This window comes from Sus scrofa, chromosome 11, assembly GCF_054392235.1.
Source record: "Sus scrofa isolate SSC_HxYL_T2T_F1_AM1 chromosome 11, Sscrofa_HxYL_maternal_Yorkshire_Landrace_v2.0, whole genome shotgun sequence".
Classification (NCBI taxonomy): Eukaryota; Metazoa; Chordata; class Mammalia; order Artiodactyla; family Suidae; genus Sus; species Sus scrofa.
The window spans coordinates 14,550,630-14,838,987 of NC_139393.1; the positions used below are offsets into that span (position 1 = coordinate 14,550,630).

Consider the following 288,358-nt stretch of genomic DNA (forward strand, 5'->3'; position numbering starts at 1 on the left):
CAATCAGGTGTTATCACAAAGTGATCAGAGTTTACAGAAACATTATCCAAAAAAGCGTTACAGTGATACCATCTGAGCCTGGTGGTGTCTTACTTGGGAGGGTTTTGATGAACTGTCTTTGGTACTGCAGTCTTGTTCGGGTGATCTGCTTCTCCTTCTGTGAGATACGGTTTTTTGTGTCTTCCCACAGATTGGTAAACTTAACTTGTCAAGTTGATGGACAGAGAGGTTTTTTTCACTAGGGTGCAGGGGCTGACCATTCCCTGGAGTGAAAATCTGCTTCTGTCACTTTGGAGTGGAATGGCTTGCTTTGCTTTGCTATTTTTGTTTCTTTAACCCACAAGTTGATTCTGGTGGATTTCTTGGTTGAAGAAATGCTAATGGGCAAGAATAATCTTCAAGTTTAATTAATTGCCAGAAATGAATTATTTGACCATATATCTTTTTTTTTTAATTTATTTTTTCCCACTGTACAGCAAGGGGATCAAGTTACCCTTACATGTATACATTTTTTCCCCCACCCTTTGTTCTGTTGCAGTAAGAGTATCTAGACATAGTTCTCAATGCTACTCAGCAGGATCTCCTTGTAAATCTATTCTAAGTTGTATCTGATAACCCCAAGCTCCTGATCCCTCCCACTCCCTCCCTCTCCCATCGGGCAGCCACAAGTCAATTTTCCATGTCCATGATTTTCTTTTCTGTGGGGATGTTCATTTGTGCTGGATATTAGAGTCAGAAAGACAAAGACAAATACCATATGATATCACTTATAACTGGAATCTAATATCCGGCACAAACGAACACGACCGTATATCTTTTTAGAAGGGTTATATTCTGCTGAAGCAGATGATCTTCCTAGTCAGCAGAAGTGCGTCACTCAGACAATACGTCGTTATTTCCCTCTGTAGAGTCTCTGCATAAGATCAGGGTCCATCCTGAGGTGCTTGGGGTATTTTAAGTGAAAGCTTCGGATTTAAAAATCCATCCTGTGTAGAGTATTTTATTACACAAGAGGAAAGGCTGGAGTAATCCACATGATAATTGATGCGTTTTGGAAACATCGGTATGAACTCATGGTTAGCTTAATATAAATAGATATGGTTACATTTAGAAATATTTATAGAAATGTGTAGAGACAATTTATAGAACATGAGAGATTTGTTTTGAACTAATTTATGTTGCTGTATATTTGATGTAGCCTTGAATCCTTGTGCTCTTCGTGATAGGTATGATGTTTATGAGTGAGCTGGTTAATGTATGTTATTAGGACCACTTTATTTTTCTTAGGTACCTGTTTGGGAAGGTTACCTTTTGATTGATAGCCATAGACTTCCTTCCTAACAGGCACCTCAGGGGCTGGGTGCAGGAAAGAAGTATGTAATCTTGTCATGATCAGGTCAGGGACGCACTGATTCCCACTGGATGGATGCCTGAGGCATTTAAAAAAAAAAAAAAAAAACCCAAGAAGCTCTTATTACACTTTATCTGAACTTCCTTTCCCTTTTGCTGGGGGCTTGCTTGGAACTTTCTCTCTCCTGCTCCCCTCCCCCACTTCCTCTTTCCTATTTGCAGTTCAGTTGAATGGCTGAGCCTCTCACACTGTTTGAGTCTTCAATCTGGAGTGAAACGAACACATTTTGGGGTAGTAATTGAAGTTTTTTTTTTTTTTTTTCCCTCCAGTTTTTAACTTACAATGTATTTATTGTTTTACAAGATTCACAAAGAATGCTCTTTTTCTGCTTTTGTCTGGTAACCATTGACTGAATCACTTGAAAGAATCAACCACAATTCTACCACCATAGTTACGGCTGTTTCACGCAAACAACTTTACTGCTGTCTGTTTTCCTGGTTTTTCTTGTTGGATAGGACTATGAAAAGAAACTATAATTTTTAAGCTGCTATAGACAGGTCTCTAATCCACTCACACCTGGTACATGACGGAGGAAACAGCCTTTTCCCAAACAGGCTCAGATATTTGATCCTTAGGCGTCTCTCACAGCACATCAGCTGTCTGACCAAGGCGGCTTACACCCACTGTCATATAACAGAGAAAAAATGTTTGCTATGTCTTAATATGTGCCTTTCGGGGAGAGACCTACTTTAACATTTATTCATTTATCAGTAAGTTCAATGGACAGTCATCAAACATCTAGTACTCCCAAGGCATTATCCTAAGTGCTGTTTACGTAAATGCAGAAAACAGAAATGGCGTTTTGATCTATTCTGTCTAAACATGGAAGGCTCCTTCATTTTATGTTCACATGTGTTAATTAACTAAGCACGGAATAAGAACATCTTAAATGTACATTATCCTAATAGCTACTCTTATCTTTTACTATTCTCTTCAAACGTTCTCTTGACCTGTTTGATTAATAGTCATTCTCTATAATGAAACTATGGGACTGGAATTTCTAATATTACTCTTAGGCATCCAGAAGGAGTTTTAATAAACCATGGCTTTTGTCCATCAAATTCACGCTGGCTGTGAGAGGTAGACAATAAGAAGAGAAAAGACAACTTCTAAACCAAGTACCTCACAACCAAGACAATTCCCCAAGCAGATTCTGGGCCTAAATCAATATGCAATCTAGAGAAATAGGACAGATTGCAGCTTGACGTGTGAGAAGTGAATATACTGGCTGTATCAGATTGGGGTTGTATTGCAGATGGAAACCCTAAGGAAAAGCATGTAAAAAATGATTCCCAATCCTGGGGCAGGAGGCCAACAGGAACAAGACCAGAAATGCAGATCCTAGCCTGTTCCATGGGGAGTCAGGTCCTTGGGCACCAACAGCTGTATCAGGAAATGACTGATGAGTAGCCTTTGCCTGCCAATAATCCCCATTACAACATTCTCCATCATTTCAAATAAAAACGTATTCACAAAACACACAAATTTTGGCAGTTTTTTTTCATAATATCCAAAAAACAAAAAGCCCAGATATCTATCAATAGAATGGATAAACAAACCCTGGCATACCTATACGACCAAATAAAAGTCTACAATCAAAAGCCGTGAACTACAGACACAGGGGGAGTGAGTGGGATGGATGAGGAGTTTGGGATTAGTAGATGCAAACTACTACATTTAGAATATAAAGTATATTCTATACAGCACAGAGAATTTTATCCAATCTCTTGTGATAGAACATGATGGAAAATAATATGAGAAAAAGAATATATATATATATATATATATGAGACTGAGTCACTTTGCTCATTAACTATATTTAATTTAACTATATTAACTATATTTTAACTATATTTAATTTAAAAATTAAATATAGTTAATTATATTAACTATATTTAATTTAAATTAACTATAATTTAAAAATCATATATATATATATATATATATATATATATATATATATATGCGTGTGTGTGTGTGTGTATTTGGGGGAGCTGTGAGGAAGCCTTGGAAATGCCTTCTGACTGGGCAGTCATATGTCCAGCTAAAACTCGGGAATGCTATCATTTATTTAATTGCAAAGAATATCAGTGGGCTGCAGCAACAGATTCTGCCACCATGATAATTGTAAAAACCTGCCTTGCAGATCTGTTGTATTCCATATGGTAATGTGTAATGCTTAGCAGGGTAACTGGCACATAGTACTAGACAGTTGTAGCATGCATTTCTAATAATTACTGTTACTGATTGTTTATAGCGCATGAGTCCAAATTAAGACTTGTCTATCCAGCTAGGCTCTAGGTGCCAAAGAAACCATGCTGTTGGCTGAAAACCATTTCTAGCAATAATAAGTATCCCTCCTCCCCCCAAATTATTCGTTAAAAACCCCTTCCAATGATTAAATGTTATTCACTTTATCTTGGGTGGCCTGAGGATTTTAATCTTTTTTAATTCAAGATTCCAAGAATACTTATATCACATCCAGAGATTCTTAGCAGGATGAAGCTTGTTTCCAAGACTAGTTCTAATGGGTTCTTTGAATGAAACAAGTGGATTATGTATACTTTGCAACAGATTTGCTAATTGCCAACAGGAATTATTTTTGATATTTATTTCCTAAAATCATTCCCTTAAAATAACTGAGGTATTGTTTCATTAGATTCAAGGTTTAATGCCAATGAGTTAAAAAGAATATTATGGGAGTTCCCATTGTGATGCAGGGGAAATGAATCCGACTATTATCCTTGAGGACTCAGGTTCGATCCCTGGCCTCACTCAGTGAGTTAAGGATCCTGCGTTGCTGAGGCTCTGGTGTAGGCTGGCAGCTGTAACTCCAGTTTGACGCCTAGCTTGGGAACTTCGTATGTCATGAGTGTAGCCCTAAAAAGGCAAAAGAAGAGAAGAGAAAAGAAAAAATTATACACACCAAAAAATGAAAAGAGTATACAAATGATTGTGAGAAGAAATTACAACTGAATTGCCCTATTACCCAGTAACTACTTCTGGGTATATACTCAAAGAATTACAAACAAAACTCAACAGGTATTTGTATACTCGTGTTTGTAGAAACGTTATTCACAATAGCCAAAAGGTGGAAACAACCCAAGGGTCCATCTATGGGTGAGTGAATTATATTCCATCTATTCATACACTGGAATATTATTTGAGTACAAAAAGAAAGGAAATTCTGACACAGGTTATAATACGGATGAGCCTTGAAGACATCATGCTAAATGAAGTAAGCCAGTCACAAAAAAAAAGAGTAAATACTGTATAATTCCACTTGCATGAGGTACCTACCATAGTTAAGTTCAGGGTTGTAGGTGCAGGGGCCAGGGAGGAGGAGGAGTTAGTGTTCAATGGGGACACGGTTCTAGTTTTGGAAGATAAAAACAGTTCTGAAGCTGGATGGTGGTGATGGCTTCACAACAGTCTGAATGTACCTACTGTCCCTGAATTGTACACTTATCGAGGTTCAAATGGTAAATTTTATATTATGTATATTCCATTACACTTTTTAAAAATAAAATACATGACAGGGAGAGGAAAATGTTTTAACTGCATTGAGTTCCTTCTCCCATAGAAGTCATCACCCTCTGGTCCTGTTACTGTTGAGGATCAGCAGTGGACCAGAGGCAACGATGGATTAGCATAGAAATATGTGTGCCTTGTACCCATTAACTTCTGTGTTAATGAAAAGAGCTTTAGAGTATGCTTGTGAATGGTTTCCTAAGAGAAGGAATAACAATACTGCTTGCTCTTACGACTGAATAGCACTTTGTCAAATTAACATAGGGATACATTCATTCATTTTTTTCACTCATTTACTGATAAGTGCCTGATAAATTCAGCTGTTTATGCTTTTCTTTTTCCAGACCCTCTTTGTGTTGGGAAAATAAGATAACTGAATAAGATAACTGAATCTTAAGGCTGGAAGAGAAAGAGATTGAGGCAGCGAAGTGAGCCTGGTCTTGAATTTCAGCTGCCAATTTATACACGTCTTTGGGAATTTCTGGTTTTCAAATAGTTAGAAACACAACAGGAATTCTTTATTTGCCAAGGCACCCAATTCAAATCAGTTTAATGACTCTGGCCTTTTATTGCCCATGGGGGAGCCCTGGACCCAGGGATGGCAGGACTCTCCCTTCTGTGTCCTTGTCTTTTGTCTTTCCTGCCTTGGTTTGCTGGTTTCGTTGTCTCTTCCTGTTGACCAGACTCCTCATTTACTCTCTGGCGTCTGCATTGCTCTTTTGTTTTTAGAACATCCTAAGCATGATCCTGGCCTGGAGACTTTCTTCCATTTACCATTCTTTCTCCCCTTTTCTTCAGGTCCACATGCGTCACTCCATCATTTCGTTCAGGTAAATGCCATCTTGTCAGAGAGGTTTGTCCTGACTACATAATTTAATATAACAACACAACACACACACACACACACACACACACACACACATACACAGGCCCACCCCGCCTCTATCAAAGCCCGCCCTCTTTATTCTGCTTTATTTTTTTCATAGCACCCATCTTTGATTATCATCTGCCTCTTCCAACTAAAATGTAAGCTTCGTGCAAGTAGAGACTTTTTTCCAGTTGGTTGCTTCCCTAGTGTCCAAGAGCAGGGGTTGGCAAGACCACAGTTCACAGCCAAATGTGTGCTGTCTGTTTTTATGTGGCTTATGAGCTAAAGAAAAGTTTTTATGTTTTCAGATTGTTTCAAAAAATCAAAAAAAAGAAAAACTTGTGACACATGAAAGTAGAGGAAATTCAAATTTCCATGTCCATAAATAAAGCATTATAGGATACAATCACACTCATTTATTTATTCGTGTATGTCTATGGCTGCTTTCACCTTACCATGACAGTCAAGCAATTAGGACAAAGACCAGATAAACTTTACAGAAATAGTTGGTTTAAGTAATACCTTGCACATAAAGGAAGATGAAATAAATAGTCATAAGTGAATGCATTTCTACTCTCTCCATATTAGAACTCCTTCCAAGATCTGAAAATTATACACAATTTTTGTCTAATCATTGCTTCCTCGATAAAAAGACTTAACTTTCCCTAAAGATAAAGGAATTGGCCCAGAATCTAAAATGTATGCTGCAAGAAAAAAAGAGTGTAAAATAACAAATAATAAAATCACAGCTAGCAGTATATGAAAAATTATGACCAGCAACTTAATAAGCTTAATAAAATATTCATCTCCATATATTACCCTATCACTAAATGCCTTGAATCATTCACTTGGTCTCTTTTTTCTACTATAATATAATCCAAGTCTATCGGATACACCCCTTCGTTGAGCTAAGCGAAACCTGACTCTAGGTTCCCAAAGACACCATATCATCTTCCTTCCTTCAATAAACTTGCACATTCTCCACTCTCTGCCTGGGGTGTTTACTTCTTGCCCACCAGGGGAATGCTTGCTTTTCATTCAGAAGGTGAGAACTCAAATACCACCACCTCCTCACTATCCCAGCATGAAAACTCCCACACCTGATGGCATATATCCGCATTCATTCATTCACTCACTCACTCATTCTTCCAACACATTTGTGGAATAACCACTCCGTGACAGCCCTTCTTCCAGGTACTGGGTTACAGCCACTAAAAACAGAGCTAGCATTCTACGCTCGTGGAGCTAATATTTTAGGGGAGAAAAGACAATACAAATTTTAAGATAAATGATATGTCAAGTAGTGACATGAGCAACAAAAAACAAAGATAAATTTGAATTGCGGGGATAGTGATAAGAATGCACTATAACGCTTCGAGCCATGATGCTTTATCCACATCTCTCTTACCATTCACAAACAGCGTTACAGGAAACTGTGCTTATATCAGGCCCCCAGAAAGGTCCTATTTCTTATTTTTTTCACCCCCAGTACATGGTGTGTTGTCAGTGTTGGATGGATAGCAGGTGGATAATAATGTGGTTAGTAGTTTGATTTCTCTCTTAGGAAGGGGCAGGTAGAGATCGTGATTATGGAAGCATTTTGAAACACGAGGAAAATGTGTAGTAACTGCAGAAGTATGAAACTTCTGAGAAAAATAAATGAGAAGATTAAAAACCGATGCTTTAAGGCCCATTTTTCAAGGCAGCATAAATGTGCAAAAGGGCAAAACATGACTGTAAACGTAAAATTATGTGAGTAGAACAAATTACTGTGGTTGGAACAGAATCAGATAATTTTTTAAATCATTTGGTTCATTGCTTTGCAGCTCATCTATGTAGCTGGAATCTGGAAGTACCAGTTTCACATGCTATTAAAACAGTCCTCATTTTTTAAATTGCACTGACCATTTTTAAGATTTTATTTTTCCCTACTGATTCCCTGCTGTGAGAATAAGCACCATCTTAAGCAAATTATTTTCATGTCTAATAAAATATTTAAAAGGCATAAATGTCCAAGAACGATAACATTCTGAGCTTTCAACTTAATTTTTAAATTTGAAAAATTAGGAGTTCCTGTGATGGCTCAGTGGTTAACGAATCTGACTAGGAACCACGAGGTTGCAGGTTCGATCCCTGGCCTTGCTCAGTGGGTTAAGGATCCAGTGTTGCCGTGAGCTGTGGTATAGGTCTCAGACTCGGCTTGGATCTCACGTTGCTGTGGCTGTGGTGTAGGCCAGCGGCTACAGCTCTGATTGGACCCCTAGCCTGGGACCCTCCATGTGCCGTGGGTGCGGCCCTATAAAAGACAAAAAATAAATAAAATTTTAAAATTTTAAAAATTAGTAAATTGCATACTCATTTTCTGTGATTCCATATTCAGTTCATTCAATTGTATTCAGTATATTTGAACAATGGTAATTAAAGGAACCACTGTAATTTTTAAGAATTTTCCTTTTCAAAAGGGCTAAACAAGGTCAAGTTTATTTGTTGATGCCATAGTTTCTCAGTACTTTTCCAAGACATCTAGAAAAGAAAGGCAGAGAGGCAGCTCTTTGAAAAATGGCTTTAAGAAAAACTATTTCTTACCAAAAACATTGTGCGTGTGGACACAAGCTATGTGTGTCAGAGTCTGGGTGTGTATGTATCTGCATGTGCTTTCACACTGACAGCATAAGGGTAACATAAACATTTGGGAATGTTTTTGAAAGAGCCTTACCCCCATGTGATGCAGATAGAAATTACATGATATTTGCTTTTGACTTTCTGTACTAACGATAGAGGCTCAGCCTCTCAGGGCAATTCTTTCTTTAGGCCCTGGAAGACACTCCCACTGAAGGGAAGGACGGTTGTGTGTGTCATATATTAATGCATGAAGAGAGAAAAAATAGGGTGGGAAGGTCTCAGCTCTAAAACTGATTTCCTTTGTAGTGCAGGAGAATCCCTATTTATGGCTTTCAGGGCAATATAGGAAAAGAATGCCTTCTTTCTCAATTTCTGAGAAGTAACAGAAAAATGCAACTCAGTTGTCCAGAATCATCCTTTCTCCTATTCGTCTGTCTAATTAATAGTTTCTTCTTGTTCGTTTTCGTGTAATTACCTTCTTACAAGGTGTCTCCAAATTTCAAATTTTTCTACATTTTCAAAGTATATAACTACACGAAATAAATAAGGTGATTACTGTTACTTTGTCACCGCCCAGCCTGAAAATCGAGAGATGTCTGGCAATCATCTGTTTGGGTTAAGGTGACTTTTTATTCGTAGAAATACATCAAGGATACTTCTGAAATGATCCCTATTATGGTTAATTCTGATAGATACAGCCAAACGAAAACATGGTTATTGGTTACTCAAAGACCAATGCAATTTTATTCAGTTAGTAAATGGGAGGTTTTTTGGGTTTTTTTTTTTTAAGTACTTGGAATATTGTCCATTTTCACATTGCAGTCACCTGAAAATGCATTTATCAAATATTAGTAATGATCTTCAAGATCTAACCAGGATGGGTCACCCCGGAACCACTTAAGGACTTCTCATTTTTTTTTTTTAAAGATTACTCATTCTTACACCCAAAGAGAACAAAGCAAAATCAATGAACGAAGAGCAAATCTGGATATTGCTTAAGCTACAGCTCAAACAATCTGTTATTAAGCGAAAGATCTATGCAGCTGATAGTAGAAACACCTAAAAGATTAGGATTAGTTTCACAAGGCACCACCCTAAGTAACTAAAAAAGGTCCTGGTGCAATGCACATTCATTTCCTGGGAAGAATAATTTGTTTCTTGGGATATTTAATATTTGCAAAGCATTGACAATGTGTTTGGCTCTGTTCAAAGCTCAGAGAGATCAAAGTGGCACATAGATTTCCTTCTCCACTTTTGACAACTTTGACTCCTACTTGGCTTTTTTCTCTCCTCCCTACACCCTTTCCATTTCCTCCTCACACCCTACCTCAGAACATGCCTATCTCATGATGCCACACTAGAAAGAAAACAAGTACTCGACCCACATAATGCTCGATTTGATGGGGGGTAGATGCTAGAGTCTAAAGACTCCAGATATTAAACTATTATTTCTAAGAGAAGGATTTCTTTTTCTTTTATTTCTTCTTCTTTTTTTTTTTTTTTTTTTTTTGTCTTTTTAGGGCCACATCCACAGCTTATGGAAGCTCCCAGACCAGGAGTCGAATTGGAGCTGCAGCTGCCGGCCACAGACACAGCCACAGCAACTCAGGGTCCATGCCATGCCTGCGACCTACACCACAGCTCATGGCAACACTGGATCCTTAACCCACTGAGCAAGGGCCAGGGATCAAACCCTCGTCCTCATGGATACTCGTTAGGTTTGTAACCTGCTGAGCCACAATGGGAACTCCAAGAGGAGGGTTTCTAGTGCATGAATATAGTAATATTTATAGTTGTAATGAATTCTCATTTGTTTTGCTTATTTACTCAAACAGAGGTATACTGACCTTGTAAATGTGCTAGAATCTACAGATTTAAAACCACATGGCAAGTCCAAGATGTTGTAGTAGAGATCTGGGCTGGCTTAGAGAAGTAGAGATGAGCGTGACTACGTTACCAATTTATGAAGACCCATGCTGTTGAGCTAGGCAACTTTGAGCTTTATCCTGAAAGTTCTGAAGAGCCACTGATGCCATATTAAGCATTTGCTACAGATACAGTCACATTGATGTTGTGGAAATAGCATCATTGCAGTAGCCTGGAGGGAGCCCAGATTAAAGACAAGGAAAAAGACAGAAGGAGGGGTTCTCTTGTGGTGCTGTGGGTTAAGAATCCGACATTGTCACTGTAGCAGCTTGGGTCGCTGCTGTGACATGGGGTTTGAGCCCTGGCTTGGGAACTTCCACATGTCAAAGGCATGGCCAAAAGAAAAAGAAAAAAAAAAAGGATTAAAAAGGAAGGATTTAGAGACATTAATAGATTTGTCTATTTAGGACATTTCATAGAAATGGAATTCTGTAATTAATTACACACGTGGTCTTTGGTACTGGCTTCTTTCCCTGATAGTGTTTTCCAGGTTCGGCCATGTCGCAGTGTGCATCAACCCCCTCTGTCTTCTCATGACTAAAAATGTCTTATCATACAGCTGCCGCACCCTTTCTGTGTCCATCCATCAGTCCACGAGCATTTGGATGGTTTCCACTTTGTGGCTCTTATGCTGCTGTGAGCACTTACATATAAGGTTTTATGTGGACGTGTTTTCAGTTCTCTCAGATACATATCTAGAAGGGATAGTATTGGATTGCTGTGTAATTTTATGGTTAGCCTTTTGTAGAACTGCCAAACTGTTTGTTAAACTGGCTGCGTCATATTATGCTCCCACTGGCAGTGTATGAGGATTCCAATATCTCCACATACTTTTCAATACTCTTTATTCCCTATCTCTCTTTTTTTTTTTACCCCAGTCTTTTTAGGGCCACACCTGCTGCATATGGGAGTTCCCAGGCCAGAGGTCAAAACAGAGCTGTAGCTGCTGGCTTATACCACAGCCACAGCAACACAGGATCCAAGCCCCGTCTGTGACCTACAGCTCATGGCAACACCAGCTCATGGCAACACCAGCTCATGGCAACACCATGGCAACACCAGCTCATGGCAACACCAGCTCCTTAACCCACTGAACAAGGCCAGGGGCCGACCCCACATCCTCATAGATACTAGTTGGGTTCATTACCACTGAGCCACAATGGGGACTCCAATTCTATTTTTCGTGATAGCCCTCCTAATGGGTGTGAAATGATCTCTCGTTGTGATTTTGATTTCGATTTTCCTGATGACTAACAACATTGAACACCTTTTCTTGTGCTTCTTGGCTATATTTGTATATCTTCTTTGGAGAAATGTCTATTCATATCTTTTGCCCATTTTTCAATTGGGTTATTTGTCTTTTTATTACCCAGCTATAAGAGTTCTCATATATTCTAAGTACAAGTCCCTTATCAGATACATGATTTGCAAATATTTTCTCCTACTCTGTAGGTTGTTTATTTACTTTCCTGATGATGCCCTTTCAAGTGCAGAATATTTTAATATTGATCATGTCCAGTTTGTCTGTTTTTTTCTGCTTTGTACTTTAGTATCATATCTAAGAAATCATTGCCTACTCAAAGGCTATAAAGATTTATACCTATATTTTCTTCCAAGAGTTCTTATCCCATTTATTTGAACCCAGGTTCATCTAATTTCAAAGCTCATGTTACTAAGAACTACATTTTATTGCCTTATGCCTGTTTGAAATATTTTTTAAATGGTAAAATAAATGTTGTTTTTAGAATATAATATCTAGTTCAACAGCTTGAATCAGGAATTTGTGATTTCCAAACACTACTAACTGCTAAAAAGACAGAACTAAAATTTTCCAAATGGAATCTGAATGAATTTGTTCTGTTCAAGACATTGATCATTACATGTTATGCTACAAATATTATCACACACATAATTTTTTCCTGAAGAATATAACGCTATTCAATTATTTCACAATATCAAAATCAAGGTAAAGGCATCTTCTTTCAATGCCATGGAGATGCTTGAACAAAATGAGACTAAATGAGACAATGTGAAAAATAGATCTCTGAGGCAGAAGTAAATGAGAAAGTGGGAATGGGGAGTTCCCATCGTGGCACAGCGGAAACGAATCTGACTAGGAACCATGAGATTTCGGGTTCCCTCCCTGGCCTCGCTCTGTGGGTTAAGGATCCGGCGTTGCCGTGAGCTGTGGTGTAGGTCACAGATGCTGCTCGGATCTGGCATTGTTGTGGCTGTGGCATAGGCTGGCAGCTGCAGCTCCAATTCGACCCCTAGCCTGGGAACTTCCATATGCCGTAGGTGTGGTCCCAAAAAGAAAAAAAAAAAAAAAAAAGTGAGAATGTGGTGACTTTCGGTGACTTTTGAGTGGAAAGAAGAGCAGAACTTGGGATGTGAATTTATTTGTGAGGCGCATCGCACCTGTTCCTTCTTCCGTGCTAGAATCATTTTAGTTGCTTCCCATCTTGTACCCCAAATGTTAAATCTTTGGAACCCAGTTCAGGCCACTTCTAGGTGCCATTGTCCCTGGAAATATCTAGTAACCACCTCATTGTTATTCATTTTTATAGGTTGTTATGGCTTTTTTTTTTTTTTTTCATGTGGGGGAAGTAACCGGAATGTTAAAACAGGGAATCTGTCATGTTTTTATTTTCACTCATACAATATAAAGAGTCTATCAATGGAGTGCAATGCAAGGATATTTCTCACAGGTTAAGACAAAACCAAGTACACAGCAAAAGCCATAACCACTATAAAATAACCTTGAGCTAAAATCAAGCATTCTCAGTGCAATAAAAAGATGCTTTCCTCACAATGCTACTTGAATGCTGCAGTGAGATTAATGACAGCTGCAGATGGCATTGAGTTATTTTGGTAACAAAATTCAAGTGATTACTAATCCTCCATTCATTGCCACTTTAATTGAAGTCATCACTTTGAATCACTTGAAGGATTAAGAATTTTTCTTTCATACAATTTTGGAGAAGGTCTGCATCAGAAATGATATTTTCATATTTAGCTTCCTGGAATGATTTAGTCCATGAGTGCCTCAAAGGCAAGTTCCCTGATGTATCACCTTGTGGTGATGGATGATTTATCCTTCAGATCAAAACCAAAACATCGTTTCTGCAGAAGGACCTTGCCTGATTCCTCGATCTAAGTTTGGTCACGGAGCTTTGTAGAGGTTTTCATTGTTGTATTGCTCTTCCTTTTATTATGCTTCACAGATAGAGTGTTTGTTTGTTTGTTTTTTATAACAAACTGAAGATTTGTGGCAACCCTGCTTTGAGAAAGCCTATCAACATCATTTTTCCAATGGTATTTGTTCACTTTGTGTTTCTCTGGCACATTTTGGTAATTCTTTTTCATTGTAATTACATTTGTTATGATGATCAGTGATCTTTGATGTTACCATTGCAAAAGATTATGACTTCCTGAAGGCTTAGATGATAGAGGTTTTTTAGCAGTAAAGTATTTTTTAATATGTACATAAGCAGATTATTTTTTTGGTAATCCTTGAAATTTGTAATACATCTTTTTCTTTTCTTTTTTCTTTTTATAGCTGCACCTGCAGCCTATGGACGTTCCCAGGCCGGGGTTCAAATCAGAGCTGCAGCTTCAGGCTTATACCACAACCACAACACCACCAGATTTGAGCCACATCTGCCACCTATACCACAGCTTTTGGCAATGCTGGATCCTTAACCCACTGAGGGAGGGGGCTGTCTCACAGAGACAACATGGGGTCCGTAACTCGCTGAGCCACAGCGAGAACTCTTGAAATTTGTGATTAATTTAAACTTTAAATTAATCAACACAGACTTTCTTATAAAAAAAAAAAAAAGAGTTTCCAACAATGTTCAAAGGGATTGCCCACTTAAAACTCAGGTGTCTCATGAATAGGAGAATATGCAGGGTGTGCCCAGCTCTTTGGGAGACTGGTGATGTCTGACCGGACTTCTACTCTGAATGGTTTGTCATTAAGAACTAGTTGAGCAGGTCAGGCCACTCTCCCTCAAGGCATGTTATCAGCAGAGACCTATTAAACTTTAACTCCACATTACAAGACTTTTGTGGCTGAGAACATCGAGGGTATGTGTAATACAGGAAATGCATTTTCAGAGTAGTTACCACCAGATTGTTTGGTAAATAATGTGTGTGTCTACTCTAACATGGTTGAGTGATAAAACATTTGATATAAACATTGATTATCTGTATTATAGAAAAGTCAAAGAGCAATTCCAAACAAAGCAAACCTACACACAGTTTTTAAGATACCACTTACTTTTAATGTATGTTGCTATTCTAAATATACTGCATTTAACAAATGATTTGAGTATATTGGACTTGGGGATAAGAAAGCCTTTAATCCATACATCATTATTAAATCGTCATCACAACTCCAACTAGGTAGTTCCCATTTGATATGAATGTATTAGTCTCTAAAAATATAAAAGATCTTATAATGTAAAAATTTAACCAAATTTGAGTTATTTCTTTGAAACACTTAGTCATCAGCAAACCTCTTACATTTCTATTTAATTTATTTTAAAAGTCACTGGAAATAATTTATTCAGTAACTTCTAAAGCGCTAAATTAATTGAATAAATTTAAGTGTTAAATTTACTTAAAATACATTTGTTTTGCTTAGATATTTGGTGGTAGTAAATACCACTTAAGTGACAGAATTACAAAAGTTCATTGCAGGTAAGCCTAAAAACTATATGGAATGTAGTTTTATTGAGGCATAACTGACATAGAGCACTGTTTAAGTTCAGGGTGTACAGCATGGTGATCTGACTTATCTACATCATGAAGTGACGACCACGGTAAGTTTAGTGAACATCCATCAGCTCATATAGATAGAAAATAAAAGAAAAAGATTTTTTTTCTTTGTAATGAGAACTCTTAGGATTCATTGTCTGAACACCCTTCATATAGAATATCCAGCAGTGTTTTTTTTTTTTTTGATTTACAAGGTTGTGATAATTTCTGCTGTACAACAAATAGATTCAGTTATACATGTACATGCATCCATTCCCTTTCACATTCTTTTCCCACATAGATTATCACAGAATTTTTTTTTTTACAGAATAAAATACTTATATTTAAACACAATTACATTCACACAGATTATTATATCATGGATCTTAAGAAACAGATTAAGTGTCTCCCTCTGGAGAAGTGGAATGGAAAATATGCTGAGACAAATAGGAAATTTATTCTATGCTTTATCCCATTTTGTATGGCTTTCATCTTTACTATTTAGTATTATCTGTTACATTCAATTCTTCCTTAAAAATTAGCATTATATTAAAATTGTGTATATTATGCAACTAAAATTTATAAAGAAGAAAGCCTTATAATCATTAAATATTTTACATAGCATAATAAAAAGAATAACTTAACTGGTAAGCATAACAAAAATAATACACCCTCTGAAAATAAGTAAAATATAAAATGCATAAATTGGTTAAAAAACAGTGTAACTATACAAATATGTCCTCACAATTTGTTACATCTTATTGATTCTTCAATATATGCATTACACCATTCTAGGTGATGTGATAAACAAGGCATTATAGACCTTACATTGTACCATGGAGAGAAATGGTTATTAATAGTACAGTTGTAGTACTGTATTATTTAATTATACAGTTGCATTATTTAATTATAATTATCATAAGTTCTTTGATGGAGAGGAAATCAGAATCAGTTCTAAGAAGACTTCAGCATTCCAAGAATGATGTCAAATGACCCCCTTCATGGTGAATTATGCACTTATGAGATACATTTCTTCTCCAGAGATTCCTTGTTTGTGTATCAATTGTAGATTTTTGGTTTGATATAAGAGTCTATATGTATATGAGATTGTTTTAAGTTGTTGTTCTCTTAATTGCAAGTTCATCTCCAGTGTCCTGCATTTGTACCCACCTCTTCTCATGATTTCTGATTTTGGTGGTATAATTGTGCATGGATGATTTCGTATCTTTACTGTATATGTACCTTTACTGGTGAGCCTTGTCATTTGTGGAATTTTTGTTTCCTGTGGCTGTCTTTTCTTTTCTGCGTAGAGAAGTTCCTTTAGTATTTGTGGTAAGGCTGGTTTAGTGTTGCTGAATTCTCTCAGCTTTTGCTTATCTGTGAAGGTTTTGATTTCTCCTTCAAATCTGAATGAGAGCCTTGCTGGGTCAAGTAATCTTGGTTCCAGCAGTGTTAATTATATTAATTGTGCTGTGTATTACACCCCTCGTACATTTTTTTCTTCTTTTTCACCTAGTACTTATTTATCTTATAACCGGAAGCTTGTGCTTTTTGACCACTTTCATCCGGTTTCCCCTCCTCTCAGCATCCACCTCTGGTAACCACAAGTGTGATCTCTTTTTCTGAGTTTGTTTGTTTGCTTGTTTGTTTTTGAACTACAATTGATAGATAGCACCATATTGGACTTATGCAGAAACGTTTATTCTGGATGACTTAAATTAACTTCCAACTTCTAAAATTTGTAAACATTCACTTTTAGATAACATGTATAAATATCAAGTTTTATTTTTATTATGTTAATATCAAGATATTTGATTGAAGGAGTTCCCGTTGTGGCTCAGCCAGTTTCGAACCTGGCTGGTATCCAAGAGGATGGAGTCCCTGGTCTCGCTCAGTGGGTTAAGGATCTCGTCTTGCTGCAAGCTGCGGCATAGGTCAAATCACCGATGTGGCTCAGACCTGGCATCACTGTGGCTGCGGCATAGGTTGCGGCTATGACTCCAGTTCCACCCCTAGCCTGGAAACGTCCATATTCTGTGGGTATGGCTCTAAAAATAAAAAGACAAAAAAAAAGATATTTGATTGAAAATATTGTTATCCCTTCCTGGGCTCATTAATGCAACTGTTAATTAAGCTAATCATTATTAAAAAGAAAATTTGTATAACTAGAATAAAAGATATAAGTAGAAATTTTCTTTTACATCAAAGTAAAATTGTAAATGCCTAGGACTTCAGCATTTAACAATATTTGAAAATTAGTTAATGCACATCTTTAAGTGCTGGAGAGCCAGAAGGTAGCTAAGCATGGTCCCTCCCCTTGTGAAATTTTCAGGCTAGTAGTAGAACTGGCCATCACATAAATATTATACCCATTTGCATGTCGTGGGAATATGTCAAACAAAATCATGACACAAGTCAACCTTAAGAATAGCAGATATAACCTGCCGTATGTGTCTGTTTATTAATTCAGTAACTATTTATTGATTTGTGCTATGTAACTGTGTTAGTCCCTGGTGATACAACACTAAATTGATAAGCTTTTATAATCCAAAGAGCAATTGGAATTAGTTTACATAATCACATTCAAGTTTCATCTCTTGCCTTTTTTTAGGCTCATATACATTGAGAGGGAATTCTCCCTGCCATGAACTTTCTCTCCAGGTTATTTGATTTGCACATTGAGAGTAGAAATCAGTGCCCACTGACCCTTTTCTTCAAATCATAGCAAATACTTGTTGAGACTTGAGACACTCACCATCTGATAGTAATGCATGATGAAATAAACACAAAGTGACAAGGCTATAATAGAAATGTATCCAAGTACTGTGGAATATTAGAAGATACAGATAAGCATTCCAGGGGCTAGTAAGGACCGTAAAAGAGAAGCCATTTGAGTTTAATCTTGAAGATGGGTGGATGTTTCCTAAGCAGAGTGTCTCAAGCTCAGGAAAAAAATGAGGGCCTCTGATTTCAGTCTGATGATTTAGAGCACAGAGTTCAGGGAGGAGAATGCCAAGGGAACAAGATGACATATTTTTAGAGGGAGTATTTTTACCGTGAGAAATATATGTGTTTGAACTGAATTATCAATCAAGAGCTCTTTTATAATCTGACCCAAGAGCGAAACATCCATTTCCTCTTTTTATGTCAAGATTTTTCATAAAAAAAAATGTATCATTTTGAGACACTCTATTTTGGTCAGTGCTGGTTGATATAAAGAATGTAAAAACCATCCTTAATATGGTTTTCAATTAAAATTTTCGTTAAGTCACCATATATTTTAAAGTATCTGCTCTGTCCCAAGTACACACACAAGGTAAACAGCTTACAGTCTACCTTTGAGGATTTGCTGTTTACTTGGGGAAGTAAAGGTAATCCAGCATACATCATCAAATATGATATACACTGTTTGATAAAGAGTAGGGAATTTGGGGGGAGCCAAGAAGTGGCTACCTCAGGGAAAATCTAGGACGCTTAACAAAAAAGTAATATTTTCTGTGTCTTTAAGAGTGATTAAGGACTTGCCAGAAGGAAAAGTGAGAAGAAAGTATTCCAGGCAGAGGGATAAAGATAAATGATGTCTTCTGGCTATAAATATTCCTGGCAAACATTTCTCTGCCCTAGTTTTGTGTGTTAATTATTTTAAAATTTAAGAAAGAGATATTTTTATAAACATACTTGCCCATTATAAATGTCTATTTTACTAGATTTTGCATGCCACCAATGGGACACCATGCTTTTGAAAAGTATTATTTATGAAATAAACAGATTCCAAACATCAAAAACAGTGGAACCAATTCTCATTCCTCCACTGTATCCTGAATGTATTTCCTCTACTTGGAGAGCCCCTTAAGATTATATCACAAGTGTGCCCCTCCTGCTGTATTGTTGTGGTTTCTTCTTTATGTCTCTGGATGTAGAATATCTTTTTTGGTAGTCTCCAGTCTTTCTTCTATCGATGGCTCTTCAGCAGTGAGTTGTGTTGTGGTGTGTTCATGAGATGAAGTGAGTTCAAGGTCCTTCTACCTTGCCATCTCCTCTTTGTCTTTTGATACTGCGGTTGACATGAGCAAATTGCCATTTAGAGTAAAACAAAATCAGCATGGAAGCCCGAAGAGCCTTACCATTTTAATTTAGGAATTCTTTTTCAGTATTTCTCTAAATTTGGTCCAATGCAATGTCAGGAACAGCTCAGTAATATCCATTTGCATAAGATTTCTCTACTTTTCACCTTAACACTTCCAGTAGCCCACTCTTCTGCTTAGAAATTTTTACTAAGGTGTAGTTTATGCAGAGTGAAGTGTAAAAATCCAAATGTAGTTTTTCATGAGTTTCAACAAATATAATCATCCATGTAACCCACACTCTAAACACATCAAATATTAGCATCTTTATTCTTATAGGTTAATTTTATAACCTGCAGTATCAGTCACACAGGAAATCCAGTCTCTGCAGAAAGGGAATAGTGTTTAAAGGCACACGCGGGCAAAATACATAAGCTAATGATTTAAATTGTATAATAACAGTTTCCCTGTAAATACTGTAGTAATTTTAGCATGGAATAGATACTAAAACATCATCATCACTAAAAACATCTATTAACTATTTTTATCAGAGAAAGAATGCATATAACTATATTTATATGAATGAGTCACCAAACTAAAACAAAGTTAATACCAAATATAAAATTCATATAATAGAGCAATGCTTTACACAGTCTTCATAGTAAATACTTCGTGAAAGAAATGAGATTTCTGCAGAGTGCTATATAAGGAATAAAATATAGGGACCATGAGGAAGTCATGTGGAAAATGGAAGAAGCATGTATAGGTGGCAAATGCTTGTATATGTGCATGTGTGTGCGCCTTGAGGGTAAGTTAAGGGTGGAACAGAACATAATTGGTGAAGCAGGGGGCATTAATAGTTGCTTAATAAAGACAGTGCTTACAGGATTAGGCCACAGAATCCATTGGGTAGCTGCTATATACAGATGTCTCAAATTTCTAAGTAAATCCCTGACACACAAATCTCAAATGAACTGTGGTACAAATGCTATTGGTGTAGATGATTTTTATCCTGATCTTTGTGCTATGATTAGCTGACATTGATTGTGAGTAATTATTTTGACCTTCTGCTCTGGGATGATTTTCACCATTAATAGATATAATAGTGCTTATTAAAAATGCCCTCAACTTTGCTAAGAACATGACATATTTTATAGATGAAAACAAGCAAACAGAAAACTTCTGTGTGTTTGCCTCCCTTACTGTTATGTTATTCAGTTCTTACCACAACTGCACGTACAACCTCATACTGACACAGCAAATCTGTACTTGGTCTTGTTTGCATGCGTCTTTGAATTCATTCTTATACAGCTTTCAAATTAATAGGAGCTGTCTCTCCAGTTAGTCTGTAGATTCCCAAATATCTTGAGCCCATTTGTCTACTGTAAATATTCAATAAAGTTGAGGATGAGATGATTTTAGATGGCCACTACTGTATAAGCTCCAGATGCTCCCTAGAAACAAGTAATGGATACAAGTCTTTCTTCATTACTCTTTAGAGACCTTTTATAAGACCTTTTATAAAGATATGAGATAAAATTTAATTATTAATTTTAGGTGTTTATTTACACTCACTTTTTTTCTTGTTACAAATCTCAAGAAAGAAGTGGCTAACTGGAGTTTCCGTCGTGGCTCAGTGGTTAACGAATCCAACTAGGAACCACGAGGTTGCAGGTTCGATCCCTGGCCTCGCTCAGTGGGTTAAGGATCCGGCGTTGCCATGAGCTGTGGTGTAGGTCGCAGACGTAGACTTGGATCCTGTGTTGCTGTGCCTCTGGTGTAGGCCGGCAGCTACAGCTCCGATTGGACCCCTAACCTGGGAACCTCCATATGCCATGGATACAGCCCTAGAAAAGGCAAAAAGACAAAAAAAAAAAAAAAAAAAAAAAAAGAAGTGGCTGACTATTCCTACTTGTAAAGTGATTAATGGGACATCAGACTTAAGTAGAGATTTAATAATATATCCTAAGTTAATGATCATACTGTCTAACCGGGATATAGTGTTATAAGCAGAGTAAGCAGACTTTCAATAACTATTTTTAATTGGAAAAAAATAAGCCTTTTCGAAAATAAAACTTACATTTTATTTTATTTTATTTATGTATTTATTTTTTTTGTCTTTTTAGGGCCACACCCATGGCATGTGGAGGTTCCCAGCTAGGGGTCGAATCAGAGCTACAGCTGTGGGCCTACACCACAGCCACAGCAACGCCAGATCCAAGCCACCCTCGCTGAGTCTGCGACCTACACCACAGCTCACTGCAGTGCTGGATCCTTAACCCACTGAGTGAAGCCGGTTCCTCATAGCTCCTAGTCAGATTCGTTTCCTGTGCGCCATGATGGGAACTCCAAAACTTAGATTTTAAATCAATACAATATAGAACTATTAAAAAAAAAGAGCAAAAGACCAAAAAAAGAAAAAAAACCACTGAAAAGCAATGTATTAGGGGCCAGTCATTAAAAGTAAACTAAAATATTTCTGGACATAATGGTTCTTGATGTATCTACTTGGCCAAGCTATGATGCCCAAGTATTCAGTCAAACACTAATCTAGTTGTTTCTCTAAAGGTATTTTGTAGATGTGATTAAAGTTCACAATCAGTTGACGTTGAGTAAGTAATCCCCACAACTGCATAAGCCAGTTCCTTGCAATAAATGTCTTAACATGCATTTCCTACTGTTCCTGCTTCTCTGACTGAAAACTTTCTGTTATCAGTCATTCATACCAAATAATAATATTAATGCTTTTATACAAAACTTCCATCTCAGATCCTCATTCTTAGTGACAAAAAGACTTGCTGTAATTGCATCCTAAAGAAGAAATGTCCTGAGACCTTGGACATTTTTTAAAATAAATTTACTTAAAACCATTTCAGAGAGTTTTATATTAACAAGGATAAAAACTGTATATTCACATATTTTAAATAAAACATCTTTAAAATTTGTAATCAGAACATCACAACCAAGAAAATGCTCTTTAAGTCATTCGATGTAACAAACAGGAACCAAGTAGAAAATGTGAGCAGAGTCTTTCAGGTGATTACTTTCATAGGTTTTAAGGCAAGTACCCAAAATAATAGTTCAGCATTCCTAGCTTATTTGTTTATGCAATGAAAAGCCATTAATCATTCCATTTGAGCTTAAGTATTTGCATTTCAACCTTGAACTAGAGTTCTGATAGAGTAGTATACTTGAAGACTGACCATGTGGAATTTCTTTTCTTACTTAAACAAATAATTCAGTTCAATTCAAACATTTATTGAATACGCATTAGTTACTAGGAATATAAGTTCTTTATGACTAAGTTTTGATTATTTGCTTATTAAACTCTCAAATACAAAATGAGTATCAGGATTCAAATACTTATACTGTTGAGAATTATTAGAATGTAAGAAAATTAAAAGGTCACCTTTATTCACATTGCGACATTTTCTTCCATCGGCATTCCAAATTAAACCGTTTCTAATATGTTCCAATCTTAAAACCACATCTCTCTTTTTCCTAATTTAGAGCAAAACATTTTAAATTGCCTTCGTAATGCAATTCTGAGTCTAAACTAACTACCACTAAATACTTTCTTAATAAATTAGAAGAACAAAGAAACTTGTCCAGCGCTTAGAGTATAAAAATAGATGGCAAAATTAGAAGGAGTATAAATAAATGAAAAGGAGTACAGAAATGATCAACGGAAAGAAATACACGAAAAAAAGTAGTAAGGAACAGATGATGGATGTGAATTAAACATCTAAACATCAGGAAATAAAAGGAAGGAACGCGGGAGTTCCTGTCATGGCTCAGGTATAACAAACCCGACTAGCATCCGTGAGGACGCAGATTTGATCCCTGGCATCCCTCAGTGGGTTAAGGATCTGGCGTTGCCATGAGCTGTGGTTTAGGTTGCAGGCATGGCTTGGATCCCATGTTTCTGTGGCTGTGGTGTAAGCCAGCGGCTACAGCTCCTATTTGACCCCTAGCCTGGAAACTTCCATATGCAGTGGGTGTGGCCCTTAAAAGGAAGGAATATGGTTCGAGCAAAGGAATTTGAAAAGCCATACTTCTGTTAACATAATCAGTTAACAATAAAATATTTTAAGATCCTTAGAAGAAAGCTTATATAGTAAATTATACAATTTGATCTTATTCCTCCATCCGCTAAGACAGTGGGGAAACTAAACAGTTAAGTCAAAGGCAGCGAAGTTGATCCTCCAGAATGCAGGTTTGTAATACCAGTGGAGATGACATTGGGAAACACTCAGTTTTAGAAATCTGGAGGTGGTCTAAGGCTTTAAGTTCACTTGGGAAAATGATGGATTGGATCATAGAGCTGTTTTTAAAAAAAGTAGCTGGACCTATTTTGCCTTCTAATATATTAATAGCATAAAATAATATATGTCAACCTCTCCATTTAGCCCATAAGGTCTATGCAGCTGACCTGCTTTATTGAGAACTCCTGTCTCTAGGAATTGCATAGGTATGAATGCAGCTTATCTGTGGAATAAAACTGCAGCAGACCTTACCCCAAATCTCTGTGGTCAGATCTATTCTCCCCATAATGCACACAATCTTACTCTTCTCTTGTTCCTGTAAAGTAGCAGAAGTGTTTATGCATGAAAAGTTTGTCAAGTGGGCAAATTCTATGGAGCAAAACAATTTGAAGGACTCATGTGAAAAGGTCAGTTGAGTAAAGATCCTTTGCTTGGATTGTTTTCTCTGCTGACACACCTCCTCGGGTGTAAAGTAAGGCATAGAGTTTATTTCTTACAGTCAGGACATCTGATTCTGCCAGTGTGAGGACACTAGAACAAGAGTAAAAGGAGTTAAAAAAAAAAAAAAAAAAGAACACTAGGAGTAAAGACAGAAAATGGTAAACACATAGCTACTTTGTTTAAAGTCAACCCTAACATAAAAAACCTTCTTTACAAAATCCCTATTTGCTATGTTAATCTTTCCGTCCTTGCCACTGTAAAAGAATGCTCCTCTTCTGGTATTATATAAATCCTGGATCGTTTCCAAAAACTCCCTAACCCAAGAAAAATGTCTCACGGCCCTAACTTATTTGTAGAGATTTATGAACATTAAAAAAAATTAAGGATTTAAGTATCAAGTATGGTCTGCTTATTAAGTCGGGGTGTGTGTGTGTGTGTGTGTGTGTGTGTGTGTGTGTGTGTTACTTCCCTAGGCATACTTTACATGATGTTGTTTTATTGGAATCAGCATGTTGGAAATTTCTAGGTTTGTTTATCTGCAGCATTGGTCACTGACATCCTAAAAACTTCCTGTAGCATACTTACATGCCAATTTAGAGTGCATTCGAGAAGAAACATTTCAGCAATAAAAAGTAAAAGAGGGTGTTATTTTTTCGATTAAGTGATCAACTAAAATATTAGAAACTAAAAGCAATCAGAGGAGCAACGTAAGTGGGAAGTGGTATTGGATGGGAAGAAGCAAAATAATGGATAATATTTAGTGAATGATTACTACAATGTGGTCTCACTTCTAATTACTTTACATCTGTTATTTCATCCAATTACTATAGCCATTCAGCTAAACAGTAATTCAAACAATAGTTTTTTAAAACAATTCTTTATAAATCAAGAAACCAAGACATAACGCAATTAAATAATTTGCCCGGTGATAACACAGGTGAAGGAAGGATTCAAATTTGGGCGTTCTGGAGTTGCCGTTATGGCTCAGCAGGTTAAGAACCCTGAGGATGCAGGTTCTATCCCGCAGCATAGCATGGACCCAACCCACTGCAGTGACAATGCTGGATCCTTAACCCACTGCACCCAAGGGACCTCCTAGATTGTATGATTACTTTGGCATCAATAACATTCTTTTTTTTTTAATTGACAAAGGGCTTTGTTTTTATTTTTATTTTTTATTTATTTATTTATTTATTTATTTATTTATTTTGTCTTTTTGCTATTTCTTGGGCCACTCCCGCGGCATATGGAGATTCCCAGGCTAGGGGTCTAATCGGAGCTGTAGCCACCGGCCTACACCAGAGCCACAGCAACACGGGATCCAAGCTGTGTCTGCAACCTACACCACAGCTCACAGCAACGCCGGATCATTAACCCACTGAGCAAGGCCAGGGACCGAACCTGCAACCTCATGGTTCCTAGTCGGATTCGTTAACCACTGCGCCACGACGGGAACTCCATCAATAACATTCTTAACTGCACATGAACTGGTGGTAAAGTGCACAGTGACCACTGGCACAGTTTGATCACTCTGTTGATATTTGCTAAGGTACCAAGAGCTTTGCCCATCATTACATTTTTTTGCCCATTCAGTGCAAAGGCCAAGAGATTTGATATTTTGATAAATCCTGGTCATTTAAAAAAGAAAAAAAATCAAAACAAAACTGGAGTTTCCATTATGGCTCAGAGGTAAGAAACTCTACTAGTTAGTATCCATGAGGATGCGGGTTTGATCCCTGGCCTCGCTCAGTGGGTTAAGGATCTGGCATTGCCATGAGCTGTGCTGTAGGTCTCAGACACAGCTCAGATCTGGTGTTGCTGTGGCTGTGGTGTACACTGGCAGTTGCAGCTCTGTTTTGACCCCTAGCCTGGGAACCTCCACATGCCACAGGTGCAGCCCTAAAAAAAGCAAAAAAAGAAAAGAAAGAAAAAAGAAAAAAAATAAGCACAACACTGACCAGATGAAGATTTTGTTCTACCAGTATACCAATAAAACAGTAATGGGAGCAATCACTATCTATAATGGAATGGTTTTCATCATGTCATTTTAATCCAGTGAGGAAAGCTATTGGGAAAGAATGGCAACTTTGATCTGATTCCAAGAGCAAAACGCAGCACCAGCCTCCTCCTTTTCAGGTGGCAGCTGTTTCTCGTAACCAAGACACATGTTTTGTTTTCTAAAATGCTTTGTGGCGACTAAGCAATAGTTACGAATGCCTGATGTAAAATTAGAACTGTTGTATTTTTATTTGGTTTGTGGAACTTTACCAAAAAAAGAGATCAAACACTGTTCAAAGGAATTGTTTGAAGTCCAGTGGAAAAAAAAAATAGATTGGAATGAGCCATTTTTATGATACTTTGGTCTTTGATATATACAGGATGAAAGTCTGACAGATAGACACGTCTAGCTAAAAAGATTTGTGACAGTTATGTGACCCAAAGAATGTGACTTGATAATGAAGAATAGACTGTGGTCGAATTGCCCAGCCTTTTCTCTGGCAGTAATCAGCACCTTGGTTATGTGTGAAACAACCAACCAAACTAATCTTTGTTACGAGCATTATTGCTAAAAGATGCTTTTTACTTGGTATGCTCTTATCAAAGGACAGGAATGCCAGGCAATAATCAGGTGGGGCCCAAAAAACTAAGTTCTCCTTAAAAAAGAAAAAAGATACTAAAATTTAAATGAAAAACCCTAAGTTTTCTATTTGTTATTCCTAGAGAACATCTTTAAAGACAGGTCAAGTAAAAGAATGAATTGATTCAGAATGGTGGAACCAACCCTATCCAGTGGGTAACATAGACAGAAGTCCTGCACAGGTGTTCTAATAACTTCCTTAGGCCATAGGGCAATCTCAAAACTGAAACAACAAGCGTTGCCTTAAAGTCCTGTACTATATATATATTTTCTGAACATCCAGAAAATATACTCCTAAATAAATGTCTCCCTCCAAGAACTTATTATCTGAGTAATGGTTTCTCTAGTTAGTACTTTGTATTATTGCACTTCCTTGAGTTTTCATGTCCATCTGCCTCTGTCTCTGTGATGTTAAGGCTGAGAAATATCCCTGTGTTCCCAGAGCAGGGCACACAGAAGGGACAACAGAGGTGTGTACGTTATAGTCCACGAGGGCATGGATTTTCCACTGTTGCGTTCCCAGTGCCAAGCGCACTGGCCTCCAGGAGGTACCCAGTGGATTTCGTTGACTGAAAGTCATAGTTATGATTACTAACCCACATATTCCCCCACTGAAAGCTGGGAGAAACTATGTTCCCTTTCTGTTTATGACTTTTTATTTTTTTAAATTTTTAAATAATGTAGAGTTGATTTACAGTGTTCTGCTGTACAGCAAAGTGTCTCATTAATACATGTATATATATATATATATATATATATATATGCTCTTTTTCTCATATTATCCTCCATAATGTTCTGTCACAAGTGATTGGATATAGTTCCCTGTGCAATACATCAGGACCCCATTGCTTATCCCTTCTAAATGTAACAGTTTCTGTCATTTATTTTAAATTTCACTTTTCCAAACCATAACATAGATTTCTATGGCTTTGGTTTATACTGATTTGCCCTGGCTGGGCCCTTAGATTAGAAACGCTTCAAAAACCAAAGGTAATTGATTTCCTCATATCTGAACTTTGTACATTTCTCTTCACAACGATAACCTCTAGTGATGTTATTCATGGTAAACTGTCATATCCTATTCTCAACTTTTTAATTTTATGTGAAGAAAATGTTAACTCTGTCTCCTTCATGTCTCACTTTCTACATCCATCACAATGTTAAAAAATCGAATAAGCTTATTTAAGAAAAATGCAATTAATATCAGCACTTAGAATGCCCCCTGTCTCCCCCTGCTGCCCCTTTTTCTGTGCAGTGGCTACTGGGAGAAATTTTCTGTTAGTGCTCTCTTGTGTTTATGCAATACTAAACGTTTTTTTAATTACTTTTTTTTTTCCATTATAGCTGGTTTACAGTGTTCTGTCAATTTTCTACTGTACAGCAAGGTAACCCAGTCACACATACATGTATACATTCCTTTTTCGCACATTATTATGCTCCATCATAAGTGACGAGATGTAGCTCCCAGTGCTATATAGCAGTATCCCATTGCTTATCCATTCCAAAGGCAATAGTTTGTTAACCCAAAATTTCCAGTCCATCCCACTCCCTCCCCCTTCCCCTTGGCAACCACAGGTCTGTTCTCCATGCTCATGATTTTCTTTTCTGTGGAAAGGTTCATTTGTGCCATGTATTAGATTCCAGATATAAGTGCTATCATATGGTATTTGTCTTTCTGACTTAGTTCACTCAGTATGAGAGTCTCTAATTCCATCCATGTTGCTGCAATGGCATTATTTTGATCTTTTTATGGCCGAGTAATATTCCATTGTGTATATATACCACATCTTCTTAATCCATTCATCTGTGGATGGACATTTAGGTTGTTTCCATGCCTTGGCTATTGTGAGTAGAGCTGTACTGAACATACAGGTGCATGTATCTTTTTCAAGGAAAGTTTTGTCCAGATATATGCCCAAGAGTGGGATTGCTGGGCCATATGGTAGTTCTATGCATAGTTTTCTAAGGTACCTCCATATTGTTTTCCATAGTGGTTGTACCAATTTACATTCTCACCAGCAGTGCAGGAGAGTTCCCTTTTCTCCACACCCCCTCCAGCATTGTTGTTTGTGGACTTATTAATGATGGCCATGGTGACTGGTGGGAGGTGATACCTCATAGTAGTTTTGATTTGCATTTCTCTAATAATCAGTGATGTTGAGCATTTTTTCATGTGCTTGTTGGCTATCTGTATATCTTCTTTGGAGAAATGTCTATTCAGGTCTTTTGCCCATTTTTCAATTGAGTTTTTTGGCTTTTTTGCTGTTGAGTTGTATAAGTTGTTTGTATATTTTAGAGATTAAGCCCTTGTCAGTTGCATCATTTGAAACTATTTTCTCCCATTCTGTAAATTGTCTTTTTTTTTTTTTTAATAGTTTCTTTTCCTGTGCAAAAGCTTGTTGGTTTGATTAGGTCCCATGCAATATTCAAGTTAAATTTTAATCTGAGTCTAAACAAAAAGCTTAGTTTTAATACTAAAGTTTTAAAAATCTTCCATATCAACATTAGGAAAAAATAATTTAACACAAATTATCTTAACATAGTAGCCCCTAAGATATTTCAACAATTGAAATCAGAATTCAATGTTCAGTTGAATCTGGCAATGTGAATGTGACCTAGCTAATTTTCTCATTATCTTCATTTTCCCAGATTGTGATAAGCTTTATCTGTGATTTCCACTTGGTGCTGATGTAGTCCCTCCCATAATGAAACCTATTCCAATGAGTTTTTGGCAACCTAAACAATAAAATATGTACATACATAAGATAGAAATGGAAGTAACTACCATTTCATTGTAAGCAAAAATATGAGGAGTTCCCACTGTGGTGGTGGAAATACATCTGACTAGTAGCCATAGTAACCATGAGGTTGTGGGTTCAATCCCCGGCCTCCCTCAGTGGGTTAAGGATCCAGCGTTACCGTGAGCTGTGGTGTAGGTTGCAGATGTGGCTTGGGTTTGATGTTGCTGTGGCTGTGGTCTAGGCCGGCAGCTATGGCTCAGATTCAACCCCTAGCCTGGGAACCTGATATGCATATATTGAGTCATGATTGTTGCTTTGGCTGGCATTTGGCTAGAGCTCTGCTATTTGACTAAACAAAAGCCAGGAAGGAGAAGAAGTTCCTCCCAGGCTACAGTTGCCTGTGCCAGCTTCTGTCACCTTATCTCCACTCCTGGTCCAAGGGCCTGGCAGCCTCACAGGACACCAGCTGCTTCCACAGGCTCCTGCACCTGAACTTGAGCGCTTCAGGCCTGATAGCTGAGGTGGGGTGGGGAGTCACAAGAACACAATCAACAGCAATATGGTAAACACGGCTCTCATTCTTCATTGTAAATTGGAATTTCTTAAAGACGGTATCATCTATTTATGTTCTGGAACGCTCTAAAGGAAAGGACTCTGAGTGCCATGGAGAAGCCCAAACATGCACAAAACTGCAAAAGATCGCTGCTCATCCTCCTTTAGGGGCAGAAGTCATGAGTGCAGGGGATTTTGCTTCTATTGACCAACCAGACTGATAGGCTAGACTTTCTCCTTATTTAGAGAAGGCTATGACCACTTTCATCCAGGGCCTCCTTTTCCTAAGCAGTCTGGCTTCATCCCCTTTCCACAAAGTCAGCTTCCCCAGTGATTATGGATCATCTTCCAATCATCAAATCCAGTGATTGGTGTTCCCTTTACATCATGTGCAATCCCACTGAACCAGTCCATCTTCCCCTCTACTTCAGATCACTCACTCCCTCTCCATCTGCCCTTCTAGCTTTTTTTTTTTTTTTTTTCCTTTTTTAGGGCCACATTTGTGGCATTTGGAAGTTCCCAGGCCTGGGGTCGAATCGGAGTTGCAGCTGCTGGCCTGGGCCACAGCCACAGCAACACCAGATCTGAGTCGCATCTGCAACCTACCTCGCACCTCTTGGCAACACCGAATCCTTAACCCACTAAGCAAGGCCAGGGATTGAACCTGCATCCTCATGGATACTAGTCTGGTTCTTAACCCACTGAACCACAACAGGAATTGCTCCCTAATTTTCTTATTTCTGTTTGTGGGATAGCATCTTTTTCCAAGTCACCTATTCCTATTTTGTGCAAATACTAAATTTTCCTGATTCTTTACCTTATTTGATTGAACCATATGACATTTCTATCAATATGGGTCAAAAATAATCAAATTTAGTAATTTCGTATGGTTCACTTTATAATTACCAGCAAGTCCCCATGCTTTTAATCCCCAACTATTCTAGTAGCCTGTTTTCCATACTTCCATTTCTATACCTATAACTGTTTCTGAAGGTTGTAACCTTCTGAAATACCCATCTTTGAGAATTTATCTCATTTATCTTAAGTAAATAGACTAAATTTCATCCCTTTTCATTAATCACCATAGTATACCCCAAACCTATCTTTGCAGCCTTGTGGCCCTACTCACCTTCAGATTTCCTCTATTTCAGTTGAACTGGTGTAAATACCATCTCTCTCTTCTCTTTATTCAGAGAACTCTTCTTCTTATACTGCAGAGCTCCCTCTGCCTACAAACTTTTTTTTTTTTTTCTTTTTATGGTCACCGCTGAAGCATATGGGAGTTCCCAGGGTAGGGGTGGAATAGGAGCTGCAGCTGCAGACCTACACCACAGCCATGGCAATGCTGGATCCAAGCTGCATCTGCTACCTATGCCTCAGCTTGTGGCAACACCAGATCCTTAACCCACTGAGCTAGGCCAAGGATCGAACCTACAACCTCATGTACACTATGTCAGGTTTTTAACCTACTGAGCCACAAGAGGAACTCCCCTCTGCCTGTAAACTTACTCAAACACTAACCTTGGTTATACTAGGTTCATTTCCAGTATCATTCACTTCACTTTCAATTATTTTTACTCATGATGTGTCTTTCTACATGCTATTTAAATGTCCTCAAAGTACAAACAGTGTCTTTCCTGCCTCTTTAATTCTTCATTAAGCAGAGTAGAGAAACTTATATATAGTAAGTGATCCAAAGATAGTTGTTCGTGGTGATTTTTTAAATACTCTGAATCATCTCCCAGATATCATGACTTAATCTTCTCTTCTGAAAATAGTTCTCCTGGGCCAGAAATTAGATGTCTTTTAAAGCGGTTTTTAGACCCAACTCATTCCTGTCAATGCGACCGCAGTTCATGCTAACATGCACTCGTGGACTGATCTATCTCCTGAGCCGACGCCTGGATTTCATCAGCATAAAAAGTGACGAAAGATGGAGATTCGTCACAGGTTTTTAAAATCTTGGACTAGACTTGAATTTCTTTAAATCTCTAGCAATGAAATCTTGTAGAGTTGTGCAGTGATAGATCTCAGAACGTACTAAATCCAGACAGCTCAAAGGCTAGAGTTAAATTGAGAACTTTGATACATGACTCCTGTTTTCATGGGAACTTATAATCTGTTAGCTGAATATCCAGGCCAGAAAATGCCTCTTTTGTCATCAAGTCATAATTGTCTGATTCTTGGACTGCCTGCTTGATTTATTTTTCAGTGCCCCGATCTTTGTCTTCTCATGGATTTAAATAAAATAATTTCTATAAGCCCTGCTGGCCCCTTAATGTCATACATGCTGCCAGACAATCGCTGAGATAATCCAAGATGGTTTTAAAATAAGCGGGTCTGTGTTTATAGATAACTCCCTACAAGGCAACTCTCAGTCCTCAAATTGTAGACATTTATATTGCTTTGTCCACTTTCTTGCACAAAGGAAAAAAGGCAAAGAATGGATGTTTTTGGCTTTAAAATAATTCTGCTCATCATTGATAAGGTAAAGATAAAACTTCTATAAAACCAGCACGCTTTCTTCTGGTCCTTTAGGCCATTTTCAGAGACTCCTTATCAAAAGAAAAGTCAGTAAGCTCCAGTGGGGAAAAAATTCCTTTCAGAAGACCACAAAAATATATGACTAGAAAAGAAAATAAATTCACTTTAATCTTCAGATGGGACATACTTAGTTATATTTTCTAAGTATCTGATATGACAACATCTGAAGTCATTTGGTTTAAGTGACTGATTAAAGAAATAAAGATAGCACATTTAAAAAAAAGATACCACATTTATTTAAATGTGCTGTATTCATTAATTATTGAACCACATGACTAGGCTGCTATTTTACTTGGTTAAAGATTAATTCTGGTAGTTCTTAAACTTTCCTTAAATCGTTTTCTTTGTAATTAAGTGGAAAGATTATGCCTAAAGTTAATTTCTATGTCATATTAGGAAGGAAGGAAATTGATTGCACCAAGCAGAAAAAGATCCCTTACCTCAGACATACTGATCTAAAAATGAGAGCCAAATGAAAGAAACGATCCTGCATTTTTGCTTTTTTTTTTTTTTAATTGACCTTTGTTCTTCCTTTATTTGTCTTGGAGTAGACAGTAGAGCTTTCTTACTAAACGTTCCTTTTCTTGGTTTATATTCAAGGTAATATTATTAGAAAAAGGAGTTCCCATCGTGGCTCAGTGGCTAATGAATCCGACTAGGAACCATGAGGCTGTGGGTTCAATCCCTGGCCTTGCTCAGTGGGTTAAGGATCCAGCGTTGCTGTGACCTGCAGACGTGGCTTGGATCCTGCGTTGCCATGGCTCTGGTGTAGGCCTGCAGCTACAGCTCCGATTCGACCCCTAGCCTGGGAACCTCCACATGCCATGGAAGCAGCCCAAGAAAATGGCAAAAAGACAAAAAAAAAAAAAAATATATATATATATATATATATATAATTAGAAAAAAAAGTTACCCCCTCTATGGAAATTCATATGTCCATAGTTCTTTCTTAAGTACTGGCATCTGCAAGCTGAACGTATTGAGTATAATTTTAAATTAAACACCATAATGTATTTCTCCAGAAGAAAAAAATAAATTACATTTTTATTTGATATATTCCACTTCCCACCCCCACATGTTTATTGAATGTCTACTTTGTGGGAATGCTTTAATAATTCCGATAATACTTTGTAATAAATGCAAGTAAAATGTGTAGATACTTTTAAAATTTTGTTTATATTAGGTGCAGTGGGCAGCCTTTAAGATGACTCCCAACAGTCCCTGCCCTTTGTTTTTTGTTTGTTTGGTTTTTGCTTTTTAGGGCCACACCCACAACATATGGAAGTTTGCAGGCTACAGGTCGAATAGAATCTACAGCTGCTGGCCTACACCACAGCCACTGCAATGTGAGATCTGAGTGGTGCCTGCGACCTACACCACAGCTCATGGCAACCCACTGAGCAAGGCCAGAGATTGAAACCCATCCTCATGGATACTAGTTGGATTCATTGCCACCGAGCCATGACAGTGGCTTTTAATGTTTTTGCTCTTGTGTAGTCTCCTCCCAAATTGTATTAGGGTTGGTCTGTAGGAAAGTAGAACATGGTAGGAATAAGGCACAATACAAGAAGAATTTTCCTGGCCTCCGTGATCTTGCCCTTTGCCTTTCTTCATTCTGCTGGTTCTAATTTGTATCCTTTGTAATAAAACATAGTGTAATTATACTGTTATAAATTTATAATAGTTATAATAGTAATTATACTTATCCACTATAATTACATATATTAATAGAAATATAATTGTAATATTATAAGGTTATAAATATACTGCTTTGCTAAGTTCTGTGAATCATTCCAGCAAATTATTAAACTTGAGTGGATAATAGTAGGAACCCAAAAATTTGCAGCCAGTTGATCAGAAGTGCAGGTGACCTGGTATCTGAAGCCGAGGGCAGCCTTGTAGGAGACAGTGCCCTGAACTTGTGAAATTTAACCAAACTCGGGGACTTCGGAGTCAGAATTGTATGTGCTATGTCACTTCCTAGAGCAGGTTATACAAGATATTGTGGCTTCTGTCTCAGTCTCTCTGGGATCCCTTGTTCAGGGGATATTAGTTGCCATATTGTGAACAGTCCTAGCCAGTGTTCCCTGGTGAGTAACTGAGACCTCCAGCCAACAGCCACATAAGGAGCCTTTAATGAACTGAATCCTCCAGCCTCAGAGAAGACTTTAGATGACTGCAGTCCTCACTGATGTTTTTTTTCTAATCCCATTTGAGACCCTGAGCTGGAACTACCCAGCTAAACCACTCCCAGCTTCCTGAACCACAGTCATTGGAGACTGTCATTGTTGTTTTTAGCCACTAAGTCTGGGGTAATTTGTAATGCAGCAATAAATAATTCACTAGGGAATGGAAGGTTATTTGCATTCAATTTTAAGATTCAGATCGCTGGTTCTCCGGTCTATCCAAAAGAATAACATGGAACAGGCCTTTCCCTGTCACTGATTTTTCTTTGGAACAGATGGCAGTATATTTGCCTATGTCCCCCATAACAAGTAAGACTAATCCTCTGGACTCTAAAATAGGCTAAACTTATCCCAAATCTCAGTGACTTATCATGGTAAATGTGTATTTTTTTATCACACTGTAGATAGAAGTGATCCAAGCAATGGCTCAGCAATGCGAGCTTCTTTCAGCTTTTCACATCTGCACATGGGAGGGGGTGGGGAGGGTCTCACATAGAGTCTTATCACCGTGGCTGGAAATTAGATCCTGTACTTCTGCCCTCATCCTATGGCCAAACTCAGTGACTTAAGCACCTAACTAACTCCCTGGTTGGGACACACATTTTTGGAAGGCATTATCCTGCTGTGTCCCTCTTTGCCTGGCAAAGCAATAAAAGCTATTCTTTCTCCTTCACCCCAAACCCTCTGCGAGGTTCAATTCAGCTTTGGTACACAGAGGCCGGGTTTTGGCAATACATGTGTATATGACTTGAAGGCGTGGACTGGGTTGAAGGAGAGTAAAACCAGGGATGCGTGGAGGGAAGGGCATTTTCATTTGCACCTAGAGACACGCACACTCAGGTCATTTGTTCTGACTTCCAAGAGGACGGGTTAGTCTTTAATTTCTCCAGAGCCTCTCATCTGCAGGCATTAACTTTACTGAACTTTTAGGCTTTGCTCAGCTCAGTTCCTCAGCCAGTCCTCATCATGAAAGTCTTCATTGCAACAGTTAGACTCACCCACATGCAGCAGCAGAGTATAATGAATCTTGCTGCCCCAAGTTCATGCACACCCCTCACCTGCCACCTTCTTCTCCACTCCACACTCTTGTTCCACTTCCTCCTGCCCCCACCATATACACAGGGCTTCCCCGGTGCCAGTTCATGTGCTTGGGCTGGAGAAATAAAATATTGCTGGCCACATCAGTAAACAAAGAATGTCCCCATCATCAAAGATTGCAGCCACCCCCCGGGGTGAGCAGGTGAGCCCTGAGGGAATTCAGGAAGGGAACAAAGAACACCTGCCATTCAGCAGCCATCAGACTAAGCCGCTCTGGAAGGTGAACCCTGTGGAAACTCAGAACTTGAAAACACAGGTTACTGGCCCCAGAAAGCTGAGGCACATATCAAATGAATGATTTCAGGAATTTCTGTTTTGGCTCAGGGGGTTAAGGATCCCATGCTGCCTCTATGAGGATGTGGGTTTGGTCCCTGGCCTGGCCTAGTGGGTTAAGGATCCAGTGTTGTGGCTTTTGTATGCCACAGCTGCAGCTCCCATTCAACCCCTAGCCCAGGAACTTCCATATGCCACAGGTGCAGCCGTAAACATGGGGGGAAAAAATAATTTCAGTGAGTCCAGATCCTTGCATCTTCCCATATTTAAAAAAGCACCAAATTCCTTAACTTGAGGTATCTGTTTTTTTTTAATTAGCAGTGAACTTTTGTTCTGACTACCTGCCTTTTGTTGCAAAACTCCTATATATCCTAGCTCCCCCTCCTGGCTTCCTGGGAGCAGTTGTCTCAGAGTTACTTAAGATGCTGCCTCCCAGGCTTAAGTCCTCAGTTTTTCCACTGAATAAACCATAACTCTCAACTTTTAGATTATGTGTATTTTTTAGACAGCAGGAGGGAGCTTACGCTTAACTGTATGTCCATTTCCCACTCTGGAGCTGAAGGCTGCCTTGTACCTAGTACACTTAGGCCCTAATACCCAATATGGTTCTTATCAAATTTGAATCTGAAATCTCCATACCCTTTTAAGATATTTAATGTGGGCTAAAATACTAGAAGGAGACCTATAATATACATCCATAGTGCCTCTAGACCCGCTTATGACTGAATTCTTCCCTGTACTGGCAGCTACTGCTGATCGTTCAGCATGTATGAGGGGCCAAGCCTCCATGGTCATGACATTATACTATGACTGATTTTATCCAAAGACCTTTGAAAGATGAGGTGAGGAGATGAGGTGGCACAGTGGAATCAAATCCGATTAGTAACCATGAGGTTGCGGGTTCGATCCCTGTCCTTCCTCAGTGGATTAAGGATCCAGTGTTGCCGCGAGCTGTGGAGTAGGTCACAGACCCAGCTCAGATCCCATATTGCTGTGGCTGTGGTGTAGGCCGGCAGCAACAGCTCTGATTCGACCCCTAGCCTGGGAATCTGCATATGTCGCAGGTGTGGCCCTAAAAAGACAAAAAAGACTGAAAAAAAAAAAAAAAGACTAGGTGAGTTAAGAGCTAAAGAGAACCTTGAAAGGACTGAGTACTTATTTTTGAAAATTGAATATGCTAAGTGATTTTTGATATTCATAATCTATCAGAGAAATCACCATAATGTTGCATTTTTCATGGATGTCGATGTGTTAACAATAAAACAAAGAATACAGAAATAGATATGAACATGTAAAAACTGATTATGTTGGAGACAAGAAAGGCAATATATATTAATATAAAACATCTTAAATCATTCTTTATATAAACTCATTCTTTAGCTCCTGGGAACCCAGAAGAAAATAAATAAATATTTAATAATATTGAATAAATAAATAAAATTCAATGAAAGAAATATTTATAAATAAAAAACTTGAGATTAAAACTGGCACATACCCTAAAAAAGGAAGGGATTATCCAAACATTCGCACTCTCCCTTTTTACAAAAATCTGCCTTCAAAGCTACCTTGAACTTTAATGATAACAAGATTGAAGTTTTATCATGTTTTATTATCTTCTTGAAAAATAAGTGAGGATGGGGGTAGAGAAGAGAAAAAATGCACTAACGCTAATTGCTCTGTTTTAAGTCTTGATTCATCTAGCTTTGTAAACTGAAAACTCTCAATATTTTATCCTGAGTACTGCAATTTATGAGCAGATAGATTAGAGACAGAAAAAAGTAAAATAGCTTCGTGTGTTCAGATCGCTTCTGTAAGGGCTCTGAAAATATGCTTTAAATAAACAGCCATAGCGTAGTTTTCTTTCTCTTCCCTCTGAAGAAGAGAACAGGGGGCAGAAGTTTCCACTGTCCCTTCTTCTAAACACTGTTTTATCTGCTAACCATGCTTAGCAAAGAAAGGAGGCTGATTACAAGATCAGCTCCTAACCCTCTTCTTTTACTGAGAGGCTGAGTGAATCACTGAACTGAGGACCTGGCCAAGACCCCAGCTGCTTACAGGCAGTAACTCTTAGAGTTTAAGATAAAAAGAAAACACACACACACACACACACACACACACACACACACACAAACTCAGATGGAAGCAAATTTAACCTTCTCCTTTCTGGAAAGAATAATTGAACCAATTTTGTCTTCACATTAAACCTGAGTGGGAAGTTTTTCTCCCAAAGAGAACAAATGGAAAATACGATTTTTTTCTTCATTGTAAGATTTAAATTCTCACATTCATATGCAATTGGCCTTTCTGGAGGGCTCTCAGGCACATAATTGTGCTCCCATCATTTGCTGGTGATTTCATGCAAGAAACATTAAAGGGGATACATTCACTCCCACCCCCATCCTCATCCACGCTGGGGGTAGGGGTGCTACAGGCAAGATGTACACATCATTCACAAAAATTTTGAGCACTCACCATGGGCCTGACACATATATTTCCAGGAACAGAAAGAAGAAGGAGAAGGTCAAGAGAAATGTTTCTTCCCTCAGGATCTGTAGGACTTTCCCATCAAGTGTCTATTCAGAAGCTTAGTTCCCATGCTGTGAGCCCTGAGGGATACTTTCCCTACTCTGAAGATATCTCCTTTCTTCCAAAGAAATCCAGAAAAGACATTTTCTCACAGGGCATTGAGACCAAGTCAACATTGACAACAGGAGTTCCAGCCCTAAGTGTGTGAGGAGGTTGGGGGGTAGGAGTCAGGAGGTGGTGGATGGGCAACTCTTTAGCTTTTGAAAAGATGCAAAACCTTTCCAATTGCCAAAATAGAGTTTTTTTCTTTCCTTCTTTCTTCCTTCCTTCCTTCTTTCCTTTTTTCTTTCCTTCTTTCTTTCTTTCTTTCTTTCTTTCTTTCTTTCTTTCTTTCTTTCTTTCTTTCTTTCTTTCTTTCTTTCTTTCTTTCTTTCTTTCTCTTTCGCTCTCGCTCTCTCTTTTTTTTTTAGGGCCACACCTGCGGCATAAGGAGGTTCTCAGGAGGCTAGGGGTCCAATCAGAGCTGTAGCCGTTGGCCTACACCACAGGCACAGCAATGTGGGATCCAAGTCACACCTTCGACCTACCCCACAGCTCACAGCAACGCGCGCACACACACACACACACACACCCCTCTACATTTATAATGCCAGCATGGGTAGTATGAGTCTTATGTTAACTAAATAGTATCTCAGAGAAGTCTTTAGCAAGAAAGTGGGAAAACCAAGCGCTGATTGCCTGGTCTACATTCCACGTCAGATGCGATTCTCATTACTTATTTAATTCTCCCCATCACCTAAGAACTTAGTATTAGAAGGGAATAGGGAATTTAAGAGATTACAAAATACCCTGGTAGAATATCAAAATTCTTTTATATGCACAACTCCTGAATGCCTCCTAGGAGCAAACATGGTTTGAAATGAGCCAATCAGCATTTGGCGTTAACTTTGGAGCAGCATTTGGAACATCCCAGAGAAATGAAATGAGTGGTGTTCAGTGACCGGGAGGGCCGTCCCGTTCCTGTCACTCTCTGCCATCAAGTTCCCCTTGTCCTGTCAATGAAAGTAGGACTGCCACGCGCCCCCCCCCAAAACCAAGCAAGAAACTAATTAATTGTTAACTTTTCTCTGTTCTTTAAATTTTCGGTAGTTATCCTCAAATCTTTTCGCATAAATGCCTTTTCCTGACATTTTGGTATCCTGTTTACATGACTCACTTGCAATTTCTCCCCTGAAATATTGAAATCTCCCTGCCTCCCTCCAGCCACCACTGTCAGTCTCTATGTAGAGACTCTCCTTTGAGAGTTAGATCTTAAAACAGCAGCAAAAACAGTCCTACCTTTATTAATCACTTAATGAAGCCAATGTGCAAAGAATGTTTTTTCTTTGTGCTTGCGAATCTGTCATTAAATCTCTAGATGTCATCGCATTTCCACAGTATAAATGGGAGGATTTTTATTTAGTAAAGTCATAAACATCATGCCACTGGAAGCATCTTGTATTTCTGTCTTAATGCTGATAAAACTTGCAGTTCGCATGTCATGTGCTAGGTTGTACAGGTTCCTTACATTTGCTTTGCTTCATTTAGTTTGGTTTGGTTTGGTTTTAATTCAATAATATGAGTTCAGAGCCTCACACACCTGAGTCAGTGAATAACACAAAGTCAAAATTGGTGCCTAGAACCAATGGGTGCCTTTGCAACCTAGCTGGTTGGCTGCAATCTCACCGTTAATCACCAAGCCTTTATTGCATCCTATACAGCGTGCATGCAGCAATCTGCATTTTGTCTGCTTCTAGAAACACATATCTGCTTTTCCAACTGTCGGCATTGCTTTTTGTCAGCCTAACTAAGGTAGAAAGAGACATGCAGAGGTGGAGAGAAAATAACTGTACACTACAGGTTCAGACTTGATGGTGTGCCGTTCTGGTGTGTGCATAATAAGATCTGTCTAGCAGTGAATTATGTCAAATATGTACAAATGGTATTTTGCCTGCAGTAGTCCCAGCAATCTTAGAGCCTTCAAACCTCTGTGAATCAAAGACAGTCACAGCGCTAGCCACCAGGGGATGTAAAGGAAAAGTTTTCCCATTTTGTGAGCAAGGAGACAGGTCTGACATTAAGTAACGTGCCCACAGTCGTGAAGTGAATCGATGGAAACACGGAGGTTAACACAAGTGGACCATAAAAGGCAGCATTCTCCCTGTTGAAAAGCTCCTGTTATTTCCACACAATATTTTTCAATTCTTCATTTCTATTTGAACATCTATATCAGTCACAGTAAAGCTGAGTAACACGGCAAACAGACTTTGGGTTGAGGACATTTACCTAGAATCAAAGGTTATTTCCTAAGAATGTTCTGACAGCGATCAACCTTAGTCAAAAACTCAGAGCCTTCTGCAAAGGAAAAGGAGGTAAGAGAATCAGAGAAAACTGAGACAAGGTGGGATGAATTTCAGGATTCAGCCTAGGCTTTAGATGCAAAAAGATTCTATTCCTGGTCCCCCTCTCTCTCCTCTCTATTTCCAGGCACTATTCCATCTTAGCCCTATGTTGAAATGTTAGTCTTTCTGTCTGCCTTCTTCTGTGGGTTCCTATAGAGCAGGTGTTTTAAATCTAAGATCCACAAACTCTTGGACTCCATGGGTGAACTTGAGGGGTGGCAAGTTCCTACTCATGAACCCCTGCAGGCACATTGGTATGAATGTGCAGATGTGTATTTAACAGGAGAGGGGTCAATAACTCTGATAAAATTGCCATGAGAGTTAATATTGTGCAAAAATGTGTCGATTACTGCCATAAAAAATAAATATCAAGATCCACACAGCAAGTCCTGTTCAGAAGTTTTTAAAATTGTTTTTGTGTAGAAACACAAGTAAGGTATTAGCTGAAAAAAGTGTTGATAAGAAACATAGGGCATTCCCTTGTGGTGCAATGGTTTAAGGATCCAGTGTTATCACTGCAGTGGTTCTGGTTGCTGCCATGATGTGGGTTCAGTCCTTGGCCTGGAAGGTCCTCATGCCACAGGCGTGGCCAAAGAAAGAAAAGGAAACATAGAACTGTAAATGGTACAACTGCTGTGCTAGCTTATGAGGACAAAGTAGAATTATAGTAACAGTAACTTCTCCCTGCAAAGATCACCCTCTGAAACCTGCAGGAATCCTTAACTCTGGCCCCTGCTTGTTATGACTGGGTGACTCCGCCTTCCCTGGCCGTGTGGTGGTGGTTGCAATGCCTGCTGACTGCTGAGTTTCTTCCTTCCCTTCTACCTCTAGCTCTTTGGTTTTACTGAAGTTAAAACTTTCTTCCAATATTTTCTTGGAGTCCTTTTCTCCAAAATATTGATGTATTTCTTTCTTTCTTTATTTTTCTCTCTCTCCTGGTAGAGCATCTAACAGTACGTGATGTGACTCTTGTTATGATGTCACTGATACAAGTCAGGTTTCTATTATACATCTCACCTTCCATCCTGAATGGTTATCGTGAATATTCGGTGATGTGTGTAATATCTGATTTTTAGAAAAGATATTCCTCCATCCAATCCATGTAAAATGTAGCTTTTGCAGATTAGTACAGCCTTGAGATAAAATTGGATGGCTTTAAACTAACAACTGACTTCTCAGGCTGATCATGGAAAGAGGTTGTAGAGTTAAACAATCAAAAGTAAAACCTGGTCTCAACTTTATGTGATAATTCAGCTTTCTGTGTAACCAAGATACAGGAAACAGAAAAACAAAAGACTCAATCTTTTTTTTCTTCTCTCTAAACACTTAGCTCACATATATACTGAAGACTGAAGCAATTTAGCAAAGATTTTAAAATATAAATATAAAAATAAAAGCAAAGGATGTGTTTAGGCTAGTTAGTAAATATTCTGATGAAAAAGGGTGTCCTTAATAATCCTAGATTTTCTATAGCTAGCACAGTAGAAGTACTTCCCACCAACTGAATTAGGTAATAAATGTATCTTCATTCAATAGGAATATTTAATACTAGTTAATTTTTATCCTCGATTAGTAAGACTTTAAGTAGTCTTAATTACATTAAGATGTAATTAATGGAAAGTCAACTCAAAATAGCCTAAGGAAAAAGTGGGAGAGAGAGATTGATTGCCTTACCTAATATACAAATATGCCTATTTCTCCCTCAGTTCTAAGTGTCACCCCCTCTGGAAGGTTTTCCTGAACTTCTAGAAATCCCCGGGTGATACCATAGGATGCTTTATGAGCCCATCTTGGGGTGAATTTCATTTGAGAATTTTTTTTTTTAGTTCTATATTCCTAGCAAAAGACTAATTGTTTTATAGCCATGGTAATGAATAACCACTAGAATTTTAATCAAATCCATAACAATTTGCTTCAGGGAACATACTTTCATAAGCCAGCCAATCCAGTCCGTGATAGCTCCTCACCAATCAGGAATCGGCCAATCAGAAACAGACTCAGACTCAGTCCTCTAAACCCCTTTAATTGCCAGCCAATGCAGGGAAGTCTTATCCAAACATATTTCTACAGATGATGTTCAGTTCATTTACATGCCTGAAATTCTGCTCAACTCTGAACTCTGTTCTTTTCCTAAACCATGTATGAGATCAACAGTCTGTCCTGCTTGGAGAGACTGTGCCTCACCCACATAGCCCCTTCTTCCTACAGTAAACAATACACTCCGTTGGCCATATGTCCTCTGAGGGCAGAAATCACCCTTGGTTGAGGATGTCTGAGCTAGTCCAGACGTGAAGGTGAGGGTTAATTAAGTAACTTGATCTTTGGGGGACACAACGCAGAAGAGTCTATGACACAGAAAAGTCACTCATCAGATGTTTCTGAATAATATTCCAGATTGCAATCGCGAACGAAAGAAAAGAGACTCTAAAAGAAAGGATTCACAATTGACTCTCCGGTAAAAATTATCTTAACAATTGTGCTCTTTCCAGGTACAGAAGTCTGCACTTATTAGTTGTTTTGAATGCATAGATAAATATGTCTAACTCTATGTAACACATTTCTCCCTACGTATCGTTGTGTTTTCTCAAGTCATGAACCACCTATCACTATGGGGTCTTATGACAGTGGCAGTTACCATACAATTATCATACTCTCTCATTCTTGGACCTGGGAAAGTAAAATGAAATCCGTTCTCGGAAATAGGGCTCAGAGTAGGAGATCAAGGCAGACAGGACCTAAGCCAGGGTAAACAGAAAATTAGGGTATAGCAAACAAAGTCTGAAGCAAAATATATACATGAGAAATGGAAAGAGGACACCAGTTGTATTGATTCAAATGGAAACTGAGAACATGACCTAAGGTGTTTCTGCAGTTGGTGCTCAGCAGGGCAGGTGTCAATACATGACTCAGTCTTGGAGGCATGGAATTCAGGGATGACATGCAGCCCAGCTTGTCTACTTGATGGACACATGCAAATCGCTTCCTGAAGACTCAGTGAAGGTTTCTTCTTCACTGTGAAAACTCCCCACCCCTCTCTCCCACAGTAGACATGAGATTTCCCTCCACTCTTCTTCTGTCATACCCAGGCCATAGCTCTGCTAAAATATTTATGCATTGTTTTGTCCCTTGTTGGACTGTTTGTTATTCTCCTCAATTTAATATGAGCTTCCTAGAATAAGGTTTTGCTTTTGTTTTATCTTCATGACTTAAACATCTAGAACACTTATGCAATATGCACTCAACAAACCTCCACTGAGTGCTTGCTATGAGCCAGGTACTGTCTGCCTCAACCCTCATGTGTCCTACCATCCTATAATAAGAAAATTACATGCTGCCCCACCCCAACACCGAAAAAGGAAGTGTTATTCTCACTGTCTTGAGAATGACATCACTCCATCACCCTAAGTGTCTCCGTGCTTCTGTGATGACTTCTGATTGCCATCCTCCCTCCCAGGGGGAGCTGCACTGTGATGGGTTTGGTTCCTCATGAAGTCAGGGAGCCCTGGGCACTCCCTGTAATTTAAGCCGGCCTACGGGAGACAAGCACAGAAGTCAGAGTCTTTGCTTCAGCTGATTAGCATATACATGGAACTTGTGTTCCATGAGTGGAATGCTCCCAGCAAAGTGGAACCTTGTATTTGATGTACCTCTCCTGGACTGCCTGGTTTTTATTGCTACTTTTTTTGTTGTTGTTGGAGGGGTGTCTTTTTAGGGCTGCACCCCCAGCACATGGAGGATCCCAGGCTAGGGGTCAAATCAGAGCTGCAGCTGCCAGCCTACACCGCAGCCACAACCATGCCAGATCTGAGCCACATCCTGTGACCTACACCACAGCTCACAGCAACACCAGATCCTTAACCCACTGAGCGAGGCCAGGGATGGAACCCATTTCCTCATGGATGCCAGTCTGGTTTGTTAACCGCTAAGCCATGACGGGAACTCCAATTGCTACTTTTTAAAGAACTTATATAAATCAGAGCCACCTCTTCTCATAAAACTATTAGTATTTTTCTAATAGTATTAAAATCTAGTATGTCGTTTCAGTGATGTTGGGAAAGGCATCTCCTCTGGGAGGAGTCGAATGAATTCTGGCATTCCAGTAGCTGTTTTCCTTTACTCACATCACTAGCATTGGGGACACGATACATATTCCCCCAAAGAAACCATATTTAGAATCTACTTGCCTCCGGAGGCATTAATTAGGTCTTTTAATAGCCTGGTTTTCCCCTAATATTATCCAGGACACTGTGAAGTATGTTGATATTAATAGCTGTAATACCCCAGGACTTTCAGTTACATCAACTCCCAGATGACATCATAGTAATACTATCTCAAAAGAAGGAAGGTTTTATAAGATTCCCTATTTCTATTATCTATATGTTTCTATCTTAGACATGCATGTGTTTCTATCATTTCTTTAGTAGCTCCCCTGCAGTCAGGGGCCAGCACAGCAGGATCAGCACCTAAAGTATTATTTTGAAGCACACACAGTAGCCTCTCTGAAAATATAACCATATTATGAGTATTTTAAGTTACCTACTCTGAGGTACAAAGGCAGTAAGTAAGCAGTTAAGAGTCAGATATTTCTTCGTGGCCTAAGAGGAAACAGACAGTCTTCTGCAATATCATATACCCATATCAGCAGGCCTATGAAAGGAATATGCTTGTAGGTACAACACAAAGATATAAATATGTATTCTTCTGAGTTAAGACTCCTCTAGCTTAACTGCATATTTTAACAAAAACCATCCTACCCACCCTGGAAAACTGTACACAAATACACAGGCAGGCAGATAGCAACATGCAGGGATCTTGAGGCATTAGGAAGAGTAGGGATGAGGGTGCCAAAAAATATTAGTTTGGCTACATAATTAAAAGAAGAAGACAACTTCTAGAATGTAAGTGGCAACTTACGTATTTTTAAATATTGTAATTATATTATTTCCAAATCTAAAATAATAGTGCACAGAGCTGGAAGAAGAATGCTCACTGGAGTCTGAGACATTACAACAGGCCTCTGTCACCAAAGCCCATTATGAATCCCTTTGAGCATAACAGTTTTATAGCAGGACTAGATCAAAGACACCCAACAGCCTCATGTAGATAATTAGAGCCTTGCTTCCTTTGATGACGGTGTGGTAGTTGTGAGTGGGCACACGTCCACGTGTGTTACCGTCTGCTCTTTTGGAAAAAACTTAGGGCAAAATTCTCTTACTTAGGTTGTGTTGAGTTCCAGTCTGGGGGGTCCATTAAGTCTTCCTGCCTGTTACAGATCTAACGCTTCCACTCCTGCTCCTTGCAAAAGTAATTTTCCACTCTTCTAGTGAGAAACCATAAAGCTGCCTCTCATTCTTCTCTCTTCTTCATTCTCTATACTTTTGTGCATTCTTAGCGTAGTTCTTCACGTGTAGTAAGCATTCAACAATTATTTCTTCAAGTTGCTTGCTTATGGATGTGTTTTTACTTCTGAACGTTCTAGCCTTTGCTTTTGCTCTTTGTTTCTGCAGTGACCCTACGCATTCCACCTCAGTCATCCCATTGATGGTATAGGAAGCTAGCTGCCTGCGAGATTAATCTTCTTAAGATATTCCTTTAATTATTGAGCACTTTCAAAATCCCCAATAACTAGTGCTAGTTTAGTTTTCAAGTCTTACTATTAAGTGCCTTTCTAACCTGAATGACCACAGCCTATTCGTCAATATTTTTATCACTAAATAACCTATTTTCACCATCACTATCTACTACCAAGGTGCAGTTTGAAACATACCACTGACCTTATTAGACTTTCTCTTTATTTGGCTGTCCAAATCCATCCACCAGTTTCCACCTCAAACCTACATCCTTCATTAAACTTTCATATTTTCTACTTCAAGTCCTTTTTCTCCTAAATAATTAGAGTTTGTACTTTGCAACATTCATTACTTAATCATATATTACTCTTAATTCCCTTCGAATTTCCCCTGAATTTCCTTCTGATTATTTCTATCTGGTTTATCCAACTTGATGGTTAAATTTTTAAAGGTAGACAGATTTTAATCACCATCTCTAAGCTCAAAAATCACAAATAATAAGCATGGAAGGTAGAGTTACTTATTTACCAATGCATATACTGATTATGATGGACTAAGTCAGAAAAACGTCAGACAAAATAATTGAGAGTAAAAACCTATTTTTCCTTCCAAGAAGTCAGTGTCAATGATAAGCATCACAGGTAATTTATGGAAAACAACAGGTGCATTAAGTTCAAATTCATCAATATGAATTTGAAAACTCTTTAAGGAAATTCATAAATTATTTTTGTGGACTTCACTTTTTTATTCCAGTTGCTATTCTAGTAAGCTCTCTTAAGATGTAAAACAAGGAAGGTAAGAAACCTGAATATTCCTACAATAGTAGAAAAAGAACAGGATTACTATTTACAAGAGGATAAACTAACAATAAGGAATATTTGTTTCAGTTAAATTAGATGTATTAGATTGTTTTTAAGTGTATTAGATTTTTTTCTTTCAGTTTTATTGAGATATAATTGATTTACAGCACTGTATAAGTTCAAGGTGTACAGCATGATGGTTTGACTTACATCATGAAATGATTACCACAATAAGTTAGTGAATATTCACCCTGCGTAGATAAAATATTAAAGAAATAGGAAAAAAAACTTATTTCCTTGTGATGAGAACTCTTAGGATTCACTCTCTTAACAACTTTCATATATAATGTACAACAATATTAATCCTATTTATCATATTGTACATTAAATCTGTGGTCCCTATTTATCTTCTGTGTGTGTGTGTGTGTGTGTGTGTGTGTGTGTGTGTGTGTGTGTGTGTGTGTCTTTTTAGGGCCACTCCTGTGGCATATGGAAGTTCCCAGGCTGGGGGTCGAATGGGAGCTGTAGCTGCTGGCCTGCACCATAGCTCACGGCAACACCGGATCCTTAACCCACTGAGCGAGGCCAGGGATCAAACCTTCCTCCTCATGGATACTAGTCAGATTCATTTCCTCTGAGCCATAATGGGAACTCCTCCTATATATCTTATAACTAAAAGTATGTACCTTCTGAAAGTCTTCATCCAATTACCCTCCTCCCGCTACCTCTGGTATCCACAAATCTGATCTCTTTTCTATGAGTTTGTTTGTTGATTGGTTTTGAAATATAATTGACCTCCAACATAGTGATTCAGTATTTCTATACATTTCAAAATGATCACTAACACTAAACTAATTCCTTTCTGAAAAGTGTGATCATAGTGTAAACATTCTCTGTAACTTAGCCTTCCTATTTTTTTTTTCTTTTCCTTTTTTATTTCTGTTGCTGTTCCTTTGTTTTTTTCTCTGAGAATTTAAGCCATCAAAATGGACCTGGGGAGCTTTCCATTTAATTTCCATCTGCTGTTTCAAACTATTCTTCACAGGATGATGTCTCTTATTCTACTTTGAAACACCCTTGAACCACAAATAACAGAGGCACTGAGTGGGCAGACAAGATTGTGATAGAAGAACCTACTCACCAGATCTATATTACCTGGGTTCAAAGCCCGGCTCAGTCACTTATCAGTCATGCAATTCCCAAAAAGGCTATTGTGCTTTAGTCTTGGTGCCACCTTTTAAAAGAGACCCAGATAAACAGAGCCAGCAAAATGGCAAGGGGTCTGGGAAAATGTGTCGCCAAAAAAAAAGGCTGTTGAGTAAATCTGGAGGAAAGATAACATGGTGGGGATATGACCTCAAATACCTGGAGAGCCGTCATGTGGAAGAAGGTGTGCACAGAGTCCGCCTCACGTCAGAGGAGAGCATAGATGGAAATCACAAGGAGGCAGTACTCAGCTTCATGCAAGGATGGACTTGCTAATAATTACAGCTTTTCCGTGATAAACCGGAACATCACTTGGAAAAGCTAGCAAGCTTTCTGTCATTGGAGGACTTCTAGCTGCAGCTAAATGGCCATCTCTCCTAGATGGTGAAAGTTCAATGCTGAAGTCTCAACAGGAAGGCAGGGGGTGGGGAATGGAATCTGGGGGACCTGCCAAAAGATAACAGGGCTGAGCCTGGACAGAGCAAATTGGAAACTCTTCTTGAGATTCTAGAAGCTCAAGGCTGGCATCTTTTTAAGTCAGGGATAGAAAATTGCCAGAAAATGAGATCCAGTGATTGATTCATAAATAAAAAAGGAAAGAATATTTTTGGAAGTGTTTAAGTGACCTACCAATGAAATCTTTCTCAAATACTTAATCACCTTAAATAATAATTTCTGAAAATAAGTCTGTAATGGGGAAGTTCCCATTGTGGCTCAGCAGTAACGAACCCAACTGGTATCCGTGAGGATGCAGATTCCATTCCCCTGGCCCTCCTCAGTGGGTTGAAGGATCTGGGATTGCAGGGAGCTGCGGTGTAGGTCACAGACATGGCTCGAATCAGGCATTGCTGTGGCTGTAGCGTAGGCTGGCAGCTGCAGCTCCAGTTTGACCCCTAGCCTGGGCACCTCCATATGGCATGGGTGTGGCCTTAAAAAAATAAAAAAATCTGTAACGATTTTTCTGTTAAGACCTTATACCTCTGTTTTGAAACTATTTTTCTTTTTTTGCTTTTTAGGGCCGCACCTGCTGCATATGGAGGTTCCCAGGCTAGGGGTCTCAATGGAGCTATAGCCGCTGGCCTACACCACTGCCACAGCAAAGTCAGATTGCGAGCCGCGTCTTTGACCTACACCACAGCTCACGGCAACGGGGGATCCTTAACCCCCACTGAGCGAGGCCAGGGATTGAACCCACAACTTCATGGTTCCTAGTCAGATTCGTTAACCACTGAGCCACGACGGGAACTCCTGTTTTGAAACTATTAAAATAAGAGTTCCCCTGCCCCAGAAGTGTATACACGCTTCTTCTCATATTAAGATTAGATCAATTTTTAAAATGTATTTAAGTTTATCCCTTAGATCACCCTGTCTTACAAAACTTAATTCATATAAGCAGTAGATCAGAGAAAGCGCCCTGTTTCAGAGGCGCTTTTGTAAAAACCTACATAGATAGTATAGACGTGGGCCAGCGTGAACACTCCAATGGTGGCCTCTTCATTAGAATCAAAAAATAAGATTGCTGTAAGTAACCCATAAATTTCAGAAGTCATCCCATAAATTTTTAAAAATTTAAATCCCGGTGAGAGTTTTTTCCCTTATTTGTTCTTTGTTTAGTTCTTCTGGGTTCAGCTGAGTGGTGGGCTCTCTTTATACTGTGTTTAAATTCCGCTTCATTCTGAATTTTGTTTGAAAACTTACAGGTAGAAAATCCACAGCTATTCATGCTCCAGGCTTATTGGTTTACAAAAAGATTTTAACGGGACACAGGCAAGCGTTGAAGAACGTATTTTAAAGGTTGCCAAGTTAAGGCCTTTATGCTGAATCTGGGACCACACTTGAGTTCTTCTTGCTGGCTTAGCTCTGGCCCCTCACTCTGGCCTGGCTTCACTCCTGTCCCTCGTGCATCAATCGCTCTCCTCAACAAGAAGGATTTTCACAACTGTGTGGATTTAGTAGGTCTCCAAGTGTGTACATCCAGTTATCCCCATTAGGAAAGCCTGGCAGAAGATAATGCTATCATGAACCACTTTCCCCTCTCTGCAATGCTCAGTAACCCTTTCCCTGAATAAGAAAACTATAAGAAGGGAGTTCCTGTCATGGCTCGTCGGAAATGAATCTGACTAGTATCCATGAGGATGCAGGTTCAATCCCTGGCCTCGCTCACTGATAGAGGATCCAGCGTTGCCATGAGCTGTGGTGTAGGTCGCAGATGCTGTTTGGATCTGGCATTGCTATGGCTGTGGTGCAGGCTGGCAGCTGTAGCTCTGATTGGACCCCTAGCCTGGGAACCTCCATATGCCTCTGGTGCAACCCTAAAATAAAAGCCAAAAAAAAAAAAAAAAAAAAGAGAGAAGTGTAGGAAGGTTTTGCCGAAGGTACATAAAAGTTTATTTATGTATTTACTTATTGCCGAACTTGGTATGTGGAAGTTCCCAGGCCAAGGATTGAACCCATGCCACAGCAGCAGCCCCAGCCTTGCAGTGACAATGCCAGATCCTTAACCTGCTGCACCACAAGGGAACTCCCATAAAAGATTTTCAGACTGTAAAAGCAAGAACATATTAGTAGTAGTCAGATGACCTGAATCATACTTCATTCTTCAATTCATCAAATTTAATTTCAATTTTGTCATTAATTGCATAAACTTTAAAAAAAGCCCCTCTAAACCCTGCTATGTCTCAGTTGTCTCAAATATTAAATGGTAATACTGATACTTAACCTTCTAAGATGTGCAGTGGTTGTGTTTGGCTTCCTGGAAAGTGAACTTCTTTCTTCGAAGTGAGAAATTCCCACAGTGTGAATCTTAGTGGGAAGCAGAGCCACTCAACACCAGGAGGCCAAAAAGGCCAGACTCACACTTCCCCTGTGCTCTGCCCTCAGCAGCTAGGATGCCAGCCCATGACTTAAGCTGTAATAATCCGGTCCTGCCTGGATGATTGAATTTACAGCAACAGAGAGAGAACTCATTTGGTCAGTGGCTACAGTGACATTCAAGAGCGGCAGAGGCAGTGTTTACAGTGCCGCCGCTGTCTCAAATCCAGTGTCAGCTGTGGTGGAGGTGTCCCCCACAGGGTCCATTGTTCAGCGATGGCTGCAGTGCCATCCCACCAGACCATGCCAAGCAGGACCTTGCTTCTGGTTGCCTAGGCTTTTTGGTTCATGTTCACTTTTCTGAGGCTTCTGCTATTGCCTTCCCAGAAATTAGGAGAGCAGTCCAATATCTTTTCATTTCTTCTTTGCTTAATTCAGCCAGTCAACTACTCTTGCTTGCTACTAAGGAAACTGAATAATACAGCTGGCTACCTCCCAAAGCGGTTGTGAAATCTATTTGAGTTGTTTCAAGTGAGATTGCTGGGGAGAGAATAAACTGTGATCTAATTTCACATAATGAGTATATATGAATGTCTTGATGGGGGTAAAGGATGAGCAAGATTTGGGCTGCGAGCTTAAGATGCTTTCAAAATAGCAATGGACACGAGAACTCAATGACAACGCCACAGTATATAGTAAGGGAGAAACATGAGCAAAGGCAGGGAGGCAGGGGAAGAGGATGGTGAAAGAAAGTCAAGGATGCCCAGCTTGTACTGAGTTGAGTTGAGAACAAAGATTCCAGGGGACAGGGATATTTGACATCATCCTTAAAGGCTGAATTGGAGTTGAAGAGAGGAGCAGTTGGAGCTTTGCAGTTGGAGCTAGGATGTTCCTTCTTCTCCAGCTTCAGTCTCCTCTCCGATGAAATGAGGAAGTTACAGTAAATGGTCTATAAGGTTTTAGCAGTTCTTAAATTTCCAATTGACCCCCACGGGCAGATAGGGAGAATATGGCAGGTAGAAGGGACAAGGTGTCTAAAATGTGAAGGTTAAAAAGGTGAGATGAGCAAAAATCTAGAAGGAAGACAACACGTTCGCCCCAAACAATGGGTAGTTTAGCATGAAATATAAACATGAAGAGAGTGTGTTTTAGTTGACAGGCAGTGGGAAGCCAGAAGAGATTTTAGCAAAACACTGTGGTCAGAGGATGAACTTTTGTGTTTTTCTGGAGCAAGCCATAGAATGGCAGATACTACAGTAAGGGGGCTGGGATTTGAAGAAAGTTAAAAGAATAAAAATAGTGAACTGAATTAGGATTATGACACAGGAGTGGGAAGAGAGGACAGTTGTGAATGGCATGTGGAGATGGATTTTCTCCAGCTTAATCACTGCAGAGGATGCGGGGAGTCATGGTCAAGATAACTTCTAGGGTGTGCGTCACCCTGTAGGATGTTTAGAAACCTGTTTGGTGTGAAAGTTAAAATAGTAGCTAAGGATGATTTAAAAGATTCAGGAAGTGTGATGTGTGCATAGTTTGAGGGGGTATTACTGCTGAGGGAGGGTGTTTTCTACAAAATAGGAAAACTTAAGCAAGATTTTAACTAAAGATGAAGTAACTAGAAAGATTGGAAATCCAAGCAAGAGAGGAAAACTAATAGAACGATTAATAGATATTACTAGGAAATACTATTTATTCTAATCACAATCAAACATCTCACTTTTACTAAAAAGATACTAAGAAATAAGTTCAGAAAATGAGAGGAGGAGAACCAAAGAGAAACGAAGAGTTTGTTATCTTTACCTAGAAAAAAATTTGGAATATATCTGTATTGATCTATTTATTTATCTTTCTCTTTACACCTATATATTTCTAGATATAAGAAGGTATTTGAAAATAATAAACATTTTTCTTTATTTCAGCTTTGCATATATAAGTGTATATGTGTATGTATATATGTGTATACATTTTGTTATTTCATCTTTCCAATAGCTTCATGAGGAAAGTCAAGGCAACATTTTCACCTTCCTCATTTCTTCTCCAATCACATTTTTAGAGATGGAGACAGTGAGTTGTCCAGAGCTCCAAGCAAGTAAGTGGGAAAACTAGCTTCAAAACAAGATTTTCTGGCTTCTCGTCCAATCTTCTTTTCCACATAGGACACTCCCATCTGAACATAGGGTATTTATGGGTATTTATAACACAAAGTGTATTATCATAGATACGTTGGAAATTTACCTATCTTCATATTTTTTTTTTTGGTCTTTTTAGGGCTGCTCCCATGGCATATCAAAGTTCCCAGGCTAGGGGTTGAATCAGAGATATAGCATCTGGCCTCTACCACAGCCACAGCAACGCAGGATCCAAGCCAAGTCTGCGACCTGCACCACAGCTTGTGGCAACACTGGATCTTTAACTCATTGAGTGAGGCCAAGGATCAAACCCACAACCTCCTGGATACTAATTGGGTTCATTACCACTTAATTTAACTTAATTTTCTGTCACTATATTTTAATTTTGATTTATTCGATTAAAAAATATAGTTACTTGATGCATACAGCATGTAAGCTGCCCATGTCAATGAATTCAAACGTTTCATTTCATCTAAAATTCATTTATTCATTTATTCATTGGCAAAGGGCATCAACTATGACTTCTAAGTTTTCTGACCTAATAGTAGTGACACATTTTTTTTGAGTCAGTCTTTCTGTCAAGAATGAGAACTATTGCTTCTGAGCACAGAACATAAGGAAGCAAAATGACATCATTCATGAATCTTGTCTTATGGCACCAAAACCTGAAGAATTACCAAAGAGGAATTCGTCCACAAAGACTGAGTTCCTTGATTGATAATTGAGAGGGCTGTAATTGCAAAACAAAGGGAATTGCTGCAAGTCACATAGTGGATGTCAGAGCTGAGGCTGGAACCCAGCTCTTGGTCAATCAGTGCAAGGCTGTTTACTCCTGCAGCACTGCTCTGAAATAAGTTAAGTTTGGATTTATAGGAAGCCATGGTTTTAAAGCTATCAAAGAATAAAATTCTATTGACAACTATTGCAGATGTTAGACATAAAGCTTCAGTCACTCATCTGTAAGTATTTTTAAGGCATCTATGAGGCAGTCTCTTCTATTGGAGTCTTTTGAGCCAGTAGAGGAATAAGAGAAGTGAAAAAGACTCTAAAATGATACTGTAACAGTCAAAATATAACCAGGTGTGGAGTTCCCTGTGGCTCAGTGGGTTAAGGATCTGCTATTGTCACTGCAGCAGCCTGGGTCACTGCTCTGGCTCAGGTTTGATCCCTGACCTGGGAACTTCTGCATGCCATGGGTGCAGCCAAAAAAAAATTTTTTTTATTTTAATTTTAGGAAACAAGTTCTCTGGTGCATAACCTTAGTTCAGAAATAGCTTGAATTTTAACAACCAATAAATTTAGCTTTAAGTTGATTTGAGAAGACATTTTGGAGTGTTTTTCATAGAGTAATCAAATTTAAGATTTTATTATAAAGGATATTTTTCCCAGAATCTATACAAGGGTTAAAAAGCTTAAGAAAGTAAGAACTGAAGAATTAAGCTCAGATTTAAAAAATTACAAATGTGTCAACTTATTTTATGTCTTATGATATAAAACATATATTAGCAATATTTCCTTGCTAATTTAAGTATAACAATATTTTAACACTGAGGTATTTATCCTAATGAGAGATCATTACCATCAATAATTTGCTTTTAGATGAGAATTTAATATTTCACTATTTTATGTGCAAAATATATTTAAGCAAATGACAGTATTATTACCTTCTATGTAATTTAAAAAACATAACTAAGAACTTTACCAAAAAATAATAATACTTTCTAAGAATCATTCCATCTCTTCAATTAAGGCAGACGAAATTCAGAAGTCAAAAAAGATTGTCCTGAATTAATTTCCCTAGGCTACTTGAAAATAAATGCAGAGCTCTCCTCTTCTTACCAAGAAACAAAATATCAAACTCTGCCCTTCAGGCATACTGCCATACCTCAAATGCTGATCTTATCACTGCTTGCAAGTCAAATAGAGTTGGACTTTAAAAAGAAGAAAGGAAACCCCTGGAGCCACTGAGAAGCATCAGGGGTCAGAACATACCAGGGTCTCAATACCTGAATTAAAGACCCCTTGGGTTCCAGCTGACATTTTTCAATCAAAACACATAACCAGAATTTGAAATACAATATTTAAAGAGCCATGTTCTGAAATTGATGTCCTGTCTCTCTTGACATCTTTCCGTTTGTTTTATTTGTGAACAGGATATAACAGAATTTTTCCTTGTCACTACAACTTGAATTCTGTATGCAATAATAAATAACCCTACTAAGTTACAAAGTAACAGTGCCAAAGCAGACTGGAAATTGATGATGAGCTGGATGGGGATTTTCTCAAATGTTTAAAAGATTGTTCACATCTCTTCTATGCTTCTGGATATTCGTTTTAGTGTATCAATTGTAAGCAGGAGTTCAAAGTTCCCTGAAAGTACAAAAAATGTAGATTAAGCTGAAGTAATATTCAATTAACTAAATGTTATTTGTTTGGATAAATGGCTCTCTTGAATTAATCTCTCTCTCTCTCTTTCTCCCTCTCCCTCTCTGTCCTCTCCCAAGGACAGATGCTGCCCAGTGGCCTTCCTAGAGTGGACTCTGACATCTCTCAGCAATACTTACATACAGAGCTTGTGCTGTGGCCTGGAAAATAGCTCTCAATGCTTCAGGCAGCAATCAAAACCCTGAACTGGAGGATCTCAGGCCAAAGACCAAAAAAGGTTAAAGGGATAAATGCTTTTCTCTGATATGTGCCTGCTTATGCATCTTATGTCCTCAGTTTGGACTGAATTGTAAAAGGGCATAGCACTCCTTTTTTCCCCCAAATCTAACATACTTTTAATCAGGAAAAGGGAGGATGATCATTATTTCAATTTTATATTCCAATTAATTATCAGGGTCATAAAGAACATGACCCCAAATGAAACATTTTGCTTAAGGAAAGCAAGACTCAGGAAAAGAACTAATCTGAAAATGATAGAGTTTTATTTGTGAGGATGTTTTTGTCTTTTTGTTTTTTGTGGGTTTTTTGTTTTTTTGTTTTTTTGTTTTTTGTTTTTTGTTTTTTTTTTTTTTTGGTGGGGGGAGCGGGTTGGGAGGGGAGCAGTTAAAAAACTTTCTGAAAGGGAATCTACACTCTTCTGAAACCGGACAAACGCAAGGGGGCAGGCAGAGCTCGAATCTGACTTCAAAACCGGCTGGCTGAAGGGATCAAACCCATTTGAGTTCGCCCTCTGGATATTTATCCGTTCTCTTGGCAGACCAAGAAGTGTGATGCTGACAAGCGGGTTTAGTGTGTACTTGGTCCAATTATGGCGAGAAGAGGAACGTCTCTCATGACAGCTACCCAAGCAGCGGCGGCTTTGGAAGAGCCTGGGCTGCATTCCTCGAACATATCCTTTGGTGCGACTCTCCCAGTTCTGATCAGACTACATTTCTCACACATTCCAAATGCTCCTTTTACCTTTTACTCTGAGATTTGGTTGCAAAGGAGGCGCTTGTTAAAACCTGACCAATCCGGGGACCGTACTCATTGTAATGCACGAGCCCACAGCAGCAGTCGGGGATGGGGGGCTGTGGAGTAGGGAGCGCAACCTCCCCTAGATTGCTTTTTAATTCCAGTTTTCCTTCTTAGGCAAGTACGCTCCAGAGTTTCTCCCTAAACTGCTTGGGGTTTTGATTCAAACTTTGGCGACGTTGCTTTCTAACTTTCCTCCTGCGTCTGCAAGTTTCAGAGAGAAATAAGCACCCCCTGCGCGGGACCCCATGGAAGTGGGGGGATTGGGAACTAGAGTGGGGGTATTCCTGGTTCACAGGCAGCTGAAAAAAGTGAATGCAGGCGGAAGGCGCGTTCCGGCTCCGCTGCTGGAGCCCCAACCCTAGCAGCCCAGAGTCGAGCCAGTTGCCTACTTCCAGGACAACCTGTAGCGCCTTCCATCTCCTCCCCTCCGCGCGGTTTCCCCGCCTCGGCCCCGGAGCTGATTGGCAGAGGTCGCTACCCAACCCTCGACTCCGGGCCTCCACCCGGGACCGACGATTGGCCTCCTGGGAGGACTGGAGTAAGGGGGTGCGAGGGGAGGGATTTCCCTCAAAGCCCAGGGTCCCGGGACCTGGGAAGGAGTGGTTGGAGGGACTCAGTTCTCCGCGCAACCCAGCCGCGAACCGCGCTGGGCGGGTCGGGACGCTTTAGTCTCCGCGGCTGCTCCAGCCCGGACCGCGCGGAGCCACTTTCCCATCCTTCTGGTCCAGCCCCTGCTCCAGCAGGACCCTGCGGGCGGCGGGCGGAGTTCCTGGCACTTTCCGGAGGGCTCTCTTGCTCCCTGCCCCGGACTGACTGCGCTCAGGCTGACCTGTCGGAGCCCTAACACACGGACCATGCACGCAGCTCCGACCCCCGGGATCACCGCCTGCGGGCGCCATGCAGCCAACCCCACCAACTTTCAACCAATGCTTCCTCCGCCGCCCGGGCTGGTGCTGCTGCTGCTGCTTCTCCTGTCACCGGTAAGCAGCGTCCGGGCACAGCCCGCTGCCCCCCGTCGGGCGTTGCTGTCCCCGAATCTTGCGGGGGTAGCAGGGGTCCCCGCCAAAGAGGCCGTAGTCCTGGCGAACCGTGGGCTCCGGGTGCCTTTCGGCCGTGAGGTCTGGCTGGATCCGTTGCAGGACCTGGTGCTGCAGGTGCAGCCGGGGGACCGCTGCTCAGTGACCGTGCTCGACAACGATGCGCTGGCCCAGAGGCCTGGCCGCCTGAGTCCCAAGCGCTTCCCATGCGACTTTGGCGCTGGAGAGGTGCGCTACTCGCACCTGGGGGCGCGCAGCCCATCTAGGGATCGAGTCCGGCTGCAGCTGCGCTACGATGCACCGGGAGGGGCGGCAGTGCTACCCTTGGTACTGGAGGTGGAGGTGGTCTTCACCCAGCTGGAGATTGTGACTCGGAACTTGCCCCTGGTCGTGGAGGAACTGCTGGGAACCAGCAATGCCCTGGACGCGCGGTCCCTGGAATTCGCCTACCAGCCCCAGACTGAGGAGTGTCGGGTGGGCATCCTCTCCGGCTTGGGCGCGCTGCCTCGCTACGGGGAACTCCTTCACTACCCGCAGGTCCCGGGACATGCCAGCGACCGGGGCACCCAGGAACCTCTGCTGATGGATTGCAGAGCTTTCCAGGAGCTTGGCGTGCGCTACCGCCACACAGCCCCCAGTCGTTCTCCAAACAGGGATTGGGTGCCCATGGTGGTGGAGCTGCGCTCACGAGCGTCTCCCGTGGGCAGCCCTGCTTTGAAACGCGAGCACTTCCAAGTACTCGTGAGAATCCGAGGAGGGACTGAGAACACCGCGCCCAAGCCCAGTTTTGTGGCCATGATGATGATGGAGGTGGACCAGTTTGTACTGACCGCCCTGACCCCAGACATGCTGGCTGCTGAGGATGCTGAATCGCCTCCTGACCTGTTGATCTTCAATCTCACCTCTCCGTTCCAGCCTGGCCAGGGCTACCTGGTGAGTACTGATGATCGTAGCCTGCCCCTCTCCTCCTTCACTCAGAGGGATCTGCACCTTCTGAAGATTGCCTACCAGCCCCCCTTTGAGGATTCGGACCGGGAGCGTCTCTTTGAACTGGAGCTGGAGGTGGTGGACCCAGAAGGAGCAGCCTCAGATCCTTTTGCCTTCATGGTAGTGGTGAAGCCCATGAACACACTGGCTCCAGTGGTCACTCGGAACACTGGTCTCATTCTCTATGAGGGCCAGTCTCGGCCCCTCACCGGCCCTGCAGGCAGTGGACCTGACAACTTGGTCATCAGCGATGAGGATGACCTAGAGGCAGTACAGCTGGAGGTGGTGGCTGGGCTCCGACACGGTCACCTTGTCCTCCCGGGTGCCTCCAGTGGCAACTCTGCCCCTAAGACCTTTACAGTAGCTGAGCTAGCAGCCGGCCAGGTGGTCTACCATCACGATGACAAAGATGGCTCCCTAAGTGACAACCTTGTGCTTCGAATGGTGGATGGAGGGCGCAGGCACCAGGTGCAGTTCCTGTTCCCTATCACCTTAGTGCCTGTGGATGATCAGCCACCAGTCCTCAATGCCAACACAGGGCTGACACTGGCAGAGGGTGAAACTGTGCCCATCCTGCCCCAAGCTCTAAGTGCAACTGACATGGACTCGGATGATGCTCTCTTGCTCTTTGTGCTCGAGCCACCCTCCTCAACTTCAGGGCATCTGCTTCTCCGCCAAACCCATCCTCCCCAGGAGGAGGAGGGGCTTATCAGGGGTCCTTGGAGGAAACAGGGAACATTCTATGAGAAAATGGTGACAGAGTGGCGGCAGCGAGACATAACGGAGGGGAGGCTGTTCTACAGGCACTCGGGGCCCCACAGTCCTGGGCCCGTGATGGACCAGTTCACGTTTCGAGTCCAGGATAATCATGACCCCCCTAACCAGTCTGGGCCGCAGAGGTTTGTGATACGCATTCACCCCGTGGATCGCCTCCCTCCAGAGGTGGGCAGCGGCTGTCCCCTTCGGATGGTGGTACAGGAATCCCAGCTCACTCCACTGAGGAAGAAGTGGCTGCGCTACACTGACCTGGACACAGACGACCGAGAACTGCGTTACACTGTGACCCAGCCCCCGATGGACACAGATGAAAACCACTCACCAGCTCCCCTGGGCACCTTGGTCCTGACTGACAACCCTTCAGTGGTGGTGGCCCATTTTACACAGGCCCAGGTCAACCACCATAAAATTGCTTACAGGCCTCCAGATCAAGAACTGGGAGTGGCTGCCCGAGTGGCCCAGTTCCAATTCCAGGTGGAGGACCAAGCTGGGAATGTGGCTCCAGGCACCTTCACCCTGTACTTGCAGCCAGTGGATAACCAGCCACCTGAGATCCTCAACACTGGCTTCACGATTCAGGAGAAGGGCCACCACATCCTGAGTGAGACGGAACTGAGCGTGAAGGACGTAGACACTGACGTAGCCCACATCACTTTCACACTCACACAGGCACCCAGACACGGCCACGTGAAGGTGTCTGGGCAGATCCTGCGTGTGGGTGAGATTTTCCACTTGGAGGACATAAAACAGGGTCGGATTTCTTACATCCATAATGGGGCTGAGACTCTGACTGATAGCTGCTCCTTGGAGGTCAGCGACAGACACCACGTGGTGCCCATCACTCTCAGGGTGAGTGTCCGGCCAGTGGATGATGAGGTGCCCATGCTGAGCCTTCCTGACGGCACTCTGGGGTCCTATCTAGATGTTTTAGAAAATGGGGCTACTGAAATCACTGCCAACGTTATCAAGGGGACCGATGAGGGCACCGATGATTTGATGCTGACGTTCCTCTTGGAAGATCCACCCTTATATGGAGAAATCCTGGTCAACGGAGTTCCAGCCGAGCAGTTTACCCAAAGGGACATCTTGGAGGGCTCTGTTGTCTATGCCCACACCAGTGGTGAGATGGGCTTATTGCCCAAAGAGGACTCTTTTAACCTGAGTCTGTCGGACATGTCTCAAGAATGGAGAATCGGTGGTAATGCCATCCGAGGAGTTACCGTGTGGGTGACCATCCTCCCCGTTGACAACCAGGCCCCAGAGGTTTCTGTGGGTGAACGGTTTATAGTAATGGAAGGTGATAAAAGTGTTATAACCTCAATGCACATAAGTGTTGAAGATACGGATTCTCTCAACGATGACATCTTGTGCACCATCGTTATTCAGCCCACCTCGGGTTACCTTGAGAACATCTCTCCATCCCCAGGCTCTGAAAAATCAAGAGCGGGAATTGCCATAAGTGCTTTCACTCTGAAAGATCTCAGGCAGGGCCATATAAACTATGTCCAGAGTGTCCATAAAGGAGTAGAACCAGTGGAAGACAGATTCATATTTCGTTGTTCTGATGGCATTAACTTTTCAGAGAGACATTTTTTCCCCATTGTGATCATTCCTACCAATGATGAGCAGCCAGAAATATTTATGAGAGAATTTATAGTGATGGAAGGCATGAGTCTGGTGGTCGATACGCCCATCCTCAATGCTGCCGATGCTGACATTCCCCCGGATGACTTAACTTTCACTATTACCAAATTTCCTACCCACGGTCACATCATGCGCCAGCTGATAAATGGCACGATTTTGGTCGAAAGCTTCACCTTGGACCAGATCATAGAGAGTTCCAGCATTATTTATGAGCACGACGACTCTGAGACCCAGGAAGACAGTTTTGTGATTAGACTAACAGATGGAAAGCACTCTGTGGAGAAGGTGGTCCTCATTATGGTTATCCCGGTGGATGATGAGACCCCCAGAATGGCCATCAATAATGGACTGGAAATAGAAATTGGGGAAACCAAAGTGATCAATAACAAAATTTTAATGGCAACTGATTTAGATTCTGAAGACAAATCCCTGGTTTATGTTATTCGCTATGGGCCAAGACATGGCTTATTACAGATACAAAAACCTTCAGGTGTCTTTGAAAATATCACACTGGGCATGAATTTTACCCAGGATGAACTGGATAGAAACTTAATTCGGTACATCCATTTTGGGCAAGAAGGTATTCGGGATCTAATTAAATTTGATGTGACTGATGGAATAAACGCCCTCATAGATCGATACTTTTATGTGTCCGTTGGGAGCCTGGACATTGTCTTCCCTGATGTGATAAGCAAGGGCGTGTCCTTGAAGGAAGGTGGTAAGGTCACCCTCACCACAGACTTACTAAGCACGAGTGACTTGAACAGTCCTGATGAAAACTTAGTTTTTACCATCACCAGGGCGCCCATGAGAGGTCACTTAGAATGCTCAGACCAGCCTGGAGTGTCCATCATGTCTTTCACTCAGCTCCAGCTGGCGGGCAACAAAATCTCCTACATCCACACAGCAGATGATGAGGTGAAGATGGACAGCTTTGAGTTCCAAGTCACTGACGGACGGAACCCCGTCTTCCGGACATTTCGTATCTCCATCAGCGATGTGGACAACAAAAAGCCAGTGGTCACCATCCAGCACCTGGTTGTCAGCGAAGGTGAGAACAAGCTGATCACCCCCTTCGAACTCACTGTGGAAGACAGAGATACCCCAGACAAACTCCTGAAATTCACTCTCACCCAGGTGCCCGTTCATGGTCAACTCCTATTCAACAACACCAGACCTGCCATGATTTTCACCAAGCAAGACTTGAATGAAAACTTAATCAGCTACAGACATGATGGCACTGAAACACGTGAAGACAGCTTCTCCTTCACAGTGACCGATGGTTCCCATACGGAGTTCTATGTTTTTCCTGATACAGTATTTGAAACAAGGAGACCCCAAGTGATGAAGATCCAGATCTTAGCTGTTGACAATAGTGTCCCCCAAATCGCAGTGAACAAAGGGGCCTCTACGCTTCGCTCTCTGGCTACCGGCCACTTGGGGTTCATGATCACAAGCAAAGTGTTGAAAGTGGAGGATAGAGACAGCCCACAGTTTTCTCTTAGGTTTATTGTGACAGAAGCTCCTCGACATGGATATCTCCTCAACCTGGGTGAAGGCAACCACAGCGTCACTCAGTTTACACAAGGTATGGTTCACTTTTTCTTTTTCTTTCTTCTTTTTTAAAGTTATTTTTTAGGGACTCACCTGTGGTATATGGAAGTTCCCAGGTCGGGGATCGAATCGGAGCTGCGGCTGCCAGCCTATGCCACCAGCCACAGCCACAGCAACACCAGATCCAAGCCATGTCTGCAACCTCCATGGTCTATAGCTGATGGCAGTGCTGGATCCTTAACCCACTGAATGAGGGCAGGGATCGAACTGGCATCCTCATGGATACTTGTCAAGTTCTTAACCTGCTGAGCCACAGTGGGAACTTCTCACTTTTCTTTCTTTATCATCAAAGGTATTCCACGTCTTATGTCTTGAGATGTGGCTGTCACTGAGAACTTTGTACATAGGGCATTAAATTCGAGTTCAAGGAAAGGGAAGGAAAAGGAAATAAAGGGGAGGTGAAAATACAGAGTCTCTTTTGCAGGGGAACAGCTCCCTTCTTGCTGGAGATCCCATTGCAGGGACCTTCATGACAAGGAGTGTCATGTTCTGAAAATACGAGATAAGCTGCCAAAGAAGGAGCTCAACTTTGATGAAGAGAATCTGAAGCAGGCTTTCCAGCTCTGCTCTTTCCCACACCTGTCCTCTGAGCAACTGATTTGTATGCTGCAGACAGTAAATGAAGCATGTTAGCTAGCATCTTAATGAAAGAGGTGCTTTCTGAACTTTATGTAACTTCATAACTAAAGTAAAAAGATGCATTTATATATATTGACTTTATAGATTTTCTATTTTTAGAAGAGTTCATGACTTAGCCTAACACCTGTCCAAAGACATAATAGGTAAACAGCTGTCTAGATTTAGAAGAATTATGTGTAAAGGGCATGTTACTATGATCCACACAAGAAAAGAAATATTTTTAAGGATGTAGAAGAAGACAGTCCAAACCTAAGTAGCAGAAAGAGGAAATTATTATTTTGTCATTTCAGACCTCCCTCTGCCCAGTTGCAAACCCAATAGCACACACCCCTACCTCAGGCATCTGCATGCTTGAGGCTAAGGCATTTGTCTAGCCTCGATTTTCTTTCCGTGGGGACATAGTCTGAGACAGGAAGGGCAGGTGACCTGTGCAGAGTTACTCAGTGACTAAAGGGAGAAGCCCATTCAACGTGCTGGCTTGGGAGTTAGAGCTCTGTTTTCTAGAACGTGTGACTTTCATTACAAACAGCTTTGGGTTGCTTTCATGAAAATCTCACCTTGTCAGCATGGAAACCAGATCTATCCTGTGGGGGCTCTGTGGAGAGAGATGGAGTTAAAGCCCAGGGCATCCCAGGGGGGGTGTTCTTTTCCCGAAACAGTGTCGTGCTCTTCGATAACAACGGCTTCACTAAACAGGGATGTCATACAGTGTCGTGTCAAAGTAAACGGCTTCTCTGTTTGAGAAGCTGGCAAGTAGCCCCACACCTCAGCCTCCTGATTCTTGGCTGAAAGCCTGAATAGATCCTAGGGCCTAAGGGACAGGAAAACCTCAGAGTGCCAAGTGTCATGCCAGACCCGCAGGAAACTCTTGTGTGAAGGCTTTCTAAGGAGAGAGATGCCTGCAATCATAGGCTGGTTTCTTGTCATGGACAGGGAAGAGGCTGAAAGGAATATGTTAGAGGATCGAAAACGTTACCCTAGTGGATAAGCAATGAGGCCCTGCTGTCGAGCACAGGAAACTATATCCAGTCACTTGTGATGGAACATGATGGAGGAGAATGGGAGAAAAAGAATGAACGTATGTGTGTAACCAGGTCACTTTGCTGTACAGCCGAAATTGACAGAACATCGTAAATCAACTATAGTAAAATTTTTTAAACATAAAATAAAAAGGCTTTATACTGAAGGAAAGAAAGAAATTAAGAAAGAAATTGAGAAAGAAAGAAAAAGAAATTAAGAAAGAAAATGTTACCTCAAACTATTCCTCTGACCAGAAAAAAAGAACTGGTTTTAAAGATTTTTTTAAGATAATTTTTTAGATGAAAGTAGGCAAATTATTTAATTCTGTGGACCAAATCCAATAACTCAGAGTATTGGGATATTATTTCCTAAATGGGAGCCATAAAATTATGCTATTTCATTCTCTGTAGGTCTCACTGGCTTAGAGTCACCATGATTATTTTTTACAATCAGTTGTAAAGACAGAGTGGTTGTTAAGTTTCTCCTAAAAAGTAAAGATACATTTTAAGTTACATTTTAAGAGGAATCATCACGTTCCAATAAGAATCCAAATATTGACTAAGAAAATTGTTGATATTTAATCACACAGGATTCATTTCAACAAGTCGAGGCTGGAGTTTGGTTCGTAGGAGTTATTTATGGAAATTAGATAAGTGAGTCAAAATGAAAAAAGCTCCATTACAGAGCTACAGTGGCTGCTCTTGCAGTAGAAGAAAGATAAAAGCAATGTCTAAAGTAACTATGCTATCTTTGTTTTTGTTTTGTCACAAAGAGATAAACTAAACTGTATTTCGATGGATTTTCAATGCACTAAGTCAACTTAGCACATATGGCAAAGGGAGATTATTGTCAGATAGAATGACTGAATGGTCCCTAGGAGAAAAAAAAAAAAAAACACATTTCTAAAACTTATTAAATTTCATTATTATGAAAAATTAACAAGGTAGAATTAGACAGATTGGGGAAATTATTTAGTTAATATCAAACTTTGCTTTTACATCAAAGTATCCCTTCCTGCTCCCTCCACCTCAGATCTAAATCACTTGTCTCAAGTACCTGGATTTTTTTTTTTTTTCTGTACAAGAAATACATAATAATATCTGGTGGGCGATGTCGCAGACATGTTTTTCCAATCTTCTTGCTTGATCATCTGTCAAGAGACATGTTTTTCCAATCTTCTTGCTTGATCATCCACCCATAGCCCCTCCTCACGTGATCTCATCAAAAGTAATATAAAAGCAGTGTGGTTTCTTGGGGCGGGGATCTCGGTTTCAGAGACCTTGAGTCCTCCAGTTCCCACCTTTACTGTCTCTGTGTTTTGTTTTGTGTTGGCGTTTTGTTTTGTGTTGGTTTTTTCCTTAAGTTCCAGAGCACCTGTTCTTCAGCCTCATCCTGCTGAGCTGGTCTCGGCAAGTGGCGCCCAACGTGGGGCGGACAAATAGGCAGGTACGCAGAACAAGGGACCGCGACTACAGCGGGAATTTTTATTCATTGTAAGTGATGTGGGGCCCTGAGAAGAAGGGAGGAATTTTGCGTGGCCATGCTAAAGAAATCCTGTGGATACGTTCCTTTTTTCAGGTATTTACGGCGTAAAGGGGGAAATAAGGTAATTGCAGGAAACTATAGTCCTTACATTTGTTAGTTAGGACAACTCCTTAAAAAAGGGGGTGCAAAAATAAGTGAAAGTAAGCTTTTGGAACTTTTCCAGACTATTGAGAAACATTGTGACTGGTTTCTTACATTAGAAACATTAGATTTAAGGATATGGGAAAGCATAGGAATGGAACTTAGGATATTGCATGATGAGGGCATTCCAATTCCTGGGTCTATTTGGAGTACTTACTTGGAGCTTAATTAAATCAGTTTTAGACCCTCTACAGACGACGGAGGACTTAAAGGAGGAAGAAGAAGGGGAGTTTACACCTTTGTTGGAAGAACTAAATATACAGTCCCTGAACAAAATTATCATAGAGAATATTTGGCTCCTGAGCCTTCGGCTCCAATTTTTGATTCTGATATTCCTCAATTGCCTCCTATTAGGAGTGAGGTGACGAGGACTCGTCAAGCCTCTACTTCTAGGGTTGCAAAGAAAATGAGCGCTGTCCATGAACACCATCTATCATCCCTTCAACAGGGGATATTACAGACTCGAAGGGAAGGCGATTTGGACGCCATACATTTAGCCGTTCCAGTAACTGTCGGGGAGACAGCAGCTCCAGGCATTGATCCCGCCAACCCTGATGGAGTTTGAGTTCATTCATGAGCCCTTTCCTTTTAAAATTCTTAAAGAATTAAAACAGGCCGTTCAAAAGTGTGGTGTTAATTCTCCCTTTACAAAGGGAATCATGCAGGGAGCAGCTGAAGGAAATCGTATGATTGCTGCTGATTGGCATAACTTAACCCGTGGTGTGGTATCACCTAGTGAATATTTACAATTTAAGTCTTGGTGGCAAGATCATGCCCAAATTACTGCTCATCGTAATCAGGCTCGAAATCTTCGAATTACAATGGAACAATTGTTAGGGACTGGTCCTTGGAGTAATCCCCAAGATCAAATGAGAATGAATGATTTAGCTATTGAACAGATTAGGCAGTGTTGCTTAATGGCATGGGATAAAATTGAATCTAAGGGTCTAATAAATACTTCTTTTCAAAAGATCCTACAAAGCCCTAACGAACCTTATACCGAATTTCTAGCTCGTTTACGAGAGGCATTAAAATGACAAATTACTAACTCTGAGGTGTCTGATACTATTTTTCAATTGTTAGCATATGAAAATGCAAATACTGATTGCAAAAAGGCCATAGGATTTTTAAAAGGAAAAGCTAACATTGCTGAATATATTAAAGCCTGTCAGGGAGTGGGGACGGCATCCTTTAAGGCCTCAATGTTAGTCCAAGCAATGGCTAATTTGAAGAAAGCCTCTTACTCCAAATAATGACAGGCTGGAGTTTCGCTTAAGGTCAGGTGAAACCAGTTGATATGGGGATGCCTGAAAGGACTTTATGTACCTTCAAGAGAATGAAAAATCAAATTCATTGGAATATATGCAGGACTATGGAGGGGGTCATACTGCTTAATGGTTCCTATGGAACTGTAGGGGATTGGTCCCCTAAGGGGAAGCCGATTCCTGTCTGTATGAGCCATCAACTTCTGTGTTCTGTTAATGAATTACTCTCTTGGACAGTCTCTAGCCAATCAGGCCAACAAGAAAAAAAATTTTTTTAAATTAAAAAAGAAAAAAATACAATGTCTTCGAAACTGCTCAAATCAAAGCTGGGGCCAATGAAGGGAATGATGCTATAAATGCCAGAGGCAAATTAGAAGAGATAGAACAAGATTCCCCACAGGGTGTCAGGTGGTTTCTATGGGTGATCCCATTCGGTTTGTTGATGAGGGAGAGAACCACAACTGGCATAGAAATCATTTTGTTACTTGTATAGTAGAGGGATTAAAAGCCTTCACGAGTAAAGCCCGTTAAAAACTATCGGAGGTTTACTAGGGGAACAAGAGAGTCCATCAACTTTCTTAGACTCAGAAAGGCATTGAGAAAACATATACCAAGGAACCCAGAAACAATGGAGAGCCAAATAATTCTTAAGGATAAATTCATAGCTCAATCGCTGCCGGATATATGGAGAAAGCTCCAAAAATTGGCTTTTGGCCCTGATCAGGACCTGGAGCACCTCCTCAGAGTAGCAACTCAAATATGTTATAATCGGGGCCAGGAAGAATGAAAGGAGAACAAGAAGAGAAAAGGCTGAGGCTCTAGTTACAGCACTAGAGGGAGTCAACCTGGGAGCTTCCAAGGTGAGAGGACTAGGGCAGAGACCTATGCCCGGAGCCTGTTTCCTCTATGGAAAAGAGGGATCCTTTAAATGGGAATGTCCTTAGACTCAGCTGTGCCCCATATGTTGGGGAGATCACTGGAAGAGGGACTGCCCCTGAAGACGAAGGTCTCTGTGGTGGACCCCTCAGGCCCAGGATCAAGACTGACGGGACATTTCCATAATGGCCCCTGTCCTTATCACCACTTAGGAGCCACTTTTTAGTCCTCCCTTCCAATCCCGGGCCCCTCCCTCATGAATCTGCCACATTCATGTTTCTGGCAAGCCGGTTACAAAATTTTTACACAACCTTTGAGTTGTGACTGGGAATCCATTTTCTTTTCTCAATGCCTTTCTGATTGTTCCAGAGTCCAACTCATCTTTTAGAAAGACATTTTGTAAGAGGTTAAAGCCTCAATTCACATGGCAATGGAAGACTTCCCATGTGGCTCACAACATAACTACTCGGCAATCCCTCACATTTTATTTTTGTGTAGTATGTTAATTATGAGCAAAATGATAGTGTATGTCAGTCAAATACAAAGCTTTCCTTTTATTAGTATTAAAACCTGGTGATTGATGCATAAGCTCATGGAAATTATCAGGTTAATCTGAACAATATATTAGTTCCTTTCAGCTCACAATCTGTTTTTTCACAGACCATGGTTAATAGAATGCCCCCAAAAATAAAAAAATAAATAAATAAAAAAAGAGAGGGGAGGAATATATGCCAATGGAGCCTCATCAAGGTTTCTGCATTTCCTTGACTAAGACCTTACTATTACAAAATCTAAATGTTGTATTCCTGATGTTCATAGAATGTGTCTCATTCCCTGCTGGATTTTCAACAGTAGATTCATGAGCTGTCCTATCCAGCTCCAACTTTTGGAGCTGCCTTGTGGAACCAGCTGACCTCCTCCTCCTGGTGAAAATGTTTCTTTCGCCGTATTCATTGTGATCTTGATCCTTTTATTCAGACCCTGTATAATTAATGGTATTTCTTGCTTCATTACATCTTGATTAAGAGCTATCAATGTTCAAATGTTGATAGAAGGGGTGTCCAAAGCAATGTATCAAGGCCCACTTGACCATCCCATGAGTGGAGACCTAACTGCTTTCCCTAACGACGCCCCTTTTCAGCAGGAAGAAGTTAGAGCGATCATCGCCCCTTTTCCCACAGTTAGAGTCTCCAACTCGGGGATGGGGATTGAGAATATGGGCTTTGATACATTCTTTGATGTGGCTATCCATTAACATTTGTAACTTAAGGGTCGCATAGAACCCCAACTGCTACAGAGTTTACAGTTATTACCCCGTGGAACCATCCTCTGCTACCACATCATAGTCAAGAAGTCTGCATCCACGGCTGACATGGACACCTGGGAGGCTGTGCAGCACCTCGAGAATCCCCTCATGGTTGAGTTCCAGAGACTCCCTTTGCCATCGTCAGAGAGCACTGAGCCCTGCTCTGGCCACCCCTGGAAACTGGTCAGTCTAAGCACGGCTGAAGCCCGAGGAGTTCCACATGAGACCGAACTTGGACTCGTGTTCTGTCTATAGATGCACAAAGTGAGCGATTTAAGAAGTAATGAAGAAAAGAAGTTGCAAGGTCTATTTTTGCCCTCCTGCAAAAACAAAAAGGGGGAGATGTCGTGAGACATGTTTTTCCAATCTTCTTGCTTGAGCATCTGTCAAGAGACATGTTTTTCCAATCTTCTTGCTTGATCATCCACCCATAGCCCCTCCTCACGTGTTCTCATCAAAAGAGTAATAGAAAAGCAGTGTAGTTTCTTGAGGCGGGGATCTTGGTTTCAGAGACCTTGAGTCCCCCGGTTCCCACCTTTACTGTCTCTGTGTTTTGTTTTGTGTTGGCATTTTGTTTTGTGTTGGTTTTTTCCTTAAGTTCCAGAGCACCCATTCTTCAGCCCCATCCTGCTGAGCTGGTCTCGGCAGGGAGATAATTTATAAATGACTTACGGAAACTTCCTCTAAGCTAACGAGTTTGTGGTTACCAAGAGTGTCAATGAATTTCGAATTTAAAAAAAAAAAAATGAAATGATTGTGTACATAAACTAAAATAAATTTGATACATGTTTAACAATGGAAAATCTAGCTAATTATTAGAAGTTTACTTAAAGAGGATAACATTTTGGCTACTAAGTTTTTACCTTCCTAATACTTCTGTGCCGTAAGAAGTATGGCTTATTTTTATATATATGTTTATAATGTGTTTATTATTTGGAGAGATACCTAATCTGTAAGTGTTATGATTAAAGTCTTACTTGAGATTTTAAAAAACCATCCGTTTTGAACCATGCATTAGTAACAGAATCATGAAAAGGGCTTTAGTTTCATCTAACCAATAGCTCAGGCCTAACCTGGGGGAAAAATTTGACACATGAATGTCATATTGAATTCATGTTCTCATTACTTTAAAAAAGAAAAGTTCTTTTTTTGTTTTGTTATTTTTAATTAAAGAATAATCGATTTACAATGTTGTACCAATTTCTGCTGTACAGCAAAGTGACTCAGTCATACATATATATATATATACACACACATACATGCTTTTTTTTTTTTTTTTTGTCTTTTGTCTTTTTAGGGCCGCACCAGCGGCATATGGAGGTTCCCAGGCTAGCGGCCTAATCAAAGCTGTAGTTGCTGGCCTACACCACAGCCACAGCAAGGCAGGATCCGAGCCACATCTGCAACCTACAGCACAGCCCACAGCATCGCCGGATCCTTAACCCACTGAGCAAGGCCAGGGACTGAACCCACAACCTCGTGGTTCCTAGTCAGATTTGTTTCCACTGTACCATAGTGGGAACTCCTATACATGCTTTTTTAAAATATTCTTTTTCCATCATGGTCTATCCCAGGAGATTGGATTCTAGTTCCCTATGCTGTATAGTAGCACCTCATTTCTTATCCATCCTAAATGCGAGAGTTTGCATCTGCTAACCTCAGACTCTCCGTCCATCCCACTTTCTTTCGCCTCCATCTTGGCTACCCCAAGTCTGTTCTCTATGTCAGTGAGTCTGTTTCTCTTCTGTTTGTGCCATATTTTAGATTCCACATATTAGTGATATCATATGGTATTTGCCTTTGTCTTTCTGCCTTATTTCACTTCGTATGATAATCTTTAGTTGCATCCTAAAAAAGAAAAGTTCTTAAAAATCAATCTTGAAGTAGTGATTGAGTTCAGTGATACTGTCTCCCAAGTAACCATTGTCTTTGTTTAAAAAACATTAATACAGAGATTGAGTGGGTTTTTGTGGGGTTTTTTTTTTTTTTTTTCTTATGGTAGAGCCTTTACATTTTCTTATAGCATTGATAAAGGAGAGAGAACATTGGAGAAAAGTCTTCCCCACATGACCAGAGAATGTTGTCTTTATGCTAAGGACTGAGAGTCAGTGCAGAGTTCACTTCACTCCTTAACTGATAAACTAGAGGTTGCAGAAGTTTAGCTGTAAAGTAAACAGGTAAAGAGCTGTGCGGGGGCTTCACTCCTCTCCCCTGCAGAAGCAGCATCCCTTTGAAGGGAGAGATGCAAGTCCTGGTCACCAGACCTCTGGGCTCTTTCACTTTAGATTAAGAAACATTTGAGCCTTTACTGATTGTTAGACCCTGAGCAAAGGCCTGTGGGGAGTTAAGGTGAAAAAAAAAAAAAAAAACCTCTGGAAATTTTCAGTCTCCCTCAGAAGATAGCCATGCAGAAAGAGGTGGAATTTGGGGAAATTAGAGTTGAATTAGAAATGAAATGCATGGAGTTCCTGTGGTGGCACAGTGTAAACAAATCGTCGAGGATTAGGCCTTGCCTGAGCTGTGTAGGTTGCAGATATGCTATGGATTCCACATTGCTGTGGCTGTGGTGTAGGCTGGCAGCTGTAGCTCCTATTTGACCCCTAGCCTTGGAACTTCCCTATGCCGTGTGTATGGCCCTAAAAAGAAATGAAATGCAAAGGGAGAACAAAACATCTTGAATTCGCCTCTCCTTTAAGTATCTCTGTTAACAAGAAAGTACTGTTAACTATTAAATCAGGTTTCCCCCCGCAAATGCCTAATTGTAAGCAAGTCACCTTTCAAAACTGTGTGAGCCAAGGTAAGTCACATCTATAAAGCAGAGCTATACAAATACTCTATATAGTAGTACTTTGGATCACTTGATACTATTCTTTCATAAAATCCTTTTCTTATGCATAATGCCTTTAAACTCCATGGCATGATCTTACTAGAGATCTCAGAAGATGAATAAACCATAGAAAACACATGAGACAAACATTTCGTACCATTGTAGAAGCAATTTTACCTACAATCTTGATTTTATGCAGCCTTGGAAGTAACTACTTAGAGATAGGCCCAGATCAAATAGCTCAGATCTATTGAGAATATCACAGAACAGAATGATGTTTGCTTTCTTATGTTGTCTGTGTAGCATCATGAAGGAGAGAAACTGATAAAATGGATGAATCCGTTTTTAAAGTTGCATTTTTGTCCAGGCTAAAAACACATTATGCCAATCAATTTGATAGCTAGAATAGAAAGCATTAGAAAAGCAGAATAACTTTTCATTCTGAATAAAGTTTCAGCTTTTTATTGAACATTTTCTGTTATAAGTTCTCTGGTGACATTGAGTCATGATAGTAATTTCAATCTGTGGGAGTTAAAGAAAAAACATGTCCTTCATTAAAAAAAAAATGTGGAGCATTTAAAAACAGACTGCTATACCACAAGAGGTAAGAAAAGTTAGCTTGAAGTTAAGCAGGAGAACCTCTTTCCTGTTAGGGCCAGTGGGGCAGGGAGGCAAGTGGTGCGATTTTGATAGCGCCAGGAAATCTACCATGCCTCAGAATATCCCCCTTTGCACCTGTCATGGAGTCTGACATTCCACATTGAGACAGACACTCCTCTGGTGCATGAACATGCAAATGCCATTGGGAGGAGTAACGCTTTCCTATTATTATAACCTAACTCTTGCACTCTATCTGTGGAAGGGATCAGATTTCCAAGGGACAGCCGAAATCAAGGGGCTTAGAGATCTGAGGCGTAAGATAGTGCTGTTTCCATTAGGAGAGGAAGGACATTAAACATGGTTCAGAACAGTAACAGTTGATAGCATTGGACATGAGTCACCAGTTTTGCCCTAGCAATTGATCATCTTGTTATTTGGTTATTTTCTAGCTGACATTGACGACCTGAAAATATGCTATGTTTTAAGAGAAGGGGCTAATGCCACAAGTGACGTATTCCATTTTACAGTTGAAGACGGTGGTAAGTATCCCCTCTCCTGTTAGTATAAACAAGGAGAGTGACTTTTATGCATTGCTCTTTGGCAGCTTTGTGACAAGGAATCTGTATCAGGTATCAGTTTACGCTCACCTCAACTTATAAAGTGAATTTGGTATTTGCTGTAGAACGTCTTCCATTCTCAATCTGACATAATACTACTCTGCGGTGATTGTAAATACATGTTCTAGTTATGTTATTTTTGTCTTAGGATTTGTAAAGCACTAAAGAGAAAGGTCTATATAAATAGGATCCCCATGTCTAGTTGTTCAGAGTATGCTCTGCATGAAGCTGCCTGCTTGAGGTGCCAAGAGGATCTTGGAACCAGCCCAGCCCTTGCAAGCCATGTTTTCCTAACTAGGTGTGTCTGCCCAAAGGGGGTGCTTTTTTCTAATATGCTTGGGTGCAGACTAATGCTGGTGGATACTGCATCGCATTCGCCAAGAAGTCAGTGCTAAATAAATGTATTTCATCTATCAAGCTCAGTATGTCCAATGATTTTCTTAGGTTGGGGGATTATGTGGCTTAGTCTAGATAAACTTTTCCTTGGTGAAATCTGAACACTGCAGAGACTAGACTATGACCTGGGATCTAAGGTTCCTCAGGAACTTATTGTCATTGCTCCCCCGGAGCCCTGACTGGCACTCAGAGTCTTGAGTTCTCTTCTTAATCATGTAGACTAGGAGGAAAAGCTGGCCTCTTCTTGATTGCGCTTTAAGATGTCGTGTTCCCCCATGCTCTCAGGAGAAGCAAAAGACCCTCAGAAAGAATGTGTCCTGGTGAACAGGACACAGGAAATGAAGGGACAAGTGTGTGCGAGAGAAGAGACAGGGAGAAAGGATTCTGATTCAGTCATCTCTTTCCTTCTGGTGCTTTATAAAATCGGCACCCTATTCTGTCATCTACCTCTGAAAGGTCACATGCTTACCCTTCCTATTTTTTGAAGCATTAAATAGCCCTCGATTAAAATATCGTTGGACCTCACAGGATCACAGCTCTGAAAATGTGCTGGGTGTGTGCCAGAGAGGCCAAAAAAAAAAAAAAAAAAAAAAAAGTGTGTGAATGTGGGTACAGCTATTTGATTTCTACTATAACTTGAATAAGTTTAATGCCTTTAATTTTTTTTTTTAGTAACTAAATCATAGTTTAGTATTCTACATATTGGTAAATAAATCTTAGTGTGAAAGTGAGTTAGAAATTAACCTATAAAAAAGGAATCTGCTTAATGAATCATGCTGCCCAAATGGAAAATTCTACTGTAAGTAAACTTAAGAGTAAAATCCCGAAATAATTCAAATCTCTACCATATAACTTAAGGAATAAATTATTGGTTCAAAAAGCCATGTATATTTCTCAGAATAATTGAATAAACCTCAATGGCAAAATACGATTTCCTTTTTTTTTTTTTTTTTTTTTTTTTGTCTTTTTGGGGCCACACCCGCAGCATATGGAGGTTCCCAGGCTAGAGGTCCAATTGGAGCTGTAGCCACTGGCCTACACCACAGCCACAGCAATGTGGGATCTGAGCTGTGTCTGCAACCTACACCACAGCTCACGGCAACACCGGATCCTTAACCCACAGAATGAGGCCAGGGATCAAACCTGAAACCTCAAGATTCTTAGTCCGATTTGTTTCCACTGCACCACAACGAGAACTCCAAAAGTATGATTTTCTTTAAAATTGCCAAAAACGTTTGAAATCCAGTGTACCATTCCGAGACATTATAGCCTATTTTTTTTAAAATATATTTTTGTTTTCCCTTCTCTTTTATTCTGCATATTTCTTTCCTAGCTGGATGGAATGGTGGCATTTACTTTAAAATTGGGGTCTGTATTCAAACTTTGGAGAACATTATGCCATATCATATTTCAAAATATTAAGTGAGGAATGACTAGCTGAAGGGACTGGATTTATTTTTGGATTTGCTGACAATGTAGCTGAGCCTCTGAGGATTGTGTTTATGGAAATTGGAGCTAAATTATTTCAGGGGCTTTTTCAGAGCTAGAATTTCATGTGAGAGAGAAAAATCCCAGAGATATTGTCCTTTACCTTTCTCCTCCTTATGGACATGGCATTAGTTGGGGGACCCTGGCAGATTCTGGCAACTATCTGTGGAAAAGAATTTATCTTAATCCTCTGGTGCAAGAAAACTTCCCTTTGACAGAATAAACACAGAGACCTGCAAGATTAAAAAATAAAAAGTCACATAATGTATTTCAAAACAGTTTTAATTTGTGTACTTATTTTTTCGGATTTTTGCACTGTCTTGTAAAATATTCTAGTATTTGAACGAGAAGTACTATTTAAACTTGCAGAGTATCTTGAGTTAAATTATCTCTGGGAAGTATGAGGTTGCTTGCTTTGGGGTGGTGGTGGTGTTTTTTGGGTTTTTTTGGCCACACTTGGAGCATATGGAAGTTCCCAGGCCAGGGATCAAATCCAAGCTGCAGCTGTGACCTACACCGTAACTGTGGCAATGCTAGATCCTTAACCCGCTGCACCACAGTGGGAACTCCAAGTGTGAGGTGTTTTGGCCAACAGAAGTTTTAAAAAATCTTTGTAATATTTGTGATAAAAGAAAAAATAGATATTCTACCTTTCCACAAAAACATACTAAGGATTTTGAATTTTTTCTAACCTAGCTATTGTATCTTCTAGCAGTGTAGTCAATAATTTAATTAAAATATACTCTAAAAAGACCTATTTGATAGACTGTAATATGAACACGTATTTTCAAAATCTGCAAATTTAACAACGTAAATTTCATGAATGAGAAGGTGAGTTTATGAAGACGCGTTTGTGATGTCATTTGACACTTCTCAAAGATATGTATGTCTCAGGAATTATGGCAGGTTTTGAATCCTATGCACAAGGATTATTCTTGTTCTTCGGTTGGAACATTTAGGTCTCAGGTAACTTCTCTCCATCCACCCAGGAAGTGACAGAGCTCCCTCAAGGGTACTTACTGTTCCCATCTAAGTGATGGCAGACTTTTTGGACCAGACGGTTTGGTCACTGAATTCAACTAGAGTAATTTATTATCATTTACTGTATACATTATAGTAAGCATAGGCATAAGCCATTCCCATGAAATAAACATGGAAAATGCTTCTAGTAGTTCATACCTGAGAGGCAGGTCAAGGCACCATGGCATAAAGTCCTGTCAATTCTCTCTCCAACCCGCTGAACTCACTTTGTTCACATCAACCAGATTAATTTTAGGACAGCAAATACCTAAAGAAGTTCCTGGGACAAACCTAATCCTCAAATAATGTTAAAAATAAGATATGGCTTTTAATTTCAGGAGTCAGGGAGAGAAGATTGAGGAGAACAGAAAACTGGAATCTTTTGTTTTGGATTTAATTATATTATCATAAGAACCTGGCTAGACACGGAATCCTTCTGTTATAACGTAGTACCGGCTTAGGCCCACCCACTCACTGCAAACAGGATGGTGCTTAGGACAGTGGCTACTTTGTAGTTTTCGGAGGGCTTTGCAGCAATTACCAAATGACGGAACTAAAGTGTATACAGTGGGAGTTCCCGTCCTGATGCAGCAGAAACGAATCTGGATAGTATCCATGAGGAATCGGATGTGATCCCTGGCCTCGCTCAGTGGGGTAAGGATCCAGCCTTGCCCTGAGTCGTGGTGTAGGTTGCAGACACAGTTCAGATCTGGTGTTGCTGTGGCTGTGGTGTAGGCTGGCAGCTGTAGGTCCTAGCTATAGTTCCTAGCCTGGGAACTTCCGTATGCCACAGGTGCAGCCCTAAAAAAGCAAAAAAAAAAAAAAAAAAAAAAAAAAAGGTAAACTATCTGAAAGTAGATAATGTTAGAATTTTCACCTCAGAGAAGTCTACTGTCTTTGGGCTTAATGAATGTTGATTAATATAGTGCACACACACACCATACACCTATGCACAGATCCTTACACGTCAGGGTTTTTTTTTTTTTTTGTCTTTTGAAGATTGCTCAGTGGGTTAAGGATCTGGCATTGCCATGAGCTGTGGTATAGGTCACAGATGTGGCTCAGATCTGGCATTGCTGTGATTGTGGTGTAGGCTGGCAGCTGCAGCTCCAATTAAACCCCTAGCCTGGGAACTTCCATATGCCACAGATGCAGCCATAAAAAGCAAAACAAATAAATAAATACCCCCCAAAAATCACTTCAGGAATTCTGATGACACAGGTATACTTCCAAATGATTTGTGAAGTTGTAAACTAAGAAGAGGAAGTTGAAGAAACATCTGTGCAAATGTGCTAGGTGTCACGAAGGCTATCCTATTCCCTTTGAGACATGGCTCCACAGAAGCAAAAACTTGCAGGGCTACATATGTCACCATATAAGAAGGAGCAATCTGGAAATTACTCTCAATGCCAATAAAAATAGAACTTTTTAGTGACAGCATCAATGTCACAAAATGTCATGCGGCCTTTAAAATTCATAATTATAGCATCTGTCAGTGTAATTCTTAAAATGACTAGTAATAAATACGTGTACTGGAATATTAGTGAAAAGCATGAAAATATTATATCATAATAAGTCATCCATCTAGGTATTCTGGGACCAATCACCACATGCAAATTCATAGTTAAATACAAAAGGTCAAACTCGGGGGTTGGGAAAGGTGCTCCTGTTAGCCGTGGCTTCTTTGGAGCTTTGATGCATCAGTATGTGTGGCAGCCATCTAAGGATTTAGCTAAACCATGTTCCACTTCTTCTATTTTCACCCTTTATGTCTACTCAAGGGTAACTCAGTATAATAATAATAAAACCAACTTGGAAAATACATCCTCTTTTCTTTTCTTTCAAGGCTGCACCTGTGGTGTATGGATGTTCCCAGGCTAGGGATCATGTGTGCGGTACAGCCACAGCAGCCACCTACACCACAGCTCATGGCAATGCCATATCCTTAACCCACTGAGCAGGGCCACTGTTCCAACCCACATCCTCATGGATGCTAGTTGGGTTCTTAACCCACTGAGCCACAACAGGAACTCCTGAAAATATATCCTCCTTTGATAATTGCCTCTTTGAATTCAAATTCCAGACCTAGGACTCCAGAATTTTGTGGGAAGAAAAATGCAGGGGTCCCTTTATCCCCTTCAGAACAGCATATTTTTACCTGGTTTCTCAGCATTGAACTCTAACTTTTCTACAAAGTATCCTAAGATGAAAGTGGTCCTAGGCCTTTTTTAGGTTTCTCTTCTAGGAACTCCTCTAGCTCTTTATTGTGATGTAAAAGCCAGTTTCAGGAAACTATTTCAGATATGTCCCACCCTCAACCCTAATGACTCTTAATCACTCTTCAGCTTTTGACTCAAATGTCATTCCATCTCCAAAGCTGCTCCCAACATCCTGATATCAAAGGGAGTCATGCCCTTTTTTGTGCTTCCATCTCTGCATTTCCTTGTAACAACAGCTTTATATTCTGATTATTTGCTAATCTGAAAACCTCCATTACTAGAGAAGGTCCTTTTTCAAATAAAAAAAAAAAATGTCATTTTTATACCACAGTGCCTACGCAGGGGTGAAGACACGGTAAATATTGAGCGAATATTAAAATGAATGAATAAATGGGGAAAAGAAGATCTCTTTTAGGTAAGGATCTATTAAATAGTATCCTAAGAAAAGCTCCTGTAACCAATCCACAGGAGACCCTTTGCATTCTTTAGAACATTTCTTTATCCTAGCATTAATTTAAATCCCTGTGGCACCAAGAATGATTTTTAGTAAGGTTTTCACATTTCTAAATACAATTAAACTAACTGCTGTAAAAATGCCTTTGAAACCTTCAGTGGAATATACTGGACTAAAGAATTTCGCAGTAACCACCAGTTCGGAGCTCATGCTGTTCTTAAAGAATTCTTTTCAGAAAAAAAAAAAAAAAATCATTGTATTATATAAACAAGTGTACAATTCTAAAAAGTAAAGAGAAAGAGATGTTTTCTATAAATCTCTGACATATGTAAGTCAGCACCCCTACCTCAAGTGATTTTAGTGATCCCAATTTTTTCTCCTTATGAGAAACAGCACTATGATAGGGAGAGAAGTAGAAAGCTACATCAGCACAAAGTATCCTCAGTCCTTATTCAAAGGTCGCTACGTACATTTTTATGTTTCTTGTATTTGCTTGTGTCAAGTCTCAAAGACAGCATCAGGGTCAGTGCACTTGTGGGCGTAAGGAAGAATTAGGCTTTGTGATCATCTGGCTTGGAGGAGCCCTGCTTTTTTTCTCCATTATGAAAGCTGGCTTGCCGCTGCCTCATTTGAGCTCTGCTACGACATGGGCATGCTGTCTAAGCAAGTCTGTCTCCGGGTTTTGGCACTGAAATGGGAAGTCAGACATGATATGTGTGTTGGCCATTCGAATGTAGCTGGTCCATAGCCAGCATGTGCCACCACTGTCTTTGACTGTGCCTTGTGGTGCCCAGTTTTTCATCCGCCAAGATCTTTAATTCATATGCTATTGAAAGATATAAATAGCTTCCTGACATAGTAGAAGAAGCTGGAAAGTCACTTCTGTCTATGAAATGTCAGTTAAGGACAAAGCTTTCAGATTTTCACTCCACACTTGATGATTGAATGCCCCAAGACACAAGGGTACTGGAAGCTCTTCATTCCAGTGAGAAGGAGCACAAGTTTTGCTGGAAGCTGACCAGTAACTTCAGGGCTTAAGGCAAAGTCATTATTGATAATTCGCCTGAATTTAAAGCAAGGGCTGGAAAAATATAAATAAGTGCAGTAAGTCAGAAAACGAGGTCTGAGTACAAGCATTAAAAGATTATACAGACATATTCAGCTTAGAGGAAAAAAAAGCAAGCATTCTTGGCAATAAAATTAATTGCTAGTGACATGAGAACCCAGTGGAAAGATACTAGTGTCTTAGGGAGTTATAATAAGACAGTGAAGTTATGTCAGGGACTGATACAAGAATTTTTCATCTGTAAGAGAGCACAGATCTACTAACATACAGGTCCTGGGAAGAGGTGCTGGGGACTATGGCATAATGTTTGTAAGCCTTTCTTGTCTCATTGAACAATTCAGAACAGTTCAAGTTATCAAGGTCTTTCTATGTCAGACCCCTGCCTTTAAAAGCATGAATCTGTGAGATAACTGTACTGAAAGAAGTGTTACCTTTTAAATAAAAGTGTTACCTTTTAAATAAAAGTGCTATCTTTTAAATAGAAAAATATAAACTTTCTTAGTTATTATTCATTAGATTCTTTCCAAAATTATATGTCATATGTGCTGTTTTTGTTAGCTATAGTTTGGAAGAAACTTTTCTTAAATCGAAGTCTCACCATGAAGATGAATCTTTATTAGACACATGTTAAAGGTTTAGCATGATTCTATATTTACTCAAACAAATGATAATCACCTTTTTAAAACAAATGATAATCACCTTTTTAAAACTAAGCAAATCTTTCCTAAGTGATTAAAATACCATAATCTCAAACCAAATATTTATCTGTGGTATATATTACATAACTCAGTAATACACTATTCTGTCTCTTTATGTTTGCTATGGGAGAAATAAAAGGTGGTATTCAAAGGTCTAGTGCACAACTTGTAATTATTATGTTCTGTATTTGCTGGAACCTGTAAGAATACAATAGGGAAGCAGAGTGCAATGTAAGAGAAGGTACAGGATTTCTATGGTGAAACCTATTGGGTAAAAAGAGTTTCCCTATTCATTTATTTAGTGAATTATTAAGTATTTTTGGAACACTCACTCCAAACACATTTCAAGTGGGATCTGGGGAAAGAACGATGAACCTAGGAGTCATGATCGTTGACCTGAGGTGCTGATAGGTATGGATGAGAAGATGGTAGGCAAATAAAACATTTATCCGTTGCTTAAGTGTTGGGAGGGTATAATTAAATCTGAGATAGAGATGCAGCTGTCAGGAAAGGGCCTCTGAAAGGCGATGTTTAAGCTTAGACTTACGTTGATATGAAACTGCCACAGGAAGGAGGAAGAAATGTTCAGGTAGAGGGAAAAGTGTTTGCAAAGGAGAGTTCCCCGTTGTGGCTTAGCAGGTTAAGAACCCAGCTGGTATCCATGAGAATGTAGGTTTGATCCCCAGCTTCGCTCAGTGGGTTAAGTATCTGGCATGGCCGAGTTGCAGTGGAGGTGGCCAAGGCGGCTCAGATCCCACGTTGGTGTGGCTGTGGCATAAGCCAGCAGCTGCAGCTCTGATTCGACCCCTAGCCTAGGAACTTTCCTGTGTCGAGGTGCGGCTCTAAAAAGAGGGGAAACAGGTGTGTGCAGAGGTATTGAGCTCTGTTTATTCAAGTGACCAGAACACCAACAAGGCTGGAGCTTGATGAGCCAGCTGGGGAGTGGAACAAGATGATGCTGGAGAGCTTGAATGGGGGCGTGTGGGGCAGCGCTTTATAAACCCAGGGCAGTAGTTCAGATTTTGTTGTAAAGGAAAGAGAACATCCCCTCTCCCCACGTCTTTTTAAAACAAGGGAGTAACTGGAGTTGCCTTGTGGTGCAGTGGGTTAAGGATCTGGTCTTGTCACTCCAGTGGCTCAGGTACCTGCTGTGGCGTGGTTCAGCTCCTGGCTTGGGAACCCTCACATGTTTCAGACGATGACTCTTGGAGCTGTAGGGCATCAAGGTGGGAGGGAGGGGGTAACAAGAAGCAAGTGGGGAGGCTACTGTGAGGCTGATGCAGGAAGACAGAGGAGACATGGAGAGAAGAGGACAGGCTGGCCTCCTGGCAGAGCTTGACCTGTAGGATGTAGTGATGGACTGGATCATGGGATAGGTAAGGTGAAGAGACAACTGGAACATGATCCTGGGGTTCTTGGCCAGTGGAGAGCGGTGTTGCCATTCATGGAAAAGACTAGAGGGGCATGGAAATGTTTTAAGAGAAGAAATTAAGAGGTCATTCCAGACATATAAATTAGGAGATGTCTTAGTTCTCTGAAATGTGTACACAGGAAAGCCAGCCTCGCCACCCTGCTTCTCTGCCTTCGCATCCACATGAGGGGCCTAGCTTTTGGAGTTAGAACTGGAACAAATATCGTTCTGCCTCCTTCAGAAACGGTGATGCGACCCTGAGCCAAGTGACTGAACCTTAGCCTCAGTTTCATGTGTAAATTAGGACAGTAACAGCACCTAGCTAATAGAGGTCTTTTGAAGATTTGAGTAAGATAATTCATAGAAATAGGACCACTCCTGCAGCACAATTCCTATAGCATAGAAACAACTGTGCATGGAGCCACTACTATGCAGGTTTCTGGAGCTTTTCTCTTTTTCTTTTGCTTATTTCCCCTCTCCCTTCTCCTTCTGTCCTTTTTTCCCCCTTACTTTCTTCCTTTCTCTTGCCTTTCTCACAGCAACTGTGTGTAAAGTTTGACTGCCTGACTGTTTTTGGTGTGAACGTGGGATATACAGGGATGAAAGAGCAAGAATAATTAACACTTCTTCAATGCTGCGTTTAAAAGCTAAGAATGCGTCCAAAGTTATTTGACCATTAGTAAGTAGCTAAACTAAGATTTTCTTTAATCTAATAATAATGAGTTTTCCTGCTGGCCAAACACTGTACTTCTTCAGCCCACTGTACATATTTTATTTCTCTTTTTTAATGACTGGAGGTATAACTTTTATAGATTTGAAGGTTAAGTATTGTAACCTGCTTTTACCAAAATGTAGTTTGCCAAAACATCTTGATTTAGCAATTGAGACATTCAAAGGATAGTTTTGATTGCAAGTCTAATACCCTGAGCCACAACCAGTGGAAGACTGATAAAATATCATGTTTGCTTAGGTCTTGGAGTCTCCCAAGTATATCTTGTATAGAATACTTCATTCAGTCATTATTATAAAGAAAAACACAATTCAATAACTGCATCTTTGAAAAATTATTAAATGTAGGCCGTATGAAGAGCATGTATTTTGAAATTCTCCTCCTGGGTCATCAGAAAATAAGTGCTGTGGATATATATACTCCTCCTAATGTGTTGCTTAAAATCTGGTTTGTGTGGTTTGTGCAAATGATCTGTAGTAAGCAGAGTCTTCCTGATTCCACATAGTAAAAATGCAAAATCTTATTTTCCCCTGATAGCACAGGAAAACGATCTGCTTTTTAAAACCTTATCCCACTAATCCACCCATTATTTACCACTCGTAAATAATGATTGGGTAACATATAGTTTTATTTAACAGTTTTATTTGTTTCTACTTGGTAAGTATTAAAGCCATGGGTCAAAGGGACAAATGTCATACTTAATCTTGATTGCAAATAAGGAAAAATAAGGTTTATTAAAGTTTAACATTGTGATAAAGTAAGGAATCTGTGAGCCATGCACAGAAATAAACATAGATGTTTGGTTCTTGCTTCACAAATGTAGATGGATTTCATAATGTACATTTCCTAGAAGCAATAATGATGGTGTAAATTTACTAAAATCTTTAATTTATTAATGTTTCTGCCCCCAAGAATACAATAATGAGTTGCCAAGTGGTGGCACATAAGTGATTTTTCACTGAGGGAATTAAACATCAGATTAAGAAAATAGTGTACCTATAGTTGGTTTACATTTAGAATTCTAGCATTGCTGTTAGGGTAGACAATTCTAGAATACATTATTCAGTTACAGCTAAGTACCATTCAGGTAGGATTCATTTTTTACAAAGGCTGTTCATATTCTTGGTACTAGGAAGTTAAAAAGAAGAGAGTAAAGGAAAATAATTATGGTTATGTGTGGTTTTCAATTTAGCACTACTTTTTATTTTTCATGTAAGCTTGAAGATGGCACCTTTGTGGGATCTTTTGATAAGGAAGAGAGCTCCAGCTACTTTCTTCCAGGCAGAGAGAGCAGAGGGCTTCCTTTCCATTTCTTTGCTGGTTTCCTCTGTGCAGAAAGGTCTAATCATGTCATCTGGGTAATGCCCCACCTGTTACCTTTAACTCCACTTACAGAGCTGTTCAAGGCAGGAGATGAAAACACTGAAAACCGCGTTGTCAAGCAGAGCTCAAGGGCCACTTTAGAAATTGAAAATGAAGTGGTAAAACTGGTCGGGAGACTTCAGAAATCCAAGAGAAAGAAAAGAACCATTTTGTGTTCCCATAATCCTTCTCTTGCTCTTTATTTTATGCAGAAATAGCCCCAAATTAAATGCACAGCCTGGGTGTTACAGAATTAAGAAAGTAGGCTACATTTAATCATTTCAGAAATGATGAACCATTGAAGAAAAAGTTTTTCTTGCTACCTACAGCTCAGGCACCATTCTGTTTCGCCATGCACGTCCAAGTTCCTAGATCCAGCCAATCTTACCTGCTTCCTGAATGTCTGATGAATCAGATTCCTTCACTAACTCCAGGGCTGTTGATCCCATTAAAACCATGTTGAGGTTTATCGTAAGTGATTTATTAAAGGTAAACTGCTTAAAATAATGATTGGCACAGGGCAAGTGCTGTATACATGGTATGCCTTCCCCCAGCTATCATATAGTATGATGTCCAGGAGAACCATCTCTGTTTTTTATCTTTGCTTTTCACGGATGTAGCCTTAGTGCCTGGAGCCTATAGGTGCTCAGTAAATGTTTATTGGGTGAATGAATGACTTTTTTTCTAATGTAGTTTCCCAATGGATCTCCTCATCTCTTGTCACTTTGCCCTCTGACCCAGATATACACGGTTTCCATAGTTAGCTTAAAATACAAGTATCTCAAGTACAAATCTGAGGCCACTGTGACTTTCCAACTCTCAGTGGTCTCTTGCTAGGCACAGGATAAAATTCAAACTCTTCTTGATGTATAAGCTGGCCAAGTCCAATCTATCCAGCCGCACAGCCTGTTCAGGATTCCTGCACATGCCATGAGCCTTTCATTTCTTCCTAGGTATCCTTCCATTGTTTTGGATTGTTTGGGGTTTTTGTTTTTTTTTTTTGTCCTTTTTTTTTTTCTCTTTTTTGGGCTGCACCCACAGCATATGGAGATTCTCAGGCTAGGAGTCCAATCGGAGCTGTAGCCGCCAGCCTACACCACAGCCACAGCAACGCCAGAATCCGAGTCGTGTCTGCAACCTACACCTACAGCTCCCAGCAACACTGGATCCTTAACCCACTGAGCGGGGCCAGGGATCGAACCCGTGACGTCGTGGTGCCTAGTCAGACTTATTTCCGCTGAGCCATGACAGGAACTCCTCCTTCCATTGTTTTTGCCTGAGATTCGGTCCAATAACATGTTGTCTCCCGGAATTTTACCCTTGTCCTGAAGGTCAGACATCACTTCCTCTCTGTTCCTGTCACTACTCATATTTGTATCCAGGAACAATATTCAAAATACAGATTTGTATATCCATATATTGATCTGAATAATAATTTAAACCATTGTCAGTTGTAAAGTTATATATACATACATATGAACGGGTATGTGTATATGTATATATTAATGTATCTATAATTACTTTCCAAGTGATATAAGTGGCAGCACAATAATGATAGTAGCATCATAATCATATAATAGCATAAGAAGGTTTTAATATACTGTAATATAAAATACATTATATTTTTTACAGAAGTGCTAACAAGTGTAATATGACCGTACAAATCACTCATCAAGTGACTAATAATTTTAAAATCTGGTTTTGATGTCATCTTTTATTTAAAACAGCTTTCACCAGCTAAAGAATACCTTCCCTGGGCCTTGATTTGACATGGGCTCAAACTCTTCCACTGACTTTGCCCTCAAATTGGCCATTATGAAGTCACTTAATAATATAACCCTAATTGGTAGAAAATTTCAGCATCAATAATACTGTTCATGATGCTTTCCTTGAACTAAGTTGATCACATCCAAATTATTTGTCAGCCTTAAAAAACATATGAGACATATCTTCAATACCTCTTTATAGATAAAGTCACAAAAATTGTTCACTGGAATGCAAAGTTTAATTAGGTGGAACTTAATACTTCAGGACCAATGAGAGGCTGAATACTCTCTTGGTTAATAATGTGTGCTCTCCCGGGCATTCTGGGCTTGAGTCCTGACTCCGCAAGGTTGTAAATAATCTTTCCATCTGCTTGTTAATCAGTACAGAAGTTTTAACAGTCAGTATATGAGCTCAGAACAGACCACTCTGTATTGGAACCCTTTACTTACATCTGGGTTTGTAAAGCTTCTCCTCTGCACGAGCTGCTTTCTTCACATCCCTGTCTTCTGGTCCAGGGCTTAACTGCTCTGTGGCGCATAGGAGAAAGTCAATAAATATGGAACAAAGTCATGAATAAATGCTGAAGGTTATTAATTGCTGGTTTCCATTTGCTCCTCAAGTTGAATGTGGAGTAATTTCAGAAGTCAAGAGAAGAATCTAAAGAAAAACAGAACAGTCTTACCGGGGTAAAAGAATGTGAAAGAAACAAAAGCTTGCCTTACCTTTCAAACCCACGTAGGCGTATGCGAACATCTATTTTCCTGATGTTCTTTGCATATTGATATAGTGACATCAAACTCTTTGTCTTTATTATAAAGTAGAGGTCTTACACGCGTGCCTGGGTACATTTCTAGTTTAGAGATTTAGCTTTTAGACATTTCAGCTTGTGTAGAGGCCACAATGTCTTTGACATAGTTGGTGTAATAAGTGTGCTGAGTCTTACCGATTTATGTTCTCAACACCATTGGGAACAGAATGATTCCATATGCTTAACAGACTCACTTCACTGCCCCTTTCCTGCATCATGTTGGCGCAGCTGAGAAAACCACCAGCTCTTTCCCCTCATTTCCCGTCTCCACCTCAAGTCTGTGTGAGGTCAAAGGCATCAACCATAAAAAAAGGGACAAAGGCGGTGAGATGTCACCTGATATCCGTTTCACTTAATTTGGGAGACTATAACACCATGAGCGATAAAGTGGATTAGCAAAGCATTTTATGCTGGAGATTCTTCTAAGGGTGTTGCTTAGTGATGTGATAAAGTAAAGGTGTCTAGAAATAAATAAGACTCTCCTTGTACCTGCTTGAATAAATACTCACTGTATGAATTTATATAGTGAACGTGATAAAGACTGTTTCCAGGGTCTTAAGAACTGTAGATGCAATATAGCATTTGATTTTGAGATTTCAGAGAAAGGATTATCTTTAAAAAAGGAGACTCTTGAAGTTGGAATGTGTTGATCAAGTCACCAATTTACTATATTCATGTAGAGATAGCTTTTAAAACTTACTGATTAGTTGGAAATTAAAACTGGAGTTCCCGTTGTGGTGCAGCGGAAACAAATCTGACCAGCATCCATGAGGACGTGGGTTCGATTCCTGGCCTCATTCAGTGGGTTAGGGATCTGGTGTTGCCGTGAGCTGTGGTGTAGGTCACAGACACGGCTCAGATCTGGCGTGGCTGTGACGGTGGCCTAGGCCAGAGGTTACAGCTCTGATTCGACTCCTAGTCTGGGAACCTTCATATGCCGTGGGTGTGGTCCTAAGAAGACCAATAAGTAAATAAAAATTAAGACTATGGTGTTCCCACTGCAGCACAGTGGGTTGGGTTAAGAACCCGACCGAAGCAGCTCAGGTCACTGCTGAGGTGTAGGTTCGATCCCAGCCTGGTGTAGTGGATTAAAAAGGATCCAATGTTGGAGTTCCCGTCGTGGCGCAGTGGTTAACGAATCCGACTAGGAACCATGAGGTTGCGGGTTCGATCCCTGCCCTTGCTCAGTGGGTTAACGATCCGGCGTTGCCATGAGCTGTGGTGTAGGTTGCAGACGCGGCTCGGATCCAGCGTTGCTATGGCTCTGGCGTAGGCCAGTGGCTACAGCTCCAATTCGACCCCTAGCCTGGAAACCTCCATATGCTGCGGGAGCGGCCCAAAGAAATAGCAAAAAAAAAAAGGATCCAATGTTGCTTCAGCTGCAGCAGGGTCGAAGCTGTGGCTTGGATTCAGTCCCTGACCTGGGAACTTCTGTATGCCATGGGTGTGACCATAAAATAATAATAATAATAATTTTAGAAGTTTAAAGCAACTTTTCCATGAAAAAAGTTGAGGTGAACTGAATCTATAATTATAAAAACATGGTGTAATTACATGTAAAACGTGTAATTACACCATGTTTTTTTAATAGCATTTGACACTTTGTTATTACCATTCACAAATATCCACAGTTACCACAGTTTTAAATACAATGGCTTATCTTGTAGATTCCTGAGCCTGAGTTAAGTAATTAGATGCAAATCGGGCAGGTAGGAAACAGGTGTACAGACTGGTTATGATTAAGGGCTCTTTTGCAATTCTCTGGAAAAACATGATTCTGCCCTATAGGTCATTGCTTAATCCCTGGTGACTGAGTTACTTGGCCCAAGTTTTTCCACTGTAAATAGTAGATACAAATACGTTCATGATTAAGGTTCATTTCCATCAACCAAGACAGCTTAATTCAATTCTGCAATATTCTTATTTCTTCCTTGGGAGTAATATGGCCAGATTGACCTCTTCTCATATTTTAATGATCATTCAGTACCTTTATTAAGTAGAAATCACAAAGCATCTTTATATGCATTTCTGTTTTTGTCCCATCAGTACTTCGAGACAGGGTAGCGCACGCACACACACACGTTCTGTGGGATACAAGTCTATCACTGTTTGGCAGCCCGTTTTCCAATTTAATGGGTTAATAACATTTTTCTGCCATCACTTCCAAAATTGGCCTCTTGAGCAATTATATAAAAAAAAAAGGCTCAAAATATTTGTTTTTATATGCTGAGTTACTTCTGGATGGTAATTTGATTTGGCATTTAATTCTCACAGTAGTCAGGTAGCTATCTCTGATGCAATTCTCCTGTTATCCCCATTTCTTATATGAGATTCCTGTTCTCTCAATCCTCTACACATATTTACAAAATATTTTTGGACCCATCTATATTCTCTCTTCTATGCTAGCAGGTGGAATCAAGCTGCACTCTTGGTGCTTTTAAGAGTTGATGAGACCAAGACCCCCTTTAGCATTCCTTTTCCCTTTTTAGCATTACTGGAAGGAAAGTATGGTTTATAATGATCTTTTGAACTTTGAATTCCTGGCATGCTTATTCAGAGCATCTACTAGCTCAGAAGTCATACATCCCCAGGGAGAAGCTATACATAAACAGAGTTTCTTTAGCATTTGCTAATAGCTCTTGTTCTACCAGTTTCTCTCTCTTTCCTTTCCTGTAAAAAATTGCACTAATATTTAAGAGATGATTCTATTAAGTCTATTAGACAATTTTCACTATCCTCAGTTTTGAATGTAGCCATCATGGCAAGATTTATGGTGGCAAGTTGGTAGTGGTCCAGCAGCTAGAAGAAATTGGAACAGTGTGTATAGAATGCTTCCCATGTAACCAACAATTTTACCCAAGTCAATTTATTGGATTATCAAAAGGGCAGTCAGTGTTTTCTCTTATCCCCGTTTTACCTAGGAAGAAAGTGAGGCTGGAAGAATTAAAGTTCCAAAGTTACTGTATCAATTTCTTGTTGCTGTAACTTTGTAACTTAAAACAACACGATGTATTATCTGACAGTGTAGAGATCAGAATTTTAAAATGGATCTGACTGGGTTAAAACCAAGGTGTTGGCAGGGCTATGTTCTTCTGGGAGCCTTAGAGGAGAATCTGTCCTCACCTTTTCCAGCTTCTAGAGGCTGCCTGCGTTCCTGGGCTCTAGCCGCCTCTTCCATCTTCAAAGCCAGCAGTGCAGCATCTTCAAAATAAAGTCTCTCTAATTCTGACTTTCTGCTTCACTCTTCCCCTTAAAAGGATACTTGTGATTATATTGGGCTCATCTAGATAATCTAGAATAATCTCTCTGTCTCAGTCACCTCATTAGTAACCTTAACCCAGTATTCATTCTTAATTCCCCCTTTCCACGGAAACTAACATATTCACAGATTCCCCATGAATTAGGATAGAGACATCCTTGGGGAGCCATTATTCCATCTGCCGAAGTAATCTTATTTGTAGGGAATAAACCAAGTGATAGGTCAAGTCCAGGTTTGTCCACATGGTGGTGGAATTCCAGGGGCACAAGATAGACCCTTCTATGCAAAATTATGTCACCCACCACCTGCCGTGATACCTGAAAATCCATTATTAGAATTCATTTCTTTGCGGTTCACATGCATAAATCAGCAAGAATCCCCCAAGTAAAATTCAGACATTACAAGTCCTCAGAATATTTCTCAACAGCTTGTTGAATACAAGGAACATTTCAGGGGCAGCAAGTAAGTGAACACAGTAGCAAAGAAGGTCATTAAAAGGGGAAGCGTGATGATGCCGGTTGTCTTCCTAGCCTGTTACATCATTTGGCCCCAAGCTAGCTTTAGCGGTAGGACTTCTCCCTTACTTAGGATATGAGGCATGTACAAACAGCATTGCGCCTTTTCTTTGATGTATTTTCTCTATTCTTAATCCTTATTTACTACTATCTTGTTGATACTTGACAGTTTAACTGTAAAGAAAACCAACTGGGCCCACTCTCGACTAGAATGGAAATGGAGGTTTGTCTACAGAGATTGACACTAACTGTAGTCAAGTCAGTTGGACAAAATTTCATTGAATTCTTGGTATGTGGAAGGCAATGCTTAAAGACGTAGGGCTTACACGTGCTCAAGCAGATAGCAATTTGTCTCTATTCTGGGTGAATGCTGACATACAAAAGCCTGGGTTTACAAATTCAGACCAGAATGATCAACATGAAATTAAAGAATTTATCTAAATCGCATCCTATGAAAGTAGGTATCTGGAGGGTCCCATAAAACCAGGCAGTGTTCTGAGCCTGAGCTGGACTAAGCTAAGGGTGGGTACCCAGCCCACAGCCTGAGGGGCAGAAAGCTAAAGTCCTTGGTCCAAATGAATTGAATTGAATTGAAGATGCTGTAGAGTGTTCTGCAAATACTTTATGAGGCGAATGACAGATGCTAAAGAAAGCAGTATGGAGCAACTAGTTCAAAAGGGAGGGGAAAAGACTAAATCTGGTTGGCATAGGGCCCCATGATCTCCCTGGGGTGAGGAGGCAGATGTTAGGGTACCTAGAGGGTTGGTGTCCAAAAGAAGGAATCCTATTTCTAAATGTGTTATTACTTTTCTCATTGTGGACCCTGTACCACTTAGGGTATCCTCAAATATGGAAGTAGGCAGAGATATTTCTGGTCATGACTTTGATGAAAAAAAGTGTTGTGACTCTTAAAGTCATTGTGTGTTTAGTAGTTCCAGAAGGAGAAAAAAAATTTAATTGGCTGGAAGTGCATTGAAATTAAGTCCCAGATGTCCCTGGGAGAATGAGGTAAACTGGCAAGACCTCAGAAGGAAGAGAATAATGGAGAACATAGGTAGGGACCGGGGAAGGTGTGAGAGAGCAACCCCCCAAAAAAGGATGGTGTTGGATAAAGACAGTGACCAGAAGGAGTGCAGGGATGGCAGAGGCAGCCACCCGAGGTAGGGAAGTAACGCCAGCCACATAGCTTTACGGTCAGTGGGTGTATTTGCTGTGGGACAGTGGCAAACAGATCCCTAATGCATAACAGTGTCATAACCTGTACCAGACCAAGGATGAGCGTATCAAAGAGGACATCTTACTGACGCTGATCCGAAAGATAGTTTAATCACACATTTTACGAGAAACAGCAATTGGCCAGCCTGTGCATTTTTTTTTAAATTTTATTGGCGTGTAGTTGACTTACAGTGTGGTGTGAGTGTACAGGTGTACAGAAAAGTGAACCAGTTAAACATATACATAAATCCATTCTTTTTCAGATTCTTTTCCCATGCCCGCTATTGCAGAATAGTGAGTAAATTTCCCTGTGCTATACAGTAGGTCCTTGTTAGTTATCTGTTTTATATAGTGTGTGTATATGTTAATCCCAACCTCCTAATTTATCCGTCTCCCCCACGTTTCCCCTTGGGTAACCATAAGTTTGATTTAGAAATCTGTGAGTCCATTTCTGTTTTGTAAATAAGGTCTTTTGTATCATTTTTATTAGATTCCACATACAGGTGACATCATATGATACTTGTCTTCGACTTACTTCACTTAGTATGATAATCTCTCGGTTGATCCATGTTGTTGCAGATGGCAGTATTTCATTCATTTTTATCAGACTATGCATATTGAAGCAATAAAATTTCAACCAATTGTGAAGCTACAGGGGAAAAAAGTATTAACTTTTTCATATTTGTTTCTGAGACTAGTCTATCTCGATACCATCTTAGCACTGATGGATCCAGTCATTTTGGTGAATTTTGTCATGTTTAATTCTAAGTAGCAGTAGATTGAGTAATGTTTAAACCTTGCATTTTAGTGAAATAAATACAGGCCCATTATCATCTTACAGGAACAAAAGCTACTAATGCCCAAAAATAAAATCTTTTTATTTTTTTTTATGTTTATTTATTTGTTTGTTTATTTATTTATTTGCTTTTTAGGGCCCAACCCACGGCATATGGAGGTTCCCAGGCTAGGGGTCGAACAGAGCTATAGCCTCCGGCCTACGCCACAGCTCATGGCAATGCCGGATTCTTAACCCACTGAACGAGGCCAGGAATTGAACCCGCATCTGCATGGATGCTAGTCAGATTCGTTAACCACTGAGCCACGATGGGAATTCCCAGAAAGTAAAATCCTGAAAACACAAAGTTTGAAGATGCTGACAGTTTCCATCCTTCATGAACACTCCCTAGAGTTTAGAAAAAATAAGTTCTCAGCCCTGGTTGTGTATCAGATCACCTGGGGAGTTTTTCAAAATCTCAAGGCCCAAGACAGTCCCAGGAATTTGAGTCTCTAGATGTGGGACCCAAGCTTTTTTTTTTTTTTTTGGTAATTCCTCCAGTAATTTTAATATGCAGCCAAGATTGAGAAACACTGACTTAGAATAAGTTGTAAATCCTTCCTGGAATTCTGACCTCATTTTTTTTTTTTTTTAAACACTGATTTAACTGACTAAGCTAAGTCTACATTGCTTGAGAAGTGGTTCTCAAATTTTAGCATGCATCAAAATAACCTGTAGGGCTTGTTAAAACACAGATTAAAAGGCGCCGCCCCTAGAGTATCTGATTCAGTAGGTCTGGGGTGGGGCTCAGGCAGTACCAAGGCTACCAACCTTGGAAGCACATTTTGAAATCCTCTGTTCTAACAAGATAACATGAAGTAATCAAGCCAAGTTTATATCTGGTAATATTTTTTCCACCCTACTGCCTGTCCACTTGACCTCAGAGATTTCAATCTATGACTCAGAGTTAACATCAAACATGAGATTTCAAATACTTTATAACCCTCATGTCTGACAAAAAAAGTTTCACTGAATGTTGGAAATTTAAGCTCTGAAGTATTAAAACCCAACCAGAGGTGCCTATGGGGGTATCCTACAGTCAGTGTGTTTCTTCATCTTAATTCTGTGAATATCTAGGCCTGGCACATAGTAAGCCAGTAGAGCTGTTAATACATGCATAAATTTTTCATTTTTTCAAATATAAGAAGAAAATTTTGACAATACTACTTGTATAGAGAAAATTTCCTTTGTATTTACCTGTCCACTGCTTGTTTTTCCCATGCTGATCCTTGTTGCTGGGGGAAAAGAAATACATCCTGGAATGGATAGATTTGAAATGTAAATTATGCTTGTTTTAAAATATGCTTTTCAGGGAGTTACTGTTGTGGCTCAGTGATAATGAAACTGACTAGTATGACCAGTATCCATGAGGATGCAGGTTCAATCCCTAGCCTTGCTCAGTGAGTTAAGGATCCAGCATTGCGGTGAGCTGTGGTGTATGTCCCAGATGTGGCTCGGATCCTGCATTGCTGTGGCTGTGGCATAGGTCTGAGACTACAGCTCGAGTTTAGCCCCTAGCTTGGAAAACTCCGTGTGCCGCAGGTACACCCCCCCAAAAAAAAGCAAAATAAACAAATAAATAAAAATGAAATAGGCTTTTCAGGGAAGAAAAGAAAGAGATGAAGTTATAACTAGGACTTTTGGGGAATTGTACATGCCCCCAGCATGTTATGATAAGCCACAGCCAGCAGTCAGAAAGTACAGACCCACATATTCATTTATTATTCCTTTATTCATTCATTAACTATTCATTATCTGACAATTTTGTGTTAAGTACAAGACTAGGTGCAAGATTTAGAACAATTGGAGTTCCCTGGTGGCTCATCAAGCTACAGGATCTGGTGTTGTCACTGCTGTGGCTTAGGTCACTGCTATGGCTCATGTTCTATCCATGGCCAGGGAAATTTTGCATGCCGTGATTGTGGTCAAAAAAAAAAAAAAAAAAAAAAAAAGATTTAGAAAACAACGACAAAATTAAGGAACCCCTGCCTTCATAGTTCTTATAAGCATGGGAAGAACAAATGGTAGACAGTAAACAGGTAAATGTTCTAAATGGTTATAGCCCATGATGAGTGGACTAAAAAAAAAAAAAGGAGACAAACAGTGGCTGAGATGAGAAATAGTGGAAAGATGGGCAAATGTAGGGAGTATTTAAATGTCCCAAAGCATGGCCAGAGAAGGCCCTCATTAAGCTGCATTCAAGCTGAGCCCTAATAGGTGAAAAAGATTTATTCTGGGGAAGACTTGGGAGAAAGCAGGTGGCTCAGAAGGAAGAGGGAAGGCCATGTCTGCAAAAGCCAGAGGTCGCAAAGAGCCTCGCTACCTCAGAACTGAAAGACCAGGGTGGCTAAAGCAAAGTGAAGCGGAGGGAAAGCAAGCAGCAGCCAAATCATTCAGAGCTGTTAACCCTCTTAAGGACCATGGATTCCCCGTGCGATACACTGGGTATCATGGAAGGTCTCTAAGCAACTGAAAGAATTAATCTGCTTTACTTTTGCAGATCTATAGAAAACTGATTTGGGGGGTTTTCAAGCTCAAGTAATTGGATAAATGGCCAGGCTTTTGGCTGGTGTAGGGGGATGTGATTTGGAGGAGATGAAAATTCTACTTTAAACATGTCAGGATGGAGCTGTCTCTGAACGGGGTAGCAAGTATGCCCTTTCGTGTATGATCTAAAACTGGGCCTCAAGTCTGGGCCTGCTGTGAAATGCAGGTTTTTATTATTATTCAGAGAGATGGTGAGGCGAGCAGATTCGGATACAACTGCCGTTTACCAGACAGTTCCTCCCAGGCCCCTAGAGGAGGGGATGCCCCATGCCACACGGGGCCATAACAGGGAAGCACTGGGGTTGGTCAGCAGTCACAGGGAGCAAGGGGCCTTTCCTGCGGTTCCCACGGGCAGGGCAAGGTAAGGTAGGCAGGCTTAGGATTGGAGGGTTTGAACAGTTTCTGCAGTCTCGGGCAGCAGGTGGTTTCTAGCTGACTGACTCTGGGAGGATGAGGGCAGAGAAGTGTTGCCTCCTAAGAACCTGATGGAGAAGTTGGTTCTGTGTGCAAGCTCTTCATTGGTTGGTTTGCAGATGAAAAGCATGTTGCTGGAAGCAAGGCCCCAACTGTAGAACATCAAGAATATAGAAAATAAGGGAGTTTGCATTGTGGCTCAGCAAGTTAGGAACCCAACATAATATCCATGAGGATGTGGTTCGATCCCTGGCCTCACACAGTGGGTTAAGGATCCAGTGTTGCCTCAAGCTGCAGTGTAAGTGGCAGATGAGCCTCAGATCCAGCATTGCCATGGCTGTGGCGTAGGCCTGCAGCTGCAGCTCCAATTCAGCCGCTAGCCTGGGAACCTCCATATGCCACAAGGAGGACTGTAAGTTAATAATATAGAGAGAGAGGGAGTTCCCATTGTGGCACAGTGGTTAACGAATCCGACTAGGAACCATGAGTTTGCGGGTTCAATCCTTGGCCTTGCTCAGTGGGTTAAGGATCCGCCGTTGCTGTGAGCTGTGGTGTAGGTCGCAGACGCGGCTCGGATCCCAGTTGCTGTGGCTCTGGCGTAGGCTGACAGCTACAGCTCCGATTCTACCCCTAGCCTGGGAACCTCCATATGCCGTGGGAGCGGCCCAGGAAATGGCAAAAAAACAAAAAACAAAACAAACAAAAAAATAGAAAATAAGCAAATAGAATTAACGTAAGAGTGCAGGTAAGAATTTGTAAATGGCATCTATCATGTGTGTAGGGGAAAAGGGTAATGAACAGTCTGAAAACTGCTCAGTCTCCCAGATATCTTCAGTAAATGCTGCAAAGTTGGTCCAGAAGGGAGATGGAAAAACAGTCTTTCTTTTTACTGTTTCCCTCTCCTCTGTTAGTAAAGATTATGGCCAGAGGGAGCCTAGACAAAGAAATTACAACTGCTTCCCCCACCCCATCCTGTTGCCCAAGTTATTCTTATGTGATGTTTTAGCATAGATGTAGGATTGTGGGTGAAAGACATAAAAATATTTACCTATTGTGCACATAATGAACTTACAGCTGCTGCTGCACCTTAATTTGGAACCTGATAGATGTTTTAAAAGAGTTAAGTGGTGGTTCAGTTAATCAGTAAAACTTCTGCCAAGTCGCTAGGTATTTTAATTAAAATAGTTGAAATGAAAGGTGGTGATTGTCAGACCTGACAAAGTAAGATTCTTTCCTGACTTTAATTAAGGTGCAAAGAAAGTATTGTTTTAATGTCCCAAAGCTTGATGGAGGTAATTTTTATGCTTTAGGTACAATTTCAGCTGTACTCAACCAGAAATTTTCGTCTCTTGCACCAAAACACCCCTAATCATAGGTATTTAGGTTTTAGATTCAAGTTTAAAGGATAGAAATGTTTACTGTATCATTGCTATAAGAAATTTTAAAAGTATCCCTCTCGGTACAGTATCGTTTTATTCATTTATTTAAAATGCTGTAAAAAATACAGATCAACATTCTGCTCTTCAAATGCATTTGAAAACTTTTATGAATTAAATATCACTGGCTGCCTGAAGACAGGGCCCATGTTTGTTCACATTTTATCTTTACTCAACATAGCTCCTGGCACAGAGTAAGCTATCAATAAAAATCTAGTGAATAAATTAATGCATGGACACTGAGTTAATTACAACAGCAGCAATTATTATCTATACGATACATGCTGCCATGTGCTTTTGGCACTGTATAGTCTCTTCATATCTTTCTTTCTTCAGATCTGTTTTGCTTCTGCCAATAGCATTACATAATTTTAGTGATGGGAAAAGTGGAACAATTCAGAACTATAAAATTAATTATATTTTTCTTTAATTATAATTGCGAGTTAATCCAAACTTCTGTGCAGCTGGTTACACAACAGCAAGACTGCTAAAAGTTTCAGCCAAGTCAGATTAACCTTATAAATGCCTGTTGGACATGGAGTTGTCCCATTTCTCAGATGAAGAAAATTAGGCAAGTAGAGGTTTGAGATATGCTTAGACTCACATGAAATGATACATTCAAGGCTAGACTCATCAGATAAACTTGGCTTTGGTGAGCAAGCACATGATTTCATAAATAACACACAACAGTGTGTATTCTTTTCCTTTCTTTCTTTTTTTTTTTTTTTCTCCCTGGTGGTTTTCTGAGTCTCTGTTAAGGACCAGGGCACCTGTCATCATTGGCAGGACTGCCGGTTACCTCTTTTCACCAGGCAGAATTAACACTACAGGAATGAATATACAAGGAGCCGTGATGTTCTCCATTTAGAAGGTCACATAGCAAAGGCTTGGTGTTTGAGATGGAACATTCACCAAGACTCCCCACCCTGTCATTTCCGTGAATATGTTTTGCAAGACATTAAGTTCATGATCTATCTCAAGGAGAAAGTTTCACAGTAAACTCTATGTTTCAGAGCCACTGCCTGCTTTATCCCCCTCCTAGGGAGTCATAATAATTTGAGAGTTCTGGGAAAAAAAAGAAAAAGAAACTTTAATGCAGCATTTCCCATACTCATACTCACTTGATCACAGACATTTTCTTCTTCAAGTAACACCAATTAGTATGCCATGAGACTTGTCTTCCAAAAAACACAACTCAGTATGCACTCTAAGGGACAGAATGATGCATGTTTTTTGTGCAAGTGATACTTTCCTTCTGAATCATTTTACTTATGAGTGTATCAAGATGAGAATTTGTATGTCATTCTTAAAACGTATTGCTACATAGCCATCCAAAACGATAATGTAATTTTGTTGGAGCCTCAGGAACATCTTAGCATATAATTTCCATTACTGCAACATCACCAGATTGTGATTTTTTTTTTTTTTTTTTGGTCTTTTTGCCATTTCTTGGGCAGCTCCCACGGCATATGGAGGTTCCCAGGCTAGGGGTCTAATCGGAGCTGTAGCTGCCAGCCTACACCAGAGCCACAGCAATGCGGGATCCGAGCCGCGTCTGCGACCTACACCACAGCTCACGGCAACGCCGGATCATTAACCCACTGAGCAAGGCCAGGGATCGAACCTGCAACCTCATGGTTCCTAGTCGGATTCGTAAACCACTGCGCCACGACGGGAACTCCAGATTGTGATTTTTTAAAGATTTTTTAAAAAATAATTATCACTAAATTCTAGACCAAACTAGGAATTTGAGCTACTTTTATTTTTGGTGTCTTCATTGTTTCTAAAGGACTTGGATTTAATTCTCACTCAATATTCTTTACTCATGAACTCTTTAAAGACCCTCCACCAGAGTTCCTGGTGTGGCTCAGTGGTTAAGAACCTGGCATAGTGTCTATAAGGATGCTGGTTTGACCCCTGGCCTCGCTCAGTGGATGAAAGATCTGGTCACTGTGTGGGTCGAAGATGCAGCTCAGATTCCGCGTTGCTGTGGCTGCAGCTCTGATTCCACCCCTGGCTTGGGAAGTTCCATATGCTGCAAGTGTGTGGACTGAAGCTTTCTTCAGACCATTACACAAGTGTTAAATGTGGGCTCTATTATACTTGGTAGCTTACCATTTGTGGTCAAACTATGGTATATAATTAGAGAGTATGTTTCATTCAGAGGCACATAATTAGAGAGTATTTAAATTTTTGTTTCGTATGCTGAATTAGGAACATCAGGAGAAATGATAGTCTTATCTGCGGTCTGGCGGTAACATAAAGTACCTTATGTCGGCTAACCATGGTTTCATCCGGATTTAAGTGATAGAACAGAGACAACTGTCAGAATAAAGCTCTAAAACTATGACGTAGATAAGGAGATGAAAACCATGAAGAACAATTTCTCTGGTTTTTTGTACAGTTATTAGCATAGTTGTTTAAAAGTGATGAGGGGAGCAAGTCCTGACGGCCAAGAATTTAGAAACAGTGTTAGAACACTGTCTTTGCTAATGTGAAATAAACCAAGATGTGTTATGCACATCTCATGGTAGCCCCTGGGTCTAGTTGCAGTGTGAAGAGAGAGGTCTTTGCTGTAACTGGAATTCTCTTATTTTTCTGTTGGACTGTCCCAGGATGCTAATAGTACCTTTGTTTAAAGAAAAAGTGTAGAAGGAGTGAATTTCTATACATTTGACTTCTTCATAAGTGATTTTTCTTTTTATTTATAAAATGATTCAGCCATTATTCAGTGATAAAAATGCAAATGGACGCTATGAACTTCATAGATGGAATATGTATAGAGAAGGTGAACTTGGTACCTGGGCAATTAATAAAGGCACTTACATGCTTGATAGAGGGATGGATTTCCATGAGCTTTTGCTTTTCTATCAGTGTGAATCAGTATCCCATTCTGGGAGAGAGGAATGCTGCATTGCTGGAGATTCTCATTAAGGCTTGGCACTTTCTTGGAAAGAGTTGCAAGAAGAAAGTCAAAGAATTATATTTGACCTACTCCTCAGGCAGCTCACCCTCACTCCCCAACCTCCCCAAACCAATTATTTGCACCTAGGTGATTTGGGATGTGTTCATAGCTCATTCTTACAAGTCTAAAACACTTTTATTGAACTGTGATTTGTCATCTAGATAAGGCTCCTTGCCTTCATTTTATAGGGGCAGATAACAAGAAAAATAGCCAGAAATATTATTGTTTATATATTAAAGGAGGGAAAGATCAAAGACACTATTTTTCTTCAACTTTTTAAAGTGTAAAACCCAGCCAAATACACCAAAATGACTATAAAAGTATTCTTACGTAACTTAATTGTCCACAAGATTTTCTTCTTCAGAGACCTCATCTATGTCTTTGCTGAGAAATGCAAATGCCACTATGAATATTGTCTAGACTGTAATTTTCTTTTTGAACTTAAATCAGATGCAAAGCTTGATGCTTAATGTTCCATTTCTGCATACTGTTTTTTCACACAACAGCACTCCATTCAAAATGTTGTATTGGAGAACTCTCCAAAAGAGTGGCAAGAAAAAAACCTAAAAAAAAAAAAAAAAACGCAGAAATCTGTATTAACTTCTTAAAAATGTAGCCACTGAGGAAATACTTTCTGCCTCATTGACTATTTCACTTAGTAACTACTTTAGATATTAAATCAAGAAAATTGTAATGACCAAAACATAAAAATTAAATGACTGAAAACTAGTCTTACATAAATTGTCTTTAAAAACAGCGTACGGAGTTCCTGGTGGCTTAGTGGTAAAAAATTCGGCATTGTCATTGCTGTGGCTCAGGTTTGATCCCTCGACCAGGAACTTCCACACATCAAGGTTAAAAAAAAAAAAAAAAAAAAAAGCAAAAAGACATGTGGATGTTAATGGGGGGGGGGGGGAGTCGGCAGAAATTATAAGATGTCAGTGAGAAGTAGCCAAGCAACAGGTCCTCTCCGTGATGTATTACGTACAAATCGGTCTTTTAGACACTGTCTGAGGGAGCCAGACAGAGGATATGATTTATTGTCTAGCCAGAATACTTTTGAGAGAGAGAGGGGCCACTCACCATACTGGACACTGAGACAACTGATGTAAACAAGAATAGTCCTGGACAAATAGAAAAGAATGGTCAGCTGACAGGCTATGTATTCTCATAAGAGAAAAAGAAGATTCTTTGATAACCGCATTTCATCATTATTCATTGTGTTCAAGGCACTGAAAAATAACTCTAACAAGCCTGCCTTTCTGGAGCTTACCTACATGATCCAGCAACTATGGTTCAAGACCACTAATGTATATATAAAAAAATATATATATATACATACACACACATACTCATATGTATATATATATGTATGTATATATAAACTCTTAAGTGTACAGTAGAATCTAAGCAAATAATTATTATGGACATGCAAGGAGATCCCATGACTACACTATTTGATACCTGTTATAAAGCAAATTGTTCTGAATTTTCACTTTTAGATGTGTCATATAGAACTTTAAAATATTAAAATAGTTACTTCATATTCAGTTAAGCTGATGACTTCAAAAGATAGGTGGCATATGTGAGTATCCATTTCCATTTTTTTTTAATGGCCTGTCTCTCGGCACATTGAAGTTCCTGGGCCAGGGATCAAACTTGTGCCTCTGTGGCGATCCTAGCCGCTGCTGTCAGAGTTTTTTAACCCACTCTACCGCAGTGGGAACTCCTACCTTTTCTTTTTAAAACACATGATGTTAAAGGTACTTAAAAATCTAAGCTTGATTAAAATCCTCTTAAAAGAACGTAACTACTTGGAAAAATGTTCACATCTAGTAGTCCTTTAGAGTGCAAATGCTGAATATTATTTCCTGTTAGATTTTTAATATTAAGACCACATATAGAGTGGAACTTAGAGATTCATGTTAGATCTTGCCGAATTCCTTATTGGGCTTTGCAAATCCATGGATGTTGCCAATTGAATAGAAATTACTATTAATAGCAAAACATCAGCATCATATATTCATTAAAGTTTATGAGTTATTTTAACTTAATAAACTATTTTCAAAGTGCACTATCTATAAATTCAGTGTCTGTTGAATTTTTATGGTGTGTAAAGCTTTATACTAGGCTCTATGTGGTGATTCTATGGTCGCCAAGACATAGCCCCTGGGAGAGGTGCAGCAATGAAGAAAGAACTGACTTTGGTGTCAGACAGACTGGATTCGAAGTCCATCATTTATGTGCAGTGTCTCTAGCTGTGCAGTCCTTCTGAAATATCACTAAAGGAGTTCCTACTGTAGCTTTGCAGTAACAAGCCCAACTAGTACCCGTGGGGATGCGGGTTCGATCCTTGGCCCCACTCAGTGGGTTAAAGGGTCTGGCATTGCTGTGAGCTGTGGGGCAGGTCGCAGAGGCAGCTGGGATCTGGCATTGCTGTGGTATATGCCGGCAGCTACAGCTCCAATTTAACGCCTAGCCTGGGAACTTCCTTCCATATGCCGCAGGTGCGGCCCTAAAAAGCAAGCAAAATGTGTGTGTGTGTGTGTATCACTAAAGCTCACTGACAGAGCTGATGGAAGTTCTGAAAGGAAGAAACCATCCTGTCAAGAGTAGTAAATGGATGTTAATAAGAAATTCATAAAATAATTGCCAAATCTCAGTGAAGAGTCAGTGTGGACTTGATAGTGAATCTGTAGAGAACACTTTCAAACATGGTTTGAGGAACCTCCAGCAGAGCTTAAATCCCAGTGGGAAGGGGGTCCAAGTGGCTTGGTAAATGGGGAGAAATGTTACTGGATTACTGGGCTACTGTTTCAGTAATTGGCAGCAGTTAAGGAACCGTGGGGGTGAAAGTGATGCCAGAAGGGGCATCTCTAACAAGGACTATACGAAGGAGGCCTCCTTAGGTATTTCCAGGTGTTTGAGTTACCTGGATAGAGGATGGCCACGGATGATGGAGCAAGGAGAGCTATCAGGCCGCTGTGGCCATCGTCAAGGAAAGTGGAGGGGTACCTCGAAGGTCTAGACTGAAATGTGGGATCCAAACAGGGGGAACTGGTTTTCAAGAGTGGGCCGTGTAGCCACCAGTTTCTCGGAGGCACTGAGGTGTAAGGAGTAGCCCAGGACCTCCTCCCCGTTCATGAGGATTGGCTAGTAGCCACAGCGCAGCCTCTGTGGGACAGGACTTGGGGGCAATAATTTTTCCTGAAAATGGGCAGGTTCAATGAGACAAAACAGTGGAGGATGATAGATAACCTCAAATGCGTTGAAATGTTTGCCTCTGATAGAACAGGGATACAAAGGGCTCAGCAGTTTTCCAGAAATCTTACTTATCCCACGATCTACAGGAAATGGACACTTTCTAGTCTATTCTTTTTGAAAAAAAAATTTTTTTGGACTTTCCATCGTGGCTCAGCAGTAGTGAACCAGGCTAGGAACCATGAGGACGCAGGTTCCACCTCTGGCCCCGCTCAGTGGGTTAAGGATTCAGTGTTGCCGTGAGCTGTGGTGTAGGTTGCAGACACAGCTTAAATCTGGGGTTGCTGTGGCTGCAGCATAGGCCATCAGCTACAGCTCCAATTCAACACCTATCCTGGGTACTTCCATATGCCGAGGGTTCGGCCTTAAAAAGCAAAAAAATAAAATAATAGTGTAGTTGATTCGCAATGTTGTGCCAATTTCTGCTGCACAGAAAAATATTTAAACATTGATTGCAACCCATCCACTAAAATGATTTCACTAACTACTAATGAAATATGTTAGGAAAACATTACAGTAGATTTTTCTTGTAATTAAAAACAATTTGAGGAGTTCCCATCGTGACGCAGTGGTTAACGAATCCGACTAGGAACCATGAGGTCGCGGGTTCGGTCCCTGCCCTCGCTCAGTGGGTTAACGATCCGGCGTTGCCGTGAGCTGTGGTGTAGGTCGAAGACGCGGCTCAGATCCCGAGTTGCTGTGGCTCTGGTGTAGGCCGGTGGCTACAGCTCCGATTCAACCCCTAGCCTGGGAACCTCCATATGCCGCGGGAGCGGCCCAAGAAATAGCAACAACAACAACAACAACAACAACAAAATAAATTAATAAATAAAAACAATTTGAAAAATCTTTAATCCATATGTATCTATAGCAAGTGGTATAATGACCGAAACAGACATAATGACATTCTTCAGTTCAAATCCCTTTCCTTTGTTTTACCATTTTAAAAAATTATTGGGCAAAATACCTCTGACATTTATCTTATGGAAACATAAGCAGCTTTCATTTGAGAAATAGCTCATATAGAACTGTTTTTAATACTCACTTAATGATAAAAATAAATCTTCTAGTCTCAAGCCAGAAAAAAAAAAAAAAAAAAAAAAAAGCTCACCTAAGCAAATGACAAGTAAGCCTGATAAACAGACTATACAAGTTAATGCAAGGAAAACATTTACATTAAAAACAGATTTTACAGAGTTCCCATTGTGGCACAGCGGAAAGGAATCTTGACTAGGAACCATGTGGTTGAGGGTTCAATCCCTGGCCTCGCTCAGTGGGTTAAGGATCAGGCATTGCTGTGGCTCTGGCATAGGCTGGCAGCTGCAGCTCCAGTTGGACCCCTAGCTTAGAAACCTCCATATGCCACACATGCAGCCCTAAAAAGCAAAAAAAAAAAAAAAAGAAGACTTTATGGTTACCTTTTTATGTTTTTATAAAAAAAATTTTTTCAAGTGAACAGAGTAAAATGAACGCATCCTTAAGAGATTTTGATTTGTAAAAAATAGCAACTGCTGTCCTTTTATTTTCAATAATCACATGTGTTCTGAACTTTACATGTTCAAAATACATTTTTGAGCCTGGCAGGAATCATAGGACAATATGAGGAAAGAGAGGCTTAGATGGATCTGGGCTTAGATGGATCTGGGGAACAAACTGTATTCCTTTCTTTTGTAGCTATGAAATAGTTTCTATACATAAACAGTTAAAAGATGTCCTTAACCCTTAAGCCTCTGTGTTTATTGTTTGCACATTTTGTGTAGCAGAAGTTCTCAGATTTTTTTGGACCAAGAACTTTTCTTTACTCTTAAATAATTCTCAAGGACCTCAAAGAGCCTTTGAGGAAGCTACAGGATTGATATAGGTGCTAATTAAAACTGAGAAAATGTTAAAGTATTAATTTATTTAAATATAATCATAAAGCCATAATATTTTAACATTTGTATTAATAATAACTATGTTTCTAAGTAAAAATAATGAGAAGGGTGGCATTGCTCTACATTTTGAGAAATGTCTTTAATATTTAGCTTAATATAAAGACAGCCTGATTTGCATATCAGATCATGCATTCAGTTTGCAGTGATATGTCATTTTGGTTGAAGTATGTTAAGAAAACTCAGCCTTACTACCTTTCCTTTTATGGAGAATTCTAAAATCTTCCTACTATATATAATTATTAGAAATTGAGACCTACCCTTAGGTCTAAGGGGTTAAAATCATCTCAATTTATGACAATTATTATAACCCAAATTATAAATATGCCCCCTGGTTTAGAAGCTATGTGGTCAAATTTTGATAAGCAGAGACCTAAGACCACAAAATATACACCCAGTAATGGCTGTGTTTCAAAGTGAAGTTCATTAATGGAAGAGATTATCTGCTCTCTTTGGTGGTTTTTGATTACATCTGTGAAAAAGATAACTGCCCCTTTGTCACTCTATATTCAGTTTTTATTCTGGTAAAAAAAAAAAAAATCCGTTGATCAAAATAGTAATTACTTGTCACCACAGCAGGAAATCATAGCAACAGCTTTTAAAAATGCTTACTCAGGACTACTTAGGACAACTTAGATAGTTGTCCCTGAAAAGCTTCACATGCCATAGTGAAGAGTCCAAAAATGTTTTGATTGGTCAGAGAAGGAACAGAGTGACTTTTAGTGCAGACGCAGAAGCTGAGTTTCTGTTCTTGGAAAAACTGCCTCAGGCAAATGAGCGGGTGAGGGATCCGTGCGCTCCTGCACGGTCCCGGGTCCCGTCACACTGAGGGCTGCTGCCTGGCTCGGCAGCCCAGCAGCTATCTCCACCCATCTTGCCAGGTGATAAGGATGGGAGTGTGGGCTTTAGCTCCCCTGACCCCCTCGAGGTCACTGAGATACTGAGGTGTGAAAACTGGAGTCCTATTTCTCCAGGGAGTAGTCACAGCAGACTGGAGGGTACAGAACCCGGCTGCCTTTGGCTGCCTAAGGCTGCTTGGGTGTATTCTAACCTCCCCAGCCTCAAGCCCTCAGGACTAAACTCCAGCCACTGTTTACTCAGTCAAGGCTTTTCTTTGCCTCAGAGGTTCGCTTAATGATACAAGATATCTCAAACCTTGAAAGATAATTTTTAACTAGAAAGTAACCTATTTGTAAGAATGAGTTTTAGCCAGTGGTTCTAACTGGCTTGTGTTTTCTAGCCTTAGGGTGCTACAAAGTTGTTTCAAAAAGAAACAAATGGGCCTAAAAGCGGATGACAGAAATGGGGGTTGAGAGACCCTGTGAAGGGAACTTGTTTAGAAGTATTATGATTTTGTTCACCCGTACATTATTAAAACTGTTCTTTGGAACTGGGAAGTGGGTGTTGTTTTTGAAAAGCAAAAGAAAAGGTATATACTTTATCATACTATTTTATGTTATTTAACATGTGAAACCTTTCTGATGGTTTACATTGAAATGGTTCCATTTTTTCACCCTTCTGCCAAATGTTTATACATTATAATACATTCTCTCCATCCATTGCTGGGTATGCAATGTGAGCATGTGGCTTATGGAAAAAGCAGATCCATAGGTTGATGGTTAAATCTGGACCATTAGGAAAACAAAGCAAATAATAAGTGGATGTTCCTGGTTTAAATGATAATGAAAGAAATTTATACTGATGATGGAAAACTAACATATTTCCCTTTGGTGGACATTCCATTAACCAATAGATAGTATTAACTTTTAGCAGAAGATATATGATTAGGTAACTCACACATGAACTGGTGAGTTTTGCTTCTGCTTCCATAATTCCTTTTTATTTATTTTCTTTCTTACAGCTTACTTTTAGTGGCCCTGCATTTGGTAGTCTCTCTGGCTCAGGTGTCTTTTCTCTCTTCTGTATTTAAACTAAGTCCTCTTTGTCTTTAAAGAGTCACCCTCAGCAACGGCTCCTCTTAGAAACCGTTGGTAACTAATGTGAAGCATCTTCTTTGCGCTCCCCTACCCAACCGAGATGCATATCCACTCATGTTCGTGTGTGCATGACAGGTGGGCGTTTCAGTATTAGGTGCTCTGCCCACCTCCCCTTGGGGTCTATGTCTCGTTCAGCTTTGTATCATCTACCCCTAAAACAGCCTCTTGCACATTGCACATTTTCAAGGTTTGTTGAATAAACAACATAATGAATTAGATTTAATTTTCGAACAATTAGGGATCCTCAAAGTTCCCTAAACAGTTGTTATTTAAGTGCTAGGTGGGCGGAATATACATGTTTTTACTATGTAGATTATTATTATTATTATTACTGGCTGCACTGGTAATTTAGCATGTGGCAATTTCCAGTCCAGAGAGCAAACCCGGGCCACTGCAGTGGCAATGAACCCTTAACCTGCTGTGCTACAAGAGAAATCCTAAATTTTTTTAAAAATTAGAAACAAGAGTACCCATCTTAGCTGAAACGAACCCAACTAGGAACCATGAGGTGACAGGTTCAATCCCTGGCCTCACTCAGTGGGTTAAGGATCCAGCATTGCCGTGAGCTATGGTGTAGGTCGTAGACGTGGCTCAGATCTGGCGCTGCTGTGGCTGTGGTGTAGGCAGGTGGCTACAGCTCCAATGAGACCCCTAGCCTGGGAACCTCCATATGCCGCAGGGGCGGCCCTAAAACACAAAAGACCAAAAAAAAAAAAATTAGAAACAGAATCCAAGACAAGTCCGAAGGAAAGAATAAAACAAGTTTTCACATTACTTTTGACTATCTATGGCAAAGTACAAACTCTGAAGCTTCCCAGTTGATTTGACTACTTAGACTTGATTGGTGACCTTGCTCAACACAGTTTTCATGGGACCAGAAGACCTACTGCAATATGGATCGAGTGTTAACGGAAGGTGAAGAAACGGATTCATCATGTTCGGTCCCCTTTTGACTTTTACAGGAAGGAGAAACATAGGCTACCTTTTAGGCGTAGCCCTCCCAGCCTGGCCCTCTTGGCCCTTCCTGAAATCAAATGTTCCACCTGTATTCGCCTTCCTTTTCTCATACCTTCCTAGAAACCAGAGCCTGCTCTGATCATCCTTCTCTCTAAGGCTCACCCAAACTCCCAACTTCTCTGTGAAGTCTTCTCTCATCTCTCCTTTCACTGACTCCCCTGTGTTCTCTCCTTTAGAAGGTATCCTTTGCACCATCCTCACAACCCCTGACATGGATCATCTTAATGCTATTGCCTGTTTTCCTAAGGGATTCTATTCAGTGCCTCTAAGGACAGGGATTCCGGGTTTTATTTGGTTATGCAGTACATAACTGGGACTGGGATTTTTGATGATGATAATGTAACTGGAATATGCTATGGCGTAATTCGAAGTTGGTTTTTAAAACTTAGCTTGAAAAGTGTGATGTTGGGGAGTTCCCATCATGGTTCAATGGAAACGAATCTGACTAGCATCCATGAGGATGTAGGTTTGATCCCTGGCCTTGCTCAGTTGGTTAAGGATCTGGCATTGCCATGAGCTGTGGTGTAGGTTGCAGATGCGGCTCAGATCCTGCGTTGCTGTGGCTGTGGTGTAGGCCAGCGGCTACAGCTCTGATTCAACCTCTAGCCTGGGAACCTCTATATGCGGCAGGTGCAGCCCTAAAAAGACCCCCCCCCCCAAAAAAAGGTGATATTGGTATCAGAAACTTACATACCTGAAGTCTGAGAGCATTCGGAGAAGCTGATTACTGACTGCCGATACCCAACAGAAATTTATCCTTCAGTTTAAATCTGTTTAAGATAACATCACAGTGTTTCAACTGTCCCTTCCACTCATGGCCAAACCCAGCCCTCTGCCTGGGGAAGTTCCCAGACCAGGGACTGAACGTGCACCATAGCAGTGACAAGCACCACAGCAGCAACAATGCTGGATCCTTAAGCCACTGCGCCACAAGAGAACTCCTGCTCATAATTTAACTATTTGATTCTTTACAGTAGTTCAAAGCCAAATAACATCCATACTTTTACCAAAACATGTGTTTTTTATAAACTCTAAGAAAACTTTTGGTTGTGTGTTATAATAATCTATTTTAATATGTCCTCAATGAATAAGTTTTACATAAATAGACAAGTAATTATTTGAAATAAAAGTAGTCGAATAAGCTTGCTCAAATACTTAATAAGCCATAGAGAAAAAATGATTTTTAAATGACATTTTCATTACGAACTACAGTTTCACATTGTAGAAATATATTATTTTGATTTATAAACAGTAAAGAATTATAGCAAAGTAAAAAAGGAGAGTGAGAGTAAACAGATTTTCAGTATGCACGGTTTGAAATGGGGCTTTAGCAATCCATGAGCTATTAGGAGCTATGGCTTCTCAGATGGACTTGAAAATACATAAATTGTTGAAATGATTAACTGGAGCCAGTAGGTGAATCTAATGATCATACTGCTCTGTGTGCTTTATTCTTTACAAAAGAAATGAAGAAACTTTACTGTATTCTATTTGTGAGCATTATTCCTCATAAGAAAACAAATCATTCTGTATTCAGGTCTCTGATTTCCTTACAGCACCTGCCATGATAAAAAACTTAGTGGAGTGTTGTTGGTCCTGTTTATATTCATAAATATTGCTGATAATTAAAATTTTAATTCTAAATTGAAACACTGTTCTATGTAATCAATTTAAAAAGTTCTTGTAGCTTCTTGGTGACTCAGAGGGTTAAGGATCTGGTGTCATCACTGCCGTGGTTTAGGTCACTGCTGTGGCATGGGTTCAGTCCCTGGCACAGGAACTTACCCACGCTGCAGCCATGGCCGAAAATGTTTTTGTGTGTGTTAAGGTTTTATGAAACTTTTATGCAAGGCATTCATTTGGAAGCTTGCCCCGTTATTAACGGTTAGTGTTAGAAGATAGAAATGAGGCTGAACTTGGAGTTCTCGACTCTTCCCTGCCTTCATGGTGATGAGGAGGACACTTTCTCTAAAAATGAAATTAAGTTTTATTTTTCAACATGCAACCTTCTTATGTACATGCCAGTCACCCACACATACTAAAATAACCCCCGTGATAATATTAAAGAATATGTACATTTGCTTTATACCCATTGACTCCAAATCCTTACCCTATAAGACAGCCAGCCCCGTGTTACAAGGTAGGAAACTGAGGTGGAGAGAGAATTAAATCCGAGATCTCCAGTCACATGAAGTAACTGAAAGAGCTGGAATTCAAACCCTAACCTATCTAACTCCAAAGAATGTTTCTTCCATTAAACCACACTGCCTTCAAAGAAGGCAGTAAGGCCACAAAAGAAATGAGCCAGACTCGTGCCTGATGCAGCACTGAGAGGGGCCCAGTGGATGAAGCAATGCTAGACATTAAGATATATAAAGATGATGGAGTTCCCATTGTGGCTCAGCAGGTTCAGGACCCAATATTGTCTCCCTGAGGATACAGGTTTGATCCGTGGCCTCACTTAGTAGATTAAGGATCTGGTGTTGCCGTGAGCGGTGGTATAGGTCACTGATGTGGCTCAGATCCTCTGTTGCTGTGGCTCTGGTGTAGGCCCCAGCTCTAGCTTTAATTCAGTCCCCTAGCCTAGGAACTTCCATATGACTGTAAAAAGGAAAAAAAAAATTTAAGAAATATAAAGATGAGTTAGTGACAGAAGTATTTTGTACTCTTATAAGACATTTTAAAACATAGAAGAAATGTTTTGGATACCAAGCTACAAATAAGCAGAATTTCTTTCTAATGAAGACCTTCTTTTATGCCCTAAAGTGAGTCACTAAATTACCACCAATTTGGAGCTCTATAAAATTTTTCTGAAAAATCAATATGCTACAGGTGACATCAGCTCCTGAGTATGTAAAACGCAGTGTATAGTAAACAACTAAAAACTCGGACCTCTGTTATCCCAAGTAAGTCATTGTCAGAAGTAAATGAAGATACCAAGGATACCTGCTTTAGTGTTTCCCGGGAAACATCACAAATTTGAAGTAGTATTAACTTAATAGCACTTCACTTAGTGGGCTCCCTGACTCTTAACCTTTAGAAAAGATTGTTTTCATTTTCTTACTTGAGTCAAAGCAGCTGTCTTCCTCAGTCACAAAGGGTAATTATCTACATGGAAGGTTATACAGCCACTGCCCTTGGCATGCATTTTTCTGAGGATGTGAAAGTTGGGAATTATTTAATCAAATACCAGTGTAAAAGTTTCCACAGCTGACCTGTGTAAATCTAGGCCTGAAGTCTGATATGCTTGTCCAGAGTCAGAGGAAGCACTAAAGATTTTCTGATTATTTTGTTTTCTGTTGTTCATTTAATAAATGTTGACAAGGAAAAAAAAATACATGTTGACCAGAGGTTGGACATACTCTATGAATAAACTACTAAAAATTTTTTGAGAAAATTCCTTCGTGGCTCATTGTCACTGCAGTGGCTCAGGTTGCTGCTGTGGTGTGGATTCAAGCCCTGGCCTGGGAACTTCCACGTGCCATGGGCACAGCAAAAATATAGATATATATTTAAATTGTTGACTTAAATAAAACAATGTAGCACTTTATTTACAATAGCAATTAGCCAGTCACTTTCCTGTCTGTCAACATTTCTTCCTTACAGCGTTCACAGCTGCTCAAGTCTTAAGTATCTCTACCAGTTATGTAGCATAGGTTTAGAGTTCCCATTCAGACCCACGTTTTACAGACCTATTTAGGATAGATGAGAGAGAGAGAGAGTTCTACAAATATGTGCACATATTCTAATAATGAGTATTCCTGCTACAGTGCATGAGGCAGGATTCCCTAATTTATATGGCACAGGGAGCCTGAAAGTGAGAAATGGGATCAGACTACTCATATAGAAAAAGTATAGACTAGAAAGGCTATCAGAATGTGAATTTTGCACACGGGACGAAACAGAGGCTATGACAAATGACCTGGTACCATCAATTTCTGAGCCTGTTTTTTAGGGTTCTTAGATACAAGCTAGGTCTAGGCTTTTCCCAATGCTGATTTCATTTTTCACTTTCTCTAATCTTCTAACACTGTTACACTTGTCCATCTGTTTTCCAGATTTCAAATATTATTGCTTTTTCATTCTTTATTGTTCCCTTTGTTCTGGGTGGGGATGAGTATGCCGTTTTATCATTTACAGGATTATCATTTTTTGTGGGGCTTCCAGAGAGGGTAGTGGTGTTTGTGTGTAATCTGTGTGCAGTCGTCTGACCATGAGCCTCAACCCTTGCTCTTTACTGCTTGACAGTAGTTCTTCCAATGAGTTTTGAGTTTAGGACTTAAATGAGGATGTAGCTTGGTCTCCATCGTGTGTATGGCAAGCACCAACACATAAGAATTACTGGGATTATTAAATAATCATCAGGGCAAAGGTGACCCTATTGTTGGTGGAAATGGCCCACTCACAAGATCTGAACGAGAGTTTCTAGACATCGAGCCTGGACAAGTACTGCAACATTTTGCACGTGTAATACTCCATGTACTTGACCCGCCTGTCTGTATGGAGCGCCAACAAAAAGGAGCAAGTAAGCGAAACAGGTTTCTGATGGACAAAATTAGTGCACTGGGTGTATGTTCCGTCTCATCCACCTTCCTCCCAGATATGCCCCTATGCTGGATGGGGAGGGTCTCCTCTTCTCCAAGGCTATACCTAAAATATAGGGAGGCTTCAGGTGACTTTATTTATACTTGGCATACTTGAGTCAGTTTTCCACCCAGAGTCTTCTTACTATGAATAGCATGTTCTTTACCTTTATACTCTTCTCCCCCAAAACTTTGTGTGGCAAGGTTTCTCTTCTTTGGGTCACTCAGTTGATAGAGTTCAGTTTGTCTCATTATTTGAGGCCCCCAGCAGGTTTCAAGGATAACATTAGGATGGAGACAGAGAGTCTTCTAAAAGAGGGGAGCATTAATGACATAAGTGACAGTGAACAATTTACAATAATGGGAGAAAGAGAAAAGCTATTTTAAAACAAACCCAGAAACTCCAAGGGCACTATGGAGGCTCTTTAAGTACAGAAAGTCTTATGCGTCCCAATAAGCCAGGAAGCATGGTCTTATTACAGAGCAGTGTCTTAACAGCTCTTCATAGCTGTATTCTGGAGTCTCCAAGCCTGTGCGTGTCCCTCCTCTAATCACTGTAGCTCCCTTTGCTCTCTGCTCTCTCGATTCTTACCAAACAGAACAGTGAAGGTATCTTTCTATGCCTTTTCCTTTCTACATCATGAGCTGGTGCTTTATATACATGGCCTTGGCACTTAGCACAGTGCCTAGTTCAAGGTTGCTGTTTGTAATTACCTGTACAATAAATGACTTAACAGAATGGCTAGCAATGTATATATGTTTTGTTTTATTCTATTTTTTATTGCCGCATAGTTGATTTCCAGTGTTGTGTCAATTTCTGCTGCACAGCATATGACCTAGTCATGCATGTATATAGACATTCTTTTTCTCATACCATCTTCCATCATGTTCTACTTAAAGAGATTGGACATGATTCCTCATGGTTGATAGAAACAAAGAAAGGTAAATAGTGCTGAAGATTAGTGAAATACTTTTGAAACAAAATATGTAAAGACAACCCCTTCAATTCTTACAAAAATGAAAGGCAGGAGAAAAAGATAAAAGTGAACAGAGTAAATAAAAGATGTATTTGGATTTAAAGAGTGTCAGCTAGGAAAATAAACTACTAATATCTGTGAAGTCAGAAGAAAAGCATCTAAAATATTTTGTTTTACAGCTCTAGCTTACAGATTAGTGGCAAACCTTAGTTTTTCTTTGAATGACTCTAACTTGGTTCTGAACTTAAAGTAATCTCAAGTAATTCTATAGAAAAGAAGCCAACTCTTCAATTAGAAGGAACACCACCTTCCTTATCCAGGTAATTAAGTGGATTTTCAGCAGTACTTTTACTCATGGAGACCACGTGATAACAAATAATCACAGTCATTATTTAGTTTTCTATAAACTAACATGACATTGGAGTTCACCGATTCATCTGTTTCTCCCTAGAAGTCAAACTGTATACATTCAGATTCTATCTTGTTTTCTCTTAGGCAAACAACTTCATGGCCGTTAAAATATTAATTAGAATGAATGGCTCCATAATCCTCAAATATGAAAGGAATGCCTTCATGGAAATAGAATTATTTCAGAAAATAGAGAAAATAGAAATTGAGGAGCACATAAGTAGTATAGAGCCTCCAAAGAATTGGGGCTAAATGTTCATAAATTAAGCCAGCTTTAATCAGATTTATTTTAAATTCTATTGAAGTATGTGTTTAATAGTTTAGTAATAAAAAGAAAAGTTTTGTTGAGTATGCTATTCATATTTTGATACATCTTCATTAAAAAAGTTGCAATCTAGGCTGTAAAACCAGTCCTGAAATACACTACATTTAGTTATTTAAACTTCCATTCCATTCTTGATAAAAGCTGTGGGTATTGTCCCTGACATTTCATGATAGCATTCCTTATTTTTCATCCTGGGTTTGATTGCTTATAAAAGTCAAAAAGTGGTACTTAATCATCTCTCTGAGAACACCAGGTTCACTTCTGTCTTTCCTATGTGGTTTTCGCATGTTCTGTCCCTTCTTAAAATATAGGCAAAAAAAAACCCTAATTTAAAATTTAAAAATTAAAATTTAAAACCCTAATTTAAAATTTAAAAATGTCTCATATTTTGCTCCCTTCTTCTTCTCTATTGGGCTAAGAAGCCTAGGTTGACACCTTGACCCAGTCACATTTTTTCTCCCAACCTGTCATGGGTACAGGTAGAAACCAGGAAGCTGGTTAAGTCACTGCTAGTGTATTATCTATATTCTTAGAACAGATTTTGGGGGGGAAATTAGGAATTTTCTGCCTCTCTGTGTTTGCCTCTGTGAGGTCCTCCAGCCTCCTTTGCTGGCTTCTCACAGCTAGCTTCTGTTTTGGTCCCTGTGCCAAATTCACCTTCCAGTCCTCATGGTTTCTCTATAGGAAGAATCTGATCCCATTTCTCACTCTCAGGGTCTCTGTACCTTAGGGAACCTGGCCTCACTGGTTACAGCTAAAGTACTTGTTACTAGATGGGCGGACAAGTATATTTTTGTAAAATCCTTATAATTGGATTCCTCTCTACTCATCTGCCCTCACTTGGTCTCTAAACATAGGCTCAATAACCATGTACTTTTTTTCCATCATGACAACATCCCAAGCCTATTTACCTTTTGTTAAGGCTTGGGGATAAGTTCATAAGCGGAGAAGCCTGTGCACTACAGAAGCTTCTATATGTCTTCAGATTATTCCCATTAGAAGATCTGTAACACTGTCTAGTTGTGTTGAGCATAAAGCGTGACAAGGATCTGAATCTGACTTTATCATAATACCTAAAAATATCCACATTAGTATTTCTGATACCCAGATCTCTTTTCTGGCCAAACTCTCTCCCTAGAAGTGGTGGGGTGAGGGATGGAGCCTGGCCAGTGGGTGGTGTAAGGAAGGTGAAGTGAACCAACCACATGATTTTATGAATTTACTCGCTGGTGGATTAAGCCAAGAGTAATGATCTAGAGAGGCAACAATTATTGGCATACATGCTTTCAAATGGCTCCACCAGGAGAAACATAGTTGATGTCAAGAAGCCCCTCATTTATAAAAACTATCTTGAAAAGATAAATTTCGGCATATTATAGATTGAATTAATTAAGAGGAGTTGTTTACCCCTGATAGTTTTCAGGTAAAGAAGATTAAAATTGAGGTTAGAAGGAAAGAAGGGCAATTGCAGCGCTGAAGGGCTGGTGTGAAAGGAGTGAGAGCTTTAAATGGCCAAAGGTGATGGATTCCTTCAGAAAAGGATGTAGAAGATGAATTTACCTGGACGTGACATGCACAGAGACAAACTTTGCCCCCCCGCCCCCGGCAGCATCACCTGGGTCCTTGGTGAAAGCGGAGAGAGTTCCAAATACTGGCCGGGTGCAGGCATCCAAACTAGTCCAGATATCTTACTTCAGACTTGCTGACAAGTGAGGGCAGTTTGGTCCAGTTCCCACTGTTCAAGTTCATTTAGTTCAATGTCTATAATTTCTGTCAGATATGTCCTTGTTTGAGTCCCATCCTCCACCTCTCCTGACCCTCCCATTGTTGAGAAAAGGGGAACAAGAGAGCAAAAAAAGAGAGCTCTAAGTGCCCCTTCCACTTTACTCACTTTATTATCAGTGGTACTAAAAAGGATTTATAAGATTTTTGTCCCTTAAGAAAGCATCCTGGAGTTCCCTGGTGGCCTAGTGCTTAAGGACTTGGCATTGTCACTGGGTTCAGTCCCTGGCCTGGGAACTTCTGCATAAGGCAGGCATGGCCAAAAAAATCAATAAATAAGTAAATTTAAAAAAACATCTAAAAGTCTAATACATTTCTAAAATATAGTTTTCCTATTACTCTTTAAAAGTACTCATGGTCTGGTTTTCTGTTTGTGTGCATTTTCTCTTGCAAAGATTTTCAGTTGGAGTTCCCGTCATGGCGCAGTGGTTAATGAATCCGACTAGGAACCATGAGGTTGCAGGTTTGATCCTGGCCTTGCTCAGTGGGTTAAGGATCCAGCATTGCCATGACCTGTGGTGTAGGTCGCAGACGTGGCTTGGATCCTGCGTTGCTGTGGCTGTGGTGTAGGTTGGCAGCTCTAGCTCCAATTGGACCCCTAGCCTGGGAACCCTACATATGCCTCAGGATCAGCCCTAGGAAAAAAAAAAAAAAAAAAGATTTTCTGTTGCAATTCCTTGATATATGTGTATATGCTTTGTTGTGTATCCTCGTCTATGCAAATATACCCCAGTGGTGGAGTTCATTAACAATTTGCATTTGCATTTGGTTCTTCAGTGGATAAAAGATAGTCCCTGGTAGAGCGGTAGAGCTGGCTAATATCATTGCAGCAATCAGCTGAGATGTGGATCAATGACTCAAAGCGCTTTTTCTGCTTCCTTCTCGAATTGATGAGTGCACAGCTGTTGTATTTATTGATATTCTCATGGGAAGTAGTCACTGACCAGGGTGAGGAAGAAGTGCAGACTAGGGAACAATGTGCTTTCAGATTTTTTTAAATCTGTTTATCAGCCTTAAAGTTTTTGTTGCAGCATTATCCTCTTTCCAAAACCCAGCTAAGTCCCTTCTTCCCGGGCCAGTTGTTTTAATAGCTTCAGAAGCATTCTTCTTAGTAAGCCTTTAAATCCCTTATCAGAGTTGGGCAGATCATAGGGTTCAAATATCCACAGAGTAAGATCCAACTGAAAAGGTTGACATGGCTCATTGTACATTGTTGGTGATTTTAGCTGCGTTTTTTTGCAACTGGCCAAAATCCTGATCTTTGTCTCTTCTGACATCCGATCTCACATTTGACTAATTAAAAAACAGAGCTGGGGCACTATAGTGCTAAGCCTCAAAACCAGCAAACCGTCTTCTCCAACAATAAATGTGGTCTCTAGGGAACAAGTATACCAGTAAGTAGTTGTTATTTACTTGAACTTAGTTAATTTTTCTTGGCATTCTAGGTTAGGAAATGGTAGGAGTTCCCTTGGCAAGTTAAGGATCTCGTGTTGCTGCTGCTGTGGCTCAGGTCGCTGCTGTGACCGGGGTTCCATCCTTGGCCCAGGAACGTCCACATGCTGTGGCTGGGCCAAAAAAAAGGGATGGAAGTTTCTCAAACCAGCATTTATATAGCTGATAGAAGGAAATCCCTTAATTTTACTGGTTTTTGCTCCTCACAATTATAAAGTACAATTCCAGCTTTGGGTTTCAGATGTGAAAAATCACAGTACTTGGATGTGCTGGATGCTATACAAGATTCTGCCCATATATGGATTTTTTTTTTTTTTTTTTTTTTTTTTTTTTTGCTTTTCAGGGTCCTACCTGTGGCCTATGGAAGTTCCCAGGTTAAGGGTCAAATTAGAGCTGCAGCTGCTAGCCACAGTCACAGCAATGCCAGATCTGAGCAGCATCTTCGACCTACACCACAGCTCACGGCAACTCCTGGCCCCTAACCCCTGAGCAGGGCCAGGGATCGAACCCACATCCTCATTGATACCAGTCAGATTCATTTCCACTGAGCCACAATAGGAACTCCCCATATCTGGAGTTTAAATGTTTTATATTTAAAGCCAACTTATCCCAAAGTATCTTCTACAGGACAGTCTCACGTGATAGCTTCAGGAGCGGGTGCCCTGGTAAAGTGAGGCTGGGAAGTGCTGCATGTTCTTTCGCTTCTTCGTGCATGCTCACTTTCCCCTATCAAAGGCCCTAAGAACGGCAGCAGTGAAGAATTCTGTTTCCATGGCTTAATCCCAGGGTATTTCTCTCCTAGTTGACTCAGAGCGTTTTTAAAAACAATAATAATAATAATACCTATTAACAGGGAAAATAAGGTTTGAAAAAACATATTCAAGGAAATGCTTCTCAAAATTGCTCAGAGGAAGACCCTGTAAAGGGCTGTGTATTCTATATTTTTGGAGAATGTTTTAGACAGCATTGCTATTTTTTTATACAAGTGAAAGAAAGGGTGTGTGTGTGTATGTGTGTGTGTATTCACGTGCCAGCGCACATGTATATTTGCATAGACAGTATTTCTCCTTTCAACTCCAAAAAAGCGTGGACAGCTGGATGACCTGTGTTCAATATCCAGCTTCATCTGCCTAAAACCACCTCAGGAAACTCTTTTACTTTATACTCTCAGGTCTCAGGTGCTCTGGTGAAGCCTGATCTGCTGCAGAGCTCTATAAGGGAAATCATGGCCCACATATTTGATTTCACACTAAAATCTAAGTCATGCACACACTGTCACTTTGTCATAGTTTGTGCATTTCTTAGATCTTTACTCCTAACTTTTCTGAGGATTAGCCATAAATTTTGACTGAGGAGGAAAACTACTGCCTCAACAACTTCCTGCAACAAGAGAACAAACTCTTTGTACAGGGAACCTTCCACATCAATGATGGATTTGATATTTTCTGCATATTTATGTAAAAAGAGAAGGCAGATTTATCATTGGACCACATTATTATGAATTTATAAGAAAGCATGGAATTTATGGAGAAAAGGATAATATGTTTATGTTAGGTTATATGTGTTGATGTGTCAGAATATAATGTTTTCCATGATTGACATTAGGGGGGAGTCAGAGAATTCTACTTCTTTATGTACTTCTGTCTGACTGTCCTGTGCTTTCTAGGGTCTCTGGCCTCCCTAACCTCTCCCCACTAATTAGCATCCCTCCCTCTCCCCCACTGTGACCACCGAAAATGTCAGCCACCGCTGACAAATGTCTCCACAAGGGCAAAGTCATTAACCCTCTGCCCTCCTTCCCCCACTGAGGACTGTTGGTGTAGAGCAGCTTATGAGTTGCTAAGTCAGTGTATTGGCTTTCCAACTATGCCTCTAAAGATTTGTGTGCAACCCATGCATTCTCTGCAGTAATCGCTGTCCCAGAGCTTCAGAATATTCAAATAATGCCGCCAGTGATGAAAAATGCGGTTTATCCTGGCCTAAAAGAGAATTTGGTCATACTGATTTTCCTTTGAAGTTGAGAGAGAGAAAGAGAGAGAGAGAAACTTGCCAGAAACATACATTTGGATTTTGACCAAATAGACATGTAGTTCCAAAACTCCCCCAAGAAATCCAGTCATTGTTTCTTTGTACTGCTAAGAGTAAATGCGATCGTAGAGTCCCTCCTTTGACGTCATTTTCTTAAGAACTGACAGAAACATTGTTAGATTTTCAGAATTTATATACAATTAAATCAGGACTGATTTTCGAACCCCTGAGTACACTGAATGCCTAAATTTTGTATAAAGGTCTTAATTTTTTACCCTGACTTATTGTATATGATATTTATTATGAAAATTACTCATAAAGCTTGCTTGTGACTTTTATTTAAAAGTTTGCAACCCAGAAGCCCATTGGAGGATTCTTGGAATACCTTATCATTGCTACTTGTAATGGCTCCTGATTATTAATAATGTGTTTTTCCCTCAGTAAACAAAAATAAGTTTGTTTAAACAGACAGGAGTAGTGCATTAAACACAAACTTTTCCTAACTAGAAAATTTGAAAGCAAGAATATCCATGCTGTAAATTATTTTCAAACAGAACGCTAGGTTTTTCAAAGTTTTAAAAAGACACCAGTGGCTTTCTGAAACATTTTTATTAAAAAGTGTAGACTTTTCCTCAAAAAGCTAAACATAGAACTACCTTATGATCCAGCAGTTTCACTCCTGGGTATACACAGGAAGAAAACAAAACACTAATTTGAAAAGATACGGCACCCCACTGTTCATAGCAGCATTATTTTATAACAGCCAAGATGAGAATCAACCTAAGTGTCCCTGAACAGATAAATGGATAAAGATGATGTAGTATAGTTATACAATGGAGTATTACTCAGCCATAAAAGAGAATGAAATTTTGCCATTTGCAACATGGGTGGAGCTGGAGGGTATCCTGCTCAGTGAAATAATTCAGACAGAGAAGGTCAAATCCTGTGTGTGATCATTTGTATGTAGAATGTAATGTTCCCATTATGGCACAGCATAAATGAGTCCAACTAGTATCCATGAGGATGCAGGTTCAAACCCTGCCCTTGCTCACTGGGTTAAGGATCCAGCATTGGCATTGCCGTGATCTGTGGGGTAGGTTGCAGATGCTTCTCGGATCCCACGTTGCTGTGGTGTAGGCCTGCACCTGTAGCTCTGATTGGACGCCTAGAGTGGGTACCTCCGTATGCCCCATGTGCGGCCCTGAAATAAACAAATAAATTAAAAAAAATAAAAATGAAACAAATGAATGACTATAACAAAACAGAACCAGACTCACAGATATAGAGAACAAACTAGTGGTTACAGTGGGGGAGAGAAACAGGGAAGATAGGGGTAGGGGATCAAGAAGTACAAGCTACTATGTATAAAATAAATAAGATGCATGGATATATTGTACAATATGTCAACTAAAAAAAATATGCACAACCTAAAAGTTGAGAGTTTTATTTGATGGATAAAACTGAGGATTTAAACCTGGGAGTCAGCCTCTCAAGTAACCCTGAGAAAACTTCTCCAAGGAGGTGAGGGGGGAGTTAGGATATAAGGGAGTTTTGCGACAAAGAGCAGGTAGTCAAAACAAAGATTATAGTTAATAAAAGAAAACTAGATATCTCAAGGTAAGGAATTTCACACTTTTCTATGTGTGGGAGGATGCAAAGATCTGGGCTCAGTGCAGTCATTCCTTGGATATGCACCTCAGCCATCTGGGGCCAGAATCCTGCACTTTTCCTGTCTTTCGGGCCCCCCATGGGGAGGGGCTGCAGTCTGAGGGCTGCTCCAAGGCAGGTGTCCTTTGTTTCCTTCCTGAGTCCCCTCAGGGCTCCCTGGTGTCAAAGGTGGCTGCCAGGGCTGATGGCTGTGATATCCTTTGTTTTACTGATCTGGCCGGCAGTAGTTTATTTCTCAAGTTCAGGGCATAAGGGCAATATTTTATAATAAGTTTAAAAGGAGTATAATCTATAAACGTGTTGAATCAGGTTGTATATCAGAAATTAATATAATATTGTAAATGAACTATACTTCGATTTTTTAAAAGATAAAGAAAATTTTAAAATAATGTAGACTGTAGATATTTTTGCTAAAAATTGGTGGAGACTAGTGTCCTTTTTTCAGGACAAAGTTAGTTGCCAAAAGAAATTTAAGAAAAAGAAATTCTTTGATGTGGCAGTTTGGCAAAAGTTTGTGTTCAGTCTGCCAGTTCAAATATTCATGCTATTAGGTGCTATGGTAGGTAGGCATGTTGCTTAACCATTTTATTTATTCTTGGGTAAATTTTAATAATCTAAGAATGCCTATTTTATTATGGGCAAAACTTTGACTTTTCTTAAAGCAATATTCATAAATTCATTTCTATCATATCTTCCACTAACAAAAACATAATTTGGGGTGGGTGGTACCTGTGAATGATATTTTGTATTCCTAGTCTACTTTTATTTGAATGCGTCCTTGAGTAATTCTATCAAGTTAATATTTCTTTTCTTTCTTTTTTTTTTTTTTTTTTTTTGTCTCTGCCATTTCTAGGGCCGCTTCCGCGGCATATAGAGGTTCCCAGGCTAGGGGTCAAATCGGAGCTGTAGCCTCCGGCCTATGCCAGAGCCACAGCAACACGGGATCTGAGCTGCATCTGCAACCTACACCACAGCTCACGGCAAAGCTAGATCCTCAACCCACTGAGCAAGGGCAGGGACCGAACCCGAAACCTCATGGTTCCTAGTCAGATTCGTTAACCACTGCGCCACAACGGGAACTCCCAAGTTAATATTTCTTAAAGCAGAATTCAGATTCTCTCTTTCCTCTACTGCAAGGTTCTCTGTCTGCCCCTCAAATTCCTGGCTTATCTCCTTCCGTGCTGTGCTTCTCCAGACCCTACAAAGCTGGACTGTTTTACTGATGTGAACACCACGCTGTCCTCCTGCACCTGTTTTCCTGTGGTTTCCCCACCTCGGAGTGGCACCATCCTCATGTCCCCTCACAGGGCCTCTTGTGCCAAGACTTTTTTCCAATTGAATGTCCTCCTGTCCCTCCTCTCAGCCCCAGGCCCCTATGACCATGGCTTGCCTTCACATTTTGCTTTGTAATTCATGCATGATTTTTGGTTTACCCTCCTGACCAGAGTCTAAGTCATATGGATTCGAGGCATCGATCATTGTCCTTTATAACACGTGTGCTTGCACAGAGCCCCGTTCAAACAAACACATTGGTGTGTATTGTCTAAAGTATTTCTCTACAAAATCTGGTGCTCGAAGACTAAGCCAGTTTGTCTTTATGCTTATCGGGTCTTTTCTTTTTCTTTTGGCAGCAATATATGTAGATGGATGGCTTTTGTGTTCATCAGAGACAGTAAAATCACCAAGGATAGCTGTATTTGTAGCTCTGACATAATTTTAAGGGGATTGGGGTGGTCACCCAAGAGTTTGACGAATTAAATAATACACAAATTAAGCACAAAAGCTAGCTTTGAAAAACTAATCTGAAATAAATGAAAAGAAAATGCAAACAAACTTAGGATGGTGGTGGTACCATTCCCTCCCTCCTTCCCTCTTTCCTCCTCCTCCTCTCTCCCCTCCTTCCTTTCTTCCTTCTCTCCTTCCTTGACTGACATCAAAGACAAGGCATTTTTTTTTTTTTAGTTTGTCCACAGGAGCAATAGCCAGGTAACCCAATGTGATAGGACTGCATACATGTCTTTTTCATTTTAAATCTGGAAATCGAAAACATCCAAATCTTGACTTTCCTGCTGAGAACAGACATACCTAAGAACATGTTACTGACTTGCATTTAAAAGCAGCAGTGGAAACAGATTAACCTGGAACTAACTTGAATCTTCAGGGAATTCTCATTTAGTGCTGACGTCTTAGGAGTCTAAGTTAAAATTCACTCACAATATTTTAATTATTCTAGAACGACTTTTGGGCTGCCATCCCACACTAATGCCTCCATTCTAGCCAACAATTTTCAATTGTAGTAAAAATATAAACAAGGTAGGGTGAAGAAGATTTCTTTTTTTAATAGCCAGATGAATGCATGTCCGGGGAGGGGGGTCCCCCTCCCCCACCCCTTTTGTATTCTCATCTCAAGATGGGTGTAACATTTTCAAAAGATAATCCAGAATGAACCTCCAGCTCTAATCCTTGTTCATTGTAATGGCTGTGTCTTAGAAGGATGTACTGGGGGCTGGGGCCGTCATACAAACAGGAATTAGGAAACAGTCTCACTTCACAGGGAATTAACTAAATGGTGCTAAACCGGTTACTCTTGAGAGGCACAGGAGAAAAGAACCACTGCTTTCCTTTCCCTGAAGAGTCTCCTTGGGGTGGGGGGAGATGTCTGGCGCCACAAAAGGAATGAGGCTCCGGTTTGAACAGAAACCTGAAGGCTATTAAGTTTATTTTAAGAATGTGTTGCCAGAGCTCTAATAAATTTCTGTGTTGCCTCAGGCAGTGCATGCATGAAATCCTGCTACGCCAGGTGTTTTGTTTTGTATTTTTTTTCCTTTGCCCAGAGGCAGGAGAGGGTGTGGATCTTCTTGACAGACTTACCTCCCTCTTGATGAAGTAGTTATTGTTTCTCTGAAAGTGTGGCAGCTTCAAAAATGTTCCTCCTATTTGTAAATGGGAGAAAATGATAGAAAAATTACTTAGGGGGCTGTTTTAAAAAGAAAAAGCCTCCCCCCAATTTAAATATATGTGTATGTATATATATATATGTATATATATATATAATACTGTATTCTTTTAAACGCATGATTTTTATGATCTTATGCTTAAAAGCACAACATTGAGATCGTCCTCTGTTAAATAGAAAGACCAGTAGGCTGAGACCGAGGACCCCTGGGGCAAATAGCTGCTTTGTAATCGTATTCAAATTACAGCTTTTCCGGATCTTGGGAAAATGGGGGCTGTGAGAAAAGAATCAATCTAAGGTTCATTCTCGGTCTAAAACGCTTGGAGTTTATGTATTTGTCTTGTTCAACAACATACTTATTTCTTGAACTACTTTGTGTTCTTGTTGACAATGCAGAATCCCACTCCCATTTTCAGAAATGAGTTTCCTCAGTTACTCTTATTACTGCATGAAAATGACTGTGCTGGCTTTTCATTTGGACGGCACGTGATTTTCTCGGAACACACCTATTGTAAATGAGAGTTCACCTTGAAATTATACGTTGGCTTTGTCCTTTGCCTGAATTCCTTATCCTAGGAGCGCGCGTACCAACAGTGGAGACTTTCATGCCACCGGGTTTAAACTCCTAATTAAGGAAGCAAAGTATTGCACAATTAAATCAGATTTGATTAAGGAACTGTTTTAAAGCCCTAGGTTAGGAGGTATAAACTCATGGTTCTCTTCACCCCTTTGTTTTCCCATTTTGTTACAAGGGTTGAAAATAAGCACATTCCTTTTTTCTTAAGATGGAGTTGGGGGCAGGGGTTATACTTAGTGAATTGTAGGATCCCTACAGGTTCAGGCTTGCATAGTCTGACCTGGCTGTGGCCCCAGTGGAGCACATCATTCAGTCTGGAAGGAGTGCTTTCCTCCCTGCACCCCTGGCTTTTGGCTGTGGCCCCAAATTCATTCATAAAACAAAAGGGTCATACTTGTGTTCATTTTTCTATGATTCAGCCTCAAATAGTTCATAACTGACCCTCATACCCTTTTTATTCCCCCCATTTAATTCTTACCTCTTGTCAACCTCAAGGGTTTGCTGTTGGGAGAGGGGAATTCAGATGGACGGTTTTGCCTCTGTTCCATAGCACTCATTTGGAAATGAAAGTAAATCAAAGTAAAATTAAGCAAGAGTCACCTGTAAATAGAATATTGACTGAAGGGGAGTAATCTGATCACTCCAAACAAGTGTAAAAACAGATGCTAGCTGGATTTGAATCCTAGGTCGATCACATACTATACCTATAGAGTTTAAGGTGAGTAATTTGACCTGACCCTTAGTTACCACATCCATGCATGTGGAGACGCCTAACCTACAGGGTTATTGTGCGATGTGCTGAGATGACGTGTGAAACGTCAAAATCACCCTGATCATGACCCCCACTGTGTCCTGCCCTCTTTTCCAAGCATTTTCAGGGTCCCCAAGGCTAAGCCCACAGTCAGCCAGTTTACACCTGCACTCAAATGAGTTTTAGTTGTGCAGAACCAATGTCTTTTTATGATTAGGCAGTGCCTGTACTGCACCAATTCTTGTTGTTCAAAGCCCTTGCTTCTTCTCAATGGTAGGTGTTCTGGGCAGTAAGCTCAGTCCCACCTACCACCACCGCTCTGCCAGGAACACCAGTTGCCATGTCCAGCTCCCCAACAGCAGGGACCTGCCTATGGCTGCAGCCCCCCAAAAGTGGGCACTAGTGCTGTGGCGTGATCTTTTCTCTTCTGTATTGAAGGAAAAGGATGTTTAAAAGAGTGCTGTTTGATTAGGAGTCTCCACTGTGGCACGACAGGATCCCTGGCATCTCTGCAGCACCAGGACACAGGTTCAGTCCCTGTGTTCAGTCAGCATAGGTCACGACTGCAACTGGATCTGATCCTGGCCCAGAAATTCCATATGCCAGGGGGCAGCCAAAAAAGAGAAAGAAAAAAAAAAGAGTGCTGTTTGGAACATGGGATGAGAGTAGATGAATTAAGCATCTCTTTCCATTTATACTTATGTTTTCCTCTTTTCCGGGACCCAGACATTCATCCAGGAGCCTGGGCACTAGTGAGAGAGGAGTAGTACTTTGACTGTGGTCTGAACCCCTGTGTTGCATTGATGTGTGAGGCTTTGCACAGAGGCTGCAATGTTGTGCCGAACACATCCACTCTTCCTATGCTGAGTTCTCCCTTTAGAGGCTCCCTCCAGTCCAAGAAAATCAGCTTCTATGTGTCTGTTCCTCCCGTTTTCCAAACAAGCCTAAAAAGGCAGGAATCCCAGATCTGGGCTGTTGCTTCAATTGAGATTATTCTAGAACAATTGATTCTGAGATCCTCTAGAGTTAGGAGTTATTCTGCATCCTAATTCATGCCATGTATATTATTTTACAAAAGGTTAAAAATAATCCTAGAAGTTATCAAAGTTCTCATAATATTTCCAAATTATGACAGGAAGCCAGGCAGGTGAACCAGACCACCTTTCCCTAATAGCCATGACCGTATCTGCAGCCTTGTGTGTTCTGGCCTGGGACGGATGCTGGCAGGGTCCAGGCTGCCCATTGGAGAAGGCAGTGAGGATTTCTTTCAGTTCATATTCCTGGGCCTATGCTTTAAAAGGGATTGATTAAAAGGAAGCAAAATGTGTGTGGAGACAGAACACTTCTACTCCCTGGGCCCCATTTTTTCCTGTCCCAAAGGACTAATTTATTGTGTTAAATACACTTTTTTTAATTCAATGAATTTGATTATACTTATAGTTGTACAGCCATCATCACAACCTAATTTTAAAACATCTCCATCCCAAACCACTAGTCCCCCCAACCTGTCCCCTTGGGTAATCATAAGTTTTTCCAAGTCTTTGAGTCTGTTTCTGTGCTGCAAATAGGTTCATTTGTATGCTCTTCTAAGATTCTACATATAAGTGATAGCACATGATGTTTGTCTCTCACTGTCTGACTGACTTCACTTAGTGTAATAATCTTTAGGTCCAACCATGTTGCTGCAAATACCATTATTTCATTCTTTTTTATGGGTGAGTAATATTCCATTGTATATATGTACCACATCTTCTTTACCCACTCCTCTTTTTTTTTGGTCTTTTCACGGTCACACCCATGGCATATGGAGGTTCCCAGGCTAGGAGTCTAATCAGAGATGTAGCCGCCGGCCTACACCACAGCCACAGCAATGTGGGATCCAAGCTGCGTCTTTGACCTACACTACAGCTCATGGCAATGTCGGATCCCTAACCCACTGAGCAAGGCCAGGGATCAAACCCACTACCTCATGGTTCCTAGTTGAATTCGTTTCCGCTGTGCCATGACAGGAACTCCTACCCACTCCTCTTTTGATGAACATTTAGGTTGCTTCAATGTCTTGGCTATTGTATATAGTGCTACAGTGAACATTGGGGTACATATATCAACAATTGGTTCTTGTTATTCACAGTAAGGTTCTGTAACATCAATGTGCATACAAAACATTCACTCCCAGGGGAAATGCAGAGGGAGGTTCCCTGTAAGCCTCTGGTCACAACGTTTCATCAACCAATTAATACATAACCTTGGTGTATGTGTGTTTCTGTTTAAAAACACCTTATTTGTTGTTGACTCATTAACATGGAACTCATGGTCAGCAGCACTCTAACTCATACCTGAATGAAGCTTAATGGAACATGTGTAATTTCTCTAGAAGGCAAATCATAGCCTTCTTGTATTTAGGAACACTGGCCAGCATTTTTTACTATAATTCATTTAAATGGTGAAATCACCAATAAATAGCACAAAAGTTTGGAAAATGTGACATCAAGTAGACTGTGAAAAGGACACTTGTTCGCAGTAAGAGAGCTGAAATAAGAAGGCTGTTAGGTGAGGCAAATTTTTTAAAAGCTGCTCTGCAAGTGTCCAATAAGATCACAAAATAAATTTTATCGAGTAGGTGAATTCTCAAATACAGAATCCCAGAATAATTAGAATTGACTATGTATTGAACTCTTATATAGTTGGTGAATAGGAGTTCAAGTCTTTGGGACCTCATTGTGAATACTCATTATATACACATGGTAGGTATGTGTGATCAAATCACATCCCTAAGGTACAAAACTCCACGTGTTGAAGCAGATTGTGTCACTCTTGCTTCTAGATGAGCATCGGTATATTTTTCAACCCGATCTTCACTTTCATATCACCTGGCAACTTCTTATCTTTAGAGCCTGCAGAGGTGTAGGGAGTATAATGTGAACTAATCCAGACTTGAGTTCAATTCCGTGTAACTTGTGCGGTAGTGACCAAGCTATCACAGCTCCATATGGGCTTTTTTCTTGGGATGGGTATGCTTATAAGCGCCTTCCTGAGATGAGCCTGAAAGACCACCACCCCGGCATGTGTTTCCATAGAGGTCAATATGTGCTGTGCTGGCTTCTCTCTACCTCTGGGTCTTCCTCGTGCTCCTTTTCCTCCTATACATTTCTGCCTATATTTTTTTATGTCTTTGTGGATCTGACCCTGTGGGCTGTGCTGCCTCTGTTTTGGAATGCATATGGCGGCGGGTGTGCTGAGGGTGGGTGTGTAGAGAATGGAGGAAGAAACTAACAAGCCAATTATCAACGTGTGATGATTGGACTAAATCCTTGGAGTTATTAAGCAGTCTGCAGAGTTAAAAAATCTGTTGATGTGTTTTCCTGGTCTATCTCTCAGTCTCCTGGAGTTCCATTGGTCATACCAAGGCACAGCTGCCCTCAGGTCAAGGTTCTTCCTCTCTGGGTGTCTGGGTCAGGATTAGGGCTCCCTTCCCCACCCCATCCCAGGGCAGATTCTGAATGCATCTTGACCACTCCTTCCTTGTCTTTAATATCCAATTACTTAAATAGGAAAAGGAGAAGGAAATAAATATTGAGTCAATGTCCTGAGCGATCACATTCTTTGAAGTTTCCTTTTTACTCAATTTCTTATCTCTGTTCTTATACTTAATCTTGCAGGAACACCTTTCCCCCCCATCTCTTGGAGTGTCCAAATGCCTGTACTTAGGGCTCCATTTAAACACTGTCTCTTCCATGAACTTGTCTTTGATCCCCTCAGGTCAAAGTAATCCCTCTCTTGTGAACTCCCCCAGCTCATTATCAGTGCCTCTCTCCCAACACTTGCCAGCCTCTAGCTCATGCACATCATCGGTGTACTTGTTCCATCTTCCAAAGTTCAGTGTCAACTTCTGGGGGTGGGAGTGGGGGTGGTAAGAACCAGTAGGCTTCAGCTTCATACCTGGAGGTTTTCTGTAAAACAGTAAAAGCCAACCTGACTTTAAGGGCCAGAAGACAGAATTTCAGGAGTTCTCAGAAATTCTTTTCTGGAAGATTCTAAGGCCAAGCAGAGTTTAAAGGATCATCCTCATGCAGAAAAGGCAAGGAAATGAATCCCTTATTTTAACTTTAATTTTTGATTCTCACAATAATTAGTAAGACTGATGCTGAAGGTAGTAGCATGGTTGCTAACCACTCTCCTTACCTTGTAGGAGAACAAGACAGCTTGAGAATGAAATTATCAACTATCCCCAATAAAGTAATTTTCATATCTTAATCTTTTTAAATATTAAATATCTATCCCTACGGCTGGTTTAAAGGTATAGGGATATCCAGCTTTTAAAAATAGCTGTGTATTTGATTTCCAGTTCAGATTTCATGCTGGAAACTATTTTATTCTGGGCAAATGGAACTGTAGGAAGTTAGAAAACCTTGGCAGCCTGGAAAAATACTACCAGTGGAATTATGTTCTACAGGTAACTATCTTTTCTTCAAGAAGAAAATTGTCAAAATTAAGTGGACACCCAGAAATTACCCTTTTTTAAACAGAAGTCAAAGTGGTGACACTAGTCTCGTTAAGAAAAGTATCCTTCGTCTTTCTAGAAACCAGGCAGCCCTATGTTCCTTGGGAGGGCTAATTGAAGGTTGTGACTCTTTGTTATTCTAAACACAACAAAACAAAACAAAAAACCTGTTGTGTTCCCATTGGAAAAGAAGATGAAGATGCCTAAAGACCAGCTGGAGAAGTTCAAAAGAGGTCTTTTCATCAAAACCTTAATGGCTGGGGTGTCAGGGCTTGGGGACAAAGCATTTGGGAGTGTAGTTATCAGCTGTCAGGCACCTGTTGTGTGGATTTATGACACAAGTCACAGACTTTAATTTGTTTCCAGTGAGATGTTGAGACCAGCTCCTTGCACCACATAGATGACAGAAGCTGTTTTAGAAAAGCAAAGAATCACACTGAAGTAAAACTTTGTCGGTTTTTTAAGTTAACGTCACCTAAACTTCACTAAACCTTCTGTCAGCTGCTGCTGCTGTTATTAAAAATGTCAACACTGATTATTCCCATGCTTTGAGGTTTTAGAAGAATTTACATGGTAGGTAACAAATGAATAAATAACATGTCTTTCTGTTCTTTAGATCAACTATGGAGTTCTGTTTTGCAAGGCCAGTGTAAGAATGAAAGTTAAAATAAACTTCAGCTTAGTTCCTCAAATCCTCCTATCACTCCTGCATAAGTAGTACCTCTGATTTTACAAATTCTGAAATGCAGGATGATTTGCGTCTGTAGAAGTCAGAAGAGTTACGAACTTTTTCATTCAACTCAGAGTTAAGCTTTATACACTTAACTTTATATTCTCTAGCAAGATATCTATTTAAAAATCCCCGATGTAGAGTGAATGCTGAGCATTTAAGATAAGTGCTTGGAGCATGCCCAGGTCTTAACGAGACGCAAAGTTTCTCAGTGTTGTTTATGAATTTTATTTCAAATAAAATCTGAAAGAAGTGGACATATAAAATCCTTGGCAAACTTGTTCGGCTCTGTGTTACTTGAAACCCCTGATTAACTAGTAACCTGACACCCTCATCCTCAACCAGAAAATAAGTTTTGTGAATCTGTGAGTAGAAGTGAAGTTAGCAAACTCTAAGAGCATCTATGCTGTTTCCTAAGGGAAGGGAAGGTTAAACAGGCTTTTTGTTATCAATAACCCCTTGGTGGTCTTACCTAGATAAACACAAATTCCAGTCGTTCACATTCATAGGTAATCACTAAAATCTTTGTATAGCATTCATAGCATGTGCCAGATGTGTTAGAAAGAGTGTTATTAAATTGGATTTGGACACTAGATGAATGCCTGTCCTGGGGCAGGGGCTGGGGGTGGGGGTGTTGAGGGAGGGGCGGCTCAGGCGGTTAGTGGCAGAATGCACATGAAGATAAAGAGTGACAATGACTCTGATTGGAGATACAGAAGTACACACAGCAGGCTAAGCCAGGCTTTCCAAGCCTTAGCGGAGTTGGACTTAAATTGCGAGGAGGAGTAGGAAGCGAGAGATATTCTGGGCAGAAGACTTCCCACATGCAAAAGCAGTCATTGTGTGCAGAAAACAGTGAGAAGTTGGATGTGACCAGATGTTTTTCTCCATGGAGAAGTGATGGGATGTGAAGCTGGGGGTGTCCAGATAGACCAGAGCGGCCTGGTGTAGCACGGCAAGAAGTTTGGAACAAAATCTAGGACATGATGGAGCTACAATCTAAATGAGAGAGAAGTCACAGCAGAAACGAATCTGACTAGGAACCATGAGATTGTGGGTTCGATCCCTGGCCTCGCTCAGTTGGTTAAGGATCCGGCATTGCCATGAGTTGTGGTGTAGGTTGAGCTGTGGTGTAGGTCGCAGATGCGGCTTAGATCCCTCATTGCTGTGGCTGTGGCGTAGGCCAGTGGCTACAGCTCCAATTGGACCCCTACCCTGGGTGCAGCCCTGAAAAGCAAAATAAATAAATAAATAAATAAACTGAAACCTGATCTTTAAAAAATAAAAATAAAAAAAAAATGAGAGAGAAGTGTAGCACCAAGTTGTTTTCCAGTAATATGTAGTCGAAAAATCAGAAAGCTTTTACTTATTAATTTAATTGATTAAATGTCATTCCTTTGTTTATCTATTACTTTCAAGAAGAAATGTCCCCAGCAATAGACCACAAACACAATAAAGTAACAAAGTATTTTTAAAGACAATAAGACCAAGTGTTTGCATTGGTGAAAGAATGAATGGGCATGCTCAACCTCTGACAAAAATTAGTGCAATTAGTAAGTGTGCACAATTGAACAATACGAGAGAATATCTGTTAACGTGCAACACTGCACAAAGCAATTGCTGGGTGAACAGCTGCAGGATCACACAGATGCAAGGGCTGGCGTCACTGCAGTGGGCTTCATGAAGGAGGTGGTTAAGGAGCCGTGGAGGAGAAAGTGCCAGCAGAAGAATGATAGGGCTCATCATTTCAGGCAAGAGGATCAAAGCAGCAGAAGAGCGATGATGGCAAATCCATGGAGCAGAAAGATTCTTGGCTGCACCCAAAGGTGAACAGATTACAGGCAAGGGGACTAAGATAGGACAGGGCAGGTGAAACTGGAAATCCACAACGATGGCCTGACTTGTGAGCAGTAGCTGTAGGGAGAGCAGGTGAAGGAGAATTGAGTGCAGGAGGATTTAGGGCAGATTAACAGCGTGTATGGTGTGGCAGGGGAGCCAGCTAACATTTGTCCAAGGATGCTGTCTACGTACAGCATCACTGTACTGTGTGGCTATATGGCTTATCTCACTTGATCCTCACAGCAGACACAGACCTTAATTGATATCACCCTCATTTGCTCTCCAGATGAGGAAACAGGGCTAGGGAAGAAACTCGCTCAAAGTCAGATGGCAGATAGAAGGGAAATTAGCTGTGGACTCCAGGTCTGGGCAGCCCTGAGCCCGTGGACCCTCCTCTCCAGAATAGTCCTCAGTGTCTAGGACATGTTAGGCATAATAGGTTTGTTTGTTTTTTAATTTTTTTTTAAATTTTATTTTATGTTTTTCTTTTTTGGCTGCCCTACGGCATATGGAGTTCCCCGGCTGGGGACCAGATCTGAGCTGCAGGTGTGACCTACACTGTAGCTGTGGCAACAGTGTGCTGGGCCAGGGATTGAGCCAGCATCCCAGAGCTCCAGAGAGACTGCTGATCCTATTGAGCCAGAGAGGGAACTCCCACAATAAGTTCATAAATGTGGAATGAACTTACTGTTCTCCAATCAATTTATATATGATACTTTAAAATTAACTAAAAAAATAAAAGGTCTATAATACCATCAGTTTAAAACACCAATCAACTCCGTATTTGTAATGCCTCATTTTACATTGCTACGTTCATAGCATCAATACCATTTGTTTCTGTATTTTTAAGTGTTTTAAGTATTTCTACAAAAAATGTCATCGCTTTTATTTAATGAGCGAATCGTATTTCATTGATTTTATGTGTCATCATTATAGTAAACTCTTAAGATTTTCAGTTTGGGGGCTGTCACAGAAAATATTGCAATGAAGAGTCCCAACATGTATTTTTGCTTCTCATCCTACAGCAGGATTTACAAGAAACGGTAAACATCTCTTTACAAATGGTGTGAACATCTTTTGGTCTCTTGCACACACTGCCATGCAGCCGTCTAACAGGCTTGTACTAATTTACAGTTTAAGAGCAATAAACAAGAAGACCAATTTTCTTACATAATCTTGGCTGTCCTGGGTATTCTCGTTCATCTTTAGCACATGTCAATTAATAACTCAGAGTTGCTGCAATTTTTTAAACATTTCTAGCAAAGGTGAACATTTTTTCTTGTATTTGTTCACTGTTTTCTCTTATGCAGATTTTCTTGCCTTCAGCCTACTGAAGCCTTAATGTTTTCCTGTCTCCTTTCTTTTCCTTTAGTGTAGTTCAGTGTGAACTCAGAAGAAAAGAAACTAGAATTCAAATTGTGCCTCTGGCTGTGTTTATTATTTGGGCTTTTTTCCACTCTTTTACAGAAAGACTTAAAAGAAATTATTGATGCCTCTGTTTCTAAACCTCTGAAATAACTGTTGTGGATCAAAGAAAGTTGAAGGGTACATGCGTGGTGATCAGCTGATAACCGTTTCTCTCTTCACATACCTGGCAGAACAGCTTTCACGTTAGAGAGATCACACACAAGGTTTATTTTCTCCGGATAGGCAGCCAGCTCCATTTTGGTGGGAAGGTGGGAGGAGAAAGCCTTATCTGCTGAGAATGGAATCAATGAAAAGAGCTGTCTGTTTGTTCTAAGGAATGGAGTGGAATATAGTGGGGAAGGGAGGCGGGGAAGGGATATTTGTTTTTACTTAAGTGGTTATAATTAAAGCCTTCCACCCAGTTGCTCGGTGAACCAGAAAAAGGTATTTGTGAAGTTGTGAGTGTGTGTTTAACATCACAAAAGAGCCTTTGCAGCTTTCCTTACAGAAAAACTTGCTCTCCAGCGGCACCTTGTGGGCATTGAGTCATTCTGCGACTTGGATACCTGATCTGATGCTTCAAGGAATTTGCTTGGTGGTTCTGTGCTCCTTTCCCCCCACCCACCTCCCCTGCTAAAGATCAAGGGATTTTTGCAAAGAGTTGTTTCAGCTGTTATATTTGTGCATAACATTCAGCGGACAGTAAGCTGCATCTCCAAGTATGTGTTCTAGATTGTGTATCAAACCAAGTAGCTACAGTGATTCTTTTTTATTTTAGTTTTTGTTTTGTTAAAGAATAGTCGATTTACAATGTTGTGTCAATTGCTGCTGATACAGCAAAGTGACTCAGTCGTGTATATATATATATATACATTCTTTTTCTCAATATAGCGATTTTTAATGTTGCATCGTTAAAGTCACCTTTGGAATGTCTAAGGTCATTCATTCCAGAAAGCACTAATTTGGAGCATTGATTTTTTGTTTTCCAGGTGGAAACAAGTTAACCAAGCAGCATTTTCGTCTGAACTGGGCATGGATTTCCTTTGAAAAGGAGTATTACTTGATCAATGAGGACTCCAAATTTCTAGATGTCGTTCTTAAACGTAGAGGTTACTTGGGAGAGACTTCCTTTATAAGTAAGTTTAGTTTGCACGTTGGTCTCACACTTCCATTTTTCTAGCAAAAGTTCATCATTTTACAATGATTAAAATATGTTTAGTTTTCTGCTTAATTTTAAAGCTTAGGAAGAAAATAGCAATTAAATGTTCTTTAACTGCTCAAGAAACATGTCAAAATGAGGCTACATCACCAGAGACAAGGGCTGAAAAATCAGGAAACGTGTAATCAAATACATGTATCTCTTCAATTCTTCTTTCTCTGATATACAATAACTTACAGCATGGCTGTACTCGCTCCTAAGTTAAAAAAATTTTAAATGTCAGTAGATCTTAGGATAGGTGTAGGCACATCTGTAATTCATCTGCAAGGTGGAAGTCCAATGAGATGTGTTGTGCAGCAGGGGGAGTGTAGACGATATTTTGTGGAAACTGTAGATGGAATGTAACTATTAACTTTTAGATTGTGTAAAAGATTTCCCAAAATAAGTCCCCAAACCCTTATTTTTAAAATGCTTTTTGTTTTTTAACTTTACAGGAAGTTTTTCCACACTGTGCTTTACCTCTGGCTCCACGGGTTCTGATCTACCTGCACCCCCACCCTGCAGCCCAGCCCAGGCAGCTCAGCTTTTATCTTATTTACTTGCATGTGCCTCTTTGTAGTCGGTCGTGTACAGTCTGTGTTTAACCTTCTAGAGCACAGCGAATGCTCTTTATTGCTCTCTGGGGAGCATATTCTTTCTACACATATGTTTGGTGCTTGGGAATAGAGCAAATAAGTCACAGGGAAAATAATAACTAAAACACAGAGCACCTTAGGAATTCTTAAGGATGCCTTCATCTATTTGCTTTTTTTTTTTTTTTTTTTTTTTTTGTCTTTTTGCTATTTCTTTGGGCTGCTCCCGCGGCATATGGAGGTTCCCAGGCTAGGGGTCCAATCGGAGCTGTAGCCATTGGCCTACACCAGAGCCACAGCAACGCAGGATCCGAGCCGCGTCTGCAACCTACACCACAGCTCATGGCAACGCCGGATCGTTAACCCACTGAGCAAGGGCAGGGACCGAACCCGCAACCTCATGGTTCCTAGTTGGATTCGTTAACCACTGTGCCACGACGGGAACTCCTCCATTTGCATTTTTTACCTAAATGCCCACTGCTGCTGAGTATGTTGAATTACCCACTCACAAATAGCCTGTTGATAGCAGTGGAAAAGTTAATGGTGGAAAAATATTTTTAAAACTCTCTTTTCAGATTTTTCTCTCCATTGCCCTTTTCTAAAGACAAGTGTTTAAGTATCAGACAAGGGCTCTGTTTTTCTTCTAGAGTTATTTTTTCAATGAACTATTATTTCCTGCACGAGTGGAGGTCACTATTCTATAAAGGCTCTGTAGCACTTCTTGGTTAACCTGCCATGGTTACTTAGTGACTTGTGGTGATAGAAAGTTAAAAGACTTCTGTGTGTAGCCCACACTCATCCCTCACTGAAGATGGTAATAGAATTCATGCTAGGACTGGGAATGGAAAAGATGGGTGAATATGAAGGTAGCCTCATGGAAGTTCTACAATGGATATGTTTCCTGTTACTGTTCCCCTGCAACCGCCATGGTCATTTTTGGACATATAGAATTAGAGAGCTTGTATTACAGCTAGAGACAGAATATCACTTACCTTCAGGCACACAGTTAATAAATCATGAATTCTGTATATCTGTTCCTCAGAGATGATTGTTCCTTTATAACCATTATACCATTAATAAATTAAATGTGTATTTGTATTTCACAAAAGAAATCTAATTTCAGAGGTCTGATTGCTCACAGTTAAGGAACATTTACTAAATACAAAATATTCCAAGAAGCACATTAAGTACTTTACCAATCTCTTTTAGTCTTTACAATTCTTTTTTTTTTTTTTTTTTTTTTTGTCTTTTTGCCATTTCTTGGGCTGCTCCTGCGGCAAATGGAGGTTCCCAGGCTAGGGGTCTAATTGGAGCTGTAGCTGCTGGCCTACACCAGAGCCCAGCAATGCAGGATCCGAGCTGCGTCTGCAACTTACACCACAGCTCACAGCAACACCGGATCCTTAACCCACTGAGGAAGGCCAGGGATCGAACCTGCAACCTCATGGTTCCTAGTCGGATTCGTTAACCCCTGGGCCACAACGGGAACTCCTACAGTCCTTTATTCACTAACTCAACTAGTATTTTCTTGAGTGCTTGTTAAGTGCCAGACCCTGTGTTCGGTCATGGACTGTGGTGTGATAATAAGAATAGCTAACATTGATTGAGTTCTTACTGTGCACCAGATCTGACTCTTGATAACTTACATAGTCAACCATGTAAGAGGAGTGTCCCCCTGTAACATAGGTAAGGGGACAGAAAATTTGTCACATTTGCCACGAAAGGGCAGAGGTAAGCTTTTGCTCCAGGGCTGACCCTCTTAACTGCTTCTTCAATCCTCTACAACTGAGGAAATTGATACCTTGCCTGTGATCTCATAGCCGAGGCAGGATTGGCATCTCATCCCTCATTCCAAGAGTACCTTGCTTCTCCACCATGCCATTTTTCCATGCCCCAGGAAAAGATGCAGTTGCAGTTTCATTTAATGAGTCAAAATAATATGCTTTGTTCAATAATTCTCTTTGAAAAAAAAAAAGCATAAACTTAAGCCCAACCTACAAGCTTTTTAATTCCCAGAATCCTTTTTGCCACATATAATATTTTTATAATATGTGTGGCTTACCAGCTGAATATTTATATCTCCAAGTAAGTGCAATTTTTGCACATTGAGCATGCTTAACTGTCTTGTCTACCACATTCAGTTAAAGTGTGGATTAATTTGTCTCCTTCGCAATCTGTACACCATTTCTCATCCTCTTTTTTTTTTTTTCCCTGCACCTGAGCCATGCAAAAGTTCTCGGGCCAGGGATCGAATCCGTGCCACTGCAGTGACCAGAACCATTGCAGTGACAATGCAGGATCCTTAATCTACTGAGCCCCAAGGGATCTCCCATTTCTACATCCGTTATTAAAATGGGGCATCTATGTGAAAGGGCTTCGTGGAAGTATGAGGTATTTAGTATGTGTGTACCCACTCTCAGATTTTAATGCACATAAGACTTACGTGGGGATCTTGCTAAAATGTTGATTCTGATTGGGTAGGTCTGGGATAGAGCTTGAAACTCTTAATAGCTAAGAAGAACCCAGATCTTGCTCAGGCTGCTGGTCCAGGGACTACACTTTAAGTAACAAGGGTGCCTAGTGCTGTGCTTGGAGTGGGTACTATGTTTTAGTTATTAAAAGAGCATTTTTGGTTTTGACCCCGAGCAACTTTAGTATTCCATCTCGGTCTTTAAAAAAGATGATACGTGCTTCGTTGTTTTATCTCAGGTTTAAGAAAAGCTTGTCAGTTGAACGCTTTTTCACAAAATAGAAGTCCATTCCTCTAGGCTTGGCGAATCAAATTGTCCGTTTATATGTCTCATCTGATTGGGAATGTCTTAACAAAATCCGTCAGAAAAATTATGGGTGTTTTTAGCAATAACAACTGAGATTTGGTTTTGCAGCCTTTTTTTCCCTTAGGTTGGATGACTCAATTATCAGTTAGAAGGATGGCTAATTGCAACGAGTGGACCTTCCTTGTATTATACTGAGTCCTTTCTGTGTTTCACTGCCTTTTGAATCTCTAGGAAAAGGATGCATTGTTGATGAAACAAAACAAAACAGAAAAGTGGGCAGTAGCTCTCAGAGACCAAATAATAGATTCTCTTGTTGGCCGTACTGCTGGGGATAGATGGGTCAATGAACTGCATGTGTGCTGGAACCCCAGGGAGAATGATTCTTTTCATCGTCACCTTGGCAGTGAGTTGCGGAGGATCCAGGAGGTGTTGACAGCCACTGTGTGTGCAAGAGGAACCAGAGCGCTAACAGGAAGTCTGTAACGTTCTGATGTGTACTCCTGGAATTCTGGTCCCGTGCCCTGTTTTCTCTCGCCATTCAATAAGTCAGGCTTTACCTCCTCTTGAAAAAACACAATAGTTTTATCTCAGTTATCTTTCTGAGATCTGTAAGACAGAAACATTTTAGGGAAACACTTATTTTCATCCTCATCTTAAGATGAAACCTACAGTCAGTGATAAATGCAGGAATAAATATTCAAATTAATCTTGCATAAGCACCACAGGGGCAGAGGTTTGGTCAGTTTGGTTCTCTGATACAGACCCAGCGCTCAAGAGTGTTTGTGGCTGAATGGATCTCCTTGGTCCAGTTTCTTTTCTACTTTGAAGAATAAAAGGATTCTACCTAAAAATAACTTTTTCAATTAAATGAGAAATGTTACGAAGAATTTACTTTTAGACTTTTATTTATTTATTTATTATTTTAAGGCGGCACCTGTGGCATGTGGAAGTTCCCAGGATAGGGGTTGAATCAGAGCTGTAGCTGCCGGCCTGCACCACAGCCACAGCAACACCAGATCCTTAACCTACTGAGCAAGGCCAGAGATTGAACACGCATCCTCAGGTCGAGTTCCAGGTTCATAACACGCTGAGCCACGATGGGAACTCCTAGACTTTTTAATTTCAGTAAGCCTGAGGATTTCTTTTTCTCTTTTTTTAAAGTAAAAACTCATTTATTCTCACCAAAATAACAATAAAGGGAATTTTCTCAGGCTTCCATTTTACTATTACAATATTTTTTTCACCATATGCCCATATTTTCGTTTTTTCTTTATAAATTTTATAAATTTTATTTTTATTAAAGGATAGTTGATTTACAGTGTGGTGTCTTTTTCTCTTTTTAAATCTTTCTTTCCTACCAACTTCTCTGAAAATGCCAATGTTTATAGAAATATATTTGAAAATTACTCTCTCAGCTTGACTCGTTAAGAGGTTCTGATTCAGTACTTGAAACATACTAGCATAAGTAGAATTGCAATTTTATAATCTTTCTGTGATGTTGACTCTTACTGCTTTCTAGATAATATATTTTGTGATTTGAGTATGTGGCATAGAAATGGCAAATAAAGATCCTCTTGTAATGTTGGTAGAGATTCAGAGATCCTCTAACCTTCCCAGCTAACTGTAATTGACCTTGAGGGAACCAACAGAGTAAGCCAAACTTTCTGCTCATAATAACCATGTATATTTAGCTCTCTAGTTCTGTTCACATGATTCCATGGAATTGTGGAGAGTTTCACAAAGAAAAATCTGGCCAAATTCATGTTGACAAACATCAGATTAGATTCTTTTAAGGTCCCGGTTCTATTAAAAGTTTAAAGAATAGTATAATTTTTTTATTACTATGCTTGGCCATTTACAGTTTGTATTATCAAAGAATGCTTTGACTCACAGAGTCTCTTGTTGGGTTATATTTTCTAGTTGGAGAGTTGTTCTTAGTTTTTAAAATATGACACGCATTACAATGCATGCAAAAAAGTAAATGTAGAGTTTTTCATTTTAATTTTTTAATTTTTAATTTTTTGTCTATGCCCATGGCATGTGGAAATTCCCAAGCTAGAGATCAAACACTTGCCACAGCAGTGACCCTTGGGACTGCGGTGATAATGCCAGACCCTTAGCCCCCTGAACCACAAGAGAACTCTAAGAGTTTTTAGATTGTATAAATTTGTAGATGTGAGACTATTTCAGAATATGAATATCAATTTACTTGGTCTTGTTTTATAAGAGGTTCTAACACAGACTTAGCTTGAAGAATATGTAGCAAGCATAATGAGACAAGTGTAGAAGAGAATTAGGAATTGCTTAATGTCTACAGTGGAACACTCTAATTGCAGGTCCCAGACCCAACAATCCATTTCATGGAATCAAAACAGGATTTCCTGTGCACTGAAGGATACAGTGACACACAAAGAGTTAACAACAAGGAAAACATTAATAACCCAACTGAAAATGAACTAAGAACATGCTACTGTGTTTCTGTCTAGGTATTGGCACAAGAGATGGGACTGCAAAAAAGGACAAAGACTTCAAGGGCAAAGCCCAGAAACAAGTGCAGTTCAACCCGGGCCAGACCAGGGCCACGTGGAGAGTGCGGATCATGAGCGACGGGGAGCATGAACAGTCTGAGACCTTCCAGGTGGTTCTCTCAGAGCCCGTGCTGGCTGCCCTGGAATTCCCCGAGGTGACCACAGTGGAGATCGTGGACCCAGGAGATGGTAAGAGCTACCACCAACTCACTTGTGTTGTTGCTGTTGGGTTGGGTTTGTTTGGGTTTTTTGTATACATCTATAAATATTTTTACTCAATGAATTTTATTGTATTTATAATTGTACAACAGTCATCACAACCCATTTGATAGCATTTCCATCCCAAACCCCCAGCCCATCTCCCCAACTCCCCACCTTGTCTGCTTTGGAAACCGTAAGTTTTTCAAAGTCTGCAAGTCAGTATCTATTCTGCAAGGAAGTTCATTGTGTTCATTTTTTTAGATTCCACATGTAAGTGATAGCATATGACATTGGTGTCTCACTGTCTGACTAACTTCACTTAGCATGATAATTTCTAGGTCCATCCGTATTGCCGCAAATGCCATTATTTCTTTCCTTTTAATGGCTGATATTCCATTGTTTGTTGTACCATATCTTTTTTATCCACTCCTCTGTTGATGGGCATTTAGATTGTTTCCATATCTTGGCTGTTGTATACAGTGCTGCAGTGAACATTGGAGTACATGTATCTTTTCAAGTCATGGTTTTCTCTGGATAGATGCCTGGGAGTGGGATTACTGGATCAAACGGTAGTTCTATTTTTAGTCTTCTGAGAAATCTCCATACTGTTCTCCACTGTGGTTGCACCAACTTACATTCCCAGCTGTTGGGTTTTTATGATGAAACACCTTATTAAGGAAGTTTTAAATTCAGTGTTTGGATCTCCCATAGAGAAAACATCCTAAGTGAATGGTTCAGTATTCGCAAACTTACTGATGGCAGAGGGATCTCAAAAATTCATGAAAGGAAACTACGTTTTTTTCAAGTACATGAACGACACATACCCATAGGATTATGGACATGTTCTTTCTCTTAACACTTCTATCCCTTAGAAATGACATCGCTCATCTCACTTCTCTAGAAGTATTTTGTGACTTTTAAAAGTCATTTAAATATTTTCTAATATATCCTTTAAATAAAGGATTTAAGAATTAGACCATTTGGGGATTAATTTGTTCTCTACATCACACTTAATTATTCAAGTTTCTTCGTATAGTCCCTAGCCAAAACTTTTCATTCTGCCATATGTTTCCCCATGTGTTACATAATACCCGCCTAGCATACCCGCTGCTCCTTGGTGAAAGATGTCTTGAATATTTGCTCTTAATTGCTATTAGATTGCATTTTCTCATCAGTGCACACCCGTGGCTGATGTTGGTTAAGGTAAAGCTGGCTGCTTTTGAGTGTAATTTGACCTTTCCCCGCCCCTTGCCATATTTCTACAGTCCTGACTTGTCTCAATGCAACAAGGAAAAAAAAAAAAAAAAAGGTTGGATTGGCTTTTTTGAGGGCTGGCATTTATACAAAGCTCGGAGACACTCCTCTAAAGCTGAAATCCTGTCAGAAGACAGACGTGACTTTCTTTTAAACTGCCAGCCTACTTTGTTTTGTCCGTCAGAAAACTCTTAAATGTTCTGTGAAGATACAATCTACTGAGTACATGAGATGGAGACATCTGTGGAAATCTCTGGGTTTAAAGAGAGATGTGTCCAAGTGCATAATTAAGGAGAGAGGATAAGAGAGTGGGAGCTCCTGCCATTTGTTTAACCAACATCTCTGCCTTTAGTTAAATTTGAAGTTCAGTTACATTTATAATTTCCATTAAAGAACAGTTAGCATTTAATTACATTTAATTTTATTTACATTATCTAGGAATAAACAAATTTTCTTCTAGCCCTGAGTTTAGGGTAAGTGCTAGCTGGCACAGTAAAGCTTCTCTCTTTTCAACAAGCCCACGACAGCTTTAATACATATAAACTCTAACATTTATTGGAGTTTCTTTGAAGCTATTTCTTGATATTTTATTAGCCCATTGGTATACCTGTCATACTTTACCTTAAGGAACAAGACACTCCTTTGTGCCTTCCTGTTAATAAGCCCAGAGTGACACACAATCCTTTCTACCTGTGGTAAGCCTGAGAAGTGGGATTTTTAAAACAGATACACACAGTGCACATACACTTACACACACACACATACGCACACACACACACAGGCACACACACACACACACACTCCTTTTATAATCTATACTCTCAGAGGCTACCTAATAAAAACTGGCTGTAATTTAAGTAATGTCCTCTAAGTTGTCTTGGCGTTTTCTAGATGAAGTTCAGCCCTGTTTGCTCCAGGCCATGATCGTCTCTGTGAAGGCCGACAGGTGTTCTGGTGTGACCGACGCCTGGTACATCCCATGCCTTGTTGAAGACCGTTGGTCTTGAAATTACAAGACCTGGGGGGATTCCTAACTCTGCCATCTCCGTTGTATGATCTTAATCAAATCAAATGGTTGCGTTGAGTGTCCAAGTGCACACGATAGGAAAAATGAGTTATTCTCATGTCTCCACATTCTTATGAAAGAGTTCTGTAACACACAAAGCACAATACAGATATTGTTCTCTTTCTAATATCATAAATATATTAGATTTCATATCAAGAGAGTAAACAATGTTTTCTTTCCACAAAGGATCACTTTCCCCAACTCTCTCAAAACTTCGTTTCCTTCTACACTCTCTTGTGACTCTTCACATACGAATTTGCTCGCTCTAGGAATCACTACACCTATAAGCTCTCCCTGGGCATGTTAATTCTAGGACATGTTATGAGATTTCTTTGCATGTGTTAAAAATCTATCCAGTTCACACATGCTGGGCAGGGCACTTTGTACTGGGGATGCACAAATAATGAGATGCAATCCCTTCTCTCAAAGATCAGATGGTCCATTGGGGAAGCGAATCCTATAAATCAGTGATGGCAACAGAAAGGCTATAGTACAACAAAGAATGAACAAAGTGTTCTGGGAGCAAGAAAAGGGAATCGTCAACTCTGCTTTAGCTGAGACTGGGCACTGCTTTTCCTTATTAGGCAGCTTATATAAATACCTGCAAGTGCATGCTTTTGCCATTATTCACTTACCTGTAACTGGTACTGATAGTGAGAATGACTGAAATTCATTGAGCACTGGCTACATGCCAGACAGTACTTACTGCAGTATATCCATTCTTTCATTCACTCCTTTACCCCACTGCCTTCGAGACGTATGTACCATTTTAGGTGTTTTACTTGATGTTTCACTTAATATCAATCTCTACCACATTTGAGGGCTCACTGTGAGCCAGACACCACATTAGGACCTTTACAAACTTATCTCATTTAAACTTTATCTTTACAACTCTGGGATTTATATATCCATTTGCAAATTAAATCTGTGAGACTCAAAGAATTTATTTCCCCAAAAATCCCCCAGTTAATAAGTCCAGAGCCAGAGTTCCCATTGTGGCTCAGTGGGTTAAGAAACCAACTAGTGTTCATGGACATTTGGGTTTGATCCCTGGCCTTGCTCAGTGGGTTAAGGATCTGGTGTTGCCACAAGCGGCCGTGTAGGTTGCTGATGCAGCTTGGCTCTGGTGTTGCTGTGGCTATGGTGTTAGCCAGCAGCTGCAGCCCCAATTCGACTCCTAGCCCAGAAACTTCCATATGCTACAGGTGTGGCTCTTAAAAAAAGAGTGCCAGGAGTTCCCGTCGTGACGCAGTGGTTAATGAATTCTACTAGGAACCATGAGGTTGAGGGTTCGATGCCTGCCCTTGCTCAGTGGGTTAACGATCCGGCATTGCCGTGAGCTGTGGTGTAGATTGCAGACACGGCTCGGATCCTGCGTTGCTGTGGCTCTGGCGTAGGCCAGCGGCTACAGCTCCTATTAGACCCTTAGCCTGGGAACCTCCATATGCCACGGGAGCGGCCCAAGAAGAGGCAAAAAGACAGAAAAAAAAAAGTGCCAGAGGCAGCGTTTGAATATATAAATACACATATATATATACTTCCTCCAAAGCTCTTCCTTTTCCTCTGAGTTATAGTCACTTATTATTTCACATGAGGAAATGATGAAAGAAATAACACCCAAAATCTTGATTAAACAGTATGCTTTTCCTAACAACATTGTTTCATGTATTCTCATAAAAGAAAAAGTAATTCCTTCTATTCTTTTTCTACTAATTTTTATCTTTATATATCAAGCCTCAAATATGTGAGTATTGGTGAATGAAAGTGTTTCCAAGTGTTCTAGGAAAATAATCAAGACCACTTTAGCCCTGGCATGATGTATATCTGTGTGTTCACACATGTTTATCGAGGGGAGTTCCCGTGGTGGCTCAATGGTAACGAACCCAACTAGTATCCATGAGGACATGGGTTCAATCCCCGGCCTCACTCAGTGGGTTAAAGGATCTAGTGTTGCCATGAGCTGTGGTGTAGGTCACAGATGCAGCTCAGATCTTGCGTTGCTGTGGCTGTGGTGTAGACAGGTAGCTGCAACTCCGATTCGACCCTTAGCCTGGGCACTTCTATATGCCACAGATGCAGCCCTAAAAATAAATAAATGAAATAAAAATTTAAAAACATGTTTATTGAGCATCTGCTATATGCTCAGCTAGAAGCTAGGGATACAGGTGCCAGAGTGAAGAAGGCACACTGACGTAGAAGCATCATCTCATTGGGTGATTACATTTCACTAAATTGTTGTATTTAACAACCAGAACACTACGTGTTATGATAAAGGGAGCAATCAGTGTCCACAGAAGAAGTAGTTAGCCTAGGATGAAAGTTAACTTTCTGTATATGAAGTTCTGTAACTGTCGGAAGGTATGCCATCTTTCCTCGCTCTTAGAAGCATATAAATATTAATGTTAAGCATCTTCATTTCCGTTAAGAGGAAAATATGTAAGAGCTAAAATGCCTTCTATAAAGGTCTCATTCCTTTTTTGTTTTACTTTGTGATTTCTAAGCAGTAAAAATATTTTTCTGCACTTTATTAGGAGAACACAACCTCAAATATAGGCATGTGAGGATAGATATCTAAAGCCCTTAAGTATTTGATGCAACTGTTTAATTTGTACACTTGAATTCTCTGCAAACTCCTGATTGGAAAGGCTCATTCTGGTAGCTTCATAGTATCAAAATAGAGCCATGAACTAGTGGATTAAGATATCTGGTCTCGAATCATTTTTGTGGGAACCAGATTAGGTTAGTATGATATGATATATAATAGAGAAAAAACATACTATTCTAGAGGAAGGCAGAACTTGTATCTCAAGAACCTTAATCTTATTGGATACAAAGAAAAGGCAAACTTTTGTGTGCTGAGTGAGCCAAGCCCATTGCATGAGTTAGAATTCAGATGACATAGGCTGACTAGTATATGTGATCCAAATGTTAATTATTATTTTCAAAATTCTGTACCATTGGAGATGTTGACACAAGGAGATCTCTAGCTGGCTGCTATTTTGACATGAATGTGCCAAAATGGAAGGTCCAGAATTAATGAAGTGAGAGTCAAAAGCAGCCGATGACACCAAAATAGTAAAGCATGCAAGAGCTTCAACTTCAATGAGTGTCAAAGCTTTCTTTTTTGGGGACTCTGTCACATGGGTCATTTTCTTAATTGAACACCTGTACAAAGGATAGCACATATTTGTACATTTCTGGCACCAAAAGGTGGATAAGAAAAAAATGATGCAAAATAAAACTAATTCAGTGATGGAAAGCTTACCGAAAGTTTCTACATTTACAAAATAAAAATATTTAGTGATGTGAGTAAAGCCTACCCAAAGATCCACTGTAATCAAAGTATTTGCATAGAGCTTCAGAATAGTTTTTGGACATCCTGATGAGAACTTGTAACCTCATTATCTTGTGACTTAGATGTTTTCATTATTCTGATTTTTTTACAAGTTCCTATTAAATTAGCCTATATATGGCTATTTCAGAGTAAAAAAACTAACTATTGAAATGGAAGAGTGCTGTTCATCCATGTGCAAACATAGCAATGACAGACCTCGTATTCGGTACCATTTTATGGCTGGTCTAAGGGCACCATCGTAGCCTGAAGATGTACCGGAAAAGATCTGAGTTGTTTCTGAATATAACAAACTTTTTAAGGATGGTGGACACTCAGTGCCTTCATCCAGGCCCTGCATTGTCTTTCCCTTCTTTGTTCTATTATAGTAATATTTTTTAGAAGGTATTTTTTCTATTATGCTTTGAGTCAGTTTAAAAAAAAAAACTGGTCAGTATAATTGAGGAAAGGACATCTTTCAAATGCAGCCACAACAACTTTATTTCTGAGAACCAAAGTCATGTTCTGCCCAAGTCACAACATAGTCAAAATCTGAAAATAAAAACTGCAGTTATAAATCAAAGTACTCCTTTCTGTGTAGTCACACTGACGCATGAAGAATGCATTGACTTTCTTCAGTTTTCTCTCTCAAAACAAAGTATAATGAAACCAGTCTGAAAATATAAAAGTAACACATGTTCATTGTCAAAATTTCAGAGATTTTGGAGTTCCCTAGTGGCTCAGTGGGTTAAGGATCTGGCATTGTCACTTCAGTGGCTCGAGTCGCTGCTGTGGCATGAGTTTGATCCCTGGCCTGGAAACGTCCACATTCCATGAGTGGAGCCAAAGACAGTTCAGAGATTTAAAGAAATAAAAGTCCTACCACATGAAAATAATTATTGTTAACATTTGGGAAGGTGACCCTGCAGTCATATTTTTCTGTGTCTCTATTGCCTTAGTAGACAGTTTACTATTTCTATAATGTCACCCTTGCTTTGCCTCTCGGTGAACACCCTCCCAGAGACTGATGCAGTCCACTCTAGTGAGCGTATGAGATTTGACACAGTATGTATTTTTCTATTATATTATACAAGTATTACATACATATTATGTGTATTATCTATATACTTTATATAGTACTTTTATAATTTTATTAATATGTATACTATACATCCTATATACTTTACATATACTTGTATAATTTTATATATATAAAATTATATATGGGAGTTCCCGGTCGTGGCGCAGTGGTGAACGAATCCGACTAGGAACCATGAGGTTGTGGGTTCGGTCCCTGCCCTTGCTCAGTGGGTTAAGGATCCGGCATTGCCGTGAGCTGTGCAGACGTGGCTCAGATCCCATGTTGCTGTGGCTCTGGCGTAGGCCAGCAGCTACAGCTCCAATTAGACCCCTAGCCTGGGAACCTCCATATGCCGCAGGAGCGGCCCAAGAAACATCAAAAGACAAAAAAAAAAAAAAATGTAATTCCTAGGAACACACTGGATCTTTAAAGGAATTTTCAAAGTATTTGTTTCCAGCTTCCTCTTTTCTGCTTTTCTTTACCTGCCATCTCTCTGTTTTAGCAGTACGTTGTACCTCTTTTATAATCTGTTGAGCCTTTTGTTTTTCTCTGACGTGCATGATGTTTCCTGATATCTTTTTTGGGGGGCTGGACTTGGCGCATATAGAAGTTCCCAGGCCAGGGATCAAATTGGAGCTGTAGCTAGCTGTCTATGCTACAGCCACAGCAATGTGAGATCTAAGCTGCATCTACAATGTACACCACAGCTCATGGCAACACTGGATCCTTTAACCCACTGAGCAGAGGCCAGGGAATGAACCTGCATCCTCATGGATACTAGTCAGGCTTTTAAACTGCTGAGTCCCAGTGGGAACTCCCAGTTCCTGCTATCTTGAGAGTTCTTTTAGGAATAGAGCATTGTGGTGACGAGCTTGGGCTCTGAGATGGGCTTCTTGGGTTCAAATACCAAGATCGCCCCCTCCCGACTAACCTTTCGCTGATTACTAGGTTAGGGCTGTGTCACTCATGTCTTCAGAGGTAAAGTGACAGTCATAATAGTTCTTACCTGAAAGGGTTGTTGCAAGGCTAAAACTAGCTGATACCCATAAAGTGTTTAGAATAGGTCTTAGAAAATAGTAAGGATTAACTAGTAATTGTTAAGAATAGTATAAGAATGCTACTTTTTATGATTTTATACTTAAAGAGCTATGCATCTTTGAGACAGTCTGCATAGAAGTTGAAAAATGGTATTAACTGGAAAAGTTAGGGCTACTGGAAAGGCTACCAGGGGAGTCTTCTCTCATCTCTGCTTTGCTAGTTTCTCCTGCAAACCACACATTTCTGTGAACTTAGGTCAGCAGAATATCTAAACTTGGTGGACCTGTTCACTGTGTCAGACCAAGTATAGGAATAGAAGCTCTGAACACCCAGCTTTCATCTCTATTCATCATTCAAACCTACCAGGGATTTCCCACCTTGGTGCAGTGGGTTAAGAATCTGACTGCAGCAGCTTGGATTGCTGCAGAGGCATGAGTTGGATCCCTGGCCTGGCGCAGTGGGTTAAATGATCTGGCGAATGTCGCAGGTGCAGCTAGGATTTGATCCCTGGCCCAAGAACTTCCATATGCCATGGGTGCAGCCATTAAAAACAAACAAACAAGAAGAAAAGAAAAAAATCCCACTGGCACTGGCCAGAAGTCCTGGCTTGTTTAATCAAGCCTGTATAAGCCATAGGGTGCAGGAGAAACCAGAGCTGAGGTTCTCAAGGTATTGAATTAAAATCCCACGCATGGGACTTTTTTGAATAACATACTTGGAAAATAAGTTGGCCAGTAGAGATTAGCAGTATAGAATAGATATTACTATTTTGTCTTTTTAGGGCTGCACCCGTGGCATATGGAAATTCCCAGGCTAGAAGTCTAATTGGAGCTGTAGCCACCAGCCTACAGTACAGCTCACAGCAACACCAGATCCTTAACCCACCCAGTGAGGCCAGGGATCAAACCTGTGTCCTCATGGATACTAGTCAGATTCATTCCCGCTGAGCCATGACAGGAACTCCTAGAATAAATATTATTAAGACAGAAAAAACTCTATCTTCACTTGGGGTGCTATAACAAAATACCACAGACTGGTGTAAACAACAGATATTTATTTCTCATTGTTCGGGAGGCTGAATGTTCAAGATCAGGGTGCCGGCAGATTCAGTCATTGGTGACAGCCCCTCCCAGGCTGCGTCCTCACATGGCCTTCCTTTGGTGTCCATGCACGGGAGAGACAGAGACAGAGAGTGTTTCCTCGTATAAAGATGCTAATCTCATAATGCGGGCCCCACCACCAGGACTTCATCAAAACCTAATTACTGCCCTGAGGCCCCACCTACAAATATCGCCACATTAAAGATAAGAGCCTCAGTGTTTAAATTTTGAGAAACATATTCAGTCCACAACAAACTTGAGTAAAGAAATAAAATTTTCTGTATTAGTTATACAAATGCCATGGATACTAGAGGCAATTTCTATACGTTAATGAAAAGTAACTCATTGAAAGTCATCAACGACTTGACTTTAAGATTTCATGGCACTCTGTGTATTTTTTTTGTAACTGAAGTGTTATGACAATTCTTATGTTGAAATTTTATGTTTGGTAAAATCCTGCTTCATAATAGGAGTCATTTTTATCCGTGCTAAAACTCAGCTTAGAAAGAAACAAAGAGAAAAACAAGAGGGAGTTCTTTGGAAGTGCAGTGGGCTAAAGGATCCAAAATTTTCACTGCAGTGGCTCAGGTTGCTGTTGTGTTGAGGGTTTGCTCCCTGGGCTGGGAACTTCCACATGCTGCAGGCATGGCCAAAACAAACAAACAAAAAGGAAAAACAAAAGATATTTTTCTAGATGCCTTTTCATTCTCATTTAAAATCAAACTTCTTAAAAGAAATGTCTACACCTGTTGTTGTCCAGTTTCCCACTGAAATGTTCTAGTGAAAATAGTGATTTCTTGTCGCCAAATCTATGACAGGTTCCAGGTTCTCAACTTCCTTGTCAGCAACATTTGAAACCACTGATCCCTCCCTTTTTCTCCAAACACCTTCCAGTCTCTGGCCTCCAGCACCTGCACTCCCTCAGCTGCCCTCATCCCTGGGCCCCCTTCTCAGCATCCTTTGCTCGGTCTTCCTTACCTCTCTGACCTCAGATTGCCCCACGGTTAGTCCCTGCATCCATTGTCTTCTTGAGCTAAAATCCCTCCTCAGTGATTGTGTCCCAACTGAGGGCTTCACAAACCATCAACATACCAGTGACTCCCAGGTTTCCATTTCCATTTGCAACATCTCCACGGAAATCCAGCCTGGTGTGCCCAGCGGGCGAATTTGACATCTCAGCTGGGATCTGTCAGACCCCTCGTGTTTCCACAACGGAAGGTGGTGATCTGACCAAGAGAACAAAGCTGGGTTTAAAGGAAGTGTGCCAGCAGCACTTAGTATCTGCGAAAAAAAGCAATTACTTGAGATAAAAGCAATATTGGGTTTTATTTCCGGGTTAAGAATTCACTGGCCCAGAGCCTACACCCTTTATACCTCCTTCCTTCTCCTTCCCCCTCATACCGTGCCATTCTTCTTCTCCCTCTTTTTTTTTCTACGTGGAAATTCCTAGGCCCGGAATCTAACCTGTGCCACAGTAGAGACCTGCGCCACAGCAATGACAATGCCAGACCTTTAACCCACTGAGCCACCAGGGAACTCCCACATTGTGCTATTCTTAGGAATATGCAAGGGGAAGGCATGGGTCACTAGAGCAATTTTAATTTGTGCAGGATCATTTCATATACGAGATGCTCAGACAAAAACAATTGTGTTTTCTCCTCAGAATCAACTGTGTTCATCCCCCAGGCTGAATACTCCATTGAAGAGGACATTGGGGAGCTGTTCCTTCCCATCAGGAGAAGCGGAGATGTGAGCCGGGAGTTGATGGTGATCTGTTACACGCAGCAAGGTAGTACCATTTGTGCTTGAGCTAGAATGTTCTCCCAGAGCTGTAAAAAGCCTCTTTAAACATTGTCGGAGCCATAGCCTTGTGCCATGAAGGTTATACTTTATTAGTACAATGTTCATAAAGAAAAAAAGCATTCATGCAAAAATCTTTCTTCGCTAGTGCACCTTTGAGGGCCTGGAGGGACACTGCTGCTTATTGAAAACAGTTCTGGTTCACTTACTTATTTACCCTAAAACTTAGGGCTTTGGGGATGGCAAGAAATTGATGTCCCCTCCCTCACTCAAGCCTGCTCAGGTAGAAAGGCAAAGATATTAATTTCAAACTAGTTCAAAACTCATTTCAACCAAATTTCAGCATGTTTGTTTTGCTCCTTGAGTAGGCATCATCTGAAAGGTGGTATTTAGGTAATACAAAATTAAAATTACTACATAATATTCATGAATGTACTTAACACCTTTCTAAGAAACAGATTTCTCCAAGGATGTAAAAGAAAAAGTTCATAGATGCACTTGATCCCTGAGCAGACTTTCATTAAAATTTTCATTAATCTATTCTGAGTTGAAAGGCAGTAAAGAATAGTGGTCAAAATGCAAATTTCAGGATCAGCCTTGGGCTCTGGGTCCCAGAGCAAGTGGTTTGACTCCTGTAAACCTCAGTTACCAAATGTGTAAAACCCAATTGTGTGGTTAACAGGATTAAGGAGGCAACGCATGGAAAGCGCTTGGCACTTAGCCTGCGCACAGTAAACATTTGACTAATAGGAGCTGTTATTTGGTATGATTGTGTTGTTCTAAAAGACCGCTGGCAGGAAGTCAGGGAAAAAATATTCGAAATGTAATATTCATCCTATGCTGGAGACCACTAGAAAGTGACTCATGATGCTACAGCAGTATGTAGGAGCTATTGCAGTTTCCAGGGACGTTCATAGGTACGACGCACCATTAAAATGCTGCATATGAAAATAATTTTTTTCTGGAAATGTTACTGACCTGGGTTCTCAGCCTTCCTTAATCAATAGAAAGTGCTAAGAGGCCAGACAAGAAACTCAGGCAAGACTTTATTGCAGCAGTTGAGCAAGTGAAAACAAGCAAGAGTTTCCCCTGCTCGCTCAATGGAGGGGAACAGGCAAGCTAGTTGCTTCTATGCGGTGAGAGTAGAGGTGGGTCCAGGGGTTGGACCAAAGGGGTGGCTTGGGTGGTCTGCCCACCCCTTTTGGTGTTGTGTGCAGGGGACATGCATAGTACTCTGCTTTTGCTCCTGACACCCTGCTTTGCGCCTGACACCCTGCTTTGCTCCTGACACCCTGCTTTGGGCTCTTCGGAAGTATCAGTCGTTTTTCTGTATCTTCTTGCCCGTCGTTTGCCCCACCTTGCATGCCCACAGTTATTTTTAGTTCCCTTATAGTTTGTTCGTATTTTGTCGCTCAAGGAGATGTTTGTCGAGGTGCAAGCACTGCAGCCACTGCAGCAAAGGGTCCCAGGCCCCGCCTCCCAGGTCCCAGGTCCCCGCCCGTCTCAAAATACCCTTGTAGACTATGCTACATAAACCCCTTTCGGATCTTCGGCCCCAGGAACAGCAAGAGGAACGGTGCCCACATCAGTGCTGTCCTATTCCGATTACATATCCCGGCCCGAGGACCACACCAGTGTTATCCGCTTCGACAAAGACGAGCGGGAGAAAATGTGTCGGGTGGTTATAATCGACGACTCCTTGTATGAAGAGGAGGAGACATTCCGTGTTGTCCTGAGCATGCCCATGGGGGGGAGACTCGGGTCGGAGTTTCCAGGGGCTCAGGTTACAATCATCCCTGACAAAGACGATGGTGAGTACTAATTTACCCGAAAATTATTCCTCCCACAGGCAGACCAGTGTTGGGCACAACCTTCGAAACAGAGAGGAGAATGCAAAGGAATTTTAGCATGCGCGTTTATTTTACGCTTGATTTTATAGTGTGATGAAGGTTCTAAGTTGGCCGCATCACTCGATTTGCCTTTCTTGATTGAGTGTTTTTAAAGGACAAAGTCACACCTATATGTGTTTTCTCCACTGTCCAGTTTTTACAATACCGTTTACCATTCGGCGATATTACACTTTCATGGTGAGGAATTGAAGCGATTTTGATAAAATGTATTTGTTTTGCTTTGATTGTAAAAGCTGGTGTTTTGTAACTTTTAATCTCCGTGTTTGAACTCATTTAGTAAAGAAATGTCTCAGACAAGTCTATTAAATGAAGTAGGACGGTAGTACATATATGGAAAGTTAAGGGCAACAAGCTGTTCCCTGCTTCCCAAAAGGAGGTTTGTTTATCCTAGACTACTTTTCCTGAGGAAACCAGATTACCATGAAGTAATCCCTTTTTCTGGACAGAAAAAGGAGTGCAAGGGTCTTCATCTTTGCATTTCAAGGAGCAGTCTGTGCTTTCTTTGAGGAAGGAGGGAAATAACCTACAAGGGAAGGGCTGCGATGGTTAAGTGATCGTTAAAGGAGTGTTAAAGTGGAGTTCCCACTGTGGTGCAGTGGGTTAAGAATCTGACTGCAGCCATTCTGCTTGGGTTGCTATGGAGGAGCAGGTTCAATTCCCAGCCCAGTGTGGGGTTAGAGGATCTGGTGGTGTGGAAACAGCAGCGTGCGTCACAGCTTTGGCTCGAATTCAATCCCCAGGCCTGAAAGCTTCCATATGGTGCAGGGCAGCCTTAAAAAAAAAAAAAAAAGAAAGTGTTAATATGTCTTGTGAGCTTATATTCTGTGCCAGGCTCAGCACTGGGTTCTTTGTATCTTATCCTCCTAATAACCTTGTGAAATATATAATAATGTCTCTTTTTTTCCTGAAAAGTAATGAAGGGAGTTCCCATTGTGGCTCAGCAGTTTAAGAACCTGACATACTGTCCATGAAGATGCAGGTTCGATCCTTGGCCTCGCTCAGTGGGTTAAGGATCCATTGTTGCTGCCAGCCATCGTGTAGGTCACAGACACTGCTTGGATCCTGAATTGCTGTGGTTATGGTGTAGACCAAGAGTTGCAGCTCCAAATGGACTCCTAGCCTGGGAACTTCCATATGACATAGGTATGGCTATAAAAAAGAAAAAGTAATGAAAATGAGAAATAATTCCATCAAGAGGGATTTGAAGAAAGTCTTGATTTCTGTCTTAAGCTTAGATAATATCCTGTAGCTTTAGTTTATTAGTTTAATAAGCAATTCTGTTTTGTATTTTGTATTTTTTTGGCCACACCCACAGCATGTGGGAGTTCCTGGGCCAGGGATCGAACCCATGCCACAGCAGTGATAATGCTGGATCCCTAACTTGCTGAGCCACCAGGGAACTGGAAAAAACGGGGGTAGAAGCAGTATTGGGACAGAACACTGAGTTCATTTAGGATGTGTTAGTCTGAAGAGCCTGCGTGACTTCAACGTGCTGGCTGTGGCGTCGGCAGATGGAGATGTGGGTGTGGAGATTAGGACAGACTTGTGCACTAGAGAAGTTCAGTGACAGGTCCTCTCTACTGATAACAATAAAAGGCATTCAGGAGGATGAGATGGCTTAAGAAAACATGCAACAATGGCCCTCGTAGGATTTACAATACAGACAGATTTTACTTGGATTTTCATATATATATATATATACATATATATATATATATGTATATATATTTTTTTTGGGGGGGGGGTTGTCTTTTTCTGCCTTTCTCTAGGGCCGTACCCGAGGCATATGGAGATTCCCAGGCTAGGGGTCTAATCGGAGCTGTAGTCACCAGCCTACGCCAGAGCCACAGCAAGGTGGGATCCGAGCTATGTCTGCAACCTACACCACAGCTCACAGCAACACCAGATCCCCAACCCACTGAGCAAGGCCAGGGATTGAACCTGTAACCTCATGGTTCCTAGTTGGATTCATTAACCACTGTGCCATGACGGGGAACACCTTCATATATATATATATTTTTAAAAGGAGCACATTTCATGAATGCTAAGCAGAGAATGGGAAATGGTGACAAGAAAAGTGGTAGGTATAAGGGTATGATGATCCTGGCAAAGAAAGTGCTAAAAAGAATCTAAGGATCAAACATGTTTTGGTGTCTTAAGTGCTTTCAAACATTCTTAAATTTGTAAAGTCTATCATGCAACGAGCTAGGTCATTGTCTTGGTTCGTCTTCTGCTATTCAAAGCTTTTTAGGTGTTATTTGAGGGATTTTTTTCAACATGTAACTATTTCACTAATTTTTCTTTATTTTATTTTTTTTACAAGATTTTTAAGTAATTGGAAAACTCAATCCCAAACTTATTTTAGAGGAGTTTGCATTGTGATCATCTTTGTTGGAATACTTCATGTCTTATTAGCTTTGGGGTGAACTTTTATTAATGTCCCTAACCTAAATCTCAATCTCAGTGGCAAATGAGGACTTTACCTATATCACCTATATTTTACTAATTTTACGTATATTTTTTCATTTTAGAAGTCAACATCTTATGATGTAAGTAGTTTATGAATGAAAGTAATACTACTAGCCAGAAAGTCTATGCAGACTTTCACCCATGCATTATGGAAAGAAGAAAGAATGCCCAGTCTAATGGGGAGGAAGTCAGATTTCATTCTTGTGTGATAATACAGATACTAACCGTTGTCACATTTGAACCCTTACTATGTATAAAGAGTTTTACATGAATTATCCAGTTAAATCTCAGAACATCTCTGATGTAGAGAGTTATCTTCTCCACTTGATAGAAGGAAAAGATCAGACGTAGAGAGGCTAAGAAAACGGCCTAAGAGCACACAGACACAAAGTGTTGGGTGAATGTCTTAAGTTTAGATCTATTTAACTCAGCTATGATGTGCTGTAATGAGTCTTGAAATTCCTTTAAAGGATTAAAGTCATACCTCATGACATAACTGAAGGGAGACAATTTGTCATAGAATCTAGGGAAGAATAATCCCAATATAAGTCAGTAGTGGTCAAGGAAGGGATGTTGTTTTCAGAGGTGGCCAATTGCTTAGTTACTAAAATTGTAGGTGGTTGGCGTAGGGGACGTGGGTAAGCCTGCTTCACAACATGGGTGAAATATCCCGCGTGACTTTCCAACATTTTTTGCTCTGATCACTGTGTCCGTTTCTGTGGTGATGGGTATACCAGACAATAACCAACCAAACAAGTGTCCCCTGACTTAAAAAAATAAAACAAATCCTTTGTAACTCTTTAACTCAGAATAATCTGAAATTTTTAAAAAGTGAATTGATTCTCCAACACTAGCTTATTCCTTAGTGAAGTTCGAGGATGCCGTTTCTGTGCCTGCAGAGTGAGCTGCCAAGGCCTGGACCGAAAGTGGGTGATTTTTCTTAGATGCAAATATTTGAAAATCTCAGCTGGGACCAAAGATTTTCTCTGTACCAACGCTTAGCTGTATGAGATAGAGCAGGGGCTGGAAGGACAGAAATATGTGCTGATTACATCTGTTTTACATCTTTAAGAAACAGTTGCATCGTGATTGGAAGGGACCTACACATGAGCAACATACAGACACGAGAGCAATGCTCTCCCTCCGTGAAGATACCCTAAGCATCTTCCATCAATGTCTTCAACCCTCAGCACTTCAGTAACAGTTCCAATTTTATACTACAGCACTTGTTTATTAGGAAGTGTATTACTTCTGTACTAACAATATTTCACCTGTCTTTGCGGTCAGTCTTTGGAAATTAACTAAGGAATATTTAAGCTGAATCTGCTTTTCTGCTTTTGTGTGCACCCCTGCAGGGTTTTAGCTAAGTGGGCTTGCTTCCTCGACCACCCTGGAAAAATTACTGGGCTAGTAGATAGGAACCAGAGACGTGTCAAAGGCAATGTGGTGAGCCCTGTGGTTAATGGAACTCAAAGGTTAAACCAAAATAATTCATGTATGAGTTAGCCTAATATCTATAACTACTAACATTTTAAATATCACAGTTTCCCCAAGTGCTGGCTGCAGCCATAGAAAAACACACAGCTTGTTTCATCTGGTAAAGTTCTCTGTTAGGATGCCTCATGCTATGTGTGAGTGCTACAGAATAGAAGATACAGGGTAGAATATATATTAAAAATACCCGCTGCCAGTACAATACGAGGTGGGCAGCATAGCGGTGGGTGCCGTGGACTCTGTGGTCAGCCCGGCTAAATGCTTTTCAGCTGTTTGACCTTGAGCAGGTTACCTAACCGCTCACCAATAATAAAAACTGAGGCAGGAGTCCCCGTCGTGGCTCAGTGGTTGGCGAGTCCAACTAGGAACCATGAGGTTGCAGGTTCGATCCCTGCCCTTGCTCAGTGGGTTGATGATCCGGCGTTACCATGAGCTGTGGTGTAGGTCGCAGATGTGGCTCGGATCCTGCATTGCTGTGGCTGTGGCGTAGGCTGGTGGCTACAGCTCTGATTTGACCCCTGGCCTGGGAAACTCCATATGCCGCGGGAGCGGCCCAAGAAATGGCAAAAAGACAAAAAAAAAAAAAAAAAAAAAAACCGAGGCATAACACAACCACGCTCAGGGTTTGTGTGCCTCCGTATTAAATGAAATCATCCAAGTAGAAGGCTTAGCATATCTAAGTTGTTACTATAGGTAACCGTCATACATGACTATCCATTGTGGTTGTTATTATGTGACGTCTGTGATGACACACATGATGTCTGTGGAGCTCTGGAGACGCATGCGTTAGTAGTTTTCATACTGTCGACAGTGTGATCTTACCCAGTGTTACAACCTCCACGTCTTAGAACTGCCCTTGCAGACGACAGGGCTGCAAGTTGACACTCTGCACATTTGAGAGGTGAACCGGCCCCACGTCCTGGCACCGTCCCTGGGGCTCACTTTCTCATGAGCCATAAGGTCATTCCTTGATGTAAATTATACAAAATGCCTAGCTGTTCTCATAAAGAACGCAAGAGGCTTTGCCTTTTCTGGTAAAAGTGGTGAATGTTTTCCTGAGACTGGCCGGAGAGATTTAAGTGGCTGCTTGCCAAACCCGTGTGTATGTGTGTATGTGCACGCTCAGAGGAGCAAAGCTTTTCACGCCTTTCCTGCTGGGGAGGGTGCACTGGTTTAACAGTTTCAAAAAGACCAGGGGGTCCACCATAGCACAGCAGTCAAGTCCTTTAGAGGCGGTGACTTTAGGAGGTTGAGTCAAATGTACCTCCATTGCTAAAGAACCCACTCCAGCAGCCTGAGACGCTGGCTCACTTGCCTCTATTTTTATATACTCCCTGCACTCAGCCCCGCATGGAGCTGTTCCCCGTTGACTGCGGGCCCTCGGAGCTTTGAGTCTGGCCAGGTCCAGAATTAAGCAGAGTGGTACCAGAGATTGGGACCAGGTGGGCCTTCCCAAGGTCAAGCCCAGAAGGCTTCCTTCTGGGGCCCCTCTGATGCATAGTCAGTGTATGACTCACACATTCACATTCACAAGTCCAAACCATGCACTATCTATCTACAGTCTATTGCTGAGAACATAGACCTCATAAAATCCATTACTAAACAGACAACGGCATCTCTTTATTGTATTAGAATGAATAACTAAGAAAAACATTTTGCGTTGCTGTGGCTGTGGTTTAGGATGGCAGCTGCAGTGCTGGTACGACCCCTAGCCTGGGAACCTCCATATGCCGCAGGTGCAGCCCTAAAAAGGCAAAAAAAAGAAAAAAGAAAAACCCAAAACAAAACAAAACAAAAAACCCCACAAAAACCGAAAAAAGAAAAAAAGAACATTTTGGGGAGTTCCCATAGTCGCTCAGTGGAAACGAATCTGACTAGCATCCATGAGGACGCAGGTTTGATCCCTGTCCACGCTTAGGGGGTTAAGGATCCAGCATTGCCATGAGCTGTGGTATAGGCCACAGATGCAGCTTGGATCCCACATTGCTGTGGCCTGTGGTGTAGGCCAGCGGCTACAGCTCTGATTCGACCCCTAGCCTGGGAACCTCCATATGCCTTGGGTGGTGTGGCCCAAAAAGACCAAAAAAAAAAAAAATTTTTTTTTGGAATGTTTCTACTACTTTCTGACTCTGTTGGTATCTCAACCAGTCACTAAAGAAATGTGAAACTTGTTAGTTGGCTTCCCTAAGAAACCTGTCACCAACTGGAAGTAGTTCTCCTCGAATTAGAGGTCCTGACAGGGCCACCAACTTCTCTGTATATCTTCCTTCTTCTTCACAGATAGATGCTACCTTTCACAGGAAGCTGGTGGGTTTGATGACTTCCCTGAGAAGCAGGCCTTCACTCTGCCTGACTGAAGCGGATATTTGCATCTCTTTCTGTCTCCGCTTATTCCTGGGTTATAAGTCACAAACATACCATTTTCATCATTGGCCTTAAATCCTCCTTTAAATGATGTCGAGAAACTTGCTCCTGACCTTGAGAGATACCAGATTTTATGGGTAAGATCATTTGATAAAACCAGTGGATGACATCATGCTACAAATAGTCGCAGTGATCATCTATAGGAGGATATAAATGTACCTAAAATTAAAAATGCCTCCCTCCTTTCTTTAGGCCTTTTTGTCTTTTTAGGGCCTCACCCACAGCGTATGGAAGTTCCCAGGCTAGGGGATGAATCAGAGCCATAGCTACTGGGCTACACCACAGGTGCAGCAACGCCAGATCCAAGACACATCCATAACCTACGCTGCAGCTTGTGGCGACACCAGATCCTCAACCCACCGAGTGAGGCCAGGAACGGAACCCGCATCCTCATGGATACTAGTTGGGTTCTTAACTCTCTAAGCCACAGCAGGAACTCCTCTTTAGGCCATTTTTAATGATTTGAAGCACTAAAAATTGTGGCTAAGACTTTTCCTTCACACGTGTAGAGATATAGAGCATCTTTTTGTCCTTTCTCGAAGAAACAGGTCTTCATTTGGCCAGAGTGAAACAGCCAGTGGAAATAATGGATATTTAAACATTTCTTTAAAATGTTTGCTGAGCATCTCTAAGGCACCAGATGCTGTGCTGGAGTGAATGAGATGGAGGCTTTGTCCTGCCCTCCCTCCACGCACATCAGCACCATGCAACACTCAGGAGCCCCCTCCTGAGCAGCCAGCACTCCCCAAGGCACCAAGGACACTGAGGTGGACAAGACAGGCCCCATCTAGAGAGGATCCCGACAGAAAAGAGGCAGATACAGAAAGGCCCCTGATAAAATCATGCCCCATGCAGAACGGGTGCTTTCAAAGGGGCATCCAGTGCGGCTGGAGGTTCCGGAGCAGCCACACAAAGAACCAAGAAGACGGAGTCCTGGGGGTTGGCAGCCCTCCAAATTGATGTGCATTGTCCCATGTCCCCCCAGGCTGTGACAGCCTCGTAATTGTGAAGACAAGTGTACCATCCGGGTGAGCCCAATCACAGCGCAGGTCAGCAGTCACTGAGTTAAACCCAGTCCTGTGAAAAGAAATAAAACGGTTCATAGAACTTTATGAGCCAGGACTTAAAAGAAGAGTCAAAGGAGACAGAATATTGACATTGAGAGGAAAAATAGCTTTCTCTTTCCACTTCATAGGGCTGAAATAGATCTCCGCTTCCATTTCCCGGAGGGTGTCTCACAAACAATCTGTTTCACAGTCTTAGGAAGGATGCCACAAAGCTGAAACTCTGGTCAAAATGCCAACAAGAAGCTCCTTCTTCTTCTTCTTCTTTTTTTTTTTTTTTTTAAGAATCACACTTATTCAGAGAGACGGTTTTCAGGACTGTACTCACAGCCAGGGAACGTTTTTAAAAATCCCAAGCCATGGGGTCCTTCACCTCTCGGTGATGCAGAGGTGATCCTATAAGGACAAAATAGAGTTATGAGTAGCCTAGATGCTGCCTTTACGCTTTGTGAATCTGCCAGGCATTGTCTCCAGCTCATCTCCTGGTGACATACTCTTTACACAGCTGAAGAGGTACAGAGACCGATACCCACTTTCAAGGGGATCGTTAACCTCCCAACACATCTAGCCTGCGGGTCTTCCCTGACATGGGTCCAGGCCACATGTTTTGAAGTTCTTTAGAATGTCAGTGCCTCTTCATGGCTCTATAGACTGGCTCCCGTGCAGTAGACGGGAGGACAAATAAACTATTAGCAGGAGATGTTTGATTAATTCCCTGAGGAGATCGTCGTTACCTCGTTCAAAACAGGACCTCCCCTGACGCTTCTGTGCGGAGGGCAACTCCGTTAAACCCTTGTGTTATCATTATGGGAGACCCAGTAATTAAGTTAGCATGGAATCTGTTTCTTTTCTTCCTTGTCTTTTGAAACAGGCAAAGTCACATAGGCATCTGAGTCGCCGGAGAGCCTTAGCTTTTGAAAGAAATCAAAGCCAATCAAGAAAAAAAAAAAAAAATAGAGAACAGTTAGTCCTTGCTCTATCCAGTTTTCCTCCTGTATTCTTTTTTTTAATGTATAAAACTTTATTTTTATTTATTTATAAATGATTTTTATTTTTTCCATTATAGCTGGTTTACAGTGTTCTGTCAATTTTCCACTGTACAGGAAGTAACCCAGTCACACATACATACATTCTTTTTCGCACAGTATGCTCCATCAGGCTCCATCATAAGTGACTAGATATAGTTGGATTCCTAATCTTGGTGACTAATTCCACTATGACTAGATTCCTCCCTCCCACTCTCCACCCCAAATCCTGGATTCTGTCTGCTTTCTCTCTCTGTAAGTTATATCCTTACTATCTTTGCCCATCCGAACAGACACCACAGACACTGCCTTGCCCAAGGCAGCTTCGTATCTGGCCTAGTCTTCTGCAGTTGCTGACGAGAGTCTCTGCAACCAGTTTGCACGCCTCCCCACATGCGTCCATCCTCCAGACCCCTTAAAGGCGTATTTTATTGCATCCCTCCCCTTAAAACTGAACCCACCTCTCATGTGATAACTTCGAGGACAGGGTTCCAATCCCTTAGCTTAGCCCATATGACCTGGCTCTTGTCTTCTGTTCTCCCCGTTCCCCCATCTCCTCACCCCAGTAGCATTCCAACCATGCCACATTCTCCGCAGTCCCTAAACACATGAAGCTGTCCTCTCCTCCTCTGTCCTAGCTCCATGCTGCTGCTTCTGCTTGGAAGGTCCTCCAACTCCCCCGCCTCCATCTTTCACCTGTATAACTCATAAGAAGGCCTTAAAATCCAGCTGCTAAAATAATTCCTAGCAATAGTAGCTCACACTAACTGAGCACTTACTATGTACAGGTAATGTCTAAGCACGTTGTGGCAACCTTCTGATTTTGTCCTTTAAAAGAAAACACCCACAGGAGTTCCCTGTGGCTCCGAGAGTTAATGATCCAGTGTTGTCACTGCAGCTGCTCAGGTCACCGCACTGGCACAGATTCGATCCCTGACCCTTGAGCTTCCACATGTTGCAGGGTGCAGCCAAAAAACCCCCACCCACCATTAAAGAATGGGGAGAAGTGAGAGAAATGAGAAAAGAACCAGAAGAGTGTGGTGTCCTGGAGAGAAAAGGATAAAGATATTCGGAAAGACAGGTGAGGTCCACAGTGTTAAATTCTGCAGAGACCAAAAAAAAAAAAGACGACAATGATTCGCTGATTCGCAACATGGGATTGGGTTTTGCAACAAGAAGGGCACCAGTCAGCTTGGAGAGACTATTTCTGGACCATTTTAGAGGCTGAAGCCTGTATCAGTGAGTTTCGAAGTGAATGAGAGCTAGAAAAGTGAAGATAATGGAGAGTCTTTCAAGTTGTGCTCAAGGGAAAGGAAGAAAGGAGAAACTTTGAGATCAAATAGTGGTGCTTGTGGTCCGGGACTAAAGTGTGATAGTATTGAGGGAAAGAGTCTTTGTGATGGCTTTAGGTTGGAAAGAAGGAATGAAGAAATAGATGCAGTTGTATAACGAATAATGCAGTAAAATCAGGTAGCACAGTCAAAGCAATTAGAATTACTTCATGCGTGGAGAGGCGGCTCGCCCCTGGGAGCCCTGTGCCTGGTGCCTAATCCTGGCTCCGTCTTTTAAGATGTATCGCCTTGGGGCAGTTACTTAACCTTTGGGTATCCAATTTCCCCCTAATCGCACCCACCTCCTAGGATTGTTTAGAAGAATAAGTAAATTAGTCTAGGTAAAGCACTTAGAACAGCAGTGTGTTTAACCACCATTGTTAGTATTGTGAAGACAAGGGGACAATGGTGTGTTGACTTTTTGTTTCAACTATGAGACCAGAACTACTTCAGAGACAAGGGCTGTCTCTCTATCCTTATGTCCAGCATGGAGCACATTGCCTGGCCCATAATAGGTGTTCAATAAATATGTATCACCTGGGCAGATTGAACACATGGGGGCAGGTAGGTTGGCCAAGGCCACCTTTCTTAATATCCCTGCTTTTACTTACTATTTTTATAATTTTTTAAATTCAGACAAAAAAAGTATAAAGCTCTGTCTATCAAAAAAGCACATGTCCTGTGTCTATAAAATGCCAAAACAGCTAAGAGCAAAATATGTGCCTTTGAGCTCACTTGAATTTCTGCTGGTCTTTCTCTGAAAACCAGTGGCTAGTCTCCCATCTAAAGGCTGCAGAGAGGCACTGCCATTGCTCCGGAAAGCTCTGTCTGTTTCAGGGTATATTCAGCTGTTAGAGGATAGACGCCAAACAGCTTCTCCATGGCATTCTGTTTATCTGAACACTGATAGCCTTGAATTGGCTTTTAACATTCCCCATAGAAGCCATTTCTTTAGCTGTCCAATTCCATTACCAGCTCCCCTCTGAGTTACCTTGCAACCACTTAGCTCACACCACTCAGCCCCAACTCAGGGCTGCTCCTTTTATCTCAGGAGGTGATATGGCTTTATTTTTTTAATTTTGATTTTTTTCAAATATCAGACAGTTCTTCATTCTCTATACACTGAAATTAAACAGAAGTTTAAAGGGCTCAACACGATGATACCGTAGGACCCAGGTGTGTGACTGAGCACACTTTATCTGAATATGAGCAGTCACATGAAATTCATAATGCCTCCATTTTTGTCATCTGGGTTTATGGTTTCTCCTTAGCTGGCAAACCCTTTATGAGAAAGAAGAGGTTTCTCACCCCTGATTTTCCTTGAGAGGGGGCAACTGTTTTCTTTCTAATAAAGAAAGGAAAAATCCACATAAACAGGTCGTGTGAATGTTAAATGAGAGAAAGAGCTGCCAACTGGTCTTGTTACGGACCGGAAAATCACCAGTCGGAGACGGCCAGGAAGAATGTGCAGACACCTGAAAGCTTAGGGATCTGACTTGGCACAACTGGACTGAATTACCTCCGCCTCACAGCCCAGAAATCCAAGAACCAAAGAGGCTGGCTTCGCCAATGACAGGCATTTCAAAAGTGACAGGGGACTAGGACTCATGGCTTGTAGGATGGTGTCCTGTGTTTTTTCCCCATCACACTATGCGAGGATGGAAGACTCCTGGGACCCCTTTTCAGGCTCTACTCTGGGGAGCAATGGAGCAGAGTCGGCCGCTGCTACTGAGTAACATTCACAGGGAAAACCAGAGAAGGAGGATTCCTACCAACTAGGGGCACATCTCCTCGGCTCGCAATGGCACAGCTTTCACCATTCATTCTGGAGTCCCTTTCTTTGCTGCCTGCAGGCATGTTTCAAGTGTCAATTGTTGAACAGTCTGTGGTCAAGGTTATTTATTTTTCGAGTGTCAGCCACATGCTTTTTTTCCTGAGACCTCACACAGACTGCGGTTGACACCCCGTTGGCCATAATCTTTCTCCGTTCAGCTGTCGGAATTCCCACATAAGTCACCCTGATGTCTCCACGGTTTCTGAAATCTTACTTAGGAAATTCACTTTAGTCAGCAGGAATAAAAATGTACATGAGGGCCTTCTGATGGGTGATTTTTGGAGCAGTCACAATTTTAAAGGAATGGAGAATTTAAGCAGAAGGTGACGTCTCATTTTCTCTCTCCCTACAATGGTATGATCCTGGTTTTTTTAATGAAGAAATTTATCTTTACAATTGAGGAATACTGATCTATAACGTATTTTAATTTTCTCTCACCTGGAATATTGTCTTTCTCTTTACAGCGTCTCATTACACATGGTTAAAGAAACTAGTCTAAAAGTGTTCACTTTTCCATATTTTTAACATTTTCAGAGAAAGTACTACCTAGTGAAAACATAGATTTCGCAGTCTTCCAGTCGTATATTTGAAATCCTACTTCCACTACATATGAGCTGTGTGACCTTGAGGCAATTATTTAATCTGAGTTTCAATTTCATTTTGTTTGTAAACAGCAGATGAAAATCATGCCCTTTTATGGCTGTTGGGAACACGATAGGCAATATAACAAAGATTCTAGAGATTCTGATGTGACCTGAGGAGGCGAACACTTGGGAAAAGCAGCTATTACATATTACTCCTGCGTTAACTTGAATGCTAATTGGTGTGTTCTCACAAGGTGAGCTTTGGAACCGCAGTAATTCCTTGGAATTAGACATTCTGGAAGCAGTGTCAGTCTTAGCGTTGTGTCTCCACACATGTTTTTATGACCTCCCACATGCCATGCTTCTCGTCGGAGTTTCTGGAAGAGCAGTACCTGGTTTCTGCCTTTGGGGAGGTCTCTGTCTCATGAGGGAGCTGGGTGAGGGAAAGTCCTTTGACCGCAGCGTGACAAGTGCAATGTGAGGAGCGTGAGAAGGAGCCGAACCTGACGGTGGTCAACTGGCCCGAGGTTATGTGTGAAAATGGCAGAACACAAGCTTTGCAGGACCTAGGGACTCTTAGGTAATGATTTTCTGGAAAGCGTAATAACTACTCAGTTCCCTAGAGAGCGTTTTCATCCACAACACCGAGAAATCCTGCAGCACGTTGGTAAAAGTGCCAGAGTCTGTTAGGAGGGGAAAATGCTTCATAGATTTTAACAATTCAAACAAAACAAAAAACCGCAAAAAACTAACAACAACAACAAAGATTTTAACAAGAGATTTTAACTGTAGATTTCTGCTCTATAATTAATATTCTTCTTTTTTAAAAAGATGATGTATTTATTTATTTATTTTTCCTTTTAGAGCTGTACCCATCTGGCATATGGAGGTTCCCAGGCTAGGGGTCAAACTGGAGCTGCAGCCACTCCAGATCCGAGCCCCGTCTGTGACCTACACCACAGCTCATGGCAACACTGGATCCTTAATCCACTGAGCAAGGCCAGGGATCCAACCTGCATCCTCCTGGATACTAGTCAGGTTCTTAACCCACTGAGCTACTATGGGAACGCCTATAGTTAATATTTTTCTTAAATCTAATATTGTGAAGTTATGTTTAATGGAAATATGTTCGGCAGATTAATTTTTGCTTAATATATTTATTACAAAATTATGACATGAATACCAAATAGAAATGCCTCCAGTAAATGGCCGTAGCCTTCTCTCCCTCTTCAAACTCACACCTTCCCCTCGAGGTCACTTAAATGCAATGTGTGGCTTTTCTGTACACACGGTTCCCTGCACATATTTTCTTTCTACGTTGATCAGGAGTGATTATTGTTATAGTAAAGGAGAAACTAGCACATATACTAGAGGGACGTGGTTTGCCTTCCTTTCCACATATTGACTATTGACCTTGAACTCCTGGACTTTGGTTTCCTCATCTGTAAAGTAAAGATAATAAGAGTACCTACTTTGCAGGGCTGTTACTGCTCAGAACAGTTTGAGCACACTGCAAGTGCTCAATAAATGTTTGCTATGCTACTTGATCACATTATGCATATTATGTGACCTTTATTTCACCTAACAATATATCATGAAAAGTTTTTTGTGTCAGTGCACATAAACCCTAATCATTCTTTGTAGTGGCTACATAGTGTGTTCTGCAGTGTGGCTATAACCTATTGAACAGTCCTAATGATGAGATTTTTTTCAGATCTTTTTCTGTCACACACATGGAGTAGTAAATAGCCATTTTCCCTTGTACAGCATATCATTTATTTGCCTGGTATTTATCATTCTGTTCAGTTTTAGATGCCGTAAAGAATATGGTTTAGGAAATTGTAGATTGAGTCTATTGAGTTGAGAAATGAATTCATGAGACATTACCAGGTTTTCCTCCCCCGGCCCCATTTCTAAGATACCACATCATGTAGGGTAGAAAGGAAAACTTAAAAGAATTTAAAAAACACTCTTCTAGAGGCAGGGTCTCAAAATATATTTGTTGAATAAAGAATATTCAGGACCTTCTTCAAATGATACCTGACAGTGAAGACTCTATGACTGTGACCTTTAAATTCTATTTTAAACTTGTATGGACCCCGAAGAAGACAAAATCAGAGTTTTGGAGCGAAACTAAAATGGCAGTAGAATCTCTGATAACATTAACCTTTTTTTTTTTTTTTTTTTTTTTTTTGGAGAAAGGCTTACCACGTAGTCTCAGATGAAATCTTGGGAAGATTCAGTCTGTAAGTTATGAGCGTTTTAGACATGTACTGACATTTCTTTATTCTTTCTGAGAAAATTATAGTTGGCAAGAAAAAGAAATGTCAAAACATGCCTCTAAACTGATATATACTCTTAAACATATATTTGAACTTTATTTTTTTCAGCAGGAATTTTGAAAATGCTTTTTATAGACTATATATGAGGTCATTCTTAAGAACATGTGTTTATGGGAGTTCTTTTGTGGTGCAGCAGGTTAAGTATCAGGTGTTGTCACTGCTATGGCTTGGACCACTGCTGTGGCACAGGTTCAGTCCCTGACCTGGGAACTTCCAAAGGCTGTGAGTGCAGAGGCAGAAAAAAAAAAAAAAAAAAAAAAGGGAGTTCCCGTCGTGGCGCAGTGGTTAACGAATCCGACTAGGAACCATGAGGTTGCGGTTTGGTCCCTGCCCTTGCTCAGTGGGTTAACGATCCGGCGTTGCCGTGAGCTGTGGTGTAGGTTGCAGACATGGCTCGGATCCTGCGTTGCTGTGGCTCTGGCGTAGGCCAGTGGCTCCAGCTCCGATTCGACCCCTAGCCTGGGAACCTCCATATGCCACGGGAGCGGCCCAAAGAAATAGCACAAAGACAAAAAAAAAAAAAAAAATGAAAAAACCATATTTATGTATTTAAAGTATTTCTTGAAAGAAAAGTAGGGAAGGAACCAGTCAAAAAAAAAATTTTTTTTCTTTTCTTTTTTGGCTGCCCCTTGGCATATGGAGTGCCTGGGCCAGGGATCAGATCCAAGCCACAGTTGTGACCTGTGCTGCAGCTGGCAACATCAGATCCTTAACCCATTGTGCCAGGCCAAGGATTCAAAGTTATTTAATTGTTTTAAAAGATGTTATTTATAAGGGGAAGTTCATCTGTTTTTTTTTTTTTTTTCCTTCTTTGTTTTCCTATTTACAAAAGTAATAAGTGCTGCTTGGGGAAAAAAGGTAAATGTATAGCAAATTAATGTATGGAAAAAATACGTAGCAAAGGAGGTAAAAGTCCCCTCAAAATCTCATTCCCTAGGAAATAATCAGCAGTTTGATATATATTCTTTCTTATTTTTCTATGCATCAATAACATATATTTTAATGAAATGAATTATTTTATGCATACCATTCTATAACTGCCATGTAAACATTTCTCTACAGAAATGTACAAAAATAATACAACATAATATGCGCTCTATCTAAAATTAACCAATGTACTGTTTTTCATAGTTGCCTCAGATCTTTTCAAAAAATCCAACACTATATAAAAAACGCAGGTCTCCCCTCGTGCCATTCACCCATCACAGTCCTCCGAGGCAGCAGTGATTATAAATTGGAGCAATAATCTTTTTCCACTTGTTTAAAAAGTGAAATTAAACTAGCCTTGAGTTTTCAAAATCTGGTTATTGTGATGCATTTACATTAGGTTTTTTTTTTGTTAGGGCCACACCCATGGCATACGGATGTTCCCAGGCCAGGGGTCAAATCGGAGCTACAGCTCCCAGCCTACACCACAGCCACAGCAACGCCAGATCTGAGCCACATCCTGTGACCTACACCACAGCTCACGGCAATGCCAGATCCTTAACCCACTGAGCGAGGCCAGGGGTTGAACCTGCATCCTCATAGATATTAGTCGGGTTCGTTACTGCTGAGCCACAAGGGGAACTCCCTACATTAATTTTAATTATCCATTCCCCTACTGACATTTGGGTTTTACATGTGTAAATAATGTTGCATTAAACATATTTGTAAATGTTTCTTAGAATATAGGTTAGAACTTTCTTAGGCTCTATCAGTTCTACCAGATATTGCCGAGTCTCTCCGAAGTGATGGGATCAATTTGCATTCCTACCAGCAGCATCTGAGAATGTCTGTTTTCTCACATGGCTCAACTATTTGGGTTTTGCTAATCTTATGAGGATTAAATAATGCTTCACTTTAAGATTATTTACATATAACAAAGTTTTCTGAGAGGCGAATGTATATACAATTTTTCAGTTTTTCCATTTGCTCTTGGAATTTTGGTTGTAGATTTATGGGAGTTTGAATTTATTTTGGATACTAATCTTTTGTTGTGGGGGTCAAGGATATGTACATTCACTAAAGAAAGATTATGTTACAATTTTTCTATGTATTCCTACTAAATTGTTTTGCCTCATCTATCATTTTCTGAGCATTTTACAGTAAAACCCCACCATAATTGTAGATTAATCAATGTTTTCCTGAACCGGAGTCCCCATCTTGGCATAGTGGAAACAAATTCTTTTAGGAACCATGAGGTTGTGGGTTCGATCCCTGGCCTTGCTCAGTGGGTTAAGGATCCGGCGTTGCCGTGAGCTGTGGTGTAGGTCGCAGACGCAGCTCGGATCTGGCGTTGCTGTGGCGAAGGCTGGCAGGTGCAGCTCCGATTGGACTCCTGGCCTGGGAACCTCCATGTGCCGAGGGTGTGGCCCTAAAAAGACAAAAGACCAAAAAAAAAAAAAAATTTCCTGAACCTTGTCAACTTTTACTTTATATTTCTATACAAATTCAAGATTAACATTTCATCTGGGTGGGTTTTTCTTTTGTGTTATGTAGCTAGAGTTCTTCTGTATTAATGATTTTGCTTTAAATTGCGTTTCCACCTTTGTTGAAGTTGCTGCACCACCTTGCTTTTTTCCGCTTGGCTTAACATATGCCTCTTACATCCTTATATTTTTCATGTTTTCCTCAGATTCTGTTTACAGCTATTTTTATGTCTTTCGTCTTTTTGATCCAGTCTATCCATTTTGAATAAGTTAAATAGTTTACATTATTCTCATTACGGTAATACACTGGGCTTTGTATTTGCAGTTTCTGCATATGGATTTTTTTCTTTATTTCCCTCTCCCCCCCAGTGGCTCCTCGTTATGTCAAGAAAGTTTTTTCCTTATCTTTTGCTATTTTTATTCTCTGCTGGGTTTCTCCCTTTTTGGTGCTCACTCATAATTTTATTCTCTTAAAAAGACAAGAGTTTGGATCCTCATCGAACTCCGTTTTTAACTTCCTTTCTGTTGTCTCAAGTTCTAGTTTCATCGTTAAGTTGGAAATATCCATTATGATGATTACTTAGGCTTGCAATCAATAGTTAGTTGGATTTACCAGCATATTTTATTGATTGGACAGTAGAGTTTCTTGCATCTAGTTCTTCCCTTTGACCTTACTTTTCTTCTGTGCTTTTAGCATCTTCTCGGTGTGCATCCGAGGGGAGTAAAAACTCTTTGTCTTTGGTGGCCGAAAATATCTGTATTTGGCCCTCATTCTTGAATTCTGTTTTGTCTTGGTTTCTGTGACTCCAGTGTTGGTTCACCGCCTGTCTCATTGCCTTTTGTCTCCACTCACCACTCTGATGTCCTGTTGTTCTGTTTCATTTTTAGTTCATGGAGATGCCCTCTTTTTTTTGAACATCACCCTCCCTTTCCTTATCAAGTAGAAGAATGATAAAGGGAAAACCGTCAAAGCTACCAAAAAGAAATGGCATGTTAGCTTTAATTTTTAAGCTATCATTGCTGCCAGCGAAGCCAAGTGGGGGGTATAAAATCACAAAGCTCTCTTTAACCAGATGTCAGTGTCTCCACTAGCTTTTGGGCCTAAAAAAGAAAAAAAAAATCGACTTCATGGCCTGGTGTTTCATTTTATGAGTGACCTGTAGTTCAAGCAGTCCCCTTCTGAGGGATTCTGGGCTTGTTTTCAGTTGTGCCTTAGTGTAAGTGAAATACAATAAGCATACTTGTGTTTGTACCTTTGTACACTTAGGTTAATATTTCCGTGTGATAAACTCCCATATACTGAATTGTGGGAGAAAAATTATGTTCATTAAAATTATGTGACAACTTTGTATATTATGACACCTCTTTTGCCTTAGTTAAGGTTAGTTAACTTAGTTAAGTGCACACGCTTTTTATAGCTATGAATCCTAATCCATCATGCGACTTTTAGGCAAATCTCTTAATCTCCCCAAACCATAGTTTCCTTATCTGTGAAACAGGACTGATGCGGCACATACATACCTCATAGGGCTGTAAAGATAAAGTCAGATACTGAATTCAAAACAATGTGAGGAGTTCCCACTGGCTCAGCAGGTTAACGAGCTTTTCTCTGTGACGGTGTGGGTCTGATCCCTGGTCTCATTCAGTGGGTTAAGGATCCGGCATTGCTGCAGGGTACAGTGTAGGTCACAGATGTGGCTCAGATCCTGCTTTGCTGTGGCTGTGACCTGGGCCGAAGCTGCAGCTCCAATTCCACCCCTAGCCCGGGAACCTCCATGTGCCGCAAGTGCGGGCCTAAAAAGAAAAGGAAAAAAACAATTAATGTGGTATCTAATCATTAGTTATTATTTGCTAAAGTCACTGAGACGAGCTCAAAAAACATGCAAATTGCTGAGACCTGTAGAGGTTTTTTAAAAACACAGGTGCAGTGCATATGTTGGGGCCAGGGGGTACTTGGGAAATGTTTGTGCCTTCTGCTCAATTTTGCTGTGAACTGAATACTCCTCTAAAAAATATAGTCTATCAAAATGAACGAAAGAAAGAAAAGAAGGAAGGAAGGGAGCGAGGAAGGAAGGAAGACGGACCCTTCTGGGAGCCCCTCCTGGAAATTCTGACTTGATAAATTGGAGGTGAGACTGAATCTTCAAATCTCCTTGGATAATGCTAATCCACAGGCAACCTGGAAAAGCCTGGAGGCAGGGTATTTAAAAAGTGGGAGAAAACAGCCCGTTCCCCTGGAGTTCTTGGGGCTGGTTTCCTCCAGGTTCAAGGGCAGCTCTGCACAGTCATGTCACTGCAAAGAGAAGTAGTTGCTCCTCTGACTGGGACTCGTAACTCCGCTGCCTGCTGCTACGGACTGTGGTCTTCTGACACACCCGCCACAGAGACACACTTACCCAGTTGCTCCAGCAGAGCAATGATCCTCTTTTACACGATGTTCATTCACTCCACAAACGTCCATTGCACACCTACTGCCAGGCATTAAGTGTTGGGAAAACATCAGTGAATAATAAGGAGGCTTAATTCCTTCCCTTCCAGAGCTCCAAGATGGGGCCATGCAAGCCTGCAGTGACTCTGGAGAGAGTGAGGGCTTTAATGGGGAAGCAGGGTGCTCCCCAGCCTGAGTAACTTCTAACTGGAAACCCAAAAGCAGCAGGTGTTACCGCAGTGAGGGGGGAAGAGCGTTCAAAGCAATGGTCAAGACTGGGGGCACCACGTTTAGGACATTCAAGACACTGGATTATTGGGTAGAAAGGAGACCAAAAGGAGGTTTAAAAGGCAAACTGAGAACAGAGGTTTATTGGTTTACAAACCATGTAACAAAGTCTGTGAGCACCTCTAAGAGCCCTGAACCATTTGAAAGGCTTGCAGCTAAGGGGTTACCACAGTGAGATTTGCTTTGGGGGACGGTCTTTTGGGTTAAGAGCCTGGCTAAGTGGATGGTGGGAACATTCAGCGGTAATGCTGGCTGCATTGGCATCGAGGGTCGTGGTGGTGAGATAAAACCAGGGGGTGGGCCGTGGTGGTGACTCTTCTGCCTCTGGGAGTTGACCTTGAGGTGCTCATGGCAAAGGGTCTTGTATCTCGTAGGCAGCCAGTTCCCAAGACCCAAAACTCAGAAGAGAGACCTGAGTTGGAAATAATTTAGGGAGGTCCCTTTGTATGATTTTCAGCCCTGAACCAAAAGACAGCATAAAAAAAAAGGTTTTTGTTTTTTATTCCATTCAGTTCTAAGCAAACATCTCAGTGAGAGCTACAAAACCAGCTTGACTGATGGACCAGGTACACGTGAGTAAATAAGATTTGGCTCCAGATAGCAATTACTAGTGGCACCTCTTCCTTTCATCTCCTGAGACACAAAGTAATTGTAAACATCAATCTAGACACCACAGACTTCAGCAAAAAAAAAAAAAAAAAAAAAAAAAAAAAAAAGTTCACTCTTTTCCCTGTGGGGAAAAACTTAAATTATTCTCCCTTTGTCTTCACTGCAGGTGTATGTGTTGTATGGCTTGTCAACTACATTGTAGGAAATAGATGTAATCCTGTCTGTGTTGTTTGCAGTGAAAGTCTCCCCAGCCTTGAAGAGCATATTCATGTTTACTGAACTAAAACAGACTCTCCTGGAGTCCACGCTTTGATCTGTGCCCTTTCCTTAAAAGCATTAACACCACAAGGATACCCAGAGTAGAACCTGGCTTCCCTTAAGAATTTCACACTATTTCACCAGGCCAGTTTAAAACCTCTCCTGTGCTGCTCACACACTGTTTGGTTATTCGTCCTCTGTGGAAGAAATAAACATGCCTTCTGCAGTGTCATCTGTGGCTGGTGGCATGATGACGATGACCGTTCTATGGCATTTTGTGGGTATGGGCTGTGGATGCATGGCGTTATTTGATCAGTCTTATTCCAGGTAGTAATATCAGCCACTGACTGTTTTTTTTCTCTTAAGATTGTGAACTTTCTTTTTCTTTTTTTTTTTTTTTTTTTGTCTTTTTGCTATTTCTTTGGGCCGCTCCTGCGGCATACGGAGGTTCCCAGGCTAGGGGTCGAATCGGAGCTGTAGCCACTGGCCTACGCCAGAGCCACAGCTACGCGGGATCCGAGCCACGTCTGCAACCTACACCACAGCCCACGGCAACGCCGGATCCTTAACCCACTGAGCAGGGGCAGGGACCGAACCCGCAACCTCATGGTTCCTAGTCGGATTCGTTAACCACTGCGCCACGACGGGAACTCCAAGATTGTGAACTTTCAAGGAACAGTGTGTATTTAAGATTTGATGAAGAATTCCTATCGTGGCTCAGTGGTTAACGAATCCGACTAGGAACCATAAGGTTGCAGGTTCGATCCCTGGCCCTGCTCAGTGGGTTAAGGATCTGGCATTACCGTGAGCTGTGGTATAGGCTGCAGATGCATCTCGGATCCTTCGTTGCTGTGGCTCTGGCGTAGGCTGGCGGCTACAGCTCCGATTAGACCCCTAGCCTGGAAATCTCCATATGCCGCAGGAGCAGCCCTAGAAAAGACCAAAAAAAAAAAAAAAAAAAAAAAAGATTCGATGACAAACTTAAAGTTGTTTTTTTTTTTTTCTGATTTACTTGACGTTGTAATATGGATATTTACATAGAAAAAGCCTACAGTTTACTTAGCTTTTAAGAGAAATCAAGCTCCTAGATAAAAACAAATAACCATCTTACCAAAGAAAGGTGAGTTAAATCTTATTCATAAATTGTAATAATTTGCAAGAACAAGCCATTTTTCTGGATTTTGCCCAAGTATCCTGCATTTGTTGAGAGTTTTCATTCATTTATCCCTTTTCTCCTTTCACTCGTTTATTACCTACCCCTTAAAATAGTCTGGGGACCTCTTGCCAGTTATCTTGAGCGATTATAACTCAACTCTCTGCTCGAAGGATTTTTAAGTCATTCATATTATGTAAGATTCTGTCCAAACAGTAACAATTATAAATAATATTTAAGTTTGAGAGACTTAGGGTATTGAAAAATCACAATAACAGCAATAATTATTCTTTCCTGTTCTCATTCAACCACACTGAAAAGATATACAAATGCTAATGCCTCGCTATTTCTTTTTATTCATGGAATAAGAAACTAGACAAGAATTATTTTTCTTTTCTTTGGCCGAACCTAAGGCATTCAGAAGTTCCTGGGCCACAGACTGAACCTACACCATATCAGTGACCCGAGCCACTGCAGTGACAACGCCAGATCCTTAACCTGCTGAGCCACCGAGGAACTCCAAAAATTGCTTTTCTTATAAAAAGTATTCAATTGTGGGAGTTCCATTGTGGCTCAGCGAGTTAAGAACCTAACTAGTATCCACGAGGATACGAGTTCGAGACTTGGCCTTGCTCAGTGGGTTAAAGACCTGGCATTGCCACCAGCTGTGGTGTAGGTTGCAGATGTGGCCTGGATCTGGTGTTGCTGTGGCTGTGGTGTAGGCCAGTAGCTGCAGCTCCAATTCAGCCCCTAGCCCGGGAACTTCTGTATGTTGCAAGTGGGGCTGTAAAAAGAAAAAAAAGAAGAAATTTAATTTCCTCATAGTTAATCATCTTATTTTAATTGCAGTGATCGCAATTGATTAATAGACCTGTCTTCCAGTCATCATGAATAGAGCACACACAGAGAGAGAAATTATATATGTAACTTAAATCTACAGATACTCAAGAAATCGATCTTGAGGAAATATCTTTCCTAATGCCTTCTGTTAGCTGCAGTAGTAAAGCTGAGAGATTTAGGATCAAAACCCCTTTCCCATTTCCCCTCTTTCTTTTTGCTGGAGGTAACAACACACTACACACTGGCAATGCGGTAGTATTGTTTGCATCATTCACATAAATCTTAAATCTTATTACTTACTGCATGGCCACATGTGCTGTGACCTCTCTTTCTCTCCTCTTCTCTCTCACACACACACACACACACACATAAAGCACATGTGTCAGACACATAATAAATGTTCTACATATGGTAGCTGTTATCATTTCTCTTCCTCTTAATGACCAACTTGGATAAGAATTTTTAGAGGACTGCCTAGAACTCTTTTATATGAACTGCACACTGAGCTATAACATAAAAACGCTTCATCTATATAGCTGAGGAGCCAGTCTGGACACACATATGCAGAACAAAGTTTTGTCTTTGTCCAGCCCATTTGGTGTTTAAGGGGCGTATTCACTCCCATGACTTTATTTTGTTCCACCTCTAGTGTGTGCCTGGGAGGAGGAGGAAGATGGGATGGGAGGTGTCATCATTAGACAGGCGGTCCCTCTGACTGCATTTCACACATCTCTCCCATAACTCAAGTCTAACCTCTGCAATGATGTGTTTTCCAGGAATGTGAAGAGACTTAGATCCTTGCTGGATGCAGGTGATCAGGCCTCTGTTGTAATTATAAAAGCTTTTAGAAAGACATTCAGATGTGCTTGGAAGGGCTGTCTGGTCAAAATAAATGTTTTCAGGGTCCCGCCTTCACCTTTGCTCCCTACCCACGTGTGAAAAATGTAAGGACTTTATTGGCCTGCAGTTGAGGTCCACCTTGGCTGAGGTGGATACAATAACACCTTCATCTGTACATGCCCTTGCGCCGTCCAAGCTAAAAGGATGAGAAGGAGGGGAAAGTCTGCTGTAGGCCGATTTATCACCTATGAACCAAGATATGCAGGCAAAAGCTCCAAGACTGGTCTAGTACTATTCAAGAGTTCAGGGAGCTCTATGCTTTTTATCATGCTCCCCAGATGAAGAAACAAAGAAAACACGATTTTCCAATTTCGGTAAAGACCATTTGTTTGGGAGCAGGGAAATAAAGAATCCTTACTGAACTTGAGCCGTGCACAAAATGGGTTTCCCATGGTTGGGAGCTGTGATGGTAGGGTTCTGGTTGATTTGGGGCTTCGATAATTCTGTGAGATGCTCTGAAACGTGTTAGTCATCTCTTGAAGGGTTTTGTGTTTTAAGGAACATCGACGTGAGTTTCATGGCCTTTTAGACGTGGTCCTTGGGAGTCTTGTAAAACCAGACACAGTGACTAAAGTATCTCAAGTCAGAGGGCTCTTTGCCATATTACGTGAATTGACTCAATTAATATATCTTTGTTAATGGTTGCTTGTAAAATAAGCTTACAGTAGGTAAAGTGTATGCTCTATGTACTATGTCTGCAATTTCCCGTCAGCCTCCAAATATTTCAAAATAAGTTTTGAGAGTTTTTAAAGTAAACTCCCAAGTCACCTCTTAGTTTTCCTCATTAGTCAGCTAACTCCTCTCCCTCAGACTTCTGGCAGCGCCTTGCAAGGTAAACTGCTGGTCATAGTCAAGAAATGATGGTTTAGGACAATTCATCACCAGTACTGGAGAAATATACAAAGTGTCCAAAGCATGTGTTCTATTTTTATGACCTAAGTCACGTGATTTTCAGACATTTCGGACAAATGTAAACCTTTGGTATGAGATTGTTTCTTTAGTGGAACCTCAGTTGGTATGGGGTACCCCCAAACCCTATAGGTAACCTACAGCCATGTCCTGGTCTCTCTAAAGTCTTCAGACTTGTAATCCTACCTATTTTCAATCTAGTTATGGCAGTAGGTGCTAGCTCTCTAGCTGTTATAACAGACCCCAATATACTGGGTTAATAAACTAGATGTCATTACGCAAATAGTCTCCAGAGTGATGACTTGGTAGGAGGCAATAAAATGAGCAGTTGGGCCAAATCCATAAAATTCCAGCCTCAGGTGTTTTGGTTCACTCTGGTGCTATTTTACCAGCTGAACTTTTAGGAAGTGCATTTAGAAGCCATTTGTCATCCCATATAAAGAGGACAAAATAACTCATATGCCTCAAGACAAGGATGTTCCATTAGACACTTTATCATCCGTAGTTTTGTTTTCCATCTGAGGAATTTTGATCTGAAAATTCTGTATGTCTAGAGATGAAAAGGATGCTGCCTTGTTAAAAGGAAAAAAATATGACGATACAAGAAAGTTGATGCCATGAGGCTAACCGTTCTTTGGCGTTACCTCTGCAGAGCTGGATGTGGAGAATTAAGAGTAACAGAAATGGTTTCTGCTCCCTTCTTAACAGAACCTGTCTTCTACTTTGGTGATGTCGCGTACTCCGTGGACGAGAGCGCGGGCTACGTGGAGTTGCTCGTGTGGAGGACAGGCACCGACCTGTCCAAGGCTTCCAGTGTCACCGTGCGATCTCGGAAAACAGATCCGCCCTCTGCTGAAGGTGAGCCGTTCCCCACCACAGTTCTTTGGATCATCCTACAGTTTTCAACTCACCATGACATAATATCTTCCAACCAAAATACTTCACTTCTCTTAAAGCAGTCTGATTGATTTTTTTTTTCTGAAATTATTACGATGTAGAAAGGAAATCCTGGCTCTATTTCCTATTTATTGTGAGAAAATACATCTAAGGGCCACAAATCAGAAGCTAAATTATAAACATGTACGTCAGAGGCTCTAAATTAGAATATCTTGATTTGCATAATTGGTTCTCTACACCTGGCAACTCCAACATCATTGACTATTAGGACATCGTATGCACAGGAATAATCCTAGGGCCACCCTCACAGAAATCTAGTGACATCGAAGTGTCACGCAGGTATGCATCTTCGGCATGGCTCTCGTCTCATTTTAACAAATGTTGCATAAATATTTTATACCGAAAGACTTTTTCCACACTTGATTCATTATACAGTCTGTTCCAGCTGGTCCATGCTGGCCTATTATCCTGGAATCTAGATTTGTAGAAAGTTTAGGACAAGCGCAAGATTAGAAATTCCCTTTTTTTGTCCCCTCTAAATGACCAGCCATACAAACTCTCTCTCAGGTACACATACATGCACTCACATGTACATCATACACACATCACACAAAGCAAGCCAGGACCATCTCTTTGTAAAAGTCACCCCTAAGTTTTCACTTTTTTGATGTTGTGGAACCAGCATAGTGTTTTGCATGCAGTCAGTGCCCAAAAGATATTTGTTTAGTCAAGTTAGTCATTTCTGTAGAAAAAATTCAAATCAAAGACAGACGTGAGCATAAAGGTGAAGAAGCAGAGGAAAGGAAAAATACAGAAAGAACTACAATGAGATTCAGATACAGAGATTTTAACAAATGAATTTAAGGCACGTACTTGAAAACAGTTGCATATTCAGAGGTTAATAGAAAATGGGAGTTGGAAGAGCAGAAGGTCTGAAAACAAAGAAATCATATTGGGAGCTCCTGTGTGACACAGCAGGTTAAGTATCCGGCATTGTCACCGCTGGGACACTGGTTTGATCCCTGGCCCAGGAACTTCCACTTGTAGCAGGTGTAGCCGAAAGAAGAAGAACAAGAAATAATACTGAATTATCTCCCTGTTCTCTGTTGAATGAGAAAGTTTTGTTTTTCAACTACTCTAGACATAAATGGATATGTCCTCATTAGTACGTGTTCCACAGTCTGAAAAGTAATAAGCCCCTCACCAAATAAGTCTTTGAGAATAAAGGATGGCTCTCTCTGCCTGGGGCAAATGTGGGCGGAGCCTGTCAGACAAAAGTCATATCCAGTATGTGTTGCTTTAATTTGATAGAATTAAGTAGTCTCATATGTGTTGCTTTAACCAGCAGGCAATCACACCCCTAAATAGGTGATATATAGAAACTTCTGAAAATAAATATGGATATTTAACTCATGTTAATGAAATTAAATATATTCCCTATATAATTTTTGATAACCTAATACTTGTTGATAGGCTAATTACTTTAGACCTGATTTTTATTAGGTCTATTTGAGAATTCCAAAGCAGATAAAGAAACAATAAGACAGAAAGCTCAAATAACTACAGATAAAATTCACTAGATGGAGATTAAATTTCAGAACCTGATTGCAGAACTACCGTCTCAATAATGAACATAGATACTAATCTTTTGCATTTCATTACATGTACTTTTCTGTAATGTTATGTCGGTCTACACATTTTATAAAGAATTATACCTGTATCTACATAGTTTGCTTCTCATGCTTTTGTTTAAATTGAGTCCATCCGCAACTGTAAAGTTCTTGCATTGCTGTTGCAGCTGGAACAGACTACGTGGGAATCAGTCGTAATTTAGATTTTGCACCTGGAGTCAACATGCAGCCTGTTCGTGTCATCATTCTGGATGACCTTGGGCAGCCAGTGCTGGAGGGAGTTGAGAAATTTGAACTGGTGCTTCGAATGCCTATGAATGCTGCCCTCGGTGACCCCAGCAAAGCCACGGTGTCCATCAATGATTCTGGCTCAGATCGTGAGTGTTTTTTAACTTAGGATGATAAGTACATCGATGCGCTAGAGTTTATATGAATGTTACGTACAATGATAAACTAGGATTTATATACCCCTGTTGGTTCAGTAGGGCTACCGTAACAAAGTACTCACAGTTCTGGAGGCTGGGAACCCAAGATCAAGGTATCAGCAGGTTTACTTCTTTCTAAGGGATGGGAGGAAGGGATCCATTCCAGCCCTTTCTCTCGGCTTGTAGATGGCCATCTTTTCCCTGTTTGTCTTTCTGTGTGTGTCTTCTATGTGTAAATATGTATATGTCATCTTCTCCGTGTGTCTCTGTGTGCAAATTTCCCTTTTTTATAAGGACACTAGTCATACTGAGCCAGGGCCCACCCTAATGACCTCATTTTTACTTGATTCCTTCTGTAAAGACCCTATCTCCACGTAAGGTCACATTCTCAGGCACTGGGGGTTAGGACCTCAACCTGTGAATTTGAGGGGACATGTTCAACCCATAACAGTATCGTAGCTGACCAAGGCTTCCTTTCTTGACCTGATTATTTTGATAGAATTAAATAGTCTCAGAAGAAAATTTTTAGTCTTCTCCAATTAAAAAAAAGTAAGATTGTTATCAGTATCTCGATTGTGCCAAGAGCTCCCGCCCACCGATGGGTGGAACCATGTGGGCTTGCACAAACCCCTGAATATTGATGACGTTTTTCCACTTCTCCACGCAAGACACTTTCTGTTATCTCTTTACACCCAGATACTCCTGAAATCCCCCTAACAATGTGCCAAAAACTGTTTTGAGACGACCAGCTGTGGGACATATGGCAGGACTCTCTGACATGTCATCACAAGGGAATTCCGAATAATCTTGACATTGCTTGCAGGAGCCTATCCTATTGTCCGTAATACCTATAGTACATTGACCTAGTATGGGTGTCGCCTATATGTTATATAATAAATGTATTATTATAGCCATTGTCAACTTTCCCAGCATAGTCAGGGTAAACTATGCTTGTAGTTATATGCACAATATTTACTGTTAATCTGAAAAGCTCATGATTAAGCCACATAGAGACATCTTAAAGTCTCTGATTGTATCTGCTTTTCAGCATTTCGTGGCATCTCCCTACTCAACAAAGTAGCAGAGCAAAATTTCAGAGATAAGGAAATCAAAACACTCAGCTAAGTGATTTGCCCAAGGCCGAAACACTGGCAAGTGACGGAGTGGAGACCAGGATCCATTCCTTCTCACTTCTGTTCCATTCTTCTTCCCACCCAAACCATGCTTTCTGAAAGGCCAGCTTCCTTAAATCTCTGTTCACTTTTGATCCATATGTTTATTTTATTTTTGGCAGTGCCTAAGATGCAATTCAAAGAACGGGTCTACACCGGCAATGAAAACGATGGGCAGGTAGTTGCAGTGATCCACAGGAGCGGAGATATCCAGTTCAGGTCTTCAGTGAGATGCTATACACGACAGGGGTCTGCACAGGTGATGATGGACTTCGAAGAACGCCCAAACACTGACCTCTCTGTCATCACCTTCCTCCCTGGTAAGCTTCAGCTTGAAATTGCTATTTGGAATTTGTGCAAGCCAAGTTCTGTGTGTGAAATATCTGTCAAGGACATGCAGATTCTTGATCGCAGCAAGCCAGTGATGAGGTTTTATGTGCACTGAGTGATAGTAAAGGGAGATAGAGCTTAACAAGTTGAAGGAAGGTTCTTTTGGTTTCTATATCGACTTATTCCTTAGGCTCTAGGAACATGCTATATTGTTAATCAAAACCCATTCAGCAGATACTGGCCGCTCAAATGTGTAGATTTCACAATACTAGGAAAGAATGTTCAGGTGACAGGAAAGAAAGGAAATAGATGTCACCTCTTTTTTTTTTTTTTTTTTTTTTTTTTTTTTTTAATGACCTCACCTGTAGCATATGGAAGTTCCCAGGCCAGGAATTAAATCTGAGCTGTGGCTGTGACCTACACCACAGCTGCAGCAATGCCAGATTCTTAACCAACCACAGTGGGAATTCCTTTTTTCTGTAGCATTTTTAATATGTATCCAACGTCTTTAAATATTTTATCACTTTGATCCCTAATTGTACAGGAAATGTGTACTGTGGTCAAATTAATAATGACCAACCAGCCCAAGGCTCCTAAATTTGCTTCCTGAATATAGTGTAAAATTTATAAACAAAATTGGCATTTGCTCTTTTATCCCTTGTTTTCTAAGATGAGTGACAGAACTTAAAGATTGACATTAAAGAAATTCCCTGTACAAAGAGGGGCCTGTCAGTGCATATGCTGCACCCTTGTCATGCGTCCAGCAAATATTAACTGAAGGCTTACGGCATGCCAGACACTGTTCTTTGCGCTCTTAATACTGCCAGGAAAAAAGCAACATCCCTGCCCTTGTGGTGCCTGTCTTCTAGCTGCAGATGTAACCTTCGTGGCCACTGGGATGGGACTGACCTGCTCTCGTTATTATTGCTCCAGGTGAGACTGAAAAGCCTTGCATCCTTGAGCTGATGGACGATGCAGTGCACGAGGAGGTGGAGGAGCTCCGTCTGGTCCTTGGAACACCACAGAGCAACTCACCTTTTGGAGCTGCAGTTGGGGAACAAAATGAAACTCTGATCAGGATCAGAGATGATGCGGATAGTAAGAAGCCGCTCCTTGTGCTCAGCTCTAAATTGGGAACTGAGATCCATCTGGGTTATCGTTTTAAGTGGCTCGGAAAATAACCCCTCTCTCTGACCAGGCTTTCAAAGTGATCAGGCCATAGGAGAAAGACTAAGATAAATGGAGAACAAAACAAGCCATTTGAACTGAAAGTTGATGTGGAAGCCTATGGTTTATACCCAAATGCTAAATCCCAAGCATTTACACCTCCCCACTCTTCTTCCCGAATCCTTGGGGGCAGGTCGTCCTGGGCCAACAGTTTCCTGCCGCTTCCTTCAAGAAGCCCACTCCTTCAAGAATTTTGGCACACAGAGAGAGCCCAGAGCACGTGGTTCCTGGGGGCTGGTTCATTCCCAAGGAAGGAGCTGGGCTGCACAGGCTCAATTTCTCTTACCACACTCACCAGAGATCGAGTGAGGGGACAGATGGAAGCCAGGAGGATGATATAATTAAGCTCCTCCCCTATGGAGAAGAAAAGAACATTAGAAATGGGGGAAGAAGCATCCTCCTTACAATTTCATTTATCCATGTTTCCCTCCATTTTAGAGACAATTATTAAATTTGGAGAAACCAAGTTTAGTGTCCGTGAACCCCAAGCCCCGGGACAGTCGGCGGTTGTAAAAATCCCTGTGATTCGCCAGGGAGACACTTCAAAGGTCTCCACTGTGAGAGTTCACACCAAGGACGGCTCGGCCACCTCTGGGGAAGACTATCACCCCGTGTCGGAAGGTATGGGGCCCCAGGGCCTGCGCGCTGTGGGTTGTGCTCACACCGTGTTAGTGCCGAGCGCTTGAGAAAGAGAAAACTAGCCACCCAACGACACATCCACACACGCCTTTGCATGAAGCTCCTTCAGAAAAATCAAGGCCGTGGAATTTATTTTCAGGATGTTCCTTTTTGATGTGCAGGGCATGTGTGTTAGGACTTAGGGAAATTTTGAGTAAATGTGCCAGATGACCGGGAAATTTTGAGTGAATGTGCCAGATGACCTTCTGTCTTAAGTCTTAATTTTCAGTGGGTTTTACCTTCATTCTGGCAATTCGACATGAACTTTCCTGGCATATTCTATGATGCTGAAAATGTGAATAATAGCCAAGATGAGACACATTTTCTTCTGCCACATTTTAAAGGATTTGAGAATTTAGAGTTATACTGATTAAATTCTGTAGTTACATCAGAAAGCAGCATCTGTTATCTCCTCTAATTGGAAAGATTATGCATTATATTCTTTATTAATAGAATTTTGTTGGTTTATCCAAATATGGTCAGCTGCTTGTTCATGCATTCAATAAAATCAATTTTTTTAACATTTTAATACTTTTCAAATGAATGGTTAAAAAAAGATTATCATTATTGGGTTCAATATTCGTGACAGTGAATGAATTATTTTTAATGAGGAGGGACAGGGGTGAGAGAAAAAAACACCATTTACATTTTTCTAAGAAATTTTTTTTTGAGTTTCCAAGATTAACAAGCAAGTCTTTTTAGAATACAATTTGATGTGACATTAAAAATGTCAACAATTTTATATCTAGCTTCTCTAGATATGTAAGTGATCACAGTAACATCTGTGATCATATTCATTTGACTTATGGCCCTAATGCTTTAGAAATTCTAGGAAATGAGAGTTTGTCCAGTTGTGTCCTAGTATTTAGAACGATGGCGACTTGAGTTCCATACAAAATCAAAATTAGAGTATTCGATGGCATCTGAAGAAGAGGAAAATGTTTAATAAGGACACTGTATTTTATAAACACTTGATTTATTAAACCAAAGAAGACACTCTTCAAGTTGTGTTTGTCTCTGTCATATCCATCACTTTACCTATGACTTAATGTCATAGAGATGCAAAAAAAGATACCATTATATGTGGAGACTTTATTAGTTTTAGTGCTGCTGCCACTTAACATTTTTGTAATAAAAGACAGATTTGTTTCTGTTAAGAAAAAGAACTATTGATTGTCCATTCCATAACTCAACATTTTTTTTAAAATTGTGGGTCAGCAAATCAATTTAGTAGCTTATGATTAGAACTTTCTTCCGGATGAAACAGAATAGAATAGAAGATTTTAGACTGCCATGCATATCGTAAGAATAGGTGATGTTTTTAAAATTTTTCATTCCATTTTATTCACACTCCCATGTGCATACACACAGATACATATGCACATACTGGGCCACAATCTAAAATGTATTCCTTATTTTGGCTCCTGTAAAAGAAGCGGAACAATAACTTTTCATATTTTTATGTAAAAGATTTAAATCTGTGATTTTGCATTTGTAGAAATTGAGTTTAAGGTGGGAGAAACCCAGCACATCGTTGAAATTGAAGTGATATTCGATGGGGTAAGAGAGATGAGAGAGGCCTTCACTGTCCATCTGAAACCCGATGAAAATATGATAGCAGAGACACAGGTAAGTACTAAAATACAGACATGAACTTGTAGCCAGCATTTTATCAGGGAAGATGCATGTAAGCATCACAGAGCGTGCAGTTACGTCATCGACTTGATTCAAGCCTTATGTAAAGAAGATGCACATGATCCCTTTTCACCTCCTAGGTAGATTTTATTTCCCTTAGGAAATAAGAATCAAGAAATCCCTGTCTCTTTCTTGGAAAATCGTGTGTGTAGAAACTCAAGGACTAGCAGCACTACATCCCTCACCAGCCCACCTCCCCTTCCCATTTCAGTCAGTGACGATTGAATCCGGGAGTTCCCTTTGTGGCTCGGCAGGTTAAGAACCCAACTAGTATCCGTGAGGATGCAGGTTCAATCCCTGGCCTTGCTCAGTGGGTTAAGGATCCGGCATTGCCGTGAGCTATTGTGTAGGTCAAGGACGTGGCTCTGATCCAGGGTTGCTGTGGCTGTGGTGTAGGCCGGCAGCTGCAGCTCTGATTAGACCCCTAGCCTGGGAACTTCCAGATGCCACAAGTGTGGCTGTAAAAAGCATAAATAAATAAATAACTGACAATTGAATCTTGGATCAACTTCCAGGGAAAAACCATCAGCTCAGCACAAAGATGAGACTATTAAGTCAGTGCCACAGCTCGTTAAAACACACGTTTTAACTCACAAAACAGTTCCTAGCCCTCAAAATTCCCACCCGCTCACTTTATTAAATGGACCTCCAGAGTCTCAAGGACTCAAATGTTGTGGCGTGTATTTAATTTATATTGTATCACCAACCAGATTTTCTCCAAGAAAGACATAATTTCTGTAGAATTTTGCCCTTTAAACCTAATTTTTAAAATTAAAGGATTTGGGGGACTGACCAATGTTTATAACGTCTGTGCTTACATTCACTCTATTTCTTGTATTATTTGTTTCATTATTCATATGTGATCAAATTGGGGAGGTTTTTTCCCTTAAGTATAGGTAATTTTATTACTTTATTATCTTTACTTCTTGATGGTATTTACAGTGCCTTGTGGGTTTTTTCCAGGTCATATTTAAATGCAAGAAGTAGTGAAAGAAAATTTTTTCAAATTTTTTATGTCTTGATCATATAACATATGAGGTTTTTTTGTTTATTTTTTCCCACTGTACAGCAAGGGGATCAAGTTATCCTTACATGTATACATTTTTTTTCCCACACCCTTTGTTCTGTTGCAATACGAGTATCTAGACATAGTTCTCAATGCTACTCAGCAGGATCTCCTTGTAAATCTATTCTAAGTTGTATCTGATAACCCCAAGCTCCCGATCCCTCCCATTCCCTCCCACTCCCATCAGGCAGCCACAAGTCTATTTTCCAAGTCCCTGATTTTCTTTTCTGTGGAGATGTTCATTTGTGCTGGATATTAGATTCCAGTTATAAGTGATATCATATGGCATTTGGCTTTCTCTTTCTGACTTACTTCACTCAGTATGAGATTCTCTAGTTCCATCCATGTTGCTGCAAATGGCATTATGTCGCTCTTTTTTATGACTGAGTAGTATTCCTTTGTGTATATATATCACATCTTCCTAATCCAATCATCTTTTGATGGACATTTGGATTGTTTCCACGTCCCGGCTATTGTGAATAGAGCTGCAATGAACATGAGGGTGCATGTGTCTCTCTGAAGTAGAGTTTTGTCCGGATAGATGCCCAAGAGTGGGATTGTGGGGTCATATGGAAGTTCTATGTATAGATTTCTAAGGTATCTCCAAACTGTTCTCCATAGTGGCTGTACTAGTTTACATTCCCACCAACAGTGCAGGAGGGTTCCCTTTTCTCTACAACCTCTCCAGCACTTGTTATTTGTGGACTTATTAATGAGGGCCATTCTGACTGGTGTGAAGTGGTATCTCGTGGTAGTTTTGATTTGCATTTCTCTAATAATCAGGGATGTTGAGCATTTTTTCATGTGTTTGTTGGCCATCTGTATCTCTTCCTTGGAGAACAGTCTATTCAGGTCTGTTGCCCATTTTTCCATTGGGTGATTGGCTTTTTTGCTGTTGAGTTGTATAAGTTGTTTATATATTCTAGAGATTAAGCCCTTGTCCGTTGCATAAAAACAAGGACTTTATATAGCTCAGGAAACTCTGCTCAATGCTCTGTAATAACCCAGATTGAAAAAGATTCTGAAAAAGAGTAGGTATGTATATGTGTATAACTGACTCACTTTGCTGTATGCCTGAAAATAGCACAACATTGTAAATAAACTATATTCCAATAAAACTTTTTTCAAGAGAAATGTGTTTTTCTTTTAATTTAATTTTATTGGAGTATGGCTGATGTACAAGGTCGTATTCGTTTCAGGTATACAGTAAAGTGAATCATTCATACATATATTCATTCTTTGTTCCCCATATAGGTTATTACAAACTGTTAAGCAGATTTTTTATTTTTATGGTGTACTGTATTAAACTCTTTTGAGTGAGAGGAACCAAGATTCACTCAGATCCCTTCAAGTGGTCAAAGCATCTTTTAAGAAGATGCAGGTAATTATAGACGTGGAAACTGAGACATCATCGAGTATTGAAGATTATTCCAGAGCTAAGGCAAATTTTTTAGTGAGGTGTTCTTGCCACCTTACCAGCGGTAGATATTCATAGGTTCCTCTTCCGTCTGTGGCTCAGCTTCTCCTTCAGGCTGTGCTTCTGGCCTCTGCTCATCGAAAGCTTCACTTTTCCCTGACCTCCGCTTAGCAGGTCCATGCTGTCCCAGGACCCCTGGGACCTGCCTTCTCACAGGGTGTCTCAGCTTCCCTCTCACTGTTAACTAATAGACGTTCCCATGGATCTTCCACTTTGTAACCCCAAGACAGATTTAGCTACTATCATCACAATTTGTAGAAAAAAAAAACAGAGCCCACATACTTTATGGGCCACTGACCAGCCTTGCTGCCCTGGACTCAGGGACCCTCCCGTGTACCATAAGATATGGCCTAGTTGCCAGGGTCATGTGGAACAAAGCACACAGGGCCTGTCACACTGCAGTTTTATTTTAATGAAGCCGTGGATTTGCCAAACATTGTGAGTATTGTTCTGTACAGTAGAAGCACCAGGAGTCTAATTATTTCAATAATCAGGGAGAATTATCTTTTCCTTCTAGGTGACCAAAGCCATTGTGTATATAGAAGAAATGAACAGCATGGCAGATGTCACTTTTCCTTCTGTCCCTCAAATTGTGTCCTTACTGATGTATGATGACACCTCCAAAGCCAAAGAGAGTGCTGGCCCCGTGTCTGGTTATCCTGTTGTCTGCATCACGGTGAGTAGGACATTGAGAAAAATTGTCAAATAATTGCTTAAAGTAATAACAAACATTAACAACATAGTATGGGCCTTGTCATGATGAAATAAAAGTGGGAAAAGGAGTTCTTGCTGTGGCTGAGTGGGTTGAGAATCTGACTGCAGCAGCTTGAGTCCCTGAAAAGCATGGGTTCAATCCCCAGCCTGGCACAGTGGGTTAAGGATCTATTGCCCCAGATGCAGCACAGGTTGCAGATGCAGCTCAGCTTCAGTCCCTGGACCAGGAACTTCCATATGCCGTGAATGCAGGCATAAAATTAAAAAAAAAAAAAATTTAAGTGGAGAAATACTGCAGGATTTAATCTTTGAAATTTGGAAAGGAAAATATGAATCAAATAAATCTCCCATTTTATTTCCTTCATCCAGAGTTCCCATCGTGGCGCAGTGGTTAACGAATCCGACTAGGAACCATGAGGTTGCGGGTTCGGTCCCTGCCCTTGCTCAGTAACGATCTGACATTGCCATGAGCTGTGGTGTAGGTTGCAGATGCGGCTCGGATCCTGCATTGCTGTGACTCTGGTGTAGGCTGGTGGCTACAGCTCCGATTTGACCCCTAGCCTGGGAACCTCCATATGCCACAGGAGTGGCCCAAGAAATGGCAAAAAGACAAAAAAAAAAAAAAAAAAAAAAAAAGAAAAAAGAAAAAAAATTTCCTTCATCCAACAGAGGTTTACTAACTGATATGTACATAGTGGGTTATCTTGTATTATCTCAGGGTCTTTCATAAGGGAAAGTATGATCTCTGCAACACAGGGAATTTAAAAATAAGGAAAAAATAATATATAAGAATCAGTCTATTATAGGGCTTGATATGATTATTATCACGAAAAAGATACAAATTGGAGATAAAGCAGCAGCTCTGTCTGTGAGGGAAAGCAGAATGGTCAGGTGGAATGTCAGTCGTTTAAGAGTCACATAATGAGAAGTTATTCTAGGACAAAGTGGTTGCATCACAAGCTGCATCCAGAGGAACAGCATAAAAATGGCACGTTACCCTTACTTTTTTTAAGTTGTCTTCTCTTGGCTATAAATTATAAGCTCCTTTTGAGCACAAACTGGAATGCACTTGTTGTTATATCACATAACCTTGGGATAATGACTGACATATAAAGGGCACACAATAAATGTTTACTGAGTTAACAAGGCAGAAATAATAAAGTGGTACCATTTACAAAGGTCTCGAAATGTTATATTAAGGCCCGTGGACTTCATTTGTTGGGTAGCAGGGAGCTCTTGCAGAGAAGAATGACATGAGAAGAGGGGTGATATTGAAGTGTTGCCATGGCAACAGCGGTCACTTGATGAGAAAGGCCCTGAATTAGGTAGCAAGGTGATGCTAGGAATGGGAAGGAAGGAACTAACTTAAGAGACATTGCATGAAAAACATCAACTAAGTTTACTGACCCATTGGATCTAGGGGCCAAGATGAGGGAGAAGAGGAAGAGAAAGAATAAGAGTGATTTGACAACTCCAAAGATTCAAGAGATGGTGAACTGAGTATCACTTTTACTTGCATCAAGTTGGTGGTGGAAAAGCCCAATAAGCTTTATGAAATGCAAGATTAGAGGTCAGAAAAGCTAGCATTGGGAGTTCCTGTCTTGGCTCAGTGGAAACAAATCCAACTAGGAACCATAAGGTTGCGGGTTCAATCCCTGGCCCCACTCAGTGGGTCAAGGATCTGGCGTTACCATGAGCTGTGGTGTAGGTTGCAGACGCGGCTCGGATCTGGCGTTGCTGTCACTGTGGTGTAGGCTAGCAGCTGTAGCTCCGATTCGACCCCTAGCCTGGGAACCTCCATATACCGTGTGTGCAGCCTAAAAGGACAAAAGACAAAAAAAAAAAAAAAGAAAAGCTAGCATCACAAGGAATAGGAATTTGAAAGTTGTATGAATGGCAAGCTGCAATGGAAAAAAGTAGTAGGGTGTAAACTCTACTAAGGAAGAGAGAGCTTAAGAGGAGCAGTTTCCCCATTGTTCTGTACTGTGGTCCTAACATAGTTATTTGTTTCTCATAGGCCTGTAACCCTAAATATTCAGACTATGACAAAACAGGCTCTATCTGTGCAAGTGAGAACATCAACGACACCTTGACCCGGTACCGATGGCTGATCAGCGCTCCCACCAGCCCCGACGGTGTGACCAGCCCCATGAGAGAAGTGGACTTTGACACCTTTTTCACATCGTCCAAGATGATCACTTTAGACGCCATATACTTCCAACCCGGCTCCAGGGTGCAGTGTGCGGCCCGGGCTGTGAATGCCGACGGCAGTGAAGGCCTAGAGCTGATGAGCCCTATTGTGACCATTGGCAGAGAAGAAGGTAGGCCGTTCTCAGGTGAAGGTCGCTGGAATACCGTGCAATGTGAATATGTCTAATTTCTGGTTATATTCATTCCTCCAAATGCCCCCATGCATTCTGTAGTACTCCGTAAGTACTTAAAAATGGTCATCCAGGAGTTCCCTGGTGGCCTTGCTGTTAAGGATCTGGTGATGTCAGTGCAGGGGCTCGGGTCACTATGGCATGGGTTCGATCCCTGTCCCAGGAAGTTCCATATGCCAGGGGTACAGCGAAAAAAAAAAAAAATCATCCCTTTTCATAAAAATATTCATTAGAAATCAAATATTTATTTATTTTATATTTTTCCATCACCATGCAAATGTCAGACTTCTTACTATGCTATGAAAAATAAGGCAGGAGTTCATACTGAAGGAGTTCATACTGAAGTTGAAAACATAGACAGATTTTAATCTGGACAGCGCCCAGAAATGCAAAAGTTGAGGTTCCATTGTGGCTCATTGGGTTAAGGACCTGACATTGTCTCTGTGAGGATGCAGGTTCGATCCCTGGCCTCCCTCAGTGGGTTCTGGATCTGGCATTGTTAACAAGCTGCAGCGTAGATCTCAGGTGTGGGCTTGGATCTGGTGTTGCCACGGCTGTGGCATAGATCTCTCGCCTGGGAACTTCCATATGCCGTAAGTGCAACCATGAAAATAAAAGAAAAGAAGTGCAGATGTAGTGATGAGTTCTAGCCAGAGTGCATCAGGAAGGGTGTCATCACAGAAGAGATGCTTACGCTGAATCTTGAAAACAGCAGAGAAAAAGCATGAGCAGTGACTCATAGAGTCTTCGTGTTATTTGTTTATAAATAATGTATATTTCATGACTAGGCATAAGTGTAGAATTCTAGGGTAACAACCATATTCATTTAATGAAGCTATACGTAGTTTTTCCCTGTTGTTTTAGTTTAGGACATTTTTTACTATGTCTGTGCTTTATGTTAAAATGATTTTGTGAATCTGATCAGAATCTAGGATGTCCAGCACACATTAAATCACACTGAACAATAACTAACTTTTTCTCAAACTTTATAAAATACCCCAAATATTAAAAAGTAGCATTGGAGTTCCCCACTGTGGCAAAGAATCTAACTGCAGCGGCTCAGGCGGCTGTGGAGGTGTGGGTTTGATCTCCGGCTGGCATTGCTGCAGCTGTGGGGTAGGGATGACTTCTCACGCTGTGGCCTTATGCTTCCTCATATCTGCTCTTAGCAGTGCCGTGGTCAGCAGAGAATCTTTAAAGTACATGTAAAAATAATAGTGCCTATTTATTTTGGTTTTTTTTTTGTTTGTTTGTTTGTTTTAGTAGCGCCTATTTAAAAACACATGCTTTAGGCGTTGTCTATGACCTTTTATCGTAAATATCTCCATTTTTGCTTTGAGGTCTCTGTCAGCCCCGGGTGCCTGGGATAGTGGGGGCAGAGCCGTTCTCGGCGAAGTTGCGCTACACGGGCCCCGAGGACCCCGAGTACGCAAACCTTCTCAAGCTCACTGTCACGATGCCCCACACAGACGGTAGGTGACATGGGTAAGCAAATCCATGGAGGTGGCTTGGGCTTCTCTTTACCTGGTTTATTTAACTGACTTCAGGCACTTTGACAATCCTGCATTTTTTACGAGGTGAAGGTTGGTAGCAAGCCTGCTTCCAGCAACTCCCAACAGCATCTGCTCACTTTATGCCTTTCTCTGCCTCACATGTTGGTAATTCTCACGATAATTCAAACACACCACCAGCAAAAAAGATTATGATTCTGAAGGCTTAGATGGTGGTTAGCATGTTTTTTTAGCAATAAAGTATTTTTTAATGAAGGCAGGTACATTGCTTTTTAGACATGAAGCTATTGAACGCTTTATAGGCTTTATAGACTACGGTACAGTTTTAAAATAACTTTGATGTGCCCTGGGAAACAAACAAATTCATGTGACTCTATTGCAATATTTGCTTTATTGCAGTGGTTGGGAACCAAACCTGCAAAGTCTCTGATCTCTCATTTAAAAATAGGAAGAATAAATCCATTCCATGTTAACAAGAAAAACATACTTTTAAGAAAAATAGCTATCATTGAAAAAGCAAAACAAAAGAATGGCGTGGTTTCACAATTTTGAAAATATCTTTAATGCCTGGCTTAATTAAAGACAGCTGGGAGTTCTCTTGTGACACAGCGGTTTAAGGATCTGGCCTTGTCACTGCAGCAACCCAGATTGTTGGCTGTGGCACGGTTCCACATGCCGCAGGCGGGACCAAACAAAAAGAAAAAAAGTCACTGGATTCTTACATCTGCTTCTGCATTCAGTTTCTTGCAATGTATGAATTATTTTAGCCTCTGGAAGACTTTACTGTACAAGACTGAGAAAATAAGCAAGAAAAAGGCACATCATATCTCAGAGTCGTGAAAATAGCTTTAATGTTATAGGTGTCCTAAAACATTCTTGGGATCCTCAGGGGACCACGTCTATAGTCGCTGCTCTGCACTGTTTTGTGGTACTGCTCTGTGCAAGCGGTAAAGAGAGTATAAAGTGTTCTAAGCCATTTGCCGCTGGCAAACGTGGTAACGAGGACTGCACATTCCTTGTAGGCATGCTCCCTGTCATCTCCACCAAGGAGCTTTCCAACTTCGAGCTCACCCTCAGCCCTGACGGCACCCGGGCTGGAAACCACAAGTGCTCCAACCTCCTGGATTACACGGAAGTCAAGACCCACCATGGTTTCTTGACTGATGCTACCAAAAACCCAGACGTAATTGGAGAGACATACCCTTACCAGTACAGCTCATCCATCCGAGGTTCCAGGACCTTACGCTTCTACCGAAACCTGAATCTGGAGGCCTGCTTGTGGGAGTTTGTTAGCTACTATGACATGTCAGAGCTGCTCACAGACTGTGGAGGCACCATTGGGACAGATGGACAGGTATGGATTTATAACAGCAGAGTTCTGATCCCTGGATAAACCAGTTGATTTTGTTCGGTTACGTAAACTCGGAATAAATCTCAACTCCAGTCTTCCATCTTGGTGGTGTAGGTTATTGGGCACAAAAAGAACAGATAATCGGCATGAGTGGTATGAAAATCTATGTTTAGTTCCAGAACAATATGTCTAAATCTGTGTATTTTTTTATCAATGGGTCAGTAACATTACCTTTTTTTTAGAAGTTTTTTTTTATTGTTATTTCCCCAATACAATTTTTTTCCTACTGTACAGCATAGTGACCCAGTTACACATACATGTATACATTCATTTTTTTTCCCATTATCAGGCTCCATCAAAAATGACTAGACATAGTTCCCAGTGCTACACAGCAGGATGTCATTGCTCATCCATTCCAAAGACAATAGTTTGCATCTGTTAATCCCAAGCTCCCAGTCCATCCCACCCCCTCCCCATCCCCCTCGGCAACCGTTAAGTCTATTCTCCAAGTCCTTGGTTTTCTTTTGTGCCGTGTATTAGATTCCAGATATAAGTGATATCATACGGTATTTGTCTTTCTGTTTCTGACTTACTTCCATCAGTATGAGCAGTAACATTATCTTTGTATTGAAAAGACACTGTAAGCTCCAAATCTGTTCATATTATAAAATTCTGAACACTAATTTCTCTTCGAACTATGCATTTGTGTTACGTATCGATGCCTGCGATGTATCACGAATCATCCAAAATGAGGATTTCTAGTCCTTCAGGGTCTGGTTCTTCTCCCTCCTCACTTTCTGTCTTCTTTCCCCACTTTCCATCTTTCCCTCTACTCCTACTTCTCTGTTTTCTTTCTAGTTTTTTTCTCCTTTTCCTCCTTCTCTGGTTCATTTCTCCATCACCAACATAGTCAAAAGTATTTTTCTTTAAAGTGTATTGTTATGCCTACTCTGCAATTACTGATTCCTCTTCACACCGCACATAAAATACACACACACACACCCACCCACACCCCAAATCCCTGACATTCCTTTACCACCATCATCTTCAACAAAATTGTTGTTAAAACGATAGGGAAGTAAGGTCTCTATTAGCAGTTACAATAGAAAATCGAAGCTATGTAGGGTGTAGCTCAGATTAATAATGTGTATTTGAATTAAAAGCCATGCTTTGTCCTACCTGGAATGAGCAAAGAGTTTGTATTTGTAGGCTTATTCATTAAAGCATTAAATGGTACCCAGAGGACATCTTGTCTTTGAAGATTTAGCCAAGGTGAGGCTAAATCACCTTTCTCTGGTATATTCCTCTGGTATAAAATATAAAGCAAGCGATAACAAGAGAAAAGTAGAAAGTAACTCTCAGTTTAACTCCAGATAAAAGCTGTCATCCTTGACCTGCTCAGCAGGTCCAATGGCCATCTATTACAGCTGGAAACTGTACATTGGACTGGACTCCAATGTAGTGAGACTGTATTTCCACCTTTTCCAGAAGCATCAAAATATCCAGAAACTTGCCTGAATTAGTGAAAATCCCAAGTAAAAATACCAAACAGGAAGACAGCACAGAACAGTGGGGAAAACCCAGATCTTAGAATCAAGCAAATGCAGACCTGAGTTGGGCTCTGATGATTTCTCGCCACATGTTTGTGGGCATGTTACTTAAACCCTCATAGTTTGCCTCTCCAGGTCCCTCTTCCCCGCCTTGGCTTTGCCCCCTGGAAGAAATGTGAACGAAAAAAAGCCTTATCCCCAGAAGGAAAATAAAGACTCCTATAAACACATCCACTCCAGCCTTTACCTTTATAAGTAAAATATCTCTGTCCCAGTAGCTGTTCCTCACAGCCTGTTTTCAATCCATGATCCAACCATTCCTGCATTCTCTCTGGCTGCTCTTCTCTCGGGAACTCGCTGAAGTCACAGGCTCCATTGGCATAAACAAAATGGAACATAGTAATGGAATTACACTGTAGTTCTTGTTCTTTATTAAAAAGTACTTTGTACCGTGCAGCTTCTCTGTGGGTCTCATCAAATCTACAGTCTGTTTTTACCCTCAGGAATATTTTCTATGTTTTCTGCAAAATGGCAGCACTTTCCCATGCAGCCCAGCTAGGCTTCTCTAGTGAAAACCCTGTACTTATCTACTTAAATCTTATCCTATTATATAGGATATATGTATTATATATCAGATTATGTATTATATATCTGCCCATTTTCAAGTTTATATCAAGGGCATTTTGAATGCGAATTCTGCCCTCTCACGTGTTCATCTCTCAGCCAACCCTCAGTATGAAACACTCAGCTAAACTGACTATGCTTGGTTAGGTTTTTTAAAAATCACAGTTCCTTTATTTAATTCTTTGAGTTCTATTTTTCTTCCCATTACCACTGCTAACTAGAGAAGTTATTACCTGCTTCTGTAGTTAAGCTACTGACTGTACTACTCCACTAGGTGAAAACTGGCAACTGCAGGTGGCCGTGACGTTTCACCTACCTGAAATGTTTGTATTACGTAATACTTAGGGGTAAAAGAAGATGGGATCAAAGAATTATCAAACCATCCAATGCCCAACTGGTTTGTGTTAAGATGGCCAGTTTATTGTATGAATTTCTTTGAAAAGATTTTTCTGCTTTTGCATGGTCAAAAGTAAATTTAATAGCATAACCGTGATGACAGTCTAACAGAGATGACCAGATTCAGTGTAAGTCATTGAAATTTCAGAATCTTGTGATAAACTTCTAAAAGCTTTAGCATAAACTACATGGCAATACAATCTAATAAAACACGTTGCTTACTCTCTTAGAGTGAAGCTCAGTGATGATTATCTTGTTTCCCCATTTCTTTTTTTTAAAGCTTTATTGATATATAGTTGATTTACAATGCTGTGATAGTTGCTGCTGCACAACAAACTGATTTAATTATGCATATACATATATCCATTCTTTTTCAGATTCTTTTCCCGTCTAGTTATCACGGAATATTGAGTAGAGTTTCCTGTGCTTTACAGTAGGGTCCCCACTGACCATCCATTCCATATGCAAGAGTGTGCATATGCTGATCCCGAACCCCCAGTCCATCCATCCCCCTTCCCCTTTGGTAACTATAGGTTTGTTTTCAAAGTCTGTGAGTCTGTTTCTGTTTTGTAAATAAAGCGATTTGTATCATTTTTTTAGAGACCATATACAGGTGATATCATATGATGTTTATCTTTCTCTGTCTGACTTACTTCACCAAGTAGGAGAATCTCTCGTTGCATCCATGTTGCTGCAAGTGGCATTATTTCATGCTTTTTTATGGCTGAGTAATATTCCACTACATATATATATATATATATATATATATATATATAATATATATGACATCTTCTTTACCCATTCCTCTTTCATTGGACATTAGGTTTGGTCCATGTCTTGGCTATTTTCTTTCCTGTACTTGAACATCTACTTCTCCTCTAGTTATTGATATTCTCCTATATCCCCCCCCCAGCACACATATTATTTAAATATAGGTGAGGGAGAGTAACATATATATTAAAGGAACTAAAATATAACTCTTTGAGATGTATTTTCTTAATTTTCCTGATCAGTTTTAGGTTCTAGAGAAGAGAAAATATCTAATAATATTACTACTACTAATAAGATAATATTCATAATAGATAACATTTATTCAGTGTTTATGCTTGTCATAATGTGTAAGTACTTTACATTTTTGCACTAATTCAGTCCTTGCAGCAACACTCTGAGACAAATAGGAATTGTGTCCTCCTTTCTGGAGATGCTGAAGCAAAGAAAATTCAAATAACTCACTCCAGGTCAATTCACTTGTCAGTCTATGCGCTTAACCACATTATGATACTTATCTGGACATGTAATTGAGTGAAGTAAATGTCATTCAATTGGGTGACTGTGAGGAATGATTATGGTCACAGATGAAGCTGCAGGAAAGGCACATAGGCTTTTTTCCTCTGTTCTTGGTACAAGAACAGAAATAGCCCCAGGTCTGTTTGTCCTCTGCCAACTCCACACAGCCCTGGCCAAGCAGCTGAGAGATGTGCCTCTCCCTCTTCTAGTCTCTTTCTAGACCTGCCACCTTAGATCAGGGTAATCACTGTGCAAACAAATTTTACTAGCTGGTAATTGCTTCTGCCAGGAACAACAGGATAAAGGATGGACTTTGCATTTTCTTTTGTGATTAAAAGCTGTTTCTAACACACTCTTAAGGGTTTCTGCCTTCCAAGACCTCTCACATCCAGATTATTTAACCAATGAGAAAGTTGACAAACTGAACAGATCATCTGAAACATCCGAGATAGTTATCTGTTAATGGCAAATGAAGTCTTATTTTGTGCAATTTGATTACAGCCAGCTTTCACTAATATCAAGACTATTTATGCTTTTGCTGGCTTATTCCTTGTACATTCAGTCACTAAAGAGATATTCAGTGGATACCTACTCTGGGCCAGGGACCATCCGGGTACCCGGTGAGGACACCAGATGCAGAGCTTCAGCTCCAAAAGAGTTGGGTTAGAAGAGCCAGATGCTCGCTCATAAAAATTAACAATTTGGGAGTTTCCATTGTGGCTCAGTGGGTTAAGAGCCCGACTAATATCCATGAAGATGTGGGTTCGATCCCTGGCCTCGCTCCCTGGCAAAATTATTCTTAGCATCTATAAAGTTTAATTGGAAGTCCGTGTCTACTTCCTATTTTTTTTAATGAGGGTTTATTAAAACTATAGGATGAAGTCTTCATCTGAATTACCAGTGGCATATGGATTGGCAATCCATCTCTATTATACTGCCAGGGTAGTAAAACTGCACTTCAAGATCAATTTCTCACTGACTGCAATAATGGCTACGCTTAGAAAATGCTACCCCAGAGGACTTCGATTGCAGGGTCCCTCTCCTGCTGGCCACGCTGGCAGATCATGGGGAGGACTGGCTCCTACACAGCTGGGAATCAAATAATTTGTGCAATGGATAGTTTCTTTTGATATTTTTTGGTTGGTGATCAGGGCGTCATTTTGTGATTTGAGGAGTTTAACTCCATGACGAAGTAAATTAGAGTTATCATGTTTTAAATTATTCAGAGGAATTTCTGTTATAGCTCAGTGGGTTAAGGACCCGACGTAGTCTCCATGAGGATGCATGTTCAATCTCTAGCCTCGCTCAGTGGGTTAAGGATCTGGCATTGCCGCAAGCTGTGACATAAGTCACGGATGTGGCTCGGATCCCCGTTGCTATGGCTGTGATGTAGGCCAGCAGCTGCAGCTCCAATTCAACCCCTAGCCCAGGAACTTCCCTGTGCTGTGGGTGCAGCCATAAAAAGAAAAAAATAATTACTCCATAAGACATGTGTATTATCCTTGTTGCCAGCTCAGTGTCGAAGGAGGACTAGGCGTGTCAGAACACCCAGCTCTAACTTCTAAAGAGTATGATCTGATCTCCATCTGTTCCCTCTTGTGGGGAAGAAGATAGCTGTATTTGCCTTGCTATTCTGCAGAGCTAGTTTGAGAATTAAGGAGGATAACCTTTGTTGGGTGCTCTTAAGACCACCCTCAGCTTTGTTTGGAACATGATAAGTGTGGACGAGTAGAGAGGGGATAAAAAAAAGGCCAAAGGCTGGTTTCTCTTACTTCTCTTTGGGTGACGCCCAAAGCCAGTGGGAAATTTCTATAGGGAATTTGCTTTATTTCTTCGAGTCTTAACTTTCCTCTCTCTTTCTATCCTTCACCTCTCTATCCATTCATTCAATCATCCCCACATATGTATAAATAAAATTATCAGGGAGGATGAACATAGAGGGTAGCTTTTTTTGTGAACCTAACACAATATCTGAGAAGCGGTCTGTGCTCACTAAACAATTATTCATTTATCCTTCATAATCCCTATCTCCCTGCAAAACACAAGAGGAAATTGTAAATTGTAAGCAAGACACTTCAACTAATTACTTTCGAGACATCTTAAATATCACATTTCACTACTAAATATGTTCGCTTCCAGATTATTCCTGCTTTACTTCCTCTTCCTCTGTATAATCATTGAAAAGCACCCTATAGCAGTGTTGCTCATAACAGCCAAAAGCTGGGAATAACCCACATGTTCCTCACCTGCCCAGCAGAGACATGACATGTGGTGTGTTCATGCAATGGGATGCTATTCGGTAATAAAACTATTGAAACATGTCTCACTGTGGATGAAGCCTAAACACCTGATGCTAAGTGAAGAAAGCCTGTCACAAACGGCCATATATTGTGTGATTCCATTGATATTTCAGGTCCAGACTCAGCCGTACTTGGAGACAGAAAGTGGCCTAGTGGTTGCCAGTGCCTGGGGAGGGCAGAGGGTATACGAGGAGGATGCTAAGGATATGGGATTCTTTGGGAAGTGATGAAAATGTCTTAAAAGTCGCTTGTGGTCAAAGTTGCACAACCCCCTGAATGTGTACCATTGATCTGTGTCCCCTCTCCGTAGGTGAGCTGTACGGTATGTGAACTATAACTTAAGAAAGCTGCTGTAAAACAAAAAGAACTGAGTATAGAATGCTCAAAATAATGTGATTTATTTTAAAGATTTCTGCTGCCTGTCCTTTGTTGCAAAGGAAGGTGGTAGAGTAACCGCTATTTCATTGCTCCAGAGTGAAGCGAGGGGGCAGTGGTCTTGGAAATGCTGTCATTTCCTTCCCTCGGTGATAACTTAGAATCTTCTGGTAAGTGCAAGAAGGAAGTGGCTTGAGCAAAATAAGGCTCTTTGAAAGCTGTCCTGTTGTTGTTTCAGGTCCTAAACCTAGTGCAGTCCTACGTGACGCTTCGCGTCCCGCTGTACGTCTCCTACGTGTTCCACTCCCCGGTCGGGGTAGGGGGCTGGCAGCACTTCGACCTGCAGTCGGAGCTCCGCCTGACGTTCGTGTACGACACTGCCATCTTGTGGAACGAGGGGGTCGGCAGCCCCCCGGAGGCCGAGCTCCACGGTGAGGGAACAGAGACCTAGAAAACGAGCTTGCTTACCTATTTGAATGACGCCCGAGAATTTTTTTTTTCTTTTAACCGCAGCTAAAAATAATAGAAGCACCTTTCAAAATGTTTTATTTGTATAGCCAGTATTTTAAATCCTTTTGTCATGGAAAGAACTGTTTTTACTCAAGCATACCAAGCCTCAAATTTTGCATCACAGGGGACTGTTAGATATAATAGCCATTTCAGGTCCTTAATCACGTAACATGAACTGTCTCTATCTCTCTAGATTTTAGAAATTGGATAGATGTTCCAACTGAAAGTAAGGCATGAACCCAAGAGGAAAAAAATTACATGGTTTTGTTTCTGCACATGAGGGTGCATTTTAAAGCCCAGTGTAAATTGTGTCCTGGATTCTAGTTCTGGGTCCACAGCTCAGTAGCTGCGTGATTCCCAGACACGTCGCTTCCCCTTTGGCACTCCATCTCTTATGAACAATAGACTAGTCTTCTAATATTCTTCCAGTCGAAAAATGCTATCATTCTGTAATACCCGAGCTGAACATCTTGGAAGAGTGGTGTTAAGTGCCACTCTCATGCCCGGTTAGCATCTGCATAACTTTGTTTCAATGTCAATGTCAGAATCATAATTCAAAGTCCATTAAAGCATAAAGCTAATTATTCCATCAGGAAAATGAGTGCTGTTTTCTTTTCAGGCATAAACTGCTGTTCTGCTCCCATGCATGTCTAATCCTTCCTTTTTATGAGCCGGGGGAAAATACTACTGACAGGGCATCTCAAAAATCTGATTAAAATCAAGGTTAAAATTAGCTCAAAGCTCTGAGAAGGGTAATACAATCACCTGAATAATCATTCCAGATCATTTCAAATGTTGTGATTCCATATCTTGCCTTAGACAATGTGTATTTAAGTGAATCTTAATGCAGATCCATTTCTTGGTTCTCAGCTTCTACATGAGGATCTCATGCTTCCTTCTTAAATCTGGAGCCAACCTGGGTCACCTTGCTAAATTTCTTGGGAAAACTTCAGAGTTTTCATTAAGCCTTTAACATTTGGAATTATTCTGGAGAAGACAAACCTTTTTCCGCCCGCATGTCCAAATCTCCAAGATTTGACATGTTCATCCTGCCTGTCAGTGTACAGCTTAATTTTCATAGGCTAAAGCTTTTAAAAAATATCTTCGCCTATACAGTCAATCTGTATATTTCATATGGGCCTGATTCATACAACCTAATTCTATGTTGCCTACCTTTTCTTGTTAGGAAAACAAAACAAAACAAAAATAGTTCTGCCTCTCTGATCACTCCACATGTTTCTGATAACACCCTTTGGCTAGAATGCTTAAAGACCAGATGAAGCCCAGTTTGTTTTTGGAAGAAACCCTGTCCCTAAGGTGTCCCTGGACACCAGTATTTCCACTCTCATGCCTCATTCCATTGTAGGTTCTCTCTACCCAACCAGCATGCGTATCGGGGAAGAGGGGCGCCTGGTCGTGAACTTCAAGACAGAGGCTCAATTCCATGGCTTGTTTGTGCTGTCACATCCCGGTAAGCCCCATTACCCATTAACAGCCACTCCCCACACAACGAGGATATAGTTCTTCCAGATTTGCATGCTTTCCTATGAGCTCTGAAGCCTTTCATTTCAAATGAATTGCATGTGTGCAAATATCTACATGAGAGCTAGGCAATTGCCATGTCTTATAAGCTACAAGATCATCTCTGTAGGCTTTTAGAGAAAAATATAAAAAATAGGTGAGGTAAACTTAGAAGAAAATGTTACTGAGTTAATTTTTTTCTAATTTTATTTATTTCTTTTTTTGGCCACTCCATGGCATATGGAATTCCCAGGCCAAGGATCAGATCCAAGCCGCAGTTGCAACCTCCTATGATCCTTAATCCACTGTGCTGGACCAGGGATCGAACTTTCATCCTGGTGCTGCAGAGACACTGCCAATCTCGTTGCACCACAGTAGGAATTCCTACTAAGTTAATTTTTAAGTGGAGTTTTCCTTTAGCTAGAGAGCAGAGCCATTCTCTGCAACATTTTCATTCTCTATTTCAAATGCATTGTCCACATATTTGGATTTTAGGTTATTTGTTCGGCAAGTACAACTCTTTTCTAGGTATTGTAAGAAACTTTGACAAGGAGTCAGAAAGGCCACTTCACTGGTACTTAAATTTCAGACACGTTAACCAATTGTCTTCAGGAGGAGCTATGTGATTTTACTAAGTTGATGGACTATGCTGTGAATCTCAAAAACGTGGCTGTCACTAAAGTCTTACCATCTAAGCTTTTTTAAAAAAAATTTAAAGAACATTTCATTAGAAATATTTTTATTTGACTTTTTGCATTACTAAACTGGTTTGCTCGTTTTACTGATTTGCCAACTCATGTCAGATTAGAAGAGGAAACTAGTTCACATACTGTCTCTGTGTCCTTCCTTTTTCTGGGTCCGAGCTCGAAACAAAGGAGAGAATAGGGCTGGATATTCAGGCAGAGAAAGAGGTTTGCTGTAGTTTTGTGAGGCTGAGCTCCAAAATACAGAACCCAAAAGCATCATTTTGCCTTATTGGTATCGACTGTTCTAGAAAATGAGGCTTTCCTGGTTTTTACAGTTCCCACCCATAGATGCACCTTTCTCATCAACTGAATCTTTGTTTAGACATGACTGAGGCAACCTAATTAAAAGTAGACTCCATTTATAAGTTGCGTTTGCCCTGCGGATGCTAAGAGACTGAAGTTCAGCTCCTAGCTTCAGTGCACAATAAACGCATTCACATCGGCCTTTACCGAACTGCTGTGCCCTCCCTGGAAAGAAGCCTGAACCGTTGGAGCATTTCTGTACAGTTCTCTTTTGACAGAATTATGGAGTGGGAAAAGCACTGAATTAGGAAGCGGAAGGCGCACATTCCGACTGTGTGATCTTGGGAGTCACACCCCCACTCAGTCCGGTTTCTTTATCAGCAAAATGAGGATAATTATACCAAGCCTGCTACGTTGCTGGCTTATTGTAAAGATAAATGCCAATAGGGTATCATAAGGCACTTTGGAAACTCTAAACTTTTTTCACCTCTATGTTACTATTGGTATTGGCATTTTTTTCTAGCATCCTTCACAAGCTCAATGATCATGTCAGCTGATCATCCAGGTCTAACATTTTCCCTGCGTCTCATAAGGAGTGAACCAACCTACAACCAGCCAGTCCAGCAGTGGAGTTTTGTATCTGACTTTGCAGTAAGTGATTAAGGCTCTTAATTTTCCTTTGCTGCTGCCTCTGATTGCAACTCAGATTTTTTTTTTTTTTTTTAGGGCCACACCTGTGGCATATGGAGGTTCCCAGGCCAGGGATGAAATCAGAGCTGCAGCTGCCAGCCTACACCACACTCTGGATCCGAGCCGCATCTGTGACCTATGTCACAGCCCAGGACAATGTTTGGATCCTTAACCCACTGAGCAAGGCCAGGAAGCGAACCCACATCCTCACGGATGCTAGTCGGATTCGTTTCCAAGAAGCCACAATGGGGACTCCTGCAACTCAGATTTTTAACTGAAAACCAAGAATGTCCTCTCTTCTTAAAGGTCCGTGACTACTCGGGGACCTATACTGTAAAACTGCTGCCATGTACCACTCCGTCACATCAGGAGTATCGCCTGCCAGTCACCTGCAACCCCAGAGAGCCTGTCACTTTTGACCTGGACATCCGATTCCAACAGGTGTGGCTCATAGAATTTTTTTCCTATGTAGAAGCCCGCTTTGTTGAAGTCATGTTTACTTTTATCGGCACAGAAAAAAAAATATCCTCACCCAATTTCTTGCATGCTGACACAACCAGGGAGTCAGGTGGGAAGGGAGCAAGGGCAGAAGGGAGGAAAAAAGAATTGCCCTTGATCTTTTGTTGGTTCAGTATATAAAGTCCACAGTTTAAGAAGATGCAAGGGTTATTTTTTTCTCTTATGTGATCTGGGCTCCTCCTGGAGTTTGCTGCCTTGGAGATTTGAGGATTTTCCCCAGGGGTTTGCACTCCTTCACCTTGTTCTTCATCTTCAAGGAGAATAAATATCCCGTAGTTCAACGTACCTAATTGCCAATATGTATTAAAAGAAATATGATGGCATCTTCGGCCCAAGCACTTGTACTAAACGGTGGCCTTCCACTGACAGTGCTGTTTTACAAGCCGCTTATCCCGGTGGAAATGAGCTCAGGTGATGCTAGTTAGTCTCATTCCAAAAAGGGCTTAACCTTGACAGTCTGGCCTTCTTAAGAAGGGCAAAGCCAGTGTTACAGTTCCCTCCGGCGGTGTGGTTGGACATGAAAACACTGCAGTGTTTCTTAGCATTCTCTATGTCAGTGAACAGTGCTTGTGTGTGTCTGCAAATAATGTGTGTAGGCACCGCCACAACCATCCACAGCACATCAAAGGGCTTTTACTCTTGGTTTTAGGTCAGTGATCCCGTGGCAGCTGAGTTTAGTTTGAACACCCAAATGTACCTGCTCTCCAAGAAGAGTCTCTGGTTGTCTGATGGATCCATGGGATTTGGGCAAGAGAGTGATGTTGCTTTTGCAGAAGGTACCACTTTACAGATGAGAGGGCCGCTCAGTCTGTCTGCCCTTGTGTCTGTTGTCCTTTGCTTTATTGAGCTCATGTTTGCTTTATTGGGGAAGGGGGATTCTTTTATGTTTTTGAGAATATTAACAGAGTATCATTTTGGCAGGGATGGGATGGGGTCACTGAAATCAGATATACCTTTCAAAGGATGGTTTTTATTCTGGGGAGGGTAACTGCTATTTCCCTTATCTAAGTGATTTTTGAAACCAGCCTGGATTGTTTTCCTTGCATGTTTTTTCACTTTGCATACACTCAAATACTGCATCTACATGACAAGATAGCTCCTGGGCAAGGCTCATGCCTGTCTGGTTCAGTGGTGGACTGCCAGAACCTAGCAAAACACCCGGCATGCTTGGTAGGGGTTCAGTAATAATGGTGAATGAAATACCAGGGAGTTCCCGTAAACCCTCTTTCAAAATCAAATAAAGCTATTTCAGCTTTTTATGGATGTTTTCTTTTTTTAGTGTCATGGCATAATGATTGGCCTACCTCTTGCCAACGAATGTGCTTATGTAAACTTGACTTTAACCACAGTGGGATGTTATGAATGTTAAATGATGACCCAAGCATTGAGGCCATTCCCGCTACCAGCTGAGCACATGAAGGTCAATAAATCTTCAGTACTTAGGGGCGTCTGCAAAGTGGTCTCATCTGAAGCTTGGAAGTGAACCCGATCCTGAAACTAATACAACAAAATCTTCAACATTTGGTGTCAGATCAGAAAGAGAAGGACATATTTGCTGGTGTCATTACTGTCACCAGCTGCAGTGGCGCACGGACACACCTTAATCACTTACGGCACTAACAATGCCACATCTCGGTTTCAGGTGATGTGATTTATGGTCGGGTCATGGTGGATCCTGTCCAGAATCTCGGCGATTCCTTTTACTGCAGCATCGAGAAGGTGTTCCTGTGCACCGGAGCTGATGGCTACGTTCCCAAGTACAGCCCAGCAAACGCAGAGTACGGCTGCCTGGCTGATTCACCTTCACTCTTATATAGATTTAAAATTGTGGTGAGTGCTTTGACCCAACCAGTGGGACCAGCTAGATGTTTAAAGTTAAGTGTTTTTGTCCTTTATTTTTAAACAACAGCATCTTTTAAAATGAAACCAAATGGTGACATTTTATGGTAATAGGTACCTACACAAAATTAATAGGAGAAATTCTTCGCTTGCAAAAGGTGGCATTGTCTACAGCAATCCTCATTTTGCTTTTTGCCTCAAGGACAAAGCTCAGCCAGAGACACAAGCCACCAGTTTTGGAAATGTCCTGTTTAATGCCAAACTGGCAGTGGATGACCCCGAAGCTATCCTCTTAGTGAATCAGCCTGGATCTGACGGATTTAAAGTCGACTCAACACCACTCTTCCAGGTGGGCCAATAACAAGCTCACTTACAAGAGCTGTGTAACCACATGCAAGTCACCTGACGTGGGAATGGCTCGGAGATCTCCCGTGTAGAAGGCAGTCACTGTAATACTGCAGAGAGTCAGGCTAACTTGTGTAATCCACACTGGCCCATCCTGGGCGTCTAGCAAATATTCCATAAACCTTAGCTAGTGTCATGTTTAGTAACATATTAGTTCTTTTTCTTCTTTGCTTTTTAGGGTTGCACTCCCTGCATATGGAAGTTCAGAGGCTGGAGGTCGAATCAGAGCTGTAGCCACTGGCCTACACCACAGCCACAAAGCAAGATCAAGCTGTGTCTGCAACCTACACCACAGCTCACAGCAACACCAGATCCTTAACCCACCGAGTGGGGCCAGGGATTGACCCCACATCCTCATGGATCCTAGTCGGACTCCTTACCGCTGAGCCACAGTGGGAACTTCCTCTGTTAGTATTCTGTCAGGTCTGTGTGTAATGAAGACCCTCCTTAAGACCAGAATGAGACAAACCCAGAGGCGTGTTCACACTGAATCCTCGGGGGAGCACGTGCATCTTTTAGGATGTTTGCTGAAAACTATTCACATAGGAAAGGCTGTAGAAAGATGCTATCCTTATTCTGCTAAAGAGAGAAGCTTGAGGAAACATGTCTTTTATGCAGAATCTTTTCATGCAGGAAGTTGAAGTATGATTATTTTTTGGTTTTGTTTTCATTTTAACTCTTAACAAAGTATTTGACCTTTCCTAAATCCTGAAGGCTTCAAAGAGCCATCGGAAATTGCCTTCTTGTCACAGACCCTGGAAAAGCAGAAAAATTGACTTTCTCTATGGCCTTCTATGCAGATACACAGCGAGACATACTGGAAAGGAGTCCTGAGGTTCAGAAGGTCTGAGCTCTGGTCCTGCCTCTGATACTAACTAGTTCAGCGACACTGGGCAATCATTTAACTGCTTCTCATTTGCTCATTTATTAATTTTTTTCATTTTTAATTTTTTATACAATTTTTAAAGGTTACCTTCCATTTGCAGTTGCTACAGAATACTGGCTCTCTTCCCCGTGTTGTTCAGTGCATCTTTGTAGCCCATCTTACTCCCAATAGTTTGTGCCTCCCTCTCCTCCACCCGTATGTTTGTTTTCTATATCTACTCTTTTTTCTTTTTTTTCCCTTTTTGCCTTTTAAGGGCCCAACCTGTGGCATCTGGAAGTTCCCAGGCTAGGAGTTGAATCGGAGCTGCCTCTGCGACCTATACCACAGCTCCCAGCAATGCAGGATCCTTTAACCCAAGGATCAAACCTGCATCCTCATGGATACTAGTTGGTAAAGCAGCTGAGCCACAATGGGAACTCAATTTATTCGTTTTTTAAATGCGTAGATTGGACTGTGTAATCTAGAGTTCTCCACAGCTCTGACTGATCATAACTTACCAAGTATCTGCCAGCACATTCTCCCTTGGGAGCTGCACAGAATATGCTATAGGTGCTTCACACAGAGAAATATATTAATTCTGCAGATGAAATGAAATGATTAGGTATTATCTCTGCCATCTGTTTCTCTTTCAAAGAATTGTGAACGTTTTAGGTTGGCATGGTATTTAATTTTCTGATGGGAAGAGTCGTGCTTTCCAGGTCGCTCTGGGCCGAGAATGGTACATACACACCATCTACACCGTGAGATCAAAAGACAATGCCAAGCGAGGCATTGGCAGACGAAGCGTGGAGTACGAGTACCACTCTTTGGTGAGTAGCGGGGAGCCCCAGGCGATGGCCGGAAGCCGGAGGAAGAGGGAGGTCAGGAGCCCACCGGCCCTGGCGCGGGAGATCGGTGCCGAAAACAACCGAGGCACCAACATCCAGCACGTTGCCCTGGACCGCAGCAGCAGGAGGCGGAGCCCGCAGGGCAGGGCTCCCCCCCACGGCCTCCCTCCGCGGGAGCTCAGCAGCCCCAGCTCCGAGGTCAGCCTGGTCGCTGTGATGGGGGGCGGCGCGGTGGGCCTCCTCGCCGTCGGCCTCATGGCCTTGGCCGTGGTGCTGTTCAAGGGCAAGAAGAGCGCCCGGAGGAAGGGCGCCCCCCAGGGCTCCGGCAGCAGCGAGCCCATGATGCCCCGGCCGGGCCTCCAGAGCGACAGCTCGGAGGTTTGAGGTCGGCAGGCGGGCGGAATTCAGCCTTTTCCTCAAGTGCCCAGGAGAAGAGCAAGGAACCCACATCCTTCTGTAAACGGCAGAGAATGGAGGTCTTCTGGGACAGAGCTGCTCAGAGGCCCTGACTGTACTAGTAAATGTTGATCTGAACTCTGTACTGGTTCAGGCATCAGAGGACAAATTCGGACCACAGACCACACCTTTCCTCTGGCCCAGAAGGCTCACGTGTGTGTCCATGTGTACACAGAGGCAGAGATGGAGAGTGAGGAACAGCTCGTCTTAGGCGTTTTCTCTGCACGGGGAGATGAACGTGTTCAGAGGTGCTAACAAACTCTCGCAGAAGCTTAAGAGGAGTCCAAGGGTGCGATGCTAGGATGCATCTTGAAGGTGCAATTACCACATTGTTTATTCATTGTGTAACAGTCTAGGTGTTAATTGACAGTCTGGAAGAATGATACACCGTTTATTGCGACAAGTTTTCTACGTGGAGAAGACAACATGGACTTATGACCAAGGGGAGCTCAACCCGCAAATCACCTTTTTTCCTACCTGAGAGAGAGTAGAAGGAAACAAGGAAAGTATCTCACTAACTTGAATTTTCATTAAACCCTCCTTGTTTTATCTACTTATTTAATTTTAAATTAAACCAAAGAATATGTTACATCTGGAAAAGATCATTGAAGAGAGACTGCTCTGTTTGGGGATATATGTAGTAGAAAAAGTAGAGTTCTCGCATGATAATACACCTTATTTGTGTTCATCTTGGGAAATAAGAGGGTTGGTGACATTTTAATGATGAAGAAATGCCATAGAGGTAGAGTCATATTTACAAGACAATGTTCTCTAAGAACTGAGCCTAGATGTTTACAGTATTAAACCCATAAATGACCAGGAGAAACACCTTTCCGATGGTAAAGGGAGAAAGCGGTATTTATTAATATATGTTTAACCAAAGTGCCTTTGACACAGATTTTATAGAATAAAAGAGTCTCACAATGACACATGAGGTTAAGCCTGTGATAGCATAATCACACAGTAAGATCCAACGCTTAAATTGTCCAGGGGGCCTTTTATTAGCTTTCTAATCGGCACCTGGTCCAAAGGATGGGAATCCTTTCAACCATCATTCCAGAGATGGTCTCGGAGGTGGCCAGCATCACTGATCGTGTTCGTCTTTGACCAAAGAAGAAAGCATCTCTCTGGCATCTCCAGGTCAGTGAGCTGATGCAGCGTGGTCCATCTCAGCATCTAAAAACACAATCTGTAATACTGCTTACATGCTAAAAACCACGGAACTTGCATGAGCTTGCTCAGCAAGCCTCCTGTTTTCTTTCTCAGAAATGTGCTTTCATCAGCGAGCAGAATTTTTAATTAGAAATGGAAAATGTCAGTAGTTTAGTGACCCATCTTCCAAAAGCTAGTAAATGTGTTTCAAATGAAAATACGATCAGGAGAAAAAGTACTCTTCCTAAAGACTAACGCTCCCTCCGGTGAGGCCTGGGATCCCTTTTCATTTGAGTTATAACCGGGTTAACCTGGACATCCTGGTGGAATGGAGGTTTGTGGAAGTCCAGCCTCTCCTCAGGTCATACAGGCACTTCCAGTATGGTGTCGGTGAGCACAATCCATCTCTATCCCTCTTTTTTTTTTTTTTTTTTGACTGCACCCACAGCGTATGGAAGTTCTCAGGCCAGGGATCGAATCCGAGCCCGAGCTTCGATCTACACCACCGCTGCGGCAATGTCAGATCCTTAGTTTCAGTATTTTGTTTTTAGAGAATTATTTTGGTATGATCAGAATAAAGAAGCAAAATAACTTTCCATAGAGGACAGTCTGTCAGCAGTAGTAGCTCCTTACTCAGTAGCTTCTGACTCCCATGAAAACAAGGTCTTGTTGACATTGCACAGTAAACACAAAACTCAATATTAAGCATCAGTGGCTCTCCTGGTCTATGAACCACAAAGCATTAAAATATATGTGTATTTTAGTGATGGTTTTATCTATTTCAGCTAATACCTTCAGCTAATGTTCACTGCATGCTCCCCTAGGATCAGCCACTTTGAAAAATTACATAGAAACTGAACTACTCTCCCTGCCCTCGGGCAGTTTACTAGCAAATGTGGCTCTTTTTTGCACTAACTAAAGGGATCAAGATTTGCATTAGTTTCTCTCCTGGGCAAAGATCACAGGAGGCCTATCTGTGAACCACAATTTTTTAAAGTCTCTAGGAGTTCCCTCCTGGCTCAGTAGGTTAAGGATCCAATGTTGTCACTGCTATGGCTCTGGTTGCTGCTGGGACACGGGTTCAGTTCCTGGCCCAGAAACTTCCACATGCCACAGGTACAGCCAAAAATGGGGAAAAAGTCCAGCAGTAGAATCCACTCTTTCCTGTCTGAAGAACCCCACATGTGATGGGTCATTCTGAACACAGATCTTACACAAAATATTTCAAACTAGTAAGTTAATGGAATTGTCCTTTGCAAACCCACACAGAGAAAGGACATTGCAAAGATGTGGGTGGCCCTGAATATTGTCTTCTTCTTAATGGAAAACAGGCCCACTTTGTTCCAAGAATGGGATCGAACACCCCACCTCGTCCAGTTCTTTAACATCAGCACCTCCTGAGGCCCATCCTCTCACAAGCATCACAGTGTGTGAACCATACAAGGAAAAGTCGATTAGAATTCTGCTGCCATGCTATTGCATAGCATTTGTGATAAGGGAACCAATTCTAGGCTTAATATGAAGGGATTCAGTTCTGGAAACAACCAAAGAGCCTCCTTAACAGTCGTCTTCTAATTATTTTCCAAGATACCAACTCCAAGGTCAATTTTTAAATGAAAATGAGGAGTTCCCTCACGGCCTAGCAGTTAAGGATCTGTCAGTGTCACTGGTACTAGCGTGGCTCGGGTCACTACCGTGGCATGGTTCAATATCTAGCCCAGGAATTTCCATGTGCCACGTCCAAAAACAAAAAACAGTAAGGAGAAGAAATGAGAATGAACCTGTGTAAAAACCACAGAGAGCCTTCCTCATAGAAATCACACTAAAGGTTAAAATAGCCCCAGATTGAGAGATGTTAGAGTAACTATAGCAGAATGAGATGCGGAGAAATTGAGATTTTAAAAGTTGGAATTTGGGGAGTTACCCTTGTGGCGCAGCAGAAACAAATCCGACTAGGAACCATGAGGTTTCAGGTTCGATCCCTGACCTCACTCAGTGGATTAAGGATCTGGCATTGCCGTGAGCTGTGGTGTTAGGTGGGCAGTTGCAGCTCTGGTATGACCCCTTGCCTGGAAACTTCCATATGCCACAATTTCGGCGCCCAAAAAAAGCAAAAAAAAAAGAAAAGTTGGAATTTTGATTTCTGCTACTATTTTGAAAATATCTATTTAGTATTAACTTAGAAACCAATTTAGCTCTTTAATAGGAAAAAAAATTTTAAGATGCAAATGTACACATTTGAAATTTACATTATTGTATTAATTTGAAAACCAGCATGTTATGGTTCTTTGAAACTTTCATTTCTTTCTAGTCGTGATAGCAAATGATAGCAAAGGATGAAAACAGGTATCTTTACTACCATATGGTAAATGAATCGACTCAAATGTTCAATCAGTCCAACTTGTCAAGGCTTAGAAACGTATAATTTGGCCAGAAACTATAAATAACTCTTATCTCTCTCTCTTTCTTTCGCTCTCTCACACACACAGAGGCTCACGTGCATTAAAAAACAGGCACACATCTCATTTCTAGAAAAAAAAAAAAGACCCTTAAATCTTAGTTCTAACTGAAATCGCCCATTATGAAGATTTTTAAGGTCACACAATGGTCACACATACCATTGTGTGAGTGTCTTTGATATTAATTCAAAGGTAAATATGTTTCCTTAAGATTTTTTTCCCAGAATTGATTCCAGTATTACATGGCAATGACATAGGAATTCCTAGAAAATGGTATCCATGGGTTCAAAGTATTCCTCAGTGTTTATTTCGCGTTGTTTTTTTTTTTTTTGTTTTTTTTTTTTTTTGTCTTTTTGCTCTGTCTTTGGGCCGCTCCCGCAGCATATGGAGGTTCCCAGGCTAGGGGTTGAATCGGAGCTGTAGCCACCGGCCTAGGCCAGAGCCACAGCAACGCAGGATCCGAGCCATGTCTGCAACCTACACCACAGCTCACGGCAACGCCGGATCGTTAACCCACTGAGCAAGGGCAGGGTCCGAACCCGCAACCTCATGGTTCCTAGTCGGATTCGTTAACCACTGCGTCACGACGGGAACTCCTATTTCTCCTTGTTTTCACATCCTTTCACGTTAAGAACTAAATACTTTGAGATTTGGGTAGTTATTTTGATTTTGATAAGAGATTTTTAAAACCGAAGTGCATGGCATTTTCCTCTAGTTTTTACTGGAAGGATTACACAGACACCCTTGAAATAGGAAAGGAAAACTGATTCTCTCTTTAGAACTAAGTTGATAAAACAAAAGAGTCTAATGTGTGACTGTTTTGATTTAATTTTATTGGGAGAAAAATCAGAATGTTGATTTTACAGACTTTTAAATACTTCTACTTTCTTCCCTATCTTTCAAGTGTATTTCTTTTTTTTCCCCGATATTTGTTTGTGTGTATGTTTTGTTCAGTATTGTGTTTTGCTAAAGAAGCAATTCAACAACATCAAAAACAGCTACTCTAGAAACACCATCTGCTTTTACTTTTTTTTTTCCTTTTTGCTTTTTATTCCTTCCTGTCTTTCTTTATTTCCTTCTTTCATGGACTTTTTTTTTCTCTCTCTGAGATGCGTCCTTCTTCCAGTAACGCTTCCCTTTTGGTTTTGAAACCATTACCATTTTCACTGAATCGTTAGCATTCTCCTTCATCTGAAAGCTGGCAAGTGAGGACAGCGTTTATGTAGTATCCTTTCTTTAGAAATCTGAAGGCTTTGGATAAAGGGAAAAAAACCAGAACTTCCTGCCAAAGATCAAAAACATCATATTGAATAGCATGATAACAATCTGTGCCTTGATTTTCTCTCAGTGGAGTTTCAACATCGACATTTAAAATTAATAAAAAAAAAATTCCCTTAAAGAATTTGAGTAAGAATAAAATGTCAGAGGTCACATAGATGATGTTGTTTTGGATGATTGAATACTTTGCAATGAATAAAAGGCGAAAAGCTAAAATAGGAGTTCCCATCATAGTGCAGTGGTTAACGCATCCGACTAGGAACCATGGGGTTGCGGGTTCGATCCCTGCCCTTGCTCAGTGGGTTAACGATCCGGCGTTGCCGTGAGCTGTGGTGTGGGTTGCAGACACGGCTTGGATCCTGTGTCGCTGTGGCTCTGGTGTAGGCCGGTGGCTACAGCTCCGATTAGACCCCTAGCCTGGGAACCTCCATATGCCGAAAGCAGCCCAAGAAATGGCAAAGAGACCAAAAAAAAAAAAAAAAAAAAAAAAAAAAGGCAAAAATAGTGAGTGACATCATTGGCATGTTTAAAATTTTAATCACCCACTCATAAGACTCTCTTTACCATCCACATGCGGCCTCCACTGATGACATGATTAAACAAGTGAATTTCTACTGCATATAGTTATTTTTTTCTGATGTTTGGGTAGCCCTAAGACAGCAAATGTCAGTGTCGTACTTTAAAAAAGAAGAAAAGAGAAATGTAAACTTTAAAAACTAACATTAAAAAATAAAGACCATTATACCATTATAATGAAAATCACCTAAAATATAGAAGGCAATTACTGGTAAGACTAAAAGCAAATTTCTGTAAGGGCCCGAATTAAGCACATTACAAAAGGAAGTACAAAGCAAAGCCTTTCCCTGTGGCTTCAGGAATTCAAGCTTTTGGCAAGACATTTTTTAAGCCCATTTTTCTATACAAAAAACTTTTTCCTAGATGAGGAGTTGTATGTTCTGTAATCGCTTGAAGTACCTGCTTCTGTAACAAGTGCCCTCCAAAACACTCAGTACATTTATATTCATCCAGCCACTGGGTGACATAACTGTGTATAATAGAAGTAGTCTCCGAACCGCATGGCCTTTGTGGGTTTTCCCATGGGAATTCTTCAAAAACAGACAGGATTTATCTGTTTTTTTCGTGTTTACCAGGACACTGCATATTTGCTGGATATTGACATTTATCCCTGGGAATTCAATTATGCAAATAATTTGGAGCCATTCAGTCTGAAATGCACGTCTAAAATAATTCTTGCTGTCACTTTCATTTCACAGCTGCACCTGTTTTCCTTCAAAATATATTATATGTTGTATATAAGTAAAGCCCATATAAATATAAAACTGTTAAAATGGCCAAGTTATCCTGGTGCATTCTCTAATTTTTATTCACACTGCCATGACAGGATTGTTGTAGCCTGCAGTGCGTGGCAGTTATTTCCCTTCTGGTTTTAGAGCCTTGAACATCTGCAGGTTTTCAGATAGGGACCTGTGCTCCCCCACCTCCTTAATCCTGGTGGTGAAATAGCCCCCCATCCTCAGCAAGGTCTGTCTGCACAGTCCTAGCGTCTGACTACCAGTTATAACAGGTGCAGACACAGTCAGAGGCAATGTATATTTAGAGGCAACAACCTGTTTAGGTAACTAACACTTGTCCCAGGAAACAGGATGATAAGCCCTTGCTAAGCTATGAAACTCTGCCACCTAAACTGGTGTGGATGAATCAATTGATCTGATCTATTGCTTGGGGCGAGGGCATGGGGGTGGGGGTCTTTAGGGGTGGGGGAGTCTTTACAGACAAAGAAACTAGTCAATTTTATGTAAAGTTCACCTAAATCAATCATCATTTGAATTATTTTAATATCTCATTAATTTTAAATTAATATTTTATTGATCTTTAAATTAGCATTTTAACTTAATAACAGAAGGAAACGCAAAGCCAGCCCCTCATAGCTGCTGAAGAATTGTCCCAAGAAAAGGGCACTTTATTGATTACGATATTATTTCACAGCAACATTATTTCACAAATAAAGGAGTGAATTACTGCAAGAAGGATGTGGGAATACTGTTAAATTATGATACAAGTCTGTAGTTTGGTTTAAAGCTTTTTTATAAGAGCTTTAATCTAGTATATTCACCTTCCCTGTAGTCAGACTACTGACTCAGATTCAATTGGCCATCAGTGTCGTAGAAACCATTCTAGGTGAAGAAAAATATTTTTTTCCCTACTGCACCCTGCAGCATATGGAAGTTCCTGGGCAAGGGATTGAATCCAAGCCACAACTGTGACCTACACCACAGCTGCAGCAACGCTGGATCCCTAACTCACTGGACCACAGCAAGAACCCCAGAAAAATATTTTAATCCACTTAAAAAACCCGCTTAGATGTGAGTGCCTTTGGCTTAGAATATGCAAATACGAGGGTTCAGGTGCTTTTTTGAAAAGAGAAAATAGGATAGAACACCACTGTGTAAGAGACAGAAAAGTCTTGGAATATCTACCAAGTATATCACGGAAGTTCTATTAATTAAAAAATAGTGTATGAGTTTGTTGGGGACTGTGCACCTAACCCTGCGTGCGGGGTTGGGTGGGGGGACTTGCAGCCTTGGCCAGTCTTCCGGGACCTGTGAGCAGAGAAACAAGACCTAAGAAGGAACAGGTGCCTGGGTGGGCCTTTTTCACTGTTTCAGGGGAAATCTGAAATGAGGGGAATTTGGCCAGTGAACAATGGAGGCCCTTTTGCCAAACTTTCTAATTAACAATTGCTTTTGATAAGGCAGTGAATAAAAGGCCCAAATATCCAAGGGACAGTTAAGGGATTTTTCAACCCAATTTGAGTTTCTACCCAAACTAACAAGTACTAATCATATTTCCTGGAATTGTAGTTTTTCCCACAGTCTGCTATTGAGTTGGATTCCTTCTTAACTTAAAAGTCCAGGGGAAAAATGGAGACATCTTCATACTCCTATTCCTGTCCTTGCCGAGGAGTATTGGCAGGACAGACCAATACTAGCAGAGTCGGGCTTCATGAATGTACCTTGGCCTGTGCTTCTCTCTCTGCAGGTGCCTTGCCTCCCTCTTTTATCCCTGAGATGATTGACAGGGATATCATCCAATTTCCGTTTTTCTTTTGTGATTTGGAGCAGAGAGGGATTTTTTTTCCTTTTTCTAACAGATACTGCAAAGTTGCAAGCAAGAGAAAATAATGTTGCAGAGAAATTTCTAACTTGGCTGATTAAGAAAAATGATGGAGCAACTTCTGGTAACATTTTATGCTTGTGTCAGAGTTCCTATTGTGGCTCATCAGGTTAAGAACCCAGCGTAGTGTCGGTGAGGGTGCAGGTTTGATCCCTGGCCTCACTCAGTAGGTTAAGGATCCAGCGTTGCTGTGAGCTGTGGTGTAGGCCAGCAGCTGCAGCTCTGATTCGACCCCTAGCCTGGGAACTTCCATATGCCACAGGAATGGCCATAAAGAGAAAAGGAAAAAAAACCTTTATGCTTGTGTCCTGTCTCCTGGACTGGAGTAGGCTGAGTCTTGAGAGCCCTGCCTTTCTGGGAGTGATTCAGCAATCTGGCGGCTCAGAGACAAAGGCTGAGGTAGGGCTCCAGCTCTACAAGAAGGAGTGCAAGTCTCCAATCCTCTGTAAAACCAGTATTTCAGCATCTGGAATCTTATCTCATGTTTTCTGAGATTCCAGATTTTCCCTACATCAGTCGGGCAGTCTTGGCTTTTATTGAAGAGATCTGTCTAGAGATACGACTATTTCCCTTAAGCCACTCATTAAGAACAAAACAAAGAAAAACCACAGGGTTGGTTCCACTGTTGTGTGAGCTGATTTTAGAAAGGAAATTTTTATTTTATGTCTTGGTATTTCACGCATGTTACAAAGGGAGACTATATTTTATTGATTTCATAAATCCAGGGAGATACACTGGGATTAGTCTAGATTCAAAGAAATACAGTGACAAAAATTCTCCAGATAAAATACTCTAAACTGCACCTCACATTAAAAGGAAAAAAGTATGAGGTGTTCCTTCCACTCCTTGCCTTCCTAAGGCCTCAGTGTCACTGTCATTCTGATATTTCTTGTTCTTTATTAGCACCTGCTGGATTCCACCTGTTGGCAATCTATCATATTGATTCTATACTGAGAAGATTCGTGTTATCTGATTTTACATATCAGGGAGGGATATGCTACTGTTAAGTAAGTAAGACTGAGTCCACTGAGAGACCTCAGGGAACCCTGTGTCCAACTGAGAAAACAGAAGGTAGCATATGGAAAGCTCTAGAAGGTATCCAGTGAGGAGTAAAGGTTAAATACATCTGTGTGAGGTGTCAGTAAATGACCAGAACACGTGCAAGCCATGGGAGACAGGGACGGGGGCTGCAGATGTACTGAGCAAAATTACAGAGAAGAATTGAGATGAACAGATGGATTGGGTTTGGACAAAGAGAACCCAGAAGGCAGGCTTAATGGATAAAGCTGTCTGATCCATTTTGAGCAATTTATCATTTAGATGTGTAATTAGAGATGAGACAGGAAGTTTGTGGCTGGACTGTGCACAGCTTTGAGGTTACAAGCTAAGACTAAGGAATATGGTCAACATAAAAAATTATTCTTTGGAGATCCCCAGTAGCCTAGTGGATAAGGATTCAGTGTTGTCACTGCTATGGTTCTGGTTACTGCTTTGGCATGGGTTCCATCCCTGGCCTGGGAACTTCTGCATGCTGCAGGTGCCGCCCCCCAAAATTGTTTTTTGAGCATAGAATAGTGATCACACATATGGTAGATTCACAAGTTCTTGTTGAATGACAAATAGTTAATGAAAGAAAGTTCTTTTTTATTTATTTATATATTTTTCCCGCTGTACAGCATGGGGATCAAGTTATTCTTACATGTATACATTTTTTCCCTCACCCTTTCTTCTGTTGCAATATGAGTATCTAGACATAGTCTCAATGCTACTCAGCAGGATCTCCTTGTAAATCTATTCCAAGTTGTATCTGATAACCCCAAGCTCCCGATCCCTCCCACTCCCTCCCTCTCCTGTCGGGCAGCCACAAGTCTGTTCTCCAAGTCCATGATTTTCTTTTCTGTGGAGATGTTCATTTGTGCTGGATATTAGATTCCAGATATAAGGGATATCATAAGGTATTTGTCTTTGTCTTTCTGACTCATTTCACTCAGTATGAGAGTCTCTAGTTCCATCCATGTTGCTATAAATGGCATTATGTCGCTCCTTTTTATGACTGAGTAGTATTCCATTGTGTATATATATCACATCTTCCTAATCCAATCATCTGTTGATGGACATTTGGGTTGTTTCCATGTCCTGGCTATTGTGAATAGAGCTGCAATGAACATGAGGGTGCATGTGTCTCTCTGAAGTAGAGTTGTGTCCGGATAGATGCCCAAGAGTGGGATTGCGGGGTTATATGGAAGTTCTATGTATAGATTTCTAAGGTATCTCCAAACTGTTCTCCATAGTGGCTGTACCAGTTTACATTCCCACCAACAGTGCCGGAGGGTTCCCTTTTCTCCACAGCCCCTCCAGCACTTGTTATTTGTGGATGTATTAATGAGGGCCATTCTGACTGTTGTGAGGTGGTATCTCGTGGTAGTTTTGATTTGCATTTCTCTTATAATCAGCGATGTTGAACATTTTTTCATGTGTTTGCTGGCCATCTGTATCTCTTCCTTGGACAACAGTCTATTCAGGTCTTTTGCCCATTTTTCCATTGGGTGATTGGCTTTTTTGCTGTTGAGTTATATAAGTTGCTTTTGTATTCTAGAGATGAAGCCTTTGTCCTTTGCATCATTTGAAACTATTTTCTCCCATTCTGTAAGTTGTCTTTTTGTTTTCTTTTTGGTTTCCTTTGCTGTGCAAAAGATTTTCCATTTGATTAGGTCGCATTGGTTTATTTTTGCTCTTATTTCTGTTGCTTTGGGAGACTGACCTGAGAAAATATTCATGAGGTTGATGTCAGTGAGTGTTTTGCTATGTTCTCTTCCAGGAGTTTGATGGTGTCTTGTCTTACATTTAAGTCTTTCAGCCATTTTGAGTTTATTTTTGTGCATGGTGTGAGGGTGTGTTCTAGTTTCATTGATTTGCATGCAGCTGTCCAGGTTTCCCAGCAATGCTTGCTGAATAGACTTTCTTTTTCCCATTTTATGTTCTTGCCTCCCTTGTCAAAGATTAATTGACCATAGGTGTCAGGGGTTATTTCTGGATTCTCTATTCTGTTCCATTGGTCTGTCTGTCTGTTTTGATACCAGTACCACACTGTTTTGATGACTGTGGCTTTGTAGTATTTCTTGAAGTCTGGGAGAGTTATGCCTCCTGCTTGGTTTTTGTTTCTCAGGATTGCTTTGGCAATTCTGGGTCTTTTGTGGTTCCATATAAATTTTTGGATTGTTTGTTCTGTGAAAAATGTCTTGGGTAATTTGATAGGGATTGCATTGAATCTGTAGATTGCTTTGGGTGGTATGGCCATTTTTACAATATTGATTTTTCCAATCCATGAACATGGAATATCTTTCCATTTTTTTACATCTTCTTTAAAGTTTTATAGTTCTTGGCATATAAGTCCTTTACCTCCTTGGTCAGGTGTATTCCGATGTATTTGATTTTTTGAGGTGCAATTTTAAAAGGTATTGTATTTTTGTATTCCTTTTCTAATATTTCATTGCTGGTATACAGAAATGCGACTGACTTCTCAATGTTAATCTTATATGCTGCTACTTTGCTGAATTTATTAATCAGTTCAAGTAGTTTTGGGGTTGAGTCCTTAGGGTTTTCTATGTATAGTATCATGTCATCTGCATACAGTGACAGTTTTATCTCGGTGGGTTTGCCATAAATGGCTTTGATCATGTTCAGGAATGTTCCCTCTATACTCACTTTGGTGAGGGTTTTGATCATGAATGGATGTTGGATTTTGCCAAATGCTTTTTCTGCATCTATTGAGATATGATTTTTGACTTGTCTTTTGTTAATGTGGTGTATGATATTGATTGATTTGCATATGTTGAACCATCCTTATGAACCTGGGATGAACCCTACCTGGTCATGGTGTATGATTTTTTTGATATGTTGTTGGATTCGGTTGGCTAAGATTTTGTTGAGAATTTTTGCATCTATATTCATCAAAGATATTGGGCGATAGTTTTCTGTTTTGGTGGTATCTTTGTCTGGTTTTGGAATTAGGGTGATGGTGGTATCATAGAATGTCTTTGGGAGTGTTCCTTCTTCTTCAACCTTTTGAGAAAGTTTAAGGAGGATGGGCACCAGATCCTCTTTATATGTTTGATAGAATTCGCCTGTGAAGCCATCTGGTCCTGGACTTTTATTTGTAGGGAGTGTTTTTATGTCTTCTTCAATTTCATTTCTAGTGATTGGTTTGTTCAGTTGGTCTGTTTCTTCCTGATTCAGTTTTGGCAGGCTGTAAGATTCTAGAAAATTGTCCATTTCTTCCAGACGGTCAAATTTGTTGGCATATAGTTGTTCATAGTATTCTCTTACGGTTTTTTGTATTTCTGCAGTATGTGTTATGATTTCTACTTTTTCATTTATAATTTTATTTGAGTTCTTTCTCTCCTCTTCTTAGTGAGTCTAGCCAGGGGTTTGTCAATTTTGTTTACCTTTTCAAAGAACCAGTTCTTAGTTTTATTAATTTTCTCTATTGTTTTTTTAATGTCTATTTTATTGATTTCCTCTATCTTTATAATTTCCTTCCTTCTGCTGACTTTAGGTCTTTTTTGTTCTTCTTTTTCTAATTCATTTAGGTGGAGGGTTAAGTTGTCAATTTGGGATCTTTCTTCACTTTTGAGAAAGGCCTGTATCGCTATAAATTTCCCTCTGAGCACTGCTTTTGCAACCTCCCATAGATTTTGAGAGGCTGTGTCTTCATTATCATTTGTCTTAAGGTTTTTTTTTTTTTTTTTTTTTTTTTTTGTCTTTTTGCCATTTCTTGGGCCGATCCCGTGGCATTTGGAGGTTCCCAGGCTAGGCGTCCAATCGGAGCTGCAGCCGCTGGCCTATGCCAGAGCCACAGCAACACGGGATCCGAGCTGCATCTGCAACCTACACCACAGCTCACCACAACGCCAGATCCTTAACCCACTGAGCAAGGCCAGGGATCAAACCCGCAACCTCATGGTTCCTAGTTGGATTCGTTAATCACTCAGCCACGATGGGAACTCCTCAAGGTATTTTTTAATTTCCTTCTTGATTTCCTCATTGACCCATTGGTTTTTTAGTAGCATGTTGTTTAGTCTCCATGTAGTAGGTTTTTTCTCATTTCTTTTCCCATGGTTGATTTCTACTTTCATGCCATTATGGTCAGAGAGGATACTTGAAATAATTTCTATGCTCCTAAATTTGCTGAGGTTAGCTTTGTGTCCCAGTATGTGGTCGATTCTTGAGAATGTTCCATGTGCACTTGAGAAGAATATGTATTCTTATTTTTTTTGGATGTCGTGTCCTGAAGATATCAATTAAGTCTAACTTTTCTATTGTTTCCTTTAGGATCTCTGTTGGTTTTCTGTCTAGAGGATCTGTCCGTTGGTGTGAGTGGGGTACTAAAGTCTCCTACTATGATTGTATTTCCATCAATTTCTCCCTGTATGTCTGTTAATATTTGTTGTATGTATCTGGGTGCTCCTATATTTGGGGCATATGTGTTGATGATAGTAACATCCTTTCCTTGGATGGATCCTTTAATCATTAAATAGTGTCCTTTGTCTTTCTTTATGTCTTTTGTTTTAAAGTCGATTTTGTCTGATACGAGTATTGCAACTCCTGCTTTCCTGTCATGTCTATTGGCATGAAATATTTTTTTCCCATCCCCTTCACTTTCAATATGTGTCGTTTGTCCTAAGGTGAGTTTCTGGTAGGCAGCATATTGAAGGTTTTGCTTTTTTATCCACTCAGCCACTCTGTGTCTTTTGATTAGAGCATTCAGTCCATTGACATTTAAGGTGATGATTGATAGATGAGTGTACATTGCCATTTTAAACCTCGTGTTCCAGTTGATTATGTGGTTCTCCATTCTTCCTTTCTTTTTTTGGTTGGATGGTCTCCGGTTATTTTCTGCTTGAGTGTTCTTTGGTTTTTTTTTTGTTTTTTTGTTTTTCCCTTCATTTTTTGTGAATGCAGTGTTTGGTTTTGGCTTGTGGTTGCCCTCTTTTTTAAGTATTCTAACCCCTTCCTATAAGTGTGTTTTAGCCTGATAGTCCTGTAAGTTCAAACACTTCATTACTATATTAAAATTAAGAAGAGAAACAACCAAAAAAAGGTCTATTTATTTCCTTACTTCTCTTGCCCACATTTTATGATTTTGATGACTCTTTCTTTTTAATTTTATTTTGTTTGAAACATGTTCATGATTAAATCTGTATGCTGGCTTATTTCAGTGACTGCTCTCTGATTGTGGTTTCCTCAATCCTAGTTTTTCCTTTTTTTTTTTTTTTTTCTCCTCCCTTTCTTTCCTTCCGTTCTTTTAGGTTTAGAGAAGCCCTTTCAATATTTCTTTTAGCCTGGGTTTGGTATTGCTGTATTCTTTTAGCTTTTGTTTGTTGGAATTTTTTTTTTTTTTTGTCTTTTTACCTTTCCTAGGGCTGCTCCTGTGGCATATGGAGGTTCCCACACTAGGAATCCAATCAGAGCTGTAGCCGCTGGCCTATGCCAGAGCCACGGCAACTCGGGATCCGAGCCGCATCTGCATCCTACACCACAGTTCACGGCAATGCTGGATCCTTAACCCACTGAGCAAGGCTGGGGATTGAACCTGCATCTTCATGGTTCCTAGTCAGATTCATTAACCACTGTGCCACGATGGAAACTCCTGGAAAAAATTTTTATTTCCCCTTCTATTTTAAATGATATTCTTGCTGGATAGAGTATTCTAGGTTGCATATTTTTTTCCTTTTAGCACTTTAAATACCTCTTGCCATTCCCTCCTGGCCTGTAGAGTTTCTGTAGAGAAATCAGGTGATAACCTTATGGGGTTTCCCTTATAGGTAACATTCTGCTTTTCTCTTGCTGCCTTTAGGATCCTCTCTTTATCACTAACTTTTGCCATTTTTATTATAATGTGTCTTGGTGTGGGTCTATTTAGTTTCAACTTGTTTGGGGCCCTCTGTGCTTCCTGTATCTTGAACTCAGTAGCCTTTAGATTTGGGAAGTTTCCAGCGATAATTTCTTCAAATATATTTTCCATCCCCTTCTTTTTCTACTCCTTCTGGAATTCCTATTATGCGTAGATTGGCCTGCTTTATATTATCCCATAGGTCTCTTATATTCCTTTCATGTTTTTTCATTTGGTTTTCTGTCTGCTGTCCTGATTGGGTGATTTCTATTAATCTATCTTCCACATCAGTAATTCGTTCTTCTGCATTATTCATTCTGGTTTTTACTGCCCTTAGTTCAGTTTGTATCTCTGCAAATGAATTTTCTAGTTTTTCTTGGCTCCTCATATTTTCTAGTTTCTTTCTGAGGGTGTCTGCATTACTGTTCATATCTTCTCTTAATTCCTTCAGTATTTTCACTGTTTCTCTTTTGAACTCCAGGTCTGTCAGACTGCAGAGATCTGTTTCATTGTTGACTGCTTTAGGTGAGTTCTCCTGTTGGTTTAAGTGGGGGTGGTTTCTCAGCTTCTTCATCTTGCTTGTTGTTTTCTTTTTCCTGGGGGAGTTGTACTCTCTGTGACCAGGCAGTATTTGCCTTGTCACTGCCGTAGAATGTTTCCTGAGGGCTGGCATTGTTGGTCAGTCTTTGAGGCAGCATGGCTTTTCCTGAGTGTGGGTGGGGCTGACAGGGTCTCTCTGAAGCAAAGGAGGACTTCCTTTGGGCAGACAGGACTGGGAGGTCCACACTGCGATGGAAGCAGATTTCACTCAGCCGAGCAGAGCTTGCTCTGGTGTTTTGGGGCTGTGGGGCTCTTGCAGGGGGCTGGGGGTGCTGGGCAGCTGTTCCGTGGGAGTACAGCACCCCCCCGAGGTCTGGAGGGGATAGCTGGGCTGCTGAGAACCCAAGAGGCTCTTCCCCAGGGCAGTCAGAATTGGAAGGACTGCCTGAGAATGGAGGCAGATTTTTCATGGCCCAGCCGAGCTTGTTCTAGCTTTTCTGGGCTGTAGGCCTTTTCCCAGGGGCTGGTGGTGCTGGGTGCTCCTCCGCAGGGGTGTAGCCCCTCCAGAGGGCAAGCAGGCCAGGGCAGGCAAAGCCCCTGCGGTGGTCGGCTTGGGCAAATGGTGAGGCCCGCCCCCCGGGATGGCAGGCAGCCCCAGGTCTGGTGCCTGCATGGGGTGGATGCCCTGGGAAGCATAGCTTTCCGATAGCTGAGGGCAAGTGAGCTCGCTGTGGCATGGGGAGTATTCTATGGTGGCCCACCCCTTCTTCTCTCCCCTCCCCAACACAGGCACCTTGTCTCTCCTGCAGATCCAGGTCTTCTCCCAGTTCCCTTTGATGCGGCTTTCCAGTCCCCAGCCCTTAGTATATTGCTCCCTCCCTCCGCGATGCTCCGCTTTCTAGTCTCCCAGGCAGTCTCTGCCGCGTCAAACCTGACAGACTGGTTCCTAGACCCCCCACAAGCAGTCTCCGCACTGCCCACCCCAACCCGTTCCCAGGGACTAACGTCCGGAGCCGAGGTCTCGGTGCCCAGCCCCCACCCAAGCGCCTCTGTTTTTGGTGACTGTGCCAGTAGTTCAGATGATGTGTTTGGTTCTCGCTCTGCTTTTCAGAACTCCGACTTACTGCTGTGCTCTTCTCTGCATCTGGAGATTCCTCCGATTCGGTTGATCTTCCCATCGAGTAGGTGACTTTCCCGGGTGTGGGATCCCTTTCTCCTCCACAGTTCCCTTTCAGGAGCGCCCGTCCAGCCCCGATTCTCCTCTCACTCTCCTCTTTTCTCTTATTTTACCCAGTTAGGTCACGAGATTCTTGCTATTATTGGAGTTTAGGTTCTGCCAGCGATTGATTGCTGTTCTGTGCAAGTCTTTTAACCTGTAGATGTGGTTTTTGTGTGTTTGTTTGTGGGAGAGGGTGAGTGTGTCCCCCTACTCTTCCGCCATCTTGCCTCCTCCCTCAAAAATTCTTCTTTATAAGAGATTGCCAGGAGAAAAATCTGAGAGATTGAGAATTAGAAAAAATAACATTTGCAGGTGTTCCCTATTGGCCTAGGGGTTAAGGATTCCGCCTTGTCACTTCTGTGGTGCAGATCGGACCCCTGGCCTGGGAACTTCCCCATGTGTCTGGCATGGCCAAAAAGGAAAAATACCATTTTCCACTCAATGAGAAGATTGTATCTGGGCAAAATAGGTGCTAAAAATGTTATGCGAAATATTGCTGGGGGACCTAACAGCAGGGGACTATCGACAACACTCAAAGGGAGCTAGCCAGCCCCTCGGCGAGCTAATGGGACACAGGCAGACCTACTGGGAGACACCAGCTCTTGCCAGAAATCGGCCCAGAATCACCCTTCCAGGGCTAATAAACCAGTTTACAGGAAACCGGGGGCTAGAGAAACATATTAAACGACATCAATGGAATTCAGAGGGGACATTCTAGAGGACAAACGACCTGCTTTCTCCAACAAACAAATGGCATGGAGAGAAATGGGGAATGTGAACATGTTTAGATTAAATGTAATTTAAGAGGTGAATGAAGCAAATGCCCTCTTTGTGAGGGCTTTGGATTCTTACCCAAGCCACCCGCAGGTAAAAAAGGTATTTTTTGAGACAACTGGGGACATTTTAACAGGCACTGAGTATTAGATAATGTTCCATGACGCAGTTCTTGCTGACTACAGTTACCTACTGGTTTAAATGACAGAATGTCCCAAAATCTCCAGGGATGAAGAAGCAGCCACCAAAATGATTGGTGTGCTGGCGGATGGCGGTGTGCCCCACATGCTGCCTCTGTCCCATTTGTTTCCGTTCCAAACTCGGGCCCCACACCTGTGCGTTTCATGGGTACGTCTAAAAAAGAGCTGTAATGGCAGCTTTATTTCCCCCTTTAGGACAGTCAAGTCCAGGTTTTGCTGGCTTGATCACAGAGTTTTGTGTAGGAAACGTCCAGACAGGAAGAGAGAGGAGTGACCTGTTGAACTCTCTGGGGATCGTGTGGAGGAGGGACTGAGCTGGGGGGAGGCGAGAGGCGGGAGAAGAAGGAAGGGAGGGAAGGAGAGGCTGGGAGGCTGAGGAGGTGAGTGAGGATTATGGCACGAGGGAGCGGGGTCGTGCCCCTCCCCGACCATTGCCCATTTAAGACTGGCAAGAGGTCACCTCTCCTGGGATCCCGGTTCCACAGCCAGATCCTCGAGTCAACAGTGCGTGATGTCCACGAGACGATAGAAATTGTATTCACCCAGCAACTAAGGGGCAATGCCCGGGGCAACAACAGGGACTCTAGTCTCTGCCTCAGCACTGTGGGCAGTGTCGCCCCTTCTCTGCTGTTAAAAAAAGTCTGGACGAGGATGACTGTGGTGCTGGGGTGCATCTCAAGGAGACTGGACACTTCCTTCTCTCCCAAGAGGTTGCCAATCATTGCTCCCTCCCGTCTTTGCCCTCCCTTCCAGCTTCCCTCCCCCAGAAGAAAAAAACAAGAACAAAAAGCATTAGCCTTATTCTGGAAGCCAGTGTGACTGTATTTTGACTTTCATCCTTGACGTTCACATTTCAGGAGAACCCTGACCTTTCTGATTCTTCCACGGTCCCTCGGCCCCCAGATCTACTTACTTTCAAAGGAGCCCTCTTTAATCAGCTGTTAGTAAGTAATGTAATAACTGGCCTATTGCGATGCTAAAGATTGAACAGGGCTGAATGCTGCATCTCTGCATCACTGTCCATGACATGTAGGGTCATGAGATGTAGACACTGGTTAAGTGTCTTCACAGTGTGACTTCATGGACTCAGATTGTGTCTGATGTGGATAAGCCATGATCTGTCTGCCCTCAATTCTTGTTAAAATGCAAGTATTTGGGTTATAAGGGAAAAATACGAAGCTCACTGAGTAAAAAATGACTACTACAGTCCTAGAGGCAATACAATCTACGAACGAATTCATAAGCTGTGACTTGCCCCAAAATCATACCAAGTATGATTTGGTTTCATGGGAAAAAATAGGTTAGAAGCCAGTGATTGAGTGGGATTCCCATTTTGCATTTATATGCAGGTCATACCCGGATGTTGACAGGATGTGTGTTTGGGGAGCTCGCAGAGGGGGTGTGAGCCAAGATGGGGACAGAGGGAGGGAAGGCATGTGAAGTGGGAGTCACCTGGGGGGCGTGTGAGTGTGTGGGAGTTCCTGTAGCATGTGTGTGTGCACAGTCCTAGACACAGTGGAAAACCATAGTCAGCACCCAGACTTCTAGAACCCATAAGATTGGTACTGAAGCCAAAAAAACAATGGAAGGTCTATCACCCCCTTCCTCCCCCGCCCCCCAGGAAAACTCAAGGATGTTTAAGGGCAAGAACTTTGGAGTCAGACCTACTTTTAAATCCCAACCCAGCACTCACTAGCTGAGGGACTCTGGACAAGTGACGCAGCCTCCTGACATCACCTTCTCATCTATAAAATAAGGATACTTCTTAGCGTCCACATGGGGCTGAGCACAGTGTGACACACAGCAGACACTCGATAAAGGGGAGCTTTAAAAACTTCTAGCCCATTGCTCAAAGAAAACTGCACCATAGCAACACAGTAATCTCCAACAGAGCAATTTTTTAAATACATTCACATTCTATAGCTTTTTTATTCTCAAGAGGTTTGGGCTTTTTTGTTTTGTTTTTGGAGAGGGAGAATAGAGCTGACAGACAATTCTTGATTGCTGTGGCTCCTGGGATTAACAAGAGGGCGAAAATCTAAAGTCCACAGGCTGATCGTCCCCAGTGATTTCAACCCACAAAACCTTTTACACGTGTTCTCACTTGTAAGCAGATCAGCTGACCGGAGCTTGCAGCCTCATTTTGTCTGGTCTCACCCTCTGACAAAGGCGCTGGGAGGCTGAGATCGGCCACCACTCTCGTCAGGTGAGTGTGGCGTGCGAGCCTCCTGGAGCAGGTGCTGATCCGTTTGCGGCTGGAAACCTCAGTACCTCTTCCGTCTTTAACACCAAAATCGATTATAATTTTAAGCCTTCTGAGGTTTTGCTGTAACGAGTGGAAATTTAGCCAGTAATTTCTTTGGGATTAGAAAGCAAAGAGCTAGTATAAATACAAGGTCCGTGTTACTTTGCAGAATATCTAGAGTGCTTCTTAAACCCATTAAAAAGTAATTCTGAAATCTTAGTCACAGTCACGCAAAGATTTCTTCCCCCTACTGCGAGAAAGTCCCTGCTCTAAGTCTGGGAAAGCCACTCCTGGGTTAGAATAATGGAAATTATGGTTTAACATTCTCAGAAAGTAATAGTAATAGAGCCCTTTTCTTCCCCCCACCCCCCTTTTTATAGCCTCTATGGCATTTCCCTGCTAATGCTATTCCAGCTGTGGAGTTACTCTGCTTGAATAGGGTTGCAGTTCTCAACCCGTCTAATTGCTGGGTTCTGCATAGGAATCGTTACGCCTCCCTGAGCAAGTGCTGGCTGCCGCAGACCCTCAGGCTTTGTTAGGGACCTTCTTGTGGTTATTATCGTAGCTGATGCCACCAATGCCCTCTAGCACGTTCATGGGCAGAGGAAACACGATGGTGGAATTCTTCTCCGTGGCCACGGTGGTTAAGGTCTGCAGGTAGCGCAGCTGGAGGGCGATGGGGGACTCGGCCAGCACCATGGAGGCTGACTTCAGAGACTTAGAAGCATTCATTTCTCCTTCCGCTGCAAGGACCTAAAAGGCCAGGAATAAAAGACTTTACAAATAAAAGCTGACAGCTGCGCCTGCTGCTTTCTTTTGCTGGGTCCGTACAGAGACTTCTTTCCCAGCCCTTGCTTGGCCACACATGTTTCACGCACTTACTTCCCTGGCAAGGAGAAGAGGTGCACATCCTAACGTGATTAGAGAAACGTAAGGAGGTTGCAGGAAGTGGGGATTACAAATTATGAGGCCCTGGAGCTCATTTTCAAACAAAATAAAAACACCGTTTTTAATCCAAACACAAACAGGTCCATCCACCAGCGTGATGTCCTTGAATCACCTTGAAGTCTCATCATTTGCCATCTGAAATTCAGGGTCTCCAACCTGTCCTTTTTTCTCTCCTTTTTACCTATCCTAGATGGTCGTTTTTTAAATTTATTTCTGTTGCCAGTTTTGCCTCATTCTTACAAGGTAAGGATTGTTTCAAGTTCTGATTACAAGTGGCAGCAAGTGCCAGTGTGAAAACCCTTGCTAGAATTCTCCTCAGTACCCTGCTCCTCTTCCAGTTCTCAGGCTGCCCACGAAGGACTTAGCACTTGGCCACCCCGCCCGTGGGCATTCACTGCCTGTGTTCGAAAGTGCCTCCTAAGTCCATTGCTTAGAAGTGGCTGGATCTCAACAGATAAATGAGAGAGAAGTAAAGCGAAACCTTCCTTACTGCCTAAGATTCCAAAAGAGGGATGCAGAGGCTTCTAATCTGATTGGTTTCTGATTCTTCAGGAAACCCATCCACACAGAGAGGAAGGCTGGAGAGCCAACAGATTCAAGAACACTGGAGGCCAAGGTGCCCTCACAGCTTGTAATTCTAACCCGACTGACGTCATCCTTTCCATTTCAATTAACAGATTTGGATGATGTGCAAAAGACAGGCACCAAGATGCTACATCAGGTTCCCCAGATTTATAAAAATGCAGCTTCCTGGGCCCACTGGAGACTCTGCTTCACTAAGTATGAGGTGAGGCCTAGGAGGTAGCATTTGCTTTGCTTATTTCTCTCTAGGAGATTCTGCTGTGTGGCCGGGGTGGGGACCTGCCTTGTTGAGTCAGATTATGTTGCTAAGTGCCCTTGACGAAGACCTATTTCTTCCCCAAGGTACATTAAGCTGCCCATTATCTTTTAATTCAGGGGGAAATTCTCAGTAAAAACTGTGGGGAAGAAAAAGAAAAACCCTTTTCATCACAATAATTTGAGAGGCCCCAAGCTTCCTGCCAAGCTCCATCCTTTTTTTTTTCCTTTTAGCCCTGTCTTCAGCATGTGGAAGTTCCCAGGCCAGGGATCTAACCCATGCCACAGCAGTGACCCAAGCCACTGCAGTGACAATGCTGGATCCTTAAGCCACTGAGCCTCAAGAGAACTCCCAAGCTCCATCTCTGCCTGCTCCGAGGCTGGGAGGCTTGGCCTCCAGTGCAGACAGCGTCGCCCTTACCCTGGCCCTGGCCTCCCGGGTGGCCTCGGCCTCCGCGGCCATGGACCTCTGCAGCTGCACAGGAATCCGGACGTCTTTGATCTCCACGCGGGCCACCCGGATCCCCCACAGCTCGGTGGCATCGTCAAGTAAGGTCTGTTTCCAGGTCAAAAGAAAGGACAATGATCAGAAGACAAGTGATGGGATCTACGTTTTAATGTATTTTATATATGCAGGAAATGTACTCTTTTCTCCTGCATTTACAGCACCTGGAGTGAGACGGTTGGGGGAGGGAATAGGAGTTCTCATCACTTGTTTGCTGGAATTGAAGTGAATCCAGGCAGGACTCAGGAACAAATCTTGACAGGTCTTTTAACAGGTGGTCTCTCAGCAGGTGCATCCCAATTCGTCCCTCATTAAGTATGTACTATTGGTCTAGATTCAAGCAAACATCCTACATTTTCTTGCCACCGGCACCAGGCAGGCAGCAGTGGATTTTGTCCTGGCTCTGCCATTTGCAGCTATAGATCATTGGGTCCATTACTTAACCTTTCTGAGTCTCTGTTTTCATACCCATAAAAGGTTTTCTTTCAAGACCGTCATAAGATGTTGGAAGTAATACATTTAAGTTATCTGTCAGTGCCTCCCAGTGACTCGATATATACTATAACTGTGGTTTGGGGGGTGGGGGTGGCTGCACTCATGGCATGTGGAATTTCTCTCACCAGCCAGGGATCGAACCTAGGCCACAGTAATGACAACACCAGATCCTTAACCTGATGAGCCACGTGGGAACTCCTCATCCAGGACTTTTTGAGATATAATTTGTCTTGCCCTGTATATCCTCTGGCCTGTGGCCAATTTTAAACAGGTAGCAAGGCATAGTTTTTAGAGCAGAAGAAGCCTAACAATCAAAGATATGCTCATCCTTTGTAAAAGCTTAAGACCACAGAGATACCTTGCTGGTTATCCTGGAGGAGGAAGGATGAGCAAGGGTGCCTGAGAAACAGTGAGATCAGAGGGGTAGATCCCGCAAAAGGAAGAAGGCAGAGATCTCCGTGATACCAAACAGCAAGAGAGCCCTCGCCTTTCTGGGATCCCCACAGACCCCCAGGAGGGGGGGACCTCACAAGAAACCAGTGATCTGTGACGGGGGAACATCTGAGTCTCCAAATTTGTGGGGCTCTTAAAATGACATGGAGAGTTGTCATGCACAACTGTCTTTCTCTCATAAAACCCCAGGGACTTTGTGCTACCTTAGGGGCTAGAGGAGATGCCAAGAAGGACCAAAAGTGAATTTCCCTCTTGACTTACCGAAGGCAGGCTCAGAACCCAAATGTAACTGATTTAAGAAAATATAGAAACGTGACTGTGTGTAATCTCGGGTGTATGCAAGGGAGATGGATACCTGTTACATCCTCATCAGTATTATAATCACACTGACCATTCGTGTCATTAGCAACACGAAGTCGGATTTCCGGGGGACGGCAGTCCTGTGCTGTCTATCTATCGAGTCGTAACTTTCACTTTGCACCAAAATGCAGGAATATACAGCTGCTTGAGAAATGGCAGCACCACCTGGGAGTCATCTAACTAAAATTAACTCTGGTCTCTTACCTCATCAGAAAAGTCTAAGGTGTACAATACTAATTCATGATTTTGAATCCCAAAGAAAATGGATATGTGCACAATTCCAGCAGTCCCCTCCTCCTACTCAGATATTTAAATCTGGACTTTGCGATTATAAAGAAATGAACTCCCGAAACGAAGCCCCAACTGATTAGAGCAGGTGTGTGTGTGTATGCACGCGCATGCCTGTACACACACATGGGAGGTGCTTTGACTTACTGATAATTAAAATGAGCAGATTAAAGATGCAGGCTATTGGTTCTTGGTGTCCTTACCTGGATGCTATGGGCGATCTCTTCTCTGCCAGCTAAGATTTGGGACAAGGTCTGTGTCCCTAGGACATTTCTCAGAGTGGTCTGAGCCAGCAGAAACGTGGCTTGGTGGACATCATTGACATTGGCTACTGCTGAGACCGCGCTGTAAATTCTGTAATAGACCACTCCATCCACTTGAGTGGTCACAGAGTCCCTGGTGAGGATCTGGAGAGCAAGAGCACAGGACATCACATGCTTACGCCTTTCGCAGTGATCGACCAAGGGCCAGCCAGCCCCACAGCCCCCTCCACAGGAGGGGAGCATTAATGAAACTCATACAGCATCACCAATTATCTGTCCCGGCTGGAATATCATCAGCCTGGTTGATAACAAAACTCTTACACAGGTGAGATCTGTACCTAACCCTGTAACTTCATCTGCAGGAAGGCTTGCATCCCATAGTCAGAGGGGAGATGAGGTATTTCCATTTTAAAATGTAATGGCAGACCTCTGCTGGAATTCTGCCTTCTACAGAGCTGGAACACCAGTTTCCCTGATACCTGCAATCTTTTCACTTCTCAGTTTCATCCAGCTTGTGAATTGCAGTGCTGCTTAGAAAACATAGATGGCACCAGAGACCATGTTCTAGACTCTAGAATGAAAAACCAAGTTATCTTTATAGAGGCTCTGCGTTCATTGTTCTGAATTAACATGACAGCTACTCTGGAGCAAATAAGGCTTTGGGGGTATCACGGAAACAGAGCCCAGATCTCCTTTCTCGCCCTAGAACTATTTACTATGGAGCCAGAAAAGGCCCATGATAAGTCCCTAAACATCCTAAGCTCTCTCATGACTAGGGGTGCATTCTGAAATAAGGACTCTGCAGTCGCTGCCAGTGGCATGGAGGCCTCACTGTTGTGTCTTGATTGAGGTTTCTGGACCCCTAACCTGATTTTTCTCTCTTCTCATTCCCTTTGCGCTCCCACACATTTTTTCTCAGATTGTTTTGTTCATCAGAAAGTGGCATGATTATTAAGCAATGCCGCTTCTCTTCCTTAGCGCCCAGTTACTGGTTTGGGTTATTTAGTTGCACTACTTTAGGAATGGAAACGAATTATTTGAAATCCAACTACGGGTGGACCCTGTGCTTTGGGTACTCTTTCCCCATGCCCACCCCACTTTGTTGCACACACACACACACACACAAAGGTAAAGCAGAGGTGAGTGAGACAGATATTCCTAAAACATTTCCTGAGAAGGTGATGGAAGGGATAATATAATAACCAGCCAATGAATTAATTTCAGCTCCTTCGTACAGTGATTTTTCATTCTCCCAAGCATCTGCCGTCATTCTGCGCCCAAGCTTCTCTGCCATCTGTATCCCTTCTTTCTCTTCTCTCCGCCTCCCTCCCACATAGTCATTCCAAGTCTTCTGGCCATTCAGCCCTTCCCTGGGCTTCATTCTCCTTTGATGAAACAAGCCCAGTAGTTTCAGGAGTCACCTAGGGGCTCCACAAGCAGATCTCTAAGAATCCATCCTTCTCTTTATAGCTTAAAACATAAAATCTCACTTGTCCACATAACAGGAAGATACTGGTTTTCTTTCTAGCAATATATCTTTAGTCAGCATTACCTCCTGTGGAGGAATGTTGCAAGTGACCGTCCGGAGATCAACTTTGACAAACACATCTACGCAGGGCAGGACCAGAATCAAACCTATGAAAAAGAAAACATGGTTTAAGGAGATCCCGTCATGGCTCAGTGGAAACGAATCCGACTAGGAACCATGAGGCTGCGGGTTTGATCACTGGCCCAGCTCAGTGGGTTAAGGATCTGGTGTTGCCGTGAGCTGTGGTGTAGGTTGCACACGCAGCTCAGATCCCGCGTTGCTGTGGCTGTGGTGTAGGCCAGCGGTGGCTACAGCTCTGATTGGACCCAGAGGCTGGGGACCTCCATATGCCGCGAGTGCGGCCCTGAAAAGACAAAAAGCAAAAAAAACAAAACAAAAAAAAACTACAGAAAATATGGTTTAAAATGTCACCCTACTGAAAATAACTGCAACATATTGTCTCCTAGGAATACTTAATTTTCATGAAACTATAAGTGCTTCTCAGATAATTTTTAAAATGTATACCTAGACCTTTGGAGAAATTATTTCCTCCCATCAGTCAATGACTTAAAGTGGTTCCCTTGAAATTAAAATCTTTTAATAAGAAGCCAAAGATCATTGACATTTGACAGTTAATTCTTGGATTTTCTTGTATAAAACATTCAACCTATGTCTATCTCAGTACTGAATCTGACATTTATTTAAAAGGATGGCTTGGAAATTGGTTTCCCTGTGTTAAAGGTATCTGTATAAAAAAAATTGAAGCAATAGACTTTTGACCTTGAATATCAGTGACTGTCAACATTCTCACTTATTTTCATTAGTGCTCAAGGAATGTTAGAATTAAAATCTTCCCAAGATTTCAGTGTCCCTAAAACCAATGTATTACAAAATTTATAGTTTCTCTGTAACTCTGTTCTGGTTCACATACAATAACATTCCTCAATTGTACGTACTTTTACTTCTCTCCAAATTGTGAGTATTGGGTTGGGGGCAAGGATAGGGCTAAGGAAACTCCTTTGAAGATCCTATGACTCCTTAACATAGCCCCAGAGAATATTCTGTACAGCAAGAGTTACATAGATTAGAACCACAAGGTGGAGTTCCCTGGTGGCTCAGTGGGTTGAGGGTCCAGCATTGTCACTGCTGTGGCTTGGGTGGGGGGTTGCTACTGTGATGCAGGTTCCATCCCTGACCTGGGAGCTTCCACATGCTGTGGGCGTGGCCCTCCAAAAAAGCACACAACGCACATCAGCAAGATGCAGACACCAATCTATTTCCAATACCAGAAAGATTTTTCTTCTATTGCTTTTTGTTTTTTTGGCCACACTAACGGCATGTGGAAGTTCCCGGCCAGGGATCGAACCCTTGCAAGAGCAATGACTATACTGGATCCTTAACCCACTCAGGCACCAAGGAACTTTCTGTGCCATTGTTTTATTTTCAAAAAAGAAACAAATTTTTAGGTTGAGTACTAATGCAGCTAAGGAGCTTTTGTTCTTTTGGTCTTTAAACTTTTCCAAGACTTGTGGTGAGGATTACTTCCTACTTTACTTTTTTGGGGGTGCTAAGAGTTAAGGTCATGGCCCTTAGAACTGGAGAGAGTCAAGTTCTAGCCCTACCGCTTAAATAGCTTGTGACCTGGGAACATTTATCTAATTTTTCTGCACTTCCATCACCTAGTATCTATATGGCAGTAGTGAAGATTGAGCACAAGTCAATATGATAATTAAAGAAAACACTGAACACGGAGCCAGGTACGTATTAAGTGCTCGAGAAGTAGCAGCTCTTATTATGAATATTTTCATTATTAGAGAATAATTACAAGTCACAGAAGTGGGCAGGTTTTCCATTAGCAATCTGGCCTGTTTCCCTCTGGCTCTCAGGACATTCTGCAGTGACTCGTTGGCCCCAGAGACACATATGACAAGAGTTGTCATCCTGGGACATTTAGTGGCAAAATCTTCTGGGAAAATTCATTTAAAAGACACTTTTCTCTAGAGTCCTCCAAGTCATGGCTATTTTACCTCTTTCAAATTTCCAATTTTATTCTCCCTTATAATCTTGGCCCCCACCTGATGTGACCGGACTAGGAAGGGGTTAACTTTGTTCTGTTACTCCTCAGCTGGATAATTCTAACACTGCTATTTGAACAAACTCATAAGCCTGTCCATAATAAACAATTCTTACCCTCTTTCTCTTAGGTCCCTTATTTGACAAGTAGGATTATACTAATGAAATGGCCAAGCTTTCCTAAGTTTCTTCTTTTGAAGTTTCTCATTTATTTTCATGCAACAGATACAACAGTGCAGGGCCAAGGGCAAAGCACACAAGGGAATAAGGATAGTCCTGCCCGTGGAGATCCTATAGTGCAGCTGGAGGGAGGATGAGTTTACTTAAACACATCGTATCGGGGGACAGAAAACAAATGTGATTAGAGAACAACAGCAAACAATCCTTCTTCTCCATGTGCCTACCAAGATGCTGTTTTGACAACCTTGCCTAAAATTTGTCATATGAAACTGTCATTTTGGTGTGTCGAAAACAACAGTAGCAGTTGCATAGAGTTCAACTAAATATACACCAAGAGAAGTGATGAGTATTAAATCAATATCTTACTCCTGGAGAGCTTCAGTACTGGTACCTCTCCCCACACCTTGCAAAAAACAAACAAAAAGTCCTTTTTTTTTTTTTTTCCCATCGCACCTGAGGCATGCAAAGTTTCCCAGGCCAGGGATCAAACCCAAGCCACAGCAGAGAAAGTGCTGGATCCTTAATCCACTGAGCTACCAGGGAATTCCGTTTATAGCATGAACAGTTTGGGACATTTTTTATTCTAAGCCTATAGAGAAGGGATGGATATAAAGACCACGCTTGACAAAAGGAATTGGACAGAGGTTTCCAGCTCTCTGTCTCTATTAGTCTACTTGCCATGAGAGGAAATTAACATTGACTTTTCTCTTAACTCTTTCCAAGAGTGAGAATCAAAAACCAGCTCCTGGGAATTGTCATGGGGGCTCAGTGGTAATGAACACGACTAGTATCCACGAGGACGTGGGTTCAATCCCTGGCCTTGCTCAGTGAGTGGGTTATGGATCCAGTGTCGCTGCAAGCTGCAGCGTAGGTCACAGATGCAGCTCAGCTCGGATCTGGCGTTGCTGTGGCTGTGGTGCAGACCAGTAGCTGCAGCTCCAATTTGACCCCAAGCCTGGGAACTTCCATATGCTGCAGGTGTGGCCCTAAAAAGACAACCAAACAACCCAGCTCCTGGAATACTCTTCCTGGATAACTAAATTTTCTGCCTTGGCCATTTGCTCCCTTCCTTCATTCTTCCTTCACTCTCTGGTAATAAGTGGCGTCCAGCCAAGGTAACCAGAGCCACCGTTTGTTCACGGCACTGAAACTCTCAGAGGGAGTGTTGGAAAACAGGTCTAGGTTCCCAGCCGGCCGAGCTAGTGGTCTACTGGCCACTCCCAGTAACTCGCTTAAGGAGACAGCACCCTTCAACTGCATGGAAAGGCAAGGGCCCTGGCTTCCTGTGATTTTCTCCCCCTCGGTAAATGCTGCCAGGGAAAATGTTGGTGACAGTGGCAGCAGTCCTAGGTGCCCTCGATCCTTATCAGGGCTGCCGCGGTGTCATTCATACCTGGCCCCTTGGCTTTTTGGGCTTGGATGCGTCCCAGGCGGAAGACGACAGCGCGTTCGTACTCCTTGATGATCTGCGAGGTTAAGGGAGACCAGTGAGTCCTCATGTTCGTCAGCTCACAGAGACCCCCGTTTACTTCCCAGGGAATTACCTTCAAGCACATCCATACGGAGACAGGGAAGGTTATGACCATCAACAGGAAAGAAAGGGAAAAGAGGATCCAGCCACACACACCCAGCCCTTTACTCTTGATGCCTAGGAAATGAGACGGAGGCAAGCCTGTGAGTGCCGCGGGTCTTAGGAAACACACACACACACACACACACACACACACACACACACACACACACACACACACACACACACACACACACAGCTTTTCTCTCTTGCCTGTTTAATGTTGTCTGGTTCCATTTTTGCTTTGACAATTGATTTTTTGTGTGTGCCTCACATTCGCCTTTGCGTCCCCTAGGCCCACGTGCTCCCTTCCAGGAAGACGTTCTGATCTTACCCTCACCCTGGCGGGCTCCTCTTCTGAGTGTCCAAAGCACTCACTATCGTCACTATTCACAGCACTTTGTCACTTTTAGTTAGGTTTCCTGTAGATTTTTAGTGCTTTGAGAGCAGGCTTTGTATTTTTATATCTCCATCTCCTGAAACACTGGAGATTCTGGTTCCATTCACTGAACGAGGGAAGTGGGTGACACCCTCAATGCTTTGAATTTAGTTCATTACTCAGAAACGTTCACTGAGTAATGAACTAAATTCATAGAGTAATAAAAACAAATAATACAAAAATTTTTTAAATTTAGGTTCCAAAAAAAAAAAAAGAAAAAAGAAAAACATTGCTCAGCAACGTAATAGATGGATTTATTGATCTGTTTGATGTTTCTTGTTTGGAAAGACGGATCCATCAGAGGAGATTCTGGTTGCTCTCAAAACAGTCAGTTAAGCAGAGAACCACACAACCTCCCATTTTTTCCATCATGGGTCCTTACACCCTCAGCCCCCACACAATTATAAGAAGAAAATAAAGAGAAAATGCAAATGTTTTCCTTGCATCATTCTCCTCTCTCCTCATCCCCCCTTTTCTGTCTGAAATGACCACCAATAGCAACAAATACAAATGAGTCGTCCTTAAGATTTATGCCCAGGTATTCTCATGATAATGTTCCGTGTAAGCGCCGTATATCAAACACACCCTGAAAGTACAATGGAGGGATAATTAACAAACCATGATAAATCTACCCCATATCATATCATAATTTTTTAAAGTTACGAACACGTGAGAAAATCGCTATAGTATGTTGTTTGTTTGGCCGCAACCACAGCATGAGGAGGTTCCCGGGCCAGGGATCACCTTAAGGGACCTGAATATACCAATATATGGTATGTTGTTAAAAGAATAAAGTAATAGGATGCAAAATTATACGGACAGTACAATCCCTCTTAGTTAAAAAAAAAAAAAAATGAGGAGTTCCCGTCGTGGCACAGTGGTTAACGAATCCGACTAGGAACCATGAGGTTGCGGGTTCGATCCCTGGCCTTGCTCATTAGGTTAAGGATCTGGCGCTGCCGTGAGCTGTGGTGTAGGTTGCAGACACGGCTCAGATCCCGCGTTGCTGTGGCTCTGGCGTGGGCCGGCGGCTACAGCTCCGATTCGACCCCTAGCCTGGGAACCTCCATATGCCGCGGGAGCGGCCCAAAGAAATAGCAAAAAGACAAAAAAAAAAAAAAAAAGAGTAAAAAAATATTGGAAGAAAATTAACCAAAATACTAAAAGTGGTTAATTCTGAGTGATGGAAGTATGACTGGTTTATACTGTTCAGAGAATTTTTATTTTTTGCTACCTTGATAGTTTTCAAAAGCAATGTTAAAATTAAAAAAACTAAGCATGCCAAGTTAAAAAAATGTCCTTTGTGTTTCTCCAGATGCTTTCCAGGAGAACAATAAAAATTGTGTGGAGTAAGAACAGTCACCTTCCCTGGGCCTGGGGAGGTGGGGTTACAGATTCTTCCCTCTTTGTTCACTCCCAAGCCTGTGGACACACAGTGACACGGGCTCTCAGCAACCTCCTGCTTCTTTCTCTAATGAATCAAGGATTTTAAGCACCAAACACAAAATATAAAGGAAAACCCTATGGGTTATCACTTTTTACCACCTGTAAATCATCTGACCCCCTGCCTTTTTCTCCTAAATATGCACACAGCTAGTGTCAAGAACATTTTTTAGGAAAAAGTGCAGAATTGCCAAACAAAACATACTGTGTGACTCAAAGTATGGTCTCCGTCTGGCAACCTCAGCAGCCTAGGACCGTTTCTGGAGGCAGAAAGTCCATTCCAGACCTAGAGATGAGAAGTTCTAGAGATGAGGACCAGGAATCTGAGTTTGAAAAATCTCCCCCAGGAAGATTCTTTTGCACATGAATGTTGAGGAGAATTTCTAAGATCGAAAGAGTCAAGATTCCAATTAACTTCACTTCAACTTTTAAAGCAATAGAACGGGGTGGGGTTTCATGGCCAAGGCTAATGAGTAGAGGTACTAATAACAGTCTGGGCCCTTGGGGAAAAGCCCTCATTTACAGCGTTCCGTGGATTCTAATCGACCCTGTGACGTCACTGAACTTGGAGTCCGGAAGAGTTGCACCCTAGTGGCCTCCGAAAGCTGGGACGGGGGTTCCCGTCGTGGTGCAGTGCAAATGAATCTGACTACTATCCGTGAAGATGCAGGCTGGATCCCTGGCCTTGCTCAGCGGGTCCACCGGCAGTTGCAGCTCTGATTCAGCCCCTAGCCTGGGAACTTCCAAAAAAAAAAAAAAAAAAAAAAAAAGAAAAAAAAGGCAAGCTGGGACAAGCCTGCAGAAGGCTCCTGCTGAGGGTGGGAACAAGGATTCAGTTATTTAATTCTCTCAGCATTTGTGAGCAGAAATTTCTGTACAGCCTGAAGGACTGGATGATGTGCCTGATTCAGAGGAGGGCACACATAAGTCAAAGAAGGGCTGACACTGCACCCATCTCCTTAACTACCTAAAGCGCGTGGCATCAGAATTGTGACATATAAGCCCTGTTTCTCTTTGTTCAGTGATCATGCAGGTTTTTCAAAGATCAAAACCAAGTAAACCTGTAAATGCATTTAAATATTTCACTGGTGATACAAGCTTCGATCTTGCTGTTTACCCAGAGGATGTCTTAAGCCATTAAATACAAGCTAAAAAGTGAAATTTCTTGTTTAAAAAGGTAGTGAAGGCAGCTTTTAAAGAGACTTCCCACTTGCACTTCCAAAGGAGGTAGCCTCCGATACACCAGTGTCGCTATCCTACTTCAAGAGAAAAATCCTCTTTTCCAATTCCCGAGGATACTCCTAAATGTATACTTGCTTTTATAAACCGATAATACCAAAGTGTTCTCTCCTTCTAACTTGACTTCTTTGGAAACAAATTATAGAGCACTTGGGAGAGAGAGAGAGACACACACACACACACACACACACACACATCCCAATATCAGTATTATCTTCTTCATCCTCACTTTCTGGACTTTCAACAAGGTTTTTTAACTCTGCAAGACCCAGTTTTCTTCACCATGAAATGAGGTAATAAAAAAACCTACCTCAGAATTACTGTAGAATTTAAAATATAATGGGAACACAATGCTTTGTAATACAAAAGAGCCAATAGAAAGTAAGTAGCTGAGGTAGAAGTTGTTCCTTACAGTCTAAGTTTTATTTTCCTCAACTTCTCTCCAGGTATCAAACATGGTGCAGCTCAAACTACCTTTTCTATTTAATCATAGCATCAACGGATGATATTCAGAAATGATCTTAGCCTGTTCAACATATCTTTGCTATTTAATGCAAAAAAAAAAAAAAAAAACGAGTGCAAAGGTAAACACAAATTTCATCTAACACTTAAGAAAAAGAGCAAGTCAAGTCATAGACTGCTCTTCAAGAAGCAAATGAAACCATGAGAAGCAATGAATCTAAAATCCTGGGCTCTCAGGAATACTGAGGCCAATCTCAACATAGATTAGTCTACCTCGTGCTCACGCTCTAAGTGTAATGATAGGACCGTCACTTTGCTTAATCTCCATACAACACACTTAAGGCAAGAAAAAGGAACTTACCCACCAAATTCTCTTTGTCCTGCTTCTCGGGGGAGGATGCCCCAGGATCCATCTCATTCTTGGGGGGGCTTTTATGCTTGACAACTTTTCATGGGTTTGGAGCCAGACCGGGGCTCCGGGCAGCACCCAGATATGCTTGGGAGAGGGAGAGGAGAAAGACAGAATGAGAGACTGAGAGAAGTTCCTCCGCTTTCCTGAGCACCCTAAGGAGTCGTTACCCCGGTGAAGGAAGCCTGTTAACATAAACAAAACGAGCTCTTTGGTGAGTTCAGACTGCCGTTGTCCACAGGGGAAGTTCAAAAGTATACACATGACCCGCTGGTTGGGGGGCTTCCTGTAAAATGTCCTGGTGTAGTTTTTGGTATCATTTATATTTTATAAAACACTTCTCTGCAACGTGTGTGACCTGTTTATCATAATGAGCTGTCCGATACACAGGGCCAAGTATGTCTGCTCTTATGTTTCAGATGAAGGCCTTTCATCCAATTCATTTTAATAACACTCAGAGTGAGTCTGGTCATCCCAGCATCTTGATTAACATAATCCAATGACTGCCAACTATTAGTACGGTAAAGACTAAAATCCCAAGTGTCCTAAAAGACCAGGAGTCTGTCTCTCCTGCCCTTGCTTGCCTCACTTACATGATACTTTCTTTACTCAGCAACAGCCTCACTGGCCTTCTATCCACACCAAGCTATATGTGTCCTAAGTGTCGCAGGGCCTTTGCACATGTTACCACAGGCATGGTTATTCAGTTAATGTTCGTTTCATTCTCTAGACCAGGGGTTAGCTAACTACAGCCTGCCAGGCAAATTTATTCTTCCACCGACTTTTATAAATAAACAGCCAAGTCTATTTGTTTCTATATTGTCTTTGGTCACTTTTTCACCCTATCTACACAGCTGAGTGGTTGCTGTAGTGACTGTATAGCCGATAAAATCTAAGATATTTGCAATTGGAAGTTCCTGTTGTGGCTCAGCGGTAACAAGCCCTACTAGTATCCATGTGGGTGCAGGTTCAATCCCTGGCCTTGCTCAGTGGGTTAAGGATCCGGTGTTGCCATGAGCTATTGTGTAGGTCACAAACATGGCTCTGATCCAGGATTGCTGATGTGGTGTAGGCTGGCAGCTGCAGCTCTAATCTGACCCCTAGCCTGGGAACTTAACATATGCCGCAGGTGCCCCCTAAAAAGCAAAAATAAATAAAATATTTGCAATCTATCTCTTTACAGAAAATGTTTGCTGACTCCTACCCCACATTATAGCTTCCAGGAGATGAGTGACTAGGTCTGTTATTTTTTTACCACGGCATCTGCAGCATACACAACAATGCAGGCACTAACTGTTGTCCGAGATACTTGTTGAAATAATGAATGAATAAGTAATTCATCAAAGACAACAGCTCATCAATGATAACACTTTTTCTCGAATCTAGATCTCTAGGTTCTTGTCCCAGGAGTCCTTCTTTCATCAAACCACTTGAAACAAGGGCAATTTTGCCTTCATTTCAACACTGAATGCACCAGTCTTCTAATCCTCTGACGTTCATTTTTCTGATATCAACTCTAAATAATATTTTGTTTTCCTTTGTGTGGAAACAAACAATAGAAAACCACCTCCAATATTTCCTATCTCATCTTGTCTTTTCAAGTGTTTCTTCTTGCAACCACGTATTTATTTTCTCAGCAACTTCAACTGTGAAAACCTCAAAGATTGTGGGTTACTTTTGCCAACTACTTGATAATCATAATTGCCTTCTGCACAAGCTCAAATTACAGTAATAACCAGGCAGGGCTGTCATCCACCTTTTGTAATTATAAGAATTAATATGGACTATTAGAACTTTGGGAAGGAGGCTGGGGACCAGAGACAGATTAAAACAGACACGTGTACGTCCTGAGTCAGAGACTTTTGGCTTTCAAATGCTTTCCTCTGCATTCTTCTCATACATCCTAGGTTAGGGCTTGATGTGGAAATGATGCCAGGGGCACGGTGAGTGAGAGGCAGGTGCTGGGCTCACACTGCCTGGATTTAATGAAATCCTGTCTCTACCATGACCTAGCTGTGTGACACTGAGTGACTTCATCTCTTCTGCTTCACTAGTTTCATCTGTAAAATGGGCATGATAATGTTCTTTACCAGAGTGGGCGGTGTGAGGAACACATGGCATAGTCCATGTAAATACCCGAGTAATGACTGGCATCGGTACACCGTGACAAGGATTCCCACAACTGGGAGCTGCGTTGTATTTCTCAGGACTTAGCTGTCTTCTTTCTAAAGTGGGGAATGTTGGGTTGATTTTCACAGTATCTTTTCCCCTTGGAAATTGATTAGGTTTCTCCAAATCTTCATGACCTCTCTCCACCCGCCTGGTTAATGCTTCTCCTGTTTGTGGCAAATCTGCAAACTTGACTTCCATCCCTGGTTCTGTGCCGTCAATCCATAGACGGTGTTCTCTTTCCTCCAGGCCTCTACTCCATCACCACGTTGTCTCCACTTTGGGACTCATCCCTCCTGGAAAGAGCAGGAGGAAGTCGTTGCCATCATTTCTTGCGAGCAGGTTATAGAGAAGCTTTGCGGCAACAGGAAGCTGCTCTCCTTCCCAGTAGGGTGACCCTCCGCATCATGAAAACAAAGTGTTTTGGAAGTGCTGGTTTCGCTAATTTCTAAATACATTTCCCCTTAACACTGGCCCAGTACCATTTACGCCAGCACCGCCAGTCACTGAGGTGCGAGGTTCAAAACAACAGTGACAATAATTGCTCCCTGGTGGCAGCTCTTAAGAGCCTCCAGAGTAATTGCAACAAACACATCCCCTTGCAAGATGACTAAGCAACTGCTTTCCTTCTTCCTGCAAAATGTTCCAGCTATCTCAACCTCGAAATCGAGAATGATTTCAACGAGTAAGGAGCACCCAGGACAAGCCGAGTTCCTAAACGGGAGCCCCAGGAAATGAAGAAACCATAAGCCCATCTGCAGGTCTTCCTCTTCTTTTGCTTAAAATATAAAACCATCATGGGTCACGTTAATGGAATGTTCTCCCCTTGTCCTAGGGGACCGAGGGATAGGGAAGAAAGCAGACAGAGAACTGCCCAATGCACTCCCGATGAAGATTTTGTTTGTTTTTGTTGTTGTTTTGGCCACACCTGCGGCATATGGAGATTCCCGGGGTAGGAATGGGACCAACGCCGCGGCAGAGACCTGAGCTGCTGCAGTGAGAACGCTGGATCCTCAATCCACTGAGCCATCAGAGAACTCCTGCGTGTTTCTAAACTTTTATTCTGTCAACTAAGGAAAGGCCTAAAATGAGAACAGTTATGGGTTTTTTAATTTATAATTAAAAATTTTATACAATTTTTCTTTCTTTTGCCATGCCTGTGGCATATGGAAATTCCTGGGTCAAGGACCAAACCTGCAGTGACCAAAGAGCAGTGACCACACTGGATCTTTAACCACTAGGCCACCAGGGAACTCCCTTAAACATTACTTTCCATCGGCAGTTACTGCAAAATACTTGGAATATTCCCCGTGCAAGGCAGCTATAACTTTTTTTTTTTTTTTTTTTTTTTTGGTTTTGTTGTTGCCTTTTTAGGGTTGCACCCCTGGCTATGGAAGTTCCCAGGCTAGGAGTCGAACTGGAGCTGCAGCTGCCAGCCTACACCACAGCAATGCAGGATCTGAACTGTGTCTATGACCTACACCACAGCTCACAACAGTGCTGGATCCTTAACCCACTGAGTGAGGCCAGGGATCAAACCCACATCTTCATGGATATTAGTCAGGTTCTAAATCTGTTAAACCACAACAAGGACTCCAGATTTACCTGAATTTTAATGAAGCTGAACAATTTTCACATGGCTATTGATAGGACCTTGGGATATATTAGTTTAGATCACTCTTCCCAACTTACATGCTAATATTGTCCAATATATAATCTTTTGGCTGAACCAAATTAGATATTGTTTACTACTGTTGTGTCACCTTTAAAAACAACATAAGTTCATTAAATTCGATTTGGCGTAAATTCTTTCCTAAAGCTTAAAATTAAGGCTAAACAATTGCATGAATTGACAGCAAATCCTATACAGACTACAGGCCTTTACGGAGAGATTGGAGAGGGGCATTTCTATTTCCTTCTCATAATGCCAGTCCTCACTGCCTGCAATAACTTACAGCTTACTATCTCTAATTCAACCTGCAGGCTGCAGCCTAAGTGATTTTTGCAAAGTGCTTTCTAATAAATTCCCAAACTCCGGACCATGGAGCAAAGGCCCAGCTCTTCAGTGGGGTTTACAAGGTCTTTCACCATCAGGTCCCTCCCTTGCTTTTTAGATCCAGGCTGCAAACTTCAAGTCCATCCAGTTGTATGATTATATTAATTTGCTAGTCTGTGACATTCCATGCCTTATAAAGGATGTTCATTCTTTTTTTTTTTTTTTTTTTAGCAAGCAAGCAACGTCTTCATTAAAGGAAAGCAAATAGCTCCCAGGATTGCTGGGAGGGGGGAGAAGAGCCCCCTTCTTTATTGTCTTATAGGGATTTTTATCTCTTAGAGGTGGAAAGGGGCACCAGTGTGGGGTCCAGAAAGATGTGGTTTTCTCCTATTGGCCTTGTTCAGTTACCTGTATCAGTCCTTGTCCAATATAGCTTTTCGGGTTGGAAATGTCCCAAAAGTTTTATGTTGTTTTTGTCCTTTTCTTTCCTTAGATTAAGTCACCATTCTTCTCATTCCTTTTTTATCAGTTAAGGAGTGGGCTAGAGAGTCGCATTTTCTATAGTAAACACAAGTCTGTGGGGAATACGCATTTCTTATAATAAAGCACGGCCTGTGGAGATGTTACTTCCTGGAGCCCTTAAGCCACAAATGTTAATCAGTGGCCCTATCAAAGAATGCATCGAAGCCCACGCTCCTACACTGACTACCTGAGTTAATACTCTGCCTCAATTCCCCCTCTAGAGTTGGAGACTCTAACTGCTGGGAAAAAGGGGCGACGACCCCTCTGACTGCTTCCTGCTGAAAAGGGGTGTCGTTAGGGAAAAGCAGTTAGGTCTCCACTCGTGGGACGGTCGAGTGGGCTTCGATACATTACACTGGGTACCCCTTCCATCACCATTTGAAGGTTGATAGTTTTTAATCGGGATGTAATGAAATGAGAAATACAATTAATTACACAGGGTCCGAATAAAAGGATTAAGATCACAATGATGGGTATGGTGAGGAATATGTTCACCAGCACGAGGAGGTCAACCAGTTCCAGAGGGCGCCTCCAAAAGCAGGAGCCGGATCCAACATCTTATGAATCTGCTGCTGGAGATCTAGCAGAGAATCAGACACATTCTGTGAATAATCAGAAATACAGACACAACATTTACATAAAGGATGTTCATTTTTAAACACTTGGTTCAAATTTACCACTTACTGTGTGATTTAGATCTTGGCTTCTTTATCTGGTTAGTTAGATTGCTAGTATTTCTCTCATAGGGTTGTGGGATACACAAAACCAGGCTCCAGCAATTATTCCAAGTGCTCCAAAAATGCTCTCTTCATTTTTATACAAAGTTTTAAGTGCACAATATATGCAAAATCCCAGGAATACATCTAAAAGATGGATAGGACACCTGAAAGAACAGATGAACATCTAAAAGATGTTCCTTTGCTCTGAAAAGGGGCTCACAGGACAGGAGAAATAATAGCATCTCTATTATTATAGTAGCATCACTTCAGAAAGATTACCCATTCAGTAATTTTTTTTCCGAATGAACAGTCAACATACATAAGCAATATAGGTACAATATACAATATAATCTCTAAAGTGTTTTCTGAGTGTAGACCCAACAGGAACAGATGACAATTCCTAGGAACTAGTATAACATTAATTATGAGGTTACATTCTCTATTTGGAGAAAATTAAAGGCATAATTAGTCTGTTTCAAATGTTGGTTATAATAGAGCTTTCACATGAGATATTATTTAAAGGAATAGGCATCACTAGTAGATAAAGAATTACAACTAAATTCAGACAAAAATATTATAGCTATTAGGTCTAGCAATAAAAAAATGAAAACTCATCCAGGCATCAAATAAAACACATAAAATATCTATCATATCCATAAAGTTTATTTTAAAAAATTGTTAAAAACTAACCATACAGGAATATTTATCAATAGACTTAAAAAGTTTGTTCCCCATGTGGAAGGAAAATACATTAGCAACATCTTCCAGACACCATCTTTATAAAAGTAAAACCTCTAGATGCTGAAATGTACTACAGTAGATTCAATAGTTTACATTTTTAATCACAGGATTGGAAATCATTCTCCCTACTCCCCTGTCCCCCTAAACGTGGCAGTTATTTTACTTAAAATAATGACATTCGATCATATACTACCACAGATCCTTAAATAGAGTACACACTGCGGAGTTCCCATCGTGGCTCAGTGGTTAACAAATCCGACTAGGAACCATGAGGTTGCGGGTTCGATCCCTGGCCTTGCTCAGGGGGTTAAGGATCTCGTTGCCGTGAGCTGTGGTGTAGGTTGCAGATGCAGCTTGGATCCCGCGTTGCTGTGGCTCTGGCGTAGGCCGGTGGCTGCAGCTCCGGTTTGACCCCTAGCCTGGGAACCTCCATACGCTGCGGGAGCAGCCCAAGAAAATGGCGAAAAGACACACACACAAAAAAAAAGGAGTACACACTGCATATTTACTAACAGAGCAAGTCTTCTCTATCTTGTTGTCACATAATTATTTTAGATAAGCATTTGATTTTAAGTACAAATAGAAATACTACATCCCATGATTGTAAACATTCACCAAGAGCTTCCAGAGCACAAAGAGTAATAGAGGTGGCCCAAGGGTCAGTCAAACATTCCTCACTCATTTGGATGCTGCTGAGATTAAGTTCTGAAGGCAAATTATCACAAGCCTCACTTGTATTTCTGTAAGAAAGTAGTTCTGGATATAAGTATTTTTTTTTTAGTTGAAAACACCTGAAAGTCATCCTACAGACTATATTGAGCACCATTTTCACTTACCTGAAATACATTGAATTAAATTCAGCAGTCTATGTATGGTCAGTAATGTCAGGAATTAAAAATAACTGTGGGCCTCAAGTTCCCTTTTGTGGATACCTATGGAGCATGGATGCTGAGTTCCTGCGCTGCTAATGGGAACCGCTCATGCAAACCCAGGGTCGGAACTCCCCCAGGGCCACATGCAACCCGTAAGTCTGAGGCACAACTATTACTTCTGTCCATGGATGCTTTACAAGCAGATTTAAGGCTGTGTTTGGCTATAAAGAGTTCAACCTCCTCTTTAGTATTCCTCCTACATAGATCACATACACGACTCAAAATCTCATAGGGTGGGAGGTAAAGAGTCCCTCAACACTTTTTAATACTATTCTCCATACAATTTACTGTCAGCATATTTACATAGGGGAGTGTTCAAAGTTAAAACCATTTTTAAAAAATGCAACCCTATTTTTAAAACTCTTATCCCCATTTCCCCAGGATTATCCTCGTCCTCATTTCCTGACTTTCGGCCAACCTCACATTTGTCAGATTGTTCACTGCAGTCCTCAGGCAATTCTGATGTTGCTCCGAAAGCGAATATGCATGGAAATATATTCACTGCCACCCACTCTGGGACAGGCCTGGTTGCAGAGAAAACGGTGTTCCTGGTGTTGAAGGATAGCTAGGAAACCCATCTGGCTGAGCTGGATAGCTGTCCAGAGCAGAAGCTGAATGGACCTGAAAGAAAGAAGAATGCACGAGTTACCAGACTGCCAAATTCAATCAGGTCTGTACTTGCTTTAGTCTGTGCCATACTACAGATATTCACAAAACAAAAGAAAGAAAAATGTTGGGGTGGGGTAAGTATGCTTGGTCTCTTGAAATTTCTAAAAAACCCAGAGTTCCCCTTATGGTGCAGTAGAAATAAATCTGACTGGTATTCATGAGGATGTGGGTTCTATCCCTGGCCTCGAGCCCAGTGCGTCAAGAATCCGGCACTGCTGTGAGCTGCTGTTTAGGTCAAAGACTGGCTTGGATCCTGCGTTGCTGTGGCTGGCAGTAATAGCTCCAATTCAAACCCAAGACTGGGAACTTCCATATGCCATAGGAGCGGCCCTTAAAAAAAAAAAAAAAGAAAGAAAGAAAATTTTATGAAACAAACTTCTTCAGAGGGCGGAAATGTGTAGAAATGCCTTTAAAGTGCTTACCACCCTTTAAAAAAAGTCAGTAGGTTTTCTAAAGAAAATTTGCTTTAATGGTTTATTATTTTAGCTTAAATCATAGAAGACAAGCTAAACTTTAACTGTCACGTGAAGATTCCATTTCTAAAATCTCTGAACTGAGGTTTAAAAGTCTATGTAAACAGGAAAACTAATTCATACAGATGAAGACATTATATCATCTTTGTTACCTTTCTGAAAGAAGACAGGAATGATTCATAGATGTGGGGTGAATTAATCAGCAAATCTCCAGACACTGGGTCAAGAGCCATTTTTGGCCAGTGTGGGAATACCACTCTCTGTGCTGCAAGGTTGTCACTACAGAAGCTGGTACATATGTTGCCATTTTATTTATGCCAGGCACGGCCTGCTCACCTGCTGTAACAAGGCTGACTGTGCAGCTGCATTATGCTGTAACTCCTGCAAGGATGACTGCGTGGGATTCTGAGAAAACCCGGGGATGGCAGGGAGGGACAAAAGTCCTGGAAACACAGAACTGCCTGCAGCTTGAAGTCCAGAGGATAAACTAAAACGACAGACAGACCAGGTCAAAATGCACATAACATGAAAGCTATCACTTCTGTATTTGTCAAATACTATCTCATTTCTTTAAAAAATCAGACAATTTCTGTTGGAACCATAAGAGCTTGCCACTCATGATATACTTCCCATTATAAACTATATTGTTCTGAATTCAATGAGCTTATTTGTTTTATAATAAAGATAAACTACCAAATACAAATCCTAAAGTTATCTGAGCAGGCATTAATATTTTATATACTAACAAAACATTTTTCGAGTTCTGACATGTGGGCCAAGAAAAATACTTTGCATCACCAAACAATTCGATTTTTTCATTTAGATGACAAGTAAGGAATGGTTTTCCCCTTTCGCACTATTCACCTACCCAGCTTGTGCCACCAGAGCCGAGTTGAAATTGGAACTGAAGGCGGACGCGAATCCCGGGAGGACAGGAGCTGGCGAAGGGGCGGTGGCCGCCTGGGAGGTAGCCGCCTGCAGCCCTGGAAACGAGGGCAGTGCGGGGGCGCCGGAGACGGAGAAGCTGGGGTAGGAGGGAGTGGAGGCTGGCAGAGGTCCTTGTGCCACCGAGAAAAGGGAGGGGACAGCGGTGGACAGGTTGAGCGGGAAGGCGGCAGCCGAGGCGGGTGCGGGGGCCGAGAGTCCTGAGAGCGCAGCAGCCGAGGAGCTGGGGTGCGGGAGCGCAGAGGAGGTGGTGGGCGCAGCCGAGGTGGCAATCAGCGCCCCGGGCAGGGAGGCGGCCGGGTTGCCAGGCAGAGGGAAGTTGTTGGTCAGGGACGTGAAAGGAGGCAGGGCGGTGAAGACCGGGGTGATGGGGGTGGAGGAGCCGTGCGGGGGCAGAGAGATGGAGGAGAGCGGGTTGGAGACGTTCAGGGGCGCGCTCAGGCTGGACAGGCCCGATAACGCCGGGTTAAGGCAGGACGGTAAGGTGATGGGCACGGAGGCCGACGTGTACGCCCGGCCCAGTGTCCCCGACAGGCCCAGGGTGCCGGGAGAAGGGGGCACGGGGTGGGACGGGCCCTTGAAGGCCGACGGCGTGGGACTGGTGGGCTCGGTTTTGATCATGACGGGCAGGGTGGTGACGGCGGGCGCGGGAGTGGACGGGGCGCGCAGGTCTGAGCTGCCCGCGTGGGGGCCGGGCAGCAGGGTTGCCGCGGAGCCACCGGTTCCCGAGGCCACTGAGGCCGCGGGCGCGGCCAGAGGAGACTGCGTGGGCAGGCTGGGCGGCGTGGAGGCCGAGTTGGCCGCGGGAGAGGGTAGGCCTGGGAACAGGGCCAGGCTCGGGGTGGAGGACCTCTGCGGTGCGTAGCACTTGCCAGCTGCCGACGCGGGAGGGTCGGAGCTCTGATTAGAGAGAGAGGGGAGTGAAGCCAGCCCACTGGTAACAGCCGAGGGTAGAGCGGAGGAGTTGATTAGATTGGTATCGTTTGACGTGAGAAAGCCTTTTAAAGCAGACAGAAGGGGGTTATTTACGCCAAGCGGACAAGCAACAGTGGGAGCAGAACCACAGGCGATCACAGGAGTTGGGTTGGTCACACCTTGGGATGTCGGTGTTAAGGTCAAGGGGAGACCCGCAAAAACCGATGACAGTGCAGCGGAATTGAGGTTGTTGGTAGAAGCAGCAGTAGAGGTGGCAGAAAAGGGGAGGCTAGTGAACGGCGGCGAAGTAGAAGCAAAGGTTTCATTGGAAGCGGTGGCCCGAGGTATAGATGTGGCCTGAGGGGCTGCGGTAGGAGCAGCAGAGGGACCTGGCAGTGGAACGAGGCCAGAAAACACTGAAGGAACGGGAGCAGATGTTGTGCTGTGGACGGAAGCTAAGGGTGCGGCCGGCAAGGAAGGGGTTCTGATAACTGTTGGATTGGGCGTCGATGGCTGCGGGGTGTGAACGGCTGCGGAGACCTGCCCCGGGAACACTGGAAGGACAGTACTTGGCATGTTCATCCCAGAGACCGTGGCAGTTGCGGATGCTGATGGGTGGTTTACAGCCTTGACTGGGGAGGCCGTAGGAATGGGAGTTGCAGCAGGTGTTGAAGGATTAGAGCCATGAGGAGAAAAGAGCTGACTTGCTGGGGTAGAAAATGCTGTTCGCGGGGTGGGGAGAAAAGGAGGCAAGAAATTGTCATCACACTGCAATGTCAAATTTTAACTGAAAAATGAATAAAAATGTCTGTAATATTTAACAAATTATCAAGGAAAATCAATGATCGGCATGATAGGCTATAGCAATGCATACATACATGGTGGATTCTATTACCCTGAGAGTCACCCACAGCCTCAGAGCCAGCTGAGTTCTAGACTCTGCTCAGACTAGCCCTCCAATTCAGAGTGAGGAAGCCTTGAGAGGTCAGCAAATAAACTTTCCTTTCCGTTTCCCAATTTCTAAAAATTCAAATAATTTATTTTTATTACGATTGGTATTGGTGTACTTTCCCTTTAATTCTCTCAAACTACTTATCTAGAATAATAAGACCTCACCTTCCTTTTAGGGGCAAACAAGGCCTTCCAGGACTCAGGCCATCTCTCTATATTCTTGGTTGCCACTCAGTAAGTTGAACTTAATATTTCAGCTTAGCAATCTGTATAGTTTCCCACCAAGCATTTTCAAATGAAAATGGGTTCGTACCTTTGTATTCAGTTTGTTTGACAAGAACTAGAAGCACAAGGAATACCTGGTTTTTGAGGTATTCCTCTAAAAATGTACCAAAAATTATTTAGGTTAACGTTGACTGGGAAACATTTGAGAATTCACTGTCTTATTTAACTTCATGCTGAGGACCATGTAATTAATGACAGATGGCAAGGTAAAACCAAGCTGTCCCAGTGTCCTTTAGAGCAGCCTCTGCTGGAGATCTTTTCATACAGTAACACGAAAGCCATCCACTGTTAATCACAGTGCCTGCAGTTAAAATGTAACAAAACAAAACTGAACCCCCCCAAACCATGTCATGATAAGTAGCACTCTCCTGTCATCTAATTTGGTTGTTAATCGCAGCACACTGTCAGATCCTGTGCTAAGTACATAAATCCCTCATTTGACTTATCCTCACATAACCCCCTGACATAGGCACTGACACCCCCATTTATGGATGGGCAATCTCAGGCTTGGTGTGATTAAATAACTTCTTAAAACACCATGCAGCTTATTAAGTGGTTTCAAAGGGTATAAAGTTTCAGTTACGCAGGACGAACAAGTTCCAGAGATCAGCAGTGTAACATATGTCTATAGTTAACAGGATTGTACTATGTACTTAAAAAACGAACAAAAATTGTCATGCAGCTATGAAGTGAAGAGCCAAGATGTGAACCCAGGTCTGTCAGACTCATGTTCGCAAGCACTATACTAGTTTGTATTTATTTCTGTTTCTTAATATGGTTCAAAAAGGGAAAGAAATCTTATTCATAGTAATGCAACATAGCAAAGGAAAACTATGTTATTCCTAGCAAAGGCACCTATGACACAATGTTTATTCTCTCCAAAAATAGATTTATTAATGAAGCTGAGTATAAAGGCTGAAGTGCCCTTAATCTCCTTTTCATAGACGCTAAATGAGCTCCTTGAGGTTACAAAGCTGGGTGGTGGCAAAGCCGGGATCAAAAACTGTGCCTGCCATCTCCCGTAGCGTCATCCTTTCCACTGCCCAGGAACTACCAGCTACGAAGCACTGTTTTGGCACATTCTCAGGGGAATGGAATCTTCCCACTGAGTTGCCTAACGCTGTGTCATAATTCGATTCATAGGCTACTTTGCTACACAAGAGCTGGCCCCAGGTTTTTTCTTGCACCAGAAAGCCTCCTGACCACACCTGTCCTCACTAGGGGGAGAATAAAATGTTACAGTGCTGCTGCCACCTGCAGGCGTGAGGGAGGCCACGGCTCACCCTCGTCTTACCATTCCACTTTCTGCTTTGGCGCCCCTGCTTCTTTTCTACTCATTACACTACCCCAAATGCTTGTTGAAATAATCACATCTAAAAGATGTACCTGACATAGCATTTGTCAAAAAGGGTTTTACATATATATACATATATAAATTGAGTCTTCCAATATCACTGATTATAAAGTGAAAGCAGATATTACTGCCATATAGCACTTTAGATGGCACTGAGAGTTTTGCAAACAGGATACAAAGGCATATGGTTATTTTTAAATCCAGTTAATACATGCCTTTCATGTTGTGTGTTTAAAATGTACCACTATGCAGCCACTTTGAGCAAGTATCAATTAATTAAATTATTTAACCAGGAAATTTCCCCAAGTATGAAGATTCCAAATACATTCAACTCGAATTGTTCTTAGTGGATTAGCAATGAGATCCTGCTGTGTAGCACTGGGAACTATGTCTGGTCACTTATGATGGAGCATGATACTGGGAGAAAAAAGAATGTATACATGTATGCATAACTGGGTCACCATGCTGTACAGCAGAAAATTGACCGAACACTATAAACCAGCCCTAACAGAAAAAAATAAAAATCATTACAAAGAAAATACCAAAACCAAAGAACCAAATTGTTCTCAGTGACTAAACAAAGCAGGCAACCAGGACAGACAAATGTGGTACTTACTTTGGTTCTGTGTGGGTTTTGATTGATTGGAAAGGTCTTCATTTTCTATGTGAAAATAAATAAATAAAAGTTAATTTCAGCTTTAATCAAATTATTCACCATCATAATAATCAGAGGCACGAAAGGAAAAATGCATAGTATTCCATCAAAACACAAATAAATGACTTGAACAAGTGGCATCTATAAATGGAGATTTAACGAAAGAAAGAAAAAGAACTTTAAAATCTGGCAGTGCAAAGTAATAACACAGATACACATAATACTACAAGAAAATAAGTAGAGAAGGTGAAGACTTCTAGAGATAAAAATCTGGCTCCAAATTAATAAATGCAAAGAATAGTGAAGATTACAAATAACATTGCTAAAGGCCAAATTACATAGTTGAAAATATACAATAATTTCATTTAAAATGGCACACACACACAAAAAGAGTATCATAAATGAATAGCTAAGAGACACACAGAGTACAAAATAAGAATCCTTTGAGCCACTTTCAAAAAAAGTGGGAAAAAAAGAACAGATAAAAAAGCATTAATTAAAGGAAAATAAACTTTAAAAGACTTGACTCTTCATATCCAAAGGGCTTATAGGTTCCAGGAAAGAGTCATGGTAAGATCCACACCTAGATATCCTGGTGATATAGGTGAACTCCAAGATTAAAGGCCTTTGTTAACTCTAAAGATAAGGAATGTTTTTTCTTTGTAAGCTCACAGAAAGAGACCAATGTTCTAACAAAAAAAGAAAATTGACTGGAATTGAGTTTCTCATCCACAACCCTATTCATGTGCCCCTTTTGAAAAAGCTGCTTAGAGAAATTTTCTACTAAAAGAAAATTAGAGTGAGCCTATCAGGACAGGACATCAAAGAACAGAAGAAATAGTTAAGAAGCCATAAATTCAAAGGCACGGAAGGAAAGACATAAAGTATTCTATCCAAACACACAAACTGATGTGTGGAAGTCAAAAGGTGGCATGTAGGACAGCTGCTTTTAGAGTTTGTACGCCAACCAGCGTTAGGAGTATGAAGGCGGTCACTAGTGATTTTAAAGATAGAAACCCTGAGTTTAGGTAGGGGCAAGGAAAGAAGCCTTGTTAAAAAATAAAAAAAGTAGCTTGATTAAACCAAATAAACAAAAGTAAAGAGAATGAAAAGCTGGGATTAATGAATAATTAATGGGTACAAAAAAAAAAACAAAAAAAAACACCTGGAAGGACTAAGGACAAATGTAATTTTTATGATTACTGGAAACTCCCTACTGATTTAAAAATCAGAATCCGGTTTTATATATATATATATATATATATATTTAAATTTTTTTATTAGGGTATAGTTGATTTACAGTGTTGAGTCAATTTCAATTTACAGCACAGTGACTCAGTCATACATATATATATATACATTCTTTTTCTCATATTATCTTCCATTATGGTCTATCCCAAGAGACTGGATATAGTTTCTAAACCAACTAGCTTACCAAATAAAACCCTAAAAAATTTGAAAATAAAGATACAGGCAAAATACTTTTGAAAAAGGAGGACAATATCAATACTCAATAAAGCTAGCAGGGAAAAGTTACAGTTAAGTATAACTCATTGGATGTATTATTTTATACCCAGAAAATTCAAAAGACTTAAAAAAAAAAAAAAAAAGCTAGAAAAGGAAATTAGTAAGTAAGTGCCTAGAAATGAAACACTCCATTTATAATTATAATAAAATAATACCTCTAAAATCCCTAGGCACAAATCTAGGGCAAAGAACCTATATGAGGAAAACTACAAGATCTTCCTGAAAGAGCTAAAGTAAGGCCTGGGGAAAAACACTACCACCTGATACGACGTAGAGACACATATGACGGAATGGTGAAACTTAATATCATAAAAATGTCAAGTCTCCCCACATTACTAACTATAAATACCTAAAATCGATTTTTTAATTGCATAAAATGATCTTAAAGCTCAGATGAAAGAATAAATTTCCAAAAATGGATAAGAAAAATATGAGACTATACAGAGAGAAAGCTAGCCTTATGAGATATCAGAACATACTACAAATCTGCTAATCAAATCAATATGGTATCATCATAACATAAAGTAACTAGATTGGAACAGAATAAAGAACCCAGAATTAGAGCCATGTGTGTAAATGAAAACTTAAGATAAACCTGTTATTTCAAATCAGTAAGGAAAACAGTTTAGTTAATGGATGGTGCTGGTATGAACGGACTGGCTACCATCTGGAAAACAAATTGAGATGAACCTCTATTTCACCCCATATGAAAATAAATTCCAGATGGAGCAGGAGTCTTACCAAACCCAGTTTACCAGACTATATAAGGCTGAGAATATCTGAACTGAGATAACATGGTTCCACTTTTCTTTCACAGCCTCTATTTGTCTGTGCACAATTTTAAAACCCTAAGAGCAAAAGGCACCATAAACAAGGGCAAGAAATAAAAGAACACACTTTGGAAAAATTGGTTTGCACCTTTAATCACTCAGAATACTGGTCGGCAAACAACAAAGCCACTCTGGCTAGTAACAAATAAGTTATTTATTAAACACTATTAAGTAACTCCAAGTCCCAGGGAAGCAAAGAAAAAAAAATTAAGTTCTATCTCTACCCTAAAAATATACAAAAATAAATGGCAAATGGAGTAAAAGCTATATATTTTATAAGAACCACTACAAGAGCAATTAGAGAATATAAATGATATTTTCACATTGTTGGGATGAGGGAAAGGCTTCCTACTTAAGCTATAAAATTCGGGAGAGTTGAATAAACAATAAGTGATCGAAATAAAAATTAAACTTTTGGAAAAGACACACAAAAGAAAATATCAGTTAAATCAACCTTATCAAATTGGCAGAAGTAAAAAAACAAACACAAACTCTGATGCTTTCCTACTTGGAAAGGGTGCAAAAAAACCATATGCTCATACACCCTCGCTGGCAGATGTAAACGGGTGTGGTCTTTTTGGAGAACAATTCGGCAACATACAGCCCAGTATGTATACCTCATACCCCGTGTTCCCAATAGACCCAAAGAAAAAGGCTCAAGTGGCAAGGGCCGGGGAGGTTCGGCCCTTCCGAGCACCTTCTCTCAAGCCTTTCCTCCCACGGCAGAAGGACTGTGCCCAGGTAGTGACACTCATGAGGCTCTCCCACAGCCTGTCAGTTTCCTGCTCGTGAGAAATGGCTCCTACTTCTCCAACCTGCTCGTGTTCACACATGCAGGCCGAGGCCGCTCCAGCAAGACTGTGTGTCTGACTCAGACCCATCAGCAGGCCCTCGGGCCGTGCTCCCTTAGGACACGGCCACATCACACAACCATCCCCTCCAAGTGCACCAGATAATTCACTTTTAACACCCCAAAACAACATGATTTTACCTGTTGCTCCTGGATTCGGAGTGTATGGAGGTGGTGGGGGCACACCTGGAGCTATGACATTGGCTAATGGTACCAGACCGGCATTGTTATAAGCACCTAAAATAAAAATATAATAGGAAAAAAATACATTCAATTTAGTGTGTGAGTTCAAATGGTATTGACACAGCTATCTAACTTATTTTTCAAGCTGTTATACAGCAGATTTGCATTTCAATGGAGGCTCTAGGGTTGGGTGAACTGAGACAAGTGGAGACTATTTCCCACTGCAGGCTCTATCCAGGCATACCTCACTGAAGGCCTAAATTATATATTTGCCTTTTCTGTCAAGCGCACACACTTGGCCTTTTTAAGTTAAGTGCATTAGTGGTGCCTTTGAATACCAACTATCAAAAAGGGATTTAAGATGATTTATCCATAAGCAAAGCCCCATAAAAGTAATTAATGATGAAGAACAATCTACAATTAATTTACCAAAGGAAACCATCCCAACTAAATTCTGTCTCCTGCACTGTTGCAGACCAAGACACTAGCAGCTGTGGACAAAATAAAGCTCATGACAGCATACTTCCTAAATGTTTCAGATTTCCAAAGTACATACAGCAACGTTTACTTTCAACTTAATAAATAAAGAGCAAAAAGAAAGAAAAGTGATTATCTGAAATGACTGCTTACTGGGTGCAATGGTTGCGTGTGGCCGGCACGGAGGTATTGGATAAGGAACTGGTTTATGTGGATTGTAGGTTGAAGGAGGCTAGATGCAGGGGAGAAAGCACAGCAGTTAGGAGAAAAATCCAGTAAGCCGTTTTCTGGCAAAACAAAACACAACGTGACTTTCAAAACATTTAGGCATAAAAGGCCAAAAATGCTCCAGCATCTCAAACACCATTGTACTAACACACGGCACAATGAGGGAAATCTCTTTGCTTTAAGAAATGTGGTTCCTATCAAATTCCAAAGACAGATCCTGCCAGAGACTGCTGCGGAGGTGTTTATTTTTTATTCCAGCTGTAAATCATCTCCAATAAAGGGCAAAACCTTATCCTAAACAGCAAATTCCTCTCTGCCCCAGCTTAGTTAATCCAAGAACGTCTATCTGCTCCTCTGTAACCCAGGACATCCACTAGGTTTCGGAACCTCAGCTACTTCAGGGCCTCCAATATCCTCCTGGGAATTCATCTTCTCTCTCCTACCCTCTTTTCTCCTTTGGGAAGAAAAAAGCACTGTCTCCTTTAGCATCTGGTATGCGGAAGCTGCTAGGAGAATCTAGACTGGGATTAGGAATTGAGTAGCTTAGTCTTTCTGCCTTTTGAAATCCACAGATCTCTCCTTTTACAGTTGACAGAACGTATATAAGTAACGAAGAACATTCAGAGTCGGTCTCTAGAGACCCAGAGGCATCCAAAGCCAGGCCAGATGCTGTAGCTTTAATGACAGAGACAGAACAAGAGAGTGCACTCATGCCCATGGAACAGTGGGGTCCACTGGAGGTAAAGGGACAAGGGCAGCTCTGGGTGATGGACTAGCCCTAGCCAAGAACTAGGACCTGAGACTGTTTTGCTCTTAACAACTGCCATTGGCGTTCTTATAGGTGGGCTGGTGGAACTGCAAGGTGGCTGTGGGGAGGCCTCCAGTTCTCCAACCCCAACAAGCCTTCAACCTATAGCGTTGTCTTCTGTTCAGTTTCTATTCCAATCAGTCAGTCCAATCATTCCCTTGAAATTACTCTCAACCTCCTGGTTCCACTCTTACTTCACTAATGCTAATACGAATTCAGCCACCAAACCATTACCCTAGTGAAAGTGAATTCTCCATACTCCACGTCTCCAAGCCAACAGATGAATATGGCCAAAGAAAAAAGTAGAAACAGTTCAACTTTAAAATAAGACATTAAATCTCAAAAGGCACTTTAATACTGTTAGCTAATTAGATTGAATTTCGCTAGACCATTCACCTTCTTAGAGTTTACCTTAAACTTCACAACACAAAAAAGAAATTTATGTTTTGAATAGACAGAAAACAAAATGTAAGAGTTAAGACTTGTTCCATCATTTATTTTCTAAACATACTGGTTTGGATGGCCCGAGAATCCTTGCAGCGATTCCTTTGCCTTCATTGGTACATTCTTCACCGTCTTTCTTCAAAGGGGTTCCCTATTTTACAAAAGAAAGAAGAAAAAAATAGGTTACTGAGACCTAAAAAACCCCCCAAAACAAAGCAAAACCAAAATGAACCAACCGACCCCCTTCACTGTATTACACTGAAGACAAGGTAGGCATCTAAGGAGCTGGACTGCAGACCCAGCCCTGCCCTGGCGGCGCGACCCTGACACAGTCCTTCCTCCGCCCCCTCTGCCGCGCAATACTTGTAATGCGTAGAGGTAGAAGGAGACACGCAATCCACGTGCGGACGACGGGGGGCAGGGGCAAATAGGTTCTGATTTTTCTCCCTGCACAACAGGATCAGCCAGAGACAGAGCTTCGGGGCTACAGTACTCCCGCTCAAGGAGTCAAAGACAGTACACGTATTACAGCTGAAAATAGGTGAGAACAAACGGTGTTCTCCATATGCATGAAGCGTGATCGCTGGGAGGGAGCTCCCTGGGGACTGCTCTAAGGCCGGAGGAGACTAAGCTCACCCACCATTATGATGTGTCCCCTAGCAGCATGATTTCTAAATGGTACACCCCAGTACGGATGTACCCCTAATAGCATGGGTTCTAAATGGTACACCCCAGCTTCCAAGGGGGGGGCCCGTGCTCCTCAGCTCCTACATGTGCCTTGTGTCCTGACATGAACAGGACTGACCTGTGTAACAATTAGGATATTCCAGAACTGATGGCATTTGACTCCCAAGGCTGAGTCCTACAAGACAACACAGCTTCCACCGGCCTTCCCCAGGACCATCTGCCCCAGTGGAAGTCAGCTGCCATACCAGCAGGCACTCAATCAGCACAATGAAATAGCCCTTACGGCAAGGAACAAGGACCCCTGCCAAGGGCCAACACCAATATGCCAGGCCTGTAGGTGAGCCTCCTTGGAAGCTGAGGTCTGAGCTCCAATCAGGCTGTCAGATGACTGCAGCCTCAGGAGAAACCCTGAGCCAGAACCGAGTCCTGCACTCTGAGGTTCCTGACACTGCAGGAGATGCTAAATGTTCACTGTTAAGGTCCACTGAGTTTTAGGTCATTTGTCACACTGCAATGAAAATATACTGTTCTTTGAAAAAGTTATTTCACAAAGAAGTCTGAGGAACAATGGATGACATAAAAACAAATGTCCTTCTTATAGGGCCCCTTAGGGCCTTTATTATGCAAAGGGATTCCCTAGGAAGGAGACTCTGCAGGCAGTTTCCCAAACATATTTAACAATGAAACTGTCTGAGGAATACTAAGAATTTGAAAAATATTCCTTTACTACATGTAAATCAGTGCTTCTAAAATTGTTGGAAAAACAAAACCAAACAAATCAATCCCTTGTTGTTGTCTGGCTTGTTCTTCTGGACATTTTACACAAATACTTTAACACAGCTTATGTATGAACTTGCATTCAGTAGTGACTCTTTGAATTAAGTAGCTGACATAGTTAAATTCCTTCTCATTGCAGATATTTAAAGTGCTAAAAGGAAAAAATATGCAACCTAGAATACTCTATCCAGCAAGAATATCATTTAAAATAGAAGGGGAAATAAAATTTTTTTCCAACAAATAAAAACTTAAAGAATACAGCAACACAAAACCCAGGTTAAAGGAAATATTGAAAGGGCTTCTCTAAACCTAAAAGAAAGGAAGGAAAGGGAAGAAAAAAGAAAAGAAAAAAAAGAAGAGGAAGAACTAGGACTGAGGAAACCGCCATCAGAGAGCAGTCACTCAAATAAGCCAGCATACAGATTTAATCATGAACATGCTTCAAACAATATAAAATTAAAAAGAAAAAAATAAAAAAGAGTCATCAAAACCATAAAATGTGGGCAAGGGATGTTAGGAAATAAATAACCCTTTTTGTTTGTTTGTTTGTATGTTTCTCTTCTTAATTTTAATATAGTAATGAAGTGTTTGAACTTACAGGACCATCAGGCTAAAACACACAATTATAGGAAGGGGTTAGCATACTTAAAAAACAGGGCAACCACAAGCCAAAACCAAATATTGCATTTGCAAAAAATGAAAAAAACAAACAAACAAAAAAAACACTCAAGCAGATAATAACAGGAGACCATCCAACCAAAAAAAAGAAAGGAAGAATGGAGAACCATAGAATCAACTGGAACACGAGGTTCAAAATGGCAATAAATAATCATCTATCAATTATCACCTTAAATGTCAATGGACTGAATGTCCCAATCAAAAGACACAGAGTGGCTGAGTGGATAAAAAGGCAAAAACCTTCAATATGCTGCCTACAAGAAACTCACCTTAGGACAAAGGATACATATAGATTGAAAGTGAAAGAGGGGAAAAAATATTTCACGCCAATAGACATGACAGAAAAGCAGGAGTCGCAACACTCATATCAGACAAAATAGACTTTAAAACAAAAGACATAAAGAAAGACAAAGAAGGACACTATTTAATGATTAAGGGACCCATTCAAGAAGAGGATATTACTATCGTCAACATATATGTCCCAAACACAGGAGCACCCAGATACATACAACAAATATTAACAGACATAAAGGGAGATATTGATGAGAATACAATCATAGTAGGAGACCTTAATACCCCCTTCACATCAATGGACAGATCCTCTAGACAGAAAACCAATAAAGCAACAGAGGTCCTAAAGGAAACAATAGAAAAGTTAGACTTAATTGATATCTTCAGGACACGACATCCAAAAAAATCAGAATACACATTCTTCTCAAATGCTCATGGAACATTCTCAAGAATCGACCACATATTGGGACACAAAGCTAACCTCAATAAATTTAGGAGCATAGAAATTATCTCAAGTATCTTCTCTGACCACAATGCCATGAAATTAGAAATCAACCATGGGAAAAGGAAAGAGAAAAAACCTACTCCATGGAGACTAAACAACATGCTACTAAAAAACCAATGGGTCAATGAGGAAATCAAGAAGGAAATTAAAAACTACCTTGAAACAAATGATAATGAAGACACAACCTCTCAAAATCTATGGGATGCTGCGAAAGCAGTGCTCAGAGGGAAATTTATAGCAACATAGGCCTTTCTCAAAAAAGAAGAAAGATCCCAAATTGACAACTTAACCCTCCACCTAAATGAATTAGAAAAAGAAGAACAAAAAAGACCTAAAGTCAGCAGAAGGAAGGAAATTATAAAGATAGAGGAAATCAATAAAATAGACATTAAAAAAACAATAGAGAAAATTAATAAAACCAAGAGCTGGTTCTTTGAAAAGGTAAACAAAATTGACAAACCGCTGGCCAGACTCACTAAGAAGAGGAGAGAAAGATCCCAAATAACCAAAATTATAAATGAAAAAGGAGAAATCACAACGGATACAGCAGAAATACAAAAAACCATAAGAGAATACTATGAACAACTATATGGCAACAAGTTTGACAATCTGGAAGAAATGGACAATTTTCTAGAATCTTACAGCCTGCCAAAACTGAATCAAAAAGAAACAGACCAACTGAACAAACCGATCACTAGAAATGAAATTGAAGAGGTCATAAAATCACTCCCTACAAATAAAAGTCCAGGACCAGATGGCTTCACAGGTGAATTCTATCAAACATATAAAGAGGAATTGGTGCCCATTCTCCTTAAACTCTTTCGAAAGGTTGAAGAAGAAGGAATACTCCCAAAGACATTCTATGAGGCCACCATCACCCTAATTCCAAAACCAGACAGAGATACCACCAAAAAAGAAAACTATCGCCCAATATCTTTGATGAATATAGATGCAAGAATTCTCAACAAAATCTTAGCCAACCGAATCCAACAACATATCAAAAAAATTATATACCATGACAGGTTGGGTTCATCCCAGGTTCACAAGGATGGTTCAACATACACAAATCAATCAGCATCATACACCACATTAACAAAAAAAAAAAGTCAAAAATCATATGATCATCTGAATACATGCAGAAAAAGCATTTGACAAAGTCCAACATCCATTCATGATCAAGACCCTCACCAAAGTGGGTATAGCGGGAACATTCCTGAATATAATCAAAGCCATTTATGAGAAACCCACAGCAAATATAATCCTCAATGGGGAAAAACTGAAAGCCTTCTCACTCAAATCTGGAACAAGACAGGGAAGCCCACTCTCACCACTGCTCTTCAGCATAGTTTTGGAAGTCCTAGCCACAGCAATTAGACAAACAAAAGAAATAAAAGGCATCCATATAGGAAGAGAAGAGATAAAACTGTCACTGTATGCAGATGACATGATACTATACATAGAAAACCCTAAGGACTCAACCCCAAAACTACTTGAACTGATTAATAAATTCAGCAAAGTAGTAGAATATAAGATTAACATTCAGAAGTCAGTTGCATTTCTGTATACCAGCAATGAAATACTAGGAAAGGAATACAAAAATACGATACCTTTTAAAATTGCACCTCATAAAATCAAATACCTCGGAATACACCTGACCAAGGAGGTAAAGGACTTATATGCCGAGAACTATAAAACTTTAATCAAAGAAATCAAAGAAGATGTAAAGAAATGGAAAGATACTCCATGTTCATGGATTGGAAAAATCAATATTGTAAAAATGGCTATACTACCCAAAGCAATCTACACATTCAATGCAATCCCTAACAAATTACCCAAGACATTTTTCACAGAACTAGAACAAATAATCCAAACATTTATATGGAACCACAAAAGACCCAGAATTGCCAAAGCAATCCTGAGAAACAAAAACCAAGCAGGAGGCATAACGCTCCCAGACTTCAAGAAATACTACAAAGCCACAGTCATCAAAACAGTGTGGTACTGGTATCAAAACAGACAGACAGACCAATGGAACAGAATAGAGAACCCGGAAATAACCCCTGACACCTATGGTCAATTAATCTTTGACAAGGGAGGCAAGAACGTAAAATGGGAAAAGGAAAGTCTATTCAGCAAGCATTGCTGGGAAACCTGGACAGCTGCATGCAAAGCAATGAAACTAGAACACACCCTCACACCATGCACAAAAATAAACTCCAAATGGCTGAAAGACTTAAATATACGACAGGACACCATCAAACTCCTAGAAGAAAACACAGGCAAAACACTCTCTGACATCAACATCATGAATATTTTCTCAGGTCAGTCTCCCAAAGCAATAGAAATTAGAGCAAAAATAAACCCATGGGACCTCATCAAACTGAAAAGCTTTTGCACAGCAAAGGAAACCCAAAAGAAAACAAAAAGACAACTTACAGAATGGGAGAAAATAGTTTCAAACGATGCAACGGACAAAGGCTTCATCTCTAGAATACATAAGCAACTTATACAACTCAACAGCAAAAAAGCCAATCACCCAATGGAAAAATGGGCAAAAGACCTGAAGAGACTGTTCTCCAAGGAAGAGATACAGATGGCCAGCAAACACATGAAAAAATGCTCAACATCGCTGATTATAAGAGAAATGCAAATCAAAACTACCATGAGATACCACCTCACACCAGTCAGAATGGCCATCATTAATAAGTCCACAAATAACAAGTGCTGGAGGGGCTGTGGAGAAAAGGGAACCCTCCTGCACTGCTTGTGGGAATGTAAACTGGTACAGCCACTATGGAGAACAGTTTGGAGATACCTTAGAAATCTATACATAGAACTTCCACATGACCCCGCAATCCCACTCTTGGGCATCTATCCGGACAAAACTCTACTTAAAAGAGACACATGCACCCTCATGTTCATTGCAGCAGTATTCACAATAGCCAGGACATGGAAACAACCCAAATGTCCACTGACAGATGATTGGATTCAGAAGATGTGGTATATATACACAGTGGAATACTACTCAGCCATAAAAAAGAATAACATAATGCCATTTGCAGCAACATGGATGGAACTAGAAAATCTCATACTGAGTGAAATGAGCCAGAAAGACAAAGACAAATACCATATGATATCACTTATAACTGGAATCTAATATCCAGCACAAATGAACATCTCCACAGAAAAGAAAATCATGGACTTGGAGAAGAGACTTGTGGCTGCCTGATGGGAGGGGGAGGGAGTGGGAGGGATCGGGAGCTTGGGCTTATCAGACACAACTTAGAATAGATTTACAAGGAGATCCTGCTGAATAGCATTGAGAACTTTGTCTAGATACTCATGTTGCAACAGAACAAAGGGTGGGGGAAAAAATGTAATTGTAATGTATACATGTAAGGATAACTTGATCCCCATGCTGTACAGTGGGGAAAAAAAAAAAAAGTTTTAAGTTCAGAACAGAAATGTTTTAAAAAAATGGCATTCTTCAAAGAAACGTTTTGTACTTTCTAATAATAATGTATCACTAATGATCAAACTCATTTTTATATACTTTTTGGATTTTTCTGATTTTAGTCACAAGCATAGTTTATAGTGTACTGACATATGCCTAAATAAAAATATTTTCATTTATAGTAAAAAAACAAAGAAAAACAAAAAACAAAAAAAGTTGTATTCAACCTCATGGAACATTGTTAATTTTTTATATGTAAAAATAGCATATTGAATTTTGAACTATAAGTGTAACATTAAATATGTATTGTTTGCTTATGTTTAAAGTGGTGATAAATGCTAGCTGAAACTTGAATATTATAAAACAGAAATGTTTTTATCCTATATAAAAAAAAATTCCTTCTCATTACAGAAGCATCATCACTGGCATTTTCTTTAAATATCACAACTATGCTCATTTCATATTTAGCCACAAGAAGTTTCATATATAGTCACAAAAGTATGCTTACTGGGAAAATTCCATTTATGCGACTAGGTTTTCCTTTGGGATATGGATTTCCTGGGATCGTTCCACAAGAAGATATCATAGCATGAGGAGCTTTGCAGCCTCCCTTAAAAGCCTGTAAAATTAAAAAAAAAAAAAAAAAAAAGAAGAGGATGGTTAAAAAAAATCAAATAAACTCATAAAGTAGTCTGGATATTGGGAAGCCCTGTTAAATAACATGAATTAAGGAACAGCATCAGAGTTCCCACTGTGGTGCAGTGGGTTAAGAATACAACTGCAGGAGCTTGGGTGGCTGTGGAGGCATAGGTTAGCTCCCTGGCCTGCTGCGGGTGCAGCCATTAAAAAGAAAAAGAAATGAAAGAAAAAAAAAAAAAAAAAAAACCAGCATCACATCATCCAGCACTTCCAATAGTGAACTTGACCAAATTTAATAAGTAAAATCTCTTCACTTGAATGGAATTATTATTATTATTTTCGTCTTTTTAGGGCCACACCCATGGCATATGGAGGTTCCCAGGCTAGGAGTCAAATCAGAGCTACTATAGCCCCTGACCACAGCCACAGCAACAGTGACGCCAGATCCAAGCTGTGTCTGAAACCTACATCACAGCTCACAGCAACCTACTGAGCGAGGCCAGGGACTGATCCTATGTGCTCATGGATACTAGTCAGGTTTGTTTCTGCTGAGCCATAACAGGGACTCCCCTCAAAGAATTATTTAAATGGTAACATGATGTTTTTAATATCAGAACTAATAGACTCCTATGCAAAGATATCTTCGTATATCAGAACTAAAAGACTCCTATGCAAAGATATCTTCGTAATTGTGTGCAAAAAAGCACATTTAGTATTTAATATGTCCCATTTCTCCAATGACCAAGAAATAACTTTGTCCAGCTCTACAAACACCATGCTCATGTTGAAGGCAAAGGCAAAGAGAGCGCAGATATGAAAGAGACAGTCTCTGCTCTGAAGAGGTTTATAACTTAGCAGTACCAACACAAACTACACGGGACACTGGGTATCCAAAGAACTATACTGTTGAAAAAGTCAGAGTTCTCTGGGTGCTGGGGTTCAACCTCCTGTTATACAGTTATGAGATCTACTGAGGAAGGGGTCTTGGTTCAGCTGGGGATCTTGTCCTCAACTTCTAACATGGTGGCTAACACAAACTGAAGGAGTGCTCAAAAATATGCATTAAATGAATGAAAAATTATACTAGTATGGACATACATTCCAGTAGATCTCTATGATATTATAGGAATATCAAGTTATATATATATATGTATATATAAATATACATACAAGCTATATTTTATAAGTATGTATAATGTTATCTACTTTGTTGTGGAGGTATGCTGACTTTGTGAATTCATTCACAACACACATTATTAGCTATACAATCTAGCCCCCTACCAAACATCCCAACCCTAAAAATCACCTCAATTTTTGGCTATTATAAATAGTACCAAGGTGAACACCCTTGTGTATGAATGTGAATATTACTTTTTATTTCCTAGAACAAATTCCCAGATACAGAATTTTTGGGTCAGCAGGTATGAACATTCAAAAGGCCCTTCAAATTCACCTTTCAGAGAAGTTGTACTAATTAACACTGATAAAAGGATCTAGTCCTCAGAAGACTCAGGCCCTGATTCTTTCTGAAAAGGTAAAGTGACATGATCAGAATACAAGAAAGAAAACTACAGCCGTAAATGCCTGATGCCTTGAAGAAATTAGTCAAAAACACCAATGAAAAAGTTACTAAAGTATAAAAAGCTGAGCTCAGCTCTTGCTGTTGCTACAATAAGTCACAAATAAGGCAAGTTCTCTGCTCTCCCTGAGCCTAGTGATGGGTGTGAGGATTGTCAATGGTGGGGACATGACCTCCTTAAAATAGGTTTCTCATCACTAATTCAGTTTCCAGCTGCCACCATCCTAAGAAATTAATATCTCAGATGACGAATCAGGTTTTCTAGGCTTGGACAAGTACTACTTCTCCCATTCTTAGAGATTTTAAATTCACAAACTGGAATTTGACTTTATTAGTCATCTCTTACGAATTTGATGAAAATAAGCCTGATAACAAAGTAAATTTAAACATTCAAATTCTAAATACATAAAATTAAAGACAAAAGCTTGGAGCCATGGCAAAAGCTACCAAGGGACCGGGAATAAACAGCCCACAAGGCTCACACTGAGGGATCCACTGGCTTCTCACTCTCAAGCCACCTCTTCATCCTCCAGGGTCCCCCTCGCATCTCTCTTTCTCCGTCACAGCCAGCAGGGGTGTCTTTCTTTACCCATCGCATAACAGCAGACAGGTTACTCATCAAAGTTAACACAGGAATAAGACTGCTACTTTCCTCTTCATCACTATTCAGAAAAACCAGCCTCGAGGGAATTACCTGTTCCAGCACTCTCTTGCACCGTTTCTTCTCAGACATATTTATCCTGAACAAATCTTCAATGGGACGAGAATTCTGTGCATCGACAATGTTTCTACCAGGGAAACACAATTTAGCTTTCATTTAAGGACCTGGACACATATTTAATACGTAAATATATCGGACTAATACATGACATAACAAGTATGATTATTTAGTTTGAATTGGTGAATGTAAATAATGTTTACATAAAGATGGTAAATATAATAACTGAACTGATGGTTATCTGGCTGCCTCGAAGTAACAAAGTAATACTATAAATAAAAATCACTATTTTGAGATTCTTGCAAATGTAACTTCTCAGTGTCGGAAGAGCTACTGGCAATAAAACAAAAATCACGGCTGATCTAAAACTTTAGGCTTTATTTTATGTTTTTGTGGTCATCTATAAATATATAAAAGACTTAAAACTGCGTGTGCTGTAAACCAGCCACTTACAGGCTCTTCCTTTACAGAACAGGTTCCTTTTTCTTTTTTTGAGCTGACATTCATTACATTTGCTTCTCAAATGCAGTGCTGGATGCTTTCACAGATCTCACAGTATATAAAGTTCACATCCTGACTAAGCAGGTGAGATCCTTATTTTCACAACTAAGGAAAATAAGGTTCAGAAAGAATAAGGAATATATTAAGCCCAAAAAAAATGCTGTCAAAATGTCAAAATCCATCTAACTTAAGTCCTACAGCTGTATCACCAAGCCTTTCAAGTTATTCAGAGTGGGAAGGCAAAAGCAAGTCACCAAAATGCAGACAAATCAAAATAAGTAATTCTTTTTTTTTCCCCACACCCCAGGCATGTGGAAGTTCCTGGGCTAGGGATTAAACTCGCACCACAGCAGTGGCCCGAGTCACTGCAGTGACACCAGATCCTTAACCCTAACCCTCTGTGGCATGAGAGAACCTCCTCAAAATAAAAAATCCCCATAAGGCCCACAACTTTCTAAGTTATAACCATGTATAATATGTACATCAGGTATTTAGATGTAAGAATTCAACCCTATGCTTTCATAGATTGTATTAGAGTTCCATTTACTAACACAATTCTGACACATTAACACACACTGAGTTAAAAGATGTTTAAAAAATCTTCCACATTTTTCTCCAATAAAGCAAAAAAAAAGAAATACTTACGAAGCTAACAGTTCAAGAGCAACTAGTTTGTCTTTACTGAAGGTGAAACAGTTGAGTATATTGACCACTTCTGCTGGGTGAACAGCCACCATTTTCTATTAATATAAAAAATAATTTCATTTTCAACATGAGACATTTTCATCCAGAAATCACCTTTGATGGGGCAGGGAGTGTAATTAAATGTTATTAATATAAATATTTGAGGTGAAAACTGCTTAATCAATAGTTAAGCCCTAACAACCATGTGAATTAGGCCTTTCCAATGTAACTACAATAACTGAAGAGGTAAGTTCTCTTACGTGCTTTTTTAAAAATCCACCATTTCTCAGTATGTTCACTTACAGAAAAAAATGTACATGTACTACTTTCCTCAGAAAAGCTCTATTTACAAATACTGGAGAAGTTAGAAAAAAATTCTATTCCTCGGCTGGAGTGCAGCATATGCCACCATCAGCCCTTCCTGCTGAAGTCCGTGGTGCTGCACAGCGTCACTGACCAAGGGTATTTCGCAGCCACATCGGGAGGGAAAAGGTGGGTTAAACAAGTTTCTTTACTGCAGAACTTTTTTTTAAAATAGTCTTTATTTTTTTCATCATAGCTGGTTTACAGTGTTCTGTCGGTTTTCTACTGTGCAGCAAGGTGACCCAGTCACACATACACATATACATCCCTTTTTCTCATACTATCATGTTCCAGCATAAGTGACTAGATGTAGTTCCCAGCAGAACTTTCTTAAGACTCTTGTTAATGTGTATTGTGACACTTCAAGATTGTGTGGACTGTTAGTTTATTTCACTAGGGTACCTATATTTTTGAAAAGTAGGTCAATTTATAGATTTATGTTAACAGTGGAGGACATTCAAAAGCAGTCACTATAAGGAGATCAGTTAGATTCAACACCCAATAGATTCCTAAAATTTGGAGCAGTGGTTTTCAAACACTTTTACTCCTGCACCAACAAAGAACTGGCAAAACTACATACCCCTTTGCCTGTTTTGAAATTGACATGTATGAATTTTACTAGAAGTCTACATATTTGCCAAAGACTGATTTCCTTATAAGGTTAGCATATATTTGTGAAAACCTTGGAACCACTGATCTAGTTCATTTAATTTATGAAAATGTCCATAACGTAACTTAACTGCCAAAGTTTGTCTTCAGTGTGAAAACACTCAAATCAGATTTGTTGGAAGAGGCTGAACTTAATTTAATTCAAATAAGAGCACTAAGGTGTGCCTGTGTAGCTTTCTCATCTCTGATTTTTAATTCTAAGGCAGGTGGACAGGCAAGCAGGCCTCAGAGCTTTGTCATGAGTTTGTTGCCTAATAAAAAAAGGCAAAGTCCCACCAGTATGTCTTACAGAAGAGCTCTGCTTTGCTCTCCCTCTCAGGACATTGCATTGCTTCTTTGGTCCTTGGAGAAAGATTTTCACCCCCAGCTAATGGGTCGATTGGGGAGATAATCTTCTTTTTTTTTTTGTAAAGTAGGAAAAAAACAATTATTAAAGAATAGAGGTACTACCAGACCCAGACACTTTCTTAAGCAGATTAGTTTAGGAAGTATCTTTTTTTTTTTTTTTTTTTGGTCTTTTGTCTTTTTGTTGTTGTTGCTATTTCTTGGGCCACTCCCGCGGCATGTGGAGGTTCCCAGGCTAGGGGTTGAATCAGAGCTGTAGCCACCGGCCTACGCCAGAGCCACAGCAACTCGGGATCCGAGCCGCGTCTGCAACCTACACCACAGCTCACGGCAATGCCGGATTGTTAACCCACTGAGCGAGGGCAGGGACCGAACCCGCAACCTCTTGGTTCCTAGTTGGATTCGTTAACCACAGCGCCACGACGGGAACTCCAGGAAGTATCTTTTAAACCAACACTGTCCAAATGAACCTATTAAAATCAAAATTAAATAATACCTTAAAAACACCATTCATTAGATAGACTAGACACATTTTAAGTTCACAAAAGCCACATGCAGCCAATGGTTACCATACTGGATAGAACAGATATAAAACAGTTCCATCATCACTGAAGGTTCGTTGGACAGTGCTGGTATAAAACATACAAGTATAAACCAGTCTAGCTATTCTTCTAAGACCAAACTCAAGAGAGTAAAGATACACAAAAAGAGAAGGAAGTAAATAGAAATATTTAAGAATTCAAAGCCTATGTTTTGCTTGCCTATAAATACGTCCTATTCCAATCTGCCAATTAGAACTCTGTACAATTTAATGGTATAGCAGCCACAACTTAAGTTCAAATTTGGGAAGTTTTAACTTTTTAACATAGCTATTTTGAATAATCAAAGTATGATGAAATTTAGGGCCAACGCAAACAAATTACAACTTGAGATGGATTTTAGAAATTGGGGGAAAATTCAAAATACTTAAATTCTACATTCTTAAGGAAAAATAATTTACTTACATGCTGTAATGCTTTCATTGCCTTCAACTGAGGCTCAGCCCAGGAGAAATATCTCAGTAAATCAACCACCTGAAAGCAAAGAACTGATTTAGTTGTAACGACAATGCATTAGCAAACATTTCTACAAGATTTATTTCAGTGCTTTGAATTACTATTCAAAGAGTGCTGCCTGGGCCCAGACAATGAGGCATCAGCATGACACCAGGTTTTAGGCGGTGCTGACAGAGGAGACTCGTGCAGCTGCTTAAATTCACATCAACTGAAACTGAAATGTCAGTTCCTTATGAGCACAAGCTACATTTCAAGGGCTCAACAGCCAAATGAAGCTGGTAGCTACCATAATGGTTAGTGCAGAGAGAGCATTTCCACTGTCACACAAAGTCTTGGTCAACATTGGTCTAGAAATAAAGGATCAGGTACGGGAAAAAAAAAAAAAAAGGAAAGTGCCTAAAGAAAAGGAAAGCTGGAAGAGTACTATACGGAGATAAGATGTCCACTCAGGAATATAAAGATATAACATGAATGGAAAGCTTTAAAAAAATTTAGTGGAGAACGATAGTTTTATTCAGCCACAAAAGGGTGTCCAGTACTGTGGTTTACTGCAGGTCCACTAACCTCTTTTATTCAAATCTGGAAGGCATGCTACTTTTAGACCACAGATCTATTTCCTAAAAGTGTCACCATGAGTCCCTCTAGCAGCTTCTAAACGGTAAGTCACTTCAGGAGCACAGCCAGCCAGGCTTTCTCCCACTACCACCAGTGAACATCAAATGAACGAGGGAGCTAGGGAGCTATTTCGCAACAGCCAGTAAGAGGTGAGCAGGCACCAGGAGCCCAATAATGAAGTCTTCACGTGCTCACCACCACTGGGATTCACTGCCTCCATGGGCACCCCAAAAGGAAAAAAAAGAGACTCAAGATGAGAGGGTAATACAGTCTGGGTTAGTGAATTATTTTACTGTGAGTTCCTAAAAATGTATTAAGGTTTCAATTATTCTAAAAGTAAGATTAACGCTAGAAATGTAAAGAAGAGTAAAAATACTCTTTACTCCTTAGGGAGAGACAGACAAATAGGAAACAAGTTTTGTGTGTCCTTTCCATATAATTGGTAAGAGAGTATGTCCTTACTTTTATGGGAATAGTGTCTTTCCTATATACAGGAAATGCTACCTGACACTTCACCAACCATAAGACTTTACGAACTATCATGTCTGATACAGGAAGGAAAAACTTCAACGTAAGTAGGCTTAGAAGGTCACACTTAGAAAGCAGCTTAATAAAATTTTTCATGCCTTTAGCAAATTCATTACATTTCCACGAAGGGTAAGTTTTGTGTAAAATTTCATACAGATACACAGAAACACAAGAGAAGGAAAGAAAAGCTGTCAGCTATGAGAAATTATAAATCTTTCTGAAACATTTAAATTAAAAAAAAAGCATAAAGTGATTGTGAAAAGTAATGGGATAGCTCAAAAACACTCACTGAATAGGCAGCAACATATGCAAATCCCAAAGTAGCTCTTAGGAATTTAGAAAGCACAACTATAGGCATAAAGTTAAATTTTGAAAATCCTGAGAAACAGACGAAGAGTTGGAGCGTTTACGGACTCAATCTATAGATTCATCCACTGTCAACCTATTCACGTTTCCCCCCTTTCCCGGAACTGTTCTCCAGATGTCTACTTCTACTTCTGCTCCATTTTTCTATCAAGTATCTTCCAAAGATCTCTTGGAAATTCGGTTTTCTCTGTATATGTGTGTGTGTGTACATGCAAACCTATTTTTTTTAAATCAGCAAACTCCCCCTTAAGCTGGGTCAAAGTTTCCACTCAACTATCATGCTGAAAATATTAGTTTTCTGGCAGTTATAAAAACTACTTATTAGACACTGCATTTATTTTTCTTGTTGCCAAAATGTGTACTTAGTGACTTCGTATAAGAGCATATATCACCATTTGTTCAAGTTTTATAAAATGTAGTGAATTTTGCAATTACTGACTCATAAATACCATACAAATTTGGGTACTTTTACCACCAGAAGCTTACAAACTTATGATTTTGTGCCCAGAATATGAACACTTTGAACTGCTTTTTTAAGACACTGCATTTTTAAATCATGTTAGCATATGATATTGTGATGAAAGCAGATTATGTTTATAAAATACCCCAACTATAAATTCTGGGATGTTTTCTACTAAAACTGAAAGCTTCTAAAGCCCCTGAATAAATACAGCAGCAAACTAAAAGTAATTCTCAACTTGACCAGGAAGTAAACAGACTCTAATCAGAACATCAGTGTTTAAAAAAAAAAGAATTTTGTTTAAACAAATAAACAGATACCTGTTCACTAGAGAAATATCCGTGCACATATTCAATCGCTTTTAATTTATATTCAGTCAAAACAGCCTAAAAAACATAGAAAAACAGAATTAACATATGTAAGCGGGACAGTAATATGCGTATTATCAAAACTGCCTAAGCAACTCAAAACAGTGGCAGACCTCCTGCAGCCCCTGCACACAGAGGCAGCAAAGTCACCATGGTGATGTGACATTCTACCAGGTTCCATGAAGTAGGGGAGACACTGAAACTCAAGCAGGAAACCTCCCCTCCCCGAGCCTCCCTACTTACTCCTACAAAAGAAGGGAATGGAATTATAATAGATAAAATTGGACATTAATAGAAATACAGTATTTCTGTAAAGGTAATCATAGTTTTATATCATCCCCAATACAACCTGCCATTTTTCAGGTTAAATGGATCAGACATCACTTATTTATCAGACTATTATTTATTATACACCTGCACGTGCTAAATGATAGAGAAATAAGGATAAGACAAGGTCTAGTCCAGGCTCCCAGTATAGACAGAAATGAGAACCCAGGATCCAAAGAGGGTCTTGAATTCAACCTGTGTGCCTGCCACTAACTGGCAATGCGGCCTCTGAGGCATCTAAATTCTCGCAGAGCCTTCTCACTCGTAAAAGAGAACAGCATTCACTACCCACCTCAGTTACAGTGAGGATTAAAATAGTCAAGAGTAGATCTTGATAACAAATAATCACTTAATAGAGATCCAGGAAATTCTGGCCTCAATCACAGGGGAAGTTCATGGCCTTGACCCAGTACTATCTAGAGCCGAATGAAATCATGTATGATCTCCTGTCAACTATTTGCTAAGCTTAGAGACGGAAACACCAGACTAAAAACCAATCATTAAAATCATTAAAAATCCACCAGTCCCCAGGTGATAATTAGACTTACTGTGGTGAACCTTTTGTTGTGTATAGAAATATGGACAGTGTTGCAGGTCAATTATATACCCCCTGTCCCTCAAAAACAACTAATCCATTTGCTTTCACTACAAAACAATGTTTGTACTTCCCACATGCATCATTCTGCTAGAAGATACTATGACCAAAGAAGCAAATACATCCAGGGAGCTAAATAGTTGAATGCTCACTGAAGAGGAGGCGGGAAGGGTATGTTGGATAATGTATTCTTGGGAGTTTCATGATCATTTATTTCCATTACTGGACACAATCAAAAACATGTTTCTGGCCCACATCCTGGATGGTGCTGATGCCAAGTCAAGTCTTACTACTTTCTCCAGCACCAGAGAGGCCCTGCTGTAGCCTCAGGCACAGCATCTAGGCACTCGGTAGTTACACAGCCTGACTACGAACGCGAACGCGGGGCCCCTCCCTCACCAGCTGAGTCAGCTTGAGCTGACTAGACCTCAGAAAGACTAGGTTTGCCACCTGTAAAATGATCAATGGTACCTAAACCTCAAGGCTTGTGAGATGGATCAAATCAAGTAACGCCTGGAGAAACTGCTTAGAACAGGCACACTCAGAAAGTGCTCAATAATTAATGACTAATATTATTATTACTCCTTCTTAAAATGCAAACATTGCTTTCCCCCTCCTTTCTTCTCCCTTCATGTTTCTTTTCCTAGAGTCTCCTTTCTTGCTTTGTTTTCAATGACAGTAATGACAGCCAGTGTCACCTACAGACCTAGGGTGAAACTGAGGAAGAAATTACCTGGTTTAAAAATTTACCTCATTTACAAAATCTGAGAGAAGTTTTTAAAAAGCTAACAGTAATTCTATCTAGATAAGCCTATCTTTTTACTCTATTTTAATAGAATAGAAATTATCTCTGGAAAATTCCTTATTCCCCTCATTAACATTTACTATGTCATCTTTTTTTTTTTTAATTTACCAGTTGGAGAATATCTAAGTAGTGGCAAATTCTAAGTAGTCAGTAAGCTGACATTTCACTGCATACTTTCATTGGGCAAACTGGGTTTGCAAAAGCAGAAATTTCATTCATAAAAGAACATTCAATAGTCACAAACAAAAATTGAACTAACATGAACATTTGAAAAAGAAAAAAAGCCTTAAAAAGGATCGAGGAAAACATCTTGCTTTATAGAGAATAAAGTAAAACAGTATCTCCACAGGCAATTTTATTAATAAATTCATAAACTGAAATAAATATTAACCACCAGAGCACAAAAACAAGCCTGCGTCTGTCGTGGGTCATAAAGACAAGAAAACGGCGAGATAATTGCCCGGAAGTCCTAAGCCCAGGACCCTTATTAGCATAAGAATGGCGAGTCAGTCCTTCCAGTTTTAATTTTGTAAATTCTTATTTTTAGCTCTTAAAGAACTGGCTAATTCTGGGAGGCAGGCTACGTACTATCGCCCCAAAACGCAGCAAAAACGTGGAAAGCAGAGAAAAAAAAGTTTTAAAATTCAGGTTAGTGAAGCTCATTCCTATGACCTTAACCTTAATGCTACACTTTTTATTAGGACGCTAATTTTGCCCTCCCAGGCAACAAACATAGTCTGCTTATTCTCAAGACTTAAAAACACTTTCCGTAATAATAACTACCATTAAAGGAACTTTCTAAGTATTATTTCTAGTTCCCAGTCACTCTTATGTTACTGAAAGATGAGGAAATCGCCTCGGAAATATTAAAATCACTTATCCGAAAATACGGAGCTATTAAAAATGATCTGTAGAGCTCGGGATTCGGAACCCGGACTCTGAAAACAACCTCCGCAACACCGCACTGATCTCAGCCTTAACATAATTTCCGTTTGTATCGTGAAATGCATCAAGATAACGTTTCTACACTCCACGTTAAAATTCCAACTTTTTGCAATCCTATTATTTTACACGCAGTCCCTGAAAGAGAATAAGAGAATTCTTAGCTCACAGAATTAAGGAATTAAGTGCAATTACCTTTCTAATTTCATCCAGCACCGTTTCAAAGGACTTTTTGTCCATCTTGACTACTAGCTCCACGAGGTTTTAACAGTTACACTTTCAATTACAAAATGTTCATCCCTCGTCTGCTCCAATAGTAAAAATGTTTACCGCTGAGAAAGAAAAAAAGACTCAAGGAGCAGGAGAAAGGATGCGAAGAGGTAGAGTACTTCAAACGCTGCAAAAATTTCCAAAAATGGAGACTTATAAAAACTTTTTACTAAAAACGAAACCCGTCAGGCTTCCCCAGCTTCTTTACACAAAGCAGCAGGAACCCTCGCGGAAGAGCCAGGTCCTCTCTGAGTCCCGCAGAAAAACCCGCGGTTCGCAGCCCGAGGCAGACCGTCGGTCCCTTCAGCCGAAGGCCAGGTGCCGCCGTCGTGAAGCCGCCTTTCCAGGTGGAGCGGCCCAGAGAGTAGAGGCACCTGCGCCCCGAAACCGATGGGCGGCAAGGAAGGAGGCACTGGTTTCCCGGCCCGCACCAGCGCCTCGGCCGCCGGCCGCCTCTCACCGCCGCAAACCTGGCCTCATGGCCTGACTAGCGCTCACTCCCAGCAGCTCCTCGGGACTCCTCGGTCCCGCAGCCCGGGCAGCGGAGGCCTGGCAGGCTCTTTGTTACCAGGTGCCACCGCTTCCGGGAGCGGGCCGGCGGCCGGAGAGCTCCAGGAGCCGGGCAAAGGGGGGAACGCTCCCGGGTAGGGGGACTCCCGAATACCGCAGCGCCAAGAGCGCCAGGAGCCCCTCCTGGTTACCCCCACAGCTTCCCCCTGGCTCCTGGGGGCCTTCAATAGGGCCCGTCGCACCCGAGTAAACTCAACTCTGCGCCGCCAGCTTAGACCACGCCTTCAGGAGCGACTTTAAAGGGGTCCTGGTGTGGGAATGTAGATGTCCATGGCGCATGCCTGGGTGTCTCGAAATTGGATGCAGCTGATGTTCGTCCCAGAACCCAAAAGTTATTTTTTGAGGGTCACACCCTTGATTCTAGGATTTGATTGTGCCAGTTTGTGATTGCTAAATCTGAATTTAAAAGAATGAATGTGGAGTTGTTAAGGCATATCTACGGGCGCCCCGATACTGGCGTACCGGAGATCTCCGCAGCGTGGAAGGTCCGAAGGGTGGTCACGGGGTAAAACGAGGCACGTGATATGAGGGCGGGGGCGGGAACGAGTTGGGAACCCAAAACCTCAGTTCTGATTTTCTGTTACTTGGGTCTCTGCTGCCTTTTCGTTCTCGAACCCCGCGCATCCAGGGAAAGGGGTTTGGAGCTAGGAACTCGGGAAGCGACTAAGTGCGTGGACTTGAGGCTGTCCGGTGGCCCCCAGCCGCCTGCCAATCCTTTTCCCTCACCAGACTTCCCGTCTGGTCATGGCGAGATTCTGGGTCTGCGTAGCCGGCGCTGGCTTCTTTCTTGCATATCTGGTTTTACATTCGCATATTTGTGGCTCTTCGGTGAGTTGGATTGTGAGGAAACGGCTGGTGGGTGTGTGGATAGCACTGTGGGGAGGAGGTCTTGGGATGGAGTTGGAGCTGGTTTTCGCACTAGCTGGGCTCAAAACCTGCACCGGGGGCCGAACCGCCGACGTGTTGCTTGTCTCAGTGTTAAAACGTTTTCCTATTTTCTTTTCTTACGCAGCTCCCACTACGTCTTCATTTTGCTTTTAAATTTTCCTGGAGAGCTGAGGAAATCCTTTACCGGCTGGATGTGGATTGGCCCACGTATTCAGAATACTTTACTGGAGCAACATTTTGTGTTGCAGTTGATTCCCTCAACGAATTGGTTTATGTAGCCCAAGTAAGTAAATTTTTTTCGGAGTTATGAACATGAAGAAGACAGTTTTCCTGTATTAAGTCCATATATACGTTTATGTTTTGCCAATTGTGAAATTTTTTTTTTGAGTTAAAGTTAACATTTTAATTTTGAATGTGGTAGATAATAATGTTGTTAGGTTTCGTAGCAGGTTTTTTAAACGTGACTGAATTTCTCGATTAACTTTTAAATTTTGTTTCTCTTTGCCAACATAAAGATTGCCTCTTTAAAACGGATCTTACCTAAGCAGTTATTTTTGTGTACCTTTAGAGAGGGGATAACATCCCAAAGGTATTAGTGTTCACAGAGGATGGATATTTCCTACGAGCCTGGAATTACACAGTTGACACACCTCATGGCATATTTGCAGCCAGTACACTACATGAACAATCCGTCTGGATCACGGATGTAGGAAGTGGTATGTGTAGTAATATCTATTAAATTTTCTTGCTGCAAGTCACATCTTTGCCCATGTTCTTGCTTGTCCGTTTTAAAATCAGAGTGGCCAAATCTAATTGTAATTTTTTTTAATAATTCATGAAATCCCTTGTTTCTCAATCTTTATATAATTGTGCTTTTGTAGCATCAAGACATACCACAGGGAAGCTGTAATTATTAGGATCTTTAACCTCTCAAGGGGCTTTTCTCTTAAAAGCTTCAGTTACTTTTCTCGGATTAAATAACTAAACCTCTTTGGGGAAGCCGAGTAAGATGGCAGTCTCTAAAAACTAATGACTGGAGTCCTTGCCTCTCGTTTTCCTTCACCCTTCTCTGTCAAAAGAGAGTGTGCTGAGAAACCAGAACTACTTTCTTGCCCAAAGTGCGAGGTTTACAGAAACGCCTGGTGTCAGTGATTCTGAAGTCCCACTGACCTCAGCACATCCGAACCCTTCCTTCCATCGAAAGTTTTTAGTAAAATGCGCTGCAGAGCAAAGTAAGCACAGCTGAATTTATAGCTGTGAGATAAGGTTTCAGAGATAGCTGTTTGTGTTTGTGGCTTAGGACGCACAAACAATGCAAGAGGTAACCTGGAAGGATCTCAGGAAGAAAAGAGATCTTACAGTATTTCTAGTCTGGCTTGGCCCAGTTATGGTCATGGCTTGAAGGTCATCCTGTTCCCTCAGTCTGGCTAATTCAGATACCATTTTAGAATTACAGAGATCTCTTTTTTTGTAAGAAGCGCCCTTAGCACATCTGTTCTTTTCAGGATTCACTGTTAAAAGGAGGCCTTTTGAATTCCTTCCATTCATGTGATCTTTATTTTCTAAAATGCCTCACTGGTTCCCAGAAATAAAAAACCCACATGATGTCTTCATTCTTTCCATTAGAGCTTGATTTTCCCACACAGAGATCTGAAGACAGTTTTTTCTATTCCTTCCCATGTTTCAAATAAATACCCTTTAGTAAAAACATAGCTGCATATTACCCATTTTTATTTTTATTTATTTATTTTAAAAATATCTTTGGTTGCATCTAAGGCATATGGAAGTTCCTGAGCCAGGGATCAAATTCTACATCACGGCTGCGGCAATGCCAGATCCTTATTCCACTGCACCACAGCAGGTACTCTCCATTTTTTTAAAAAAACACATAATTATCTGGTATTTCTTTTTTTTTTTTCCCAATTCTTTGGAAACTGTGAAGTTTGCTACCTTTTATGTTTTGTTCTCTTATTCTTGCTACGCATTTTAGCTCAAGCCTCCAAAACAGGTATAATACTAAATGCGATTTTAAAGATAGGATTGTAACGCAGGTTGATTCACTTTATTTCCAGTGAGCCCATTGTTTTCAATTTGTCTTTTTGATTGCCTCCCAGTTCTTGGTATGCCTTCCAGTTGATGTCTGCTAACTTCTTTATGGTTTCCCCCTATTTATTAATATTCTCTTTTATACTTTTGCCTGTAAGATAATTTTAATTCAAATTTTAATGTAAGAAGATGAGAGACTAGTGATTTGGAAAGATTGATAACTTTCCTAGGAAAGAAAAGCCAATGGGCTGAATTTTGGATTTTTTTTCACTCAGAAAAAAAGTGTCATTGTAAAAAGTTGCTATTGTTATAAACTAACATAATCTCAAATAAAAAATATTTAAAATACTCAAGTAGGTATAAATGTCTTTTATAAACATACAGAAGTCTGTGTCACAGAGAACTTCTTCACTGACCTACTGAATTTGTAGCTCTGCTTGTGAGTGACTGAAATAAGAGTTTTCAATATAAATTGTTCCTTTTCCACTGCCTTCTTGATTTTCTTTTATAAGTAACACTAACTCAGCATCGTAAGATTAAAAAAGGAAATGGTGTACCAGTACTTTTACATTGTGCGCTCTTTGAAGAATGAATTGTTTTGTTTTGTTTATTTGGATTTAGAATCTACTTCTTTTGGAATACCTGAGATTTTAATTTGTGAACAGATTTGGTTGTAACTAATGAAGCTCTGTCGCTTGTCTAATATAACATTTGATTATCTGAGCCTTTTAACTTTTTATTGCTGTTTAATTTTGTCAAGTGTTTGCTCTCAGCTTACTTGAAAAACATGAATGTTTGTACAGAGGCTATGTTGGTGAAATTGCCTGTCTGTCTTTATAGGATCGTATGGTCATACCGTTAAAAAATACAATTCCTTTGGTGATCTTGTTCAAATTTTGGGAACACCAGGCAAAAAAGGCACTGGTTTGAACCCCTTGCAGTTTGATAACCCTGCGGAATTATTCGTAGAAGACACGGGAGATATTTACATTGTAGACGGAGATGGAGGATTGAATAACAGATTGATCAAATTGTCTCAAGGTACTTGGCTTAGTTTCATATGGCATTGTAAGAGTATTACTTAGTTGGGTCTAATGTGGCTCACAGTATATATTGAAACTGTCGTACATGAAGGTTTATGTAAATGGCTCAAGTGTGGCTCAGAACAGATGTGTGGGATCGCCAATAATAAATGATTCTAACAGACCTGCTTATTCTTCACCAAAAATTAGGTGTTTCTTTTGAAATGAACAGGAGGCAGAGTGAAAATTTATAGTGTGCTGAAAAAATAAGTGGTTATTCAGTCCAGTTAAGAACGGGAAGGGTAGGGAGTTCCTGTTGTGGCTCAGTAGAAACAAAACTGACTAGTATCCATGAGGATGTGGATTTGATCCCTGGCCCTGCTCTGTGGGTTAAGGATCAGCTGTTGCTATGAGCTGTGGTGTAGGTCGCAGATGTGCCTTGGATTGTGCATTGCTGTGGCTGTGGCATAGTCTGGCAGCTTCAGCTCTTGATTCGACCTGTAGCCTGGGAACTTCCATATGCCATGGGTGTGCCCCACCTCCCGAAAAAATGGGAAGGGTAGGAACCTGGCACTTAGGAGCCAAGATATTCTGCAGGTTGATTGATCAGCACGTGTTATATTGTATTCCCTGCTCCCTGTTCTCAGCATTATTTCAGAAGCATGTCGGGTATAGGTGAGGCAATTAAATGCTACTCCATGACAGAGATTGTTGAAGTAAAAGAAGCTTAGGCAAACAAGAAATCACTATTGGCTAGAGAAGTAGGACCAGAAGGAAATAGTTCTTGAACTACCTGCTTTTGGTGGGAGGAGAAGAGAGGGATGGGAAGAGCATCCACAAGCTATTACACAAGGTCTGCAGGTGGGATTAGCAGGAAAGGTGCTTAGGATGCACTGTTGGATAGTTTGAAATAAGATTTGGGTTTGAAAGTTTAAGGATTTTGAAGCCATGATTTTGTTTATAAAAAGTTTGAGGTTCTTGAGCAGCAAAGTGATGTTATTGAAACAGTTCTTCGAAGACACGATGCTATAGTGGGATATGTTTGCAGTAAGCCATGTCATTGGGGGGCTCTGTCATCTGTTTATCGCCGTGTAACGGAATCTGGTTGGTGATATTTAAAAGGAGGTGAGGTGGGGGTGGAGCAAGAATGCAAAAAATTCTATGAAAGAAAGAACCAAATTTAGAAGACAAATTGAATATAGATATATTAGTTTCTTGTGGCTGCTGTAACAAATTGCTTCAAATGAAGTGGCTTAAACAGACGTTTATTCTCAGGGTTTTGGAATCCAGAAGTCTGAGATGTGCTGGGCAGGCCTTGCTCCCTCTAGAGGCTCTGGGAGGAATTCTTCCTTGTCTCTTCCAGCTTCTGGTAGCTCTAGACATTCCTTGGCTCGTGACAGCGTCACTTCACTCTCTGCCTCAGTCTTCACATTTCCTTCTTCTCTGAGCATCTCTGTGTCTCAAATCTCCCTCTCCTTCTTCTCAAAAGGACACTAGTCATTGGATTTCGGGTCCACCCTAAATGCAAGATTATCCCAAGACCCTTACTTGCATCTGCAAAGGCCTTGTTTCCAGCAAGGTCACAGTCACAACTCCGGGGACTGGGACTTGGACGTAGCTCTTTTGGGCGTGGGGTGGCCCAGTTCAGCTCACTGCTGGGTTATAAAGGAGACCTGTCTATAAAAACAGATTGTGAATTTTGAAGTCCAGCTTAGTTCTGGAGGGGAGCCCATTTGAGGGAGAGGTTAGCATGAACCCTAAACAGTGATTTTGAGATGTGCAAAAGTCGCATGGAGACAGTCATTAAAGAAGGAAATTAATTGCTTAAAACAGAGAAAAAATTATTTTTTTAGCTTAAATTTTTTGTGAGATATAAGAATTAGACAAGTGGGTATATAAACAGGAAGCCAGGAAGGCGTAATCAGCTGGGGATATAATTGAATCGTTTGTTATAACATTGTAACTTAATGACCTAAAATACAACGTGTAAATGCACAAGGTATTCCATGTGTTGTTCTGACTGTATGTGTTTGCCATTTATAGATTTCATGATCCTCTGGCTACGTGGAGAAAATGGGACAGAACCCGCTAAGTTCAACATCCCTCACAGTGTGACGGTTGATTCCGTTGGACGGGTAAGTATAGTGTCACCGTGTCTGGAACTGTGTCTGCGTGTACTTGTGTGTTTTGGGGTGCATGCGTGCACATAGATATGGGTCTTGGTGCATGCACGCGTGTCTGCGCGTGTCTGTCACATGTATATGTGAGTGGGTGTGTGTGTCTGGGTGAGTCGGGGAAGTTCCTCTGGGGCTGGGTGTACCCACCTACTCTCTTATAAATGCTTGGGTTCTATAGTGACGTTCCCCAGATATTTAGAAATGAGCAAAACAGACTGAAAGGGTAGAAGAAACAAACAAAGGCACAGAATATAAGTGAAGTTACCTGGCGGGAAAAAAAGAGTTGCTCTCCTCCGCAGTGACAGCAAACACTTGTTAGAGGAGTGAATGAGGGAGTCTCTTTTCAGTATTTCGCAGCATCTACTAAAGGCCTGCGTGACAGTGGAGAACTCCAGCTTTTCAGTAACGCAGGTGCTGTGTTTAGTAGTCAGAGCGTTCCAGGCTTTGGGTTAAGACAGACAGGGCCGTACGTGGCTCTCCTGCTTATTGTAAGCTCACTTCGAACTAAGTATTTAACCTTTCTGCATTTGAATTGTTTATCTGAAAATAGGCCTTTTTAAAAATAATTCTCCTCTTTGGGGTCCTTTAGATCCTAAATGAGAGTGTTTATGAAACCAATGAAAACAAACATTCATTGTTTCCCCTTTTTTTCTTTCTTCCCGTTATGATATAACCTTTTTCCAATCAGTATCTTTTTGGGTTCTCAGGTGTGGGTAGCTGACCGAGGCAATAGAAGAATTCAGGTGTTTGATAAAGACACCGGGGAGTGGTTAGGAGCCTGGAATGATTG

The 288,358-nt window shown here is 41.0% G+C and overlaps 3 protein-coding genes and 2 long non-coding RNA genes across 64 annotated transcripts in view; 3 read left to right on the forward strand and 2 right to left on the reverse strand.

The window, feature by feature from the left end:
• Nucleotides 1-57,435: 57,435 nt before the first annotated feature.
• FREM2 (FRAS1 related extracellular matrix 2) lies at nt 57,436-211,125 on the forward strand. Of its 2 annotated transcripts, XM_021065217.2 has the most exons (24): nt 57,436-62,899; nt 73,594-73,683; nt 135,546-135,692; nt 141,611-141,841; nt 152,387-152,512; nt 154,083-154,334; nt 179,505-179,654; nt 181,492-181,701; nt 183,044-183,241; nt 184,185-184,349; nt 184,917-185,099; nt 186,655-186,785; nt 189,912-190,070; nt 192,126-192,429; nt 193,830-193,961; nt 195,023-195,354; nt 202,122-202,314; nt 203,760-203,864; nt 205,427-205,554; nt 205,900-206,034; nt 206,762-206,888; nt 207,755-207,942; nt 208,154-208,300; nt 209,941-211,125. In XM_021065217.2, exons 1-24 carry the CDS (start codon nt 57,721-57,723, stop codon nt 210,451-210,453), a joined length of 9,525 nt encoding a protein of 3,174 aa, XP_020920876.2. In that variant the 5' UTR covers nt 57,436-57,720; the 3' UTR covers nt 210,454-211,125. The 2 variants fall into 2 exon arrangements, 1 of the variants encoding a protein (XP_020920876.2); XR_014819169.1 differs by lacking the exons at nt 141,611-141,841; nt 152,387-152,512; nt 154,083-154,334; ... (16 more) ...; nt 208,154-208,300; nt 209,941-211,125 and adding an exon at nt 136,589-137,386 and having other exon boundaries at nt 135,546-136,427.
• A 17,910-nt stretch (nt 211,126-229,035) lies between these two features.
• On the reverse strand, nt 229,036-250,100 carry STOML3 (stomatin like 3). 10 transcript variants are annotated; one of them, XM_084981553.1, is made up of 10 exons: nt 249,343-250,100; nt 249,094-249,238; nt 248,545-248,711; nt 243,924-244,058; nt 239,954-240,057; nt 239,803-239,875; nt 236,181-236,263; nt 234,569-234,772; nt 232,686-232,820; nt 229,036-231,232 (listed from the first exon to the last, which is right to left on the reverse strand). In XM_084981553.1, the coding sequence occupies exons 4-10, from the start codon at nt 243,973-243,975 to the stop codon at nt 231,005-231,007; spliced, it is 879 nt and encodes a 292-aa protein (XP_084837679.1). In that variant the 5' UTR covers nt 243,976-244,058; nt 248,545-248,711; nt 249,094-249,238; nt 249,343-250,100; the 3' UTR covers nt 229,036-231,004. The 10 variants fall into 10 exon arrangements, with proteins under 10 accessions (XP_084837679.1, XP_020920933.1, XP_020920931.1 ...); XM_021065274.2 differs by lacking the exon at nt 248,545-248,711; XM_021065272.2 differs by having other exon boundaries at nt 248,545-249,238.
• Nucleotides 250,023-281,603, reverse strand: PROSER1 (proline and serine rich 1). Its single transcript, XM_021065266.2, has 13 exons — nt 280,791-281,603; nt 277,879-277,944; nt 275,539-275,607; nt 273,119-273,213; nt 271,949-272,042; nt 269,545-269,655; nt 262,712-262,795; nt 261,318-261,396; nt 260,646-260,741; nt 257,259-257,303; nt 253,061-254,774; nt 252,529-252,679; nt 250,023-251,671 (listed from the first exon to the last, which is right to left on the reverse strand). The coding sequence occupies exons 1-13, from the start codon at nt 280,833-280,835 to the stop codon at nt 251,549-251,551; spliced, it is 2,772 nt and encodes a 923-aa protein (XP_020920925.1). The 5' UTR covers nt 280,836-281,603; the 3' UTR covers nt 250,023-251,548.
• On the forward strand, nt 251,432-252,902 carry LOC146398540 (uncharacterized). The gene is made up of 2 exons (XR_014819318.1): nt 251,432-251,720; nt 252,514-252,902. It is a non-coding gene; the product is annotated as an uncharacterized LOC146398540 (long non-coding RNA).
• A 353-nt stretch (nt 281,604-281,956) lies between the features above and the next one.
• The window catches only part of LOC102158088 (NHL repeat-containing protein 3), a 186,937-nt gene continuing 180,535 nt past the window's right edge, over nt 281,957-288,358 (forward strand). For 47 of the 50 annotated variants that reach the window (XR_014819269.1, XR_014819260.1, XR_014819259.1 and 44 more), the window contains exons 1-6: nt 281,957-282,263; nt 282,448-282,606; nt 282,892-283,039; nt 285,210-285,410; nt 287,435-287,526; nt 288,276-288,358. The exon at nt 288,276-288,358 is cut by the window's right edge and continues 30 nt beyond it. This is a non-coding gene — a long non-coding RNA (NHL repeat-containing protein 3). The remainder of the gene's footprint in view (nt 282,264-282,447; nt 282,607-282,891; nt 283,040-285,209; nt 285,411-287,434; nt 287,527-288,275) is intronic. The other 3 variants (XR_014819285.1, XR_014819283.1, XR_014819284.1) reach the window with 1 other exon arrangement.

Bases quoted from the DNA above. Each gene is read 5' to 3' on its own strand.
- STOML3 (XM_021065270.2), bottom strand. From the start codon at position 244,235: ATGTGTATACTTTTGAACTTCCCCTGTGGACAACGGCAGTCTGAACTC. The intron at 239,876-243,923 runs GTAAGTTCCTTT...TTAACCTCGCAG, and splicing joins GGACAAAGAGAATTTGGTGG to ATCATCAAGGAGTACGAACG. The intron at 232,821-234,568 runs GTAAGGACACCA...ACCTGGAAACAG, and splicing joins AGATCGCCCATAGCATCCAG to ACCTTACTTGACGATGCCAC.
- PROSER1 (XM_021065266.2), bottom strand. From the start codon at position 280,835: ATGGACAAAAAGTCCTTTGAAACGGTGCTGGATGAAATTAGAAAG. The intron at 277,945-280,790 runs GTAATTGCACTT...TATGTTTTTTAG, and splicing joins TGCTGGATGAAATTAGAAAG to GCTGTTTTGACTGAATATAA. The intron at 252,680-253,060 runs GTAGGTGAATAG...CTGTCGTTTTAG, and splicing joins GCTCTGGTGGCACAAGCTGG to TTTATCCTCTGGACTTCAAG.
- FREM2 (XM_021065217.2), top strand. From the start codon at position 57,721: ATGCACGCAGCTCCGACCCCCGGGATCACCGCCTGCGGGCGCCATGCA. The intron at 152,513-154,082 runs GTAGTACCATTT...CTTCGGCCCCAG, and splicing joins GATCTGTTACACGCAGCAAG to GAACAGCAAGAGGAACGGTG. The intron at 184,350-184,916 runs GTAAGAAGCCGC...CCTCCATTTTAG, and splicing joins GATCAGAGATGATGCGGATA to AGACAATTATTAAATTTGGA.